Source organism: Lycorma delicatula, chromosome 4 (genome assembly GCF_047948215.1).
Source record: "Lycorma delicatula isolate Av1 chromosome 4, ASM4794821v1, whole genome shotgun sequence".
Taxonomy (NCBI): domain Eukaryota; kingdom Metazoa; phylum Arthropoda; class Insecta; order Hemiptera; family Fulgoridae; genus Lycorma; species Lycorma delicatula.
The window spans coordinates 20487803-20776160 of NC_134458.1; the positions used below are offsets into that span (position 1 = coordinate 20487803).

A 288358-nucleotide genomic window follows, 5' to 3' on the forward strand; every position below is an offset into this window, starting at 1 on the left:
ATCATCACAATCAACTGGTAATTAATTGGGGGGGGGGGGGGCCTTGGATGCTGTTTTGAGAGCTGCAATGGGGTGCTCATATCTCTGCAAATAATCATTGAATTTTCAGTTTATTTTGTTTGGTGATCTGATGCAGCTGCCACCTTTATCCAAAGCTGTTGGTGGTGCCTACTACTTCAAGCAGCCACAGCTCATTTTGGTGAACTAAACCTTGGGCAGTATTTAACTTCTGTGCCCAACAATTTAACTTCTTTGGCTAACAACACCACTTTTGTAGATATATTGAATAATTTGTGAGTTGGCCAGCTAACAATGCATCAGCTAGAAATTTTAGATCGTCACAGAGTTTCCTTGGTAGATCAGTTTGCGGATGGCAGATGTGTGCGAATTTCCAACCACAAAGCAGGTAGACATTTATAATTAGACAGTGACTGCTGTGTTGGCTAAATCATCCAAAGTCCACTTTATCGTTGCTGTGAATGTGTTCGTGGGAGCAAAGAATATGGACAAAAACCGAAGCAAGACTTCATATTTATGGATTCGAACAAAACTGGAGGAATTTCCACAGTTTTAAACATTGTTTTGGGATTGAGAGTGATGTTACAAAAGAACATAAAATGTAAATCACGATCTGCTTAACAGAGCAACAGGTGTTAGAAAAATCGAGTGACCTGCACTACGCCAAGACCAGCTTAAGCCCAGCAAGTTCCCACAAACGGTGTTTGTAGAGTTTTTTATGACAGTACAATTAGAGGTAATACTGTCAGCATCGGATTGATGCTTGGGCCCACTACTGTTGAATTTGATACTTTACAGGGACGGGGAAAAGTGGAACGGTATGTGCTGGGCAGTGACAATATATAAACTACAAGGGAGCACCCTAGATATACCTGTAGTATATTTGAGCACTCACATCTTTGCCAAGGGCCAGTCCTACATAGCACTGATTCGTGTGACACAATTGGAGAGTTAAGCCATTAGTTGTTTGGATCCCTGAAAATTACTGCATGATCCACAGGATAAAAAGTCTCTTGAGGAATTCAATTGTTTCAGAAATGTGTAAGTTTAGATTTCAGATCAGATTTACAATAATCAGATCTTCCATTCTACCACATCTGATGTGGTATATATCAGCTAAATAAATAAATAAATTGAAATGTTTAAATACAGTTTGGTCCAGTACATTAAATATGTTATAAATTTTCGAATCGAGAATTTTTCTCTATGATCACTAAAAAGCATTAAATAATAAAAACAGTTATAAAAATTAAAAAATATGAGTGCCAAAAAATTTTTTTAAATATAAAAAAATAAATAAATTGAACTAAAAAAACGACAATAAATTGGACTAAAAAAAAGAAAACAAGGTATGGAAATAAAGGACAAAACATCTTAACGATTATTTAATAAACTAAAATAATGGGTGACCAATCAACTTTCGAACAGTTTTAATTTGTTTACATTTTTTTTCATGTTGAAAAAATAGCAGGCATTTAAGGCTGTCGAATGATTAGTTGAATTCTATTCAACTATCAGTAAAAATGTTACATCTACCTGAGAAGCATAGTGCTATGATTTTTAATTTCAACATCATTCCTACCAACTTGCCGTTTTAGAAAGACCTTTTGTACATATTTCAGTTATTCATCATATCATTTTTGTTTTAAATTTTAAACATGATATTTATCTAAATTTTTTTAAATTATTATATATTTCCATAATTGTTAGATTATTTTCCTAACTTTTTATTTTATGTTTATTTGTGATTAAATGTTCTGCATCATTAGATTTTTTTTATAGCTTGTGTGTTTTAAAATTCTTTAACTGACCTATTGCTTTTGCCTATAGATATCTGTGTACCATGTAAGCTTCGGGTACATTATCTGATACCATAATATAAACTTTTTAAAAAAAAAAACATCAAATTTAATAACAAAAAATTTAAAAATTTAAATTTTACAAAAAAGTACTTACTATGTCTGGATTGTGAAATAATGTAGTAGGACTCTGCTGCATATGTTGTTTTCACAAAAATGACTAATAAATTATAAAAACTCATTACATAAAATAAAAATTACTAATTGCGATGAATGATGCATATTACATATAATAACAAAGGAAGTGGTAATAAACATATTTGACTACAGTCCCAAAACTTGTCTACTTAGGTTCGTACGTAGAACCGCTATTGCATAACTACTTGTACACAGCAAAGATTAATATAAATATCTTACTAATATATATAATATTAACGAATTGGCCAATCCAAGATTAATTTATTTATAAGTTTACACATGATTTTGCCATTTTAATATTATAATTTTAATAATAATATTATTTATGTTATGTACTCTTTTCTTTTTTTTTAAATCGACGAGTAAAAAATCTTCTAATTGATCGAAGAATGTTTCTCCTTATGGAGTGGCCTTTAATTTAAAGTTCTCATACCTGTGTTCCTTATTGTTCATCATTTCATGATCAGTTTTTCTTTTTATATTCACTAACACAACTTACTACAATGAGATCCGCACAAAACTTTGATGCTTCTTGATGGTGTTACAGTGCTAACTCCACCACTCTTTCTTCAAATTGTCAAAGTCTGTATATGTAACGCTCTTTGTATAGAAAACGTTAGTACATTTTGCCAGCATGATATCATGTTTCTTAAAATTCTATTTTAAGAAAGAATTGAATGACAAATGACTCATGCTGCTAATAATTAAACTTTTATTTTTTAACAAATATATATTGACGTATAAAAAATCTCTATAACAAAATAGTTTAAAATAAAATAAATTTCAAATAAATTCATGAATTTAAATAACCCAGTTTAATTTAAATTAGGTCAGAATTTATAGTGGTTACAACAATTAATTGCCATTTAATTTTTTTAAATTTGAATTTTATATATGTTCATGTTTTGTATATTATGTCTGTGATATTTTATAAAAATAATAACATTATTTTACATAATGAAGGTTTTCTTCTAATATTACTCTATTTTGTTGTTAGTATGTTTATAAATTCTAGTGTAAGTTATTTTATACATTAACCTGTTTAGAAGCAAAACTTTTGATATTTTTTATTATTATTTAATGATTGTTAGAAATTAGTTTTGTGTATCGATCTGTTTTTATTTTTTCTAATAAAATTTTTCTTATAGTCATTCATTTTTAATACAATGTTTAGATTCTGGTAATCACATTATGTTTATTTTTGTGAGTCCCCAAGTATAATTACTACATATAAGTTTTCTTTTTTTAGGGGGGGGGGGCATCGAATGACTAAAGGTAGGTCATTACCCCTTTCCACATCAAAAAAAAGAAAATATTTCTTTCTCTCCTTGTTAAAAACACTAGGGATGTAGTCAGCAGATTAGTCTTCTCATAACAGATGATCCAAAAATAGACTTGTCAAGGGTTGTCAGTTAGTCATGAACAGTCGAACAGTTCGGTTGTGTTGTGGAGAGATAAGCTTGTGCTATTATTTGAGTTTAAAGTTTAATATTTACTTAAGTGATTATAAATAGAAATGTTATATTTGAAAATATGTCTTGCAGTGTATGTGATAAATCTCTTAGAAGCTAGCTAGCTACCTCAAATTGCTTGCAGTGATTGTTCTTCAATATATTATGCCTCATGCGTTAATATAAGCAAGGAGGGTTTTGAGTCTTTAAAAGAGGGAAATAATACCTGGAGGTGTTAAAAATGCTCAAAGAAAAAATGTTAAGTATTATGTTGCAAAATGTGGATGAAGAAAACATTACATTTAAAGATGTATTTAATTTAATTAAGGATTTTAGAAGTGAAGTAAATTGGTTTGCTTGGCATTTCTCCTGTCACCACCCTATTCGGTCACCCTAAAGCAAAAGACCAAATGTTTGTGCCACAAATCGCTACTGAGCCTCGAAACAGTTTAGCAACCAGTGTCCTAACTCCTAGAGATACATAAAAGCGTGAGCTGAAAAAGCGTGGTACCATACACCACTCGCTTGCGTGTTCCTCCACCCACTTGTCATATATCACTAAAATGGGTAGGTGCACCCCGTCAACTACGAAAACATATATGACTAATTTTATCTTAACAATAATTAAATTTTATCCTGTCAAACACAGCAATTCGCTGCCACACCTAGGCCGCTGAATGCCAGCAAATACCTGTTCACCATTAAAGCGCTTGGAGCCTTAATCTGGCTGATAGCCAGCCATATCTTTCGGTTAGCTTTCTACAGCAGCACGGTGGGAGTCTTTTCCCTTAGGTAAACTACTGATGTCGGTTGAACGAAGCAACCGCATCAAGGAACTCCAACACGGTCCGACAATATGGGTCTTGCCACATTGACTTGCCGCTTGTGAGTGGCCAGTTTTCCCGTTGACCTCTAAGTTCCAGGGTGGCCTGAGTTCTGGCCCTCCCAATAGCTGGGCAGTTGAACATCATGTGTTCATTCGACTGGACCTCCCCGCAGACGCACAGCTCATAAGCTGCCAGGCAGAACTGAAACAAATATTGGTTTAAATTTTCATGGTTGGAGAGGACTCGGGCTCCCATTGCCCTTAAAAACGAAGGAGAGGCATACCATACCCCAAAATTCTGTATAAATCCTTGGACCTTCCCTTAGTTGTGGAATGCCATGCTAGGTTGTAAAGCCTACTGCGCAGGCGGGAGGTGGAGTTCGAAATTTAGAACTAGTGCATTGAGATCACCGTTCCGCTCTGGTAGAGGCCCGGCTCAAAACCGCATCCCATATACCTTGGCCACCCTGCCTCTTCGCAATTTCCACAGTGCCACCCGAACTTTCACCACTAAATCGCGTGGAAGAGCCGTTCCCAATACAGTGATAGCCTCGTAGGAGGTTGTTTTAAAAACACCAGTGCATACAATTAAGGTTCTGTGCTGGGCACTCCTTAAAGTTTGAGTAAGTGCTGGATTTCTTTCCAACCTATGCTCCCAAACGGATGTCGCATAAGAGGTCGTACTTTCGAAGACACCTCGGTACACCATGTACAAATGACGGCCCGGCCGCCTGTAATCCTTTCGAGCAATCCTCCTAAACTTGTGTATCACAGAAATGGTGTCCGCCGTTACTTGCCTAATGTGGTTGCTAAACAGCAACTTTTCATCAAACAAAACACCTAGGTACATATGAACTCGAACTCGGCTGATTACACAGGCTTTATACTTAACACGGGTGTTATGAACGATCTCGCCTGAAGACCGTTAACACGCTGTAGTAGATTTTAGAGCGAGGTTGGACTGTATTTTCACAGGTGATGAATTGAAACAACGCCTTGTTGCTTGTTGAATAGTTATTTAATTTGTTGTCGCCTTGACATTTCGATAATGTATAACTGAACATTTAATACATAACTTTACATATAAATTTAAACTAAATAATATATAATTTATACTAATAAACTAAGCGTTCATCCGAACATATCCATCCGGACTGAATGTGCAACACGCTGCTCTTTGTAGGATTCGAGCGCCGAATGAAAGTCGCTACCTCATAATGACCACTCCCTGCGGGATTATGACGTAGAATATCGCGTGTTCAGATCGCCTGACCAAGCTTGCCGTGGGGCCTCTAGCCCTCGCTAAGTAGCAGCACCCGACGGCACAAGTGGAACGGAACGAGGGTTACGACTGTATGATAATTTTTCTGTACCCTTGAGAACCATAAACTTCGTCTTGGGCACAGAAATCTTTAAATTTTGAATGTCCATCCAGCCTTTGTGATTGGCAAAGCCGCCTGCGCTCGGTCTTCTAGCTGCAGTCGTTAGTTACCACGATCTAACAGGAGACAGTCATCGGTGAAACTCTGAGCCGTGATTCCTTCCAGGAATGTCAGTCCCAAAAATCCGACGTATAACACATTCCACAGCAAAGGACCAAGAACGGAGCCCTGCGGACTTCCCCTGGTGACGAACTTTTCCACAACTAGGTGCGCATCCTTAAACAGAGCCGTGCGATCAGACAAGTAGTCACGTACTACGGCCTGCAGGGTTACGGGAACATTGCGGCGTTCCAACTCATAGAGGACAAAACTCCAACACGGCTGCCTCTATCAGTAAAAATTGGCAAAACGTATTTACAGTCGGTTCCTTCCACCTTGGCAAGAGCATTTAAGATGCAATCCTCGGCCAACCCCTTTCATGAAGCCATACTGTCTTCGATTTACAAGTGAGTTCATATCGATATTTACCAGAGCCGTTCCACAACCAGCCTTTCAAGCAACTTCCCGATTACTGGCTGATGGGTCGATAACTGCTGACCTCACTCGGATACTTTCCTGATTATACGATCACTCTCGCCAAAGCCACCTTCCGACAAGTCGGAAAGCAACGCCAGCTTAGGAACCCCAAGAACAGCCTGTCAAGCAGCTGTCTTATGACAGGCAGCAGATAATAGAAAATTTCCGAGTCAATTTGGTCAATCCCCGGTGCCTTTCTCAGTGCCAGTCGAGAAACCACTTGGTCTATATCCACGGGATCCACAGTCTGTACGCCAAGTAATAGTGTCTCACTAGCCCTAAAGCCGACTTCTGCTTCACCCTCCGGAGCATCAGGAAAGGTGAGTATGCAGGAACGCCAGGTAAGTCTCCACAGATGTTAAAGTATACTCACGACCACCAAACCCGCATCGAACACTAGACAGCATGTGCAATGGGTTTTACCAGTAACATGATTTCGCCATCTGCCAGGGGCTGCGCTGCAACTCGTGAGTCTTGCCAAAACTTGAGTTCGGCTTCCTTGATGGCATGAACGTACTCATTACGGATGCGCCGGTAGATTCGAAGACCCTAGCGCGCACTTCATCAACAATAATTCCCGTTAGGGGGCGACGCTGGTATCTTCTCCTAGCGGACCTAACTCTTGCGCGCAGCACGCTAAGGTCAGAGGACCACCACTTTTTCCCGGGTTTCCGCCTGCGTTTAACAGACGGCTCCTCGGAAGCAGCGGTAATGGCGGCTTCAGGCACTCTCCGATCAGCGGACTGACGGCTATTTAAGGGTTTGTCCATTAACCGAGGCTGGCGAATAGTTCAGCCATCAATTCTACCTCCTCCTTGTGCACCATGCGCCGTTTCAACCCCTGTAAGGCAGCCGCACACTCGCGCCGTAGACTGTCCTGATCCAGGCCCCTTAGTGACCCAAATCTCTAGCTCTTGGACCGCCACCGTAAGTGATCTGACAGATTATAAGTCTATGATCACTCACACTGGCCTCGGGCCAGTCAGTCCAACTTCTTGTACACCTAAGCAGATCGCCCGTCACCAAGGTGACGTCGATCTAACTTTCCCCCAGTTCGGAAGAGAAAGTCGGCGGTTGTTCTGCCTCTTTAAGCAAGTAGAGGTTCCTGCCTTCAACGAACTGTGCGAGACCAGCGCCTCTGGGGTCAGTGAGTGGTGAACCCCCGGCGGAAAACTTGGCCTTTGCGTCCAGAGCAACCAGCATTCTGATGCCCGAGAGACCGTCTAAAATCCGACCCAACTTCAAGTCATCGATACTTCATCCAACCTGGAAGTATCCCGACACCAGTACAACATTGAGCATGCCCCTTGTGATTCGCACAACGGTGAACCGCTGATCGGAAAACTGGGGGATCAAGAAGACACCCAATGAAACCGAGCTGACCACGATCGCAGAGCGGCCGCCCCCCATGAGAATGAATAACATCAACCCCGTGGAAGCTGACCACCCTATCCCCGACCATGTACGGCTCCTTGACAAAGAGGACCTCGAGGTCGTACTTCTCAAGGATCCTCATGGCTTCATTGGTGGTCGGCCGGGAATGATGGAGGTTTTAACTGCCCTAGGCGCAAACGTTCAATATGGTGACGATCGCCCTCGAAAGCTTCCCCCAATTCAGCCGTCGCCATACGCCGTATTACGCACGATCTTTGCCTGGGCTATATCGTGCAACCTGTATTGTTTGCCTACGAGCCGGTATCCGGCATCAAAGTCTTTCACCAAGGCTGCAACGCGGTCTTACTAGAGCAGGTAAGCCCTGTGCCCTGCAAGGGCGCATGACCACACATCAACGACTGTGCTCTACAGCGGTGAGAGGTGTGACCAAAGCCTTGACATTTGAAGCACCGGAGTACTTCCGTATGGTCAACGACCCTGCAATAAGTCCACCCAAGGAACAGCCGATCACCAGTCACCAAGACCTGCCGGATCTACGGCAAGGTCTCAGTCACCCAGTGACTCTTTGAGGCTTCCTTCCGCCCCAACTACCAGACCACCCTGGTCGCCTTGAGGAAGTCTTCCGCAGCCATATCCAACGCTGAAGTTTGGCTGTGTATCGCCTTGAGGACTTCGGACTCCTCTGCCCGTGTTGCCCTTGGTGAATCATACACCAATATTTGAGGCTACCGCTCGGCCAGCAACTGAGCCTTCAGCCCGTTCCTCTTCAGAACGTCGGTCTCCAGCAGCCGCTTCGCCTGCTGCTCACTTACAACCTTCAGAACCACTCAATGTTCCCTTGTTTTCGTGACACGGGAAGTCTGGAACTTTTCTCTTCGCGAGTCCAGGAGGACCTTCTTCAGAGTCTGCTCCGTCATCGCAGACGAAGCTCCCGGACCAGGCGTTATTGGGACCACGTTGACGCTGGCCCGCTTAATTTTGGTAGCCGTCGCCTGAACTGGCGGAGGGGGGACTAACCCGCTTAGGCTCAGGTGCGGCGTTTACTGCAGCGAAGGAGACAGACTTTTTCACCTTCTCCTCCACCTGTTTTAAAGAGGTGTGGATCTCGCCAAGGACCTTCCTCGTTACCGGTTTGAAGTCCCTGACTCCTTCCACCACCTGGTCCACCTTTCCCGATAGTCGATCAACGACAGAATCTAGGGCTTGGTTAGTGCCCAGGACGCCCTCGCATTTCAATTCCACTCAGAGACCATCAAGGCACACTCGGAAAGGTACGAGTCAACTAACTGTCGAAACTCAACTGAAATACGTTATTCCTTCTTGAAGGATATTTTGGCCCAAGCGGACCGCATACCCTCGATCCAACCCCGTAGGGGGAAAACACCAACCTTTGACGTTACCGGTCGCTACACCACCCCTTCCGTTCTAAGCACTGAGGGGATTTACCGGAGGTCGTCTTTAGATCCTCTAACTGTTTACATCTCACATTCATCAGCCAGGCCTCGGTCGGAATGCCATCAATGCAAATGCCTCGGCAGACATTTGCATCCGTAAAATACAAATCAAATTTAACCTTCACGAAGGCCTCAAACGGACATCTTCACATCCAACCTAACATGATTCCCTTAAACTAACTGACCGAAACCGCGGAAGCGCAAACCCCACGCCTACTAATGATTTGACAACACCGTTCGTGACTGTGAATGCCTCAGATAACGAACTAGTTTAAAATTAAATCAGTGCTACACTCATACCAATCAAAATTATGTTTTATGCAATATAGAAATTCAGACGTACACCCAATCAAGTCGACCGATTTGTCACCTAACAAGGGAAACGCAACCTCATTCCGGTCCGCGCAAGAGCCGGAGACAAACCGTTCACCACCACCCGATCCCATTATGGTGTCTCGCGTGGCATTACCATTCACGATCACGACCGCCACCAGCGGAGAGAAGCTACGCCTCCGGTCGCACAGGTTAACATAACTCGGCGGCGCGGCCATCCCCACCAGCGGAAGTCCCAAAGCGAATCGCAAACAATACCAATATAACCGTGGAACGATGGCAATGCTCCTACCTCCAACCAATCCAATGTCTAAGCCGGAACCCTAGCCACCCGGGATCCTACCACGATCAAGTGCCTCGATTAAACTCCCTCTGCAGACCTACACACAGCAAGGGCGCGAAGAAAACCAGCCACTATAGAACACTCAACCAGTTAATACGGATCCAGAAAGGAATGTATTCTCTCAAGTTTCCTAACAGCTCGTGAACGCCAAATCGGGGACAGATATGGTCCACTGTATCATCAGTCCCACAATCCGGGCATTGACTCGAATCCACCAAACGAAATCTAGCTAAACTCGTCCGAAAGTCACCATACCCGGAGAGAAACTGTGTAATATACTGATTGAGGGATACCCATGCAATCGCATCTATATCAGACACTATAGAAAATATACCATGCGTGTAGCAACCTGTGGAGGATTCGTCCAACTTGACCTGCCAAGACGCAAGGCGCCGTTCTTCAATCTCCTGCTTTCGTTCTGACGTCAATAGATAATTTACCTTGGAAAGGTAGCGTTCGTACAATACCCTCGATCCCTTCAGATCCCTAGCTAGAACTTGGCAAAGGATGCTTCGCCCCGGAATTCTTCGGGACAGAGCCGACCACCTCACCGCTGTGCTCCGCCACCCTTGACTTCGCAGGGAGCTGCCTGTCAGCCTTGGTTTGCCCTCCACTGCCGTGCTCTCTCTGCACGGTTCCGACCGACGTCTTCCCCGCACAATTTGACGCAGAGGTATTGGACGTATTTTTCGTGCAATCCGCCGGTGCACGAGAGGGTAGGTCCTTCCCTCTCGTGGAGACCTCCGTGGCCTCGGCGGGGACCTTCCCAGTGACCTTCTCGGCAGGAAGGGGTCAGCGGTAACCAAGTCTTTGGCTAAACCAAGTCCTCGAGGCAATCTCCCCCGGATTGCTCCATAGCAGCTTACCAACGAGAAAATATACACCACTGCACTGCCAGGCACTACAGCTAGTTTTAAAGAATCCTATCACCTATCACAAAACAGTTGAGCATTCGGCTTAGTTATCCCGAGCAAGGCTGCCTGTCCTTACGCAACCCCGCTCGAAACAGTCAAAGCGTTAAAAGCTCCTTGTATAGACCACCGGCGAAGTCGGAGCGAAATCGCTTCCCGAACCTGTCAGAGGATGTGAAACTTTCCTTGGCCTCACGAACTACGAAGATGGAGACACCGACACACAAAGAAAAAATGTCCTTATTTAGCCGACGGTGGCCCTCCTGCAATACACTACGCCGCTGATCCGTATAACACTTCGCAGCAACGCAGGTTGAGTAACTGCCATCGATGGTTGTATAGCCCTGACGACATGTACGTAAAACACTCTTCTTGCAGAAAATCGCACTGATATTGCAAAGCAAGTTCATAATATGGGGCCAGAATACGAGAAGCGATAGAAGTAGAAGTGAAGTAAAAGAAATGGAGAGAAATTTAGGAGGTTCAATTGAATATTGTTACTAACAAATAGGCACAATTATTAAGAAGTTACATGATCAGGAGGCACAACTGTGGAAAGTAAGAAGAAGATTGAAGAGCTTACTATTGAAGTGTTGTCACTTAAAAAAAAAAATCTGGAGCTTGAGGTTAAATGAGAAGATTTGGAGCAGTACTCCAGAAGGAATGATATTGAAATACATACAATGATATTTTACATGGAATACCACAATCTAAAGGTGAAAATTTATATTCAGTTATTGAAGAGGTCGGTAGGGCTCTTCAATTTCCCATTGAGAATAATATGATTGATGTTTGTCATCGAGTGCAAAGAAGAAATACTGATGGAAGAGCACCTTTTCTTATGAGATTTGTGAGAGCTTCTGACAAGGGTGAATTGATGAAGAAAAGAAAGATCAAGAGAAACCTTTCCACGCGTCTAGCAATTTGACAGTATTATCTGCAGACGGATTAAGACTTGAATGTAGGTATGGGAATTTGGATTATATTATTGCTTGTTTGTATTATTTTAATTTTTATCCAGAAAGTATTTTTGTAGAGGAGGTTAATTCTTATTTATTGAATCTAAAAGATATATATATTTTTTTTTGCTGGGGATATTAACTTGAATGTTTTGTCTGATAATTTAACGACCAATAAATATAAATTTATGTTAGACAGTCACGATCTACATTTGCTGACTAATGTTATTACTCGTAGAGCTAGTGGAACATGTACCGATCATTTAGCTTTAAGAATTATAGATAAACCTATGTACAATGATTATTTTATCGTTGATGTATTAAACAGTGGAATAACCGATCACTCCATGGTTATTTTATACGTTGATAAAAGCATAATTGATAAGAAAATAGTAATAACTGATAAAAATGTAATTAAATCAAAAATAGATTTTACTAAATTTAGATTAGCTTTGCAGATTATAGACTGGAATAATCTATATAAGTATTGAAATCTTGACGCTGCTAATGATTTTTTTTACACTTAATCTTTTTGATTGTGTTTCTGTGGCGACTACTTTTTCTTATCTTACTTCTAATAATTATAAAATTTTGAAACCTTGGATAAATGTTAATTTAGTTAGAAAAATAGAAAAAAAGGAATATTCTTTACAGGAAGGTAAGGAAGGAACCTGGGAATAATAGATTTCTCCAGTATTATATTAAATACATTAAATCTTTAGGCGACCAGTTAAAAAAATCTAAACAAACTTTTTTTTTAATGAAATGCTAAATAGTTGTAAGGATTTTAAGTCCCAGCGGAATGTAGTCAATAAGCTTATTAATATTTTTTTTTTGCAGAGGGAGGTGGAAATGCATTTACGCACGGAGTGTCGGGCTCCCGCTGATTGTATTATCCAATCGCATCAGCAGACTACCGAATAAAATCATCCCCCTTTCTACCAGGACTCGACCCGGAACCGTTTAGCACATTACTTCCGGTCGAGTCCTCCTATACTAGCTTAATTAAGTGCTAACTAATTTTCAGGACTATCCAGGTCAACCTTTTTGGCCCTGAGAATGTTGCCGTCGAATCGGGCTACACTTTCCCAGCTGCTCAGGTCACGGAGCATCATCGCAACCATGTTGTGGGGCCTCAGTGCTCCGAGATCCGCCTCTAGTGTCCCTCGATCTGCCGCCCACCGAGCACATTTGAAAAAGGTGTGCTCAGCGTCGTCCCGTACACCGGGGCAATATAGGCAGTCGGGGTACGGCGCTTTCCCTATGACATGGAGGTAAGCGCGGAAGTACCCGTGACCCGTTAAAAATTGGGTCATGTAGTACTCCACCTCTCCATGCCGTCGCTCCGTCCACGGTCTGACCAGAGGGATAAGCCTTGCGGTCCATCGTCCTCTGGTCTCGTAGTCCAAGTTCTCTTGCCTTGCGAGGAATGTGCGAGTGTGTTCCTCATTGGTAATGGTTACCCGGTCTTCGCCTGCCCGTCGCCTCCTGTAGATCACCTGGCCCTCCCTTGCTAAAGTAGCAATGGGTATGACGCCAGCGACCACAAGTACTACAGCTTCGGAGACCGTCCGATTCGCGGAAGCGACTCGCAAGGCTGCGGTGCGTTTCACCTGTGCGAGCCGCTTCCGGTTTCTCGCAACTCTTAATGCCTGGGCCCACACTTCCGACCCGTATAACAGGATGGAATGCACCGTGGACATCAGCAATCGCCGTCTGCTGGCCTTCGGTCCGCCGACATTCGCCATAAGGCGGCTGAGAGCAGTTACGGCTCTCGCAGCTTTGTCGGCGGCTGTACGAAGCTGCTCAGCAAAGCTGAGTTTCCGGTCAATCATCATACCGAGGTACTTTGCTGCCGACTTGGTCTCGATAACCTCTACCCCGACCCGCAGGAAGAGAAGGGTGTCGATACGCTTCTTCGTGAGAACTACGATCTCCGTTTTGCTGAGGGCTAGAGACAATCCATGGTCGTCCAGCCAGGCCTTGACTCTGTGCATGGCTCGACTGAGCCTCAGTTGGGCGCGCTCCACGTTTCGGTCTGCGACAAGTAGCGCAACGTCGTCAGCGTACCCAACCAAGACAGATTCTTCAGGCATCTCCTGTCTCAGCAAGCCACCGTAGACGGCGTTCCAAAGGTCGGGGCCGAGAATCAACCCCTGCGCTGCCCCTGACGTGATCGTAGTCCTACGCCAGCCTGCCGCGATCTCGTAAATGAGACTGCAGTTCCTCAGGTATTGAGGCACATAGAACGAATGCTCCAGGGCCCGAATCATATCGCTTCACCGTGCGGAGTTGAAAGCGTTTTTTACGTCCAACGTAACGAGAAGGACCACACGTCGCGAAAAATGATTGTGGTCGTTGCTCGCCGCACTGCCTCAACAACTTCCTGAATTGCGTCTAGGGTCGACCGACCCTGCCTGGTTCATCACCGCAACCAGTCTTTTCTTTAACAGATTCTCCAATACCTTCCCAGCTGTGTCAAACATACACAATGGGCGGTAGGAGGACTGTGACTCTGGGTTTTCTTTTTCCTTGGGAATTAGCGCAAGAAGCGCGGTCTTCCACCTGGCACTAAAAGACCTAGCCTTCAGACATGCATTTTACATGTCTAGTAGAAGATGGGGCCTGCAGCGCCCCACTAGTTTGAGTAACTCGGCCGGTATACCGTCGGGACCAGGGGCTTTTTTTGTCTTTCAGCGACCGTAGGACTCCCTCCATTTCCTCCGTCGAGAAGAGCGGGAAGTCGCCCACGTCGCCGAAGTCCCGCTCGTCACGGACCAAGTGGGCCGGGAACAACATCTTAACGACGTGTTCCGTTTTAGCCTCGTCTAGTGGAGCCGGTGACCGCGAGACCCAATCGCCGAGTTACTACCTTGTAAACCAACCCCCAAGGGTCTGCATCCACGGTCTCCGTCAGTTCTCTCCAGCAGCGTGCCTTGCTCTCGTTGACGACAGAGCCGCTTCTTTGCCGTCCTGTACTCGGCTGACCTGGCGTTCGCGTCTGTGCGATTCCTTGCACGTAGCGCCATCCGTCTTAGTCGAAGAAACTCTCGGCGCAACCTCGCAATCTCCGGTGTCCACCAATACACGGGTCGCTTCTGGTGCCTCGGCCCTCCATGGGGCATGGAAGCGTTGCCTGCAGAAGCGATCAGCCGCATGGCCGTAGCAACTACGGCTTCAGCGCCAGCGTCCCCCCCGTTGGCGAAATTTTCAGGGGCTACCACCCCCTGAGGAGATCTTTCTTTTGAATTTATTCTCGTCGATTTTGTTGACGTTATATCTTTTCACCAGCCGTGGGGGCCCCGGGCGCTCTCGTGTACCATCTAGGACTCTAAATGAGATATATTGGTGGTCGCTACCGGTATAATCCTCGAGGACTCTCCAGTCCTACTGCATCAGACGTTTGGAGGAAAGTGAAGGCGATTTGTGGGCGTAAAAATTTTTCTCCCATAACTAGCCTTCAAGATGAAGATGAAATTAAAGACACTCCAAACGAAATTGCAGAGTTATTATCTAATCACTTCGAGAAAGCCAGCAAAACGGCTAACTACGAAGAAGATTTTCGGTCGAAAAAAGAAGAACTTGAAGGTCTACTAAATTTCAGAACTGAGTATAATTACTCATATAATGTACCATTTAAAATGGAAGAATTCATGAAAGCGTTGGAGAAAGCAGACAATACAGCTGCTGGTCCGGATGAAATCCATTATAATATGATCAGGCAGCTGAATACCACTGCAAAACGCAGATTATTAGAACTGTATAATCAAATATGGCGGGATGGAATGTACCCGCAGCAGTGGAAAAAAACTCATGTTGTTCCAGTACCAAAGAAAATAAAAATTTAACAGATCGCAATAGCTATCGTCCTATTTCCTTGACGTGCGCTATGGGAAAAATACTCGAAAAAATGATTAATAATCGACTCGTTTGGATTTTAGAAAAAGAAAACCTGATATCACCATATCAAGCAGGTTTTCGACAATACCATTCTACCACCGATGAAATGATTAACTTAGAGAACATTATATATAACAGCTTTATTACAAGGAAACATTGTGTCGGAGTCTTCTTTGATCTTAAGAAGGCTTTCGTTATGACCTGGCGACATGGAGTAATGCTCCAGATACATGAATGGGGCATTCGTGGAAATCTGCCAGTATTGCTCAGAAACTATATGAATGACCGTACCTTCCAAGTACGTGTCAACAATGAATATTCATCTGAAAGAATGTTGGAAAATGGCATACCACAAGGTTCGCCGCTGAGCGGTACCTTGTTTATGATCGCCATTAATAAATTGATATTAGCCATTCCAGTAGAAATCAGCAAAAGCGTCTATATTGATGATTTTGCAATTGTGTATGCCAGCAACAAGACTGCTATGGTGAAATACAAATTGCAACGAGCGATTAACGCTCTAAATGAAGTTGCAAGGAATAATGGATTCCAATTTTCACCAGAAAAAAACGTGCTGTGTACACTTCTGTAGGAAGAGAATTCCTCATCAAAGTCCTACGTTGACAATTGGCGATAATCCAATACAATATAAGGATAACGTGAGATTTTTAGGACTGGTATTGGATAAATCCCTTACATATACAGTACTTGAGTGATAGATGCAAAAAAGTCCTAAACATTATAAAATGTTTATCAAACATCAATTGGAACTCAGATAAAGAAATATTATTGAGACTATATAAGGCATTGGCACAATCGAAACTAGTACGGATGTATTGTATATTCATCCGCTAGGAAGTCGCATTTAAGAAAGTTAGATGTAATTCATAATAGCAAAATAAGATATGCGACAGGCGCTTTCCGCACAAGTCCGACGACTAGTCTAATGTCCGAAGCCGGAATAATGCCACTACATTATAGAACAGAGATCCTATTGTTAAGATATGCAGCAAACGTATGGGCATTTCTTGCTCATATAAATAACAAACTTTTTAAAAAGCATCCTATGGCTGCATTATACGAACATCGTGCTACCTATACCAGACCAGCCGGAATTAGATACCACGAATTAAGAAGAAAATACTAAATTGCTATTCCAGAGACACTAGCAATTTCCACGAGAGAAATACCGCCATGGCTCTTGCCAGCGGTAAATGCAAGGTTGGATCTCTCTCAGGGAGAAATAAAAAAGAAGCCAACAGCTATCATCCAACAGGAATTTTTGGCAACCGTCAGTAGTTACGAAGAACATATTCGAATTTATACTGACGGTTCTAAAACCGAACATGGTGTTGGATGCTTTATATATGTAAATGGAGAAGCCCATTCTTGGAAACTGCCACTGTTTATACGGCAGAACTTACTGCCATTCAGCAAGCTCTTCGCATCACAGAACACTACTGCGAAGAGAGAGTGCTAATATGTTCCGATTCTTTAAGTGCACTCGTTGAAATTCGGAACAAGAACATTAAGGTTGTCCTAATTGCAAACATCCTGTCCATTTTATACGTTCTAAAACAACGAGGACAGCGATGCGTATTTGTATGGACTCCAGGGCATGCTGGTATTACAGGTAATGAAAGCGCAGACGAAGCTGCCAGAAAGGCAACAGTCTGCGATGATTTGGGTGCATTTCCTGTAAGAGTGGCAGATGTTAAAAACTGTCTAACTAACGTAGTAAAAAACAAGTGGAATACTGATTGGAGGAGTTTAAATACACAATTAAACTCAGTAAAAACTTCTCCATATAAATGGAAAAGCGACGTGAAGTTGATTCGCCGAGAACAAGTAACTGTGACCAGACTTAGAATCGGTCACACGCGATTAACAAATTCATATTTGTTAAGCGGCGAAGAGAGACCAATGTGCGGTGTTTGTAATAAAACACTGACAATCAAGCATCTAATAGAAGAGTGAACCATATATGAGGAACTCAGAAAGAGGTTCCTGCTGAGAAATGATATTACTGCTGATTTAGCTAATGGAAATGAAAGAAAAATAGTTGCATATTTACACGCCAGTGGACTTCTTAAAGGTCTATAAAAATGAAATAAGCTGTGATACTAATATCATTTAAAGCATGTGACGAGGGCTAATGACCCTAGCAGTCGATGCCCGTAAAAACAAGCAAAAAAAAAAAAATAATAATTTACCTACGTAATCCCTGCCGTGGGATTACGTAGGTAATCCCCTCGTCCGGAACACAACATCTACGGTCCACGTCCAGGGTGGCAACAGCTGTATTTATGTACAATACATATAGCTGACTAACGGGGCTCCGAGTAAATTCCTCGGATATATTACTTTTTTGACCTGTTTCCATCTCCAGGTCACCAGACGGATTGGATTTTTCCGCCACCTGCAGGATACGAACAATTAAACGATTAGGAAGTGGACCATATCTACCATATCATACCATATCTAGAGCTGGCGATGTGGCGGCCAGGGTCAATGTTATTGCAGATGTAACGCAGACCCTTCCGTTGTCCACATGCCCCCTGCGATGGCAAGCATGTAGTAATGGTGCCCATGTATGTCGGTGCATGGGAGCTCTGAAAGCTTCGGTGAGTAGGAGCCTGGAGTCAGTGCAGAGATTGCGCATCCGCTCTCTGCCAGGACATATGTCGGTTCCACCGGAGTACCGGATCGGACCTCCAAGGTTAGTAGCCCTGGAGTGGGGGTGTACTCTGGCGGCTAGCCTTGCTACAGAAGGGATAAACCTACATGAATATCCTTGAACAATCAAACGTGGCAGAGGGTGCACGTAAACACCCTCGTTTAGAAACCTCCGATTGGCCAAAAGCGAAGAGGAAAAAGAGTAAAGAGTCAGATAAAATCAAGAAAGATGCTGATAGAATCAATAGAGATTTAAGAAGAGCTTTGTTTGGAAATAATGTTCCCAAACCAAGATTTTTGATCATTACGAAAGCGAATGGTAACTTCCAAAAGGTTAGTCCATTCTTAATCGCTAGAGAGATTGCTAATTGTACTGGTGGTCCTGTCAAGGAAATCCGAAGACTTTTAATGGATTGCAAGTCGAAACTATCAACGATATTCAAAGCCAGAAAGTCCAGGCATTGAAGAAGATCGGTGAATTTGCGGTATCTGTGCAACCGCATAGCACCCTTAACACATCCAGAGGAGTTGTTGTTTGCCGTTATCTTCTAAACTGTACAGAAGAAGAAATAGTACAGGAAATGTCCAGTAAGGGAGTGACACATTGTCCCAGACTCACTATTAGAAGAAATGGTGAGATTTCTCCTTCGGCCTCACATATATTGATATTCAATAGGCCTAATCTTCAGAAAATGTACGAGCTGGCATCCATCGGCTTGACGTACGGGCATTCATTCCGCAGCCGATGAGATGTTTTAAGTGTCAACGTTTAGGACACACTACAGCTAGATGTGAAGCACAGGAAGTATGCATATGTGGAATGAAAACACATGAGGGTGATCGATGTAAAGACCCTCCAATCTGCATTAATTGTAAAGGGCATCAGAACTGTCAATCAAGGAACTGCCCCGTGTATAAACTGGAAACGACCATTCAGGAAGTTAAAACGCCTCAAAAAGTCAGTTATCCTGAAGCGAAGAAAATTGTCAATTCACGAACACCTCCACCATCGACTACATATGCAGAAGCAGCTGCTGCTCCTTTCACATCTAAAATTAACGTGGAACAGTTGCTTAATACGATAGTACCGAGTCTTGCGACAATGATAGAAAGAATCATTGATTCAAAGATTGAGTCGACTCATCTGACAGAACAAAGTAAACATGAGAAGGCTCATTCCCGGACTGTCGTTGATATGAAACACGTACCAGCGCAGCTTAAAAAACTGGCAAAACCTGGGATTATAACGCCACAAATTGACGTAATGAATAAAAATCTTGATCGATCCGGAAAAGGAAAAAAGATCACAACGTCTTCTAATCACAAGGCTAAGGAATCTGTAGATAAGAGTACAGGAAAAATCTGAGTCTAGCGAAATGGAGGCGCAAATCATTATAGAGAAAGTACCAGACACAGACGATATTAAAACTGTACCTACAGATCCTCCAAAAGCTCAGCGAACAGCTTCGGTGAGAGCGTCTATTTCAGCCGGTCCTAGCACACCCTTAGAGATCGAATCAAGTTCATCAGCCGCCGAAAATGCATCGCTTGCGAGCTTAGATTCAATAGCAACGATGCTAACTGCACCAACGAAGCTTTCATCTCCTGATGTGAGCCGGAGAACGTCACTGGCATCAGAAAGAGAGGAGATGCCATGTCCGAGACCTCAGACACAGTATCATTATATGTTGAGGCCCTAAGAAGAATTGAAAAATGGTGCAAGAAAGGATGGCCAAATGGAAAGCCTAGGCGTCAAACATAAGGATTCAAAATTTATACCAGAATGTGAATTTGTGATACTTTTTTTTAATTTTTTTTTTTGAAGTGGGACACTTTTGACACCATTTTTGACCCAGTTGATTGCAATCAACTGGGTCAAAAATGTAAATAAAGTCAGACCTCTAAATAAAGTGGGGTTTCAATTCTGAAAAATTTTGATAATGAACTTTTTCTTAACTACAGTAATAAGATCTCATTAGAGCTTCCCAACAGTATATCATAAGTGGTACTAATTTTCATTGGTTCCAGAGTTATAGCCAAATAAAATTTTGATTAATGAAATATTTGGGTCTTACAAGAGAAAGACACATCGGTTCGAATCTGACAACATGTACATATATTTTTTAAACTGTTTTTTTTTATTTAAATGTATTGATTTATTAATAATTATAGAAATCTTTGAATAAAATTTTTTTTTGCCTTAAGTCATTTGACTGGTTTGATGCAGATCTCCAAGATTCCCTATCTAGTGCTAGTCATTTCATTTCGGTAACTCCTGCATCCCTAACAATTAGTTTTACATATTCCAAACGTTGTCTGCTTGCACAATTTTTGCCTTCTACCTAACCCTCCAATATTAAAGCGACTATTCCAGGATGCCTTAATATGTGGCGTATAAGTCTGTCTGTTCTTATAACTATATTTTTCCAAATGCTTCTTTCTTCATCAGTTTGCCGCAACACCTCTTCATTTGTCACTTTATTCACCCATCTGATTTTTAGCATACCCCTACAGCACCGCATTTTAAAAGTTTCTAATCTTTTCTTCTCAGGTATTCCGATCGTCTAAGTTTCACTTCCATATAAAGCTACACTTCAAACATATACTTTCAAAAATCTTTTCCTGACTTTTAAATTAATTCTTTATGTAAACAAATTATATTTCTGACTGAAGGCTCGTTTTGCCTGTGCTATTCAGCAATTTATATCGCTCCTGCTTCGTCCATCTTTAGTAATTCTACTTCCTAAATAACAAAATTCTTCTACCTCCGTAATATTTTCTCTTCCTACTTTTACAATCAGTGATCCTTCTTCATTATTTTTACTACATTTCATTACTTTCGTTTTGTTCTTGTTAATTTTCATGCAGTAGTTCTTGCATTGGACTTCATCCATGCTGTTCATTGTATCTTCTAAGTTTTTTTACCCTCAGCTAGAATTACTGTATTATCAGGAAATCGTAGCATCTTTATCTTTTAACCTTGTACTGTTACTCCGGATCTAAATTGTTCTTTAACATCATTAACTGCTAGTTCTATGTAAAGATTAAAAGGTAACGGAGATAGGGAACATCCTTGTCGGATTCCCTTTTTTTATTACGGCTTCTTATGTTCTTCAATTATTACTGTTGCTGTTTGGTTCCTGTAAATGTTAGCAATTCTATCTCTGTATTGAAACCATAATTTTTTTTAAATGCTGAAGATTTTATTCCAGTCTACGTTATTGAATGCCTGTTCTAGGTCTATAAATGCCAAGTATGTTCATTTGTTTTTCTTTAATCTTCCTTTTACTATTAGTCTGAGGGCTAAAATTGCTTCCCTTGTCCCTATACTTTTCCTGAAATCAAACTGGTCTTCTCATAACACTTCTTCCACTCTCCTCTCAATTCTTCTGTATAGAATTCTAGTTAAGATTTTTGATGCATGACTAGATAAGCTAATTGTTCTGTATTCTTCATATTTATCTGTTCCTGCTTTCTTTGGTATCATGATTGTTGTTGGGTAAAGTTAACTAAAAAAAAAAACACAGCTCGTATTTGCCAAAAGAAATTGGACTTTAATGAGAAAGAAAAAAACAACTTAACTTAAGTTAAATCATAACCTTAAAAAACTAAAAGGAAATTATGAAAATAAAATAATTTAATGATACATAAAAATATCAAATGAAATCAGCATAGCAATAATATTAAATGAAAAAAATACATGTATATACACTTTTAAATACACATTTTTAACAAAGCCTGCAAACAAGAGAACATGAAACACCTTAATTAAGCTATAAATTTAGAAAAATATAACATCAATAAACATAGTATGTCTGAAAAACTATTGCACTGCTGATAAATGCAGTAATATTGAAAATTAGTAATGAACAAATGTCATTAACTTAGAAAAATAAATTACAGTAAATCTTAATTGGCACTGGCTTTTCCTCATTTATGACCAACAAACTTAGCTTTAAATAATATAAAAATGTAATTCTAGTTAAATGTAGAAAAAGGACACAGTAATATTATAGTACAAAAGTGTTAATAACAATAATCAAATTGTGATAAGTATACATAAAAAATAAAGAGTTAATTAAAATATAATCGCATTGAAATTAATTGAGCACGTTAAATAGGTTGCAGCTGAACAATGACAACCTTATGTAAGTAACCTGTCGTGACTGTACTTAAGTGAGCAAATGGTTTTGTGAACTACACTTGAAAGTGAAAATGCATAAGGTACGATGAACTGAATGTTACACAAATTTTTACTGATAAAATAACTGTTTAAACGTAATAAATAATGAAAATTAAACTTGCCTGTAGCACACAAATATTAGTAAACGACGAACTCGTGAATGAAGGTAAATGAATACATACAGTAATTCCTGGGCGTAGTCCGCCGTGGTGTATCAGGAACGCAGGGGTGAGACGTGGTGTAGAGTTAGACTAATACGTAGTAGATATGTAGCAACGGAAGTCGAGTGGAAGCTTGTGTTGCAGTCGGACGTATTGTTGTGCGCTCTGTCTTATACTGTTTTTTTTTTCGGATTAACGGTTTTATATCTGATTTTTGGAATTGGGAATCGACGGTGGAAAATTTTCGGAAGTGTTTTAATATAATTTGGTGATTTTTGGTTGCGGACTGACCTTTTTATTGCATTTTTTTTTATCTGAGTAGCCTTATTGCTATTGGCAATAAGGTACAACCTTGAGTTGTTTTCAATTCGGGTGTAGCTTATCTGTAGTGGATGGCATAGAAAATTGTAACTGGCATCGACTGATAATATTGTTTATTATTATTCAAGTGATAAACTTTTGATATTGGAATTAATTTAATTAATTTCGGTTGTTGTTATCTCTTGATAAGATAGACTGCTGTAGCTTAGTTTAGTTTATCAAGCTATCATTTATATATATATATATTTTTTTTTTTTTTGTGTATCAACGGATGCGGAATTGTCCCCTAAATACAATTTCGAGACATGCGACGTCGTAGCTCCCTCCCATCTGAGGATACAGCCTCACAAGGGGCTGGACCCTCGAAGGGAGCAACTGGAAGGAGAGAGAGTGGCACAGTTGACACTGAAGGTATGGATACTACGGTGAGCACCCAGGAAAAGAATAAATGGAGGGAAACCGAGGGCAGAGCAGCCAAAAGACCTAGAGCGGGTTCTTTGGAGGAGGAAGAAACCTCTCCTACTCTTGAGGAAATTACCTACAAATTAGGTAATGCAATCACACAACTGAGACACATGACTGGCAAGAGGAGTCAAACTACAATCAAAGCCCATGAAAGGGAACTTAAAGAAATATATGAAGACTTACAAAGACTGTGTGAAGAGAAATCGGAGACATGTAATCAGACCACTCAGACTGAAGGTCATTATAACAGCGAGATGTCGGATATTTTGGATGTTGATCTATCAGACGAGCAATTGATAGAGAGACTGCCCTCCAGATGGTCAAGGTGGGTGATGAACAGGATCACTCAGGTTAACGCAGCAAAACCTGGAGAGGGTAGTTGTCACTTTGTAGACTTGAATGGCATAAGACCAAACAGCATATATGCAGGAGCAACGCCTGGTGCAATGTTTCTTCAGGAATCAACGATACTCGAAGACAGTAAGGTCACAACTAACGGTACAAGATACACAGTCATCTATGACTCCAGTTGCGGGGATAAGGAAATGGGTCACGCGTACTTAAGGCACTAAGAAGAGTAGTGGGTAACTCTGAGTCTTCAGTTTTCGTGATACCAAATGGCCCTCCAGGCATTTTGATTAGGAAAATAGTAATATATATTTTAAGGAAGGGGAAGACCTTACCAAAGATGGTCCTCCCCAATCCAAGTGACAATGCGAGACCAAGATCCAGATCGGCGTCTGTAAGGCGAGGAACCCCACCGGTCGCCGAGAGTAAAACCATTGTTGAACAAGGACAAGGGAAAACATACGCTGATCTATTAAAAACTATGAAAGAGAAAGTTAAATTAGAGGAGGCTGGAGAAATTCTTTCTATAAGAAAGGGTAGAGATGAACAGCTAGAAGTTAGGGTAAGTGGAGTACCGAAGGCAGGGGAGTTTTCTGCAATGCTGAAGGATAGAGCAGGGGATCTTCAGGTCGATATACGTAACAAGGGAGACCGTAGAACAGTTGTACACATTAAGGACATGCTTGGAGATACTACGGAAGCTGAGCTAAAAGAGGCAATTGAGAAGGTCCTAGGAACGGGTGAGAGATTTCAAATAACATCTATGAGAGACGCATACGGTAGTACCAAAAATGCTACAGTAATTACTACTCAACGCAGCGCAACAAAGTTAATAACAGCAAGACTGAGAGTAGGCTGGGTTTGCTGTAGGGCATATATCCGCATCGAAAACGAAAAATGTTACCGGTCAAATAATGCGGCAAATAGGATTAGGAACTGTGAAAATGTAGAACCGGAGAAATTTCAAGAAATAATCAAAGAGGAAATTGCTAACATACCGCAGTCCGGTAATAGATATCATCCGGTGTACTGGTGGACCAGAGAAATCGAAGACCAAAGGAAAATCATGCAGCGTCACAAAAGAACTGCTCAGAGGTTGCGAGCAAGGAATAGTAACGATGAAGAAAGTCAACGTGCTGCCCAAGACTATAGACAGGCCAGGAAAAAGCTTAACTTTCTCATTAAGCAATATAAGAAGAATAAATGGCAAGAGCTCTGTAACGAACTTGACACTGACCCTTGGGGGAAAGCTTTTAAGATAATTACCAAAAGGCTAGGTAGACAGGTGCCAACGTTGAGTAAGGAGGAAGCGGAACGACAAGTTAGGATTCTTTTCCCTAGACCTGAAAATCTGAATAGGGAAACAATTGTTTGTGAAGGTGGCAGATTCACAGAACAAGAGGTAATGGAGGCCATTAAAAAGTTGAAAAACCGGAAAATTCCAGGGCCGGATGGCATACCTGCGGCCATCATCAAGACTATAGCAGGAATAATACCCTGGGAAATTGTGGATCTGGCTAGTTATGGTCTACAAACTGTAATTTTCCTGGCTGCTGGAAAGCAGCCAGGACAGTTTTTATACCCAAGGCGGGGGTAAATAATGGATATAGGCCGATTACTCTTATTAATAATATGGGAAAGGTGGTTGAGAGGCTGATAGAAGGCAGGCTTAGGGCAGAGCTTGAGGAAAAGGGCTGTCTACATCCACAACAATATGGATTCAGAAAAGGCCGATCTACCATAAATGCCTTAGAGAAAGTTAAAAATTGGGCTTTAAATAGCAGGAGCGGTACATGGAGGACCAGGAAAATCCCCCTAGTGATAATGCTGGACATTAGGAACGCGTTCGGATCAGTACCCTGGTCATCTATAATTGATGCATTGCATGAGATGCGAATATCTAATAAATCAAGTTAATCACTATCTACATCAAAGGTTTCTTGAGATCAAAACTTTGGAAGGTAAGGCAGTTTTCCAGATGTTTGGTGGCATTCCTCAAGGTTCTGTGCTGGGCCCAACCTTGTGGAACATTTTTTATGACGCAGTCTTCAGACTGAATTATCCTGAAGGAGTTACTGCAATTGGCTATGCTGATGACATAGCAATCCTCGTTGAGGATAGGGATGTAGATAACTTAGAACGCAAAGCCAATCTGGCATTAGGAATTATAGATGAATGGTTACAAAGAAGCCAACTATAGATAGCCCCAGGGAAGTCCAGTTGTATTGCCCTTTCCGGCAGAAGACCTATTAGAGGTATAAATTTGAATATCAGAGGAGAGCCAATTATGCAAGTCAATGAGGCAAAATATCTGGGAGTCATACTCGATAAAAATTTGAGATTTAGCAGACACATCGATATGATATGTAGTAGGGTCACTCCAATGGTCAAAGCTCTGAGAGGACTCTTCCAGAACCATGGAACATCAAAAATAGAAACTAGGAAATTAATAACTGCTGCAACAACATCAATGATATTATACGCGGCCCCGGTTTGGGGACATACAATTAGTATTAAACGGAATAAAGGAAAATTGAGAAGCGCGCATAGACTTGCACTGTTGAGGGTGGCCGCTAGTTACAGAACGGTGTCCTATGACGCGCTTTGCGTAATAACAGAGGTACTACCAATAGACCTGCAGATTAAAAGCAGGATGCTTAGATATGAGGGACTACCACAAGACGAGATAGCGGCTCAATTGGAGCAAGAATGGCAGTTGGAATGGTCACGATCAAGAGTCGGGGATTGGACTAGAAGACTAATCCCTGATATAGGTAGGTGGTATGGAAGTAGACGCGGAAATGTTGACTTCTATATGGCACAGTTATTATCGGGGCATGGATTTTTCGGGCAGTACCTAGCCAGAATTGGAAAAAGGGACACACAACAATGTGTTTATTGTGAGGAAACAGAGTTTAATGCGGAGCACACTATATTTGTATATCCTAGATGGGCTGAAAACAGGAGGGTAATTATAACAAATCGATTAACACCGGATAATCTAATTAATTGGATGATACAAAATCAAGAGAACTGGGACTGGTTCAGAAGGTTTGCTGGAGAGATCCTGAGAACTAAGGAAGAAGAGGGCGGTAGACTGTGATTAAGTTAAGTAGGGAAGGGTGGACAGTCTCTCCGTGGAGGGCCCGTATGCCCTGGTATGCGGGTTCCTGCGAAGGGGGAGAACTCCAGGGGAGATGGGAATAAAAGAAAAGACCGAGTCCCGGCCGGCGGTGTGTCTCCCTGCGGGCGTCTAGGCGCTTGTGGGGTGGGTACCGTCGGTTAGAGGCATAGGCGTAAAGACCGAGACCCGGTTTCCTGCGGAGGGGCTGGGGGACGGCATCGCCGGACCTTGGCCCTAACGCGGGGAATTAGAGGCAGGCAAAAAATAAAACAAAAGATCCAAGACCGGGGGGGCCAACCTGCCGTGCCGGATGTAAAGCCGGTGGGTGGGGGACGCCCCCTTTGAGTAGAAGGACGAAGGACACTCTCCCCGACTGAGTATACTTAAATGGATATCCGATCGGGGAGAGTAGGGGGAAAAAAAAGATATGTAGCAACGAGGTTGGAGATTCTGGATCTAGGAAAATGTAAATCTGCGATTCGAGAAGATTCGACGTCGATAGAAATGGCAGTTTGTAGTAATTGAAGCACTTTCAGGAGAAACGTAATATAGTGAATTTGAAGAATAACTTAACGAAGAAACGAGGCTGGACGAACATAGAAAAACTATGAAATCACGAAAAACTGACGAGTAGAACTAGAAAATATTTTTGACACAGGAATATCGCATCGTGCATGCGAGTATGGAGGTGATGATGAGATTAGACAAATCTTGAGAGCGAAACGTAAAGACGTGTTTACATTGAATGTCTGATCAACTCTGCCGAGAAGATGGCGTGAGTGAAAGGAGGGGGAAGCCACAGCTAGGCAGTGAACAGGAGAGAGTGTGTGTTGGCAACAAGAGTAGTGTCTTAGTGTTAGTATAAGAACGATTAGAGACAATGTGTTGGAATTCGAGACCGAAGACATAACAAAAATAATTCTGAATACGCAAGTTGAAGAAATAACCTTAGAGCCAACAAAGAGAAATAGACTTCTAGGAACTACGACAATATTGAAATTTGTTGAGAATAAAAAAACACCAAGCCTAATATACATTAAGATTAAACAGCAATGAAATAATGCGTGATAGAAATGAGCTAACACCATAACCTTGAATTCATTGGAATAAAACGACTTTACGCTAAACGGCGTAAACAACTGTAACACTCTTTTTGAAGTTGACGTTACTTACCCTTTTTGTAAATATTACGCACCAGTTCATATAATCTAAATAAATATCGCTTCCTCACCTGCACTGTGCAGTAATTCTGCAGGTATTCCCTCTATTCCAGGAGCCTTTCTGCCATTCAAATCTTTTAATGTTCTCTTAAATTCAGACCTCAGTATTGTTTCTCCCCTTTCATCCTCTTTGACTTCCTCTATAACACCATTTTCTAACTTATTTCCTCCGTATAACTCTTCAATATATTCCACCCATCTATCGACTTTACCTTTCGTATTATATATCGGTTTACCATCTTTGTTTAACACATTATTAGATTTTAATTTATGTACCCCCAAAATTTTCCTTAACTTTTCTGTATTCTCCGTCTATTTTACCAGTGTTCATTTCTCTTTCCACTTCTAAACACTTTTCTTTAATCCACTCTTATTTTGCTAGTTTGCTCTTCCTGTTTATAGTATTTCTTTAATTGTTGATAGTTCTGTTTACTTTTTTCATCACTAGCATTCTTATATTTTCTACATTCATCTATCAGCTGCAATATATCCTCTGACATCCAAGGTTTTCTATAAGTTCTCTTTGTTCCGCCTCAGTTCGCTTCTGCTGACTTAAGAATTTCCTTTTTAACATTCTCCCATTCTTCTTCTACATTTTCTACCTTAACTTTTTTACTCAGACCTCTTACAATGTCCTCCTCAAAAAACTTCTTTACCTCCTCTTCCTCAAGCTTTTCTAAATGCCACTGATTTATCTGACACCTTTTCTTCAAGATTTTAAACTCCAATCTACATTTCATTATCACTAAATTATGGTCGCTATCAATGTCTGCTCCAGGGTAAGCTTTGCAGTCGACAAGTTGATTTCTAAATCTTTGCTTAACCACGATATAATCTATCTAATCCCTTGCAGTATCACCTGGCTTTTTCCATGTATATATTCTTCTATTATGATTTTTAAACTGGATGGTAGCAATTATTAAATTATACTTCATGCAAAACTCTATAAGTTGGTCCCCTGTTTCATTCCTTTTGCCCAGCCCATATTCACCCACAATATTTCCTTCCTTGCCTTTTCCAATGCTTGCATTCCAATCTGTGAATATAATTAAATTTTCACCCTCTTTTATGTGTTTAATTGCTTCTTCAATTTCTTTGTATAAACATTGTACCTCATCATCATCATCATGGGCACTTGTAGGCATATAGATGTTAACAATCATTATTGGCTTAGGTTTTGATTTAATCCTTATTACAATGATTCTGTCACTATGAATTTTTAAATATTCTACTCTCTTCCCTATCTTCTTGTTCATTATGAAACCTACTCCTGCCTGCCCATTATTTGACGCTGAGTTAATTACTCTAAAGTCACCTGACCAAAAGTCGCCTTCCTCTTCCCACTGAATCTCGCTAATTGCTACTACATTTACATTTAATCTATCCACTTCCCTCTTTAAATTTTCTAACCTATCAACCTTTTTAGCCTTCTAACTTTCCATGCTCCAACTAGTAGAATGTTATCTTTTAATTTTTTGGTGACCCTTTCCTTAGTAGTCCCCACCTGGGGATGCGAACATGGGACAGTTTACCTCCGGAATATTTTACCAAGAAAGGTGCCTCTATCTTTGTTAAATGAAAATGCAGAGTTACATTTTCTTGGAAAAAAAGGAGCTGTAGTTTTCCATTGCTTTCAGCTGCGCAGTACTCAGAGGATTGAGTGATGTTGATATGGCCGTTTAAGTTCTTCTGACCTACGCCCTTAACAACTACTGAAACAGCTGCTGGCCTCTTTCAGAAATCATTCCTTAGTCTGGCTCTCAACAGACACCTCTGTGATATGGTGTACCTTTGATCCAGCTATCCTGGATCACTGAGCACTCAAGCCCCCTCACCATCGGCAAGGTCCCATGATTCACAGAGGAAGGAATTAAAATAAAAAGTATATAAAATTTTATTTCACTAATAACTTATGATTTTTTTCATATATTTTGTATTGTTATTATTGAATTATTATTTATTGTTTAAATTTTTTTACAATCATGTTCTCAATTACACCACACATCTATTTGAGCAATGTGAAACAAAACTAATATATAAACTAATATAAAATGCTAAGGAAATTTTTAGGGCTATTTTCCTTTAGTATAATTGTATATTGCATGTTAATATTTTGTGATGAAGACACATAAACAGTGTACTATTCACATGTGCAGTATGGTTCATATCGGTGTCCCGAAGCTCGTACCTCCCCACTTTCAGCTACAGTAATATGGATTTTAGGTGCCTTATACTAATTTAACTTTTTATAGAAAAAGGTCAGTATAGTTATTTTCTTTCAGAATAAGAAATAATTTGCTTATGAAAAACAATTTTTTTTAAACATTAAACATGATCTTAGTATATTAGAATAATGTTATTTCCAAAGCCTATCTCATTTCATGTTGCTTTGAGAGAAAATTTGTCAGTAGTGTAAACAGAAGATAATGTCCATTCCATTCATTACTGTTATGATTATTTGGGTTACAAGAATTACATGAATGCATTAGAATGTTATGTTGTTATATATCTGATAAAAATTGATTATATTTTGAACACCCTGATAGAATGGTTTTTTGTTCGAAAATGCAAGTGTAATAGAATTAATAAATAATTCTGCGAACACTACAATTTGGGGAAACAAAGTGCATAAAAAAGCAATTGCAGTTGCAGCTTCAAAAGATATTTATGTTTATGAACAAATAAAAAGTGACGACATGAATAAAAGAAAGACTTTAAGGGAATTATAAGGTAGATGTGATTCAAGGTTACTGAATAAAAATAATTTTTGTATACAAAAAATTCTTTTAACAATGACAATGTTTCAGTGTTTTAAAAACTTATATCCATACCATATAAATTGTGGAACAAACATTGCTCATTACTCTGCAATTTTTTGTAGAAGTTTGAATGTCATTTTTTGAAACCAAAGTATAGACAAGGTGTGAGATTTACTGAAAAGTAACTGTAGTAACAAGTGTTATAAATTCAGAATAAATATACAAAAGCAAAAACCCTACAACACCATATTCATTTTAAACACAATTAAAACATGTTAAAAATGTAAACTAAAAATTTAGTAACCTTTACAGTTTTATTTTTATTTTCATTGAATTTAATGAAAAAAAAAATTATATATAATGCTGTTTGAATAGGTAACACTTGGTTCTCCATTTCTCCTGTGTAAATATATAATTTTTTTTAAATTTTTACATTTGTTTCAGTCTACTTGATAATAAATATTGCTATAAAATTTAGTAACCTTCTCCTGTTTCATTTTGTTGATGGTTACATCATAATAATTTAAAAAACATAGTATTAGATAGATATAAGACTTACATTTATTTAAAGAGTAATAAAGGGACTTTTACTCTATCCTAATACTTCAGGTAAGATTGTTGAATTAATAATTGTACAAATATTTGATATGAATAAAAACTAATATTCTAACATTGTGTAACTGTCCATTTTATTAAAGAATTGGAGGATCATGTCTCACTTTCAAATGAAATAAATGTAAATGAAGTGCAGCAAAAAATGTGTGTATGTAATTTAATAGGCATACAAGGAAGTCATGTGTATTCCACATCAGATTTTTTATTTCTTTTTTCTATCTTCCTGAAGGCCTTAATATCGAATTCGAAATATTCTGATGCCTCAGAAATGATCCTTCCAATTTTCTGAAGTAAATTATGGAGGATGCCTTGCTGCCAACATCAGATGATACAGGCTCAGAGATCATCAGATGCAGTCCACAGTGCATCAGAATTGAGACTCGATGCACTCCCCGCTAAAGCTTGTGGGGTGGGTGAACTTGCCCTCTCACTTAAAGGCCTCCATGCTTTTTGTGGCTCCATTTTCGTTTTTCCTTTTCTTTTTATTATATTTTTATCTTTATTTTCTCAGTTCCCTGCATAGGGATTTTTGCAACTTCTACTTTGGCTTCATGCTTCTCTATTCTGCATTCACTGTCTTTTGCCTTAAAACCAGTTGAAGGTTCATTCCTCAAAGAAGAAACTCTTTTTGTTTAATAGCTGGTGCTTTCTTCAACTGTTTTGAGCTGTGTTTTCTGGACAATTTGCAAGTTTGTTATTCGCAATACGTTCAACCGTACTTCCTAACACCGGTGCTCACTCCGTAATCACTTTCTCCACTCTAAAAGAAGTTGCAGGAGTTGATGTAGCCTGTGCATACGACATTACCTTTGGCAATCTGTTTCTGACGATTTTCTTCGCTTTGAAGTAGCTCACCTTTTGAATTGCCTTAATCTCTTGGATTCCTACCTCCTCTTTATACATTGGACAGTTCCTAAATCTTGCTGAGTGATTCCCTTGACAACTGACGCAAATAGGTGGATCCCTGCATGGATCATCAGGATAAGGCAGTTTACCACAAACACAGATCTGTTTCCTTGTGCAACTTGCCACTGTGTGTCCAAACGTCTGATATCCAAAGCATTGCAATGGAATCAGGATGAATAGATGGACATCTAGTCTGTGAAAGCCAGCCTTTATTTTTTCTGGGCACTTCGGCTTGTTGAAAGACCAAAACACATGTAACGTAAAGGGTAGAACTTCGCCACTGCATTGGATATATGTAACCGTTTGTTTATTCAGTCGTTGTTGCCACCATCGTCGTCAATTTTTTACAAAGATTTTGTTTTAATTTAATTTTTTATTTGTATCTAAAAAACTAACTGCAACAAAATTGCCTGCACACTTTTTTAACTAATGATCAAGATTCTTATCTGTTTTAATGAAAATGTTTTTCCATCAATTGAAGTTATTGAATTTCATATTTTTCTTGCACATTTGCATATTTACTTTGTAAAAGTAAGTAAGTAAGTTATGTTTATTATTGTTCAGAAACGCTAGTTCATTACAAAAAATGTTCTGCATTTAATCCTTAGTTTTCAAATTTTTTATACCTCGTCTTACTATCTATTTGTTTATAATTTCTAACATTATCATCTACTATTATATATCAACATTAATCTTTTTTTTAATACAAATTTACGCAATTATTTTTATGTATAACTGGTGTTTTAAGTAGTTCTTACTTTATTTATATTTTTTTAGGGTATGATAGTTTTCAAAACACTCCCCAGGATGAAGGCCAGGCTTATGGGTGCACATGTTACAGAAAATAAATGTCCTTTCTTCTCCTTTAACTTTTCTGTTATTACAAACAACACAATCTTTAAAATTACTTATCAGATTCAAATATATAAAGTGAGGCCTCCCATTTAGTGTTTCTTCTTGAACTGTTGATGATGGCTACCCTCTTTTCTGACCCTGAGTATTCTGAACATCTCCCACTAGTTCTTTGAAAATTGTTTGACTAAACTGTTTTGTTTTACATATTGTTTTCCAGTCTTTTTTCATTTATTATTATATAAAACATAACTATTTACAACTGCAACATCTAATAACCAAAAGAATAATTTTCTTACCACTTTCTAGAATACCTTTTATACTATAAGCAGCATTTTACTGATCAGTCAGATCAACTCCTTTAAATTCATTATACTTATTTATAACAACTGGTTTAATTTGTTTTGTAACACCAGCTTTCATATTCCTTTCAAAAGTTTGATAACTATTGTCATAATAATTACTAATCTTGCCAAGATTAGTATGCCAACATGTTGTACGACAATACTAATGTTGCCAACATTAGTATTGTCTTTCCACACTAACATCACATTATTGCTGTCTTTGTTTACATGTGCATCTGATTCTCCTTTTTTCAATCTTATTTTTTTAAGATCTTTTGGGAGTCCTTTTCTATTACGATTATGGTTCCTGTTGTGTGAAGTCTGAGATTTAAAAATTCTAAACTAAGGTTATAACTTGAATAAAATCTGTTAGTATAAATGTGGAAACCTCAACCATTTCTACTGTCTAGTAACTTATTAAGTAAGTGCAAAACAATTTGGGATGTAAAAGGAAGATCTGGCCTGATCAGAGAATCTGTGGTTTGAGAACCATAATAAGGTTCAAAGACATTTATATAACTAATAGTTGATTCAGCTAAAACAAATACTTGTATGCCCCATTTTGTTTATGTTATGCTTTTTTTTATTACACATCTTACAGATGAACCAACCTTTGAAGCCAACTGTTGATTCATCAATACCGATTACTTCACCAGGAACATAATATTCTCTAAATTTTTCATTTAAATACTTAACAACATTTTCAATTTGTTGTCCTCTGGTAACAGCCTGAACTTGTGGAAGTTGAAATAATTGTAAGTTCTAGAAAATTCAAAAGAACATATCCCTACTAAAAATATCTTTGAAGAATGGCTGATAGTCTAACCATTCTTCAGGAAAATAATCTTGCAAATCAAACTTAGGATGCATGCCAATGTTTAAAATTATTTCAAGAAGAGTCTTAAATTCAAGTAGAGTAACATCTTTTTAATTTTTCTAGATAGACCATTCTGGAAGTGGTTATACTACAAATTTTTGTAACAGCATACCTGTTAATTTCTGTGCCTATTTCCTGTAGTACATTGTCAGAAAAAAACTGAATTGGATCACTGCCTTGGTTTGTATTGCCTTGGTTTCATGAATTATTTTTTATCCTTATAATAGTTTACTGTTGTGGAGTGTAATATGACGTTTCATCATCTTAATAAATTATTTTATTTGTGTTGCATAATAATTATACTAAACTACATGATTTTGTGGACTAATTTTGATAACTATTCAAAATATTTTCAATTTATATCAACTCTTTTAATGTTACAATCTTTACAACCTATTGTTATAATTAATAAAGAAAATTACATTAAGAAAAAGGAGAAATAACTGGACTTTAATTTCTTGGATTGCTATTTTATTTGTGTATCGATTGAATTTTCCATTCTTTTGTATTTTGGTCATAACTTTCCACTAAGAAGAAGTTATAAACGGATATTAACAACCTTATTTGCTAATTGTTTAAGTGTATCTGTAATTTACCTACAATACGTTTGTTTTCCAGTATGATTCTTGGATATGTGCTTGAGGTATCTCAAAAAGGGTCAACTATTCTGTTGCATAATGAATATAAAGTTATATAATGATAAATTTTTTGAAGAACTAGATGAAATTCGATCTCAGCACTGTTATGAGCCTTTAGCTGTAAAGAAAGAAAGTTTAATACATGCAATAATGACCCTAAATTGAGTCAGAAATAGTAAGCAGTTGATCTGATTTTAATATTGATTTATTTTTTGTTTTATTATTTTTCTCTTCATAATCACAACCCGGTCCCAGACCCTCAAATCTTCTCAAAACACCCACCCTCTGTCTCATCCCATCTGGCCTGCCACAAGGCATTGCCATGTTGTTTTCTCGAACTTTATCCGAAGTCAATTCACTGTACCTCTTAGCAGTCCAAAACTTGACTACTGTATCCCGTCTAACAACTGACCAGGCAATTCATCATTTAACAGCAGTTTTACAGGAATTCCATGATCAGCTGAGGCACCATCTTGGAAAATAACAGAAATCATCTCTGGAACAGTAATGTACAGAATATTGGAATAATATCCCTAAATATCTATTATGGTGTCAAATGTTATAGATGACATCACAATGAAAGCATGATTTTAAGTAATTTAAATATTAGAAAATTCACCATTTTGTTTGGTATCCAACAAGAAAAGGTCAGTATTTTTTTTTTCTGAAACAGTTTTGCAAATCACGAGTAAATGAATACAGCCTAAGTTGTAAACTTCTTTATGGAACATACTAATTAAGTAATTTGTACTTGTAATTATACGTTATATAGAAGATGCAATGAGGTTATTAAACGAAAACTTTAAATGAAAATTACTCAAACTTTAAGTCATGTTAATAAAACATAAAACAAATATTTTTTTCCCAAATTTAGGACAATAATTAATTATATGTTACCAAGTTGATATTTACAATTCTTTTAGAACAGAAAAATTGTCATTATTGTATTTGAGAAATATGTATTTTTACAAATATATACGAGTATATAATGTAATAAAATCACATTTACTAATTTTATTAAAAAAAAGAGTTAGATCCCTCTGAACAAGATAATATGATGTTAGATGTTTTTATCTATCCCAACTATTATTTTTAGCTTCTAAATGCAGTATTATCTTGATCAATTCAGACTATGAATCAATCCTTTTTTTAAATTACAATATTCAAATAAAGATCAGACCGGAAAAAAATTGTGAGAAAGTAGGATTTCAAATTCAGTCACATATATAAAAAAGGTAAAATACTCTTGACTTAAAGCAGTATATGTTACTTTTTTTTAGTTGTTAGTTGCATTGATTCAACTTTTTGTTGCTGAATAATAGATCAAGCGAATTAATTAGAGTTGACGATGCTTATTCTATTTCTATATATAGATTTTGTCCGTTACAAAACTGCATTTTCCTGTTTTTGTGAATGATGTAATATGACTGATGTAATATTTAAATGATTATGGACTTTAACCTTGAAATGAAAACATTTTAAAGATTGTATCATTATTATAAAATAATTACACTTGTTTTTATGTGAAAATATGTTTTTTAAATGAATGAAATTTGTCATTTATGAGCATATGATTATAAAAAAAGCTTCAGTTTGATTTTTTTAAAAATATTTATGTTAAACATAACATACACTTTTTTTTAGCTATAATAATAAATATAAAAACAAAATAATATTATACCTTTAAAAATATTATACCTTTACTGGAATATTATTACTTAATGAATTTTTAAATTATGTAATTCAACAAATCTAAATTCCCTTTGTATTTGTTTAATGTATAATAAATAATTTTCATTTAACGCAGTGAGCATTTTTATTTAATTCTATATTAATTTATCTTCACATAATAAAACCACATTCTGACCCCGTAGGGGAAGACACCCTCCATTATGAACCCTTATGGGCGTTACCAGAGATTATCTTCAAAACCTCGGCTTTTGACATATTCCAGTCTGCCTCGGCCAGGATGTCACTGATGCGAATGCCACGAGTGACATTCCCATTGGTGTACTACTAATTAATGAAATCAAAACAGTCTCACACATCTCACTGAGTCTTAAGCAAGACTGAAAATACCTAACTAACAAAGGAATTGAACTACTACCTCCCGTAGAAGGTAAAAGTGAGTTTAACACACAACAAGAAACAAAAATATTACATGGAACAATAATAACACTTGAACATTGAAACAAAACAAGGACAAGAACAACAAAAACATAATTTATAAAACAAAACATCAACAAAAATAGAATAAAAGAGAAATCCAAGCAGAGCTCTAGATTCCCTCAGCAATCCTTTCCTTTGCTAAGTACACCACAAAACTCTCCACTATTGCCCATTTGTCCTGGCTCCTCCAGTTTACACGGAGCTCCAACGCTGACCCAATAAGATCAAGCTGATGGATGGTCTCCGTACGCATTAACTCGTATTTCAAGCACTCATAAAGATCATGGTAGGTGTCACCCTATTGTGCACACTGAGGACACGAAGCCCTAAAACAAGTACAAAACCATAAACCAAGTCATAGTGAACACAGTCAACTAACAAACTGTAATATAATGATAGTGTTACATCAAATAAATATCCAAATAGCGAAGCCTAAACACAAACTCAACCTTTCCTACTTGTGTCACGTGTTGAACTTATAATAACACCACAATTTATATTATGTCAAATGCTACTATTGTAGCATATTGTTCTAGGCAATCTGACATGAGTTTTATTAAATAGCTCGTAAGAATGAAACAGCCATTTTCAAAAATTCCAAGCATCCCGTGCCAGGCTTACTAGGGAAAGTGAAGAGTGAAGTGGTTTCTTGTGCTACCTTATTCACTGAATGAAATATATAGCTACTTTCATCAGCATATGTCAAATTTGCTGAACTGCAGGTAATATTCAGCCTACAAGCGACACTGTTCTGTTCATCACTAGGACTGGCTGTTTAATGAACATCATTACTCATAAAGAAAGAAACTGGCTGACACCATTTGAACCTCAGGTGCTCATAGGTACCTCTGAGTGTGAGGTACTGGTGCTTTGACTTGTACCTCAGTCATAAGAAAGACTGTGATGCATTCAGTAAAGCAACAGAGTAAAGACTACGATTTTATTATACTTGGTTGTTTAGTGAAAGTTATTAAAAAATAAGTCAAACACATTAAATTCTTAATTCAAAGAGTGTGTCAAGTGAATACTTTACGTAATATATATGCCGATTGAATTTATTTCAAAATATGTTGTATTTAATGTAAATAATTGACATTGACATTCCCATTGGTGTACTACTAATTAATGAAATCAAAACAGTCTCACACATCTCACTGAGTCTTAAGCAAGACTGAAAATACCTAACTAACAAAGGAATTGAACTACTACCTCCCGTAGAAGGTAAAAGTGAGTTTAACACACAACAAGAAACAAAAATATTACATGGAACAATAATAACACTTGAACATTGAAACAAAACAAGGACAAGAACAACAAAAACATAATTTATAAAACAAAACATCAACAAAAATAGAATAAAAGAGAAATCCAAGCAGAGCTCTAGATTCCCTCAGCAATCCTTTCCTTTGCTAAGTACACCACAAAACTCTCCACTATTGCCCATTTGTCCTGGCTCCTCCAGTTTACACGGAGCTCCAACGCTGACCCAATAAGATCAAGCTGATGGATGGTCTCCGTACGCATTAACTCGTATTTCAAGCACTCATAAAGATCATGGTAGGTGTCACCCTATTGTGCACACTGAGGACACGAAGCCCTAAAACAAGTACAAAACCATAAACCAAGTCATAGTGAACACAGTCAACTAACAAACTGTAATATAATGATAGTGTTACATCAAATAAATATCCAAATAGCGAAGCCTAAACACAAACTCAACCTTTCCTACTTGTGTCACGTGTTGAACTTATAATAACACCACAATTTATATTATGTCAAATGCTACTATTGTAGCATATTGTTCTAGGCAATCTGACATGAGTTTTATTAAATAGCTCGTAAGAATGAAACAGCCATTTTCAAAAATTCCAAGCATCCCGTGCCAGGCTTACTAGGGAAAGTGAAGAGTGAAGTGGTTTCTTGTGCTACCTTATTCACTGAATGAAATATATAGCTACTTTCATCAGCATATGTCAAATTTGCTGAACTGCAGGTAATATTCAGCCTACAAGCGACACTGTTCTGTTCATCACTAGGACTGGCTGTTTAATGAACATCATTACTCATAAAGAAAGAAACTGGCTGACACCATTTGAACCTCAGGTGCTCATAGGTACCTCTGAGTGTGAGGTACTGGTGCTTTGACTTGTACCTCAGTCATAAGAAAGACTGTGATGCATTCAGTAAAGCAACAGAGTAAAGACTACGATTTTATTATACTTGGTTGTTTAGTGAAAGTTATTAAAAAATAAGTCAAACACATTAAATTCTTAATTCAAAGAGTGTGTCAAGTGAATACTTTACGTAATATATATGCCGATTGAATTTATTACAAAATATGTTGTATTTAATGTAAATAATTTACATTTTACTTAAATAACTAATAATTATGAATAATTATTATCCTTATTATCCTGTTAATAATATTTAATATTAAAGAGTAATTGATAAGTAAGAGTTTGAATCCTATGATTTTATTTTATATATTTATTTTTTTGTTTAGTCTCTTGTCACTAAATTTGAACTGTACAGACTGGTGAGTTGAGTTAATATATTTTAAACCTATCCAACAACTTCCCAGATGTTTGACACTGTTACCTACCTACAAGTTCAAAATGAATACTCTGTAATCTTTTTTCTTACTTCACATGGTTAGTTTTTATGGAAACTTCATTTTTACTAAACATTAATGAACTGCTATAATAAATATTAATAATTTTTTTCCAAATTATTATATTAAGTAAATATATTACAATTCTATGTAACTATTTCTTACACTGCATTATTTTAGTGTTATGTTCAATACTATTTATACTGCACTACTACAATTATTTATAAATGCTTTTAATATATAATTTTTTAATTGCAGTACAATTAAGAAAGTGAATGAATTGCCTGTTGTAATATGATTTTATTGAATTTTCATGTACTTTCCCCAAAAAACTTCATTATTTTTAAGCTGTTAATTTATCACAATATTAAAAAGAGAAGCTATTTTTAATTACAAGATGTTCAACAGTTTATGCTGTACCATATATCCTATACTGAGTTCAGGCATTGTATATAATGCATTGTTTCTCAACAGAAAGAAGCGCATTTGTTTGATTGTTTTACTATCTATCCCAGACTTTTTATGGCTATGAGGTACGTAAAATATCTGAAGTACAAGTGCCACCTTTCAGAGTTGCTTCTCTGAGAGTAATGATGTTCATTATCAGCCAGTCCATGTAGTGAACAGAAAGATGTCAGTTGTATGATATAGTCTGCATTGGAGGCTTGACATGCTTATGTGAAGCAGTATATTTGACTTGATGAAGAAGGTGATGAGAAATCATTTCACCTTAATCTTAATCTTTTTCTTAATAAAATTTACATGGAATGATATATTTATTTTTAGTATTGAATCATGAATCATGTCAAGTCTCCTGTAACCACGACACCTAAAAACAAACCTTTATCGTAGAACATAGTTTATTCTGTGCTAGGTAATATATGCTTTATTATTTTATCTTAATAATTGCTAAATAAGAATAACGGGGTAATTTATCTCAATCAAATACTCTAAAAATATTTTTGAGTTTCAGTTTTAAAGCTTAAAACTCAAAATAGCAAGTAGTACATCTATGTGTGTGTCTGCACGTGCACATATAAAAAAGTTTCAATTACGAACTTTGAATACTGGAAAATTAAATAAATTAATCCAATTGATTTCAAACTGACTTTTCTGTTCATTTGAAACCAGGGTACAAATGCATTAACAATGAAGGAGTACCTGGTTTTGTTACAGATCTGATATATGAGGGTAAGTCAATTATTATCTGCAATTTAGTTATATTTTTGTTTATGTTGGTATTACTGTCATGCTTCATAGATGACACTTGCGTGGTTTAATTGTTGTTATGTCTGGTTTGATGCTGCTAAGTTAGTTCTATTATTGCTGCCCTGCCGTTAACCATGGCTGCTCAGCTTTCTGTTTGCACCAAAGAAGAGCAGCATTCAGTGATCCATTTTTTGTGATCGGAAGGTGTGTCAGGGGCTGAAATCCATTGATGACTTTCGGTACAGTACAGGAACAGTGTGTTGCTGCAACGGAGTGTCTACAAATAAATTGAAAAATTAAAAAATGGTCGCACAAGTGTTACGCACAATGAAGGAGTTGGATGACTGTTTACTGCCACAAATGAGGAAAACATTGAGCATGCATGTGACATGATTTTCTTAGACAGACGAGTAACTATTGATGAAGTGGCACATCGTCTGTAAATTAGTCACGGTTCTGCCTAGAAAATCATCCACAACAGACTTGGGTTTCATAATGTATCTGCAAGATGGGTCCCAAAACAAACAAATGCGCTTGGACATCTGCCAAAAACATTTAGATTGCTACGGTAACGAACAGGACATCTTCTTAGACAGAATCATCACTGGTAACGAAACATGAATCCATCATTATGAGCTTGAGAGTAAATGGCAGAGTATGGAATGGAAACATCCAAATTCGCTCTGTAAAAAAAACATTCAAGACCCAACCATCCGCAGGAAAACTGATGCTTACGGTATTTTGGGACTCACAAGGCCCAGTACTGGAACATTATGAGGAAAGGGGCACGATAATAAACAGTGCGCATTACAGTGAGATGCTTACTGCCAAGCTGAAGCCTGCAATTCGAAGCAAATGCTGAGGACTGCTGTCAAAAGGTGTTGTGTTGTTGCATGACAATGCCCGTCCACATACTGCAGCCCATACTCCAGAAACCCAACTTTGAAGTACTGGCTCATCCTTCATATAGTCCTGATCTTGCCCCTCCTTACTACCATTTGTTTGGTCCACTCAGAGGCATAACTAAATTAACACAGAATTCTTTCTTTTATACAGATGTAAAAACAGTTAAAGAAACTGTACTTTGCCGAATGAATACAATAGTCCTGTGGTCTTGCTGAATAAAAGTAAACATGCAAGTAGGGGATTGGTTTGAGAATTCATCTACTTCATTTCATTTATAAACGGAGTGAAGAGATTAAATCACTCTAAATGGTGTGATGATAATCTAAGGTAAATGTTCACATCATAGTTGGTAGGAGAAGGGATGAATTGAGAAAAGATGATCTGCCCATAGGAGTGTGAAATTGGATAAATAATAATCAATTGGAATGTGTAGGAGAACTTTAAGGCCTCCTCAATACATTAGGAATTCATTAGATGCTCAACTTTGTAAGAAATTGAAGTATCTTTATTAAAAATAATAGGAGTACATTATTGATAGATGATTTTGTATTGACCACTTCAAATATGTACTGCAATTAATCAATTTTCCTCTAGTACCAAAAAGCCACATGATAACAAGCTCAGGCTTTGCTAAAGAAAACCCTTAATCATTTGTAGAACCGTGAGGTGTGTGGTAAATTATAAACTCTAACCCACCAGGTTCGTCTAGTGGTGAACACGTTTTTGCAAATCAGCTGATTTTGAAGTCGAGAGTTGGAATGTTCAAATCCTAGTGAAGGCAGTTACTTCTATATTAATTTGAATACTAGATTATGGATACCAGTGTTCTTTGGGTTTCAATTAAACAAACATCTCAAAAATGGTCGACCTGAGACTGTACAAGACTACAACACTTCACTTACATTTATACATATCATTCTCATTCATCCTCTTAAGTAATACCCGACAATGATTTCCAGAGTCTAAACAGGAAGAAAAAAAAATTATAAACTCTGCACACAGAATTTCATTGGAAAGTGGAATTTTAGTGTATACTGTAATTATAACTTTAATTAAAGCATAATTATGCTATATTATTTCTATTATAAATATATAATTATTAAAGTTATTTAGCAGTGTAGAAAGAATAATTTGACTTAAGCATCTTCAAATTGTAAAAATTATTCAAAAATGATTAAAAGATACAAATAATGTTAAAAATAATATACAAAGTGTTTAAGAAGTACTTCTAGGTTATAAAAATTAGTAATCTTATACTCTTTATTTTTGTATTAAAAAGTTTCTCCATGATGAGAATATTTATTATTATAATTATCAAACCTCTTTCCGAAGTACATTTTAATGCTTAAAAAAATGTCAACAAAGACGATTTTAAAAATACACAGTAATTGTATTGTATGTATACACAGATAAACATTAATAGTTGTAGACCTACCTACTCAATAAGTGTGTTAATATTTTATGATTATTCACTTTCTCGATATAACTGACGGATTTGCGTGACTAATAAATTTTTAAATGATTCCGCCCCTTTTGAAGTGGTCTACAATCTGCTTTATTTATTTTATTTGGTCATTAGAAATTAACAAACACATTTATCACACGCTGTAGAATTTCGATCAATGCTAACGTCAGTAAATACGATTACAATTTAGCATGATTTGACTCAAATTAATTGGCTGTATAAAAAATAGCACACAAGTCTAGAAAAATTGCACTACTAGTATCATTGAATAAAACGGTATTGAAAAATAAACAACTTTTGGAAAACGGCTTATAATTGTAACAAACTATATTCGGACAGCAGAACCATAAAATTCTAGGTACAAAAAATTGATCCGTTCCTGTGGGACAAACCAATGGGTGTGTAGGGGGTGGTAAGCGCAAATACAAAGAGGTTAGAATTCCTTGAGTTTGAATATGCTTACATGGGTCCATGAGGATTTCTTAACTCTATGGAATTATACTTCCAGGTTGTTTTTCTGGCTTGAGGGCAGTCGAGTTCGCTAAGATGGCTACCGGTGGACGTGAAGTTGTGTGGATTTATGCATTTATGAATGACTTTTACGTAACTAATTCTTTCTACTACTTCCTATTTTTGTGATTTAATGATTTGTTCGTTTTCACGTGTGAAGACATTGCAGTGTGGGTGAATGTGTGAGTACTTAATTCAGTATTATATTAGATGATCGTGTGCTGTCTGTGGAGCGTTTTTAAACCGGGCGAAGCTATGTGTAGACGTCCTAAGCATTAATTGTTCTTATAAAATTTGTTTCTATAATACACTTTTAGGTATTTTTACTGTAAATTATCAATTTTGTGAATGATTTTGGTTGTTAGATTAATCAAATTTTCCGCGTTCAGCGAGGCAGTTAGGCAACGCCTATTTTTTATTTCAGCCGTGATAAATTTTGAACAAATGCTGTTAAATGCTTATTTTTCTAAATAGATGTTGATATATTTATTTATTCCAGATTGTCCTAAATACTGCTATTGTGTTTTCTAATGAATTTGATTTATGGTTACTTAAAAATCAATGTTCATAACCTTACATTACTGATAGCCGGTTAAGGAGGGATTAAACGAAACAAAATGATCCCAAGTAATTCAATTGTAAGTTACATAACGATTTTTTATAGTTATTTCAATGTATTATCTCCTAAATTAGTTTCTTATATGATACCGGTTTTGTAGGTTAAAATAGAATTTAAAACTATTGAAATTTTTTTCAGCTTTTTATTTTCTGGTATGTATCTTCAGGTAAGTTTTTTTATAACCGAAATGAGATATTGACAAATTTTTTTGAGATTTATGATAATTTATTTTACACGCATGCAGGTAATAAAATCAATATTGTCATATATCTTTTATGAAGGACACTAGGAATGTGTAGATTGTTGTTTTTACAGCAAACTTTTTATCAGTAGAACATTATAATAGTTGTTAGAACAGCTTTTATTTAATTTAAGAAGGCAAAAAATTGAATAAGTTGAAATATTTACAAAATTTATTAAATACTGAATGATTTTTTCTTCATCCCATGGTTATAAGGTTTTTATTTATAAGAGTTACAACCTATGCTTGTAAGAGTTTGTTGTTTTGTAATGTTAGTAGAAAATTAACTTATTGAAATGAATTTTTTATAATGATTTTGCATTCAGTGAACTATCATTTTTTTACTTAAAAAAAAAGAAGATAAATATAACTAGTTTTAGTTAGTGATTAGATAATGTAAAACGTTTGTGTTTTCTGATTTGATGGTGTTTATAAGAATCTTTGGAATATAAATTATTATGAAACAAATTAGTTTTAACTAGTCAGTTTAATTTTTAAGTATGTGAATATGAAAGTTGAATCGGCTGTTTTTTTTTTAATAGCCTAATTAAGAAGTATTATTAGATTTTCAAATATTAAGGTTTATTTTATGCATTTTGGTGGTGCATTGTGGTGGTTTTGTTTATGGTAATTTTGGTGCATATTTTACCTGATATATTTGAAAGGTATTGAGGGCGGTTTAAGGTAGTGCAGAGATTTGCCTATTTGTTTGGAACCATTCTATCGTGACAGATCAAAGGCCTAGATGTCCACTTAATTTTTAACTATAATAATTCCTCGGTTTTGTCTCCTGATAACTATTTGTGAATAGGTAATAATAATGCATCTTGTTCTTGTTAATGTAGGATGTAAGTCATACTTATGTATGCAGTCACTATGTGAACAGTGGTTGCAGGTATATATGGCCCTTCTACTGAACAAAGTTGCATCAGATATTCTTGGGATGGAAGCATCTTGAATTATCCATTCCTGTAAGCTCAGTAGGTTAGGGAGTGATACCAGTATTTTTAAGGTTATTTAACTTACTGTGTCTATTTGGCAATGTACTAAATAATTAAGTGTTCCAATATATTGTGTTAATTTTATTTTTACATATTTAGTTTTTCTTGTTTCATAAAAAATAAAGTCTCGCATGTTTTTTTTTTTGTTAATGAAAACTTAAATGATTTTTACTACAAGTAGTCTTAAAATATAAATTTTAATATAAAAAATACCTTTATTTAATATAACTGTTTTAAAACCACTGTAGTTTATAAGTTGAAAACCCTAGCAATGGTCTAATCTCCAAGCTTCTCATTGGCATCAAAGTATATAAGCACTATATACTATATATTCCTGCCATAATTGCTGTGGTCTTCCAGCTTTATCTCATATTATACAGCATTTGTAAATTAATGAAAAAACAAGTGTTTTTTTAACTAGTTTTGTTTGGTGTTACTTATTTGTAGAGAAATCTAAATATTGCTGGTTGTAATCTACAAGAGTGCCTGCATTTTAATAAATTCACTGTGCCATATCTGCTCGTATATTTTAGTGTTCCCGAAATTGTTTTGAACTGTAATATCTGATATTTTTTAAAAATTTTTAACTGAAAATTATTTGTTTCAAGAAATTGATTTTGACTTAGTAGAAATGTTGTTTAATATATTCATTGTTATTATATTATTTGTACTATATTTGTGAGTCATTTGTATATGTACTCTATCACAGATGATGCAGGTGTGGTAAAATTTGTAAAATTTAACATTTGAAAAGTCAGCAGTAGCTTTACTATAGCTGACTAGAATTATTGATAGTGGTAGTGATATTCATTGTCAACCAGATATAATTTTGTAAAAATTCCCATAATAAAGTGAAAAAAATGTTGCTTATAATAAAAGTATGTATCTGCTACCTGAAGTAAATCGGCTTACATTCGTCGTTCTGCTAGTGTCTTAATTTTAATAATAAATTAAAAATAGAATTTTACATATGAATATTAGTGATGTATAAACAAAGCCTGCTTAATTTGTGGCTTTTGAGTAGTTTTCCTGTTTATAGACATTTAAAAGTTACATGGCATATTTATAATAGTATGATTTATAAATTATTGAAATTTTATGGCTCAATAAATAATTTAAGAGATCTCCCTTGAGTGACTTAATAGGCCTATGATGATAATTTTTAATGACAGATATGACTGTTGTCTAATAATATAACATTAATTAAATTTGATTACGTAAACAAAGATAACAGTTATTGTTTTGTTGTCTTTTAAGCAATGCGTCATCACCTGTCTTTGCTTTCAGAGGTACACAGACTGTTAAGAATGCTTTTAGAACTGTTCTTATTAACTGTCAAGTATAGTGCTTAAGTGTTCATGCCTAGATGCGTAGTATCATCAGTATGATTGCATTATTTATAATTAATTTAACAAATATAATATTACTTAATAGTTTGAAGCGCAATAAAACTTGCAGTCAAAATTGATTTCGTTTAGTCTGTTGGTCTGGGTAAACATACTGAAGAGTTACATTTGAATAAGGTTATTATATTTTTATTGCCATTTAATATTTGTTACATTTTATAACACGCTTGTCATAAACTGCAGCAGCATGAGAATGACTGATTGAAGTGACTATTACAGTATATTTAATGGTATGCAATTTAATAAGCTTCTCAAAGGTTCAAGGTTAGATTCATTAAAACTTTGTTTTCAGTTAACTACGGTGTTCCATCTGCGTAACATTAATTTAGTTATCTTAATCAGTAGTTTATGGAGCACTGACAGCTGATATCTTGTTTTCAGCCAGCTCACTCGACTGTTCCCACCGTGTTATGTCAGTCAAAGAGGCAGTTCTATCAGATTACACTGGAAAATGATGTTGTATCAGCAGTTCTGGATGAAAACAGCAAACTGCTTTGATTTGATGCAAAGTAATCTCTAGCTCTATTTTTGTGTATTTCCTTAAAGATTTACTGCCATAAGTTTACTATTTAGATTTAACTATATATAATGTAATATACATTAAATTTGTCTTATATCTATTAACTTTTTTGTTTTTTTGAATTGTTTGACTCCATATATTATTTAATCATTATGAAAAATTTGATATTCAAAAATTAGTAGATTCTACTCTGAAATGGAATGGTAGTGCTTATCTGTGAACATGCTTTATCGCTTTCAATTTTGTCTGTTCCCTTTACCAATTTTGGTGGTATATTTTCATTCTGGCCATGAGAACTAGGATGTCTTTTGAAAAGCTACCCTTCCTGATGTTTGCGGTAGAACTCCTGGTGATGTATAATTGAACAATTTCTGTCCTGGTATCCAGCTTTCATTTTTACAAAGTATTATTAATTAATGCAGTTTATTTGCAGTAAATTCAAGGGACTGGATAAACTACCCGATCGCATCGCAACCAGGTTTCTGTTATAAAGGTTATAATGAATTTATCTTCTACATATTATATAGTATTTGGTGCTTCTCTACCTATACATTTGTACATAAGTTCAGGTGTTCTGTGTTACTTGTTTTATTTCGGTCAAGGGAAGTCGACCTTTAACACGATTTAAAATCCTCCAAAGCGTATCTTCGTCTCTGAGTTCAGTTACTAGTATAATCTTAAGACTATCAGCCTGATACTTGAGAATATGAACTGTCGAGATGCAATCGAGCTGACAGCTTGTTGTAAGGCGGTCTGATCGCAAAATAAAAATAAAATTATTACCGTGTATTTTCTTTACAGATGAAAGCAGGCTCTTGAACTTTCGTTTTGCTGTTAGTCTCTTTTTCTTTATTTCCCTTTCTCTTCATTTCCCCTTCCTTTACTTTTCTCATTTTTTCTTATATCCTGCATTAATTTTTCTTCCTCCCTTACTTTCTTATGCTGTTTTTTTTTAATACACCTGTTTATATCTTCTCCCTATACTCTTAGTGCGACAAAGGCTTATTTTCTGTTTCTTGTAACAAAAAGTGCATATAAGTAAGCTTACTACATATTCTAGTCGTAAACCGATGCCGTGTTTGTAACTAACGATGCGGAGAAAAAATGTAAACCGATCAAAAAATATTTTCGGAAATATTTACGTACATCTATCTACTTTACTTTTCCTTTTGGCTGGTTGTACGGTTATTCGACTCTGTATAAATCAGGCTTAAGCTTATACAGTTATTTCTTGTCGATAGCGGGGTATGTTCTTCAAATACGCGACGTAACTGTTAACGAAAGAAAAATAAGACTTATCGAAAATAAATTGTATATTGAAAGACAATAAAGCTGTTGTTATCAAAATGTTCAAAATTTAATAGTTTTAATACAACAAATAAATACAATTTGTACAGAACACATTTACGCTATAGTGATAACGGCAGATATACCCGATAAAAAATAAAATGTTCCACAAAAACTTTCTAAACTATAAACGATTGAAAAATAATGTCTCGCTATATTTTGGTGACTACTCTACAGACTCCCAGCTAAGAATAACTAAAGCGAAAGTGATTTTCCACTACCTTCTTTGCCGAGCCGGTTATGCTGTTGCATATTAGCTTGCTAAAACTGCAGAAATGTAGGTGATGTTTGGAAGTGACACCTTCATTCTGTTCATCTCAGCGACCGCTGTATTATAAACGTCATTACTTTCAGAAAAAGATGCTACACATCAGATGCTTTACGTGTGTCTTATACATAACAAATTCTTTGACGGTAGTGTATTGTATTTTTTTTTTGTGGGAGTATGTGTGTATATTCTGTTGTTCCTCTTAAGCGAAGCGTGATGTTAAAATAAATTTTATCGCGCTGTTATTTAACGTTGTCGTAATATTAATTTTTTAAAATTTATCGATTTAAATTGAAAAACAATTAGTTATTGTTTACGGTTTAAATTTTTATGTATTGTACTAGTAACGGAAATTTGTGTTTTGTTCAGTACGCATTTATTCTACAGATTGCAAATATGTGTAGTCCTAATGTCACTTAGTATTTTAATCGTGCTCTTTACTGCTACAACTAAATGTTTATTTTCTTAAAAATGTACTAAGTTTATCTATACAAGATTACATAGGATCAGTAGAACTGCAAATGTAAGATACTTCTACTTATTATTATTTTATTTTTTTGGGGACCTGTGTTGCATAATTATTTATTATTTGTGTATTTAATAATTCTATTTATCTATTTAATAATAATTAATCGAATATATTAATCACAATAATTTAACATTAAATGTTTGTTTTATTATTGTACTTATAACATTTATTGTATTTTTTCTTAAGTTAGTTATAGAATTTAATTTTTATGATAAATTTCTACATCGGCTTTACTTCTTAGTTAAAGTTTTTAATTTCTGTCTTATTAAGGTTAACGAGTGACTATTTACAGTGTGGAGATGGTTTTGAGAATTAATCGTCGATCTACATTTATGTACTTGCATGTTTTCGTTTGATCGCATATGTATTTTTATGATAATAATCGCTAGTACAGTTATGCTCTTATAGTGTACGTATCTTTAATATTTTATCAAATTAGTTACAATAAAATCATCGTACCGATTACGTGCTGATAATGTTCATATTAATTTTACTTACGTACGAGTTCTGTTAATGAGGTATTGGTTATCTTCATCGTATCATTTATTTTGCGGTTTTACATAACAAAGCTGAAGTTATCCCGGTGTAGAGTTAAAAATCTCTTTTTAGTTTTTCGCTGTAATTTTTTTCAAAATTTAACTGCTTTTACACGCACTTGTATGTTTTAATTGAAGTTTATATATTGTTTTATTTTTGTCTGCTAATGTATAAATGGATTATTACGTTTTGTCACGACGGCCTAGGCGATGATGTGCTGTCAAGCGATTTAGAATCTATAAGGTTTATTTTGCATAAAAAACAAACTATGTAACTGTATATGATGAACTTAAATTGTTGTTTGTTATAATGAATATTTTTTTCTGTCTTCAGTCATTTGACTGGTTTTATGCACATCTCCAAGATTCCCTTCATTTCGGTATACCTCCTACATCCCTAACAATTTGTTTTACATATTCCAAACGTTGTCTGCTTACACAATTTTTCCCTTCTACCTGACCCTCCAATATTAAAGCGACTATTCCAGGATGCCTTAATATGTGGCCTATAAGTCTCTCTTCTTATAACTATATTTTTCCAAATGCTTCTTTCTTCATCAGTTTGCCGCAACACCTCTTCATTTGTCACTTTATTCACCCATCTGATTTTTAACATACTCCTACAGCACCACATTTTAAAAGCTTCTAATCTTTTCTTCTCAGGTATTCCGATCGTCTAAGTTTCACTTCCATATAAAGCTACACTTCAAACATATACTTTCAAAAATCTTTTCCTGACTTTTAAATTAATTCTTTATGTAAACAAATTATATTTCTGACTGAAGGCTCGTTTCGCCTGTACTATTCAGCAATTTATATCGCTCCTGCTTCGTCCATCTTTAGTAATTCTACTTCCTAAATAACAAAATTCTTCTACCTCCGTAATATTTTCTCTTCCTACTTTTACAATCAGTGATCCTTCTTCATTATTTTTACTACATTTCATTACTTTCGTTTTGTTCTTGTTAATTTTCATGCAGTAGTTCTTGCGTAGGACTTCATCCATGCTGTTCGTTGTTTCTTATAGGTGTTTTTTACTCTCAGCTAGAATTACTGTATTATCAGGAAATCGTAGCATCTTTATCTTTTCACCTTGTACTGTTACTCCGGATCTAAATTGTTCTTCAACACCATTAACTGTTAGTTCTATGTAAAGATTAAAAGGTAACGGGGATAGGAACATCCTTGTCGGACTCCCTTTTTTTATTACGGCTTCTTTCTTATGATCTTCAATTATAATTGTTGCTGTTTGGTTCCTGTAAATGTTAGCAATTCTTCTATCTCTGTATTTAAACCATAATTTTTTTTAAATGCTGAACATTTTATTCCAGTCTACGTTATCGAATGCCTTTTCTAGGTCTATAAATGCCAAGTATGTTCGTTTGTTCTTCTTTAATCTTCCTTCTACTATTAGTCTGAGCGCTAAAATTGCTTCCCTTGTCCCTATACTTTTCCTGAAACCAAACTGGTCTTCTCGTAACACTTCTTCCACTCCTCTAAATTCTTCTGTACAGAATTCTAGTTAAGATTTTTGATGCATGACTAGTTAAGCTAATTGTTCTGTATTCTTCACATTTATCTGTTCCTGCTTTCTTTGGTATCATGACTGTAACACTTTTTGAAGTTGACGGAACTTCCCCTTTTTCGTAAATATTACGCACCAGTTCGTATAATCTATCTATCGTTTCCTCACCTGCCCTGCGCAGTAATTCTGCAGGTATTCTGCCTACTCCAGGAGCCTTTCTGCCATTTAAATCTTTTAATGCTCTCTTAAATTCAGATCTCATTATTATTTCTCCTCTTTCATCCTCTTCGTCCTCTGTAACACCATTTTCTAATTCATTTCTTCTGTATAACTGTTCAATATATTCCACCTGCTTATCGACCTTTCCTTTCGTAACAAAAATCGGTGTACCATGGTTGTTTAACACATTATTAGATTTTAATTTATGTACCACAAAACTTTCCTGTATGCTCCGTCTATTTTGCCAATGTTAGTAGTTATAAAATGGGAGATCTGGGACAAACGTCTTCAGGTGTGTTTCAAGACGTTCAGGTAAATTCTTAAGACACTAACTGAACGACTTAAGACGTTACCTGAAGAAAATTATTTGAAGATTAAGAAAGTTTTCTTAAGACGTTCGTTTCCAAGAAATGTGATATCTCGGAAATGGGTGGGGGTATTTTGAAAATTCAAAGTGTTATGTAATCGTGGCGTCGAGCCAGATCGATCTTACGTGTTTGTTTGGGTGCGGTGGCCCCCGCCCCTTTTTGGGGGGTAATATTTACAAAAACTTGAATAACTCCGTAACGGGTGGGGGATTTTAAAAATTCGAAGCGCTACGTCACCGCGGCGCCGGGCCTGATCGATCTTCCGCGTGTTTGTTATGCTTATTATTATTTTTTTTGCGCATAAATAAAAAAATAAAATATTTAAATGTTGGGGTTATGGAGGAATTTACAAATGTTAGTCATCATCAGGGAACGCGGAACATTTAAAAAAGTTATTATTTATTTAAATGATACAATGTTCCATTTTTATTTCATCATCAATCATAATTTGGTGAGTATTTCTGTTACATATATAATTAAAATTTTAAATAATATAATGAATATTTATTGTTAAATATTTTTTGTTTTGTTGGTTTAATATTTATACTTTTATGTAATAAAATATTTTTAAATTAATATAATATCTTAAAATAAAAAGATAAAATATATGACATGATTTTTTTAAAATGTAGATTTGTGTCTTATAAGTAGTATTCTTTTTTAAAAGAAAAAAGTCACATTTAAATTTAGCTTTTTTTTCTTTTAACAATTTATTTTACTTTTCGATCATAAATAAATTTTTCTTTAAATATAAACAAAAAAATACCTTTTAAAAAGAATGATACGAATTTTATGTGTTATTTTTTGTTTCAGATTTTATTTCTACACGATTTGTTTCTTAAAATAAAAAATTGATTACAACAGCCATTGCTTTGTTTTTATGTATTTAAGGTACGAAAAATATTTTTTTATGTTTTTTTAAATGTATGATTCGAAATTCAATTAAAATTTAACTTCACGAATTTTCAATTTTTTTTTCATGGAACTTACTAATATTTTTAAAACAAAAAAAATTTCAAACATATTAACATTAAATTTTCATTGTTATACAGAAAAACTACGTAAGCAAGATTCGTCTAATATATTTAAATAAAAAAGGAATGACACTAATTTTGGTTTTATCTTGTATATTTATGTTGGAAAGGTTTTAATTTTTTCATGAAATTTACAAATTTATTTTCTTGTAAATCAAAAGTTAAATAAATTAATATTTTAGTAAAAAAAAATATATATATTAATTTCACTTTTTGTAAAATAAATATTTATTACTAAATTCATAAAGAAAATATGTAAGGCAAGATTTGTATTGTATATTTAATATTTATTTTCTTTACAAAAAAGGTAATTATTTTATTTCTATTTACGTTTAAAAAATTTGCAATGATTTTATAAAAAGTATTTTTATACATTTTTGTTTGTTTAACATTATTGTTGTTTCTTTTTTCAGAAATCTATAAAGGATTTTTAAAGAAATACAAATATAATTTTTTATTTAAAAAATATATAAAAAAGATAATACGTTCAGGTACATTTATTAATTATATTTTACTAACAATAACAATATTAATGAAAGATTTATTTTTCACAGCTTTCAAAATAAAATAAAAAATATTGTATTTATATATATATATTTTCTAATAATAATGTTTAATTCTGCGGTGGCGGTTTATGATGGTGATATTTTAGCAGACTAATTTAAAATTAATGTTAAAACAGGAAGCAAATCAGTATTGTATGCCGTATATGGACATGCCTATTACACGTTATATGCGTGAATTGAATATCATATGGATGAGAGAGGTGTTGTTTGAAGATCGATCACCTACTGTTTTTTTAAATGCTGTTCAATATTTCGATCGTTATTTAAATTCTTATTTCAATGCCTGTAGATCTGAAAACAAACCATCTGATTTAACAAAGTTACAGGTTTTAGCGTCATCTTGCCTATCATCTAAATTTTATGACGATCTTCCTTTGTATTCCTTGCATTTGGTAGAGTATGCGGGTAAAACCTTTACTAATGATGATATTTTTATATATGAAAGAAAGGGTTTACAGCGTTTAGAAAGGAAATTAGTTTTATTAAATTCGTACGATTTTCTACATTTTATTTTACAAGGTATTAGTGATATTAATAGTTTAATCAAAGATTACTTTTTTATAAAATGGATAACTTGCTAACTGTTGTAAAATTAAAGCTAATATTTAATTTTTTAAGATTTTGTATGCGGTGCTTCCATCGCAATGTAAGAACATTAAATAGGTCAAAGAAAATCATGAATTTCACTTTAATTGTTGAGGAGATAGAATATAAATTAAATGGAAATGAGATTAGATCTTGTTTTAAACAAATATGGTCACTGTTAAAATGTTATTAAATATCTTTTCGGAATGGATCCCTCAATTGGCGATATAATTTTATTTGATGATGATGTTCAAGCCGGCCCATCATCGAGATTAACCGAAGCGGAAATAAATATGTTAGCGCCACCGCAGAATTCGATAAATGATAATAGTAACAACTATAACAATAGTAATGAACTAAATCTAAAAGAGGTGATTCAAATATTTTGGACGTATGGTCTTATTTCAATAGAAATGTGGGACGAATCTTAAATAGATGTAAAGAAAAAGTAAAAAAAGAAAAAATGTTTCAAAAGTATTAGTAGGGTTGCTTGATGTTTTAAGCGCCGCATTCACAACCATACATTTAAAAATACAGATGGTTGTGGTCAATATGCAAGAAGTAACTAAAAAATGTCGCGATTGAATGACTTGTGAAGAAATGATCGATTATTTAAGTCAATTTCCGTTCATTTCTTCAAAACATTTCGAAAGAAAACATTTTTTTATGTTGATGGTTATATTTTATTATGTGTATATATTTAAATTAAGTTTGTAATTTTTCTTTCTTAGCGGTTAATAAAAAAAAATGATTGGTGTAAGGCGAACTGCGAACACAGAAGACAATACTATTAGAACTAAATTTGCAATGCTTCAATATGTAAATGAAATTAATAAATTTATTTTAATAGAAAATGCATTTCAATGTAACTTAAAAACATATTATTACAAAAATGGTTTTGAACTATTTAAAGATATTCCATTAAATGCAATATATGAATACACTGATTAAAAATAAATTATTATTTTTAAATGTAAATATTTTGTATTTTTGTTTTAACTTTTCAAATTATTATTTGATATGGAATTCTCTTTTGTAGTTCAGTATGGAAAGAATTTTAAAGCAGCTTGAATCAAGGACAAAAAGCTAGATGAAATAGAGACATTGCATTAACAATCCTTCAATCTTTTTGGGCAAGAATGAACTCAAATCACTTGTATTATTAAAACATAATGATTTTGCTTTTTTATTTTATATAACAAAGTTTCTTACACTAAAAAGTATCGAAATTATAATGAATGAATTTTTACCTTGCAATGGTGTAATCGAACTGTTTATTTTAAATATAATTTTTGAATTTTATAATATGAAGGAGTTTATTGGAAATGAATACGTCACGTTATACGATATTTGTAGCTGTAGAAAGGGAAAATTTATTAAAATAGAAAATACAGATGAAATTATAAGTATTATTGAAACTGCCTTTCCAAATATAGACTGGTTTATTGAGTTACGACTAAACATTAACAAGCGTCTTGTTGAAAGAATTGATTGTAAAAAAGCATTAGAAGGGACATTCATCTTTTTTTGAAGACATGTAAGTCTTCAAAAAAAGATGAATGTCATTTATGTTATGGTATTGTTTACGAAATTGCCATTTACCTAAAAACAAACGAAATATAAGAGTTACTTTTGTCTGCTATTACGTTTTGAAAGAATGAATTGCGATAAATTGGAAAAAATCTATTTTTTATCATTTTTAAGTAAAATATATGAATTTAAAAAATGTAATGTTATTCTTTTGATTAAAAATAAGACTAATATAATTTTTATTTATTACTTGATTACCTTTTACTTGTAATATTTAAAAAAATATATTTGTTTTTATCTATTCTTTTGGTAAGTATGATTTTATCTGTTTTCTGCGTACGATTGCGGTAGTCCATACATACTTCTAATAGCCGCAGTATCAATACCCAAATCGATCTAAACAATATAACTAGTAAACAACTGCATTTCTGTCTCTTGAATGCTCTAAAGATAGAGTATGACCGATTTCATGAATAAGCATAGAATAAAGCTCTAACACATTCGGTTTAATATTTCCGTCGGTATTATAACTCCAATCTAGAACTTTCAATATGTATCTCGATCAAAGAATTATTTTTGGTAGGAAAGTAAGCGTGTGCAAGGGCATTTCCTTTTCCATCGAAACATCTTTCTTTTTTCATTTGAAATGAGTGTTAAATCTTTTAAATGCTATAACAATATCCGGGTTGGTTACGTCATGATAAAATGTTAATCCTGAATGTCTAGCCCACACATCGAAAGCTTTTTTAGTTGTTTCGTATACTGTATTACTCCCTAATGAAAAATGCCACGATATATTGCGTTTTTTCCAAAAAATATGGTCCTAGTTTGTAAGGCGGTATGAAATCGCTGACACCGCATCTAGGTTTTTGCATTAACCGAATGGTTTCTTCGTTCAATTCGCCATCTATTGGTAACCGATAAAATTCTTGAAACAATTTTATTGCCGCACTCAATGTGCTTGAATCTATATCGGTATTATTTTCATTGTTAAGATAGCCGAATTCGGTGAGATATTCTTCAACCCATGAATTAAAACATGCAACTGCATTAAACAATAAGAAAAGTACCGTCCACCACATCTGTTTTTTCAGATGAATATCTAATTCAAACTAAATAATTATTAAATTTTTATTTTAATATATATTCATTGTTTTAGTGGAAGGGGTATAAGGTTGATAAAATGAAAAAAGTGAATTGAAAAAAAAAAATTTATTAATATCATACATTACAAAAGTATAAATAACATACAAACATACATTTTTATTAATTTTTTCAAGTATACAAAGTTTACAATATTTAATTTTTGAATTCGGTCCGTCCCAGTCGTCGAAATTATTGTCTTCTGCAGTACGCCAATGTACTCGACATCTTTTTTTAATCATTTCTTCGTCTTCTTTAAGATAAGTAGGAATCGAATTCCAAATTTCATCTACGTAATTTCCATACCTGTCAAGTAAAAAACTTCGGAACATATTTAAGAACGTCAGTTCCAGGAAATCGAAATCCCATTGCGATACACTTTTTGATACTCGCATCGACTTTAGCCATTATATCATAGAATTTATACTATTTTCCACCCACTATGTATTTAGCAAAAATACATTTTTTAGCGCGCAGTTCTTTTTATGATTGAAAGGATATGTTCTATAAAAGTATATTAAATGATCTAATGTTTCCCAACTTGGACAATCGAATTATTCAAGTCGATTACCGTATACCGCGTTATTTTTACCCTATAAAGTGCCTACCACTACCAAGTAACTTTCCGCTTGGTGCGTGTAGATGTTTTGTTGATGAATAGGTATACTTATTTCATCGTTATTGTTTAGCGTCGAAGAAGCGTACGGCGCATGAGTGTGGTATTCATAACTGGTAATAGAATCATCCAATATGGCATTGCTTGTGTCAACGTTAAGTATGCAACTCATCTTAAAAAGAAAACAGTAAATCCCAAAGACTGTAGAAAACGTCGATTTTCAGGTGTTAACCACCTTATAGTAGCTTTTCGACTGTTGGTCGGTGTGGCGTTGATTTCCTTACAATGTCCACCTCCTCCCTTTTTTTCCAAAAACACTAACCCCATTTTTGTTTACCTTTGTCTTCTCAGATGAAGACGTATAGTAATTATCTCCCCTTTAAAATTGACTATATCTCCTTTTTGATCCACAACTTGTATAGCAATGTTGTGATTGTATTGATGGGAAGGTAAATCACGTTATGCGGTATTTCTACTGTTTTATAACTGCGTTCGATGTTAGGGAAAAATTCATGCAACACGTGACGGGTCTTTCGCCGTTCGTAAACGAATCTCTGACAATGTTACAGGTTATGCGTATGGAGCGTTCACCGTGCTAATGGAAATCGGTTTGGCCGAGGTGTGCCATTTATGCTGTTCTAAAACGATCGAATCAAAGCCTAATATCGTACGAATTATGTTCGGTTGTGTAAAATCGACTTCGAATGTACAATACAGCATACATCTCATTGTTTTCTTATCATATAAGATATGTAATATGGGCGATTCTGTACACATGTTCTCGGGATCCTCCTTAAATACAGATACCGACGATTTATTTGATTTCTATGATGCCTTCAATTTATTTAATTTCCTTTTTTCATTAATTCCGGGATAAAAATCTCATTTGTGTCATCATCATCTTCGCAAATCCTTTTGAGCAATTCATGTTTTGGACTCATTTCTGTCTTTGATTTCATACATACCTTCGGGTAATTCAATACTCTTTACGTGATCATAATAGAACATGTTGTTTTTGTTATTTTCTACGTTAGATATATTATTATAAGTTATAAAATCAGACCTATTTTCCATTCTCCTTCTAGTTCGATGGGAGGGAAAAATCGGTAACGGTACTAAACGACGAGGTCTTTCCCGATAAACGAAACATTATTGTTTAAGAAGAAACTCTAAGCACAAGTGACCACAGTTACATGAATCAAGTCTGTTTACGTTCGTAATTATAGAGAATGTTTAAAGGTGTTTCTTTCGAAGTTTTAAAATATCTTACCAGTTCCATCGGCGGTCTTAAATTCCCGATACTGTCAAAATATTCAGTTTTATTTTTGTTTCTGCGATAGCACACCCAATGGGTTCCAACATTTATATAACTATCCAAATTGACTATACCCGTTTTTACTGAATTAAGTTTCATAAAGACACCTTTTAAATCCTCGATTCCAGATTTTAACACAAATTTCCATAATTCACCATCTGTTAGTGGTCTTCGGGGTAGCTCTTTCAACGTGACATTTTTTTGTTCCTTCTATTTTATTCCTACTAGCCGTCGTGTTCCGGTGTTTTTTTCTTTATACCGCAACCTGTTCGGCATGCGGGATACGGTTTTAAGTAGAGACCTTTACCGCGTTTAAGAATTCTACCATTGAATTTACTCTTGGCTTTCATGATATTTGTTACCGCCCAAGCGGCGGCTTTTTCAGCAACACTGGCATCGGCTGCTTTTACCCTTTCCCAAGCTCTTTGTAGTAAAATTCTGTCTGCTTCGCCCCTGTTTGCAGAGTCTTTGTAAGTAAAATACGCGATATCATGTTTGCACGCTGAGTCTAACGGATTTATTCCCGGGTCGCCTCTTTTCAATAGTTCTTTAAGTCTTCTGGTTCCCGGTCCGCAATACTGGTAGCACGGTATGTGTAATTCGACAGGTAATAAATCGACGGCTTTGTTTATTACGGTACCGACTTCTTTTGCTGCGAATTCACCAACAGTTCTTTTATCTAGACCGCTTATTAGACCGCGTCCTCGCCTACTACTATCGCTGTTTTGGTAAACGCAAGACATTTATTTAGCAACCTTCTTATTCGAGATAAGAAACATTAGTGATTACGATTCGATTAATTGGTTTCTTTTAGCGATTTCAATCTTCAATCTCTTCACCGCTGTATCCCTAAAACTATTTTCCCATTCATCGTATGTTTTAAAGAATTTTCATCTGTTAACTGACAGTGCAAAATATAGAGATATTTCATCATCTGACCGTTGTTTATTGCATCGTCTGTCCCGACCGAAACCGATATTTTTTATTTTGTAATTGTGAAGATCGTAAACATATTGCTGAGATTGATCATCTCGAACTAATAGAAGTACTTTTTTCTGGATATTATATTTTTCAAAATCGTCGACTTTGCGGTCAGTTATGAAATTTTTACAATCTTTCAAATTGATGGCGTCATCATCATCTTCAGCACTACCTAAATTACAAATACGACGCTCTTTCACATCGATATCGCCCTCTAAGGTTTTGTCAAAGGGCATCCATCCATCTGTGACCGAGCATATGCTGACCCACTCTATTAAAAGGCATCGTTAGCAACAGACACTAAGATGACTGCATATCTCCTTTTATAATTCTCAATTCGCGCAGCTCTTTGACTATCAAATTTATTTTGTTCTGATGACCGGTATGAGCGGCGTCTTTTGTACCTTACAACAATTTCAATCTCGCATAGTTCGTTCGGGTCATCAAAACAAATGTAATCAATTTTAGCGGTGTCATCGAAAACCATCGGCGTCTTTATCCCTCTACCGGTTTTATTCTGCGCTGCCGGGAACAACTTTCTTATTTTGATGTGTTTCGCACCGACATTCGATTATACACTGCCGTATCTTGAATTCTGTGTTCTATGAGGATTAGTGAACGTAGGAATTTGTTTGTTCTTTCTAAGATCTTCGTCGGCATATATGTAAGGGCTTGGTTCTTTCTTAAAAAGTAACTCGTATAGCCCACGTGTGCCTTCGAATCTTCTGTCACCGATAAAAATTCCATCGTCTGATCGAAATGAACTGATTTGTCTCCGATTTTTAAATTATCGCCTTCAAAATGAATTCCGTAAACGTTATCGGTCTTATTTTTCACATCGTTTACGGCATCGAGCATATACTCTAGATAATTCCCCTTCGAATTTATTTTTAACCCATGTCACGGCCCGCATCTTTCCTGTTGGTGTTGCGAGCGTCTGTTCTACTGTAAGAGGTGAAGAATACTCTACGGGTGGTGATTATAAGATATTTTAGGCGTAAGTACAACCCGCCTGTAATCGGGCGTCTCCACCTCCCGTAAATCGGCGGGCGATGTAAACTCTGGTGGTACAGTCCTTTCGGTCTGCATCCGCTCGTTCAACTCGGACTGGACGCATTTACTTTCGACCTCATCGTTGACAGGTTCAACTGGATCTTTTTTTATACAAAATTCTTCGATAATCATCCATTCGTACGTCGTGGTCATCATTTTCGTAATGCTTTTCGTTGTCTTTCATCATGTGATACGGATGATCCATCAAAATTGCAGATTCGACTTCATCGTTTGGTTTGCCCTGTTCGATTATTTCACTCGCAGATAGTTTCTCGACTAATTTCGAAATCGGTTCGGTAATACGTTTGATTTTTTCGCATAAATCTGTTCCTTTTCGCTTAATTCGAGCTGCATGGCGGCATGCTTTTTCTTATTCTCTTTCTGATCTCAGCGATTTCCTCGACAAGCTGTTCACGATCCGACTTCGTAGACATAGTGAAACGTAATAATATATGCAAGAATAATTCATATATATATATATTTGCAGACGATTTGTAGTAGTGTGCTTACTTGCGATTCCGTTAACTAACCCGTCGTTGTCGTCGGCACACCCGCTAGCGCCTCCGTTAACGCGGCCGTTGGCGGATACGCTTTACTCCTTACTGAATTCTGTAATAAAGACGTCGAAATTAAATCGGTAGCGGCCCTTTGCCTTTGCGGTTTCTTTATCGACGACTAAAAACCGTTTTTTTTACGATTCCACGCACAATCGCCTAAATAATTAACTTCATCAAATGTCATCGGGTGCAACATGATCGCGGAAATATGTCTTAGATTCCTTTCGTCTTGATGAAATAACAATAGTAAATTTGCGTTGTCCCTTATTAATTGTTTGGGAATTTTACTGTACGTTTGACACAAATAGAACATGTCGATGTTTTTATGTCGCCCCATTGCCAAATAATTTGTAATGTTTTGCTTTTCACAAACGACATCGTCAAATATCATAACCGAATTTGGCTCTGTCTGTTCAGGAGGTACGATTTCTTGATTACTATTATATGGAAAATAATTATGCCTTGTATGTCTCATAAAAAAACTTAAAATTTATATTTAGGTTGAAACAACGATTTTGAAAATTTATAAACGTTACTGAAACGCAATCCGTTAGGATTGAACAACGGGTTGGTAACGGCGTTCGTCTTCCCGCAATTCGATGAGCCTACAATCAAACACCTGATATTACACGGAAGTAGGTTGCCGTGTCGTCGTTTGATTTCGGGTTGAACACCATCGGAAATAAAATTGTCAAAATTACGAACAGACAGTTTGTCTTGGTGCTCTTTAAACTTCATTTTAAAAAGTGAAAAAATTTCTATCGCATCTCATGTTTTTATAACACGTCCCCTTTATTTACCCACGAATCGTGACTTATTATACCCCTTCCATCGAACGAAAAGTTTGTTTTCCCTACGCTTTAAGACCTTTTTTATCAAAAACACATCGCCGAATTTTGTTTTGCTCAATTTATCAGCGTAAAACGAACCTTTAATTATTTCACTTTTCCTATCGATTAAAACATTTGTAACCGGAACGGTATCTTTCACGGTATGAATTGAAAACACTTCATTAGTCCAGTTCGGTAAATAGCCTTTACCAAACACTGTTTTCTACTTACTAATCCTCACTTTGTCGCCAACTTTAAACTGTTTCTTCGTCTTCTTCGAACACTTACCCGAATTCATTAAAGAAAGTATTATGTACATTACCTCTCCTTCGTTCTTCTTTGTTACATGCTTAGGTTTAAACCCGATTGTTCTGTGACGTGTTGTTATATTCCTTTATCAATTCGTCTAGAATACTTACCTGTAATTACCCATTTCAGTAAATTTACGCCACATCTTGTTTTTCAACGTTCTATTAAAACGTTTCACTATAGACTCTTTCCTATGACTGAACGTTGAGTAATGATTTATATTGTATTTATCCATTAATGATTTAACTATGTAGTTAAACTACTCCTTACCGTCGTCAGTTTGAAAGTTTTTCATCTTATTGTTTTTCAATATATGCTCAAGAGCTTTGACGACTTCTTCGGCCGTTTTACCTTTTAATGGTACCGCGTATGCAAATTTTGTAAAGCAATTAATAGTCGTCATAATATATTTCAAACCTTTATTAGAATTAGAATACGACAGGATACCTACTAAATCGGCTTGGAACAAATCCTCAACCTCCTTAAGCTCTACGTTGCTCGTCGAATAATTCCGCCAAGCTTGCTTGTGAAGCTCGTGGGCAATACCTTCTCTTACGCTCATCGTTAACAATAATGAATAGTTAAAATAATTTTTATGTGGCTATATAAAAGGAAAAGATAAAAAAATTATATATATACAAACTTTTATTGTAAAGAAAATTACATAAATATCTTAATACATAACATGTGGGCGAATAACAACAATGATTATCTATCGGTTCGTCTTTTTTTTCCCAATTGTAACGTTCAATACCACATTCGATGCAACTAACGCAGTCTGTCTCGCCTGTATAGTAGAATCCGGCGTCCACCATTTTTTCGATTTTTAACTGCTTATTCGGGTAGTTGTACGTCGTCTTCATTTTTTCCTTATTTGAAAGCATAGCAGAAATCAGTTCTTTTCCATAACTTTTTCGCTTTGTAACATCCTGCAATTTGGATTTTCATTCACGTGCATAAAAATAATATGTTGCGGTGAGAGCACAGCATCGGTAGACCAATCACAAAAATAACAAAAAAATTGTATTACACTGTTCGTTTAGTAGAAAACCATGACGTTTTAAACATAGGAACGCCGTATTTCCTAATTTATTTTTGTGCAATTCTAAATCGCAAAATGTATTAGCTATTGTTAATTCGTTACCATCGACAAAAACACGCAACCGTTTTAAATGCGGCATTATTCAAGATCGAATATTAAATATTCACTGTACTCCCGGTATGAATCTTCTAGAAAATAAAACTGAATATAATACGTTAAACACAATTATACAGTTTGCGAATCCACTGTAAATGTTTCACCTCACGGATAAACTCTCAACAATGTCTTTCAAATGTTTTACTGAAGCAGTTTTATTTCCACCAGGAACGAATAAAATTAACCAACGGTAAGATGTAATATCACTTAGGCTCATGATTGCGAACTCATGAAAATAAAGTTCATGTCATGACATGATAACACACTTCTGTTTAATACGTTTTCATTTTTGAAAAGCCGCATGTCTGCATTTTTATTTCTTCTAAAAACATAATACTTTTCTTTAACCTGTTTAAAATTTGCATCAGTTTACACAGTCTTGTTAATTATTTTTCTATGATATTTTTAATTATTTCTTGTTCTATTAAAAAGATAACGGTTTTCATGTCTAAACTGATGATGGGGATGATGAAAAATATACTTCCTCATCGTCGTCGTCGTCTTCTACATTGACATCAAATTCGACTATTAATCACTCCCACCCATCACACAAAGCCAACCTAATATCGGTTTCATCGATTTAACGATCTAAATGTAGTGCTATTGTGTCTTCAATCGATGTTAAATGATCGATATACCCGTCCGAAAATCCCGCCTTCACAATACTAATCAACTGATTGACGTTCTTGATTGGACCGCCGGGTACAAAACTTATAAGGCACACGAAATCGTCTTCACCATTCAAACACATCGTATCAAATGGCATTAAATTATTAAAAAAACAATGCTTATATTTTGTTTAATAGTGTACTTTTAACATAATGATTAAAAATCGCGCGTTTAATAACAAAAAAACTACATACAAATGTATCATTTAAATAAATAATAACATTTTTAAATGTTTCGCGTTCCCTGATGATGACGTAACCCTTGTAAATTCATCCATAACCCACCATTAAATTTTTTTTTTAAATTTATGCGCAACAAAAATAAAAAAGCAAAACAAACTCGCGCAAGATCGATCTGGCCCGGCGCTGCGATCACGTAGCGCTTCAAATTTTTAAAATCCCCACCCGTTACGAAGTTATTAAAGTTTTTGTAAATATTACCTCCAAAAAGGTGCGCGCCAGCCACCTCATCCAATCAGAATGGTTCGGCTCGAGGCCACATGACGTAACACTTTAAAATTTCAAACTATACCCACCCGTTATAGAGATATCGTATTTCTTGGAAACGAACGTCTTAAGACAATTTTCTTCAGGTAACGTCTTAAGAATTTATCTGAACGTCTTGAAACACTCCTGAAGATTTTTGTCCCAGATCTCCCATTTTATAACTACTAATCTTCATTTCTCTTTCCACTTCTGAACACTTTTCTTTAATTCACTCTTCTTTCGCTAGTTTATAGTTCCTATTTATAGTATTTCTTTAATTGTCGACAGTTCCTTTTACTTTCTTCATCACTAGCATTCTTATATTTTCTACGTTCATCCATCAGCTGCAATATATCCTGTGACATACAAGGTTTTCTACGAGTTGTGTTTGTTTCGCCTACGTTTGCTTCTGCCGATTTAAGAATTTCCTTTTTAACATTCTCCCATTCTTCTAAATGTTTTACATTAACTTTTTTACTTAGACCTCTTGCGATGTTCTCAAAAAGTTTCTTTACAATCTCTTCCTTAAGCTTTTCTAAATGCCTTGATTCATCTGACAGTTTTTCTTAAGGATTTTAAACTCCAATCTACATTTCATTATCACTAAATTATAGTCGCTATCAATGTCTGCTCCAGGGTAAGCTTTTTGCAGTTGACGAGTTGATTTCTAAATGTTTACTTAACCATAATATAATCTATCTGATACCTTGCAGTATCACCTGGATTTTTCCATGTGTATATTCTTTATTGTAATTTTTAAATTTGGTGTTTGCAATTACTGAATTATACTTCATCCAAAATTATAAGTTGGTCCCCTTTTTTATTCCTTTTGCCCAGCCTTTTCAGCTACAACATTTACTTCCTTGCCTTTTCCAATGCTTGCATCCCAATCTCCAGTTATTATTAAATTTTCATCGCCTTTTATGTGTTTAATTGCTTCTTCAATTTCTTCGTATACTCACTACCTCATCATCATCATGGGCACTTGTAGGCATATAGACGTTAACAATCATTATTGGCTTAGGTTTTGATTTAATCCTTATTACAAGATTCTGTCGCTATTCATTTTTGTTCTCTTCCCTATCTTCTTGTTTATTACTAAACCTACAACTGCCTGCCCTTTATTTGAAGCTGTGTTTATTCTAAAATCACCTGACCAATAGTCGTTTTTCTCCAAGTCCACCAAACCTCGCTAATTGCTACTACATTTACGTTTAATCTATTTATTTCCCTCTTTAAATTTTCTAACCATCAACCTTTTAAGACTTCTAACATTTTACGCTCCGACCCGTAGAATGTTATTTTTAAATTTTCTGGTGACTCCTTTCTTAGTAGTGTCCACCCAGAGATCCGAACGTGGGACTAGTTTACCTCCCGAATATTTGACCAAAGTAAGGCATCTCCATCTTTGTTATATGAAATGGCACAGAGTTAAATTTTCTTGCAAAAAGCAGTTTTCCATTACTTTCAGCTTCGCAGTGATGTTGATGTGGCCGTTTAAGTCCTTGTGTCCTACACCCTTAGTTACTGAAAGTTGCTGCCTTCTTTCAGGAATCGTCCTTAGTCTGGCTCTCAAAAAATACCTCTCTGATATGGTTGCACCTTCGGTCCAGCTACTCTGTATCACTGAGGGCCAAGCCCCTCATCATCGGCAAGGTCTCATGATTCATAGAGGGAAATAATGAATAGAGAAGCTCAACGTGAGACTAGGCACTAGTTTAAAATTTTTAATAATTTCTACCGGTTGCTTTTCATTTATTGTTTTTAATTGAAAACGTTAAGGTAGATGTTATATTAGTCAATAGTTTTTGTCGATTGAAATGTATTTATTGAATTTTTTTTATTTTTTTTTGTTGTAGTTATTTATATGTCTATACTATTATGTAAAGAGGAAGGTTTTTTTTTGTTTGAGATAAACAAAAAAAACTACCCGATCAATTGCAATCAAGTTTTTACCCGTGTTTTTTGCCATAACTGAGAAGGTTTCCAGATGTATTTCATTTCGAAAAATGTCCAAAAAACGTTAAAAACAACAATAAAAAACACGTTAAACAGATAATGCTTCTCTCCCTCCATATGCAGTATGTATATGCATACCCATTTATATGCAGTACTCTCCACCAGGCTGCGGATATGTTGCGCTTGATTCAGTCTTTTTAATCACGCGTAAGCTGCCGATAATTGTTTATTATTGAATATAAGGTAATTTCCATTGGTTTCTTTGATATACGTATAGTTAGATTAATGCAGTTGTATTCAATCTCTCTAATGCGATATACTGGTTCTGTAATAGGCGATAAATATTTGATTATTCAAATTTATAAAATTAAATAATTAAAATTAATAAATAATAATAAGTAAATAAAAATACAACTATAAAACAAGTTAAAATAGTTGCGCTTAGAAATTAATTAAAATCGTCTCTAAATTAATTGACGGACTGCATCTAGCAAGAGAGACCGTAAAATAAAGCTTTTGCTTTTAGCATGGAGGGAGCCGTGTGCAGCCGCCCGGCGTACCACCATTGGTCCGTTCTGCGCTAATAGCAGTTAAAATAAAAATGTGAGTACATACGACAAACAAACAAACCCACGCACTATCATTTTTTTAGAGAATGATTTTTGTGGTATTTGTTCAGCGATAAATATTTGGTTATTCAGATTTATTTATCTATCTATTTTGGCGGTATTTGTTGAGTTGTTTTTCTAAATTCATGCCGAACCGGAAGATTCGTAATGTTGGTAGAAAATCTACAGATGCGAGGCGAATTTTTACATCGTTTTAACATGACACTATGGAAGAGCGTGAGGATCTATTTTACGGGGCTGTACAATATAAAACAGCCACTTTAAAGTTCAGATCTGCTTTTGAATATGTTCGTAATTTGGATTATAATTATAGTAAAGATTTACGAATTGGTGTAGTTATTAAAACATGGAATCATTGCTTTGAAAAAAATGGAATGATAAAGCAATTGGTATGTGTTGTTCTGGTGCGACGGTTTCACTTCCTACACTTAATGAGTACCAGAGCCAATCAGCAGTTTAGTTATAGAATCTGATTATTTGTCAAAATTTCTCGAAAATGTTGGAAATACAACGCTTTATTGCAAATGACTTCTTTCGGTGCTGAACATATTGTAGAAGGGAATTTTATGGCTATGTTTAAAATTCAAGGTCAAGTTTATCATTGCATAGGAAGTATATTTCCAGCACCTGGTATCGATCACCATTTTTCACAAATTCACTTCATTTCTGATGCTGATCAAACTTCTCTGTACTAATATTGTTCCAAATTTGAAGAACGAACTAATAACAGCACTCCAGCAAGTTTTGCTGAAACATAATAATTTGATTCTGATCAAATTATTGATCAGAATATTCGAATATCAGAATATTGTATATGCAATATTGACAACACACCTTTGGGTAACGCGGAAGATTTTAAATTAATAATTCGTGCTGATTGTGTACCTGTTGATCAGAATAGGGGTCCCTATAATGCTCCAACTACTAATGAACGATGAGGGACGATGAACTTAGAGGACCTAGAGATATAGTCATACGTTAAAGTAACCATCAAATACAACGTGTGTCTGAGCTTCATCACATATGATTCTTTACAATACTGTCTTATGTTTTTGAAGGGTGAAGACTGTTGTTATCTAATTATTCCGCTAAATAGTAATGAACAAAATAAAACTGTTTCCTGCATGCAATTTTATGGTTATCGACTTATGGTTCGAGATAACATTGACAGTTTTTTATATTATTACAGAAATGTATTTATTCAATATTGTGTTGACATGATGGCTAAAATTATCACTGAAAGATTTGCTTATTCGTAATACCAAAAAAAAAAAAAAAAAATACTTGCTGATGAAGATTACATTCATCTGTACAAGACAGATGAATGTTAATGCTAACAACATGGGTGAAAGTGTCATACTTCCCTCATCTTTCACTGGTTCACCGCGGTATATGCATGAGACATCTCAAGATGCCATGACATACGTGCGTAAGTATTGGCGTCCAGATTTATTTATAACTTTTACGTGCAATCTTGAAATAGCCAGAAATTAAAAACGAACTGGTATTCGCTGGTCAAAAATTTACCGATAGACACGATATTATATCCAGAGTTTTCCATTTGAAAATGGAAAAACTAGACTTTATTAATAAAAAAGTAATATTTGGTTCGATCAACTGCTATGCGTTAAGTATCGAGTGGCAAAAACGAGGTTTACCTCATTGTCACATTGATGTGGTTAGTAATAAAATACGACCTGTTTAATATTTCTTATATCTGTTGAACTCCCTGATAAATATGTTGACACGTTATTATGAGATTGTTTGTAAACATATGTGTCACGGACCATGTTGTGATTAATAAGTCATCAACATGCATAATAAATGTAATATGTTCAAAAACGTATTCTCGAATGTACATTTGCAGCACTAAACTGCAGGTGAGGATTACCCGACTTATCGCAGATCTCCAGAGAACGGAGGTCATACGGCACGTTAAACATGCAAGGTAACATAATTGATATTGATAATAAATGGATCATCCCACGTTGTCCGCTATCGTCACGTTGCTTTAATGCCCACATAAATGTTACATTTCGCAACTACGTGCAAGCGATTCGATATATCTGCAAATATATTACCAAAGGTTCAGATCAAGCAACTTTTTCGGTTGAAAATCAAAGAGATGAATCAATACATTAATGGTATATATATATATATATATATATATATATATGTACATCTGAGGCCGATTGGCGATTTTTTGACTGCAATACATTTACATTATCCCACTGTTGTTCACTTAGCGGTTCACTTTGAAAACTATCAACGTATTTATTTCACCGAACAAAATCTCCAAAGAGTCCTTGAAAGTTCACAGAAGTCCACTCTTATTGATTTTTTTAAGCTTTGTCAGCCCGATGACTTCGCTACGACACTGTTATATCCTGAAGTTCCTAGATACTATACCTATATTAATAACAAGTTTAGCAGAAGAAAGCGCGGAACTGACATCGAAGGATTTGCTGGAATCATAAAGAATCCTACTCTGGGTAGAGTATATACAATTCATCCAAACCAAAGTGAATGCTTTCATCTGCGTATGTTATTGCATAATGTTAAAGGACCTACATCTTTCGATTGTTTGAAAATGTTGACGGTGTGCTACACAAAACATATAAAGCTGCTTGCGCTGCACTTGGCTTATTGGAAAATGTTAATTACTGGAAAGACACGCTTGCTGATGCTTCTATCTGTCAGTCTTCGCCTAAATTGAGAGAATTACTTGCAGTTATATTAGTCTTTTGTCTTCCTTCCCGACTGAACGTATTGTGGGAAATGTTCCAAAAAAAATTTTGTTAAGATATTTTATATCAAATCCGATGTCAAACCAATAATAGTTTCAGATGAAATATTGAATAATGGTCTCATTGAGATAGAAGTTATTATTACGTTAATTGAGAAGTATTTAGGCGATTTCGGTTTACCAACACATGATAATCAAGAAGCTGTTAATGCTTATGATACAATGTTAAGACTTTCTTTCGACATCGTTGAACAGAAAAAAAATTTAAGTATTAATTTTCCTAAATTAGTACCAGATCAACGTCAGGTGTTTGGTGATACAAATGACGGTGTTGCTAGCAACAACCCAATGATATTTTCTTAGATGCTCCTGAAGGCAGTGGGAAAACTCTATAAATCAGTGTGCTTCTTGCTAAAGTTAGCTCGCTAAAAACGTTGGAATTAGTGTAGCATCATCAAGAATAGCTGCTATACTTTTAAATAGTGGGAAAACTGCACATCCCACTTTTAAGTTACCGTTAAATGTTGCATGTGGACAAGAATCTGTTTGTTCTATTCGTAAAAATGGATCACTTTGACAAATTTTGCAAGATGCTAAACTTACAGTGTGGGATGAATACACAGTGAGTCATCGAGCTCATATTGAAGCCATTGATTGAACCCTTTGACATATTAGATCATGCGGTAAATTAATGGGTGGTATAACTTTCGTGTTTTCGAGAACTTGCCTGTCGTCGCAAGTGGAACTAGAGGTGATGTTGTTCAGGCGTGCCTTAAATTATCACCCTTATGGAAATTTGTCTGCAATTAATTCAAGAACTAATGTGAGAGTTCATATTGGGGATAGCGATGCTAACTTTCCCTTAAACTACTAAAGATTGGAAATGGGACTCATTCTCACAATGATGGTTACATTTTTGTCGATGAAAACATTGGTACCGTTGTGCATACAATGGATGATCCCATTTCCAGTATTTATCCAGTAATTAGTAAGCTTTTACAAAAACCGTAGGAGTGGCTTTGCGAAAGATCTATCATGACTCCTCGAAATATTTCTGGATTTGAAAATATGATTTTAGAAAACGTTGAAGGGCAGAGAAAGGAATATCGATCTGTAGATTCTGTAATCAATACTGAAGATGCAGTCCACTAACCTCCAGAATTTTCGAATTTTCCTAATCCTCCGGGTTTTCCAGCTCGTAGTCTCAATCTTAAAATGGGAGTCCCGATTATTTTACTACAAAACCTTAACTCTTCAAGATCATGTAACGGTACGAAATTGCAAGTCAAAACTATGTGAAATCACATCGTTAAGGCTATTATTTTGACAGATATAGCTATACGAGAGCTTGCTCTTTTACTCCGCATCACAATGATTCCGACAGACTTACCATTTCAATTCAAGAGGTTTCAAGAGGTTGCAATTCCTTAAAGAACTTTGGTTTGCTATAACAACCAATAAAGCGCAAAGCCAGATATTCAAACACACTGGTATTGATTTACGATCAGACTGTTTTTCTCATGGACAATTATATATTGCAGGGGTGGCCAACTTTTCTGTATATAAGATCGAATTTTTATCTTAAAAGTGTGTCGCGATCGACTTGTCATAGGCGTAGTCTAAAGCGGAAGAAGGGGGTGTGAAATGCATACTATGTTTATATACTGTGTTTCAGTATAAGGTCCATTGCAGCGAGGTATGGGTAGATAAGTAAAATATATTATTTTTTAAATAGCTTTTTAAGTTTTCGAGATATAGGCTCATGAAGAAAATACATTTCCAGACCCAACTTTTGATAGCAGCATTCCGTAGATGCGGTACTTAAAAATTTCTTTTTTCTGACACTTTTACAAGATAGATTTTTACTAACTTAAAATGCAATTTAATTTTTTTATCAACCGCAACGTATAAGTTGTACTATTTGTTCGTAAATATGAAAACGGTGTTATAATAATGCACAGTACGGCTGATAATTTGATTTCACTTTCGCGTTTTTTTGGGCCAGGAAAATGTATAATGAAATAATAATATGACTTACTTTTTGCTAATCTATCAATAGTTCGCTGAGTACACCTCGTACTGATATATAGATATACGGCTTATCTATCTACGTAAAAAACAACAATAATTATTTAAAGGGTCAAAAAACTCACGTCCAGGGGAATTAAAAGAACATTGATAATTATTAACAATATTTATTAATTCAAAGTAGCTACAGATAAAGACAGATTTAGAATTTACTTTGTTGGTTTAACATTAATCGGAAGACTTAGTTTGCATGTCTCTAACCAAGGATTCATAATTAGGTGTATATCCTGACAAAGATAATAACAAGTCTTCAGTATGGGAATCAGTCAGGACAAAGCGTTGTTTAGTCTTCGTTAGCTTCAAGTATGAAAATGCCGATTCGCATAGGTATGTAGATCCGAAAAAAGAATAGATATATTCGCTACATTTGGTGATACTGGGATATTTTTCTCGGTTGACATACTTCCAAAAATCTTCTTCAAATTTTCTGGCTTGTAAGATTAAGTCGGTTTGTAAAATTATAATTTCATTTTCTAATGCCCTTTGATCCATATGAAATATGTATGAAATTTTTTTGCTAATGCTTTTCACACTTAAATCTTTTTTAAAAGAAAAAGATGTAAATTCCACAATTTCTTTAATTTTTTCAAAATCCTGGAATCTTACCTCAAAATCTTCAATTACTTTTTGGATTTCCGCGACGTATTTGTCGATCGATCTTATAATTAATATTTTTGTACGTTATCTGCCATATTTGGAAAATGATTCAGATTATTTTGTTGCAGATCTTCTATTAGCAAAATAAATTTTGTTTTATATGCGTCTATACAGTTGATCATATCAATTACTGTTATATTTTTTCCTTGTAATCGTAAATTTAAATGACTTAATATTGAAGTAAAATCGGTAAGAAATGCTAAGCCGCTAAGCCAAGTTTCATCATTTAAATTTTCACAGTTTCCATCTTGTTCGTGAAGAAATTCTATAATTCCAGACAATAAATCACGAAATCGCTACAGAAATTTCTCTCTGCTTAGCCATCTGACATCGGTATGTAATAATAATTCAGGTTGGCCTTCATCGAGCTGCAGTTGGAAGAGACGCCGTTTGAGGAAACTTCCTCGAATTGAATTAACAATTTTAAATGCTATGTCCATTACCTCTTTTGTGTTTAGTCTCTTGCTAGCTTACACTTGCTGGTGAATTATGCAGTGATAGTTCAAAAAGGCCGGGAATTCATCTTCATTTTGACATAGGACTATAAATCCAATTATGCAACCTATCATTGCAGCTGCGCCATCCGTTGTTTTTGAGACTAATTTAAAAAGTGGTACTTAAAGTACCACTTTTTAAAGGCTTTGTATATGTCTACACCTCTAGTCCTTTCCTTCAAAGAAATCATGCCCAACAATTCTTCTTTAGATGTAAAATCCTTAAAAACCATACGAACGAAAACAAGTACTTGTGCTGTATCACTTATATCTGTCGATTCATCACACTGAAGCGAAAAACAAGAACATCTATTAATATCATTATATAATCGCTCTTTTACATTCCCACTCATCCTTTCAATTCGTCGCATCACTGTGTTTCGAGACGATTGTAGATCTTGAATTGCAGCAACATTTTCACTCTTGTTCTTAAAATCGTTAAAAAGTGAATCTGACATTTCCAAAAAAGTTTCCTTTACAAATTCACCGTCGGAAAATGGCTTACATTTTTTTGCTAAGAGATAGCTTACTTTGAATGATGCAGAAGTTACTGCTTGTGACTTCAACCATGGATTTTAAAAACGCTTTGTTGATTTGTTAATTGAGTATTAAGATCCCTAACTTTATGTTTCTCTGTTCAAAATTTGGTGGATAATCTGTTTGATACTTGTTATGTAAAGCTAAAAAATGTCTCCAGATTACCCTTTTTAGCAATGGTTACCGAGGTAAGCCATATTAAACGATAACATTTATCACTCACCATCGTAAAAAAGTAATCGAGTTCCCATTCGTCATTGAAGTGATAAGTTTTCGATTTTTTCGGTTTACTACTCATGCCCATGGGTATACTAGAACGCAAAGAAATATGGAAATTTAAAAAATAAACATTGAATTAAATATTTTCCTAGAAAATTCAAAAACTGATGAACTGCGGCAATTATCTCCGTTACATATAGAGATATAACAATACTGCATGTTACGATCGGGGACAGGAATACAAATATATTAAAATCTAATATTGATATATTCAAATTTACAAGAAGTATGTTAAAGGTACAATATGTTTATTAAGGTTTACAATACCGACTTCTTAATTTAAATAGAATTTTTGTTATTTCTAATATATTTGTAATACTGTCCCTTATTTTTCTCTCAGTGTAATGACCGCAGTTTAGAGATCTGTTGCCGAGAATGCTCACTTATCAAGTAAATACATAGGTAAGAAAAGCAATTTAATTTAAAACAAAGAAAAGGTACTTACGTTTTAAACAGAAGAAAAATTGAAACTCAACGTGGTCACCGAGGATAAATAATATTGATTAATACTAATACTGTTAATACAAAAGAAAAGAAGGTACCGTATGACACTACCAAATATTCAACCTAACTGACTGTGTTTTTCGACGAGTCGAGTCGTAACTTTTGCGTCCGGTGACAAGTGTAACACAAGTCAAAATGTATTGTGCTGGGTGGGCGGAGATCACAGTGTCAGGCTGTCAATTCTAGGAATTTATGACCTTGGCAAATTCCCAGAATACATTAAACTATTGCTTGAAAGTTTTGTCTTCTACAATCGCTTCAAAGTCCATGGTACACGGAATTCCACCCTAGACATTGCGAGCGATCGACCAGAATTGGCCTTGCGATCGACTCTTTGGCCACCCCTGATATATTGGATTCTCCAGAACTGGTAATTTGGGAAGTCAATACATTCTACTACCAGAAAATCCAAACGCCATAAAAGATATATACCCGAAAGTTCTATCAATTTAATATTGTTAGAAAATGGGTTGGCTACATTATAATCTTGGGGAGGGGGTGATGGGGGTTGCTATGTATATATAAAAAATAACATGACTGATGAATGCCCAGCAATTACTAAAAATAAATAGCTGAAAATTTGTATACACTCTTCTTACGGTGCAATTGCATAACTGAAAATCCACATTGGAATTCCGAGTTTAACGGGTTAAAATGGAGTAAATAAAATTATTTTTTTTGATTTCTTGGTAACAGACGTAGATATCAACTTAATTTTTGGTATGTGTATTCTTAATTGAATATCTAAAAATTGTTACCTTAATTTTTTGAAACTCCTGATATCAAGTTTTTTGGATTGATTTTTGACAACCGTCTTACGTGAGTCAAACGCATCAAAGAACTAAAAACAAAATGTTTTAAAATTTTTGATTTGGTGCGGGTTCTTAGGAACACCAAATGGGGAGCCGATAGTCATGTATGTTTCGATTTTATTACTTTTTAGTTCGTTCCCGCTTAGATTACGGTTGTATCGCCTACTCTTCAGCGTGTAATACCGCACTGAAAATGTTAGATGCTGTACATTACGCTTCTCTCTGTCTTGCTATAAGGGCTTTTAGATCAAGTCCTGTCATTACCATACTTGTTGAGTGCGGTGAACCATCATTGTGGGATAGACGTGACCAACTTTCATTATCTTACTTTGCCCGTCTTAAAGGTCACTGATTCACCAGGCTTTTACCGTAGTTCTTGCGAATCCTAATTTACAAAGATATGAGGACCATCCACGATCCACTGCACTTATGGGTGTACGTATCCGGCGGTTACTACAGGTTTTAAACGTAGACATACCTGTTATTCTTCCAGCGTATCCCTGTTCGTATCCACCGTGGATAAATAGCCTTATTAATCTTACTTTTGATCTCACCATATACAAGAAACAATTAACACCTATAGTCTATCAGCAAACATTTCACCATATCCTTTCCAGAATAAAACCAAACGCAATAGTATACACAGATGGGTCTTAACGTTTGATGAGATCTGAAATCTAGACTATCCTGCTGGGGTTGAAGTTATGGCCTATGCCGACGATTTGGTGGTCTTGGCGAGTGACAGGCATGAATTGGAGGCACAAGAAAAGGCCAATTTGGCATTGCAGATAATAAATGGTTGGCTATGTGAAAAGAATCTAACGCTAAATACTGGTAAATGTAATTTTATTACATTTACTGGCAGGAGGATCATCCAACGGCTAAATATCAAGGTCAATGAACAAGTAATAGCAGAAACAGATAGATTAAAGTACTTGGGGGTCACCTTTCAGAGAAATGGTGCATTTACGGAACACATACATGAGGTTTTCAATAGGGCTGATAAGATGACTAAATCTCTTAATATTATTATGACTTCTCAAAGAGCACCTAAAGCGTCTAAAAGAAGGGTTGTTGCGTCCTCGGTTATGTCATCGATATTATATGCTGTCCCAGTATGGTGGCCTTCAGTACGGATAAAGAAGAACTTGGCACGCTTAGTTAGGACCCATAGGAGACTGTTGCTTGGCGTGGTTTCCGCGTACAGGACAGTCTCCTATGAGGCGTTATGCGTTTTATCAGGAGTGCCTCCGATCGACCTTATGGCTCATTTCAGAACTTTGGCTGTTAGGGAACTTGAGAGAATACATTCCTTTCTGAATCTCCTCATCAACTTGATGATCCGCAAGGAATGGTCTGTAGTAGCTGGTTTTCTTTGCGCCTTCACGGTGTGTAGGTCTGCAGAGGGAGTTTAATCGAGGCACTCGATCGTGGTATGATCCCGGGTGGCTAGGGTTCCGGTTTAGGCATTGAATTGGTTGGAGGTAGACGTATTGGTATCGTCCCTCGGTTATATTGGTATTGTTTTCGATTCGCTTTTGGGCTTCCGCTGGTGGGGGTGGCCGCGCCGCCGGGGTATGTTAACCCGTGCGACCGGAGGCATGGCTTCTCTCCGCCGGTGGCGGTCGTGATCGTGACTTGGTAATGCCACGCGAGATACCATGATGGGACCGGGTTGAGGGTGCGTGGTTTGTCCGCGGCTCCTGCGTGGACCTGAATGTGGTTACGTTCCCCTTGTTAGGTGACCTAAAGCGGTCGACTTAATTGTGTGTAGGTCTGAATTTCTATGTTTCGTAAAACATAATTTTGATTGGTATGTGTGTAGCACTTATTTTACTTTAAACTCGTTTGTTTCCTGAGGCAGACACAATCACGAACGGTGTCAAATCATTACTAGGCGTGGGGTTCGCGCTCCGCGGTTTCGGTCAGTTTAACCCACCCGGTTGGTCTAGTGGTGAACGCGTCTTCCCAAATCAGCTGATTTGGAAGCCGAGAGTTACAGCGTTCAAGTCCTAGTAAAGCCAGTTATTTTTACACGGATTTGAATACTAGATCATGGATACCGGTGTTCTTTGGTGGTTGGGTTTCAATTAACCACACATCTCAGGAATAGTCGAACTGAGAAAGTACAAGACTACACTTTATTTACACTCATACATATCATCCTCATTCATCCTCTGAAGTATTATCTAAACGGTAGTTACCGGAGGCGAAACAGGAAAAAGAGAGAGAGAGGGAGCGAGGGGGGTTTCGTTCAGTTAAACCCACCGGGTTGGACCACGAAACCCGCATCGAATACTGGACAGCACGTGCAATGGCGTTGGCCGATAACATGACTTGGCGAGCTGCCAGGGGTTGCGTTGCAATCCGCGCACAGTCTTGCAAAAATTGGAGTTTGGCTGCTTTGATAGCATGATGGTATTTGCTATGGGCGCGCCGGTAGATCCGCAGACTCTCAGCGCGCACGTCGTCAACTATAATCCCCGTCAGGGGGCGACGCTGGTATCTTCTATGCGCTACGTGGTATCTTTATATCGCGAAAAACAGAATCGGGCTTAAAGAATCAAAAGATTAGGTGTGTAAAAGAAATAGAAGCCTGTTAGATTTACATGGGTAGAACTAAACTCGCCTCTCCTCTAAGCTTAATATAAAAAATCGTAAACGATTCTAGTTTTATTTTAACTGTACCAGCTTAGTAATAATACGTAGTAAATGGTATTCCAACTAGTGATGGTTTTCCCCTCTGAAATTGATGATATTCATTGCCTCCTATGACAATTTAGGTTAGGGTTTCAATCTTACGGATTTGTCTTTCTTTACCCGTGAGGTTATTATTATGATGTGCGATCTTATATTCAGTTCTGTGAAGAAGGGACGACGAATCCACTTCTTCGTTATTTGTCGCTACGGGGATGTTTATTGTTTTGGAACACGGTAGGTCTACTAAAAAACCGGTTAGGTTTTGGTACCTAATAGGTCGGTGTTTTTTTTTTTTAAATTCACGCTGTTGTGACCATTTTTCGGTAAAAATCTACTTTTTTATAACGAATATGCGATTTAGTTTAGGAATGTTAAAAGTCAGTTTTCTCTGCTAATAACGTTAATAATGATTCTGTCTCTACAGTCTAAGAGATGACTAGGATAAATGGGAGACTTGTAACTCGGAATTTAACCGAAATTTCGGTGGCTCGGCATCCTGATATGCAATGGGATATTAGTTTAATTGAAGAAAGCGGCGGAAAATTGCTTTTCCTCATTTCTTACTGAGTCGATGCTTTTCATCTTTTGAATGACTGCGATGTTTTGGTGACCGGCTTACTTTTACTTCAAGTTGCTTACAAGGGTTTGTTTACGACATCCGACAGACACAGGAATCGTTTATCCGAATATCATTGTATTTTTGTTTGTCTTTGGTTAAGCGTGAAGTTATTTTATTATTGTAAACTGAGCTTTCGTTGCGTACGATTAGAGTATTAAGTTTTGCGTAGGATTCTAGTTATACATTAAATTTGTTATAGAAGATTTGTAATTATAATTCACTACTGATAGCGGATTCTGAATCTAATGTGAAAGTTATTTTGGGCGTGTCGGTATGCGTTTTACGAGATCGCTTAGCGACGCGTAGTTTCTGTCTTCTTCCTTTTTCCTGGTATCCGTATATTTTCACCGATTTTGTAATTTTATAAATTACATATATGTATGTATGTATATATATATATATATATATATATATATATATATATATATATATATATATATATACAGGGCGATTAAAAGAAACGGGAAATTAAAAATATTAAATAACGTTAATGAAAAATTTTTTTTAGAAAATGAATTCTATTTCATGTAATTGTACAAATGTTGCCATTTTAGGATGCATACATTTTAGTTTATTTTTTAAAGATGACATCTTGCAGGTGACCTCCTCTTCTACGTAAACACTCACGAAGTCTCTTCGTTAAATTGTTCATGGTTTGACGTAACATCTCAACTGTAATTTCCGCAATTGCTTCTCGGATCTTTGCCTTCAGTTCTTCCGTTGTAGCAGGTCTACTGTGGAACACTTTGCTTTTAAGGTGACCCCACAAAAAGTAATCGCAAGCAGAGAGATCAGGCGATCTGGGAGGCCATCTAATGTCACCATTTAGTGAAATGACACGTTGTCCAAACAATCGGCGTACAGCTGCCATCGATATTCGTGCAGTATGTGACGTTGCTCCGTCTTGTTGAAACCAGGCTGTGTTAAGAATCGGTGGAAATCTCTTTTGTTGTTCCACAAAAAAAGGTTTCAAGCACGGCTACGTAACGAGCCGACGTCACTGTAATCGCAAGACCGTTGTCATCCTCAAAAAAATAAGGGCCTATAACACCGTAAGATGACATAGCACAACACACGGTCACTTTCTGGCTGTGCAACGGACGCTGGTGTAGCTGCGTAGGATTTTCTTGTGCCCAGTATCTGAAATTTTGCTTGTTAACAAATCCACTGAGGTGGAAATGCGCTTCGTCTGACATCCACAGTTCGCGAACAAACTCTTCGTTATCATTTATCTTCTGAAGCATTACATTACAGAATTGTGCTCGCACAACTGCATCGTTCGGTTTCAGTTCCTGGACGATCTGCAACTTGTACGGATGGATTTGCAAGTCCTTTACTAACATTCTTCGAACACTTGAACTATGCGATTGTAAAGATGCTGAGAGACGACGGATTGACCGATGTGGACTTCGTGTGACAGCATCTTGTAAACCTTGAACATTCTGTGGTGTACGGACGGTTCGATCACGGCCTGGAGGTTTCTTTTTCATTGGCGAACCGGTTTCCTCAAAATTAGATATCCATGTTTTAATTGCATGTGCTGATGGAACACGGTCGTGCCGTCCCAGATTAAAATGACGGCGAAATTCTCTACGCGTTCCCTCCACACTGTCATTGTTTTTGTAAAACGCTTTGATAGCAAATGCACGTTGCGCACCACTCCAAGTATCCATCACAACTAAATTTTAAGTTAGAGAGGTTGGCGCCACTTATCAAGTGGTACCAATCGCCCACGGCTACCAACACAACTTTCAAAACTTCCCGTTTCTTTGAATCACCCTGTATATATACGAGGTGCGACAATAAAGTAATGAGACTGATGTGAAAAAAAATGTTGCTTACCGTTTTAGTCATGTTTAGTGTTGTCTCCTTCAAAGTAGTTCTCCTCTGATTGCACACACTTATTCCAGCGCTTCTGCCATTGATGGTAACATTTCTGGAACTCATCTGTAATATCCTCAAAGATCCTCGTCACAGCTATTTGGACATCTTGTGTTGTTTGAAAATGGTGTCCCTTGACCGCCATTTTGACTCTTGGAAATAGAAAAATGTCGCATGGAGCGATATCTGGTGAATAAGGTGGCTGTGGTAGTACTGAAATTTGTTTTGAGGTTAAAAATTGCTGTACTGACAGAGCAGTAAGGGATGGCGCATTATCATGATGCAGAATCCAATTATCAGCAATGTTGGCACGGACACGAAGAACTCGTTTACGAAGTTTTTCTAAAATTTCTTTGTAAAAATATTGGTTAACTGATTGTCCAGCAGGCACCCACTCTTTATGAACAATTCCCTTGGAATCGAAGAAGCGCACAAGCATGCATTTCACTTTTGACTTTTACATGCGAGCTTTTTTTGGTCGGGGTTATCCCTTTGAGCACCATTGCGAACTTTGGCATTTTGTCTCTGGATCGTATTGAAAAAAACAACCTTTATCACCAGTGATAACAAGGCTCAACAAATCTGGATCGATTTCCGTTTGCTCTAACAGATCGTCGGCTGCCACATTTTTCCGTGTTTCTCGCTGTTGTGTGAGATTTTTGGGGACCATTTTTGCACAAATCTTTCTCGTACCAAGATCTTCAGTTAATATTAGACGAACCGTTTCTCGATTGATGTTGCGTTCTTCTGCAATCATTTTCACGATAATCTTCGATCAGATCGTACGATTTCACGCACCCTGGTCAAGTTGACATCTGTCCGTGAGGTTGATGGTCGTCCACTGCGGTCTTCATCTTCAACATTCGTTCTGCCTTCACTAAAAATTTTATGCCACGGAAAAACTTGAGCTCTTGACATAACCTCCTCTCCCAAAGCCTTCTGAAGCTTACCATAAGTTGTCGTCGCGTTTTCACCCAATTTAACGCAAAAAGAAATGGCATACCGTTGCGCAATATTTTGCGGTTTAATTTCTGTGACGAGAGACACAAACACGTGTTCACTTGTTACAGCACAACTCACGACTGAGCAGTTGCATCAATGTGCCGCTTGGACTAGAAGTAGCAAATAGACCAAGGTCAAAGATGGTGTACCTACGCAAGCTGCAGGGTTGCCACATCTTGCAAAGAAAAATCAGTCTCATTACTTTATTGTCGCACCTCGTATATATATATATACGACCCCCGTTTAGGTATCCGTTCAGTAAAAAATTTATATGCACGATTATTTATTAATTATTTATCGATCACATTATACGGTTATAGTGTAATGAGTTACAATTCTCGTAGCGATCTCTATTAATAGAAGTGCAATTTTGTTTGTACGTTACTTAAACGTTCCACATAGAGTTTTATATTATTCATTCTCTTGTACACAACGTAGAATTAATTATCGAACGAAATATTTTAACGTTTCGTTTCACATTTGAATAATATCGATTCGAATTTAGGCGTAATCAGTTATTTACATAGTTTTATTTATTTTCTTGTAACGTAAGAATTTTAATCGATCGTTAATTTTTTTACGTCCTGTTTGTAAAGTTAACGTGTTGGAAACGTATTGTTTACGACTTTTTATTTTCTTACTTTACATTTCAAACAGTTACCCTCTGAAAAAAATCTTAGGGGCTCCCTCAGCCATCTAATGGAAAGTAAGATACGGTAATTATTTCATAATTCAGCATTATAAACGTGTAGTATACATTATTTCCGGGCTAAACGATTCGGTTTCACTGAAATTAAGTTAACAATGACATCAGATCCGCTTAAGATTAAATTAAGTTCGGTTAAGCTTAAGATACGGGTTTCGGTATACGTGCGATATACATTATTTACGGGGTAAGTACCGGTTTAAGTGAAATTTAATCGAGTTCGGTTAAGTAGGTCGAGGTTCAGATCGGGTCGGTTTATAAGTAATTTGTAAATTTCACAGAAACTAACAGTCATTAATTCGATGAAGTCGCGATTCAAGACTTCTGCTCGTTTTAAACCAACATACTTGGCGTTCATAGACCTAGAAAAGGCATTCGATTACGTAGACTGGAATAAAATGTTCAGCATTTTAAAAAAATTAGGTTTCAAATACAGAGATAGAAGAACAATTGCTAACATGTACAGGAACCAAACAGCAACAGTAATAATTGAAGAACATAAGAAAGAAGACGTAATAAGAAAGGGAGTCCGACAAGGATGTTCCCTATCCCCGTTACCTTTTAATCTTTACATGGAACTAGCAGTTAATGATGTTAAAGAACAATTTAGATTCGGAGGAACAGTACAAGGTGAAAAGACAAAGATGCTACGATTTGCTGATGATATAGTAATTCTAGCCGAGAGTAAAAAGGATTTAGAAGAAACGATGAACGGCATAGATGAAGTCCTACGCAAGAACTATCGCATGAAAATAAACGAGAACAAAACAATAGTAATGAAATGTATTAGAAATAACAAAGATGGACCAATGAATGTGAAAATAGGAGGAGAAAAGATTATGGAGGTAGAAGAATTTTGTTATTTGGGAAGTAGAATTACTAAAGATGGACGAAGCAGGAGCGATATAAAATGCTGAATAGCACAAGCAAAACGAGCCTTCAGTCAGAAATATAATTTATTTACATCAAAAATTAATTTAAATGTCAGAAAAAAAATTTTTGAAAGTATAAGTTTGGAGTGTCGCTTTATATGGAAGTGAAGCTTGGACAATCGGAGTATCTGAGAAGAAAAGATTAGAAGCTTTTGAAATGCGGTGCTATAGGAGAATGTTAAAAATCAGGTGGGTGAAGTGACAAATGAAGTAGTGTTGCGGCAAATAGATGAAGAAAGAAGCATTTGGAAAAATATAATTAAAAGAAGAGACAGACTTACAGGCCACATAGTAAGGCATCCTGGAATAGTCGCTTTAATATTGGAAGGACAGGTAGAAGGAAAAATTATGTAGGCAGGCCACGTTTGGAATATGTAAAACAGATTGTTAGGGATGTAGGATGTAGGGGGTATACTGAAATGAAACGACTAGCACTATTGCTAGTCATATTGCTAGATATTGACTGGTTTGATGCAGCTCTTGGAGAGCTGCATCAAACCAGTCAAATGACTGAAGACAAAAAAAAAGCTCGGTTTAACCAGACTTAACCTTAAACGAATCTAACCTTGTTTTTAACCAAATTTAACCGAAACCAAATATTGATTATTACACGTTTATAGTGCAAAGTAACGAAATTTTCGGTGCGGGTACTGTGTGTGATCCGAGGGACATTACTTGATATTATCGTGGATTCCTCGATCCTATCTCTTGATATAATTTTTACAGCAATAAACACAATACGGCAAACAAAAGGAACACGTAGGGGAAATCGACATTTTTCATACGACATTTTTTGTTCACTTTGACGCGTAGAATGCGAAAATGTACAGCAATCTTGCCGTTTTTAATACACGATGTATTTGAATAATTAAAATATAGAGTTGTGAGAATAGCATACACAATATTTCTAACGATCTAGACGATCCAAAAAATAATTAATAATAATAATAATATATATGAAACTTGTAGACAAACTGTATTCTTTTAATTCCTTTTACCTACTTTTAAAAAAAAAGAAAGTTTTTTACGCTACATTCCGGGGGTAATATTCCGATTACAGTAAACTAACACAAAAAACCGTATCCAAAAAAATTAAATCTACAATATTAAAGTCGATAGTCGTTCAGGGGAAAAAACATTTAATTAATTACGAGCCTCAAATTAATAATACCTCCGTAATCGCGCTTTTTTTCTTCACCGATTTCAATGTAGTTTTTAAAAATATTACTACAAGGCGTATGGAGTTCGTAGTCGAGTTAAAAACTGAGTCATATAAAAAGTAGTAAGTTAGAAAAATCACATGTAATATAGAAAATAGGAATACTCCGTCGAACATTATGAAAAGAAAGGAAAAGCGCATCAGACATCGTTAAAATTATAATTTATTAAATTTGACTTCGTCATCGATATTTTATCTTCATTTCACAACTTCGGTTTCCTGGATGCTGCTCTCCTAGACGTTTCCTGGTTGTAAGATATCATTTTACCGTGTTTTCCCAAAAAACTATCCAGGTTTCTATCGTCCTTATAAACATATTGAAGAACTTTTTATAATTTTTTTAATAAATTACACTTATCGAAAGCTAAGACTGTTATTTTGTTATTTACTTAATACAAAATGTATATTAAATTAATCGTAATAAAGATAATTGTAATAAATACGGTGTCACTTGTCGTTTACCTTTTCTATCTCTCAGGTCACAAGTTGTTTTAGTGACATTAATGTAAAACGGACTAAAGATCGTCGACTTAATCTAGTACTGCTCATCTAATTAAGTCCAGACCTTGTTTCGTACGTGTTTCTTATTTATAAACTATTTATTTCAGTCGTTGCATTAAGCGAATGTATTTTTTTACGGTAGTGTGTCAAGTCTGCGGAAGAGGAAGTGCTAGAAAAAGTCGGTTTATTTATTTAATATTTTATTGAGATTTTATTTTCTTTTTTAAACTATTAGTTTTTTTCTCTGTTTATTCTATGTTAATAGTAATGGTGAGGGTCATTTTTCTTGAAATACTCGGAATTGTAAAGTGTAATAAAAAAAAATCCTTGTTTCTTTTAACGATTGTTTCCTATTTGTTACGGCCTAGTTATTGAATATTATTAAAATACTTCCTAGAAATTTCTATCGTAGGTCTTATATGATTATATAAAATTATTATTTTACTGACCTCTTTCTTAACCCGACCGGAATTTTAATCTGTGAAGATCTTCTCGGATAAATAAGTTAATAAGGAAAAGTGTTGAAATTCTTTTAGTTAAATAAATTATATAATTTTATAATGTTTTTCCTGAAATGAATTTTGAACTTTTGGCTGTTCAATTATATTCTGTTTAATAATAATAATTAATTACTGTGTTTACAAAAATTAGTTTGTTCTCGAGAAAAAATGGAACGCAAGGGTATCGGTGGATATTTTATCTCCCTACTCGTTGCAGAGCCTGGACGTGTCAGTCCCTTGTTGCCGGGTCTTTCTAATTATTTTTATTAGGCGGGTAATTTATTTTTAATGGCCGGTTATATATTTATTTTTAATTTAAGACGGATAGGACAGAGTTTGGGATTGCGTTTCGAACTTTTATCAATCGTGTTTGTGAAAAGTATTTGTACCGGTCTTCTTTGCTTGCCGAGGAAATTTAGGGTTCCGCGTGGTCTTTCCCGTATTTTGGTTTTGTTGTTTTTGTAGTGCTTTGTTTATTTAGTTTTATTTTTATTTCTTGTTTTGTGTTATGTTATGATCGCTTATTGAACTCAACTTCTAACTGTCGAGTAGGTAGTTGCGTTTTTAATTTCAGTACCTTCATGTCACTCAGTCTTGTTAAAGACTCGACATAGATGCGTTTTGTTTTTTAGAGTTCATTTTTTTCTTATTTAAATAGAGGTCGGTTAAATACTCTCAGCAAGTGTAACAAATAAGACATTGATCTCGAACATTTTCACCCCCCGCCCACATTGAGAATCAAAAATTTTCTAGCGCCCCCAAAATGTTTAAACTTACCATCTGTTTAAAACAATAATTGTAATTGCTGTTTTTAAGATGCGCTCTTAGAAACACCAATTGCAATTATTGTTTTTATACTTGGCATGTCCTATTTCTGAGTTAAATCTTATATTTTACTTTATATTGTTTAAATATCAGGAAAGCCAAATTTTTGCCTTTTTTTTAATCAGCCATCGCCTCCCTAGACCACCTGAAGGCCCCCGATTTTCTGTTGGCCTTCTACCGCTCCCTTGAAGCCTCCAGCGTCTACAAGGGGGCGTTATCGTCCACTTTGAGAATGAATGGAATAAGAGGATCACACTGTCGCTTTGTCATTCCATAAGCTAGATTTCCGTCGTTCAGAACTTCACTTATTTTGAGTTCATTAATTGAAACGACCTCCGATACGTATTTACTTTATTCGTCCGACAAACCGTTTCCGGACGTGGTAACAGACCGTTCAGTCTCATCATCGGTCGTATCCTACGGGATATCATCGTCTTCTTGAACCCGTTCTTCTGGGCGGGTAAGCGATAATTCTCGGTCGATATTCATGTGTGTTTTTGTCGAAAAAATATGAATCGTCTATTTCGTGGTCGTTCTTCGTACATTTTGACCGGCGATTCGCTACGGTCGCACCGCTTTGCCGCGCGGTTTCAGCACTATTCGTAACGGTTTTTAGTTGGGCGTTTTCAAAAAACCTGGAACTTGCGATTCTGAATTTACAATAGCCGTTATTAACTCTTGTCGATAATACTCTTTAAACGTTTGATGCGACGGCTGAATCGATAAAATTGTATTTTTAGGTAATAATAACTTAGCTGTAAATTTACAGTCTTTTGATTTTAATAATTCTGTTGGCGAATGAGCCGGACGGTTATCAAAAAAAGCAAAACCTTTTCTTCCGGCTCCCGAACGCGCAAATAATTCTTAACGGATCGCACAAATTGCTCGTAAACCGTTCTTAAAAAAATATTCCATATCGTCCTAGAATTTTTGTCGCTTATATAAATCACAGGTAACGATTTAACGTTTACTTAACTACGTATAAGTAGTTAAACCAGGTTTATAATCTTACTAAAAAGTAGATTTTTTTCAAATCCTATAACGATTCAACCGCGGGGGGGGTGTCTCGTTCTATCCACGTTATAACGTATCCGCTTACAGCGGTTCAAAGTATTTTAGAAATTAGAAATTTTACTGCTCGCTTATTCATTTCCTTATTTAGGAAATAGTAGGTTATCGATCGATAAACTGTTCCGATTATTAGAAAAAACAAATGTAATTCTTATAATACAATTAACGCGTTACTTTATTAATTTTTGCGGATCGATAAGATATCGTACTTAGCCGAGTTACTTGATGTACATTCGGTTATGCCGTGTACGTATTAACTTCGGGTGTATAAATGTGAAGATAAATAACAGATTTTCTATATCGGTTAGGTTAACGGAAGCGAACCTTTGGTAAAGGTTACAAAAGTAATCGGATGTTAATTATTTAACTTTTTTCCCCATATTTTATTCGTTTGAAATTTAAAAAGAAGCTCATTTTTAATAAGTCTGTTTTTCTTTTAGGGTTTCATATAATGTTCCGAGTTAAATTGCATTTTAACTTCGGAATAAACATTGTTTTTTCGGGTTTAGTTTTGCGAAAAGAACTTCAAAAAATCTCCCTTAAAGTTGGATTGTCGTGAAATCCCGTGAATGTATCGCTAAGTAATTATAATTAAAAAATGAAAGATTAAAGAATATTTATTAATAACCAGCCAAACCCGAATGCAAAACTATCGATATTTTATATTAAAAAAATCATTTCTTTTTTAACTTAAGAGATATAAAACATATTTTAATTTTTGTTTAATTGTTTTTATAAAGTTACAGTTTCGGACCGCCTGAAAGAAACCTTTTTTTCCGCGACTTTGGCGGATGCGGAATAGGCTCAAACTTTTGGATCATTCGATACTGCATCTTTTTTGAAAGTTGTCAAATTTTAACCGATTTTCCATCTTGTTGATTAAAATGTTCATTTTACAAGAAATTACGTCTCTGTTATCACACGGAGAACGCTTAGCCGTAGTGGTGGGATAAACGATTCTTTTTCAGGAATCGATTCTTCCGATTCGATTCTCAGAAAAGATTCGAATCATTCGTCCGATTCAATGATTATTTTCCTTTCCACCACTACCAGTACTGTAAAACTCTAATGCGCATGCTTTCTTTCTCTTCTTCTGCCAAGTTTAGCGGTTCATCTCTTCATACACATGTTCTACTCAACTGATGGATACCTACTAAATGTTTTCGATTCTTCTCTTTTTAATTCTTATTCGACTCCTTAAGTAAACATCAGATTTTTTCCAGTTCGATGTTTAGTAAACTTAGAAACCTATCACTTCTAATGCGCATGCTCTATTCCCTTCATCTACCCAACGATTCTCCTTATTTCATCTCTTATTCGATTCCTTAACGAAACCAAGCTTATATCAACAAACCTCATCGCTAAACAGAGAAGGGAAAATTTAAACTGTTACGCGCACATTCTATATGCATCGTTATTATTTTTTCTTTTAATTTCATTCGGAAGCTATGTTGCACAATATTAATTACTGTCGTTCTTTTAGCACATACTGTCATGCTCAGTATATATTTTACAATTATTCTTAGTAGACGGATAAACGACAGTTCATTCTGTTTTTATGGTGGATAATCTTTGCGTTTTCTATTTGGAGTTGTGTTTTTAGTTTGTTTATATTTTTTTATTTGGGCCTACATAATATCGTAAGATTTTTTTACTTCACTTAAGCAGAAGACGATTTTTTTTCTAAATGTTTATCGGTATTATTTTTTTAAATCATTAGGTTTTACATAAGTAGATATTTTATAAGCAGTTTTATAAAAGAATATTCTGTTTTTAAAATTATAAACATGAAATGCAGAAAAAGGTCACATCTGGACTTACTTTTCTGAAGCAAGCCCTGGAAAAGCCTCGTGTAATCTTTGTCGTAGTTCAGTATCCTATGCTGGTGGGACGACAAGTAATCTATCTCGTCATATTAAAGTTAAACACCCAGGAGTTGATATTTGAAGACAAGAAAATCCTTGTCCTTCTGATTATCATGTTTAAAAAATACATTACAATTTAAATGCTACTATGTCTGTTGCCATTGAATCAAATGAATCGCAGCAATTCGCCCTTAAATTAACAAACCTAAACCTTGTTGAATTGCCTGATCCTTCTTCTGTGCATCCAATAACATCTTTGTGCTCAAAAAAAAAAACCACTACAGTTGTCCCTTACTTCCTTTGTTACAAAGCCTATCCCTCAAAGTAAAAGCCGACCGTTAGATATTCCGTTAATTAGGTTAATAACTAAAGAATATCAACCAATTTCACTCGTTGAGGATGAAGAATTCAAGAAGTTTTGTTCACATGTTAAACCTGTAGCTATTTACGTGCTATTAATCCTTCTCTCTGTGTTTTGTATTATGTATATGTGCGTGTGGGTTTGCCCGCTCCCTTTATCTTAAGATAATCGTGTTATCATTTTTCATAAAATGTGCAAGTATTTTTTTATGTCGGACGTTCATCGTTTGCAGGTTGATTGCAAATACGACCTTCTCTAACTCGTTTTTATTTCTTGTATTTCATTTCATTCTTTTTTTACTATTTCCCGATTTCCTTTTTGTACGTTCAGGAAATTAATTATGTTGTTATTTATTCGTTAACTGCCGCTTAAGTATTTTTCTTATTTTATAATTATTATTTGTTTTGATATCACTAATGTGATTAGTTTTAGAATTTGTATGTGTTTTGGGTATTATTAAAATAATTTTTATTTATATGTTTAGTAATACGACTAAGAGAGAGCTCAAAAACTTTTAAAATAAATTACTGTCTACGATTAAATACGCATTTCGACTGTCGTCATCGTTTGGTATTAAAAAAAAACCTAGAAATAAAAAAGAAAACGTAAAACTAAACAAATGAATAAAACAAAAAACAAACTTGTATAGCGGGTGGCGTATTGCTGTGCACATAGGCTGCGGCTAGCTTACCACACTATTGACTATCCTGAAAATATATTTTGCTAACATTTTTCTTTTTCCTGTGTAGCCTCCTGGAATTACCGTTCAGGTATTACTTCAGAGGATGAATTAGGATGATATGTATGAGTGTAAATGAAGTGTAGTCTTTTACAGTCTTAGTTCGACCATTCCTGAGATGTGTGGTTAATTGAAACCCAACCACCAAACAACACCGGTATCCATGATCTAGTATTCAGATATATATAAAAGTAACTGCCTTTACTAGGACTTGAACGCTGGAACTCTCGACTTCCAAATCAGCTGATTTGGGAAGACGCGTTCACCACTAGACCAATGCGATGGGTCCTGTCATCCGTCCTGACAGTCTACCTCTCTCGCACCCAGTGTGCACAGTTTATCCCGCCCGCTGTACAGAGCAGTACAAATAATTAGTCTATATTTATACGAGGTGTGGCTATTAATTAACGATACTAATGCTGCTACAGAACTGCAAATGCGCGAAATTCGTACGACCGACAGCTGTATAGCGTGAAGTCTTTTCTTCCGATTGTTGCCATTCCAGTTTCTGTATATTAGTCTGGCTGTGGGCTTCGTTTGGATAAAATCTGTTTTTTTATTTTGCCGTAAAAATAAGTGTTTTATTAGAACAAAGAATTGTCATGAAATTTCATATGAAACTTGGGAAAATCGCTACTGAAACTTATCTTTTATTAAAAAAAAAGTATATGGCAGTGAATGTTTATCACGTGCGTGGGTTTTGAGTGGTTTAAGCGTTTCCAAGATGGCCGAGAAGACGTTGAAGATGATGTTCGCCTGGGTCGCCCTTCCACGTCAAAAATGGATAAATATATTGAAAAAATTGGTAATCTGATCGGATCTGACTTCGTTACCCATTCGTGCGATTGCTGAAACTGTAGGAACTAACAAGGAATGCATAAGGCAAGTTTTATATAACAATATTAAGATGCAGGTAGTGCGCGAGATGTGCGCGAAAATGGTGCCTACGAAAATGGTGTTTGTTTTGACACTTTGAATGCCATTGAAAATGACCCAAACGTCTTGGAAAGAGTGACAACATGTGATGAATCTTGGTTTTTCATTTATGGTCCAGAAACTAAGGTCCATCCATGCGTTGGAAGGCCCCAAATTCACCGAGAGCTAAAAAAGCTCGAATCAAAATTCAAAGCGATGATGATTGTTTTTTCAATTTTCATTGGATTGTATACCTTCTCTGGGTTTTGAAGGACAGACTATTAATCCCGTATATACAGTCCTTACTTAATTCCGTGAAAAATAAGAAAAAAAAACGACTTGAATTTTGGAAGAACAAGTCATGGGTTCTTTATTAGGATAACGCACTGGCTCACACTGCATTGTTTGTAAAGACGTTTCTAGCCAAGTATAACGTCCCGCCTTAGGTCATCCGCCTTATTCGCCTGACCTAGCACCATGTGACTTTTATCTCTTCCCAAGGTCAAATCAGCATTAAAAGGAATAAGTATTCAGACCGTAGAAGTTGTAAAAGAAATAGCGGCATGCGTTATGAATGAGCTCACAGAAGAAGACGTCCAGCACTTTTTCGAACAATGGAAAATTCGCATGGAGCGTTGTAGGGATAGAGGAGAGGTGTATATTGAAGGGGATAATATCTAAATATGTATAAATGTAAAATAAAATATTTTACAGCATTATTCTCGTTTAATAGCCACATCTCGTAAAATAAAGAAACATATTTGCGTTAATGAAGAAAAATCCACAGGAGTGTTACGTTTTAATAATGCGTTTTTAGTTTACCTATTTGTATTTTGTGTTTGCATTTTTTGTAATATCTGCGATCGACTTTAAAAATGGAAATGGTGTAATTATAGGTTTTAATATTTTAATTTCGTGTTTGTACTCCTAGTCAACTCTTGTTAGTATTTTTGTATATGTAATATTGATGAAAAATATCCGCGTAAGAGTGAGATGGACTGTATCTAGGCTTATGATATGTGGATGCGGAGTAGACCGAATAGAATAAGTCGGATGGATAAACTGAAGAACGAGGAACAACGAACAGGATTAAAAAAGATTGATCACTTATGCAGGTAGTTTGAATTTAGAAAAGGAAACCGGTTAGAAAATGCGGTTAGAGAAAGTGGAATCTTGAAAACCGCATCGGTAGGGACAGTTAAAATGAGGAAGGAAGCGTGGAAGAAGGATATGACGTTAATAGGTGAGAGGTGAAGATCAGAAACCGTATGGGGACGAAGTAGAAGGCTTGAAACAGAAACGGGTGGAAACGGCAGCAGCGTAAGGATCCTGCTGCCAGGCAGAACACCCGACGATGATGATCCGTATCGTGGTCGATTAAATACGGTCTTTAATAGATTAAACGGGGTGGCTGCAAATCGTATAGTTTTGTGTTACTATTAGTACTTCTCGGTTCTTTTGATGTTTACTCCTTTCTACTTCTGTATTAGAATCGTTGTGTGTTGTCTGTGTGAAGTAAATACTATATTTCAGTAAATATGATTGCATGCACGGATTGTTTTTTATCGTTTATACTGCATCGGTTTTATTAAACTAGGGATTTTTTTAAATTCTTTAAAACTATTGCGGTAAAGTAGAGTGTTGTAATTTGTTTTTAAGTAATTTTAAAGTAGTAATTAGTTATGGAAATACCGGATTGCAACGGGACGCCTTTAATATTGATATTGGTTAAATGAACAGCAGGCAAAGCGGCTGCTGGAGGCCGAGGTTCTGAAAAAAAGGGCTAAAGGCTCAGTTGCTGGCCGAGCGGCGGCCACAAATATTCGTACATGATCTGCCAATGGCGACAAGGGTAGAGGAGCCCGAAATCTTCAAGGCCGTGCACGGTCAAAATCCGTTAATACACACTGGACGCCTTTAATATTGATATTGGTTAGTTGTAATTCTTAGTTTAAGATAAGAGTTTTGATTAAGTTGTTACTTTTATACGGGAATATATAGGGCTTTATTTTTTCATCGATATTTCCGAATCGAGCCCCTTCCGGTTGTCCGTTCGTACTTTTTCTCCTTTATATAGATAAAAGATTTTTCGAAAGACCGAAACTTGGCTGCCCCGAAAGAGCACAGTGACCACACATCTCTGACTGCGCTCTGCAGCGGAGAGAGGTGTGACCGAAGAAGAAGAAGAAACGGGTGGAGAAGAAGGTGAAAAATCCTTTCTACTTCGCTGCAGTAGCTACCTCGCCCGCACCTAAACGCGAAAGTGGAATTCGGCGATTTGGGGATCGGCTCGGTGCGGGAGGTCTCTGGGGTGAATCCTATTGTGAGGTAGGTGAGCTCTGGATCTGTATGTATTGGGCGGATCGAGTAAATGGGGTCCGAATTGTCCACATTTTCTTTTGTGGAAAGCGCCGCGTGTGCCGCTGGAGTTTCTACAGAGAGTCGACTCCTTTTTCAGCGAGTGTAGCTGATTGTTGCGGGTCTAGCATTAAAATGTGAGGGACTCTAATGCGACAACCTTTCCTGGATTCAGTCGTTTCGTGACTTGTCAGGGAAGGTCTACCAGGTTGTGGAGGGAATTCGGGGTCTCAAACCGGTGACGAGTGAGGCTGTCAGCGAACTCAAGAAATCCATTCAACGGGTGGAAGAGAAGGTTCGGAAGCCTGTCTTTTTCGCCTTAGTTGCTTCCACGCCTTCGCCTAAGCGGGTTGGTCCACCGCGGCTAGTTCAGGTGTCGGCGGCCAAAATTAACCGCGCTACTGTTAAGGTAGTCCCGCTTTAACCTAGTTCGGGGGCCTCGTCGGTAGCGACGGAGCTAATCCTTAAAAAGGTTCTGGACCCCCAGAGAGAAAGTCTTTGGGTCCATATCTTTGAGAAAGGTCACGAAAATAAGGGATCAAGGCGTTACAGAAGTTAGTAAGCGGCAGGCAAAGTTGCTGCTCAACGCTCTGTAGAGCAACGGGCTAAAGACTCAGTTGCTGGTCGAGCAGAAGCCGCAGATATTGGTATATGATACGGTAAGGGCGATAAGGGTGGAGGAGCTTTCTCAAGGCCGTGCACGGTCAAAATCCGTTATTGGATATGGCTGTCGAAGATTTCCTTCGGGAAACCAAGGTGGTTCGGCAGCTGGGAAGAAGGAAACCACAAGAGTCACTGGGTGTTGTAGATCTCGCCAAAGATCCCGCAGGTCTTGGTGGCCGGTGAACGATTGTTTTTCGGGTGGACCTCATGTAGGGTCGTCCACTATATAGAGGTCGCCCGACGCTTTAGGTGTCAGGGCTTTGTTCACACCTGTCTCCACTGAGAGCGCAGTCGGAGATGTGTGGTCACTGTGCTCTTCCGCGATACCGGGTAGCCAATCGCTCTGCCAAGTCTTCGCATGCACCGCCTGCGCCTTGGTGAAAGGCAGCGATGCTGGACACCGGGTCGAAGGTAGGCAGTGCAGGGTGCATAATATTGCTTGTGCGAGATCTGTAATAAATACAGCTTATGGCGACGCCTTAATTAGGGGAAGTTTTTGCAATCTTTTTTGACATAGAGGCAGCTTTTCTTTTATGGTGTTTGAGTTCTGTCTTCTATGAGTTGGAACGTTGCAGTTCCCGTAGCCCTACAGGGCGTAGTACGTTTCCGCATGCCTAACTTAACGGCTCTATTTACAGATGCGCGCCTTAGTTATGGAAAAATTGGTTACCAGAATTGTCAAACCATTCATTCTAGACCTCAATTAAAAGTCTAATTATTATGCTATCTTATCACAGTCAAAATACTGCGGCTATTTATAATCATTGAGCTGGCCAATAAACCAACTAAAGAACATGTTATTGATAAGAAGACTGTAGGGTTTCGTTTTCGGTCCCTTGCTGCGGAACCTGGTCTTTGACGGATCTTTGGTATTGACATTTTCAGAAGCGGTCACGGCTTTCGTGACCGCTTTAATAGGAGACAGTCAGCGGCTTTCGTCGCTTACTGTCTCCTATTAGTTCGTGATAACTCACGAAGGCGGGCAAAAGAATGAGCGCAGGTGGCTTTGTCAAAGAGTCGAGTGAGGATACTCCGTCTGTTAAGACGTGCCTATTCGAGCCCCGCGTTTTATTATGTTTTCGATTGGTTTTTTGGGCGTTTTTATTGATTTGGACTTTTGGGAATCTAAGTGCTTTGGATAACGGACATACTTGTAAATGTTTAAGAGATTTGGATGCGGATTTACCTTGTTATTAAGAGTTTTTTATGTTTTAGGTTTAAGTGACTATAAGGCATCTTTTTTGACTTATTTTGGGAACACTAAGTTATTTTTTAGTGATACAGTGTGTTATTTTGTGAATGAAGACATAAGAGAAGATATTTACATATATTTATCGTGAGTACTTTCTCTGTTACGAAGCTAATAACCAAATTTGAGGTTATATTATAGACAATTTTATTGAAATTTTTCTAAGTTAAACGAATTGGACAATACATGCATATTTCTAACTGGTAAACAACCACTTAGAAAATTTTCCATTCAAGTTTACTAATTCGCATGAATTTAGTGGGACTCCATCATGGCGGCTTTAGTCAGAAGGCGAATAAGCCCTTACATTAGGAGACATTCCGAATACCTGTCTGAAAGATGGACTACGGTTAGCACGCCTGATGGTGACATACGATACCAAATTCATGGTGGTGTCCCCCAAGGGTCAGTACTGGGACCATTACTTTGGTTACTGGTCATTGATGATGTATTACGACTACAGCTGCCTGAAGAGACGGAAATAGTGGCCTATGCTGATGATTTAGCGATACTCACCTCTGCGAGATCAGAAGATGTCCTCGAACAAAGGAGCAATGACACTCTAGAGATCGTAAATAACTGGCTAACCGACAAAGGATTAACACTTTCAGTAGATAAAAGTCAATATATTATGTTGGCGGGAAGGAGACGGCTGCGAGATCTTGAACTTAAGATAGGGGAACATAGGCTTGAACGTGTCAATCAGGCTAAATATCTGGGAGTGATAATCGATAAAACCTTAAGCTTTAGTGCTCATATAGTATATATATGCGAGAGAGTCGAAGGGTTACTACAAGCCCTCACAAGGCTATTAGCTGGCCGAGATGCCCCAAGATCATCTAAACGTAGGGTTTTAGTCTCCGCATGCACCTCGGCTTTATTGTATGCTGCACCTGCTTGGTATAGAGCCATATTCACGCAAAGGAATGCTAAACGATTGAGGAGTCTACATAGACAGGCTCTAGTTGGGGTGATGTTCGGATACCGCACAATATCTTATGAGACGGCGTGCGTTCTGGCGTCCACAAAACCCATAGAACTCCAGGTCTTGGAACGCTGGCTTCGCTTTCAGGGCATGGAACGGGGTGATGCTTCTGAAGTGGTTATACAGGCATGGCAGCGTAGATGGAGTCAACATGAGGGGGCTATGTGGACAAAAAGGTTGATTTCAGACATTAGCCAATGGGTCAAACGAAAGCACGGTGAGGTCAGCTACTATGTCTCTCAGATGTTCTCTGGACATGGAAATTTCGAGCAATATTTATTCCGCTTTGGTAAAAGAAGCTCTCCGCGTTGTCGGTACTGTGAACGCGATGACACAGCTGAGCATACAATATTTGAATGCGATAAATGGACAACACTTAGGTTTCGCACGGGAATACAGAATCTCACACCCGAGGAACTAATTAGCTTCATATTGAGTTCTAGACAAAATTGGAATAATTTTGAAAAATTCTCCTTTTTAGTTTTAAAAGAGAAAAATGATACTGAAAGACGTATGGGGTACTAATAAAGACTGAAGTAATTGTAGAACTAGGATATTCATGAATATTGTCTCTTTATGAAACCTACGACCGCGAGTAGGCGTTACGAGATCGGACTGGGAATGTAAAGACCGAGACTCGGCTCCGTAGTTGGTGGCTGGGAACGACATAGTCGGGCCTGGCCTACCTTCTGCGGGGTTAGAGGCAGGCAACACCAAAAGACCGAGACCCGGTTCCCGGGGCTGGGGCTGGGGACGGCATAGTCGGACTCGGTTCCTGCCCTGGGGATTTGAGGCAGGCAATGTAAAGTAAACAAAAAGAGAAGATCCGACCGGGGGGGGGGCTGACCTACCGTGCCGGACATACAGTCGGTGGGTGGGGAGGCCTCCTTTGAGTAAAAGGACACTTTCTCGGGCTGCGTATACTTAATTGGATAACCGGCCCGAGGGAGTAGGAAGAAAAAAAAAAGGTGGCTTTGTCAACTGCACAGGTCTGGATGGACATGAAAATTTAAGGATTTCTGTGCCCAAGACGAAGTACATGCTTCTAACGGGTGCAGACAAATTATCGTACAGTCGGAACCCCTACATTAAGTATAAAGGCTGTGTAATTAGCGGAATTAGAGTTCATAAGTACCTAGATGTTTGGTTTGATGAGTACTTGTTTTTTAGCAACCATTTTAAGCAAGTAGCGGCGGATCCCATCACAGTGATACGCAGTTTTAGGAGGATTGGTCGGAAAGGCTATGTGATGTCGGGTCGTCAAATCTATATGGTGTACCGAGGTGTCCTTGTAAGCATGACACAAACGCGGCGCCCATTTGAACGCATAGGTTGCATATGAATAGACACATCTTTAAAATTTAAGGATTGCCCAGCGCGGAAAATTCGAGCAGCTATGTGGAGATTGCGAAGAGGTCGCAAGACCGAGGTATTTGGGATGCGGTTTCGGGCCGTGCCAGTACCGGAAAGGAACGGTGATCACAATGTACCGGATCTAAATTTCGTTCTGTTGCCCATCTCTCGCCTGCGGAAGAGGCTGCAGAGCCTCGCGATGGTTGCATGGCAGTTGGAATGGGACACCACGACTAAGGGAAATTGTTGTACAAATTTATACAGGATCTGGGGGGATGGTGTGCCTCGAGCTCGTTTTTAAGCGCAACGGCTGCCCAGGTGCTCATCAAACATGTTAATTTAAACCAATATCTATTTCGGTTCCGCCTTGCTGCTGATGAGCTGTGCGTCTGTAGGTCGGTCCAGTCAAATGAAAATCTGATGTTTGACTTCCTTGCTCTTGGCGGGGGATCAGAGACCGGGACACACTGTAACTTAGAGGTTAAGTGGAAAATTAGCTACTCACAAGCGGCGAGTCAATGTGGCGAGAGCCGCATTGTCGTTCCGTGTGGGAGTTCCTTGATGCGGTTGCTTAGTTCAACTGACATTAATGGTTTCCCTAAGGGAAAACGCGTACCGCACTGCTGTGGGAATCTAACCTAGAAATATATATGGTTGGCCACCAATATATGAACCAATATCTGTTTCGGTTTCGCCTGGTGGCTGATGAGTTGTGTGTCTGCGGGGAGGTCCAGTCGATCGTGCATATGATGTTCGACTGCCCTGCTCTTGGGGGGGCCAGAGATCGAGCCACCCTGGGACTTAGAGGTCGGGGAGAAACTTGCCGCTCACAAACGGCGAGTCAATGTGGCGAGAGCCGCATTGTCGGACCGTGTGGGAGTTCCTCGATGAGGTTGCTTTGTTCAACCGACATCGTTAATTTTAAGGGTTGTGTAATGTAATAATGACTCCTAAGCTCTGTTGTAGGAATCCTTCCTTGAGGTAATGGCTGGCCACCAGCCAAACTAGCTCCAAGCGCTGTTAAATGGTGGACAGGTAGTAGCTGGCATACAGCGACCGAGGTGTGGCAGCCTAAATTGCTGCCTTTTAGATATAAGAACTTCAATAATTTTAATTGTAACAAGGTGTGCGCCTCCCCGATTTAGTTTTATTGTTGACAAGTGAGCGACTGGGACACTTAAGCGGGTGCTGTACGGCACCCTGCTTACAGCTACCAGCCACCAGAATCCTAAAGAACTAGCGGCACGGAAGTCATTCAAAGATGTCGTTACTGGTTTTCTTGGAAACAAAAAAGCTGAAAACCACGATCGGCTTATAAATGAACTCTTAGTGAAGTACAAAATTTAGGCTGCAGAATGTCATTGAAATTCATATTTTTACATTCTCATTTGGAGTTTTTCCCTTTATACTCTGGTGACATCGACGACGAACAAGAAGAAAGGATCCACTAAGCTATATTGCAGATGGAACAACGCTATCGAGGCAGACGAGATGAGCCACTACTGCCGGATGATAAAAAGAGAAGACTTCACCGAACACAAAAGATAAATAAGAATAAAGAAATTAAGATAAAGGTAAACGTGTACAAAATAATGGTAGGAATTTAAATTGTAATTATTATTATTATTATTTTTGTTTCTATTAAGAAGTTTCTGAATGCGATGAAGAAAAATTGATTTCATTTTTAGATAAAGCATAAAAAATACATTCTAATTCACCTAATTTTAAGTCAGTTCCAAATTAATATTATTTTTTGACCTGTGTAACATATTATTTAATCTTTTGAGAATTTTCTTGTTTTTCTGTTCAATTTTGAAATCTAACACTTAACAATTAATTCCCTCCCTATAATTTAGTCAGAATTGTGTGTAGTTGTTTTAAACATGATAAAAAAGTAGTTCTGCTTAATAAATAAACATAAAATTAAATAATTATCGCGTAGAAATTATGTTTTTGATTAGTAAAGTTTTAAAATTTCACTATTCTTAATGTCATTTTCAATCGACGAACAGTTCGTTATCGAATTCAGTATGAATGTGTGTATGTTTTTGAACACTTTTTGTCTTTGACTGGATTGTGATTTCGGATTAAGCATCTTCAGAGGATTACAAAAATACACGAACGGCCGTCGGGTTCGCCTCAAAATGGCCACCAAATAAAAGTTTTGTAATAATCATTACGCGATAACGGTGTAAGCTATCGAGTCGGTTCAAATGCACTGACGTAGGTTTACTAAAACGCATAAAATATATATAAATATCAATTTTGTTAATCGAGTGTCCCCGAATCGACGAAAAAGCTAACTTAAATAAATTTACCTTAGCGTAAGACCTCGATAGAGATTTATTAAAACCCTTAACAGACTCTATCGCGCTATCTGCAGATTTTAAAAAAATCTTTTAAAATTAGAATAACTAGTATTTTTTTAATGGTTATGAAAAGGAAAAAAAGGAAAAATGAGGTTATGAAAAGGAACCGACGTCGTGTAAAACTATAATTTCGATTAACATAATATGCGATACCGATTTGATCGGTCGAATAACGGTCGCGCGCCTAATAAGGAATTTTTAAAACATAAAAATTCATACATACAAAATTTTTAAATAGGAATCGCCATTAAATTAGAAATAATACTCAAATACAAACATGTAATGTGTAATCTGAGTTATGTAGAATTTAGAGATAATTAATTTGTTAGAAATGGATTAATATTCGAGAACAATAAAAATTTTCGTTCGGCAGTCTTCTTAATAGGATTTTCGTAGGTAACCTGTTCCTTTTGAAATGAGATAATGCGGTTAACTCATTATTTATTATGAGAAATCATCAGTGTAAACTCCATTGATTTTTTAAATTATTTTTATTTATTTATACTCTGTCTGAATTTCGATAGCCTTTATTTGGCTCCGTGAAGTAGATACCAGGATACCGCTTAAATCCTCAATTTTTTTTATTAATTCTGGTATTGTTACATGTTATTGTTGAGAATGATAATGCCGCTTTCGAGAGTAAATTGTGTGTAGTGTTAGTTCTCTTACGATCATATTTTTAAATATTTTTTTTATCGAACTTGATAAACGGTGATAAATTACTACAGTAATAAGTATCTGACGGTAAGAAGAGTGATATTGTATTTGGGCACAAATTGGCCAAATACCCAATTATTGTATTTGGGTGAGGTTACCCACACTGATCCCTTTCCTTCGTCGGGTAAAACCATTTTGTTTCCTCAATGAGTAAACATATTAAATCTAAATTAAATAACATTGCGTAAACGGACTTTCAGTATTTTTTTAAAATTTAATTTAATTTATTTTAAAATCACTCCGCTGTTTACATTTTATGGCAAGGTTGATAACAGGTCGTTTGTAAGGAAAACTACTAACAGTCGGATAAATTTCTACTGTTAATAGTTTTAATTTCGCTGACTGTTGCAGTATTGTATTTATAATTCGTAAATTATTTTATTTATTTGCTAAGACTGTAAATTTAATTATACGCTAGTTATAAATACGTAATTTTATTTAAAACAACTCGGCACATTTAATAAATGCAATACCAATTAATTCATAACTCATTCAGATGAATTCAAGTTATGATTTTTTTTGTTCTGTATTTAACTTCTTTTTTTTTTGTTTTGTCCCTCTTCTTGATTAATGGGTATTTTCAACCTAATGGTGGGTAACCTCCATTAGGTTGATTAATATTATTTATTCGAGTTACAGTTTAGTATAAGACTAAACGTAAACTGATTTCTATTTCAGTTTTATCTAATTTTTTTGGCATACGAAAATAAATTTTTTGGGGTATTCTAGTAGAAAGATATATACATGTACGAGCGCGGTGGGGGGGGGGGGGAGACCAAGCAAGCGTAATTTAAATGCGATCTCATCCTTAGTGTATTGTATGGGAGGTCGGCTGCCTGCGGGGCTGTCTGAGAATTTTGTTTTCTGTCCGATGGCGGTATGTTTAGCCTAACGGCCGAAAAGCATACGGTTTGTAGCCGTCCGTCGTAATATCTGGCCTCTTTTCACGAGCAGAGATTGCGTTTTTGCTATTTTTGAGCTGGTGGTCGAGTGTGTACCTTCCCCAGTTTCACAATCTTAGAACTGAGAACTGTTACAACGGTTTTGCGCCCTTATTGTTAGACGATTCATAATCCTTTTCACGGGGATTCAGAGATTTTGGCGGAGGATTTGTTCGAGGACCCGCCCTATCGCGGCAAAAAGAGTGGCAAGACTCCTGGTCGCAAGTCCCTGTTACGAGCAAAGGGGCTTTTACCCTTAGTCCTGCTTGCGCTCTTTTAGAGCGGCGGACGTAATCTGTAACTGTGTTTTGATCTTTGATTTTACACATTTGATCCAAATGTGAAGCCACATTTTTCGCCAAATGGCGAAGACGTGCAAAGAGTGACAGGAGAACACAGAAGGTCTCCAGCTGCCCGTGGCTCGCTGCGGGTAGTCGTCACGCTTGTAGGATTGTGCCCAATATCTGTAATAGAAGGAATACAGCGAGCATTTTGTTCGTGTACTGTTAGGTCAGGGCATCTCCGACCATGACAGATGTTAGTGAGGCAGTTAAAAAGCCTAGCCGGAGGAGGGGGCTTGAGCCTTATCCTTCGACTTCCTCGAACACTGGTCCTGACAATGATAGTTCAGAGATAGATATAGGGGTGACCACCCGGGAGGGTAGGAATCCACTTATTGAAGAGTTTTTGCAAGCCGGGGGCAGGCCTGGCAGCTCTGTCCTTTGGCCCGTGATGTTTTTGCAGAACTGGATGGCTTGTCTTCCTATTTAGCGAACCCCAAGTGTACTAGTGCTGCTACCAAGAGGAGATTACTGCCACGACTTCTTCCGAGCGGTTTCATAGCTCTCGTCGAAGGGTTCGAAAATCTTGCCTCACGGCCTGAAATAGTAATTGTAGCTGAGAAACCGGCCTCGACCCCGATGCAACCGCGTAGGTATGCTGAGGTGGGCAGAGGCAGATATGAAACCAGTCAATTCTCTAAGAAACCTGAGGTTGCGTTTGTTAATAGGGTGGAGGGCTCGACTGAGTCCAGCAGTCAGCTGAAGAAAGACCTCCAGGTTGCCCTTCGGGATGACCGGAAAGGCGTTAAAATTAGGAACATTAAAGAGACCGACAAGGGGTTAGTTGTGGTAGCGGATGATACGGAAACCATTCAGGCAATCAGAGGTTCCGCGGCGGTTAAGCGATTGAATGTGAAAATAGACCCGAAAAGAACGCGTAGGCCCCGTATTATAGTCTATGATATTGACAGTAACCTGACCGACGAAGATATCTTGTCCCTCATTAGGGAGCAGAACACTGATTTGGATGAAGCCGCCTTCCGGCGGGACTGCAGGTTGGTCTTTAAAACGGGTAGGGATGATACCCTAAAATATCACGGAGTTTTCGAGGTAAGTTGGTCTCTTTCAAAAATTTACGTCTGCGAGAAGACTATTTATCAATTTATGGTCCTGCCGAGTAAAAGAGTACGTGGACGTCCAAAGATGTTTCAAGTGCTGCAGATATGGTCACAAGGCTAAATTTTGTAAGTTGACTTTGGTGTGTGCCCATTGTGGCGAGGAGGGCCACAAGCGTGACGATTGTTCACATAGGTCCGAGGCTTGGGACTGTGCTAACTGTAAGAGGTTGCACAAGAATCATGAGCACCCAGTTGTTAGTAAGGAGTGTGGCTGTTACGTAAGGGCTGTTACGATGTACTTCAATTCCTTAGATGGTTAGGTTCGGTCAGCTAAATGCCCAGGGTGCTTATGTAGTCCAGGTTAGGTGACATTGTAGAGAGACGGACCCTCGATGTTGTCCTTCTGCAACACCCATATGTAATTCGGGGTAATCTGCCAGGCTTTCACAGCTGAAAAAGGTTTTGTGTAGGGCATATCTGTATGTCTGCTATTCTATGCAGGAAGTCGCTTGATAGTGTCTATACGCAGATTTCTGGCGCGCATCATGTTGTGGTCAGACTTGCCATTCGCAGACAGAACCTTACAGTTGTTAGTTCATATTTCCAATTCAGGGGTCCCACTGAGGAACACCTAGCGAGATGGGATATAATCCTTCGTGTTGAGGGGAATGGTCTAATCCTTATTGGTGCCTATGTTAATGCGAAGTCCTTTTCTGGCACAGTGGGATCACGATCATGGCGGTGGCCTAATTGACATTTTAATCGCGCAGCACAATTTTGAGGTCTAATCTTTCAGACCAGTTGGCCACTTACGTCGGTACGGTTAACGGACGACGGGCCTTTTCAGGTACAAGTATTGACATCATCATTGGTAGGGACATCCCTGGCAGGGTCCTTAACTGGTCTGTTGTCGACGACTGTTCTAGCGATCATCGGTTGATACTATTCGCGAAATAGTGGATGAGCTGCGCGAAGCCTATGAGGGACCTTTCCTGTTCACCGGCGGCGCTTCCTACATAGGAAGGCGGACTGGCCGAAATTCTCCTCTTTGTTGGAATCCAGACCGCAGATTTTTTCTCGAGACTTTGACAGCCTGCCATTAAATGTATGGTAGAAAACTTCACCTTTGCGGTGGTGGCAGCGGCTGAAGCCGCCATTCCTAGAGATATTGGCCGGGAACTTGTATCTGGTTGATGGTCTCGGAATCTGATAGAAATGAAACATTCTGTGAACGGACTCAGAAGTGCTGCGCAACGAGAGGGTGATCCCGATGGGCGTGCGGCCCTAACTCCAGATTACCGCAGAGTGAGGGCTAGTTATTTTCATAACATTAGATCCTCCAAGCGTAATTCCTGGCGCTCCTTCGTTCAGGAGCAAGGGAATAGAGACCCTTGGGGCGTTGTGTATAGAGCCCTTGGACATAAGCGCAGGAAAGATGGCTTCCTGTCAGTTTTGTCAATCCGCGAGGTTGTGGTAATTGATAAGGACCGTGTCCTTAATATTTTCCTGAATGATTTGCTCCCGGATGACACTATGGTGGGTGAGGTTTCATACCACCAGGGTGTCAGCCCATATTAAAAAGTCGACACCACCGGCAGTTGACAGTCGTACTGTGGTTATCAAAGCAGCTGGAAAATCCTATTCTGATTTATTTAAAACGATGAAGTCTGCAGTAAGTAGCGAAGATGCAAAAGAGGTCATCTCCTTACGTAAGGGCAGGAATGAAGAACTCCACGTGAGAATTCAGGGAGCGCAGAGTTTACAAGTAACCTACGAGATAAGGCGGCAGATCTGCAAGTTGACCTGCGTACAAGAGCGGGAAGGCGGACAATAGTTCACATCAGGGATGTAGAATATGACACCACTGAGACAGAAATTTTTGCTGCAATTACTGCAAGAGTAGGTACTGATGAGGACATCAAGATATCGTCAATTAGAAAAGGGTACGCGGAGACCCAAAATGTTACAGTTATCACCTCGTATAGGGCTGCCTGTAAGCTGGTGGAACAAAGGTTGAGGATTGGGTGGGTAAATTGTCGGGCATATATTAGGGAATCAGAGGAAAAGTGCTTCAGATGCTGGAATACTGGACATCGTAAACATGAATACAAGGGTCCTGACAGAATGGATCTCTGCTTCAATTGGCGGACAGGAGTACGAGGAGGCATCTCTGGCTTATAAAGAGACCAGACGGGCCTTAAACAAAGCTATTCGTATGTCTAAGAAAAAACAATGGCACAGACTCTGCGAGTAGTTAGACGGAGACCCCTGGGGACAGGCATACAAAATAATCACTAAGGGATTTGGAAGGCGTCTGCCCGTATTAAATAATGAGCAGGTAGAACAACAAATTAATGAGCTATTCCCCGGTAGAGTAGAAACTGCAGGAAATGTTATAGATTGCGAACCCAGACGCTTCACGTTCTCTGAACTGCACTTGGCTGTAGCACAACTGGGTAATAGGAAGAGCCCGGGTCCAGACGGAATTCCAGCGGCACTCCTTAAAGGGCCCATAAAGAGAATTCCTTATGAAATGCTTGATGTTGCCAGCCATGAATTAGAAAACAAGTCATTTCCAGGAATCTGGAAGGAATCTAGGGTGGTGTTCCTCCCAAAAGGCACAAATGACAATGGAGAACCTTTATACAGACCATTGAGTCTTTTAAATACCATGGCGAAGGTAGTGGAGAAGATGCTCGCTGGCCGAATCTTTAAGGAACTTGAGGAATGAATAGGCATTAGTGTAAATCAGTTTGGATTCATGAAGGGTCGTTCGACGATACAGGCGGCGACAAAGGTGATCGACTGGGCTAAGGATACTAGGAGCGGCACATGGAGAACGAGGCGTATTCCCCTATTCATAGCTTTAGATGTAAAAAATGCATTCGGTTCTATCAAGTGGGAATCAATAAATAGGGTATTAGTGGAAAAAGGTATCAGTCCTTATTTAAGAAGGCAGATAGGGGAATACCTCTCAAATAGAGAATGCTTGGTGGACACGCAGAGTGAGTGCCTACGTTTCAATATTTATGGCGGTGTCCCACAGGGCTCTGTACTGGGACCGTTACTCTGGATACTGGCCTTCGATGGGATATTAAGACTAGACTATCAGGATGGGGTACAAGTAATTGCCTATGCCGATGACCTGGCGATACTCATCAAGGGTAAAACAACTGTCGATGTACAAGAGAGTGCTAACAACACGTTACGGACGATAGATAATCGGTTGAAAGAGAGGGGACTCCAGCCGGCAATAGAGAAATGTAAATATATTATGTTCACAGGGAAGAGTATTGCACAGTATCATATGATGCATTATGCGTATTGACTGAGGTGCCACCTATTGAATTGCAGGTCAAGGGACGTAAGTTGAGATCTGTAGGAATGTCAAGAAATGAAGTTACTATAATGAAGCTACTATAGTGAGTGACTGGCAAGACATATGGACTGGCTCGCAGGTTGGGGAACGGACCAGACGGTTAATTCCAAATATAGAAGACTGGATAGGTAAGAAACGAGGAAACCTAGATTTTTATGTAACGCAAATGATGACCGGACATGGCTCATTTGGACAATACCTGAACAGAATCGGGAAAAAGTCAACACCACAGTGTGCACATTGTCAAGAAGTAGACGACGCAGAACATACGGTCTAATGGACAAGCAGTATGGATTAGTTGGTAATGGACATTGGATTGGTTGTAGGTAGGTGTATTGGCATCGTGCCACCGTTATATTGGTATTGTTTGTGATATTGCTTTGGGGCTCCCGCTGATGGGGTGGCTGCGCTGCCGGGGTATAGTACTCGTGCCTCGTAATTCGTCCTTAAATACAAAAGTACAAATATCGCTTTATGGAACTTACTCTCCGTTAAAAAAATCCTTCGTAATTCGTTCAGCTACCTTCCTTTTATTTTTAGATTTTTTTACATTCTGAAATATAACATTTTTTTAATAAAATAACAATTTTCTACTATTCGTTGCTCATTTAAATAATTTACAGATCGAGTTGACAAGTCAAGGGAATATTTTTTAAGGTCGATTCACGAAAGGCAGTTTAGTTAGATGAAGTTTCCACGGAAGCTTTTCCCAGTTGTGATCTTTGGGGGGAGAACTCTCAGCGTTTATTGCATTAAGTGTTTGATGTAATTTTTGTGTCATTGTTTTGTTTGCGATTTACCAGAATGTTAAAAATTAATTAGAATATTACAGTAACCGACTGTGACTTTGTATGTGTTCGGTACCTCCGACGATCGGGGTTCTAAGATCTAGAACACCTGTTTGTGCAAAAAACAGTTTAGAAACGTGTCTGAGAGGTGTTGCAGATAATTCCGAATATGATGAAACTGAAATGCAATTATCAAATAAATAATCGAGAGGCATAGTGCAATGAGAAACGTCTATAAAATTCAGTCGATGGAAAGCGTCACGATATGTCGCTTAATAACAACCGGTAATGGAGTTTAATTTCATCTGGCGATTTCATCATAATGTTGTAAAATGACGGATTACCTTTTTAGGTTAATAAAAAAATGTGCTTACTTCAGCTGTTTCACTTTTACGAATCGATTAAACATTTTCATTATTTTTTCATCATCGCTCAAGTACCTACAGAATTTATAACATCTTTAACGTTTGAATAATTTCCGTTATAAGCACAGCCGCTAAATTTCCCAGAATTCTTTTATTTTTATTTATGTTTTATTGGTTTGTAGTGAAGTATGAATATTTTACTTCTGGGTAAAAATCAGTGGCCGAATCGGTTTTAATTTCAGTTTTCTACGTATTTTTTTGTGTATACTGAACTTCTATAAAGCTTGTGGGTAAAAAACATTTAAGTAAAGAGAAGGGCGGTATGTTTGGTTAAAATTAGTCGATTTTTTATACGCGTTTAACTCGCCGCTTAAGCTCAATGTATAGGTTGGAAAGAAATCGAGCTCTTGTTCAAAATTTAATGAGTGCCCAGCGCAGAGCCTTAATTATATGCACTGGTGTGTTTAAAACAACCTCCTACGGGGCTACCACCGTATTGGGAAAGGCTCTCGTAATCGATTTAGTGATGAAAGTTCGGACGGGCATGTGGAAATTGCGAAAAGGTAAGGAGGTCGAGGTATTTGGGATGTGGTTTCGAGCCGGGCTTATACCGGAGCGGAACGGTGATCGCAATGACCGGTTCTAAATTTCGAACAGTTGCCCGTCTTTCGCCCGCGGAGGAGGCTTTACAGCCTCGCGATGGAAGCATGGCAGCAAGAATGGCACAAGCAAGGGTAGGATAGGGTAATGTGTCCTTATATAGATTTATACAGGACTTGGGGGGATGGTACGCCTCTAGTTCGTTTTTAAGGGCAACGGGACCCCCAGTGCTCTCCAACCTTGCGAATTTGAACCAATATTTGTTTCGGTTCCACTTGGCAGCTGATGAGCTGTGCGTCTGCGGGGAGGTCGAGTCGAACGAACACATGATGTTCGACTGCCCAGCTCTTGGTGGGCGGGGGTAGGCGCCAGAACTCAGGCCATCCTGGAACTTAGAGGTCAGAGGGAAAATTGGCAGCTAATAAGCGGCGAGTCAATGTGGCTTGAACCGCATTGTCGGACCGTGTGGGAGTTCCTTGATGCCGTTGCTTTCTTCAACCGGCATTAGTAGTTTAAGGGATATAAGACTCCTACCGCTAGCCGTAGAAGCTATTCTCTAGAAATGGTTGGCCATCGGTCAAATATAGGTCCAAGCGCTTTAATGGTGGATAGGTGCTTGCTGGCATTCAGCGAACTAGGCGTGGCAGCAAATTTATGTCCTTGACAAAATAAATTTTAATTAATTGACAAGTCATATTTCAGTATGTAGACAGGGTGGTCCTACCCATTTTAGTAATATATGACAAGTGAGCGGTGTAGGACACGCAAGCCAGTGGTGTAGGGAACCACGCTTATTCCGCTCACGCAGTTAGGTAATCTGTAGGAGCTAATTAGGATATTGGTCTCTAAATCGTTTTGAGGAACAGTAGCCGTTTGTGGTATGGACATACGGTCTTATGCTTTAGGGCGACCGAATGGGGTGGTGGTGAGAGAAATGCCATACAAACCAATTCATTAAAAAAGCTGAATGTATATATGGCTTGTAGCGTATGAAAAATACAAAGTCTGACTGATTGAAATTTCTACAATATTTAATATTTCCGTTAGGATTATCGTAATCGATTCGGTGTTATTTGCTGCCTTTCCTAGCATCGTCACTCCAACATCCGTAGTTAACTATGATGCTAGTAAGTATTTGCAGTGACGATACTAGAAAAGTTAGAAAATAACACTCGAATCAATTTTGACGGATTCAAACTCAAAAACCCGGTTGAAAGACGTAGACTTGTTATCACTCCGCAACGGAGGTGGTATGAACTTTAATAGTATGAACCGTTTCAGATTTTTTCTTAGAATGTTTCACGAACGAGAAATTGGTCTAATGGGTGGGCTAAAAGTAGCGTTACTCTTAGTAGGTATGCGTTGTACATTGTATTTATTTTCTTTCAATAGTATTTTCTCGATTACGGACATTTTTATTTAACATTTTTCTTAACTTTTTTAACACGTTTAATATCGTCAGTTTTTAAATCGACCTCCTTCAATATTGTAACACGTTTCGAACTTTTCCGTAGCACTACGACACAAAACCTATCTGCATCGATTTCAATAAACGCTTCTGATATGCACGCTTTAAATCCGCCGTGAGGTTTTTCTTGTAAAACTTGTTCTTTACGATACTTCAAAACAAGAAATCCGTCGGTGTTAGGTCGGGTGAACGCGGTGGTCGTTTGACGCCGCCCCTTCCGAGTCGTTGCGGAAAGGTGCCGAAACGTTAAAGGGAAATGCTCGGTCTTGCTGAAAGTACAGTTCAGCGAAGTCAGCTCGGGTTGTGAGTCGCGGCACTACCACGTCGGAATCGTTTTTAGGTAATTCCCTCCGTCCGCAGTGCTATCAAAGAAAGTCGGTCCGACAACACCTTCGCTGGACGACACACCTCATACCATGATGCCAAGTCGGTTCAGTCGAGAAATGATGGTAACATGAAGATCGTCATCGGCCCGGTACACGTAGTTACGGATCGCAGTGTTCACGCGATCCGGTTATTTGAAGCGAGCCTCATCTTACCGGATGATCTTATCTAGAAGTTCTGGCTCCTAACGTCTCGATCGCGCGTTGGTTCGCAGAATTGCGATTGGGGTCCACTTCCAAAAGCCTCGGGTTGTGGGCGATACGGTTTTAATTTAGTTTACGCATTAGGCGTCGCAAAGACGTTCTCGGTAAGGATAGTTTGAAAGAAGCGCGTCTTGACTCGTTCACAAATGTCGAGCGATTTTTTTTTGTTCGTAGAAATCTTGGAACGACCAAATTTCGGTAAATTAACCGTCGAACATGTGCTTTTAGATTTATTTTTTACGCGATAAATCGCCTGGCGTGAAGTGTTAAAAACTTCTTGTCGTGCTGTGCGCGCCTGCTCCGCATTTTCACTATTCCAATACTGCTTTAGTATCCGCTTTCTTTGCTTTTGTTTTAAATTTTTTACCGTTGCTGATAATTACCTCTAAAAAATAAAAGAGATGATAAAAATCAAAACTGACATTTAAGAAAATAGCTGTGAGGAAATAACTGTAAGGCCAGTTTTACCTTACATCTCTCTCTCTCTCTCCCTCTCTCTCTCTCTCTCTCTCTCTATATATATATATATATATATATATATATATATATATATACAAAGTTACGGGAAAATCTGTTATTGTTGTTAAATTATAAACAAAAGTCCAGTTATTAAATTTTGAAATCATTATCGAAAAAGTTTTTAAAAAATTCTCATCTCTATTTTGGTATTCAAATCTGAGTGTAAAATAAAAATGTACATATTAGTATATATTTTTTATTTAATGATAGTTTGTTAAGTCGCATATATGTGTGTGCAATACGATCAAATTCAGTGAGTATTGAATAACTGTTTATCACTGTTATCACGTTCCTCCTCTCAACCGTATTGCTTTCGCTTTGGCCCAAAATAATCATCCTTAAAATAAATTCACCACGTCTTTCAAAAAAATTTGTGACCCGATTCTTTTGGAATTTCACAAATCTGGTTTTGGAACAAAAAAAATTTTCTATATTATAATTATAACAAAATATTTCTGTTTTCATAGTCTACGCGTTTGAATTATAATAGTTTTTTAACGGTCGTCGTATGCGGACTTTAATTACTATATTGAAATGTTATATCGATCCCGACCGTGAAGTGCTGTATTCTATTTTTAGGAAGTCTACGGTTTGGGAAAACTATCTACGGATTTTTCTAGTACATAGTTATGCATACTTATTCCTGAAGAGGAAGGAGATTCTGTTGAAAAGTCAAGGGAAATGTTATGGATAGAAATAATAAGGCGAGTTTTTTTTATAGAGTATAAAAATGACTCTCGACGGAAAGACTATTTTCACGGTGTACGAAAATTTTGAAAAAATTATTTTCATTTTTGTATTTGACTTAAAAAAAACAGAAAGATATTACATTACCGAGACGGTGATTATTTTATTTAAGTTATTTAATTGTCAGTATGAATCATCCGCGTGTTATTTTTGAGTTTTTTGTTTGTCATTTATTTTTTTTATTTCATCTTTTAAATAGCACTACGTTTCTGGTGTAAGGGAACGAGGTAAATTTTTTTAATTTCATTTTACAACTTGCAATAATGGGAATCGATTTAAGTTTTACTTCCCCTGTAATATCTCGTGTTATATCTTTACCGATTATTTGAAAAATTTAATCGAGATTAATTTAAGTAAACGATTATATTTTTTAAGATAGTTTTTAATTATATTATGAAATTTTGTAATTTGTCAGACTTAACGGCAGATTAAAGAACAAAATTAGGCCGCCCTCGGTCTTACGTTTTCGTGAAGGAAGGCAGTGTTATAAAAGATGACTAACATAGTTATGTTTATCGGTTAATTCTTCTGTTTACTTTTAAATCGTATGAATAATCGGAAAGTATTCGGCGGACTTATCGGTTCTGTATTATAATAAGTGTAGTGACATTATTAAGCGTATTTAAAAATTTATATTACTTTTGTTTAATAATGTTGGTTGGTTAAACTTAATTACGATTGTTGTGCTTTTTTTTTTACTTGCTTTCCTTGAAAATTTTAATTATCGGTAAAATCGTTTTATTTTTTATTATTTACTCTAAGTAATTTCTCAACGGATTTAGTTAATGCGTGCAAGTTTAGGAAAATCATTTTGTTATTCTACAGCAGTTGTTTTATTTTAATGTACATACTGCCGCTGTTGTCTCAGTCAGCTTACTTTCTTTGTCATTACCGCCGGTAAAGAAAAAAGGTAATGCACCGTGTTTTTTTTTTAAATGTCGGTCGCTGCTGTCGGGTGTATGTGCACGCGCGCTTGTGTTTCGGCAGTAAGAGCGACCGACGCTGAACATTTTACCGACCCATGATCCTCCACCGTGTTCATCAGTGGGTAATCGAACGGTATAGCAGGTTAGACCGATGCTCTTTTCTAAGCTTTGCAAACGTATAGGTTTTCAGACACCAAATTCTCACGTTAGAATAATTTGAACGTGTTATAAATCGAGCGGCAGACTGTATTTATATTTATATTTTCTAGAGTAATACATTTCCACTTAATCTTTCAAAATAATTTAGAGTAAGAATTAAGTAATGTAATACTTAAAATGTAATGTAGAGTATATCTCATAAGTTTTTGTTCGCGTAATTGTGTTATTTCTGAATTCTGTTCGGCATCGGATTTACCAATATTTAATTGTACAATTTCTGTTTTTCCTATTCTGATACCTTACGTAACTTTTTTTTTTGATATGCTGTATGAGAGTTTTTGGTTTACGTTTTAGAGTCGTTTATAAAGATCTGATATTATCTTTAACTCGTCTATATTTTTGTCTCTTATCTATTTTATCTTCCGTACTACTAAATATTAAAGCGATTTATAGAGATCGTTCTGGTCGAAGGATTTTTTTCAATTAAATAGTTTCTTGTGGGTGTACTTAGGAAATTAAAATGTTAAACGAACAGATTTTTTTTTTTTAAAGTTTTATCTTCAAGTAAAATCAAAAGTAAATGTATAATATACGGTATTGAAAGTCGACTTATCCCTATATAAAAGATTATATATATTTTTTTAAATCCTTTGGACCTATATCGATTAAGTTATGCTGTATTACAAAAGTATCATTAAAAAGTTTGAATTTTCTTGTTTCTGGTTCATCCATAGTTTTCGAAAATATGTTGTTTACAAGCAAAATAAAAAGGTTTTTTTATGTAAAATTTCCTCCGTGTTCGCTTTACGGACTCAGTTTTTACATATTTGTTTTGTTATTTTATAAATACGCTCGTATGCGAAAAACAGCAATAAAAATAATTTCAATTTTTGTCATTTTTTAAACGCGCCGTCGTAAATCGTGATGCGACATATTAATGTGTATACAAAAAAGTGACTGAGCAAACATTTACCCGTTTTGGATTCGAACGAGATTCGGCCGAAATTTTATTTTGTCGTCCGGACTATATGCTGATGTTAATATATTTGATTCGACGACGAGGCGTCAGGGCACCACTTACCTCGTCTCTTTTTACGAAGGCTAAAATACGGATGCTAGTTTTTTTTTTTTTTTAGCATCGCTAGGCATGAACTTTGTCTCGTAATCGATCGCCTAATACTGTTCTGGTTGTGACCTCAACACTCGAAAAATTTATTAAAATGAAAACCTGGGATGAATAAACGATTCCAGATATAAAAACTGTTTAAAATAAATCCATATTCTTGTATTTTTTTTTTAACAGCGGTATATATTTCAGCTAATAAAAACAAAACTAATATAAAAATGAAAAGAACCACGCCCATAAAAACTGAAAAAAAATGGACGACAATTTCTGTTTAACATTACTCTCAGTTTTCATTTGTTTTAAACAAAGGGAAACTATTGCTGTGTATGCAAATTAATCACCGGATTATTCTATTTCTCCAACGTTTTAGTGCCTCTGAGTTAAAAATTTTTAAAATTTACGTTAAAATTGTCCTTGTTGATGTAATCGTACGTATTTGTTGGCATCAGTGCGTCAAAACGCTTTAAGTTTAATTATATAATGCGGTTAGTTTCTTATTATTTAATAATAATTATTAATTTCATCTCAAGTATAACAAATTTTAAACTCTACGCAAACGCCTGGAAACTTCAGTTACATTTTTGCCAATTTTTTACACTTTTTTAACGATTATATATTAGTATAATGTCAATGTGTTAAGTTAAAGCGTTTATCGCTTGAAATTCAGTGTCGATGTTTTAGCGGTAAATTCGAATTCAACAGAATCTCGGTTTACTGAAGTTCGAATAAACGTAGATATTCCTTTACGTTAAAAAGAAATGGTGGTTTTAATTTTTTTTGGGGGGGTGGGGTCAATAATTTTGCCATGTTGTAGAGATTGAAAACTCGTTCGGTTTTACTGTCTAATGTTGCGATTGTACAATTTCTAACTGGGACAGAGCGAGTTCATTTGTACCGTTAAACGTGGAGGACAAGATATTGTACAGCACTGCTGCGCCGACGCGTATCTACGTGGTGACTGTGAATGATGATGCCATTGAAGTATCGAGAACCAGTATACGTTCTGTAGCGTGTTCGTAGAGCTCAGTGCTGTACTTCAACCGTCTCGTGCGCGTGTGTTTTTAAAAGCTCTTCATCGTCCGTATACTTTGCGTTGTCGTGTCCCATCCTCCTTTTTATTTTTCTGCCTGCTATTATATTTTTCTGGTAAGCTTTACAAACGTTTTTATTTGTATGTTTTTTATAATTATGTATTTAACTTAAATACATTTTATATTTCTTATGTTAACTGTATATTTATTTTGTTTAAGTCAGAATGCATCCAGGATAATATGCAAGTTTGATTCCTGGAAAAATCTTCCCGTCGGTTAATGCGACCGAATATTATATACTGATCGGCCGCATTTTAGCTTTAGGGATCGTTCAGTTTTTTAGCTTGAAGATTATCAATTTCATTTATTTATATTTTCTTTGAAGTTAACCCGAAATAAAATCTTTGTTTTTACTCAAACTCTAAAATTGTTGGTTTTATGTTAATATTTTTCTTTTTTTAATTTTTTTGTTCGTTATTTTCCACGATTACAGTGTAAAAATTACGTGCGAAAATGACGGCATTAAATGTAGTAATATATTCTGTAGTATCGCTTACCAAATTTTGCCCGTTTAATAACTAATTTAAAACGAAACTAGCCGGGTTTCGTTTTAATACGTTCGAGTTATATATCTGATCTTTACGTAATTCTTTTTCTGTTATTTACAAAATCTGTTAAATTATTGGACGTTTTAATTTTTCTTTAATTCGTTAAAAAATCTGTTAGTCTGACTTGAAAATTATTCGATTGATATTCTAAACGATGAAAGATATTTTTGTGTAAATTCCATCTTTTTGGAAATGTCATTTCAAATTTTAATTTATATTTTATTAATCTAGAGTACCGGGTTTAAAATTTAATAGATTCAAAATTAAAATTCTAACCTTTTTCTTTAACGTATACGTTGTAAATGGATCGGTCGGGAGAGAGATCGATTAGTAGTTTTAAATAAAATCAAGTACTTTTTAAAATGCTAGTGACATTCACAAAAGACGATAATTTTTAGAACCCTAGCTAATCGTTATTACAGATAGGGTTACGTTCATTTGAAATAGCTGATCGTAATCTCAATTAATTTTTAAAGTGTATACGCAAAAGAAAAATTTCAAGAAAGTATTCATATTATACGTTTAACTTATTTCACTCGATACAGAAAATAGGCCTGCATCGGTCGTTATCAAGTCACTGTTTACAACCGATATCTGTAATCGATATCGTCGAAGTAATTATCTATATAAAACGTGCGTTTTTCATTAACACTACGAAAAATAATTTACGTTGGGGCTTCCGGATATCGTGTAGATTTTTATTTTGTTTAAGCTCGTTCCGGCACTTAGATTAAAAAAATTCCCTTGGCGGTATCAGACTCGAAAATATAGAAGATGAATTACGAACAACACTTTACAGCTATATTTTTCACTCGAGGGCCCGCGTTCTGACGATTTAAAATTAATAATATCCCTTGAGAGATTCATTTTATTTGCTATCGATAAAACAATCGTTTAACTATTTAGATAGATTTTTATCTAGAAATTTATCTAGCTTTTTTATCTTAAATGCTGCACGTATTTTTTAATAGGATTCATAGTCGAATCGAATAATTTCGTATCCTGCGCCTTTATGAAGTAAGTAACGGTTTTTTACCTTAAGGAAATCCTAGCCTGTCCCCGGCGGCTCTTAAATATCTCCAGAAAAAAATCTATTCCAGCGCATATTTGTGTTGATCGACACAAAATATATTTGATTCCTTACTAGTTACTTTTATCCTTGGTACAGATTCCCTCACTCGCTTTGAATTACGGGTAGGATGGATGTCCATTGCGTTTTAAGGATCCAAGTACTCCTTCGGGAGGGAAATTTTTGCCTCGTTTACGGGGTTCCTTTTCGGGTATCTTAATAAAAGAATATGGTGTGTGTATATATATATATATATATATATATATGTACGTGTATTCGCCGTTAAGGTATGTAGTGTTAATAAAAAATAAAAATATCTTTTTAAAAAATAAAATTTTATGTATATAGTGTCTGCAGTTTTTTAGAATTATTGGCGGTTGGAAACTTGGAGGCACCCCCGATCGACAATGTCATTTGTTTGTCTGTGATACTTTCTTTTTAGATTAGATTAAAGCCGGAAATTGCGATTAAATTATATTTATTTCTTAATCACGTTGTTACCTTTCCCGTCAAGCATTGAAAAAAACTCTTTTAATATTTCCCTAATATAAATTAAAGATATGACAAAGATGTGTGTATTTATTCTGTAGCTTATAAGTATCTTAAATGTCATAATCGTGTAAACGGTTTGCAAGCGACTTAACTAGCGTCGTTCGCGAAAATGGCATAGCTATTCTCAAGAATAACAAAGCGTCGTCATGTGCCGCGTTTACGATGGAGAGCGACGGATGAAGTGGTTTCCGTTGCTCTTGGTATTTGGCTTAATAATATTTTTATAGTAATCGTGCGTACGGTAAACTAACGTGTCTTTTATCTGCAAGTTGAATGTTTCACCGGCTTTCGGAATCTAACAGCAGTTTTTATGCGATTCGATTCTAAAATTAATTTTAGGATCACGATAATTTGCCGTTCTGAGTCGTCCGTAGTTGTTTATCGTAAATTCTTTTATAGTTGATAAATTTGGTTATTATAATTAAATTCAGAGTATCGGAGACGTCATCTTCTATCGATTCGGAAAAAAATCTGCACTTTATTCTTGGAAATTCTGATTTCTTTTTTCTTTTTAAGAATCGAAACTGAATATTTGGCTGTACAATATTCGTTAGTATAATCGTAAAGGAAGAGAACTGTTGGTGCCCCGAGGAAGCGATAAAGGAACAACATTGATTTAATATAAAGCTGCGAGCATGTTATGATTCGATTCGTGATATTAATTATGAATAATTTGTTGATCGGCGTAACGAAAAGTGTTTTAAAAAACAAAAAAACCCGACACGACATTAAAATCATCGCTGTCTCGTTGATACAGTCGATCGAGGAACTGAGTCGCATTTTAGAAAAACTCCGGAAAAATGTTTATTGTATGAAACCGTTAAACAATTTTCGGGTTGTCTTTTTTCCGGGACAGGTTGTGATAATACTTTAAAAGTCATAGAACAGGGCTAATAAAATCGGAAAGATAAGAACAGAAAAAACATTTTAGACCGAGGTGATTTTTGATAACGTTGAGAACAATTGAAAATTATGTACCGATTTTTTTTTTGTCGGTGTAACCGGTTGTTTTGTTTGTTCTACCTTTTGTTTGTCAAAAAGGAGTTTTACCTGAAAAAGAAAAGTTTAATGAAATTTTATTTTAAAATAATTACCATTTTGTGCGTTTTTCTTATCAAAACATTTTTTACTTTTTTATTTATCTGTATTGAAAATCTTTCAATTTTTCAAAAGTTTGAAAGCTCCGTTATTTCATGTCATTTCACAAATCGATTTGTTTGTGTACTACTTTTATTTAATATTCTTTTATTTTTAAAGGACTTTAGTTATAAGTTCTCTCTTTCACGCGCCTGCGCACACACACAAAAATAAATTTGCTCTTTTTTAAATTTTTGTTATTTTCAAATTGTAAATTTTAAACAACCGGATTGTCATAGTATTGAGGCAATCTCTCATTCTCTCTCTCTCTCTCTCTCTCTCTCTCTCTCTCTCTCTCTCTCTCTATATATATATATATATATATATATATATATATATTTTTTTTTTTTTTGTAATTAACCGTTACTGTTAATTTATAGTGAAAATAAATAGGCTGTAACAATATTCTTCATCCTACTTATGCGTCTGCGCGTGAAACTGCAAGTTATTTCTAATATAATAAATTCGACATTTTGTAGAGCGTCCATTAATCCACAGGTATGAAAATGCTCTATTAGGATCGCCTTATTTGAAACCTTTTTTTTTTAAATAACCAAAAATAAAAAAAAAAACTGGAACTGCTGGTGTGATACAGAATCATACGTGTGTGAGTGGATACATTTGCTCGTATAGCAATAATATTTTAACTGATTTTGATTGCTATATTTTTAGTTGATTATTGTAATAAACTTACAACAGTATGAATTCTCTTCGGTTTGTTTTATATAAAGTGGGACCCGTTGATATTAAAGTTTTAAAATTAAAAAAAAAAATTTTCAATAATTTTGTGAACATATATCACGAAATTCATTAGAACTTTGACGGTAAGAGTCCGCAGAACTGGACGGACGGCGAAGTCAACGAACTATGTTTACAGTTCTAAACATGACCTAACCTAAAAGTGAAATGAAAATGAGAAAAAAAAACATTAAAAAATAAGTATGAAAACATTATATTTCAATTCAGTTAGTTTTGTAATAAAAAATAGTTTAAAAAATACTTCGAATTTTGTTAGAAAACGTTTTTTTTCTCCATTTGATGAACCGCGGGACTCGAATATGTCATTTTTTAAGGTGACTTTACGAATCGCGCCGCTAGATAGCAGTACTTGATAGTATTAGGTAGCTACAAAAACTTTATAATGTACTTGAAATTATACAGTTAAAAATAAAATTTACTAGAGCTTGTTTTAATAGTAGTAAATAGTCTTATGCAAATGAAAGTACTGAAGTTGAAACAATTTTATTAATTCCCATCACTTCTTAAAAAAAAAAAATAATCAAATAAAAGTATTAGTTTGCAAGAGATTATACTAGTTTTATTAAAAAAGGAATAAATAAAACAGAAATAAATTCGGTCGGTAAAGTTTTTATTTTACAATTAGAACTATTAAATAAAAAAAGTTCATTTAATCTTATGTATGTATAAATGAGTGATTGTTTGTTTGTCCCGTATGCATTCCTATATCATTCATCTGATTACGATGAAACATTCGTGAGGTTTGTGCGCACGCCCGCGAAGGTTTCTGAATTAGTTTGTATCCGCTAGATGGCTCAGGGGTCGAGATATTTCGAAAAATTGTATTTATGGTCCGATTTGGCTCATATTTAGATTATATATTAGTTATGTGAAAAAAAAAATTTGCAAAAAATTAGACCCGCTAGGTGTCGTTGGGGGTCGAGATATTTTGAAAAATTGTATTTATAGTCCGAAATGGCTCATATATAAAATATAAATTAGTTACGTGAAAATAAATTTTTTTGCGAAAAAGGGAAAAGCAGAAAGGGAAAAAGAATAAGAGCAACGACTTGAAGAAGGGAAGGGAGAAAAGGGAATAATTAAATTTTGTTATGTTCCGTAATGCTCAGTTTTTATTGTTTTATCAGCTTTCATTTGTGTTCATTTAACCATATATATATATATATATATATATACTCAAATCTAGCAATAGAGAAGCACTGCCGGGTCAGCTAGTAACAATATAAAAAGTGTGTCGACGGATACGATAAAAATCGAGAGTTACACTTACAAAGTAATAAGTGCAATATTACATCACGGATCTTCGATTCGTGAAGGTCATTATACTAATTTTATTACAAAAGGAAAAATATGGTATGAAGTGAATGATATGACTATCAACAAAAAATTGGCCGTGAAATTCAAAAAAAATATTTTTGTTTGTTCTAGAAAGGCAATAAATTTTAATGACACTGATAAACATAATTTTTGTTTCCTATCATGCGATACATGATTTTAATCTTTTTTTTTTGCTGAAATCGAATATGAACTCAGAATCTTTCTATCGCCCACCATTTTTTAAAACTTTTAAATTTTAATTAAAGGATTTTTTCATTTTTCAACGTATAGTTAGCATTTTAAGCTCTTATGTTATGTTTTGTTAGCTCATTTTTTATTGTTTAACCTTGTTAACATAATTTGCAAGCTGTAAGTAAACAATACGAGACAAAGAATTAAATCATATTATAGTCACATATTACGACACCATGTCTAATACTGAAGAGTGAGCCTTCATGGACAAGATTAATCATGTCTGTGCAGGTCAAAACATGTAGCTGAAAACACACCTGTGTTGTTTGTATTAAGTACTGGATTTAGGAATGAATTAATTTTGTTCGGTATTATTGCTGTCTTAATTTTGTTAACGTGTAGTGTCATAATGCCTTGAAATTGTGTAAATGATGTGGATGCCCTTTTTTTATGTATGTGGTGAGTTTACCGTAAAACCAAATAGAAAAAACATTACACCTTTAATTAAAAAAGCATATCATTTATACTTTCAATGTAAAATTGGTGATCAGTATAAGACGTGGGCTCCTGATATAGTATGCACTAATTGTTCTGTTATTTAAAAGGATGGCTGAAAGACACATTGAAGGCTTTCCCGTTTGGTGTACCTATGGTTTGGCGTGAACCAAAGGATCATGTAACCGATTGCTACTTTTAACAAGTGTGTCTAGAATTTTTAAAAAATCTAAACATACTGTAAAATATCCTTCATTGCAGTTTGCAATCAGGCCTGTACCTCACAGTGAAATTATTCCAGTTCCTGAGCCACCTGTGAATGTATTTCGAAAGCAGCGATGAAGAATCAGGCAGTACTGAAGAAGACAACAATGATTTTGATTTTGAATTATCTTCCAATAAGCCACATCTTATATCACAAGGTAAATTAATTGAATGACTTGGTTAGGGATTTAAATTTATGAAAAAATCCAGCTGAATTGTTAAAATCAGACTGCAAGGTTGGAATTTACTTTAAAAAAAATACAAACATTTCTGGCTTTAGAAGCCGACCAAAATAACTTTCTCAGAAAGTTTTCAAAAAGAACTGCTTATGACGTGGAGGAAAATACATTTCCTCCAGTACATCTGGATTCTTTCCCGGACAACCTCGGAGACGTTAGTAACGAACACGGTGAACGTTTCCACCCAGATATTTCGGTGATGGAAAGCCGCTATAAAGGGAAATGGAATAATAACATGCTAACCGATTACTGTTGGGAATTCGGGATGTGCCTGAGGCTATTTATAAAGAAAAGCATCAGCGAAATCATTCTAACACAGGTATGGCCATACAAAATTATAAATTTTAACTATATTTTCCGTTAATTTTTTTTGAAGCGTAATTTATTTAAAACTAAGGGTGATAGAAAAATTGTATTTACAGATCTGTAATGTACGCAAAAAGCAATTCAAGAAATGGTATCAGACTTTGAGAAACATTAAAAAACCTTTTTTTTCTTAAAGTGTAATAAATCCATAAGATAACGATCGGTAATTCATAAAAAAAATAAAAGAATAATCTAACAAAACGCACTGATATCCAAAAAAATGCAATGAATTTGTAAACCGTACGGTAAAAGTTCCGCAGATATCATTTCTTTAGTGCTCGGGAACTAAAGAAAGTTATTTATAAAGGTCGGCCCGTACACACGACTGTCGATCGAGAAGAGGTTATACAAGCCGACTCTTAGACGTCTAAGGAGGCGTACATCACATTCTGGGAATAGATCCGTTCATGAAATTAATCAAAACTCATATCGTAAATAATGTGATATCTTTGAAATTTTGTTAAGAGATACAAAAACGACTAAACAAAGTCGGTTTTGGGAAGCGTAATAGCTGTAGAGTATTATTTGTTGTTACTTAACACAATGCGCAATGACTTTCCAAACAGTATATAGTAAAAATTTTAATGTAATATATTTTCTCCAAGTTCTCTTTTTACTCGTTTTGTTCCCATAAGTCGTTGTAGGATAGAAATAATTTTTGTTTTCTTATTTTCGTAAGAAGGAGAGTAAAATCGAAGTGAATATTTTAAAATTATTCAGGTACTAATATGAATTTCTTAACGTTTTACCGATTAAACATTTATTTTTAGAAGGTTAAAACAAAAACTATATCGTCGATAATAAAAAAAAGTCGTTTGATTAACGATAATTTATAGCTTTTATCGTCGGGGAAAATTTGTATTTAAATTCCACGGGAACGTCGGGAATTTTCAGTAATTTTTTGCCGCCCTTTTTTAAAAATTATTTTACGAAATTATTATTTTTATAATTTATATCCCTGCGATAATGGAGCTCGATCTATCCGTGTAAGTTATCGAAGATTGTGATTTTTCTTACTAAAATTTACAAAAATAATTAATTTTTCTTTTCATTTCAAGGCATATTTGGAATTACTAAATACTTTTGCAACCTTTGTAATTAAACGGTTATTTGTTATAATAAGTTTCCCGAAAAAAACACTAGATTTTTTCCCTTAAATTAAGAATTACAAAACGTATTTAACTTATTACCAAAATAATAAAATTTTCATCAATCGGTTTACGCAATTTTGATATTATCTTTTATTTGTTTCCCGTATTTAAAATTAATAATTGAAATTTACCTGCGGTGTAATATTAAGAAAGTATAATAATTTTTGTTTTGTCTTCAGTCATTTGACTGGTTTGATGCAGCTGTCCAATATTCCCTATCTAGTGCTAGTCGTTTCATTTCAGTATATCTTGTACATCCTACATCCCTAACAATTTGTTTTACATATTCCAGACGTTGCCTGCCTGCAGAATCTTTTCCTTCTACCTGTCCCTCCAATATTAAATCGACTATTCCAGGATGCCTTAATATGTGGCCTATAAGTCTGTCTCTTCTTTTAACTATATTTTTCCAAACGCTTCTATCTTCATCAATTTGCCGCAACACCTTCTTTTATCACTATCCATCCATCTTATCTTTAACATTCCCTATAGCACCGCGTTTCAAAAGCTTCTAATCTTTTCTTCTCAGATACTCCGATCGTCCAAGTTTCACTTACATACAAACATATTTACGCTCCATATACTTTCAAAAATGTTTTCTTGACGTTTAAATTAATTTTTGATGAAAAAAAATTATATTTCTGACGTTCATGTCTATATATAACCGTTTCATGTATATATAACCGTTTGTTTTTGGTCGGTTGACCGGATTTAGTTAAAATTTCCAGCCGGCTGGTAATGAAGTCAAAAAATCGATCGGTTTAAGGATATTAGAATTAAGCGGTTAAAATATTAGCATACCGAATGCTTTTGAATTCGTTCCCGACTCCGGTCTATAAGAAATGCGGATTTTTAACATACGTAGATTTTGACGATAGTTCGGTTAAGGGACTTACTATTTCACCGGATCCTGATACGTAAGCGTAGAGAAGTTCATACGATTTACATTTAAAATAATATAAAAAGTTATATTCTATATCGTAGATGTGAATACAAACGTATATTGATAGACGCAACATTTTAACTAGTACTTTTCATTTAGAAACGTTATCGAGTCGAGAACATCGACGTTATCTCGATGCTAAGATAAGGGGGTTATCGTTTTAAAGATAGGTTCGCATCTCTTTATATCGGCTAAATATCATCGAGAGAATTTACCGTAAGATATTTTACTCAACTCCCCGCGAGCTAAGCGGGGTATTGCGTCGGTAACAGATTCTGTGTTTGTCTGCGGCTATTTTTTGTTGTCGTGAGTTTTTTAAATTTTTGTTCGTATTCGATTCGCGGAGCCTCCGAGAGTGTGTTCCAAGATGTCATTACGTGAATCCGGCGTCGTTTTAGTTTGAAAAAAGTCTGTTACCTTTACTCGTCCCTGAAACGCGTCGTGAAGTTATTTTATTATCGCGGGACGGAAAAGCTTTGATAAATTTGTGACCCTAATATTATTGAATAACTTTATTATTTTTCGTTTTAGTCGAGAAAGCCGCTTGAAAATATTTTTTTTTACTAATTTAAAAAAAAAAAATTTAAATTCAAGGGAGCAGCTGCGAAGTTTTTACTATTTTCACAATTATAGTAACTTAATGTCGTTATCGTTATCGTTATCGCAGTATTATAATGAGAACAATGATAACGAGATATAAATAATTATAGTTAAGAGAGCAGTAAGGATTTCCTTTTATAAGAAATGAACTTTTACGACGACGACTTATGTTCTTTTTGATACGATAAGAAAATGCAAATAAGAACTCCGTTAAAATATGTAAAATTTGCACAAAATGATTTCTTTTAATAATGTAATAGTTTCTGTAGTGTTTTAAACAGTAGCGCTACGTCCATTAATTTACTTTTTACATAAGGTTGTATATTGCACATTTTTCACGGCCGATTTCTTATAATTACGTTTATAATAATTCCTTTTAATGTTCAAATTTTTGTCAGTTTATCAGATCAATAGGAGGGGGAGGGGGAGATTCTTAGGGCAACACATCTCCTACGAGTTTGTACCTGTCGATGATCGGCTTTCGGTCTGATACAGTCGGGTTATCGATCCGTTTATCGGTTTGATATTTTCTCTATTCCTTTCTATTCGGCGATAAACCTTTTTATCTTAAAATAGTGTTTACAACATTGTTTTGTTTTGAGTATACGGCCCGTCGATCTAGTTCTTTTTATAAGATCGTGTCGTAAATTTGTCGTCCTCTATCCGCGTTAAAGATCTAATTTTATTTAGAATATATTAAGACGAATAGAGGACAACAGATTTGTAACTTAACTTTATGGAATAAAACTCATCTTCGACCTAGACGTCGCGTTTCAAAATAATCTTTATTATTTTCATTTCCGTGATCTCTATTGTCATCGTTTCGTAAAGCGGTGTTCTCTGCGCAAATAATTTCTTTTTAATTCCTATATTTAAATTTGATACTAGCAAAGATTCTCCTAGTTTGTGACGGTGTGCTTTTAATATCGTCAGACCGTGTCGTGTAATTTTTCAACCTAATTGATAAAAAAATTGCTACTTTTGGTATGCGTTCCCGTCTTTGTATTCATCATTAGTTCTCTTTTGTGTCGTATATTTCGTAACTATTTTCAAACCGTATATCTCTCGCAGCGATAAATCGGTGCGGTGAATTATTTCGTTCTTAATTTTTACGGCCGAAAAAATCAATGTCATCACCGAACATGTACGTCTTTAGTTTCTTTCCTCGTATCGTTACACCGCTCTCGAGTTTACCTCTGTCGCTAATACGAATAAGTTGGAAAGCGACAGGGTCAGACTAAATCCTTCTCTCGCTTCTTTCTGAATTAGAGTTTCCCTTTCTTCGTCTTTTATCTTAATCGTAGCTACCGATTCTTGTAAAAACAGTGCATCGCTTATTATTTTATATTTAAACCTGATTATGCTTATAATTTAAAAATAACATTTCCCATTCTGTGATGTGCAAAGTGCCGGGTAGGTAACTTTATTTATTCTTCTTATACAGTTAGTCCTAGGGTTAAAATTGTTGCTCTTGTACCCCATGCAATTGTGAAAACAAACTGGTTTTCATTTAGAAATGCCTTACTTTTATAGATTTCGGGTTTAAATCTGTCTTTTTGTATAAAAATAATTCTCGTGTTTTAATTAAATGTTTTTAGCGCCTTATTTTTGCTCATATTCTTCTTGCTCACGTCTTTCCGTTATTTATATGTATACTAACAATTAGACAAATGGTAAAAAAGAGTCGATTTCATTAAAGTTTTTGTCGACAAAACGCTTCCAATACGATACGTGAATCGTTCTAAATTGTAACTTCCTTAAAACAAAACAATGAAATCAGTATATTTGCGGCAAGCGGTTTGAAGCCGGTCCTTCGGTTAGGTCGGTTTTTATCGATTGTCGTATTTGGCATACTGGTTATAGCTTCTATTACAAGTTTTAACGAATTTACTATTTTTTATTTTAAAAAAGACCTGTCTGTTAACGACAGTTCTGCTTCAAAGTGTACGTAAAAAAGCCGGTAAACTGAAAAGTATGGCACGTTTTCGGATATTAATAATGAAAACTAAAAGAGGTTGAGCAAACAAAAGTATGTATATATATATATATATATATATATATATATATATATATATATATATATATTAGAGGTGGGGAATAAATTTTAACAAACAGTTTTATAAAAATATTCAAATATAGGTTAAGCTTAACAAGTTCACTTAAGTAAAGTTTTTTCTAAATAGTACAACCCTTTCAATAAAAGCTAAAATAAGAAAAAGAAAATTTTCAAAAAACGTTTTTTTATTTTTGCTAAAAAAAAAACTTTGATTATTTACATGCATTGATGCATTGAAGGTAACAAGTTTGCTAATTTTTTTTTTTTAAATCGTCTTCTAAAGAGAATCGAAATCGATTTATTTCGTGATAAAATCCACTCCCTTAACGAATTTTGAAAAAAACATTTACGATGAATGTTTATATAGAAATATTTGGCCAAATTTAAAGAAAATTTGTTAGATCATTCCTGAGATATAAGGCCAAAAGCAATGCCACGTACGTACCCGCTTACATACGTTTGTTTTTTCGGTCTAGATGAACTAGGTGGACCGTAAAACGTCAAAATTTACAAAAAAACCTACACCCCATTTTGACACGATCACTGTACTTTCCCCCTTTAATATAGCTGTTTTAGCTATATTCGCAGGGAAAGTAAAATGCACCGACACTAGGTAAGTTTAAATATAACTGTAAACGTTTACGTATTTTAAGTTAGCGAATCTTTAAATTATTAAACAGGAAATTCAAGGGAGAACGATCGGGGAAATCACGATTTTTTCCGTTTAAATTTTTTAATAGATTTTTCATTTCGCTAGAAAAATTGGGAAACTTTATAAAAACTAATCGCTTAATACTTCTTTCTGTAAATAATAGTTTCTGAAATTTTATAAAATACTAAGAATTATTAATTATTTAATTGAATAACAATTTGTTAAAAAAAAGAATAGATTTCCGGTGCTGGTCGAACATAAATTTAAGCGTTTGCTTAAAAAAATTGAAAAATAACATTTTAGATTTCTTAAAAATAATGGACGAATTTTTGTTAATTTTTATTCAAATATTCCGGAACGTGAAAATCGTTATAAATCATTCGTTCTCAAAGCGGGCGATAACGCCCCCTTGTGGGCGCTGGAGGCCTTCAGGGGGGACGGTAGAAGTTCCCACAGAAAATTGGGGGTTTTCAGGCGGTCTAGGAAGGCGATGGCTGATTAAAAAAAGGCAAAAATTCTGTTTTCCTGATAATAAATACCTACTGCATTAGTACAAAAAATTAGAGGGACACCTGTATTTTATGATAAAAAATTATTGTTTTCAAACTACTTTAACTTTGCAATCAAGAGGCTTAAAGAGACGAGTAAAAACAATTAAAGCTTGAATACTCTACTTTTTGACAGTATACCTCAAATTTCAAAAATTATCAAATTAAAAAAATCTGTGGGAAGAAAACTTTTAAAAATCTGAAAGTTTTTCTTCGTGTTAGATAGAGCGCATGGGGGACGGATTTTTTTTCAGTAACCTGCATTAAAATCTTTTAAAAGCTTATGGGTTTAGCTTTAATTTCTTTTTTTGTATGACTACAAGACAATTGCGATACGATTGTAATTTTTTTGAAAACAATTTTAATAAAACCAAATATGATTAAGTAGGCGTTTTAATTGCTAACATTTAAAATGTAAATTTCAATTCAGAGTATAGGATATGCCACGTTTAAAAACAATTGCAGTTGCTGTTTTTAAGAGCGCATCTAAAAAACAGCAATTACAATTATTATTTTTAACAGTTGAGTTTAAAAATTATGGGTGCGCAAGAAAATTTTTGATTCAATGTGGGCGGTGGGCGAAAAAGTTTGAAAATCAATTTTATAAATGATGCGCACCCGTAAAATACCTACGGTGACAATTGTAAAACTCATACACTATGTCGTATTTATCGTCCCGGTGCGTCGAGATAGTCGGCATTCTTAAGCGACCGTCCTCCTGTAAAAGGGATAGCGTTCTTTCTTGACCCCTCCCCTTTTTAAAACCTTTTTATTTCATTGTAAATAACAAAATTATTATAATTCGATATTACCGTTCATTTAAAACAAATTTCTTGACATTTTCTGTAATATTTTTACTTTTTGATGATAAAATTTATTTATCGTTATTTATTTTTTTTTAATTAGCACAATTTATTTTAAAACTATATCATCTTGTTTAATATAAGTAAAAAAAAAAAAAAATAATAGTAAACTACAGAAATGTTTCCTAAATTATATTTATGAGAGAGAAACACAGTTAACGATTATTTTTATACCTTAGTTAAAAAAAATAATAAATTATATATAAAAGCTTCTGAAAACTTTGAATTATAAACGAATTACTATCAACTTCTTATCCCTTAATTTGGAACCTATAAAAAATTTGTCGTTTATTGAATCGAAAAAGTATTTTTAATTTTTTGTTTTTTTTAAAAATCTGTTTTATTTTTTTTTTAAATTTCATTCTGTTATACAATTTTTAGTGTTAAGAATTTTGTTTGGTGTCCCCTCCCCCTCGCAAAAATCTGCTCTCATGAAAACAAGTTGTTTGTTTCTATGAGCCGTCTAAATATTGATAACAATAAGGAAACTGACGCAGAAACGAAGTAAGAATTCACTATTTAGCGTAAGTAAAGCTCATAGGAACGTAAGAAAATAAGTATTTCTCTTTTTACTTACAAGCTTTCCGATTAATTTTCTGAAATTTTCGAATCAAAATGATGTGTTTACAAAATGATGACCCTCTGGATACGATGAAAGTTCTGTGGTATACGGCGAAGACAAAAAAACGAAAAATATTTTCGACATCAATGTAGAAGATAATTTTGTGGTAGATTTTCCTTTTATGTAGAACAAAATATATAAAACGGAACCGTCCTATAGGAAATCGTCTGTAAAATAATAAAATATGTCGAAATAGGCCCAATTACAATGTGAACAGGTCTAAAACTCGATCGAGAATAAATAAATGTACGGATCCAGTCGCCTACATTCCGCTTTTGTTGGAGCGTGTTAGAAATTAGAAGGGACATTACGTATCAAGAAGTACAGTTATAAAATTAGAAAAAAAAATCGTTTGTAATATGAATAAACATTATTAAATTTAAAGAAAGATGGAGTCGGTCGATTAGTAATCAAGGTAATTGTTCTTTCTTTGTAAAATAAATTCCATTATACCGTAATTGAATATCGTTAAATACTGGCATTCTGTTACGGTTCTCATTACTTGACGCATTTTGCGTAGCTTTGTGCACTTTTTTCTCTATATATAATCGCTGTAGTCGGGGTTATGACACATTTGAAAGAAGATTCCATAGTTAATTTTTATAGGTTTTACAGAAGCCATTTACAATTAAATTGGTTTTTTTTTTTTTAGTTAACCATTACTGCAATAATTTTCTTCGTTTAATTATCTACAGTGTTGAAAAATAATCAAAATTACTCCGTAAAATAGTGAAATCGTTTGGTTTTTGTTTAGTGGAAAACTAAACAAAAAAGATTTGTTTGGCTTGCGAGAACGAACGTTTATATTGTTCGTTCGACAAATATAATTCTGATAATAAATGATAAGTTAAAATATCTTGTATGTCTTTGATATAAGGTATAATTGTTGAAAAAATTATATCCTTCAAACGATCGGATAGAAAGAATCGAATTATACGTTATTCAAAATTGTCCTTTGAAAGTAAATCAGGCGTAAAATGTTCATCGCTTAATGTTTATTTTCCCGTTAGCGCCGTTAAAATCCAATGTTCCGTAATTTTGTTAAGAAATAATATAAAAATTTGTGTAAGTGTATTTAAGAACAGAATTTCATCTCGTTTACGTTATATAACGAATTCGCACAGCGGTAATTCCACACACTTCTATATTTGTAACGATTGTGGACGCATTATGTGCGAGCGTACAACGATGTGAAAGAAGTTTGCTCTTTGTCGTTTAAATGCAGTATTATGTGTATTTATAAAATACGCGAATAAATTATATTAAAAAATATCCAAGACTAGAAATCTAAAAAATTAAAACTGTAAATACTATGTAAGCGCGCTAAAGGTTGTAAGATCGATGTGCGAAGTTATTGTACGCAGTCGACACGCGTTACGTTTGAATTACTTGTTCGGTGTCTGATGAGTGAGAGTGGAAATAGCAATATTGTTTTCAAAACTGTTGCCATTTTGAAATCGACCGAATACAAAGCAGAAAGTCAATATAAACGTAGGTTCGGAAACGCTTCGTTAGCGAGTATCGGCTGGTGAAAGATTTCGCCATTTCTGCACCTTCGGTAAAATTAAGCCAAACTGCAATTTTTGGCACCCGATTTAATGAATAATAATTTGAACACGTTTTGCTTTTAATAAACTTCAAAATTCTTAAGTTTGGAATTAGTTTCTGTGGACTTTATTCGTATCGTTTTACTCGGAATCAAATTCTCTACTAGGAGTTTTATTTTACATTTTTTACGTGTTTATTAACTTGTTTTTTTTTTTTTTTATAAGGTCATGGTTCATATAAAACTGCTAAATAACCTCTTAATTTGGATCCCAAGAATTACAGTCCGGCTTAATTTTACCGAATGCGTAGAAAATAGGGCAAAATCTTTCGTGAAATTCTTAGCGAATTACTGTGTATTCATATCGTTCGGTAATATGAACAAACCGAATATTTAGTTAAAATATTATTACGGATACAGGATGGATGTATCGCATTTTGTGACCGATGACTATGCGTTACCTCAGTAACGTTAACGGCTTCCGTGACTGTATTTCGGAAAATTTGCGGAAAATTTGTTTGAATAGTTTTTCTTTATTTTATATTTTAAAATTTATTCAGTAACTCCTTTTTTATACTGATGATGACTGTGAAAAGTTTCTCACATCCTTTTCTTTCTCTATTTAACTGTCGCTGTTTCAAACTATTTACTTTTTTATAAATTTTTGCGGCCGAAAAAGTCAGTAGTATTCATCATCGTGTATGCACTGTTATTTTAGAAATTCTGAATTTAAGATAGTTTATCGTGTGTATACTCATCATTTAAAGACTGCATATTCTTTGAAAATTATGAAAAATTACGTCATCGTTCCTAGAATCGTAGAAAGTTATAACCCGTCTGAATTGATGTGTTCTCATTAAGAAAACCTTTGTAAAGTTTTGGCAGTTTTTGAATAGGGTTATAGGTAACTTATAATTAGGTCAACCTTTTATATATATATATATATATATATATATATACAAATAACCCTGTAGGGTAAATTAGTAATAAAATTTAGTAATTATAAAAAGGTAATAATATGTGATATCTTCTTGGAATAAGTTTTATATTATTTGTATTGAATGCTATTCAAATATATTTATCGGCATAATTCAAGTACGTTAAATATGTACATTTTTTATACGATTGACGGTATTTAAGAACTTGAAGTCAATATTTTACTGGGTACAGATATCTTTTTACAAATATGTATTTTTTTTTTTTTACTTACCCGGCTGTTGCTATTGCAGCAGCGTAACAACTATTAAAGGATAGTGTAACGATCGGCCAAAAACACAAAATATTTACGGAAATTTCTGGAAAATGTATATACACTTACGGAACTTCGATTAATATTTCCGGACCGGCACGACATTAATCTTCGAAAGCAGCGCAGAGAATTGGAGCGTTAAATTTTTGAAAAAAAAATAAAAAAAGGGGGAGGGATAGTTTCCAATTTTTAATTTTTGTATAGTGATCTTAGAAAATCGAGGTTTAGTACTACAAAAGTAGTTAATAAGTTATTTAAATTTCCTATTTTTTAAATCGACCTGATTTAGTGTTGGGGAGGGGGGTGGGAGACGTCATTTCTAAACAGGTTTTTCCTCATATCTCGAAAACCCATCGGTTGAAAAAGTTGAAATTTGCCGCATATATATAAAAAAAATTAAATAACCAACTGATAATCGGCAACAGATTTTTAATTAATTATATATATCGTTATATACGATATATATATATACCCCGGCTTCGGCCTGATATTTGATTCGATCGGATATGACATCTCGGTACCGTATCCTTAATTAATTTTTTTTTTGTAATAAATTCAAATCAGTACTCGGTGAAAATCCATCGTAACAAAAACAGAATGAAAATAGAATAGGTTTTTTTGATTTTCACAAAATTCCTCCAAACTGTTGTTGACGAGCCATTCATTAACTATTTCTAAGGTAATATTCCCCTTGTCCTACACTTCATCTAAGGTACTGGCCTCCACTAGTAGCGAGATGTCGTCCGCGTATCCTACGACATTCACCCCCGGTGGGAATTGAAGTCGGAAAATTTCATCATGGAAGATGTTCCAAAGTAGGGGTCCGAGTTCAGACCCCTGCTGGACTCCACCGAAGATCTGATGACTTACCACACCATCCACCGTATTGATTTCAGTTCGTCTCTCGGATAGATAGCTGGCTACTTGCGTCACTATGTACTCGCTTATATTTTTTCTTTAAAGTGCCCTCAATATAGCTGGCCAAGGTACCGAACCGAAAGCGTTCCTTATATCCAGGAATATCATTAGCGGTATTCGCCTGGTTCTCCAAGTACCAGCCCTCACCGCAGCAGCCCATGAAACTACTTTGTTGATGGCGTTAATAGTTGACCGCCCCCGCCTAAAGCCAAACTGATTCTCATGGAGGAGGTTGTTGTTTTCCAGCTCCTCAATTAGTCTATTAGCGATGAGCCTCTCCACGACGTTTCCCATATTATTAATGAGACTTACAGGGCGATATTCGAGAGCCCCTGGAACTGACTGTTGTTTGGGCAAGAAAACAGTTCTTGACGCTTTCCAGCAACCAGGAGAAAGCAATGCTGGACCCCATAACTCGCAATATCTGTCATCTCCCACGGGATGACGGACATCAGACCCTTTATAACTGCAGCTGGCACACCATCGAGTCCTGGACTCTTCTTATTTTTTAGTCTTTTAACCGCAGTCGCCACTTCATCCTGGGTTAACCTGCCGCGTTCACCAGGTATTAGCTCCGTGACGCCCGTATCAACCCGCGCTTCCATGTGACGTGTAGCTTCTATCTTATTAAGAACGGGCAACCGTCTTCCCAGTCTCTTCATGACTACCTGGTACGCCCGTCCCCAGGGGTCAGCATCTAGTTCACTGCATAGCTTCCTCCACTTCTGGCTTTTTGCATGCTTAATCATGAAGTTTAACTGTTTTCTTGCTGCTCGGTATTGTGTAATCGCCATGTTCAGGTCTCGTTCACCTCCGTATGCTCTCGTTCGAAGTCTCCGCACGCGCCTCTTCATGGATTGCAGAACCCTGCGTTGATCCGCAATATCGGAAGACCACCAATAGACAGGGTGATGTCTGGTGGCTCTTTCGGGGAGCCTGGCCAGCTCAGTAATCATGATCTGTTGTAACGTATCTGGCGTGACCGGTCTGCCATCCGTTATTTTTGTAGCAACTTTGCGAACAATAGTCTCTACCTAACGTTCCGAAAGTCTAAAGCATAGATGCCGATTTCTAATATGAGTCTCACTATCAAGGATATCAACAGAAACAGCCAAATGATCACTTGCAGTCTCGACTTGCAAAACCTGCATGCTCACCATGTCTGGTGGAAATCTACCGTCGATCTATACCAGATCCAGGATAGAGGAATGCCCGCGAGCGTAGAAAGTGGGCGACCCATCATTGATGCACACAAGCCTAGTAGTTCCTAGTAGTTCTTCTAGCGCTAGTCCTCTGTTTGTCGAGGAACCAGCCCCAGCCGCTACGGTACGGCAATTGAAATCACCCACAACAATTGTCCTCTTTGGGGCGTTCATGACCATCCTCTGCAGTCCTAGTAGTCTGGCTTCGTACTCCGCGAGCGTCACATTCGGGCTTATACAGACCCCAAACAATATATAGTTACAGAGTTCTATCGCAACGACTCCTTCAGTCCTCAAATATAAGCTATAGTCCCAGTTTCCAGTAATTTTCTTGATAGCCACATCCCCAGCGGTATCTGGCATCCATCGAGACCCAGCCGCAGAGTATACGTTAGGCTCGGTGGCAACAACAAAGTTGTACTCTCCAGTATTAGCTGTCTCCTCCACCAAGTCATGGGATAGGAGGCTTCGATGGTTATTGATTAGGAAGACTTTAGGCATCGTGCTTCATTCCGCATTCAGTGCCCCCGGTGCGGTGGTTTAGGCTACGGCAATCAAGACATTTGGATGACTCTCTGCATTCCCGGATACGGTGTCCAGCGCCACCGCAGTTATAACAGAGATTGCTTCTGTCCTGGCCCTTACAGTCTCTGCTACCATGTCCGGTGCCCCAACAACGGTAGCAGCGCTCTCCTTCTACACGAATATAGGTCCTACAATGGACCCAGCCAACTCGTAGTCTTGATGCCACCAGCTTCGTGGCGCCTCTGTGTGTCGTGATGACGGTGGCGTTTTTAGTGTCACCATATGCTTTCCTGAGGGAGGTGACCTGGAGTGTCTCCCCCGCGCCGACAACTCTGGAAACCGCTTCTCTCACCTCCTTTTCGGTTGTGTGTACGTTGAGGTCCTTAATATGGACCACAGTCCTTCTGTCACCCCTAGAACGTAGGTCCACCTGAAGTTCTGCTGCCCGATCTCTCAGAAGAGTGGTGAGTTCTCCTGCCTTCTGCGCCCCTTTTATCCTCACCTCTAACTCTTCATTTCGGTCTTTTCGGAGACTTCGCCTGCCTCTTCCTGGGTGACTTTGTTTTTGATTGTTCTCTACAGGTCGGCATAAGTCTTTCCCTCAGCCTTAATAACGATAGTCTTGCTATCAGTTACCGGAGGTGCTATCAGTTGTCGGGACATGGTGAGTTTGAACAATACCTGCATAGGTTTGGCAGGAGAAAGTCACCCATCTGCTGTTACTGCGATGCGGTTGACGATGCCGAACACACTATTTTTGTGTGCAGACGATGGGAGGACTATCGTATAAATGCAGGACTGATGCATACCCGACCGGAGCAGCTCTCGGAGTGGCTCTTGGCTATGTCCGCAAACGGCATAGCCGGCCCTGGTTTCTTCCGTTGGAGATTAGAGGCAGGCGATTAAAAGATCCGAAAAGGACACGTCCCCGATTCGAGTATACTTAATTGAATGTTCGGCTCGGGGATGTAGGGGAAAAAAAGACTAGTCTGTTTATACGCGTTGAAGTCAGTGACGCTTTTGAGTCGATAATTCTTCGTATAAACTAAAATCGGTGAAAACTATAGTTTTTTACTGACTTAGCATTCGTTCGCGTTTTTGAGTTGTCGTGGGTCCAAAATATATAAAAATCACTTAATTTCGTACGTATAAATGTGTGTCGGCTCGAACGGTTTAACCTACGATCGTAAAATTCGGTACGTTAGGTTGAATATAAGAAATATGTATCTTATTCAGCAGTTTTGAAAAAAAAAATCGATCGAGGAGTTACTTCGTCTCAAAGAGGTTAAACTTCATGAACATTTTAATGTGTTTTTAGCGTGTCGTTTAAAAAATATGGTGAACCCCGATTTGATCAACCGTATTCCTATCGCAAAAGTTAGGTTTTTATAATTTTTAAAAATATTTTTACCGATTGAATCGATAGCGTCAAGATTTTTTCTTTAAAAATAAATTTCTTAAAAATAGTCCTTGTCATCCTAGGTACAATTTTCTACGCTTGTGTTTTTGAAGGTGGGGGGGATAGTAGAGAGTGTCTAAAAATAGTAGTTTTATACATTTTTTTAACAAATTGAAAGTAGTCTGATCTTATTGACCAGAAATGTTAGTTTTATTTAATGAGATTTAACAGGACGGGAGTAATTTTTACCCTTTATCGTAACGATAAGAGATAAAAATTATACTTTAACATCTTTTAGATGTTTACAAAATATAAAAGGAGGGTTTTTTTTGTAACGTGTTTAATATTTTCATTCGAGTTGAATTGTGAAATTTTTTTGATGTTATTGTAAATGAGTCTAAAGGAAGTTAAAAACAATATTTATTTATTTAAAGAAATTACATTGTAAAAGTAAAATAAATTTTATCTTCGGTGAGGAAAATAAATTTTCTTTACGTTAAATCAGAACGCGAAATCGCAATTTAATTTGAGTAATATCTTGCCGGATTTTCGTAAAACTCTTACGATATCTACTTAAGCGAATAATTTTTTTTTAAATTTTGACAAGAAACGGTTGGGTTCTAGATAACGGTGTACTCGCTAGCAGGAACGTCTGTTCGCTTTTCAGAGACGTTTTTATAAAACCTGATCTCAGTGGTAGAGCGGTAGCGTCTCTACCTTTCATCCGGGGGTCCCGGATTCTAATCCCGGTCACCTGTGGCATTTTTCCTACGCTACAAAACTCCTTTCCGTATTCCGTACGTGCTTCTACGGTGAATTAATTCGTCGAGAAAAAACCTTAAGTGAAATAATTTTTTAAAACCGAAAGTCTGGGTCGACTGTTTCTGTACTGCCATGTAAAACCTCGGATAAACGCTCTGGAAACGCGTACGTGGTAAGGAGTTATGAGAATAAGGATTTAAGCTTTCTTTATTTCGCATAAGCTTCATTACCGAATACAGCTGAAAAAGTTTTGTATTCTCTTATTACTAATAATTATAATTTATCCTCGAGCACGCCTAAACTGTCATTCGCTAAAATAATCGTGAATAAACGGAGCTTAAAATCAGAGTACTAAAAATTCAAGTTTATTAACATCAGTTGTAATATTTAACTTTTATTTAACTGAAGGTAAAAAAAAAAAAATTATTAACGATTAAAGTAGTCGATGTAAAAAAATATATAATTTATTTACTATATATAATATATTTAATTTATTTATTGATTGTACTAAAGCGTAAACTATGACGTTTAACGTGCACCCGTGTTGTCTTTTGTCAGTTTTACAGTTTATACATCGACTACTATCGTTTAAAACATTACGGCTATTAGCGGCGAATAAATTACGGGAGGCAGTATAAATAGAGCTATAATGGAGATAGCCGCTGTCGGCCGATCAGAGAATTTCAGTTATTTTAGTCATTTGGGGGTTGTACACGCCTTATTTCCTGGTAAGGGCATTTAATGACACTAATTTATCCCTGTTTATTTTTTAAAAAATGTTTGGTATTTTTAAGCAAACGAGTTAGACATACAGTTTATTGTTTCGTTGAAATTTTTGGTGTTGTCGTAAATGTGTAAATTTTTTTAAATCATCCATCGAATAGCGATTATTCGTCGAATTTTATCGTTATCGACTTTTCGGTTGTTTATATGTAATATATACTATAAGAAAATATAAATATTAATATGTTTATATATTGATTTTACGTTTTAATGTATATATTTTTTAATTGTTTATACTAGTTAGTCATTTTTGCAAACGTAAACGTGATATAATACGTTATGTATGCTGATACATATTAATGTAACTAGTAACTTAAAGAAAAACTATTCATGTTTTTGTACGTAAATGATATGTAAACACTATAAAATCAGCTATTTTTTTCCGACACATTCCTTATAACGTATCAGCAGCTAGATTTAACTCGAAAGCATATTGTTTGATGGACTACGAAAATATTTCGTTCAGTATACCGTATTGTATTTATTTCTTCATCGTAATCGTTGCGCTCAAAGAACATACATACATATATATTTATTTATACGTATATAAATTACTAAGGATATGGGAAGGCTAGTATTAAATATTATAAGTTCCTTACAGTGATTAGCGACCGGGGATATTCGCATTTTAAGTAAGATTTATGAATAGCAGCGATTAAAATTTAAGTGATTTTGTAGCGATAACCCTGTTCGGGGTTTGGTATTTCATCAGCTATCGATTGTAGTAAATGCTCTCAGTATTGTTTCTCCCATTTCATCCTCCTCAACTTCCTCTTCTTCCTCTACAACACCATTTTCTAATTCATTTCCTCCGTATAACTCTTCAATATATTCCACCCATCTATCGACTTTACCTTTCGTATTATATATTGGTGTACCATCTTTGTTTAGCACATTATTAGATTTTAATTTATGTACCCCAAAATTTTCCTTAACTTTCCTGTATGCTCCGTCTATTTTACCAATGTTCATTTCTCTTTCCACTTCTTAACACTTTTCTTTAATCCACTATTCTTTCGACAGTTTGCACTTCCTGTTTATAGCATTTCTTAATTGCCGATAATTCCTTTTACTTTCTTCATCACTTGCATTCTTATATTTTTTACGTTCATCCATCAGCTGCAATATGTTGTCTGAAATGCATGGTTTTCTACCAGTTCTCTTTGTTCCGCCTAAGTTCGCTTCTGCTGATTTAATAATTTCCTTTTTAACATTCTCCCATTCTTCTTCTACATTTTCTACCTTATCGTTTTTACTCAGACCTCTTGCGATGTCCTCCTGAAAAATCTTCTTTACCTCCTCTTCCTCAAGCTTCTCTAAATTCCACCGATTCATCTGACACCTTTTCTTCAGGTTTTTAAACCCCAATCTACATTTCATTATCACCAAACTATGGTCGCTATCAATGTCTGCTCCAGGGTGAGTTTTGCAGTCAACGAGTTGATTTCTAAATCTTTGCTTAACCATGATATAGTCTATCTGATACCTTGCAGTATCGCCTGGCTTTTTCCAAGTGTATATTCTTCTATTATGATTTTTAAATTTGGTGTTGGCAATTACTAAATTATACTTTGTACAAAACTGTTTAAGTCTGTCCCCTCTTTCATTCCTTTTGCCCAGCCCGTGTTCACCTACTATATTTCCTTACTTGCCTTTTCCAATGCTTGCATTCCAATCTCCAACTATTATTAAATTTTCATCTCCTTTTACGTGTTTAATTGCTTCATCAATCTCTTCGTATACACACTCTACCTCATCATCATGGGCGCTTGTAGGCATATAAACGTTAACAATCGTTGTCGGTTTAGGTTTTGATTTTATCCTTATTACAATGATTCTACCGCTATGGGTTTTCAAATATTCTACTCTCTTCCCTATCTTCTTGTTCATTATGAAACCTACTCCTGCCTGCCCATTATTTGAAGCTGAGTTTATTCTAAAATCACCTGACCAAAAGTCGCCTTCCTCTTCCCACCGAACCTCACTAATTCCTACTACATCCACATTTATCCTTTCCATTTCTCTTTTTAAGTTTTCCAGCCTACCAACCTTTTTTAAACTTCTACCATTCCACGCTCCGACTCGTACAATGTTATATTTTAATTTTCTGGTGACCCCCTGCTTAGTAGTCCCCACCCGGAGATCCGAACGGGACTAGTTTACCTCCGGAATATTTTACCAAGGAAGGCGCTTCAGAGCCACATTTTCTTGGAAAAAAGCAGCTGTAGTTTTCCATTGCTTTCAGATGCGCAGTAGTCAGAGGACTGAGTGATGTTGATATGGCCGTTTAAGTCATTGTGACTCACGCCCTAACAACTACTGAAAGAGCTGCTGCCCTCTTTCAGGAATCATTCCTTAGTCTGGCTCTCAACAGATACCTCTCCGATATGGTTGCACCTTCGGTTCAGCTACTCTGTATCACTGAGTACTCAAGCCCCCTCACCAACGGCAAGGTCTCATGATTCATAGAGGAGGCATAGAGAGCGGACATAACTCTTGCGCGCAGCACGTTAAGGTCAGAGGACTATTACTTTCTCCTGTGTTTAACAGACGGCTTCTCGGAAGCAGTGGTCATGACAGCTTTAGGCACTTCCTGTTCGGCGGACTGTCCACTAGCTAAAGGTCCGTCCATTGTTAGAGGCCGCCGTAGGACCCTATCGCACAGTGAGTGGTGAACCCCAGGCGAGAGACTTGGCATTAGCGTCCAGAGCAACCAACATTCTGGTGCCCGGGAGACCGTCCAGAATCCTGCCCAACTTCGCCAGCAAGTCTTCGATACTCCATCCGAGCTGGAAGTATCTGACACTAGTACGACATCGAGCGTACCCGTCGTGACTAGCAGGACGGTGAATATCCCATCCGATCATTGGGACATCCAAATCTACCCGATCTGAGCCAACCACGACCGCGGAGATCGGCCGTCCCTCCACGAGAATGAATGACATCCACCCCGTGGAATCGTCGGGAACATGTAACCGTTGAATATTCACGCCCGTCACATAATCTGGAGGTAGATAAGTTTTTTTTAAACAAAACTCTGAGGTTTTTTATTCCACCTTGGTCGGTATCGTAGTTTCGTTAGGGAAAACTTTCTGTCGCATCGTATATTGCAGCCGCACTAGATATTACAGTGCACGCGCACGTAGATAAGAAAAGATCCGCTTCCGTTCCGGTTAAAGATGTCCTCTTTCTGGAGAGAGATTGCTGGCGGAATGGATTCCCGCTACCTAAGGAGATCTGAGGTACTTAAGGATGTTATTTGTTCCTTTTGAAATTTCTTATTTCAAAACATTTCCTTGGTAGTATTCGTATTTATTCATGTTGCTCGTAGTAGTTTTACTATGCGATTGTTATCGTCGTCTTTGCGGTTATATTTTATCTATCTTTAAGACTTAACAAATACCGTTTATGAAGTCTTTAAGCGATGAAAAATCTGTGAAAGCAATAAGCTTTATTTCGCGACTTAAATAAAGACTGGTAGATCGCAGTAGCCGCTTATTCACGAGACTCGGACCTGTAGTAGAAACCTGTTTAAGTGTACGATAGTTAGCTTAAACGAGGGAGATTTACTGTCATCGGCTTCGGTAGCACGAAGCACTTCAGTTATCAACGTTTATTTGCTAAAATCAACATCTGTTTGTCGGGTAATTTATCGAAACGTGTTTAAATGATCGATTTAACAGTCGAATCGTTATTATGAAGCAATCGCTACAGAGTACGGGTCGGATACTGTTTACTGATAACACCTCGACTCTATTTCCATTTTTTTTTCATTACGTCGGACGTGCTTATTTTTATCTACTTTCTTTAACCGGGCTGTATTCGGATGTTCGAATCGAATCTTTTTTGGTATAGAAAGAAAACACGCATCTCCTGAAAATAAAATCATAAATGAAAAAAAAAGTGTACAGGAGGTCACCGACCTCTTGTGTGAAACAGAACGACCCAAATAAAATATTGCTTTTATCTATTTATCGATATAATTTTAAAGTCGGTGCCCGAAGATTCAAAAAAGATTTTATCGGCCGTTATTTTGTATTTAGTAGTAAAAATTAAGAGATTTAATTTTTCAGAAACGAATTCAGAGGGGGAAATAATTTAAAAAAAAAGCTAATAACTGTTTTTATTAGTTTTTTTCATGTTTCGCAAAATATTTTTGAAAATATTATTTTGCATTGCAAAAGTTATTAATATGTCTTTGAATGTTAGGTCAGTAGAATGCTAAATTTACCCGACAGGCACTTCATTACAAAGTTGTCAGCCGAAATTGGAAGTAAGATCTACAACAATTATTTCTAAAATCTAATCCGTAGCGATTCAAAATATGAGGGAAAACGAGTAATAATCGAATAATTCGAAAGTACATAGAACAATCTTAACAGATTGTGTAAGTGAAAAAAAAGGTTTTAGATTGCGCTCTGATCGAACTTTTTTCTTTTGAAAATTTGGGAAGTTGACGATCGATATCGTCGATAATTTCGAAGATATGTTACGAAACGTTAAAGAAAAAGCTTTGCAAAAGGAAATTTTTACTGTGGCGGTCTTACAACCGACACGTAACGGGGGCGCAATCGCTCTAGCGATGTTATTCTAAACTTTCGGACCTACTCTTTCACCTTCTAGGTAGATCAGTCAGATACAGTGAAATATACGGTTCAGGAAATATAGAATATACAGTTCCTAAATCGAGTCCGTCGTTTATAATAGCCCTATTCTCTTTCCTAATGAAACCAATAATTTCTATTTTACGCGGTAGTGCCGTTAATAATATTGTCGTTGTAATGGAATTAATTATACATTACCTAAGCGTAGAATTAATCTTTGCGTTAGATAAATGACACCGATGCTGTAACTAATTTAATGCGTTTCAGAATAAGTGCTTTTAAGATAAAGTAATTTCCTGTCGAAAAAGTAACTTATAATACAATGAATAAAACGATCGGTTTTTATTTAGTATAAATTATAAAATCGATATTTAATGTCGAGTTCAAACCTAATTTGTCGTTTTACTTTACGCGTTTAAATTTTTACACGCGGTTTTCTATTTCTGTATCTATTGGTTTTTTTATACTTTAATATATATTGTATTATCGTTAATAGGTTTTTCCTTAAATAATAATTTATTTGAGTTATATAAAAATTATTATACGGCAATTCTTTTTTAATTTTCGAATTTTAGAAATCTGCATTAAATTAAAACGTATATTGCCGATTTACTTAATTTGACACCGACTTGTAAAAGTTGGAATATAAAGAATTATTTTTAAAAAATTGTCGTTTTAAAGAGTTCCGAAATTCTTGTTCTTTTTTCATTTTGGCATATGGGTGTGAAAGATTACAGGATTCTAACGATCTCTCTGTTTCGCTTTACTAAAAATAATTTACTTTAATAAAAATAATCGTTTGAATCTGTTAAAAAATTTCTTTGTCGTAACTTCAAAATGACGAAAGGTTTTAAAACGGCTAAAAATTGAATGTTAGCGGTTTTAAAAATAATAGCCTCGGTTGTTTTTTTGCGGTGTCGAATGAGAGTCGCTACGGTAGATATACGAGCGGTCTTAGGAGTAACGAGTCTAGTACTGCGTTCGCAAAGTACTTTCTACTCGCTTAGTTTACCCTCGAAAAAGAACCGTTATGATGTATGATGATTCGGTATATGTAACCGTATGTGCGCGTTAGTGCTCGTTTATTCTCTCAGTAGAGGATAATCTGAATTTTTAGAGTCGGATGCAATTCTACAGATAGTCGCCCGGTGCGGTCTAGTATCCGTGTATTTTTTATATAGCCCTATCCCAAAATAACCGTCCGTAACGAGCCATTAGTATATATTAGATTTCGTTTAGAATACTACAAATGCACCGTTACGGCATATTACGTACCGAGTACAGGCTTATATGTAAGGGATTATTCACAAAAGAAAGGGTACTGGCGCTATCCGTCCGTTCTTGTGACGTATGGTACAAGATACACGAATAATTAATGTCGCCTTCTCTGCGATTAATGATGTTCTTATACCAGTTTTAAGCGAGGGGGGGTGGTACCTATGTGAAATATCACTTTCGGCTCGACGAAGTATAAGTCAGCCGCTTCGTTTCTCGATTTATCGATCTGGCTCGGCAACAGAGGTTTATGATTTTTGAGATAGCTGTGTTCCTTTTTTGGAGCGACTATGGAATTCAAGGGAGAAAGCGTGTGTTCGTTCCGTAGAATTTATTTACCGTTTCGCAGAACACTTGTGTTTTACTAGTTAGCTATTTTAGGTTAAGTTATCTTTCGTATACAGGTCGTGAAACGGTATTGTTAAACGAATTTTTAAAAAAGTATTGTTTTCCCTTATTATTATTATTCAAAACAGCATTGTATTGATGATTACACCGCATTATTAAAAAAAAATCCTTTTACGGAAGTTTTACCCATTTCATTATTATATCGTGTCGTATTATTATTATTGTTGTTTATTGTATTGACAAAGTAAAATTATTTACGGTGCATTTCTCCCCTGTTTTCGCCGTGTTAGCGTTTCGTGTACCTGCATTTACGTATATATTTTAAAATAGTAAACTGAAATTGTTTTTAAAACTCTCCCATTCTACGACCGCTTATTATCAGACGCAAATCGTTCGTTAAAAGTAATGGTAATTTTTTCTGTCGTTCGAATAGTCGCTGTCGTTACGTATGTTAATAGTATTTTTTCTTTCTTGTTACAATTTTTTTTTTATTCCCCTTTTGTTGTAGGGCAATAAGAATAAGTAAAATGAAAGACGTAAAAGAGTGTAAGGACTTCACATTTTTGTGTACTAAATGTAGGGCAGGATTTGGATTTTAAATTTATTTCCCTCAGGATTTCTCTTATTTACAGTGAAAATATTGTGTCGTTAAAAGTCTATTATCGATTATCATAACTTTAATTTCCTTTACCCCTTTTCAAGATTATTTTATTTAATTTGTTATGTTGATCAAAATTACACCGATTTCTTTAATTTTTTTCTTATTCGTTTTAAAACTTAAAGAGTTGCGTTTTAATATAGAATCATGTTACTTTTCCGTTGAATACAACTATTTTTATTAAAGGGGAAAGTACGGTGATCGTTCAAAAACTAGGTATTGGATTTTTTTAATCTTTACGTTTTAGGGTTCGACTGATTTATGTAGACAAAAAAAAACAGATGTGTATTTGTGTGTACGTATGTATGTCGCATTGCTTTTGGCCTTATATCTCAGGATCGACCGAACTGATTTTCTTCAAATTCGGTTCAAGCATTTCTACATATGGAGCATCGTTCGTATTAATCTTTTTCAAAGTTTGTTCAGTGGGTGGTGGGATGTTGCGAAAAAACCGATTTCGATTTTCTTCAGATGTACTTGAGAAAAACTTACTTTGGCAAATTTGTTAACTACAACGCTTGTACAAGTAATCGAAAAAATCTTTTTTTATCTTCAAAAAATCAGTCTCCACTTCTTAAAATTGATATATTTTTTCTCCATCTTCCTCAGGTTTTAATATTACATTTTTATTTTGAAGTTTATACATCAAAAAATATTTAAGATTCGCCAAAGTTTTAAATCCTGGACTTTAAACACAGAAAATGTTTACCTTTTTGTTTTAGCCTTTATCGGAGGGGGTGTTATATTTAGAGAAAACCTTACTTAAGCAAATTTGTTTAGTTTAATCTATATATGAATATTTTCAGAACTTTTTTTAACATTTATTCACCACCTCTAAATATATATATATATATATATATATAGTTTTTTTGTCTCTTGGCTCTAACAAGTTTTGTTATTAAAAAAAAAAATTGGTTTATTACTTTAAAGGCAATTAAAATTTAGGTAGCTATAATATACCCTATAATATACCGCGGACCCAAAATAACTAGCAGTTCTTTTCATTAGTATCTTAAAAGTTATACTTTGTTTTTTCAATATTTTTTCAAAATTATTATTATTTTTTGTTTAGGATCACTTATTTTTTGCTTGAAATTTGGAAATTTTGACGTTTAAATCTTGTTTTGGTAATAATTATAATCGATTAAAAAAAACCCATTCATACGAGAAAAAAAAAATTTTTATTTTATATTTAAACGTTTATTATGAAGATAAAAATGCAACTTTTAATGGTTGAATACCGAAGACTCTCCGGCTTTGCCGGAAAGGTTTTGCAATGAAAAGCTGTGCAACATATTTTGTAAGACTTGATCGGCGTAGCTGGGAAATTCATACGATACTTTGTCAGTTTTTTTCATAACGGTATTGTAAACGGAGTATCGAGAAATAATTTTGGAAACGTATTTCGTGCAGAGGATGTATTACGTATATCACTACTTTTAAAAGTAATTCCTTTATCAAACTTTACAGTGTAGCCAGAAATTATTTTTTCCGTAAAGTACTTTCTTCGATCACTTCACATTTTCACAGATCTCTTAAAGCTTTGTACGAGGTGCGATCAGAAAGTTATAAGAATATGAATGTAATTTCAAAATGGCAGTACTTACAGGCTATTGTGATGGATCTTCTTTCTTATGAGTGTTAAGACACTCCATATTTATCTGGCTGTCTTCGATCGAGTCAAATCGGTTCCCTTTCACTTTAGAAAACAGGTTGAAGTCGACAGGAGCTACATCAGGGGATAGGGGTTGCAGAAGCACAGCAATTTTACCAAAAATTCCGGGATCGAGAACGAACGACGAGCCCCTTGCGTTGACGCAGTGGAGGACCTGATTCTATTCTTGCCAGAGTGCAGGCCTTTTCTTCCACACATTTTTGTGTGTCCTTCAACGCTGAAGGACAATTTTTTTTAATATTTCTGGTTCACTTTGGTCTCCCCTTTGGGGCGTATTCGTGGTGCACTATTCCCAAAGAAACTACCGACATTGTCTTCACATTCGACCGACTTTGTATCGCTTTTTTCGGTTGTTGCGAAAATGGACCTTTCCACTGCGATAATTTTGTTTTCGGGTCGTATCCGTAAACCCATTATTCTTCGCTTGTAATTACAGTATTTAACAAATGTAGGTCAGCTTCGGCCCGACTAATCGGTTCTCGGGACACTTCAAGTCGGTGTGGTTTCTGCGGTTTTACAACAATTTCGGAATGAATTTCTCAGAACTTGACGCAAATTCAAATCTTCAGTTAAAATTCAGCTGGTTCATCAGAGTCACTTTTGAAGAGGAAGGCCGGTTCACGGCCATCTTTGAATCTGTTAGACCGGATAAAAACATTTGATCGACTCAGACATTTATCCCCGAAAGTTGTTTTTGAGAAATCATAAGTCTCCGAAACTAATTTCCCAGTTTTCAAACAAAATTTGACCCAAACTCGTCGGTATGTTTTTTATCCGTTTTGAGATATCAATAATCCGCCGAGAACCGAAAACACGTCTTCTCTCACCAGGATGCCACTCCCTATTGAATAAAGAACGTGGTGATCCTTTTAGGATAGTTCAAGAACAGTTTTGTTTGTTTGGCATTTCTCTCGCAACCACCCCATTCGGTCGCCTTAAAACATAAGACCGAATATCTCTGCCACAAACGGCAACTGAGCCTCGAACAGTTTTCTTCATGACTACCTGGTACGCCCGTCCCCAGGGGTCAGCATCTAGTTCACTGCATAGCTCCCCCACTTCTGCCTTTTTGCATGCTTAATCATGAAGTTTAACTGTTTTCTTGCTGCACGTTATTGTGTAATCGCCGAGTTCAGGTCTCGATCCGGTCAGGCTCCGTATGTTCGAAGTCTCTGCACGCGCCTCTTCATGGATTGCAGAACCCTGCGTTGATCAGCAATATCGGAGGACCACCAATAGACAGGGTGATGTCTGGTAGCTCTTTCCGGTAGCCTGGCCAGCTCAGTAATCATGATCTGTTGTAATGTATCTGGCGTGACCGGTCTGCCATCCGTCATTTTTGCAGCAGCTTTGCGAACAATGGTCTCTAGCTGACGTTCCGAAAGTCTAAAGCGTAGATGTTGATTTCTAATAAGAGTATCAAGGATTTCAACAGAAACAGTCTCGACCTGCAAAACCTGCATGCTCACCATGTTTGGTGGAAATCTACTGTCGATCAATACCAGATACAGGATAGAGGAATGCCCGCGGGCGTAAAAAGTGGGCGACCCATCCTTGATGGACACCAGCCCAGTAGTTCCTAGTAGTTCTATTCGCGCTACTCCTCTGTTGTTCGAGGACCCAGCCCCAGCCGCTACGGTACGGCAGTTGAAGTCACCCACAACAGTTGTCCTCTTTGGGGCGTTCATGATCATCCTCTGCAGTCCGAGCAGTCTGGCCTCGTACTCCGCGAGCGTCACATTTGGGCTTATATAATCCCAAACAATATAAAGTTACAGAGTTCTATCGCAACGACTCCTTCAGTCCTCAAATATAAGCTATAGTCCCAGTCTAGTAATTTTCTTGATAGCCACAACCCCAGCGGTATCTGGCACCCATCGACACCCAGCCGCAGAGTATATGTTAGGCTCAGTGGCTATAATAAAGTTGTACTCTCCTGTCTTAGCTATCTCCTCCATCAAGTCAGGGAGAGAAAGCTTCGATGGTTATTGATTAATAAGACTCTAGGCATCGCGCTTCATTCCGCATTCAGTGCCCCCGGTGCGGTGATTTAGGCTAAGGCAATCCAGACATTTGGGTGCTCTCTGCATTTCCTCGAACAATTTAGCGACCAGTATCCTAACATAGCTCCTAGAGCTTATCTAACGGCGTGAGCGAACGAAGCGTGGTGCTATACAATACCGGCTTACGTGTCCCAAACGCTCATTTGTCTTATATTTGCTAAAATGGGTAGGCGCGTCCCTTAAATCACGAAAAGTATACATAACATGCATAATAAAATTTGTTTCGTCTAGGCAGCAATTCGCTGCCACGCTTAGGTCGCTGAATGCCAGAATGTCCCTGTCCCCCATTTTACAGCGCTTGGCGGGAGAAATGCTATGCAAAGCAAATATCATTACGATATTGTAGGACGGCGGCTGTGGTGAGGGTTAAAACCAGGTAAGCATCCGAGTGAGGTCTGCAGTTATCGGCCCATCAGCCTCTTTCCGGTTATCGGCAAGTTGCTTGAGAGGCTGGTTGTGGAATGGCTCTAAGAATGCATCGATATGAACTCATTTCTAAATCGATGCCAGTATGGCTTCATGAAAGAGGTTGGCACCGAGGATTGCATCTTAAAATGCTCTTGCTGAGGTGGAAAGTACTAGGTTTTGGCAATTTTGTAGACATAGAGGCAGCATTTCCTTCCTTGTGTTGGAGTTTTGTCCTTTATGAGTTGGAAAGCCGTAGTGTTCCCTTAGTCCTGCAGGCCGTAGTGCGTGATTATTTGTCTAACCGTACGGATCTGTTTAGAGGTGTACCGAGGTACACTATGCTTTCTTTGAAACATACATACTTTCATACATACATACTTTCTTCGAAAGTATGGCCTCTTATGCTTCATCCGTTTGGGCGCATAGGTTGGACAGATATAGAGCACTTATTCAGGATTCTAGGAGTGCCCAGCGTAGAGTCTTAATCGTATGCACTGATGTGTTTAAAACAACCTCCTACAAGGGTACCACCGTATTGGGAAAGGCTCTTCCAATCGGTTTAGTGGTGAATGTTTGGGCGTCTATGTGGCAATTGCGAGAGAAAAGGAGGCCTGGGTATTTGGATGCGGTTTCTAGCCGGGCCTGTACCGGAGCGGAACGGTGATTACAATGCACCGTCTCAAAATTTCGTTCAGTTGCTCAACTCCTGCCTACGGAGGAGGCTTTACAACCTCGCGATGGACGCATGGCGGCAAAAATGGCTCATCACGACTAAGGGAAGGTCCTTGCATAGATTTTTACAGGACTTGGTGGAATTATATCTTTCCCCTTCGTTTTTAACGGCAACGCGTGCTTAGCATCTGTCCAACTACGCGAACTGGAACCAATATTGGTTTCGGTTCCGCCTGGCAGCTGATGAGCTGTGCGTCTGCTGGGAGTTCCAGTCGAACGAACACATGATGTTCAACTGTCCAGTTCTTGGGGGGCCAGAACTCAGACCACCCTGAAACTTACAGATCAAGGGGAAATTTGGCCGCAGGTAAGCCGCGAGTCAGTGTGGCGTGAACCGTATTGTTAGACCGTGTGGGAGTTCCTTGATGCGGTTGCTCTGTTTAACCGGCATCAGTAGTTTATGTAAGGGAAAGGATTCCTTCCTTGCTACTGTGGGAAGCTACTCTTTAGTTATGGCTGGTCACCGACCAGTTAGGGCTCCAAGCGCTTTAAAATGGTGAATAGATAGTTGTTGGCATTCAGCGACCTCGCCGTAGCAGTGAATATCTGTCTTCACGATATTAATTTAATTTATTGAGTGTCATATATGTTTTTAGTAGTCGATTGGGTACGCCTACCCATTTTAGGAATATCATGGATACTCTGTTTCTAGATGCTCCGGAGGGTGACGCAGAAGTCGGCGTCAGGGCGGTGAGACAACATTCCCTGGCGTGCGGGCAGTGGATGCCGTAGATTTAGACCGAGTGGTTTCTCTAATGGCAGTGAGAAAGGCACTGGGGATTGACCAACTCTACTCAGATATTTCCTATCATCTGCTGCCTGTCATAAGAGAGCCGCTTGGCAGGATGTACTCGGGGAGCCTAAGCTGGGGCTGCTTTCCGGCTTGCTAGAACGTGACTTTGCTGAGTGTGCTCTTAAAATCAGGAAAGTATTTTAGTGAGGTCAGTAATTATCGACCTATCTGCATCTTGCCGCTTATCGGCAAGTTACTAAAAAGGATTGTTGTGGAACGGCTCTGGGAAGACACCGATATGAACTGTTTTCTAAATCGAGGCCAGTATGGCTTCATTAAAGGGGTTGGCACCGAGGATTGTATCTTAAATGCTCTTGCCGAGGTGGAAAGCGCAGACTGTAAATATGTTTTGGCAGTTTTTATTGACATAAAAGCAGCATTTCTTTTCTTGTGTTGGAATTCTGTTCTCTACGAATTGGAACGCCGCAATGTTCCTGCAGCCCTACAGGCCGTAATACGTGACTACTTGTGTAACCGCTCCGCTCTGTTTAAAGATGCCCACCTAGTTGTGGAAACATCCGTCACCAGTTGAAGCCCGCAGGCTTCCGTTCTCGGTCCCTTGCTGTGGAAGCTGGTCTTTGACGGATTTCTGGGATTGACATTCCCAGAAGGGGTCCCGCCCCAGGCGTTAGCTGTTGACTGTTTCGTATTAGTTCGTGGTAATGGATGACGGCAGCTAGAAGATCGAACGCAGGCGGCTTTTTCAACCGCAAAGAGCTGGATGTACCGGAAAACTTAAGGATTTCTGTGTCTTAAGACGAAGTATGCTTCTCAAGGGTGCAGACAAGTTATCGTACAGTTCTAACCCCCACATTATGTATAAAGGCTGTGTAATCAGCCGAGTTAGAGTTCACAAGAACCTAGGTGTTTGGTTGGATGACATGTTGATTTTTAGCAACCACATTAAGCAAGTAGTGGCGGACGCCGTCTCAGCGATGTACAAACTTAGGAGGATTACTCGGAAAGAGTATGGGTTACCGGGCCGTCAAATGTACATGGTGTACCGAGGTGTCTTTGTAAGTATAACTTCTTACGCGTCGCCCGTTTGGGCGCATAGGATGGGTATGAATAGAGCACTTTTTCAATATTTAAGGAGTGTCTATCGCAGAGCTCTATCTAATTGTAAGCACTGATGTTTTTAATATCTCTTATGAGGCTACCACGGTATTGGAAAAGCTTTCCCATTCGACTGAGTGGTGAAAGGCCATGTGATCTCGAAGAGGCAGGGAGGCCGAGATACTCTGGATGCCGTTTCATGTCGAGCCTGTACCAGAGCTGAACGGTGATCATAATGTTCCGGTTGAAATTTTCGATCAGTCTCCTATCTTCCACCTGCGGAGATGGTTTTACAGCCTCGCGGTGGAAACACGGGAGCAAGAAGGACCCGCCACGATTACGAGAAGATCCTTGCATAGGTTTATGCAGGACTTGGGAGGATGGTATGCCTGTAGTTTGTTTTTATGGTGTGGGAGTTCCTTGATGCGGTTTCGTTGTTCAACCAGCTTCAGCAGCGTAAGGGATATAAGACTCCTACCGCTCTGTAGTAGGAAGGTACTATTGATAGATGGCTGGCCATCAGCTAAATATAGTTCCAAGCGTTATAATATGGTGAACAGGTATTTGCTGGCATTCAGTGACCTAGTCGTGGCAGCGAGTATCTGTCTTTGACGAGATAATTTTTAGTTATTTGCAAGTCATATATTTTAGTATGTAGACGGAGTACGCCTACCCAATTTAGTAATATATGACAAGTGAGCAGTGGGAGACGCAAGCAAGTGGTGTGTGGCACCACACTTATTCTGCTCACGCTTTATGTAAGCTGTAGGAGTTAAATAGAATACTGGTCGCTAAACAGTTTTTGAGGCACAGTAGCCGTTTGAGGCACGGACATTCGATCTTATGCTTTAGGGGGACTGAATGGTGTGAGGGTGGGGGAAATGCCAGACAAACCAAATATCATTACGAATTTTTTTGACTCGGGGAGTTCTTTTATAAACTCTCTAATAGTATTAAACGACGATAATAAACGATAGCACTGAACAATAAAATTAATTTTAGTGAGCTATTTGTTATATGGGTGATTACCGTTGGTTCTGTTGTATCGCGTGCGGTGTTCGACAGCGAACAAAAAGTACTTGATGTTTTCTCAGTATGTCCATTGCGGAAACGAAATCGTAGCTTACTGAAAACATTGACCGAGAGGCTGATTTCTGTCTTTAAGTCACCGACTGAGTTTTTATTTCTTGCTGTTATCACATGTACGAGTAAATAGGTGATATATTTTTAAAAATATTTTTAATTACATTATAAGAATCGTTTATCCATTAATCATTGTTTTTAATGTTTTTAGTCGTGCAAAATAAAAATGTATAATTTATCTATGTAGTCCGTAAACGCGTGAAGAGTTTTATATCTTTAAGCATTCTCCGCTTTTTATCTCGTACAGTCTGTTATAAAGCGAGTTAAATTTCTAATTATTACTTTATTATTCGTAAATATGTTTACTAATCATCATTCATCCTAAAATATAAAGATATAAAATAAACCCGTTTTTATTAGTCGCTTTTATTTATTTGTAATATTTACTGCGGTTTTCTACCGTGCAAATAGAATTATTAATGTTTTAATCCCGCGTATGTTTTTGTAAGTAATTCATTTATTTACGATACGGAGAACTCGTTACACCCGTTCAAAGCGGCCGAGACCGATGCCAGTAAACCGGTCGTTTGATTTTTTTCAAGTTCTTTTTCCGTATTGTCGCACGATATTTATATTTTTGTTTAAAGTTTTCATTTTGTTCTGGCAGGCCGTAAGACATAGCGATAAAAATAACAATAAAAGTGTTTTACTTATTAGTGTCGCTCGCTAGACATAAAAAAAAAACAAATATAGGGGAAATAATATTTTATTCCTTTTTTTAATACATCTAATTTGTGTTTCTTTTTGGTTTTGCTTTCAGATTTAAAAACTCTACATCGGATTAGTCAGATGAATTATTGTTTTTGATATGGAGTTAATTCCTCGCCGGTATTATACTAAATCGACGTATGCTGATACTCGACCTTTAGTTACATCCTTTGCGAACTGTTTGTGAGTGTTACGGTTCGTGTGTGCATTAATAGAACAGAAACTTTTCATTATCGTTTTTCAATCGATTAATCGCCTTTAATTTTTCTGTTAACCGTGTGGAACGTATCGGTAAATGTTTAAAACACTACCGGTTAATTTTTAGATATTTATATACTATTTATATAATTTAATAAAAAGATAATATGGCATCGGGTACGAGCAGCACGGAGCAGCAGTCTAATAAATATACTTCCGTCAGTGATTTTTTTCAAAATCGTTCCGTTTTTGTTACTGGGGGTACTGGATTTATGGGCAAGGTGCTTGTTGAAAAACTGTTACGGTCGTGTCCTGGAATCAAGAACATCTACCTTTTGATGAGACCTAAAAGAGGTCAGGATATTACCGTCCGCCTAGCCGAACTAGTCAACGTTCCGGTAAGTAAATCCTTTTATTTATATATATGTATATATCTTTTAACGTTAAGTGTATTTTTTTGTTAAAGGCAAACTTGGCATTCTTGTACTCCTTCGTACATTTGATGGAATTCGTATACAAGTTATCTCGTTCGTTTTGTTTTATCAATTTCTCTACTATTTGATGTTATATCGAATAGTCGATTTTTCAGCAAAGTCCCAAACGATGGCTTACTTTACAACATAAAAAAATAACTAGTTTTCATCGGTCTCGGAAAAGTCTGTGTACACACACATTTGATTTTTGTCATCGGCTTTGTGTACAGCCAAACATAAAACGGTGTTAAAAAACAACAAATACATTGTGTATTATGTTTTTTGGACTAACTATTTGCGGAAGGAAGTAAAATAAAACTTGTTTACGTTTACTTATTGAGATTCAATATGACTTTCACTATAGCTGCTACGTTCTTTCCCGTGGTATTCTGAAACTTTTCATTTAAAACTTTGAAAAATATTCCGGCTACGCTTCACTTATTTCAGTATTATATGTTATTTATACGAAAGTTTTGTGTTTAGGAAGGTGTATGTACCTGTTTTCTGTATCTTGAAGAATTTACATTAACATGTTGATAAATGTTTATCGTATACTTGACCAGGATTTCTTTGTTTTCTTCCGACTTTACCAGATAGGTTAATCGGTCGAGGCTTATTGTGTTGGCATTTATTCACTGTAACCGCATTTATATTTATTATTTACGTAATTATCATACCATTGTTTTTTCATCTCTGCTTGTTGCTCTTTATATATATATATAAATATATAATGTATAACTAAATATATAATAAAAAATATATAAAAATATATAATATATATATATATATATATATATATATATAATATGCGTATTATATATAATATGCGTATATGCGTATAATATGCGTGTGAGCTGCTTTCATGCAAAAATCTTGAGCTGATTACAAATGACATGTTAAATAGGATTCTTTATATATATATATATATATATATTTAGTTATATCCTCCAATCCTATTTTTTTATAATAATGTAATCTTTTTTTGTTGATCTTATCGATTAAACGTCGTTCAGCGAATACCTGTTGAGTCGATTCTGCAGCGTAACGATTTGACAAAACATGGTTTCAAATCTGATATCTAATTGTCTTTTCCAGATTGGATTTATATAATTTTTTTCTGCATCAAATCCTCTTCATAGTTCTGTTAAAAGCCTTTGTTAAAGCTTTGTACGACTGCTGTTCTCTGATCGAATTCGGCTTGTTCAAAAGGGGCACGATTCATCCGTTGCAAAAAAGACGCTTTAATAAAATATAAATCGTATTTAGATTATAATTTTTATTTAAAGTATTCATTAGATATTTAATGTATAAAAAAAGAACCGTTTAAAACAAACAATTGGAGATTTTTGTTTGTCGGTGTATATATATATATATATATATATATATATATATATTACTCCTTAATGTCACTGCACTTTTAAAAAAATCAATTATTCGGTCGATGCCATACGTTCTAATTTTTTTTTAATTCCAAGAATAAGGTGGTATTATAACAGTCCTGAATTTTAAAACTCGAGTTATTCACATCGGGTTCTTGCAGGGATTATGTAAGCTGATTGCCCTGAGAACAGTTTTCGTAGAAAAAATTTCCTTTCGATGGAAGTTTCGATTTTCTCCTTTTCCGTGTTTAAGCATTCCGCAATAAATTACGTTCAACCTATCTCGCGTCATGTTTTCAGTCCTGTTCCTGAGAATTTTTTTTATTTTATTTATTTGTGATGTTTATTTTTTTACTCCGACGGTTGTTTCGGGCTATTGAAATTCTTGTAAGTAGAAATTTGTTTTTTAATTTTCTATAAGTCTGTGTACCGCCCGAAAATAAAACACAAATTAATCCCGATCGTTACAACGGCTTAGTTGCGTTCGATAAAAAACAGATTCTGTATTCGATTTATCGTCAGGTTTAACGGAAAATATTTCAACGATACGGTAATCATCGGGTTCGATACGGTAATTATACGCCACGGTGAACGATGCGGGATAGTAAACGAAATCCATCCGCGGTATTCCTCCCCCCCTTTCTTCGTGGCTGAAATGTTTCTCGAAAAATTCGATCGGTTGTTTGATAGGAAGAATGGTTTTTAAAAACCACTCGAATGGTTTTTATGTATTTAAAATTTTTTTTTTGTCTTCAGTCATTTGACTGGTTTGATGCAGCTCTCCAAGATTCTCTATCTGGTGCTAGTCGTTTCATTTCAGTATACCTTCTACATCCTACATCCCTAACAATTTGTTTTACATATTCCAAACGTGGCCTGCCTACACAATTTTTTCCTTCTACCTGTCCTTCCAATATTAAAGCGACTATTCCAGGATGCCTTAATATGTGGCGTATAAGTCTGTCTCTTCTTATAACTATATTTTTCCAAATGCTTCTTTCTTCATCAGTTTCCCGCAACACCTCTTCATTTGACACTTTATTCACCCATCTGATTTTTAACATTCTCCTATAGCACCGCATTTCAAAAGCATCTAATCTTTTCTTCTCAGATACTCCGATTGTCCAAGTTTCACTTCCATATAAAGCGACACTCCAAACATATACTTTCAAAAATCTTTTCCTGACATTTAAATTAATTTTTGATGTAAGCAAATTATATTTCTTACTGAAGGCTCGTTTCGCTTGTGCTATTCGGCATTTTATATCGCTCCTGCTTCGTCCATCTTTAGTAATTCTAATTCCCAAATAACAAAATTCTTCTACCTCCATAATCTATTCTCCTCCTATTTTCACATTCAATGGTCCATCTTTGTTATTTTTACTACATTTCATTACTTTTGTTTTCTTCTTGTTTATTTTCATGCGATAGTTCTTGCGTAGGACTTCATCTATGCCGTTCATTGTTTCTTCTAAATCCTTTTTATTCTCGGCTAGAATTACTATATCATCAGCAAATCGTAGCATCTTTGTCTTTTCACCTTGTACTGTTACTCCGAATCTAAATTCTTCTTTAACATCATTAACTGCTAGATCCATGTAAAGATTAAAAAGTAACGGAGATAGGGAACATCCTTGTCGGACTCCCTTTCTTATTACGGCTTCTTTCTTATATTCTTCAATTATTACTGTTGCTGTTTGGTTCATGTTAGCAATTGTTCTTCTATCTCTGTATTTGAACCCTAACTTTTTTAAAATGCTGAACATTTTATTCCAGTCTACGTTATCGAATGCCTTTTCTAGGTCTATAAACGCCAAATATGTTGGTTTGTTTTTCTTTAATCTTCCTTCTACTATTAATCTGAGGCCTAAAATTGCTTGTCTTGTCCCTATACGTTTCCTGAAACCAAATTGGTCTTCTCCTAACACTTCTTCCACTCTCCTCTCAATTCTTCTGTATAGAATTCTAGTTTTTTTGATGCATGACTAGTTAAACTAATTGTTCTGTATTCTTCACATTTATCTGCCCCTGCTTTCTATGGTATCATGACTATAACACTTTTTTTGAAGTCTGACAGAAATTCCCCTTTTTAATAAATATTACACACCAGTTTGTATAATCTATCAATCGCTTCCTCACCTGCACTGCGCAGTAATTCTATAGGTATTCCGTCTATTCCAGGAGCCTTTCTGCCATCTAAATCTTTTAATGCTCTCAGTATTGTTTCTCCCATTTCATCCTCCTCAACTTCCTCTTCTTCCTCTATAACACCATTTTCTAATTCATTTCCTCCGTATAACTCTTCAATATATTCCACCCATCTATCGACTTTACCTTTCGTATAATATATTGCTGTACCATCTTTGTTTAACACATTATTAGATTTTAATTTATGTACCACAAAATTTTCCTTAACTTTCCTGTATGCTCCGTCTATTTTACCAATGTTCATTTCTCTTTCCACTTCTGAACACTTTTCTTTAATCCACTCTTCTTTCGCCAGTCTGCACTTCCTGTTTATAACATTTCTTAATTGCCGATAGTTCCTTTTACTTTCTTCATCACTAGCATTCTTATATTTTCTACGTTCATCTATCGGCTGCAATATATCGTCTGAAACCCAAGGTTTTCTACCAGTTCTCTTTATTCCGCCTAAGTTCGCTTCTGCTGATTTAAGAATTTCCTTTTTAACATTCTCCTATTCTTCTTCTACATTTTCTACCTTATCGTTTTTACTCAGACCTCTTGCGATGTCCTCCTGAAAAATCTTCTTTACCTCTTCTTCCTCAAGCTTCTCTAAATTCCACCGATTCATCTGACACCTTTTCTTCAAGTTTTTAAACCCCAATCTACATTTCATTATCACCAAACTATGGTCGCTATCAATGTCTGCTCCAGGGTGAGTTTTGCAGTCGACGAGTTGATTTCTAAATCTTTGCTTAACCATGATATAATGTATCTGATACCTAGCAGTATCGCCTGGTTTTTTCCATGTGTATATTCTTCTATTATGATTTTTAAATTGGGTGTTGGCAATTACTAAATTATACTTTGTGCAAAACTGTATAAGTCTGTCCCCTCTTTCATTCCTTTTGCCCAGCCCGTATTCACCCACTATATTTCCTTCCTTGCCTTTTCCAATGCTTGCATTCCAACCTCCATTTATTATTAAATTTTCATCTCCTTTTACGTGTTTAATTGCTTCATCAATCTCTTCGTATACACACTCTACCTCATCATCATCATGGGCGCTTGTAGGCATATAGACGTTAACAATCGTTGTCGGTTTAGATTTTGATTTTATCCTTATTACAATGATTATATCGCTATGCGTTTTGAGATACTCTACTCTCTTCCCTATCTTCTTGTTCATTACAATACCTACTCCTGCTGCCCATTATTTGAAGCTGAGTTAATTATTCTAAAATAACCTGACCAAAAGTCGCCTTCCTCTTCCCACCGAACCTCACGAATTCCTACAACATCCACATTTATCCTATCCATTTCTCTTTTTAAGTTTTCCAGCCTACCAACCTTTTTTAAACTTCTAACATTCCACGCTCCGACTGGTAGAATGTTATTTTTTAATTTTCTGGTGACTCCTTCCTTAGTAGTCCCCACTCGGAGATCCGAACGGGGGACTAGTTTATCTCCAGAATATTTTACCAAGGAAGGCGCCTCCATCATTGTTATATGAAAATGCAGAGAGCCCCATTTTCTTGGAAAAAAATAGCTATAGTTTTCCATTGCTTTCAGTTACGCAGTACTCAGAAGATTGAGTGATGTTGATATGGCTGTTTAGGTCCTTCTGACCTATGCTCTTAACAACTACTGAAAGAGCTGCGGTCCTCTTTAAAGAATCATTCCTTAGTCTGGCTTTCAACAGATACCTCTCCGATATGGTTGCACCTTCGGTCCAGCTAATCTGTATCACTGAGCACCCAAGCCCCCTCACCAACGGCAAGGTCTCATGATTCATAGAGGAGGTATTTATAAATAACTTATTTTATCTTTCAGGTCAAAAGTGTATTACCCTTTCGTCATAAATTCTTAGGAAATAAATATCGCTTTAAAAAAATTTAATCGTATGTTAGTTATTAAAAAAACATTTGCTATTCGCGTATGTTAACGATAAAATAATAATAATTATAATTGAACGAAGAGGTACGGGCGAATTATATATCTATTTATCCTTGAAATTAGGCTCTAACTGCTGTGTATTGATAATTACTGTGGAAACTGTTATGCCCAATTTATGTGTAACATAACAGCGTTATGGAATTTAGCTCTTAAATAAAGAATAGAATTAACAGCGCGCTCTAACACACACGCGCGCGCGCGATATGACATGTAGCAGCAGTGTGTGAAAGATATACTGAAGAACCGTTATGCAAAAATGAGAATCTATAATCAATATATAATACCCTTTACAAGGTCGTAAAACGGATCGGGAGGAGTCAATCTGGGCAAGGGTTCAGTGGGGGTTGGAATGTATTGTAAGCTAACCTTTTTTCTTTTAACTTAACCGTTATTAGTCAAATTATAATATTTTTATTCATCTTGTACATTTTTTAATTTGTATTCGTCCTATTTTGTCTCATAATTATTTGAAGCGTTCTCTTTTGTAGCGCTTCGAGTGTTGTTTTTATGTTTTTTATTGTAATTATAATTTGTTCTACATTGCTTTTGTATTTACGATTATTTTTAATTTCTAGTAATGTAACAGTAGAATGTCTTTATAAATTTTACTTACCGTGAACTGTTTTGAACTTTCATTATACGTTTTTTAATTCCACGTATCCAGCGGCTTCGATCCTGTTTTACGATTCTCATGTAGCCGCTAAAGTTAACAGACATCAAGTTAGTATTGCTGTTCTACTGGAATCCTTTAATCGGTTGACATCAAGAATGTTACACGGTTATAAAAATCCTTCCCTCCTTAATCTGGGAAAAATTGATATGAAATAATAAAATATTTTAAGATTTTATCGTCATTAAAATTTATTTATCATACAGATGCGAATCAAAAAATTAATTAGTCGGTCGTGTATCGTGTGCTTGTTCACTTACAGTTTCATTTATACCGGTCTTACTATTTTTTGTTTACTTTTAACCTGCATTAAATTAAATGTAAATTTTATTTTTTAATACAATTTATTTCTGGATTTACGCCCCCCCCCCTCCTGTAACTCTTAATCGGGGCAGTGTGACATTAAGCATGCATGTATATATAAAATGTGTATTCCTCAAAAAATCCAGTAATTTTTTACAACTCATTGTCAGTTAATAAATGGCAGTAATGTGTGTGCGCATGCCGTGAGAGAGAGAGAGAGAGAGAGAGTGTGTGTTAAAAATTATTAATAATTTCTATTATAGCTCGTTTGGATTTTTGTATTTGCATCAACGATATAAATATTAACACGATTCCGCAGATCGCACGTAAGCTTCGAATCTAGATTAAAATTAATAACTTAATTTTTATTAAAATTAATAAGTTAAAAATTACGAGGGGGATATTTGTTAAGCAATAAGAGTCGATCCGGATCTGAAACTACATACGCTCGATAAGAACAAATACTTATATGAAAAGTACACAGACTTAAACTCTCCCTGACGCCGATTTCTGGTTCACCTGCACCTGATATTCGGTTTCCAGATGCACGGAGCATCTGGAAACCGAATATCCAGGAACGCCTGGTAAGTCGTTACAGATGTTAAAGTGTGGTACTGACCACCAAACCCGCATCGAACACCGGACAGCATGTGCAATGGCTTTGGCCAGTAACATGTCTTAGCGAGCTGCCAGTGGTTGCGTTGCAACTCGCGCATGGAGTCTTGCCAAAACTTGAGTTTGGCTTCCTTAACAGCATGAACATATTCATTACAGGCACGCCGGTAGATCCGCAGACCCTCAGCGCGGACGTTGTCAACGATAATCCCCGTTAGCGGGCGACGCTGGTATGTTGCGCGCAGCACGCTCAGGTCAGAGGATCACCACCTTTTCCCGGGTTTTCGCCTGCGTCTAACAGACGGCTCTTCGGAAGCGGAAGTCATGACGTCTCCAGACACTCCCAGATCAACGGACTGGCTACTACCCAAGGGTCCGTCCATTGGCCTAGGCCGCCATAGGACCCTATCGCAGGCAGTCTTGATGATGGCCCGGCCGTATTGTTCAGCCGTCAATTCCACCTCCTACCAGAGCTCCATGCGCCATTCCAACCCCTGTAAGGTAGCCGCACACTCGCGCCACAGCTTGTGCTGATCCAGGCCCCTTAGGTTATAGCGACTCGAATCTGGAGCTCTAAGACTGCCTCCGTAAACGATCTCATAGGTTATAATCCTATCGTCACTCATACTGGCCTTGGGCCAGATAGTCCAACTACTTGTACTCCTAAGTAGATCAACCGTCAACAAGGTGACGTCAATATAACATTCTCCCAGTTTGGCAGAGAAAGTTGGCGGTTGTTCTGCCTCGTTAAGCAAGTAGATGTTCCTGGCTGTAACCAACTGTGCGAGACCCGGGAATGATGCAGGTTTAAGTGCCCCAGGCGCAAGCGTTCAACAAGGTGACCGTTCTCGAAAGCTTCCTCCAATTCAGGCGTCGCCATACGCAGTATTGCTCACGATCTTCGCCTGGGCTATGTCATGCGACTTGCATTGTTTGCCCCCGATTCGGTGTCGCATCAAAGCCTTTCACCTAGGCACAGGGAGCGCACTTGTCAGGCGGGGTCTTATTAGGGCAGTTAACTGCCCTGTGCTCTACAGCGGAGAGATTTGAGACCAAAACCTTGACATTTGAATCACCGGGGTACTTCTGTATGGTTGACAACCCTGTAAGAGGTCCACCCAAGGAACAGCGAACACCGGCCACAAAGACTTGCCGGATCTTGGCAAGGTCTTAATTTTCCAGTGGCTCTTTGGGACCTCTTTCCGCCCCAACTCCTGGACTACCCGTTTAAAATCATTTATGTAGAATTATTAAAGAATTAAGAGGAAGGAGCTTTATTCGGCTTTACCCGGTAGAACATAACGGTCAAGATCGTCATTAAAACGAAATTGTTTTTTAACGACGAAAACGATTTTACTCCGCGGTAATTTTTTTGCCACATTTGATATAATTCTCATTCGTAAATAAAATTCTGTACATTTTTATAATATAAATTTATCATTTTATTTTAGTACCCAAAACTTTTGTGTTTATTGAATCATCTGATATACTGAATCTATACTGACGATTCAAACTAGATTCTGAAGCTTCAAATTCCAATTCTCCAGTCTTTTCTGGGTCGGGCCGTCACCATTTATTTTCTCCGAAATACCTACTCTTCTACGAGTTCACTCCACATTTTCTTTCGGTTTACAAAGAAAAAGGTATTAACTTTTGTGTCTTCTAGCCTTTCTCTTTAGCATCCCATCACGTGTTCTCTTCGTACGTCTGAATTTCTTCATTCTTTTCAGATGTCAGTACTTATTTTATAGTACCTCGTTTTATAATTCGGTTCCTTTTATAGACATCTAACGATTAATTAATTAGCTAACGATTAGTTAATTATTTTTTCTACGGGAAAAATATTCCCGTACGCTTTTAAAGAAAGAGTTTCAGTTAAAGAAAAAAATACGAATTTATTATTCGTTTAAAGCGATATCGTTAGGTATTTATTTATTTTTTGGACTAAAATTTTTGTTAATACTTCCAATATTCCTCGAGTCCCTGAATCAAAAAATGAATTTTTAAATGGTGTAATAATTTTACGGACGTTAGAAACCGGTAATTTCATCAGACTAGTCGAATGTCAAACGACTGATGGCGTATATACAAAATAAATTTTTTGTTAAAAAAAATATATTCTTGTCGCAAAATTTACCTTATCATCTTTCAGTACGGTTCTGAAAAAATATTATTTCCGTTAGTCCGTTTTCATTTCATTAGTTCTGATTAACGGTTCATTTGTAGAAAATTTATTCGATATTGTTTTAGTCGTGTTAACGTTCAGTGTGCTATAAGTACGCGTCTACTTATTGAAGCGTCATCGCAATCGTATCTGTAGAATGGATTTTTTATACATCATCTGTCGTAACATTATTTCTTGTGTAATAAATGAAGTGCTATTCGTTCATCGTTTATTGAAATTGTAATTTTTAGTTTGTAATTTTGTGTATTAAATTGTACATATCATGTTATGTAGAAAAGGTTATCGATTTATTGAAAACGTTATTTGTTCGGGACGGTTTATTTTGTTAAAAAAAAATTGGTTTGACACAAAGGAGTGTTATATAAAAATATTGTATTCATACGATGTAATCTATATATGAGAAGATGTGTTGTTTTTCCCATTTATTTGTATTTTATCGAACGATTAATTCATTTATTTGGTATTTAAAACAATTAATAACTGTTAATTCATTAGCTGCATAATTAGTGATCGTCATTCGTTCGATTTAATAAATTATAGCATTTAACGAGCGATTATATATTTTCTTATATTTACTTTAAAAATTATTTATGATCGCGGAGAAAACTTGTATCGTAATTATCGATCCGTGTTATTTATTTAAGGACTTCTTAAGCGCAATCATTAATCGAACTTATTAATGCGGCGTTTTATTTATCCTTCTATACCGTTAATAATCTTATATACGAGGTCTGTAAATAAAGTAATGAGACTGGTTCAGAAAAACTTTTTATTTACAATCCAGTTATACGTGGAGTCTATCACCTTCGAAATAGTTCGCTTGGGAAGCCACGCAACGCTTTAAACGGTTTTCCTATTCTTCATAGCTCTTTTGGAACTCAAAAACCGGAGTATTCTTCAGATGGTCGGTTACAATTTTTTTTTTACGTTTTCTACTGTTCCAAAATGGTGTCCCTGAGGTGTTTTTTTAAAGTCGGGAACAGGAAAAAGTCGTGGGGACTCAAGACCGGTGGATAAGGTGGTTGAAGAACTACGGGAATGTTTTTCTTTGTCAAAAACTCATTAATTGAGAGTGCAGTGTAACAAGGTGCATTGTTATGGTGCAGCCTCCAGTTGTTGATTCTGTGTTACCATGGGACTCCTCATACATAAAACCCCGGCGTGAGGAAGTAGTTCTCTGTCGATTGCGGATAGGACACACGAGGGTCACACACGAGTATCTGTTTACCAGAGGACAAGCACCTTTATGCGCACGATGCAACTGCCGCCACGTACTCGTGGACCGCATATGTTATGCGGCGTTGCGTCGTAAATTTAAACTACCCAGAAACATCCGTGGTATCTTGGGTAATGATAAAGAGGTTTTAAACCGGATGTTTCTGTTTTTGCGTAGTATAGGGTTAATACAAAAAATTTAATTACTCTAGTCCTATGTATTGTTTTTGTTATCCGAGTAGCGAGCCTTTTACACTCCCTATCGGAATTTTGTTTTTTTTTAATATATATATATATATATTCAGATTTCTTTTTTTTTTATGTTTTTTAAATTCGTCTGTGATATTAGTTGTAAGTTTTATCTCTTTTTTTAGTTTTAAGTTTTATTTATTTTTAATATGATAGTTTTTAACGTAGTTTTAAGTTACATGTTAGTGTTTTTGTTATCCGAGAATGGGCCTTTTACACCCATTCCGGATTTTGCTTCCTGTGATTGTAGTTTTAAGTTTTAATTACTTTTATTTATTTTCCGGGCGATGATAACGTCCAATCGTTTTTCGCCCCAAAAAAAAACCTCCTTATGGACAATGACGTTACTATCAAAGAAATAAATTAGCATGGTTTTGATTTTTGATTTGCTAATTTTTGCTTTTTTGGGACGTGGTGAGTTTGAAGTGTGCCGTTTCTTGCTCTGGCGTTTTGTTTCTGGGTTGTACTCAAATATCCAAGATTCATCACCAGTAATAACATTTTTTAGAAAATCAGGATCAGTTTCAATTCACTCTACAAGATCGCGGCACACTTCCACCCTGTTGCTTTTCTGTTCAACAGTGAGGTTTTTTGGGACCCAATTTTGCACAAACCTTTTTCATATCCAGTTCGTTTTGTCAAAATTTGATGGACTGTAGTACGGTTCAAATTCAGTTATTCCGCAATCATTCTGAAAGTTAATCGCCGGTCGTACCATATCAAGCCTGATTCGCTCAACACTGTCGCTACTTTTTGACGTTAACGGTCTTTCAGAGCCATAATTCCCGGCCATCTGAAGATGCTTTAAACCGCCTAAAAACTTGGGCTCGTGATAGAGTGTCATCTTCATATGCCCTTTTCAATTTTGAAAAAGTTTCAGTAGCATTCTCACCGAGTTTAAAACAAAACTTCATTGAACAACGTTGTTTATAATTAGTATCACTCGCTTTTGTAACGCACAACAAAAACTCGTTTCAGGAAAAGTTTGTTTACCTCTCACGTGGCAACAATAGACTAAAAATATTAATACCTAATATAAATAAGTTGTTCATGTAACCATATGTTTACTAGTAACTTTACTGTATTACCACTTTGGCTGCCAAAAAAAAAACTAGTCTCATTACTTTATTTACAGATCTCGTATATATAAAAATGAATGTTTGTTTGTTTGTCACGTATGCGTTCCTATACCATTCATCCGATTGCGATGAAACTTTGGTGAGTTGTTGTGCGCACGCCTGTGAAGGTTTCTGAATTAGTTTCGACCCGCTAGGTGGCAAGGGGGTCGAGATATTTCGAAAAAAATGTATTTATATTCCGACTTTGTTCATATTCAGCATATGTATAGGTTACATGAAAAGAAATATTTTTGCGAAATAGGGTAGAATGGAAGAAGGGGGAGGGGTGAAGATAGGAAGAGGGGGAAAAGGAAAGATTAAATTTTGTGATGTTCAGTTTTTTATTTTTTAATGTTTTATAAAAATTTCATCTGTGTTCATTTAATTTATATATATATTCCAAGCTTGCAATACCGATGCATTGCCGTGTCAGCTAGTTTTTTTATATAAAAGTTTTATTTTTATAAAAAAAAATTAGGTTTATTAAATAGTATAACTTTAGTCTTATTGTGTGATTTGTAGTTCATCTTTTTATTTGTAGGGTTTATTTTTTTTAATGAAGAAACGTCGGAGAACTTGAAAAAACTACTGTAATGATGTTAGCTAATGCTTTATTTACCATGTTTATACCATTCAGACTATTAGGTTAGCTCTAGGAGCTAAATAGGGTATTGGTCGCTTAAACTGTTTGAGGCATAGTAGCCCTTCGTTGTACGGATATTCGGTCTTAGGGTTTAGGGTGACCGAATAGGGTTGTGGCGAGAGAAATGCCAGTAAACTACCTCACTGTGAAAAATATTTTTACGTTCTTCTTTAATGTTTCATCCTAACGTAAAACTAAATAATTTAGGTGTTTAAATTTTACAGCGGCTAACTTCTAGATCGATTTTTGATTGTTGTAGGAGGTTCTGTTCAGATTTTTTCGGGTTCCTTGGTTTTGTACGAATAAAGTTGATAAAAATGTATAAATAAAAATCTAAATATAGCGCGGTTTTTTGTTTTGTTAACGCAGTTGTATCCTGTCGCCAGGATATATCGGCAGGAACGATTTCATATTTGATGCTTTCTTACCGATGCGTCCCGCACAGTTTATGGCGTACGTGTTCCGACACGCGTGTTCCGCGGGCCCGTAATAAGGGCAGGCATGTCGGTATAAGAAGCGTATTGTAATATAGAATTTAGAACGGTCCGAATTCGCATAACCGCAGCAATTTTTAAAAGTAGTATGAGTGGAAGTCTGTGAAGTAATGCGACACGCGGACGATAAAAACCAAAAGGAAAATTTTTAGAGAGTATGTTAAAATTAATTTTTGACTAGTCTACCGTCCCAGCTCGTGATGAAAACTTATGTAAGCGTGAAAGGGGTTTTTTTTTTTAATACAGTTGTTTGTTTATATATTAAAAGCTTGATTTTCTAAATTATACGAACTTAATTAAAAGCATGCATCGACGTGTGTACTGATTTACATTTTAGTATAATATTATTTCCATTAAAATGTACTATATTATTCGATTCAGTCCGTTTAATTAATATGATGATACCTACAAATGCGCTTCATATTTTATAGCGTACAATTTGTAATTATGTATATATTCTATTTTAATTCATTCGATATTGCTGCTGATTAATATTATAGGGCGGTATATATTAAATAACAATGTAACCGCGTTTCTTTGACTCGTTACACAGCCTTGACGATGTTTATACGAGGCAGCTAAATTAAACAAATCATCGTTTTCCATAACCTTAATGATGTTTCAGCTGTTTTCTTGACGATAAATGCGTATCATGTGATCTTAAATGTTTGTATTCCATATAAATATGTTACTTCTGTCTTATCGTTAAAATTATTATTCGGTATTTTAAAAATCGCTTTACTTGCTAAAACGTGCAAGAACACATAAATGTGATATGTCAGCGTGTTTTTGCCGTTACGCGTTAATTATTTACTTTATATATTCTCTCTGTCTACGCTAATAACAATAATCGCATTATACCGTGAAATTTGTTATTACATTTGATTTAATTAAAATTTTGTTTATTCTGTTTAAACCTGCATCGGTTCTGTTTTCCGGTGTCGAATACATCGGTTACCGGTACGATTACGTTTAATTAAATTCGTAATTAATTTGTTCGGTTTTATCTAATGCGCTTTAAAGCCGTATTTTATTATTAATAAATGCTCATTAAGGTAATGTGTTTAATTGTCTAGCTTTAATAACCGATTTCCTTGAGTAAAACTGAATCGCACTAGCTCGGCATGGGGTTTTAGCTGAAAAGTTCATTTAAAGTACATCGGAAACCGTTATCGAGAATAAAGGTAAAAGTATGTTGCCGGTAGAATAGTTAACGAGATATTTGTATTTCTGGTTTAACAATTTTGAAGTGTTGTACTGTGATTTCTTCATTTATGTTTTTGAATTTTCTTTAAAGCCGTAATCTGTTTTTCAAATTTTACGCCGGTTAATGTTGAGAATTCCCGTTTGTATGAAAACGCCGTCGAAGGAATTTATAATTCTCTAAATATTATATCTTACGGGTGTTTCATTACCGTTGTCGTCATCGCGAGTCTTATGATTTTATTCTGTTATCAAACTGAGTTTAATTCTTTATCGGGACCGTAAAACTTCCCCGGTCCGTGTAAATAAAAGCCGTCTCTCTGCGCGTCGATAGTTCCCTTCTGCTTCCGCTTTTTTCTTCGGGTAAATACTACGGGATTTGTGTCGGTCGTCGGCCCGGGTTCATCTGCGGTACCGCCCGAACCTTCTGTCAGATAGCGTGGCGGTCCACTCTTTAGTACGGTGAATCGGGGATGGACCTTATCGAATCCGTGTACGGGAATCCCTAATAACTATATTTGTTATCTGGAACGTCCCGCAAAAAGCAGAATCGTTTCGATCCCCTGTCGACTAAAGAATAAAAGAATTTTCCTGTTAAAGTAGAATTTAAATACGCGTATAAATTCTAATTCGTTCTACCGACTATCTTATTGATTTTGTCGCATTTACATTTTATCTTATTTTATGCATTTTATTTTACGTATTTATTTATTTATTATTTTTTTTACGGACGATAGATCTGTTCCTTTACATTCCCTAGAATGATGTACGACGTATTCGCTGAAGTTTCTGTTTATTAAACGCTGTAAGCGACGGTTAAACGAACAGGAACCGGGCGCGCACGTGTGTTATTTATGATACATTGAAATTAATACTCTCTCTGCAGTTATTTTATCGACACGAGTATCTTTACTGCACTTGTACGTTAATATGTTTTCTGCGGTAATTCGGGAAGATTATTAAAAAAATGATCGTTTTGATGTTACTATTTGGGATGTAAGTAATAAAAAATTACGACGATTAAATTAAATTTCTTAGTCCTCAGATTCGATTCGTTATTTTGCGCACCGATTTATTGATGTAGCATCGTCTGAATTTTTACTGTTAATGACTTTTTGTGAATTTTCACGATCGATATTGTGTAAATTTTACGCCTTTATAGGAATAAATAATTATATTCACGTTTGATAATTGTATACTTAAAATAATAATAATTGTTATCACTATCTTACGTGATTTTTACTATCGGCCTGCTTTATCCTTGCCAACCATCGGTTTAAAGATTTATCTCCGGGCAGGATGTTGTACGTATAACTAATATCCTTCGAATCTACCGATTCTATTGAACTTCAACATTTAACCGTTATAATGCACATCTTTACGTATCGCTTGAATTTTTTTCATCTACGAAGACGACAATCTTTTTCTCTCTTCGTATTTATTTTCTAGCCACTTGATTTTTAAGGATTATTAATAATTACACCTCACACTATTAATGCATTACGTCTGTTTACTCGTAATTTGTGTTCGTGTATGCAGGTTATAGATGCGATTGTTTGTATTTTTATAAATTTTAATGTAATTGTGTATTATTTTATTTATCTTATGAGAGTATATTTGATGATCGTTTCGAATGAGATTAGCGATACACACGCGTGTAACGTACCAGATCAATAATCGTCGACTACATCTTTGTCGATCGCTCATTCAGTGCGTTGTACACTTGCATTATGATGTAAGAAGCGGATGAGATTTAAAAATTTAACGGTTTCAGTTTAATATAAATACGTAAAACGAGACGATCAGGAAAACAGATCTGGATAAAGTCAACGATTTGTTTTCTAATCGGTAAGGATTTATTTAAACTGTAAAAATTCATATCTACCTCGCTTTATACTGAAGATTAATAAAACGTTTACGTAATCGGTAGTCGAACCGAACTTATTTCATTTCGTATTTAGATGGAGAGGTATAATGTCTCTCCCCTAATGCGAGAGGTATTTATACCTGTGTATCCTTCTTTCTTTGATAAGCTCTCGGTAATAGCCTTCATTTTGACCCTTACGAGGCCGAGATAGTTTTTGAGCGTTTAACCTAATCCTCAGATTAAAGTTTTTTCGTATATTTTGTTAATAGATTTCGGATTAACGATGCTTTACTTTATTTTTGAAAATTTACATTTGTGCTTATATTTATTATTTGTACTTATTATTTAAAATTATATATTTATCTACTTTTTTTTATATTGATTTTACAAAATAATTTTTTTGTTATAAAACAAATATTCCGAACCGATAAGATTATTAATGTAGATGATCTGCGGCCATCGAATGATGTATGCTTTCAAAACTTAAGCAACTTAAAAGAAAAAACTGAAAAACTTAAATGATAATCTCATATAACATTAAATTACACGGATGCGACCGACTACGACACGATTGCAAAGATGAAATCGGTGAACGTATACTGTTAAGAATTTCTTGCTGTTTGTAGGGTGTACGTTTCAGGGGTTTACCGCAAAATACCGCACGAACGTAACTTCAAAACAAAAAGCAAAACTTCAGTATTATGGAAGAAAGAAGGTCTTGCTCCGTAAGATATACCTTATTTTCAGAGATATTTAAATTGTTTTAACGAGTATGCTTTTATCGACGGTTATTTTCTGATCGATCTATCTACAGAACTCCAACGTTTCAGTCGTGAAACGTCTAACGTAATTTGTTACAACGCTCACCGGTGAACGTTTTACAAACAAGCCCGTTATTAAACGATAACAGAATTTGTCTCTTTAATTTGTCCGCGAGGTACTATCCGCTATGTTATAACGCCTTATTTAATTATTAAATTTGAATTTACTTTACTCTTATCGATTAGAAAAAAAAAACTAAGCCTGAACTAAAATAAAACAAAAATTAAAAACCGGTTTCCGAATTATTCTTGTAAAATTACGTTTCTTAACGTTTTCCGCTTCTTTATTTTTAAATATAATTACTACCGGCTTTCTTGCCCCGTTATCGTCTATATCTCAAGCTTTAATTATAGGATAGAAATTTTGTTAAAAATTTGTTCTGAACACAGTCTTTGTGCTAAGCGCAAAATTATGTTTAATAAATACGTTTTGAAATTAGATTTACGTTTGTTTTTCATATCTTTGTCATCTGTATCCTTTCTTCTGAATTTCTGTATTGCTAAAACTTCAACATTTTTCTTTCAGCACTTCGCCGAAAAGTCGATCGGAGGTGGAGTATTTAATCGGAAAATATCTTCCAGCTTGATGAATGTATCTAAATATTTTTTCAACGGCAGACGACAAGCTTTCTTTTTGAAAACATCGGCTTCTAATTTCCTGTAATAAATGAATTCGTTACTGTAACAGTTAATAAATAGTAGATTAAAGTATAGTCTTTTATAATTGTATAGACTTACGCTGTATTTAAACGTGTAAATAAAGACGCGCGTAATATTGTGCGATCATTAACTCTTTAACGCTACTGTTGTAATCGTTTAAAACAAAAAAAGAATGAACCGTTTCGTTTGATTTCCTCTTCCTATTGTAACGACTAGCGAGTATAACTAATCAAAATCGTGAGTAGTAAATTCTTGGATAATGCGGTAGAAAAATCGTTTACCGGACTGAGATAAGAAAACGAAATCGATTGAAGAACGATTCGTAAGTGGCTGTGAATGTAAACGACGTAAAAACTAAATCAAATGTTTTGAAAACATACCTTTTACGTTGTTCGGATTCACGATACCGTTTAATCGGCGATGTACGATACATTGGTAGGATCAAAAGCGTTAAAGAACGTAGAAATGATTTGTTTTATTCGGGTGTTTGTTAATCTGATTTATTATATATATATAACTGTAATAATTTTACTGAGCCTTGTTCTTAGCGAATTAATTCGTGGATTATTCATCCATAATGGAAAAATTCACTCTGGAAATAAAGTGTCAATCTGTTCTGATCGATTAAAATTAATTAAGATATTACATTATAACTTCCTTTTTTTTTCTTTTTTCCTCTACATCCTCGAGCCGGACATCCAAGTATACTCGACTCGGGGACATGTCCTTTCCGGATCTTTTAATTGCCTGCCTCTAATCTCCGACGGAAGCAACCAGGCCCGGCTATGCCGGTACCAAACCCCTCCCCCCACAATGTCGTCCGTGTACCCTACGAAATTCACCCCCGGCGGGAATTGAAGTCGGAAAATTTCCTCATAGAAGATGTTCCAAAGTAGGGGTCCAAGTACAGACCCCTGCGGGACTCCACCGAAGATCTGATGACTTACCACACCATCTACCGTATTAATTTCAGTCCGTCTCTCGGATAGATAGCTGGTTCCGAAAGTCTAAAGCGTAGATGTTGATTTCTAATAAAAGTCTCAGTATCAAGGATTTCAACAGAAACAGCCGAATGGTTTTACAGTCTCGACCTGCAAAACCTGCATGCTCACCATGTCTGGTGGAAATTTACCATCGATCAGTACCAGATCCAGGATAGAGGGATGCCCGCGGGCGTAAAAAGTGGGCGACCCATCATTGATGCACACAAGCCCAGTAGTTCCTAGTAATTCTTTTAGCACTACTCCTCTGTTGTTCGAGGACCCAGCCCCAGCCGCTACGGTATGGCAGTTGAAGTCACCCACAATAGTTGTCCTCTTTGGGGCGTTCATGACCATCCTCTGCAGTCCTAGAAGTCTGGCTTCGTAATCCGCGAGCGTCACATTCTAGCTTATATAGACCCCAAACAATATATAGTTACAGAGTTGTATCGCAACGACTCCTTCAGTCCTCAAATATAAGCTATAGTCCCAGTTTCCAGTAATTTTCTTGATAGCCACAACCCAAGCGGTATCTGGCACCCATCGAGACCCAGCCGCAGAGTATATGTTAGGCTCAGTGGCTACAACAAAGTTGTACTGTCCAGTGTTTGCTGTTTCTTCCACTAAGTCATGGGAGTGGAGGCTTCGATGGTTATTGATTAATAAGACTCTAGGTATCGCGATTCATTCCGCATTCAGTGCCTCCGGTGCGGTGATTTAGGCTACGGCAATCCAGACATTTGGATGCCTCTCTGCATTCCCGGATACGGTGTCCAGCGCCACCGCAGTTATAACAGAGGTTTGTTCTCTCCGGGCCCTTACAGTCTCTGCTACCGTGTCCGGTGCTCTAACAACGGTAGCAGCGCTCTCCTACGCGAATGTAGGTTCTACAATGGACCCAGACAACTCGTAGTCTTGATGCCACAAGCTTTGTGGCGCCTTTATGTGTCTTGATGACGGTGGCGTTTTTAGTGTCACCGTATGCTTTCCTGAGAGAGGTGACCTGGAACGTCTCCCCCGCGCCGACAACTCTGGAGACCGCTTCTTTCACCTCCTTTTCGGTTGTGTCTACATCGAGGTCCTTAATGTGGATCACAGTCCTTCTGTCACCCCTAGAACATAGATTCACCTAAAGTTCTGCTGCCCGATGTCTCGCAAGAGTGGTGCGTTCTCTTGCCTTCTACGCCCCTTTTATCCCCACCTCTAATTCTTCATTTTGGCCTTTCCGGAGATAAAGGACCTCGCCTGCCTCTTTTTGGATGACTTTGATTTTCATTGTTCTCAACAGGTTGGCATCAGTCTTTCCCTCGGCCTTAATAACGATAGTCTTGCTATCAGTTACCGGTGGTGTGCCCCTCCTGGTTGAAGTCGATCTTGAGCGAGCCCGAACCGAGTTCCCCAATCTGGGCAGGACCATCTTCGGGAACTCCTTCTCTTTTCTGGTCAGATATATGATCAGTTTCCTTATCATTGTACCCGCGGGTCCCGGTGGAAGCACAAAGACGGGAGCCCTGGTTTTTACCACGACTCGTTTCAACGCCCTAAGGAGAGTGGCGGCTGTAGCGCGGTCTCTTGCTGATGAGTCGTAAAGGACCGTATATCTAGTCCAATTAGTTGAAACCCTATTTTCGTCTAGATTGGTGGTATTGTCTGTGCTGATTGCCCTCGGTTTAGCGGTAGCATATTTGCCGTTAGCAGCACTAGGTCTCATTTGCTTGTTCAAGTCTACAAAATTACATCTGTCAGAGCTATCAGATTGAGGGTCAACGGAAGTCACTCTATTCATGGCCCATGTGGACCAGCGACCAGACAATCTATCGATTAATTGTTCGTCGGTCAGTTCGGATTCAAGAATGTCCGACAATTCTTCTGCCCTGGTGTGTTCGGGCTGTGTCCCCTGTGATTTGGCATCCACATCAGTCATTGCGTCATTAAGATGCTGAAAGGACTTATATATCTCCGTCAGCTCCCTCTTGTGGACCTTTTGATAAGTCACCATAGACTTGCCCAGGTTTTGTCTAAATGTTATAAGGGCATGGTCCAGCCTGCGATCCTGCAATGTAGGGGTAGTCTCTTCTTCCCCGGAGGAACCGGCTCTAACTCGTTTAGTCCGTTTGAGGTCCGCTGCCTTCCATCCTTTCTTCTATGGTGGGCCAGAAGGCCCGGAAACACTTAATTCCATCCCCTCTTCCATAGGGAAGGAATTAAAAAATCACCAGTATTTTTATTGAACTCTCGGCTCAATTCCAAGTCCGTAGATACCCCACTCGGGGGTGGTGGTGGGGGTTGGGGTAGGGGAGACGGGTTTTTTTTTAGGGGGGTCGGAAAATGTATGATCCCGAATCTGTCCTCAGAAAAATTTGAGGGGACGGGGCTCGAATATGTATCCGACCAAAAACGCCCTCCAAAAAAATTGGGGGCGGATGGGGGGTCTATGGAAGGTATTGGTCTCGGATCTATCCGATCCGAGAGGATTTTGGGAAATATTGGTCAGGGAAGGAGTTATTAGGAAAGGAAAATCCCCTTTATAAGAGCCTCAAACAGAAAAAAATTCTACTAGTATAACTTTTTTGTCGATAATTATTCTAAGTTGTTGTTTACTACAACAGCCGTGATGTCATAAACTTGTGGTTACTTGCCTATTGATTTAACTTATTGTACTAGCCTCAACGGCCAATTTAACATTGGCTCTTATGGAGAAAAAAGTTACAACAGAAAAAAAACGTAATTACAGCACAGTCCGGTCACCAAAATTTAACACAATTGTCCGTTATCCTTACCTCGAAATGATTCACTACTTGTCCAATAAAAAAGCCGCAAAAAACCAAACCAAAAACGCATAAAACGCAGCGCTAGAAATACACGTCCACTCAGGCTGAGTATCCACACTCGACTATTACATTATATCTTAAGAACAGCGATTATAAAGTTCCGTTATAGTTTGATTAAAATTATTTTTAAGATTAATTTTTTCTTTTTCTTCTTTGTTCAGTTGTTCGATAGACTAAGGAAGGAACGGCCATCAGAACTGAACAAGATCATTCCTATACTCGGAGATATAACAGAACCGGAACTCGGCATCAGCCAGTCGGATCAAGCCCTTCTGGCAAGGACTGTTTCTGTAGTCTTCCACTCAGCCGCTACTGTAAAATTTGATGAGGCGCTCAAACTATCTGTTACGATCAATATGCTCGGCACAAAGCGGCTGGTGGAGTTGTGTCATCAAATGATGAATTTGGAGGTAAGATATTATCTTTTATCAGACCAGTTTTAAATTATTAGATCGCTTTGTCGTAGCTAAGTGACATACTGTTGGCATTTTGATTTTTGGAAGCCGTTTGAATCGCATAGTATCGTAGCTGTTTTCTTTACTATTAAAAATGTATTCGGTTTAATTGGGCGATAATTTCTAATTTTATCGATTTACTTTTGTTAATCTGTTAAGTCAATCGTAACGCATAAATGCGATTTTGAGATGAGTTGCACGTAATGCTCTTAGTTTTCTAGAATTATTTAATTAAACGTCATTTTTTTAGTGAAACTTTTTTTGCTTACAGACTCAAAATGCAACTTTTTGTGTTTTTTTTTTTAGATGAATTATCATCTGCGGTCGCAAAGTTACTTAAAAAAGTAAGTTTATTACTAAAACTTACACTCTAAAAATTAGGATGACGATTTCAACAAAAAAACTTGAAAACAGGAATGTCATAAAGTATTGTATACAATACTCTAAAACCACAGTAATTCCTCCCGTTTATAAATTAATCGTATACAGTGAATTCCGTCCGATAGGAGACTATCGGTTATTTAGGGCAGTTTTGTAAAAACGGAAACATATTTGTATAGTTCATGTAAAATTACGCCTGCTTAACGATCCAAAATGCCGCTTATAAGGCCCACTATTTCGTATGTTTCTTTATTTTTCTTGTAAAATAACAGTTTTATTAATGATTTAAGTCGTTTAACCGTTGTGTAAACGCTATAGGGAGGGAACTAACTTCTTCTTAACAGCAAGGAGAAACGTTTTGTACATACTGGTCTGCACAGTATGTAATTGTTTCAAGTTGTGCAAGAATAATTACAAAATAATCAAAAACATTACTTCAAAACCAGGCAAAGTTGACGATGATGATGATGATGAAGACGAACACGAAATCAAATGCGTATTTACACGAAACGAAAAAAATTTCATCGACGGACTTTTGCAGTATTTTATCCGAGAAGGGATAGTGAAGGAAGTCCGAGAGCGGAACTACGAGTCTGTACCGAATTTGTAGAACGCCAGATGATAAAAGGGAGACGACAGAAAAGTAGAAAACTTCTTTCAAGATGTTTAACCGAGTAATAGACATTGAAGAACCTATTTTTGTAATTTACTGACCGTAAAAGGCACTTGTTTTGATTGTACTTCTACTTTTTTTATTAATTATGTAAGACTTCAAAAACAATTTAATCATTTTTTAATTTAATAATTTGTTTGTGAACTTAATAAAAATTCTGAATAAGATGGTAAATTATGTACTGTACAGTATTTGTGTATATTTCCTCATTTTTTGTTAATATCGCTTAATAGGGCCGTATGGTCCCGATCCAATTATCCAGAATCCAATGCATATTTTTTGCACTATCATATGTATATTAATGCATGTTTTCAAAAAAAAAAAAAAAAACAACTTAATTGTACAAGTGTGTATATATATTTACCCATAAAGTATGATGAAACATTTTTTAATTGTACAGTGTATAAAAAATCTGGGAAAATGAATTTTTTTATACACAAAAAGGAGTAAAAACGTTTTCATTTCCTTATAACAGTATTTTATATACAAAGCTGTCAAAAAAGTTCAGATTATTTTTAGCTTTAAAAACCAGTTTGTCAAACTGTTTTTTTCAAAGCGATTCAAAAACCTGTTTTGTTATACAAAACAAAACAAGCCCACTATAATCCATTATGAGGGTTTTGTCAATGAGGAGCTCTATTATTATAACATGTTATTTAAAAATACGTCATGTTATTTATAAGTTTAACAAGTCGATGGAAAAAATTATAATTTTTTTTTATTAAGAGAATGATTTTAGTTTTTTCTATTAATAATTTTATGGCTGATATTCCCATAATTTTCTTTCATTTACTTTTATAATGTTATGTCTGTTTTTAGAATGTTTAGAACATAATATGAGGGTAAGTCAATTATTATCCACAATGTAGTTATAAATTTTATTGCAATACAAATAGGAAATTTACATGTACATCATTTTTCAACATAGACCCCTTGCATTTCAATGCACTTGGTTCATCGTTGCACAAGCTTCCTAATGCCCTCATAAAAGAAGGTTTACGGTTGAGCTGCGAGCCAGGAATGCACCGCTTCTTTTACTGTTTTGTCCGAGGTAAATCGACGGCTCCTTAATGCCTCTTTGGATGGACCAAACAAGTGGTAGTCAGGAGGGGCAAAATCAGGACTACATGGAGGATGAGCCAGTACTTCAAAGATGAGTTCCTGGAGCGTTTCAGCAGTGTGGGCAGCAGTATGTGGATGGACATTGTCGTGCAACAACACAACACATTTCAACAGCAGTCCTCAGCATTTGCTTCATATTGCAGGCTTCAGCTTGGCAGTAAGCATGTCACTGTAATGCGCACTGTTTATTGTAGTGCCCCTTTCCTCATAATATTTTAGTACTGGGCCTTGTGAGTCCCAAAAAACCGTAAGCATCAGTTTTCCTGCAGATGGTTGGGTCTTTAAATTTTTTTGCAGGGCGAATTTGGATGTTTCCATTCCATACTCTGCCGTTTACTCTCCGGCTCGTAATGATGGATCCGTGAATCATCACCAGTGATGATTCTGTCTAAGAAGATGTCCCTTTCGTTACCATAGTGATCCAAATATTTTTGTGAGATGTCCAAGTGCGTTTGTTTATGCAACTATGCGAATTGTTTTGGGACCCATCTTGCACAGACTTTATGAAACCCAAGTCTGTTGTGGATGATTTCATGGGCAGAACCGTGACTAATTTGCAGACGATGTGCTACTTCATTGATAGTTACTCATCTGTCTAAGAAAACCATGTCACGTGCACGCTCAATGTATTCCTCATTTGTGGCAGTAAACGGTCGTCCGGCTCCTTCGTCGTGCGTAACACATGTGCGACCATTTTTGAATTTTTCAATCCATTCGTAGACACTCCATTGCAGCAACACACTGTTCCCGTACTGTACTGAAAGTTTTCGATGAATTTCGGCCCCTGATACACATTCCGACCACAAAAAACGGATCACTGAATGTTGCTCTTCTTTGGTGCAAACAGAAAGCGGAGCAGCCATGGTTAACGGCAGGGCAGCAATAATGGAACTAACCTAACAGCATCAAACCTGCACAGACATAACAATTAAACCATGTCATTTATGAAACACAACAGTACTGCCAACATAAACAAAAATATAACTAAATTGCGGATAATAATTGACTTACCCTCATACAAAGCATGCATTAATGTGACTTGAAGTGTGAAATTTTTTTACAGAATTGATTTTTTATTTTGTTCTAATAATTCTACACTACAAGAAACTTATTCAGCTGATTTCAAATTGCACGACAATCTCTCAAGAGATGATTCTATAGCCAAAGATTATAAAAAAAGTTCATATAAACATACGTCAGAAAACAGTTAGCAAATTTTGGCTCATGAAACATTTAAACCTGCTTTCTGCTCCCTCTGTGAAATAAAACTGTACTAAAATTCTTGGGTAACAAATCCAGGAGTAGATTTAATGCTTCCTTATGGTTTTTGATCTAAGAAATTGAATAAAAGTGGTCGCAGTCTTCTATTTCACTTAGTTTTTAAGAAAACTGATGTAAAACACGAAAAACATTTGTCAGAAAATATGATTTTTTATGTTTGAAATAAAAATAATTTACTGATAAATAAAAATTTGATAACTTTGTACAGAATTTAATTGTGAGAAAATTGATATGAATAACATCTATTAAAATTAAACACAAATTTGAGAAGTTCAACTTTATTAGAAACAAAACACACAAACTGGATCGGAAAAGCGATACGATTTTAAACTGTACAGTTTACATACAAATGCTAAAAGTTATAAAAATAAATTTGAGAGACATCCTTCTAAACATATTAAAAATTTTTATTTTTTCAATGTATGTGCACCTACTGTTTCTTATGTATCATATTGGTAAACTGAATGCATGTCTCATCTCCATAGTGTCAAGAAATTCATTTCTTTTATTCTGGTATCACTGAATAAAGTCATTGCCACTATTCTATTTGTTTTGTGGGCTTCTAATTTTTTTTTGGTCCCCATCTTGCACAGTACTAAGCAACAACAATTCCATAAAGAATGGATCTTGAAATTTAAGGAAAATTTTCCCTAAATTAATAACTGTGAAACTGCATTTATCATGAATGGCATGTTCAGTTTTTTCAACAAGATCCTCACTGACATTAAAATATCACTCCCTTCCTTCCTCATCATGCATATTAGTTTGCCTTTACCAGAATTTCCTGCATCATTTTCTCACAGAATATCATCACTTACTATATTATTACCATAAACTATGTGTAGCCAAGAGTGCATCTGGGCTGCAAATGTTCTTCCTGCTTGCAAAAAATAAACAAATGTCATTCCATGCAACTGGCTGGATTCACAATAATTGCCTCCTATTGGAGGCAGTTGTTCTTTACCAAGTAGTTCTTAACTGGTTTAAACAGTTAAAAACGTTGTTTTTAACTGTACAAAAACTTAACAGTACAGAATGAAACGGTGATTGACTGGTGATATGACAATACCCTCAAGATAGATCCATGTCGGCATATTCCTCAGTGGTAAATAACAAAGTCATTGCTGCAGTATAACACCAATTAACACACAGACACTCTTAATTAAACTACACTGTACTGGCAACAATTCACAGGAGTTATGCAGAACATGCAATGCACTGATGTCATGACATAAAACATTGCATTGTTGACGAGCTGATTTCTGTTACCAAGTTATGAAATCATAATTTCTCAAATTTTCAGTTTGACAGTGTATTCAAGAAAGATACACAAAATTAAATTGTCTGAATAAAATTAGTAGTGATCGTTTTATTTTATTAATTTTTTAATGGTATTTTCTTGGGAGTGAGTGATGGAATGCAACTGCTGCTGCTGTAGCAGAATATCAATGACGTTTTCGTAACTGCAGAGTTCTAAAACAATTAGTGGAAAATTCCACTCGTTACAAGAAATGGGTACACTTCCAAGCATTAGTACTCAAAGTACCCAACATGACCATTCCACCATCATGATGGTGATATTGATGAAATATCAATATCAAGGCTCCTCAAGCCTACTCAATGCAGTCTGGGTGTTAGTAGTACACAATGCCTTTCCGAGCGGTTTGGAGTTTACCAGTCTATGGTGTGGAGGACACTTTGTAACAATAAGCTGTATCCTTACCATAATCAATGAGTACAAAATCTTCAACTAGAAGGCCCTGCTCTTTTGTTTACAATATTGCATCTGGTTGAATATGAACTGCCGATCGCATAATTCCATTTTATTTGGTGATGAGGCTGGTTTACTTTGGACACCATCAATAATCTTCACAATGAACACACTCAGGCTGAAGTCAATCCACGTATGACAGTAGAACTTAATTTCCAACACCTGATTTAGCGTCAATGTGTGGTGTAGTCTAGTTTATGATCAGCCAATGGGACCATTCATTCTCTCAGGACATCTAAATTTTGACATTCACTTAGAATTCCTTAAGGAACAATTGCTGCTGTTATTAGAATCTGTTTCACTAGCATCAAGATACCACATGTACTTTCGGCATGATGATGCACCTCCCCACTTCTCATGTGATGTATCGGCATACTTAAATGAGCAATTTTCTGAGTGATGGATTGGTTGTGGCAGGCCACACTCCTGGCCACCAAAATTACCTGATCTAACTGTTAGATTTTTGCCTGTGGGGTTGGATGAAAAGTGTAGAGGAAATTGTACTGTACAAGAGACAAATTCATACGTGTGAAGAGTTAGTTGCTCAGATGTCACCGCCCAAATTAGGGAAAGTTGTGCAGAATTGTGGAGAGCAATGCTAGCAATCTGAAAACGTACAATCAAATGCATTGAAGTAGAAGGATAGATTTTGAAAATTTACTGTAAACTTTATTAAATGTATTGGTTACATTTTTAATTTTTTAACATTGTATAAATTGTATGTTAACTTCATTTTCTGTAATTAACGTGTTAATGATTTCATACAGTAAGTATTAGTAATAAAAACATATTTCTTGAACTTGTGTTTGTTTTTTATAGGATTATTTTACATCAACTTTCTCAGAATTAATTTCTCTACAAGTTTTAATAATAAATATTAGGTATTTTTTAGCAATTAACCAAAGTTTTTGTATTACAAACGTAAAAAAGTATGTTTTTAGACAACAAATTTTTCTGTTTATGTCAGATATTATGAAAACTACTGGAAATATGGTTCTGGTACTTGTTTTATTCAATTTATCATGTCAAAAACCATAAAAACCATCAATTTTCCCCCCTTAATTTTGGTTCATAAAATTTCAGTATGGTTTTATTTTACTCTGCCCAGAAATCAGGGCAAAATCTTTCTCTAACTGTAACTTGTTAACAGAACATTTCCAGACCTATGTTTATATGAACTTTTTTCATTTTCACTATTAGAATGAGCTCAGAAAGTGCCAGTAATACTATATGAATCACCCTGTAATATGCCAGGTGTCCCAAAAGTTGCTTGACCAAGAAATCTATTTGTAAAAGATCTGTTGAATTGGATATTTGCTCACATTAGTGTGGATCGTATTTTAAAAGTATTGAAAGTAAAATTTAAGGTATAATAAATTTTACTCTGTATAAAAAATTATTCTTGATTAAATAGCCCATATATTGTTTTCAGCTTCTGAAACATGTATTTCTTGATGAAGTGACTTTTGTGACATCTGGTATATGTATATGTATGTGTGTATACACAAGGGCTATTTAAACACAGATTATAGTTTTTTGCCTTAAACATTGCAGTCAAGTTTTGATAAAAGCATTATAGTTGCTAATATCTTAGGGCTGGTTGTTGTGAGAAAAAATTGTGTATATTTTAGTAAATCTTTTTTTGAAGAAAGTATGCACAGATTTTTTTTATAACTATTTATAATTGTTAAACAGGTTTAATTTGTTAAATGTGGTGTCATTTTCTATCTGTTTGCAGGCTTTGATACATGTGTCTACTGCTTATTGTAACTGTGATCGGGATGAAGTTAACGAAGTAATTTACCCACCTCCATATGATCCTGAAAAGATTATCCAATGCGTCCAGTGGATGGATGATTCCCTCATACAAGTTTTAACTCCAAAGTAAGTTAGCAGCACTCAGTTTTTTCTGGTAAAAAAATAGCCACATAGAATGTGGTGCAAAAAAAGTATGTAAGTATATACATTTTAAAGTATTTTCACAAGAATAGTTCCTTAAGTAGTCATTTTCCATGTAGAGTGCTTGTATTATAAATTTAATGAAGCTTAAAATAAGTTTACACTTGCCATTTTATTTTAGATATGTACTTTTTAAATTAATGTTAATCTGTTAAAATTTGCATTTAAAAGTTATTCTGTGATAGTTTATAAAATTCTGAAATCTACTTGCACTTGCCAATGGCAAACAGGAAGCAGATTGCATTTAATATGTCATATTTTGATTTTGATGCATTCTTGGAATGGAATAGAATGCAAGGATAGTGGGAGTTTATTTTCTCCCTACTAATCTCAGAGCCTGGAGAAATATCCCTTGCTGCTGTGTATTTTGTGTATCAGGTGGGTCGTTATTTATTTAGTGGTGATTATAAATTTTTGTGTTTTATTTATGGATTGAATTGTTATTTGCGTTCTGGTCCTCTAGACCAATGAGAAATAATTGACTGGGGCTGATCGTGGGAGACTAGGTACATCTGAGCTTTGTTCTCCCGGCGTGATTCCCCTTCGGTCTATCCCCTGAAGTCTTTTCAGTGATAGTGCCTTTCAGCCTCACAGGAATACACCTTCTGGGGTTCTAGTGTTTGAAGGAAGCAATGCACTCCTCTTTCCAGAGGAAATCGCATATTGGATGCATTATTTTAATGTCTATGAAATTTATTTAGAAAATGTTAAACTAAACTGTGAGTACGAATAATAAGTCTTTGTAAAATGACATTAAGTAATTATTATGTAAAATAAGCCTTAAAATAATGTGAAGAGTGAAAAAACAAATTTCTTTATCTATTGTAACACTAGTTCTCTTTCTTTTATACCATTACTAATACCTTTTATAACCTCTTCATCATCGTTTTTACATTTTCTAGTTAGTTCTCAATTTATTAAAACGTTCTCCTCTGAAGTCTTTTACTCTTGTTAGCACTGAATAAGCAGAGATCACTATGTAAGAACTACGCATTTTACATCGATAGGGAAAATATATTAATTGATCATTAAAAATTTAACTAAAAACTAAGTAATTAAATATTAATTTTCACACAGATAAATAATACATACAATAATATTAATAAAATAGTACATGCGGTTGTCATGTCTTTTATTAAATTGTTGATTAATTATAAATGGAAATTAATATCAATAAATGATTTTATAGAATGACAAGCAATAATTTTTTGTTTCTTAACCCCTTACCGGTTTCTTTTTTCATTTAATGCTAAGCTGTTACGCATATTGAATTTTTGTCAATACATTTGTTATTTTGCTCATTTTTTTTTACTTTCACGATACAGTATCTACAACTATCATAAGATATGACCTTATATATATTTTACCCATTTTTATAGTCTTAAAATAAGAAGCCTGATTGTAATTATAATTTGGTTCTTATTATGTTAATAATAATAACTGTATTATAACTCTTCTGTGGCTTATAACACTTGTAGCACAATTTATACAGTTCTTTGACAGTAAATATTGTGGATAATTAAGTAAAAATTTTTGCTGACAATCTTTGGTCTCTGTTAAAGCCCAGCAGGGCTAGAAACAGGGGTGTGGTGTGGCAACTGGAATCATCATAAGATGGATATCTTCCCCTATGGGGGTTGGGGTGATAATCTTTGGTGTGGATATTAATAATATATTATAGTACTTATTGAAATAACTGTTACACTAAAAACTACTTATAATACTACTAAAGACAAGCAGATAATAAAAGATTAACTGAAAAATTTACTGAAATTTTTTTTTAACTGCTAGATGTCCTTTTTAGTATGAAAACTTTTAAAGCAAAATGCTGTGCACAGTCCTACATTACATTCACTGCAGTAGTACCAAGACTCTCCTAATTTTATTTTATTTTATACTAATGTTGTTTATGTATAAGTTTTTTTGGCAGCCTAAAAACTGTTATAAAAGGTTTATTTCTAATAATATTAACTGCTATTTATAATATTATTAAACTTTCTATTGAAATACTATGATTTAATTATAAGTAGAACTTACGCAAACAAAATATCAATTATGATTACAAATGTATATTGCATAATAATCAAGAATTATTTTACAAAAGAGCACCATATTTATGCTTGAAAAAACCTGAATAATAAATAGGTTATTCAGGTTTTTTCTGTTAATATTAATAGGTTTTTTGATAATATTTATTTTAAGAAAATTCTGTAGATGCCCTTCTTGCAAAATTAGTTTTATAAGTAATAAAATCATAATTTTATTCATAGTTTTTTTATTTGTTTATTTAATAAGAAAAAAACAATTTGAAAGTAAAATTTACTTATTTATTTAACTGAATATTTAATGAAAATTGTATTTAAGTATTTAAAATATACATAGAATTACAAAATATCATTATCTGCATACATCGCATCCTCACCAAACCGATTCTGAAGTGCTTCAATGTTAATGTGGTTAATATTATTTACTTCACTTTCTGCTTCTTCGGGTTCAATTGATTTTGACTGATTGTTGATGTCACTGATGTCTGCTGCCTGTGCTATTGTCAGTCCCTTTTTCTAGCGGTTCTGTGAATCATTTCTTATGTTTTTCTTCCATAAACCTAAACAGACTTGTAGCATCTCTTTCTTTTGCTTCTTTAATTTTATTTCTTTTTGCAGGCAGCAAAGTTAATAAAAAAATCATTATCAAAGTTAAAATTCTTCTGTAACATATTGAATGGTGTATAAGTTCCATTATATGATGTTAATGTCATGACTACTCCAGAAGTATTGTAAACTATTCTCAAGTAAGATTGGATGGAAAATACATACCTGTTTGAAAGCAGTTTTAGGAGTGTAAACAGTTTCAAATCTTCTCCCCACTGTTTTAAAATGCTTGTGATTGAACAGACAACGACAGTGAAAGATTGTCTAATTAGTGATAAATATTCATTGTATTGTATTTATTTTTTTCATATAAACACCAAAATTTTGATCGTTTTGACAGTAGCTTTGTCCACAAATTGGAAAATGTGTGTTAGCTTCACTTTAAAATACAGAGTCTAAAATATGCAGAAGCTAACCATTGTTACAATTTTATTTTGTCCTCCAGCATTGTCTGAAAAAAATACTATTTCAGAAAAGTTACAGTACCCTCGATCTTTTCACAATAAAATCATCCAAGTCTTAGTATCAAGATTCTTTCTTGATGTGGTTTCTGGATAAGAATATATAGAAGAATCATTATTATGGCAGTGTAAATTAAAAATATTTAATAATAGTTTATAAAATTGTGAATTAATACTTAGTCTTGGTAAATCAAAATTTTGACTGCAGTCAAGCTCCAAAACTAATTGCTGAGAATCTGTTTCTTTACATTTAGTAAGAATTTCTTTCTTTAATGCTTTATAACAGTCTACTTTTCTTTTGTGATACTGAAGGGGTTTCTCCTAGCTCCTTCTCTGTAGAGAACCAAAAATAACATACATCTGTACGTGGTTTTTTAAATGTGTACCGTGTATGATTGTGAAAATTTTTATAGTACGTTGTTTGCTTCATTTGTAATGTCTTTTTAGTTTTTTGATGATACTGTTTAAACATATGAAATAAAGTTTTAGTATTTAACGATCGATTTTCAAAATACAGCCTTTTTGATTTTCCTAGGCTGTAATGGGATTGTGAATTGTAATTGATTTAAGATGATCATTAACCATTGACCACACTTCAGATTCAATTTTGTTCACCCTGATGTCATGTTTTCCCCTTCTATTTTATAAATTAATCACATTTATTTTGAACAGTACGAAGCCTTTTTTCTGATATTTGAAATACTGACAAAATGAACCTTCTACAAATTTGTACGCTTCCATCCTATAGCAAAACACAATATTCCCATAAATAATTTATTTTTCTTATCGGGTTCAATTTTGTGGTTTTCTTCTTTTTTTTTAATAATGCATCTATATAAAAACAAATTTTGTTTATTATAATCTGATAGTGCATAAAAATGATTGAATAACGTTGACTGTTCATTAAATATAATAGATATAAAGCATTCTTTAGGACAACAATTTGTTACTTGATTGAATGATTTCTTCTCTACCATTACTCCTAAGCTATTAGTATACGTTTCCCCTGACTGCCGGCTCAATTTACTTATATTTCTTTTCCATTTGTCCATTAATAAATAATTTTTTACCTGGTTTTATTTACTTCTTGTACAAATCCTTCATCGGCTTAACTCAATGTAGAATCACTGCCACTCATTTCTAACCACTTCACTCTTATAACAAAAAATAATAATATTAGTATTAAAATATTTTTTTACTTGCAAGGCACTATGATGCAGGTTGTGAACAACCAGCTGTCTGCTGCAAAATTTGCTACTATATTAATCTTAAAAGATTAGATTGATTTCAGATCAAATAATTAGAAATAAAGTGAATTAGTTATTTTTCTACCTCAATTTTTGCAAAAAAAGGTGTCTGTAAGCATATTTTATTTTTATAATATCTTATTCAGTGTTAAACCTAAAATAATGTTATTCATTCCCTTTTTGAAGAGAACAAGATGAAGATTCTTTTATAATGATTGATGCAAAAAGGGCGTCAGATGCACTCATGTCCTTGCATCCACCTCCTCAATTAAGGCAAAATATATCTTACCTCAATTTTCTGTACTAGGTGGTTTATGTTAGTAGAATTTAAAATATTCAGTACATATTTAATAGGTATTTGGACTAAATTACTTTATATCTTTTATGTGTAAATACTTCAACAGTATATTGATTTAAATACTCTTATATTAAAGCATATGTAAACAATTGTCAAAATCTTTAGCATAAAAAAATTGTCTTGAGAACAATAAATTTGTTGAAGAAGAAAAATCTGACTGAATCATTATAAAAAAAAGTGTATGTATAGTTAGTTATCTATCTATAAATAGTCCATCTAAAATAGTTAACGATGTGTTTAATGTAATTTTTAATTATAAATATTATCTGTAACTTTTCATGTCCTAATATGAATGACAGATATTTGATAAAAAAAAAAATTGTATGAGGTGAACAATTTTGTTACTTTAGTAGGGCAATAAAATAATGTATCCAATTTTATGGAATTCTTTTACACCTTCATGGTGAAGAGTTTATAACCAAATAAATATTTTAAATGTTATTCTGTGTCGAGTGGGAATAAATATTTCTTGGTTGAAGTATGTGCTAACTTTAGCTTCAATAATGATACTAGTGTGTCCATAACTTGACTTCACTCTGCTGCAAGACATATTGGAAGTCAAACATGCACTTATAAGGATACCCTATTGAGTGACCTCTTCTGATTACGTTTGCGAGATTAAGTTATAATAACTGCTGTATTTAGTTTCATTTATATTGACTTGTGTTATTTTGTTATATAATTTTTATTCAAGTATTTTAGTCTGGTTACTTTATTATAACATTTTAATTGCTGTTATACTTTACGATATGAAATTACATAAGCATTTTTATATAGTGTATGTAAATCTAAACTTCCTGTGTTTAAAGGAAAAATTATGATTTTAAAGTTATCTGTTGATTAGAGGTATCTGCTAATTTTAAGTTAATTGCATTCTATTTAAAAAAAAAAAAAAATAGGAAGTGAAATAAAATTAGTGCTTGTTTATAGGCGCATGTATTATATATAAATATATATTCTAAACATTTATGTATATAAAATGTTTAAATATACATTTACTACTTTGTGTAAGTATATTTTATTAAAATTTGCATTAAAAGTAATGCAGTTTGACAATCTCAAAACAAATAAATTTTTATCGTATTTTACAATTACCCTAACCAATAAAATAAGATAAAAATTAAAAAGTTACCTTTTTTAACATAATTTATATTGAAAACAATTTATTATCAATAATATAAGACCAATTTTTTCTTAAAATCGTATTTGTTTTTCGATTACAACAAATCTTTACTGAAATGTTCTCTTTATTCTTGATTATAATTTTTTTTAAATTAGATGTTTGGGAAATGTTTAGATTATAAAGTATGCTACATGTAAGTAAATAAATTCATTATATATGAGATTCAAACAAAAAGTAACAAATTCAATCTTGTTTAATGTTCAATAATGTTTATCCCTCTCCCTTCAAAGTAGTATTCCTGTGGTATTTCACACTTATGCCAATTAGCTTAGTTTGAAAAACACTGGTGAAACACCTCTTGGGGATTTTGCCTTGAAAAATATTTGTTGAAATTTAGCAATATTCATCTATTGTTGAAAAAATGTTCCTTGAGTGTCCTTTTAAATTTGAGGAATAAAATGTCAGTGGGAGCCATATCTGGAGAATAGGATAATTGTGGCATCACAATGGTGTTATGTTTCACAAAGAACTGCTGGATAAGTAAACCTTGTATACTGGTGCGTTGTTGAGGTGCAAAATCCACAAGTTGTCTCCAGAGTTGCAATCTTTTTCTCTGATTTGCCTCATGCAAATTGTATAAACTTATAGATAGTACTCTTTGTTGACTGTATGATCTAGCAGTAGGAATTCATGATGAGCAATTCCATTGCAATCAGAGAAAACTGTTAGAAGGACCTTCATATTGGATTTGATGTGCTTTTTTTGGTCTTGGCTCCTCAGAAAACTTCTGTCGGGTCAATCGAGCCTTTATCTTGACATCGGAGCCATATATCCATGTCACCAGCTTTATCATCAGCCATATTCGTTTGATTAAGTTTGAGTTGTCAGCGACATCAGTAAGCATTTGTTTAGCGATGCTGTTTTTGTTGAAAATTTAGCAGTTTCAGAACAAATTTGGCTGTTGCCTGTTTCATGTTCAAAACAGTGAAAATCACTTCGCACAAGCCATATGAAATTCTTATTTCTTCAGCAACCTTTCTATGATGATTGATGTGCTAGGACGCCCAGACCTTGTGTTACCTTTGATGTCTTCTTGGCTTTCCTGAAAGCATTGGCATTGATACCACTCATAAACTCCTGAGAGATGTAGTATCGTTACCAACAGTCTTCTTTAACACTTGAAATCCTTTGCCGTACTTACTCTCACTTTTAATGCAAAATTTCAGACAAATTCTCTGAACTGACAGTTTGCCACACAGAAAATCACCAAACATACTACAGTACTTCTTGCTTTTTCTTTCACCAAACTCAAACTAAGCATTGTATCTGGCTGAAAATTAGCACTTACATCACAGACAGTATTACCAATATACAGAAAAAATATCAACTCAATTGACAAGATACAGCACATGCAATTAAAATATTCTTGCTACTTTTTGATGAGACCTTGTATGATGTCTGTTCAGAAAATAACCGAACATTTAATTACGCGCCAACAGAGATATTTAGTGACGTTTAGCTTTGATGTTTTGCAGTTGGCAGCATTGTGTTCCACATAGCCTCCGTTGGCAGCATTTTAACCACATGTTCTTGGATTGTTGATATCTCGTTTAGTTTTTGTGTTATTGTTGTTTTAGTGCAATGTGTTTAAGTGTTAGTCGCGATTTTTGTAGTGTACGATTTTCAGAGGCAACAGTACAACGTAAAATTTTTCGTGAAACTGGGGAAAACTTTCACAGAATCGTTTCAACTTTTGAAACAAGCTTACAGAGATGATGCTCTGGGTCATATGAAAAGTTACAAATGGTTTTCACAGTTTTAAAGTGGTCGTCAGTCAGTCGAAGATGAATCTTGACCAGGAAGGCCTTCGACTTCAACTGATGACACCCGTGTTCAAAAAATCAACGATCTAGTGCATGCAAATCGCCGATTGACTGTTACAGGACTTGCAGTAGAGTTTAACATCTCAGTTGGATCATGCCATGAAATTTTGACTGAAAAATTGAACATGCATCAAGCTGCAGCAAAAGTTTGTTCCTTGTTTGATGACCAAACAGCAGAAAGAACATCAAGCAGAGGTTTATCTGCAACTTCTTGAAAAAGTCGATGACAATGAAACATTCATGCAAAGGATCATAACGGGAGATGAAAGCTAGGTTTAGGGCTACAACATTGAGACAAAAGTTCAGTCTTCACAATGAACTGGCAAAGGATCTCCACACTCCAAGATTGCACTCCAAGCATGCAATCTTGGAGTGTGGAGATCCACATTTCTGATCCATTTTGATCCATTTCATTTCTGATCCATTGTCAAAGTGATGCTCACCATTTTCTTCGATTTTAATGGAGTTGTGCAATCTGAATTCTTGCATCAAAGTAAAACAGTAAACTGTGTGTACTATCAAGGCGTTTTACAACAATTACTTGAAAAAATCCGCAAAAATAGACAGAGTTATGGTGAGACGACAACACATGGTTCCTTCACCATCATAATGCGTCCACACACTCAGCTTTGTCTATTTGTCAGTTTTGTGCCAAAATTCAGATGATTGTCTTCTCTTGGCCTCCCTACTTGCCAAACCTGGATCCTTGTGATTTTTTCTTATTTCCAAAATTAAGATCAGTGATGAAAGGATGCCGTTTTGAGACTGTTGATGACATTAAAGCAAATTCGTCATGGACCTTAATGGCCATTTCAAATAAAGCTTCCTAGTACTTCTTTGCAAAGTGGAAAGACCGCTGGGAGAAGTGTGTGAGTAGGGGAGGAGAGTACTTTGAAGGGGACAAAGACTAATAATCTGTAAAATTAATAATAAAGATTAAAAGAATAAAGTTCGGTTATTTTCTGAACAGACCTCATATTTTGGTTATCTGTTTTAGTGAAAAAAATTAACAATTTTGTTAATTTTGTTTTAACCATTTTTGTTTTGTTAATTAACAAAATTTTCATAATTGGTTTGAAGTTTTGCATATAATTATTTTTCTTTTAAAAACACACTATAATGTTTTTTAAATATAAAATAAAACAGAGGTGTATTCAATCAACAAAACATATCTAAATTTACTGAATTTGTGGTAATGTTCTGTATATAATGTAATACTTTGTTACACACACATGGTGACATGAAAAGCTATAATCATTGTAATAAAATCATTGCAAATAGATAAAACTTTATGTATTTGTTTGTTAAAGTGTAAAAATATATTTAGTATGTTAAAGTAAAGTCTGCTATTAATTGGTAGTACCTTTAATCAAAGGTGTGATCAGGTTAAGTTTTTTACTCGCCAAAAATTTAATTTCCATTTTTCAGTGTACAAGTCTTCCTGCAATGAATTAAAACAAATTTTTTTTCTCTTTCTTAATAACCTCATAAAAAGCATCTATTTTTCAAATGATTGTCTAATGGCTTTCTTATAGTCAGATTGATGTTTAGTACAGTCCTCAGTTTTTTTATAATTTTAAAATTTGACAACTTAGATGTGCCTTAAACTGCAAAACATGGAAAGCTAACAGTACATTCTGTCATGTAAAAAAATTATTCATGGTAGACTATAAAAAAATGCAATGGCTGTGTTTTAAAAGATGTTTTACTATGAAGAAATATGAATGAATATTGTTGATTATAACAAAATATTAAACAACAGTGATGTGTATGTTCACTGTATTTTGGAAAATTATTTCATGCTGGGATTTTTAAGCTCATATTAATTTATTTCTCCAGGATATAAAAATTTGTTCGTTACCCAGAGTTGTCTGCCATCAGAAGTATTTCAGTGATAGAAGATTACACTGTAAATTTTGTTAATTAATGTCAACTTTCGTAGTGGAGTGATAAGGTTACAGCCTTTTATCCAAAAGGTTTCAGGCTCTAATTCCGATCAAGCTTGGTGTTTTTCATAAGCTGTAAAAAATGTCCGTATCATGAAAAAAAAACGTACAGCAATTGTCCATTTCATTCAGAAATGTTTAAGATGTGGAATGTTTCACAATGATTGAAATAACTTGTGCACAGTGTTTCCTACAAGTGCAAGGTGAGGTGATTTAAACTACCCATTAAAACGTGTGTTGATGGTGGCACTTGTCTATTGTAGTTAACTTGGTTTATAGATGTTATATAATTCCTGCATGAGTTATCACAAATGTAAGTTGTTTAAAGAAATGAAAATTGTAGTTTTTTTTAAAAACAGTTCCAATGTTTATAAGCTGTTTAATCAGTTTATTAACTGTTTTATTGAAATAAAGATTAATGGTGTCATATTATTTTATTATAAAAAAAACAGATATAATTATTGTGACCTAGTGAAAATTCACCCGTGTGTTCCAGTGTTTGATTATGATATAAGAGAATGTTGTTTTTTAATACAGTTACATGATTGTCTTTGCAAACATCTTATTCACTAAACTGTTTGGTTAACTTTAATAGGACAAAGATGGTTTCTTTAAAGTCTTGAAAGTTTAACTTACTCCAAATCAAATATTTATGTATTAAAAAACATTTAGGCCGATTGCTCATTGGAAAATCAGCCTAAATAACTTTTGAAGTACTTAGAGGAATTTTCTTATTCTAATTCATTCAAGAATTTTTTTGTTTTGAACAAATTTTTATGAAAATTTAATGTGTTTAATTTTAATAAGAATCTAATCCAATTATATGTAATTTATTTTACAGACTGATAGGCAGCCGTCCAAATACATACACATTTACTAAAGCTCTAGCAGAACATATGCTACTGAAGGAGAGTGGAAACTTACCAGTTGCAATTGTTCGTCCTTCTATTGGTGAGTTGATTTTATGTAGGATTTAATATTATTGATTTTTAATTTTTAATGGATGTATGTTTATTGATTTGTTTAAATCTGTTTGTTATGAATGAATTGAGAGACTAATCAGAAAGATCAGTTTACTATTTTTACCTTATCTCCTTCAAATTACATTTAATTTACTGAGATCTATCTTCATAATAATCAGAACATATAAATTGAAGTTAAAATGTATCGCAAGTTGAACTGAGAACTAGCTTCAGTGCCAACGTGATGTTACTGCCCAAATTTTTAAAACCTTTGAATTGATATCAACAGAATTTTTTTTAAACATTGAGTAATTATTACAAAAGTGAAAATTCTAACAGTAAGATTGAAAGTAATCATCAGCCTACAATACAGTTTAAAATACTTAAAAGTAAAATCACACCATTTTAATGTGAATTAGCACATCAAAATGTTTAATGACCTTCTCCTCCCATTGTTCACCTCATACCTACAGAAGATATCCTGTAGTATCTTCTGTAAATAGAGGATTATATTTTTGCAGAAAACTGGACACAGAAATCTTGTAAAAACATGATAACTGTAGATATGCAAGATATGATCAGGACTTCCAGTATTACTGTTGTAAAGATGTCCTGCAAATGATAGATTAACTGTTATTTTCCAGAAAAAATGTAATCTCAAAACTGGAATAACCTCTATATTTTCTGGACCTGTTTTATTTATTTTATATTTTGTGATTTTGATTATTTACAAAACTTGAGAATGCTGTGTATGGCTGCAAATTATCTACTATTTCTTCTTACATACTGCTTTCTTACTGCAAGATTCTGGAATGAAAATTTGCGATTTTCCAAAAATGCAAAGAATTTTGAGAATTATCTTTCTTTTTTTTTCAAAAGCGTACAGTGTTTGTGAAAGTTGATCCTAGAAACAATTTTCTGTAATGAAATGACATGTTTTCTTGATCTTTTTTTTCAGTTGTTCTGAGTTGTTTGCTGCATTCTAGTTAGTTAATCTTGAATTAAATCAAAGATTAATGTCATATTTAAATTATTTATGATCAAAATTGTATAAATTTTTAAAATTGAGAGTTGGCAGTTATAGTATAAGAAAATGTAATTAAAAAAAATATAAATTCTGATTTTGAATAATTAAAATGGAAACTGTTACCAAAGCATTTTGGTAGACAGCTCTGCACTATATTAAATGGCAATAATACATTGAATAATTTAAAGAATCCTGCTATTAAAAGCAGATCTGCGAAAAATATCTTTATTTTAATTTGAGGAAATTGGCATACATGTTTCTTACATCTGAAGTCAGTCAGAAGTTTCATGTGAAGACAGTAAAAAAGTACATACAATAAATGTTATTAATAGTATCATCTTAATCTAAATGATTGCTGTTGTTAAAAGAAAATTCATTATAGCCTTACACTGGCTGGAAATTGGTCTTTAAATTACATCATTAGAAATTTTAAGTTTTTAAAAATTTCCCATAATAAATGCAGGATTTTAAGGAGGTCAGGATGTATTATTTTGCAGTTCACTTTTCAATTTATAAAATTTGTCATTTTTTAAAAGTAGTTTTTTCATACAATAATTTAAATTCAAATATCAATTCAAGAGTACAATTTTTTTTAAATCTGCAAAAAATATAAATAAATAAATTTCACTACATTTCTTAGCCATCTAGGAGAATCATTTCATACTTCTGCTAAGGAATTAGTTCTTCAAATTTTATAGTTTATTTACACATTCAGTAATAACTTATGGTGGCCCTCTGCCCTGTTTCAGATGCAGAAGCATAAATGTACACAAAATGAATTAGAAGTGCTCTCAAGTTATTTAAGCCATCGGACTGTTTCCCTGCATGATGGCAGCTCAGAGGTTCATAAGACCCTAATTAAAGGATCTTTGGATTATAGTATTTGATTCCATGTTATGTTTGAGGTTGCCTTGTGGTTGTTGTGTCATCACTTGTGCTGACGATGCGCTGCTGCTGATTGAAGGGGATTCGTGTAACGAAGTAAGAGTTCCGAGCTGTTCATGCTTGTGAGATACTCCAGCTGTAGAGTCTCCAACATAAAATGATTTTCAGCCCAGAGAAAGCCACAATGATGTTGCTTATGGCTGCTTCCTGACAAATCCAGGTTCGAATGACTGGTCTTCCCATTTGGTACATTATGGCTCAAAAGTACTTGGGTGTTATCCTTAATGAGAATTTACGGTTTAAGGAACATCTACAGTATGTAGCAAAAAAGGCTGCTGATGCTTTTTATGGAATCCATAGAGTCATTCATGCCAATTTGGGGTTGAATTACCGTACCATGCGTATCCTTTACAAAGGTGTCACTGAGGCACATTATGCTATATGCTGCACCTGTCTGGGCTTACCATTTGGCTTTTATGTGTTATGTGGACATTTTGCTGCAGGCTCAGTGACTCCTCTTGCTAACTGTTCTAGACAGTTATAGAACAGTATCGTGGAAGGCAGTCAATATGTTATAGCCGGAGTCAAACCAATAGATATCTTGGCTAATGAGTGTAAGGAGGAACGCTATATTTCCAAGGTAAATAACCTGTTGACATCAGAATGAAAGCAGGTGATTGAAAACCGGGGTCTTGCGTCCTGGCAGGTCAGGTGGGACAAATCCCCCACAGGTTGCTACATGCATGGTATATTTCCTATAGTGTCTGATTTAGGTGCGATTAGATGGGTTTCCCCCAATCAGTATATCACACAGTTTCTTTCTCTCCAGGCATAGTGCCTTTCGGGCGAGTTTGGTTAAGTTTCATGTAGTGGATTCAAGTCAATGTCCAGATTGTGGGACTGATGACTGATGATACAGTGGATACAAAATTTGATTTGTATTTTACTGATGTAAATGTCTGCCAAGGCTTCGGTGGCGTTCCGACCATGGCCTGGTTGATGACTGTGACTACCCTTGTATTAGGTACGGCACATGTAGTAACTTTTATTTTAGGGTTTGAAGGCGGGGGGGGGGGGGTTGTATGAACTGTTTGAATAGAGTTATGTAACCCAGTATTACAAGTATATTATGAGTGGAGTAGAATACAGACTACAAAGACTAAAAATAATTTACTACTTAGAATGTTTTCTGATTATTTCTAGGAGTAAGTTATGTTATTGTAATTTCAGCTCTAAAACCAACCTTGGTTGGTTTTATAAGATCAGAAAGCATTTCATAATGTGCACATATACTAAGCACATTCACTATAAGTATTTGATATCAGTTACGATTTATTTTATTCGATTTTTATGTTCAGTATTGTCATCACTAAATGAACCAGTTGCCGGGTGGGTGGACAACTGGAACGGTCCTACCGGTATCATTGCTGCTGCTGGGAAAGGTTTCTTTCGTACTATGCTTTGTCATGAAGATAAGGTTGCTGATCTGGTTCCAGTTGATGTTGTCATCAATTTAATGATTTGCGCCGCATGGCGAACTGCAACAAATAGGTATATAAAAAGATTGCCGTTTATTAAAAGCTAATTGATAATTAACCTTAAATTACACAAAATGTTTGTAGTTAAGTATCTATTTTTTTAAATGGTTTAATTTTTTACAAATTGAATTTTTTTTTTTTAAATAATTTTACAAAAATGTATGAAACTTAAAAGACGTTAATGAAGACCAATTTATGTTTTGGTTTTCAGATTTTTGAGGTTTTAGACATGTTTATTTAATTTGTCTTTTTATGAAAAAAACTAATTATATGCATTTTTTGGAAGCCTTCGTAAATCTTCATAAATTTCCAGAAGAAAACCGTATTTTGCAGCTGATAGATGCTTAATCATTAATATGCTGTAAACTGTTTTTGCTGGAGAATATTTTTGAGGTCAGCAATAAACTTCTGATGCTCTAAATTTATTTTTTGTGACTATTTTTTATATATTTGTTATAAATGATGCAAGTGGTGCTCTGTTGCTCTTGTTTTTAGATCATATGATGTAAAGTATCATTTTTTTCTATTATTTTTTTTGCACTTGTGTTTTCTCAATGTTGGTTCCTTATTCTGTTAAAAATTAAAATTGTAATTACTTGATTTTTAATAATTTTTTTAGTGTTGTTTAAACTCATTTAGTTATTTCTTATAATTACTGTTATTAAAATTGTCATATTTAATTTTTGAATCCGTTACTCATCTAAATCAGAATAATCCTTTTTTTATTAAGTTCAGCAAAATCTATTTGTTAATAGCTTTTCTTTCGTACAATACATCACAGTTGTCTCGCCTAACGTTCAGATGTGATTTTCAGATGTGAGGTTTTCATCCATTCATTCATATGATTCTGAGACATATTCTAAATAAAGCTGTAGATTTTTGTTATAATTTCCTTCAAAATTTTGAGTTTCTATTAACATGTACAGACTAATGCAATGATGAATTTATATGGCTTGAATTTTAGCAGTTTGATTGTCTGAGTTTATTTTTCTGTCTCAGTTTATTTTTATATCGTAACATATAACTGTTTCATTGTTATCAACTTTTTACAGTAATACATGGTAAGTTGATCAAACACTGCAGATGTTAATTTTATTATTACAGTCTTGCTTTGGTAATTCAGTTTGAGTTGTTTTAAGTCAGAAAATAGAGTAATTGTAACTACAAGGCATATTCATAAAGTAAGGACCGTTTAGTCATTAAAAAAAATTAACTTGTGAGTAAAGGTTTTTACTTACACTTTTAGTTTACTATATATCTACTTACTTTTCTACATAATCCCATTGAGTTCTAAGCACTTTTTGTAATGCTGCACCAGTGTCTTTAACCCCTCTGCATAGAAGTTCGCCGCCTAGGAATTGAACCAGTTGACAGTGGCAGTGTTGAGTTCCTCGTCATTTTCAAACCGTTGTTCACCAAGCCACTTTTTCAAATGGAAGAAGAGGAAGTAGTCGCTAGGTGTAAGATTGGATCGAGACTAAATGGAGGTTGGTCAAAACGTTCCTAACGAAAATCTTGAATCTTTTTCTTGGTTAAGGCAGCAGTGTGAGGATGCATGTTGTGAAGGAGGATTACGCCGGACAACAGTTTACCTTTTTGTTGATTTTAGATCACAAGTCTCAGTTTGGTGAGAATTTCGCAGTACATGTCAGCTGTAATTATTGACCCATGTTCCATGAAATCAACCAAAATGACACCCTTTTTGCCCCACAAAACTGTAGCCAACATTTTTCGACTCACGTACAGAGATTGATTAAAATTTTTCGGTTTTGGGGAACTTGAATGGCGCCACTGCAGTGACTGTTGTTTTGATTCTGTGAAGGATATCCACAACTTGTCACCTGTAACAGTTGTGGAAAAAATCATCTCAATCTTGTTGATAGCGGTCCAAAAATGTTTGTCCACTGCACATTCTTTGCTCTTTGTGTTGGTCGGTGAGTATTTTCGGTACCCAACTTGCACACAGTTTGTGATATCCGAGCTTTTCTGTGACAATCGTGTAGATAGAGGTGTGTCCAACATGTGGAAATTCATCAACCAGAGCACTAATCATCAGTCGTTGATCACATTGCAGTTAGTTTAATTTAATTGATTAATTTAATTGTAGTTATTGCGTACATTTTTTCTTTGTTTATGTGGAGTTTCATTTAATGAATGTGTAATGCTATTAAATCTGTTACAGGCCAGATGGCATTGCAGTGTACAATTGCTGTACAGGGCTGCAGAAGCCTATAACGTGGAAACAATTTGTAACACACAGTTTTACAGCGATGCGGAAAAATCCACTCGGTGACCTTATGTGGTATCCGGATGGAACTTGTCGATCAAACTGGATCACCAATTCTATTTCAGCTTTTGCTTTGCATTTACTTCCGGCCCACATTTTAGACATATGTAGCCGTATAGCAGGTAAACAACCGATGTAAGTATATGTTTATAAAATATATAATAGTTGAAAAATTTTGTAGTTGTTTAGCTTCTAGTCCGAATTATTTGTAGAACTACATCGATCAATTTCTCCAGAGGCTTACACTTGCTACCGGAGATTATATATGAGACCCCAAATAGTAGATAAAGTTCCTCTCAAACCAAACAAGGCCTCTTTTTGTATGTTTGAGGATTAAATTTCCTAAGAATAGAGAGAATTGGTTTTTCAACACTCAGTGTCATAATAAACCTTTTTCAATTCCATGTATTTTTAACTATTTGTTTTAGTTAAAAATTTATTTCTTCTCAAATGCATTGGTTAAAAAAACATACATTCAAATATACATCAAATAAGTTTATGAAACTTCAAAATCAGTGTGGTTTTTCTGTAATCTTTGGAAAGGTTTTTACCCGTCTGTTCTATTCAACAGAACTTGTGTTTTGAGCTCTAAACAACTAGTTGGGAATATAAGATATTTATTCGGCAGCTTTGTATTTGAACCTGCTGGTTACTCTTGATACTGTGTATTACTTCATGTTTTATTCATTCTTTGATTTTCACAGCATTCTTTCATAATCATTTAGCATCGGGAGTTTAATTTCATTCAGGTTTTTCTTTTGCCCTGAAGTAGTTTAAGTTCTTACTGTTTAACTCTTTAGAAACATTTTTTGAAGTGTCTTATTTATTTCCCTGAATCTTTCTGTTTTTTCTATAAAGAAACAACAGAAATGGTGCATTTACAACAGATCCTGCTTGGCACCATTTCTTTACGAATTACTGAATGCTGTGTTTAGCTGGGATGGCACAATTAGGAAACACTTTATGGAATAACTCCTGTGTTTTTTTTTATCTTCTTCATGTTTGAAATTGATTTTATTTTACTTAGCATTTACACTATATTTATAAAAAACTACTAAACTTTAAAAAAAAAAAAATTAAAAACACAGAAATGAATAATACACTAATTAATATGAATGTACGACTATATTCCTGGCCTTCCAGATAGCCTGTTACTAGATAATGGCATTTTATGGAATAGATAAAAAGTGAATTTTTAGTTCACACAATATTTGTTCAGTTTTCACAGATATTACCATTTCTGATTATCAGTTTACATGTAAGTTTAATTGAAAATAGGTGTGGTTTGATTAAAATTATAGATATTTTTTTAATATTTTTTGTGTACAATGATTTTTTACATCTACATTATTACTTAATTTTTCCTACCTGTTGTAATTTATATTGAAAATAATCTATTTCATTTTATTCTAATTTTTACATGAAAGAAACTTGCTTTTTTTAATCGTTCATTGGCCATTAGTCATTGTCAGTTACTGTATATAGAAATTCCCAATTCCTCAAGGATCATCATTTAAGTGCATCCAAGGCCTTTTCTATCCTATTCTGTTTTAACTGCTCCTTTTTGTTACATTCAAATATAATCAGTCATCTGAATTGTTTTTTCATCACTTTAAATATACTGGGTGGGCCATGAAAAAGTATCCCCACCAGAATATGGGATATAGAATTGAACAGTGATTCCCAAACTGTGCGTTTGCCGCAACCTCTTCACAGGGGCTGTGAAATATTGTAAAAGCTCATAATTAATTGAACCAAGACATCTACATTTCGGCTAACTAAACAAAAAACAAAGTGAGAAGCTATAATCTCTAGAATTTTTGCGTGGTATGTTTTTACTTGACCCTGTATAAAAGTGAAGTCACCAGTGCAGAATGTTCTAACGAACACGAGCCGGCAATACAGTGCCTTCTCAATCCTGCTATATGATCGCGCTAGACACGTTGAGGTGCGTAGACCCTTTGCGACAGATTTGGACTATTCTGGAAAATCTTGCTGAAAGCGTAGAAGCAAGCATTGCCGGCTCGATTTAGTCAGTCGGTGTACAATCTAAGTCTAGTGAAATTAAACTCAGCGCTCCTTATAAAAAAATAGTGATATAAATTAGTATATGTAGTACATTTAGTGTTATATTACTTCTTATTTGTTGTTTTTGTTAAATAGTTTTGTGATTTTTTGCTCTTGCATCTATAATGATGGACAAATTTTTGAACAGCAACAAACGTAATAGTACAGATCAAGAAAGCATGTCTTCAACCAGTGGCATGACTGTGAAGAAATGAAAATATTGTAAATATGATGACAGTTATTTAGAGTTAGGTTTTACGTCAACAGAAATTAATGGTGAAAAGAGCCCATAATGTGTATTGTGTATGAAAGTTTTGGCAGCGTAGTGTATGCTTCCAAATAAATTTAAGCACCATTTAGAAGCTAATTACCACAGGATGGCTGGCAATCCTCGTGATTTTTTTGCCAAGAAGTTAAAAGAACTGAAACAAGAAAAAATATATTTTTTAAGACTGTATCAATACCAAAGAACGGTTTGCTAGCATCTTACATGGTGGCTTACAGAATCAGGAAATATACTAGATGCTGATATACCTCATACCATCACAGAACTTATTCTATTGGCTGCTGTAGACATGGTGAACATCATAGTTGGTAAGTCTGCTGGAAAGATGCTTTTAAAAGTGCCTTTGTCCAATAACACAGTTAGTCAGAGAATACAACATATGGTGAAGGATATCAACGATCAGTTAACTGAAAAAATTAAAGGAGTGGAATTTGGATTGCAGCTAGATGAGGCTACGGATAATAATAAAGATGCTCATTTGAAATGCTATGTATGATTTAGAGATGGTAATAATATTAATGAAGACTTTCTGTTTTGTCCAAATATTGTTGGAGTGAAGGCTCACAACCTGTTTGAGATTCTTGATACATTCATCATTCATATCTGAAAATAATTTGAATTGGCCTAAGTGGGTGGGTGTCTGTACTGATGGAGCTCGCTCCATGTCTGGGGCTGCTATGGAGGATTACAAGCACTTATTCGAAGCAAATTACCAAATGCACTGTTGACCCATTGCATTATTCATAGAGAAGCGCTTGCATCAAAGCATCTGAGTCCTGCACTGAATCAGGTGTTAGAATGTGGTAAATTCTATAAAATCTCGTCCATTGAAAGCAAGGTTTTTTAAAAAACTTGTGTGAGGATATGGGAGCCGAACACTCGTCTTTGTTGTACTATAGCAGTGCACGATGGCTCTATTGTAGTAATATTTTATTACGTACCTTTGAATTGCGGCAAGAAATTTTTATTTTCCTAAAAGAGGAAGGATACAAAAATGAAGATTTTCTGATGTCGATTTTTGAATAAAACTGGCATATTTATACGACATTTTTGAAATCTGAATTCGCTTAATCTCTCTCTACAGGGAAAAAACGCGTACCCTTTGAAGTCAATGGAAAAAATATTAGCTTTTATAAAAAAATTCAAACTATGGAGAAGAAAATTGAATGAAGATACAGGCAAAGATTGATTTTTAATATTGCACTAATTTTTGACATCAAATGAACTTGATCTTTCTCAAGATATAAAAACCATGTTTAAGGGCACTTATCACAGTTAATTATCTGGTTTGAGAAATACTTTCAAAATGAAAATTTCGATAGGTTCGCATGGATTCAAGATCCGTTTAACACTAATGTTCCTTCTGAATTTACTTCTGCGAAAGAAGAGAATCTTATCGAGTTATTTTGTGAACAGTTTGAAAGCAAAATTTGGCAGCATGGAATTGTCAGGATTTTGGATCTCAATACAAGATAAATATCCCCTTATAAGTGATAAAGCTCAGTGGATTTTAGTTCCATTTTCGATGTCGTATTTGTACGAAGCTGGGTTTTTGGCAGTCGCTGTAATAAGAAGCAAGTATAGAGCAAAAATCAATGTGGAAAAGGATATGAGGGTGGCTGTGTCCAGTTTAATTCCACGATTTAAGAAAATGTGCAGTGATTTGTAGGCTCATCCATCACACTAATTATTAATTTAATGTTAATAAAGTAAAAAAAAAAAAAAAAGTTAAATAATGAAGATACACAAGTTTTATTTATTTTTATCTCTTACAAGTAGTCATACTTTTACTAGTAGAGCGCCATGGAAAAACTTTAATTGAAAAAGGGCGCCACGACTCAGAAGAGTTTGGGAACCACTGGAATAGAATATTAACGTCATAAGTTCACATACAGGACATTGGCATGTAAAATTGGAACGATGGAAGGGGATGTGCATTCCTACATAAGAACTCTCCTCCTTTGACTCATGTGATCATCTCACCCTCTCCTCCTGTCCTCATTCCAACCATCAGTTATTTGCGAGATTGAGAAGTTGAGGTGTGTTCTGCATGCGTTAGTGATGTAATTGATATCAGAGCGAGTGGATATTGTAGTCATACGTAAGAACCAGTTTTTTGAAGGAAACAGGAGTTATTCCATAAAGTTTCCTAATTGTCCCATTCCAGCTAAACACAGCATTCAGCAATTGGTGAACAATGGTCCCAAGTGGGATCTGTTCTATATGCATGAAAGAAGAGGGTGCTATCTGTCCACACTCCTGAACTTTGTTGTTGTTTTTTTTTTATGCTTTCTAGTCCTCAGAAGTCTAGAACCTGAGAATTATCACAACAGGTCAGGGTGACTAGGACAACCTACAGATGAGTGTTGAAGAGTTTGAATTTGAAACCATATCGCAAAATATGGAACTTTTGTCGTTGGTTGTTGAATATGGTTGATTGGACCTGTTTATTTTTATCATGTCAAACGAGGCACGGTCTCATTTATCAGGATACATAACTGACCAGAACAGCAGCTATTGGGGATCAGAAAATCCGCACCTAATACACAGGGTATCCTTACATGACGAGAAGATAGTCATGTGATGTATTTTGGTCCAATATTTTTTTGACACCACAGTCAACACCAGATGTCAATCTGATCATTTTGGATGACTGCTCAACAACTGACTGCAGACGAATTTGAGTACTGCTTTTTCTAGCAAGAAGGGGTGTCCTGTCACACGTCTGAGAGGTTACTTGGTTGTGTTCATGAACTGTTTACTGCTGAGCAAACAGTAGGTAGAGGCTTATGGCCATCACGGTCACCAGACTCTTCAACATGTGACTTTTATTAATGAGGAATCTTGAAAGGACGAGTGCATCAAAACAATTCACTCGTAATCGATGAACTGAAGGAGAATATCAAGATATGTATTAGCAGTATTACCCCAGAGGAATTGATGCATGTTTTCGTGAAGTGATAACTGTGCACACAAGTGTTTAGTTGTTGGTGGAGACATTTTCAACATTTACTCTGAAGATTAGTACAGTAGTGTTAGTTCTTAATATCGATCTTATGTAGGTTGCTGTAAATGTAGGCAGGGCAACTTTTTCATGGCGCACTCTGTATGTTCATTTCATATTACATATTTTCTTTCTTGGGGAATTTATTCTTACAGCATTACTCCATCTACTCATTAACCACATCTTCTAATTCCTTTTATTTTCTTGGTTTCCTCATTCCTTACTCTTTTTATTGATTTTCTTTTAGTGTATGTCTTTTGAAACTATTCGTGCACTCTTTAATCACATCAATTATGAACGTCAAATGTTGTTTGTATATACATATATATATAGAGCATGGTATTTATTAACTACTTCTTAATAATTTGTTTGTACCTGAATTATTTTTATATTACATACAAAAACCTCTTCATTTTTAATTCGCAGTATAATCTGTCAGCTTTAATTTGTAAATTGCTTCTACTTTTGTTTTACTTAAAATTTGTACAGATGGCTAAACTATTGAATTGTATAGTGTACATCCATCACTTATTTTTACATTTTTTTTTTATGATGGCTGATAAATTAAAATAAAGAATTTACGTGTGTATGTGTGTGTGCATGCGCACACACACACACACACACACACACATAATATATATAGTATGAAGTGTGATTTTAAAGTGAGATCTGTTTTGAAAGAAAAAACAAAACTGAAAAATATGAACAAACTGTATTACTTATGCTCTTATTACTTATAATATTACTAATAATGTGCTGCTTATTACTCTTTTCTACATAGATTTTTTCAACTTCAAAATATTTTTTATAACATTTCACTAGCTTCTTTCCTTCTTCAAGAAATTACATTGCCCATGAATTCATCACAGTAACACCATTTTTCAGTTCGTTGCCATTGTCAAACCTTTGTGTTGTTTAAGGTTAAGTAAAATAAAATAATCAATGTGTGGCCAGGCATTACGAAAAATGAAAATTCTGTGGAATAGCATTCCACATGATTTCTTTTTTTTATAGCATTTCTAGGAGATTTTTAGTGTTTTGCAATATGTATCAGCATTTACAGTAGTTCTGCGATCACTAAGCTTGACAAGCAAGACATTCTTTTTGTCCCAAAAATTAATATCCATCAACTTCTTTACTGAAGGTTCTTGTTTGAAGTTCTTTGTCTTGACATTTGAATAAGAAATCTAAGTTTCATTTATGGTAACAGTGTGATCAAACAGTTCATCAACTAACACTGCAAAATTTCATGTGCTGCAGTAAGAAGTTTTTTCTTGTTTTTGTTGATCAATTGTGTATCACAATTTTTTATAGTCTAATTTTTCAGTTAAAACTTCATACGTAAAAGATTGTAAAATATCAAAGACAATTGTAACACGGTGAAACCAGTTTTCTTGTTATTTTCGTCAACTTTTTTCATCAAATCGTCTGTTATCAACACCAGCCGTTACATTCTTCATCATGAATTTTGTTCTTCCTTCTCAAAATGAACGATACCACCATCTTATTTTTGTGTCAGTTATAATATTCTATCTGTACATATCACAAATTAGTCTGTGAATTTCAGCTGCAGAATTTTTTTGCCATCAAAAATTGTATTACTCATACTTTACACTGTAGAATCATGAATTGTAGCACTCATTAAAAATGGTTAACAAAAAAATAACATGACTGTTGATTGAAATAACTGAGCTATGCAAGTGCTATGTTTCTGTATAAATATTGTGTTTTAAGAAATCACTAATTCTGCCCCTTCATTATCCTAAAAATTTCAGTACAACCTCATTTCACCAAGTAGCTGAAATCTGAGCAAAATCTTTCACTAGCTATCATTTGCAAACAAAGCATTTTAGGACATATATTTATATTAACTTTATCTATTATTTTTATGAGTAGAATAGGTTATGAGAGTCCTGGGAGAACTTTGTGATACACCTTAGATATAACTGTTATTGTTTTATACATCACCTAAATTATAAGATTGACTTCCCTAAATTGAAAGCACTTTTGTGGAGCACTGATTATTTAATGAGTTTACATATTTACATACGCAAGTAATTTTTTTTTTTCTTCAGTCACTTGACTGGTTTGATGTAACTCTCCAAGATTCCTTATCTAGTGCTAGTCGTTTCATTTCGGTATACCATCTACATCCTACATCCCTAACAATTTGTTTTACATATTCCAAATGTTGCCTGCCTGCACAATTTTTGCCTTCTACCTGACCTAATATTAAAGCAACTATTTCAGGATGCCTTAATATGTGGCCTATAAGTCTGTCTCTTCTTTTAACTATATTTTTCCAAATGCTTCTTTCTTCATTGATTTGCTCCAACACCTCTTCATTTGTCACTTTATTCACCCATCTGATTTTTAACATTCTCCTATAGTACCACATTTCAAAAGCTTCTAATATTTTCTTTTCAGGTACTCCGATCATCCAAGTTTCACTTCCATATAAAGCGACACTCCAAACATATACTTTCAGAAATGTTTTCCTGGCATTTAAATTAATTTTTGATGTAAACAAATTATATTTCTGACTGAAAGCTCGTTTCGCCTGTGCTATTCGGCATAGCCAAATGCTGCTTTGTCCATCTTTAGTAATTCTACTTCCCAAATAACAAAATTCTTTTGCCTCCATAATCTTTTTCTATTTTTACATTTATTGGTCCATCCTCATTATTTCTACTACATTTCACTACTTTCGTTTTGTTCTTGTTATTTTCATGCTGAAGTTCTTGCATAGGACTTCATCCATGCCATTCATTGTTTCTTCTAAATCCTTTTTACTCTCAGCTAGAATTACTATCTCATCAGCAAATCATAGCGTCTTTATCTTTTCACCTTGTACTATTACTCTGGATTTAAATTGTTCTTTAACATCATTAACTGCTAGTTCTATGTAAAGATTAAAATGTAACAGGGATAAGGAACATCCTTGTCAGATTCCCTTTTTTTTTATTACGGCTTCTTTCTTATGTTCTTCAATTATTACTGTTGCTGTTTGGTTCCTGTAATGTTAGCATTTCTTCTATCTCTGTATTTAAACCATAATTTTTTTAAAATGCTGAAGATTTTATTTCAGTCTACGTTATCGAATGCCTTTTCTAGGTCTAAATGCCAAGTATGTTGGTTTGTTTTTCTTTAATCTTCCTTCTACCATTAGTCTGTGCGCTAAAATTGCTTCCCTTGCCCCTATACTGTTCCTGAAATCAAACTGGTCTTCTCGTAACACTTCTTCCATTCTCCTCTCAATTCTTCTGTACAGAATTCTAGTTAAGATTTTTGATGCATGACTAGTTAAGCTAATTGTTCTGTATTCTTCACATTTATCTGCTCCTGCTTTCTTTGGTATCATGACTATAACACTTTTTTTGAGGTCTGACAGAAATTCCCCTTTTTCATGAATATTACACACCAGTTTGAATAATCTATCAATCGCTTCCTCACCTGCACTGCGCAGTAATTCTACAGGCATTTCGTCTATTCCAGGAGCCTTTCTGCCATTAAAATCTTTTAATGCTCTCTTAAATTCAGATCTCAGTATTCTTTCTCCCATTTCATCCTCCTCAACTTCCTCTTCTTCCTCTATAACACCATTTTCTAATTCATTTGCTCTGTATAACTCTTCAATATATTCCACCCATCTATCGACTTTACCTTTCGTATTATATATTGGTGTACCATCTTTGTTTAACACATTATTAGATTTTAATTTATGTACCACAAAATTTTCCTTAACTTTCCTGTATGCTCCGTCTATTTTACCAATGTTCATTTCTCTTTCCACTTCTGAACACTTTTCTTTAATCCACTCTTCTTTCGCCAGTTTGCACTTCCTGTTTATAGTATTTCTTAATTGCCGATAGTTCCTTTTACTTTCTTCATCACTAGCATTCTTATATTTTCTACGTTCATCCATCAGCTGCAATATATCGTCTGAAACCCAAGGTTTTCTACCAGTTCTCTTTATTCCGCCTAAGTTTGCTTCTGCTGATTTAAGAATTTCCTTTTTAACATTCTCCCATTCTTCTTCTACATTTTCTACCTTATCTTTTTTACTCAGACCTCTTGCGATGTCCTCCTCAAAAATCTTCTTTACCTCCTCTTCCTCAAGCTTCTCTAAATTCCACCGATTCATCTGACACCTTTTCTTCAGGTTTTTAAACCCCAATCTACATTTCATTATCACCAAACTATGGTTGCTATCAATGTCTGCTCCAGGGTGAGTTTTGCAGTCAACGAGTTGATTTCTAAATCTTTGCTTAACCATGATATAGTCTATCTGATACCTTGCAGTATCGCCTGGCTTTTTCCAAGTGTATATTCTTCTATTATGATTTTTAAATTGGGTGTTGGCAAGTACTAAATTATACTTCGTGCAAAACTCTATAAGTCTGTCCTCTCTTTCAGTCCTTATGTCCAGCTGTATTCACCCACTTATTTCCTTCCTTGCCTTTCCCAGTGCTTGCATTCCAATCTCCAACTATTATTTAATTTTCATCTCCTTTTATGTGTTTAATTGCTTCGTTAATTTCTTCATATACATACTCTACCTCATCATCATCATGGGCACTTGTAGGCGTATAGACGTTAACAATCGTTTTCGGCTTAGGTTTTGATTTTATCCTTATTACAATGATTCTATCCCTATGCATTTTGAAATACTCTATTCTCTTCCCTATCTTCTTCTTCGTTATGAAACATCTACTCCTGCCTACACATTATTTGTAGCTGAGTTATTTATTATAAAATCACCTAACCAAAAGTCGTTTTGTGCTTCCTACCAAATCTCGCTAATTCCTACTACATCTAAATTTATCCTATCCATTTCCCTCTTTAAATTTTCTAACCTACCAACCTTTTTTAGACTTCTAAAATTTCACACTCCGACTAGTAGAATGTTTTATTTTAATTATCTGGTGACCCCCTTCCTTAGTAGTCCCCAGCTGGAGATCCGAATGGGGGACTAGTTTATCTCCAGATCATTTTACCAAGGAAGGCGCCTCTATCATTGCTATATGAAAATGCATAGAGCTATATTTTCTTAGAAAAAAAGCAGCTGTAGTTTTCCATTGCTTTCAGCTGCGCAGTACTCAGAGGACTGAATGATATTGATGTGGCCGTTTAAGTCGTCCTGACCTATGCCCTTAAAAACTACTGAAAGAGCTGCTGCCCTCTTTCAGGAATCATTCCTTAGTCTGGCTCTCAACAGATACCTCTCCGATATGGCTGCACCTTCGGTCCAGCTACTCTGTATCACTGAGCACTCAAGCTCCCTCACCAGTGGCAAGGTCTCATGATTCATAGAGGGACACGCAAGTAATAGTAGCTTAAATTTAATGATGAAATTATTGTAACAAAGAAATAGCACATTAAAATGATATGTCTATTGAAAAAAAAATATCGAATATAAGCATTTTCAGTTTGCTTTGTCATATGTTTTTTTTTTTTTTTTTTTTTTTTTTAGTATTTTTAATTGTTAAATTAAAGAAGTGTGATATCTGTCAATGTTTCTTTCTGAAACCGCCTTGTTTTGTGATAACAGGATGGTCCGAGTGCAGAATAAACTTGAGAAAGCAGCTAAATGTCTTGAATATTTTTCTACAAGACAGTGGCGGTTTGTTGATGACAATGTTCGTTCTTTGAATCTCAGTTTGAGTTCAACCGACAGGAAAGAGTTCCCATTTGATGTGACACAGATACAATGGCATGCCTATATAGAGGATTATGTTTTAGGCATCCGACATTTTATTTTTAAAGAGCATCCAAATTCTTTGCCCCAGGCCAGAAAACAGCTTCATAAGTAAGTGGACATTTATATTCAATAAAAATTATGGTTATTTAGATTATTTAAAATCACTTAAAAAAATTTTTATGTTTTTTAATGTCTAAATTCTTTTTTAATTTACCTATTTGGCCACCTTTTTGTTTTACTAATTTCCAAACTCCATGCTTAATTTCACTTCCTCCATTTAAATATCACTGATTTTAAAGGGATATTTCATTTGAAACATCAAATGAAATTGAGTTCACAGGCCAAAAAGGTTTATTTTTAGTCCATTTTTTATGCGTGCAGGGCTGTAGCAAGGTGCGATGATGCTTTTGTGACGATCTTTTGCGATGCTTGTATTGTTTGCCAGGACATATTGTTTGGAGGTCCAGGGAGGGATGTTTCCTTGGATCCTGCACTGGAAATTAAAAAAAAAATACAATTTAAAATAGCATTTTATGCACTTAATTTCATATTATTTACTTTAAATAAGCCCCATACGGTGGACACAGGGGTTACTATAGTCCTACATGCCGGTCAACCAATCAAATTTAAAGTGTACATGTTAATTTCAAGGAATGTAAAGCAAAAATAGCATCAATGATTAAACATTTTTATAAATTTATAGTCTTCCATACACTTTTATTTTTATTTCAAACAATATGTTGTAAAAACAATTATTAATTAATTTATTCTTAATGTGAGACGTGAAATCTCGAATGTTCGTTTGCAATTATTTCATCCAAATTAGGTTCCAACTTACTCCTTATTACTGAATGTAAATTTTATCAGTAATTTGGGATCTATATTTATTTTTTGTGTACTTCATTAATGAAAAAGTCTTTCATTTAAATATGTCGATCCAAATATAAATAAATACTTCTTGAAATAATCAAGAAAATTTTTGAATTTATCTGCATTCAGGGAATCATTAAAAACCTTTAATTCGCTCGAATGAAACTTTTTTTTTAACAAATAATCCAACAGAAAATCTGTCAGTTCTAACTGAATCTGAACTGGAGCATCCTGCACATTAAAATTAAATGTACTTATTAATGAGAAGTCTTTTTCAATTTTTTTTAGTCTTCAAATCATCTGTCAAATTCAGCATGTTACTCTTTTATTGTTTTTCCATACTTAACAAAATCATCATTCTCAAGTTTTCTCGTCGTGAGTCGTAGTTCCAATGTTGGAAATTGATTTAACTGTTTCTCATTTAAATTTTTAGCAAATAAGTAAAGTTCTATCAAAAATGCTCTGATTTTTGAGTACATATTAAAAGCATATTGCCTTTTTCCTTGCAGTGCAATATTCAATTCATTCAAATAAGTTTACTAATTTATTTGAATTCCTGTTGACATGCTTGTCAACATTGCTGATCCTAAGCCATCTCATGTCTGTGTGGTACGGTATTTTGTAAAATTCACTATCAATATCTTTTAAGAATTCAGTAAACTGATGATTTAGGGCTTGTTCCTGGACAAAATTCACAATATTTTACTTTTGTTACAATATTGATATGACCCCAATTTTAAAACTTTTTAACATAGTACTTCTTGACAAATGAGGCATTGCAGCAAAATTATTTCATGTTGTGGCTGCATCTCTTTTATTTTATCACTGATTCTTTTTAATAAGCCCATATTTTTTCCTGTTAAACTAGGATCGCTGTGGTGATGTTTACTACTTTGTCTTAATATAAGTGTATTTTAATTAGACACTTCTCAATAGCCATAAAAAAGACTTCTCCCATAGTCATATTGTTCATCGGATGTACGCTAATCAGTTCCTCACTAATTTTGAATTTCTTGTCTATGCCACGAATAAATATTAATAACTGGCTTATGTCAGTTACATCGCAGGACTCATCTAAGGTGAGAATACAGTAGTTAACATTTGCAATTTTTGCTTTTAGCTGATCAAATAAATTCTCTGTAGTATTTTCAATCCTCACCAAACTACTGTTCTTCTAGAAAGGCTTACATTTTCAAATATTTGTTTCTTATCAGGACATATTTCCAAAAATTTTGCCATGCATTCCTTGACAAACTCTGCTTCAGGTAACAGTTTACACAACTTGTCAACGTTATGTGCAACAACATAACTAGCTTTCGTGGCTGCTTTGTCAATATTGTTTTGTTTTGTGAAGACATTTTAGTTTTGCAAGAGTTTTTTAAGTTCTCTGCAATATTTTGCAGTTCCTGTGACACGAAACTGATTAATATTTTGAATGCTTTGTTGAAAAATGCCTCTTAAGTTATATTTTTTGAATACAGCAATTGTCTCTTGGCAAACTAAACAAATCGTTTTATTTGCATTTGTAAATAAATACTTTGATGTCCATACAGCAACAAAATTTCGGTATTCTAAATCAGTATTTCTTTTTTTTGTGCTGACTCATTTCAACGCCTATAATTAAATAATTAAAACAAACATAATTAAAATCACAACTGTGTTTGTGGTTTTATTTTAAACCACAAAAATTCTTAAAACTTACCCATGAAAAATATCCAGTATTCTTAGAGTTTGGTACATGCAAGATTTAAAGCTCATACAAAATCTGAAATCTACTGCAAGAAAGCACACTGCGCACTGATTGAGTTCCACAACTTGCCACTAATGCTTTCAGTACGATCCCCCATCAAGCTACTAGTCACATGTATATATGTGCATGTACACTATAACAATAGATGCGCACTCGTGCTGCTACTTTCAGTAGTTTTCTTATAGCATTGGGTAGGAAAGAGATGAAAATGATTTCATAATGGGCCGGATTAAGCAATTAAAAGGGCCACATACAGCCCTTAGGCTGGCTTTTACCCATCCCTGACTTATAATCGTATATTCAATCTTTAGCATCTTGCTCTATAAGTAATTAAAACTGTTGGTTATAATAAAGTGGTTGATTAGATTGGATTAAAGTATTGATAAAAACAGAAGGATTTAAACAAGTTGAATGAAACAAACTGTTAATTGCCATCATTAAAAAAGTAGGCTAATTAAAGGAAAGGGAGTACAAGAAGAATTGGCTCAGAGATATCAAGATACTTGAAGGTTGTAGTTCATAATAATGTGACAGTTAACAGAATTTTCCTATTGCATGATCAAAATTTTTTTTGTTTCATATGTTCCATGAATAATGAAAATAAAGAAAAATGATTTAGTTACTTTTATTGTATGAAACAAGAAGTGGCTGAGTTCCTAATTTTACTGCATGTTTGATATTTAGTTCTAATATAAAATTATTGTTGTAAACATTTTTGTAACTAGTTTAATTATTTTATCTTTTATGTCATTTCACGAAGTGATGAAATTTCTTAGTGTAATTTAACTATTGAAATACGAGATCTGTTCAGAAAGTAACCAAACTTTATTTTTTTTTAATCTTTATTAATTTTACAGATTACTGGTCCTTGTCCTTTTCAAAGTACTCCTCTCCTCTATTCACACACTTTTCCCAGTCACTTCACAAAGCAGTCCTGGATAGCTTCATTTGAAATGGCCGTTAAGGTCCATGACAAATTTGCTTTAATGTCATCAATAGCCTTAAAATGGCATCCTTTCATAACTGATTTTAATTTCAGAAATAAGAAAAAAGCACAAGGAGCCAGGTCTAATGAGTAGGGAGGCTAAGAGAGGACAGTCATCTAATTTTTGGCACAAAATTGACAAATTTTGACAAAGTTGAGTGTGCAGGTGCATTGTCATGGTGAAGGAACCATAAGTTGTCTCACTACAACTCTGGTCTCTTTTTGTGGATTTTTTCACATAACCATGGTAAAACGCCTCTATAGTATGCATGGTTTACCTTGAGGCTAGAATTTAAAATGCACAATTCCATCAAAATTGATAAAAACAAAATTTTACATTGTATTGTTGCTCCCAAAAATTAACACCTTAAATTAACACTTAAACACATTGCACTCAAATAACAATAACACAAAAAGTAAACAAGATAACAGTCCTAGAACATGTGGTTATGTAGAACACAATGCTGCCAAACGCACGTCACTAAATATCTCTGTTGGCACGTAATTAAATATGTTTGATTATTTTCTGAATAGACTTCATATATTATTATGCTTAAATATAACTGATTAATATAAGTAACCTTCATTAAGTGTGTTTAATTGTTCAAAACAGTTGTCAAAATGTTGCAGAAGTTTTCTACAACTGAAAACAGGTTAAAGTTTTGATCCCTTCTTAGTGTTAAAAATGAAAATTATTTTCAGATTTTTATTTATTAATTTTAACTTGTTTCTTATCTAAAGAAAAATAAAAGTGTTATAGAATGTTTTGTTAAATTTGAAACAAAAATTATAATAATTCATACAAATACAACCTTGTGGAGAGTTACTGCAGAGTAATTATTATAAAACTTAAAAGCATCTCAAATCATATTGTTTTGGAGTTTGATAAATATATATTTTTAATGTAAATAATTAATTAGTACACAGTGATAAATGTAAAAAATACAAACTATTTCTATTCTGATAACACTTCATTTAGAAAAATAAAACTCATATTTTTAGGGATGGTTTGTATTTTCCCGTACCTCTATAATTAGGATTGAAAATGTGCCTCATTTTAATAATTCTTCATTGAGAAATTATAAAGAAATTCAGTTTGATAAGGTGAAATGGTCAGAAGTTTGAAACTTTATAAACTATTTTTTTACAAGTGGAATTATTTTTTTTAAAACCAAAAAAAATAAATATCTGTAATCTTTTTCCTTCATTTTTTACTTTTTATAATAGTTTTTATTATATTATTTGTAAAGCTACAAAAATATGAATAAGTGAAATTTTAATAATGTCCCACTACTTTAAATTCTCTCTATCCCTTATCTAATTTTTTCTTGGAAAGATATTGATAAAATCTGCCCCCTTAATATGTAATCTACCCTGCCATATTTCATGGTTATAGGTTCAATCTGATTGTGAGATACAAAGCTGAGTTGAAAATATAATGAATTTTGTAACCAAGATATTTATTTCTGAATTAAAGGTCCTCAAAATGTTAAGAAATAAAGATTTAACGGGTTAACATTTTTGGCTGATACTAGTTTCCATTATATCTACTAGTCATTAAAAAGTAAGATGTCTGCTGTTTTCCTCCCTGAGACAGTTATTGTAAGAAGTAAAATCACTTAATTTAATTATAGGTTTTGTGTGCATTTTAAACTAAGATAAAAATTTAAATATTTACACCATCAAGTAACATACATCTTTTTATTTAGGTTATTTCTCAGTGTTATCATAAAATCAATCCAACTATCAACCCATCTATTAATAGAAATACTGTTGTGTATGTTAGTTCCTCCATGTTGTTTGTGTGGTTATGATGTTGTACAACATTTGTTTTACAGTATAGATGTGCGACCCATAGGAAATTTCATAATTCTTAAAGCAATCTGTATATCTTTTGAAGACAGCTAGCAGCTGCAGACATAACAACAGCTAACTATTTGTAAAAATTACATAAATTTTAGAATGTAGTATTTTTCCAATAGAACCCAAGCTTCATCTTTTGTGCAGATAAATCAAGAAGTTTTATCTTTCTCAGTGGAAAAAAAAATTATAATAGACTTTTTCTTAATCAGAATCTTCTGTGTACAACATAATATAAATTTGCATGTGTTTTTAATTTTATTTGTTGCATCAGGATGGGTATCCAGTTATAAAAACTTGATTGGATCCCTCCTGTGTAATCTGAATAAAATTAGTTAAAACTGGGTATTAAGGGCAAACAATTAATTTTAACTATAATATTATTATAATATATATTACTATAATATTGCTTAACTATAATAATTCTTAAAGTATTAAGATATTAAAATTCAAATTTCTGGAAAAAACTAATTTCCTCAAATACATTAAAAAAATACAATTAACTCTTTTCTGGATACATTAAAGATTGCATTAAAAATTTAATTCTGATTAACAGGTTGTGAAAATAATTTAGAATTTATAAATAATCATTGCTGGTGAGACATGTTGTCACATCATTATAGAAAAAGTGGAGTTACTGTTTTCTTTTTCAAAATCCGTTATTGTATCTCTTTGGTATCCGTTTTTGAAAACAGAATTATAGCTGTTGTTTCTCTTAAAGTAAAAATTGCCTCTTACCAAATACAAAATCGTTCTGGACCGTGGCAATTTTTTGGACAGTAAACACAAGTTAACTTTTATGCATTATCATGGCTTTTTAGTAATTTAATCTATATATTTTTTCTATCTCTGAAATGTCATTTATTGTTTAAAATTCAGACAGATTCATTTAAAGGATGTGACAAGATTTTTAATATTTTAAAAAGAATATTTTTTAAGAATATACTTGAGTAAAACTTTTACGTAGAACACTTTCATTTTAATCAGTACAGTTATTTAAAAGAAATTTCTCCTGAAAGAAAAGGTAATTCCTGATGGACTGGATTTTTAACTGTATTGTAGTGTGGAATACAAATTGTCACCAAATATGGAGATTTACAATAATAAAATTCCTGGTTTCTGCAAAATTTTTATTGGACATTAAAGTATATATTTAGCTACATATATCATGTATAAAATTACATACTGTTACCACATATATGCCTAATTTAATATCGGCAGGCGATAATGGTAGCAGCGATGTGAGAGGGGCACACAGTATACGGACGGGCTGATACAAGCATCACTCTCAATGCGCAGTTCTCCCACCATAGCGGCGCTGCAGACCCCCCATCTCTCAGGCTCCAATAAAAGAGCGTGCACGAGAGTGAATTGGTAATTCATCGTCAACCACCACCTGGAGAAGACCAAGAAGAAGAAGATAGAAGAAGACAGAAGAAGTTCCCTGGCCACCTCAATGTGAGACCTCCCGGTGGATGCCAACAGAGCAGCAGGCCTGGTCGGCCGGCCAAGGGAGTCGCTGGATGCGGATGCTACCTTCTCGCTCCAGCTCACTGGAATTCAATCGCCCTGGCTGGTAGACTCAGCAGCAGGAGCCGGCCCAGCGTGGGATCGCTCAAGGAGAACTGCCTTGGCGAAGAACGACCGACGCCGACCCAACACTGCAGGGCTCTGGGGGTCACCACTGCCACGCTGTAGTGGGGACCCAACTACAGCTGAGGGAAAGCCCAGTCGGACTTCAGTGGACAAGCCGCAACTTCGCCGGAGACCAGCTTCCAGACCCAACCGCTCTTCTTAGAGCTAACGCAAAAAACAGCCCTTTTCAGGGCTACCACAAGGTTATGAAATACAAACCATCGAAGCCATTTGATGACAACAGCCCTTCTCAGGGCTACTTTAATGTTAGCAATTACAACGAGCTATCGAAGCCAATCGACTACAAAAACGGCCCTTTTCAGAATCACCATAAGGTTTAGTAAGTGCCACATGCTGTCGAAGCCATTCAGCGACAGCGATTACATAATATTTAATGTAATTTTTTATGGTTTGCCAGGAAAAAGTAATGTCCTTTCTCATTTTTACTCTGTCAACTTCATAATATTTTAGGATCATTGTAAGAAATGGATAAGTTTTTCAACATTTTGTGAACAATTGATTTTTATTTTACGAATGGTTTATTTGTTTCAGATTGTTATGGGTGCATCGTTTATCAAAGTTGCTTTTAGTTATTTTGATGTGGCGTGCATTAATGATGCGTTCACAGTCAGCTCGTTGCTTGTGGTATTTCGTATTGGATATGATCCTGCGTGTCTCTAGGATGATACCGTATGTGTAAACAGTTGGTATTTAAATTTATTAATTTCTGGACTGTTTTGGAAGGAGATTAGTCATCTATAATTGTTTTATAATTTATTATTATACAGCTATTTAGTGTATTTTTTGTTGTACTCATATTTTTATCTTATATACCTCTTTCATGCATGCTTTTTTTATATAACACATTATAAAATATTTGCTTTAAAGTTTTGTACATGGAGATTGTAATTCTGTTATTATTGTTGGTATATTCAATGAACTGTTTAAAAGATGTTTATTAATTACACTGTTTTAAAAGTTATATTTATATATGCTTTATCATAGTCTTAATAGGTTTGTGCCATTTAAGATTTTTTACACAGTTAGAGTTAGATTCATTAAGAATAAAATTCCTAGTTAAAATGATATATAGATTTTAAATACAGACATTTATATCATTTGATGGACTAATAATAAGGATGATTGTCTCAATTAATTGATAGTATTTTTTTTTATTAAACATTCAGATGTTCAGAACTATGACTCGATCTCTTTCCAATGTGGTCACTTAGCAAATAATTTTTTTGCATTAACATGATAGGAATTAATTTGCAATTACAATAGCTTTACCAAACTATCTGTAATTTAATATATATTAGATAATAGTGTTGTATAGGATGTTCACTGATGGCATAAAAGTAATGATAAGTGTTATAATAATGTCTTCTGAGATATCTGTTCATTCGATAGATGAATTACTGCATTTATTGCTTAATCGACCTCTAAAAATTGTAACTGGTTTATTATAGGTATTATACTATTATAAATATATAAATAATATTAAATTTATTAACATTTTTTTAATTTGTTTATTAAATTAGAAAATTACGAGTTCATTGGTAAATGTTCAAAATTTAAATAATAAATGTTCTTTGTTACTTTAATATTTATTTATTAATTTATGTTGTTAATCCATTATAATTATATTTAAAATATTGTATATTTTATAGTTTATTTAAGTTGTATCGATCACTTGAAAAATGATTATTGTAATACAGCCCGTTTAATATGATGAAAAATAAAATCAAACATGCAGTCTTAATGCAGAAATGCTTAGTCACAACTTATTCATAAGTTTTTTCCATACCGCATCGTATGTAGTCACTAAATATAGTAGTGGTCAACTATTAGTAATAATCAGTAAAAAAATTATATTAATAAACAAATATGTTAATTTCAGAATGCAGTTAACTGATTTGTTTAGTCTGTTCACATTACCTTTAAGAATGTTATTTAAGAGTATTATAGCCGATGAGAGTAAGTCTACTTTGTGTATGCTTATTTTAACTGGGTTTTAGTGTAGTTTCATCTTATCCTTTAAGTTCACCATATGTCACATGCATTTCATGTAGAATTTAGTTTAGAAAAGCATATATTATTGATTTTACTATTCGTATAATTTTTTATTCTATAGTGTTATAGAATAATTGTTATTCTTAGTCTTCTTTTATGTAATAAGAAACTTACTGTATGATTTATGTATACTTTCACATGCAATTTATCCTATTTAGATTTTCTTTTAAATACTGGCCCCAGTACTTTATTTGCTTACAACTGAGAATTATGTTTACATGAAATGCTGATTTTAATAGTGTTTTTGTATTTTAAACATATAGTATATAAACTCTTTCATTTGTAAATGTTTGTTCTGTTAACTACTATAAAAGTACTTTTTGGTATAATTTTGCATGAGCAGAAAAATTATTTAAAAAAAACAACAATTTTGTGAGTGTTAATTGTAAATTGAATTGTGAAATTTTTAATCTACAGTAATTAAAAACAATGAATTTATAAATCGTGTTAAAATATTTTTAAAATCTCATTCACTCAAAAACAACTTTCTACATTTAAAAGATTTTTTTTTTTTTAATGAAAAAGTGTTTTAATATTTGTTCTGGTTGTCCACCAATTATTAAATAGAAAACCTAAAAATTATTCAATTACTAACTGGTATGTAGGAAGCTGGTATTAGCCACCTCTGCATAGTAGCTAGTGATTAGTGATAAATAACAAGCTACAAGTTTTGTTAGTCTTGCAGTAATATAATTTGACACTACTAAATTGCAATTTAGTAGTTAAATCTAATTTAGAATTTAAATCACCATTAACTTCTACACCACCCTTTTTTTGTTTTAAATTAATACATAAAAAGCTTACTGTTCATAAAAATATTGAAAAAACTAATAAATCATTAATTACAGGTAAATTATGTTACAGGTTAGAAATTTTTATTGGCTTTCATTTTACCAACATTGTATTGTTATGGCTATTTTTTGAATTATAATTACGATAATTATTTTACGTATCAATATTCCAAATTAAGAGCATATCTTAATGCTTATTTCTTTTTTTGTGATATATTTTTCGAATAATTAAATTGAATTGGCAGTGCAACTTTTGTTGAATTTATAGAATACAGGCTTAAAATTGTCAGAAATTTGTGTAGTAGTGTTTTTGAATATAGTTATTTGGTTGTTCAGAACTAGAAAGACTAAAAGAAAATATAAAATTTTGACTTTACAGTCACCAAAAACATATTATTAGAATTTAATTAACATTTTTTTTAATAATGTTGATGTTCATAAAAGAAAAATCAACAGATTCTCATGTGTTTGATTTTCTGCTATTCTCATCATGTGTTATTTTTTTTTATATTATTTTCATCTATGAATCATTTACTGCGTATGTAGTTGGTAGAAACTGAATTATATGCAACATAAAACACTTGAAATATGCATGAAGAATGCTTAAAATATACATGAAAAGTGTCAAAATATGCAACTTTAAATAATAAAAAATAATAATTTTTAGTTTTTTATTTCAAAATCAATATACAGTTAGTAAGTAGTTGAATAACAGATCAATAATTAACAATTATTTAACATTTTGTTACATTTGTAAACGTAAACAATCTGGTACTGTTCTAAATGTTCGGTAGTAAGATTGTGTATTCAATCACTCAAAATATTTTTATAAGTGGAAAAGGATCGTTCCACATCCACTGCAGTAACTGGGCAGTATTTGAATTTGGGTGTTATGTTAGCACTTATTGTTTCTGGCAAAAGTTCATGCATCCCATTAATAAAACTATCAATTTTACACAAAGGTTCAAAGCGTGGGTTATTGTTCAAAATGTTTTTAAATTTTTCTTTAAGTTTACACGGGAATACCTCCGGCGGTGCGGAGCTCATTTTGTTCATTCATTTTGTCAGGTATGTGGGAAAAATGAGTGCTAATCACAGCTATGTTTTTTTTATACTAGAATCGTTAAATGTTCCTTGGACTGACAAACTGCCATAGCCTCTGCACTATCAAAATCGTTTACTACACCTTTGATGACCTTGAAATGTTCATTGTAAAACAGTACAGATTCAATCCATGTTCCCCATCGAGTTACCACTGGTTCGGGAAGTAAAGGCACATTTGGTAGTTTTTTTTTATAGGCCTCATTGCGAGCAGGTGCCTTAAGAAACACTTTCTTTGTTTATGAAATCAGTTTATTTACATTCCCAAACGTGGATCATACTTGAGCAAATTGATTTACTCCGTGAGCAAAGCATGTCAGATGAATCAAATTGGGATAAAATACTTGAGGGCTTTGACTGCCTTCATCATATAGGGAGCAGCATCTGAGAGAAATATAAACACTCTTTCATCTGCAGAAGATTCAGGAAATATTTTTTTAATATTCATTCACAAATGTGGCAATCATAGAATGATTTCTCTTTTGAAGGTTTTTGTAGGCCACCAGATAGAAAGAAGAAGGTTCTAGTTTTAATGCATCAACAATTAAATTCGCAATGTAATGTCGATAGTTTCATCAGCTGAAATCCAAATAATGATATCCTTGAGGTCATTGTGTATTTCTTCCAGAACATGTAGGTAAATTGTTGGTGTGTAATCTTTACGCAATCTTGATTCATCTGGTATATTTTTGTCTAAGCAATATTTTTTCAGAAAATCTTTGACGGTAGGATTTGTAAGTTCGTGAAGAAGAATATTACTTGTAAGCAATGCTTGACATAAATCCATGCTAAAGTAGTTTTTTTGTGTACCTTTGGAAGTGAAATCACTGCTACTTGCTGCTTTTATAAGTTCTTGTGGGCCTTTCTTTTGCAATCCTGCAATATGAAGACTTATCTTGACATGCTGGTTTATTTCAAATTTTTTTTGTGCACGAAATATTTTTCTCACAAATTCGACGATATAAAACATTTCCGTCGTATGTAAATGTTCCAGGATAGTCGGCTATCTATGAAGAGGCACTTTTTTTTCAGGAGGCATGGTACACATTAATAAACCTTGCTCAAATAAATAAAAAAACTAAACTAATGATATGAGCGCATTAACAATAACTTGCGTAATTTAATTGCCTAGTTAGAAGAGTGCTGCAGTAGGCGTGCGCAATGCAGAACAGTATCATCTGTCTTTGTCTCACATGAGTCTGTATTTTATTTGGCCTCATAACAATATTATCCTACCAAAACCATAGACGCGCAGCTGCTGAGAGCCGTGCGACATTTATAGCTAGGTACTCTATCGAAAAATATTGTAAATGTAGTGAAAATATGCATCATCACTATATTTTAAGGAAAATATCCAATAACCAGTGAGAATGGGCTTAATATGCAAATGCATATCAAACAGCCTCTAGTAATTGGTATAGAATTAACATATTTATTTAGGTAATCGTATAGTTAATAGAAAAAGTTGTTAGGAAGATTTGATAACTTCTGCTTTGGCTTGGATTGTATGTGATCTCAATTTTTTTCATTTTCTCTGATATATTTCTATAAGAAAGATTATTGTGTTATTTTGTTCTCTTATGTTATTAAAAATTTATCATAATAACTACATTTTTGCTGTACTTGAAAGTAATATGCTAATATACGTGCTTTTTAAGGATTGTTTCTAAGGAAAAACAATTCTCTAAAAATTTATCTTGTACTCGACTCTTGCATATTTTTCTATTTACAATCAAATAAATTTTTATTATACATAATGATTTGTTTATTTTGTGAATGGAGTGTATTTGTTAAAAAATTAACATTTGATCAGTTAATAATTCGGTATTTGAGTATTTTTTATGAAATTTATAGAAGAAAACTTAAATGATTGTACTTACCGATAATTATTTTGTGGGTGTAACAATTTTCTTGTAGATACATTTTCATATTATTCACTATATATTAAAAATAACTTTTCATTTTTATTAATACCTACATTATTTAAATTTATCTATAACTTTACATTTCAGTTTAACAAAAATGCTGTATTTACTGTTATTATAGCCTGGAAGGATACAGACAGGAAGGACTTGCATCTCTTTTGGTGTTTATTTTTTTGATAAATAATTACAGTGATATTTATATGTTATTGAACAGTTGCACATTTATATTGGGCATTTACCAAAAACATGATTATTTTGTTAACTCAAATTTAAATTACATTAGTCAAGGGATTAATTTCTAAACTTTGTTTAATTGAAACTTCGTAAAATGAAAAGTCAGTGCATACCTGTTCATATGAAATTGAAAAAAATTATTTTTTTTCTTACTTTAATTCTAGAAAAATTTAAATTACAATATATGGTATTTGTTATAAAGTATTATTCCAGGAAGAATATCTCTGGCTGGCTGCCTAATAAATCTGTGTAAATTTCATAATAGGTAAACATTTATCATTATTAGTGGTTAAAAAAGATATACTATTTGTGTGTAATTGTAATTTTTAATTGTGTAGGTTTTATTTTATTCCTTGATTTTATTAAAAAAACCTTACCGTAAAAATTATAAAGTATTACAATTAAATCTGATATTTTCATATGATTTGATCGTGTTAAATATTTTTTCTGTTTACTTGTTAATGTAATTGGAAGTTCTGATTTTTTTTTAATAATTTACTTTTAGAATACTTCAGATTACACCAGGTAAATTTTCTAGGTGAATGTACATTTAATTTTCCAGGTAAATTACACTGTAAATTTTGTAGTACTGAAACATTTGATTTTTTATTATAGCAGACTGCAAACAACATGGCATGTATACGGTCCACAACCACAGGCAACTGGCCACATGACAATGTTATGAAAACTGCACATTCATTTCATTATTTACATCGATAAGAACCAAAACTTATCTTTTCATGTTGAATGTTTAACTCTTTCTGTGAATTACATTTTTAGCCGCAAAAGCTAGTAGCATTTTCATGTCTGAGTTTTATAATTTACAACAGTGTCCTTCACATTTAAGAAACTGAGAATATCTTTCATTAAGGAATACGATAACGTTAAGTAGGATATTAATATGTTAAAGTAAAACAGGCCAGACTAAGTTAAAACAAATTTAATGTAAAAAGTTTTTTATTTCTTTCAAAAAAGTAGTACTGGAATGGCATCTGGTACCAGTGCACCCCTCGATTACACATAGCTTAATTAATGGCTTCCACTATATGTTCATTTAGTCAATCAATTAGTGATATTTTTATTATATATATATATATATATATATATATATAAAAATCTCTGTTTCTTATGATAAATTAAATTTTTCTTCAAGAATTATGGTTTATTGGCTTTAACATTAATTTTTTTATTAATATTTTTATTATTTATGATTATTTATTATTTTATCCATCTACTTATACATTTAAAAAGAATAAATAATTAATTAATTGTTCATTATATAGCATAATTAATGGCTTCCACTATATGTTCATTTAGTCAATCAATTAGTGATATTTTTATTATATATATATATATATATATATATATATATATATAAAAATCTCTGTTTCTTATGATAAATTAAATTTTTCTTCAAGAATTATGGTTTATTGGCTTTAACATTAATTTTTTTATTAATATTTTTATTATTTATGATTATTTATTATTTTATCCATCTACTTATACATTTAAAAAGAATAAATAATTAATTAATTGTTCATTATAAGTAAACGTGTGTCTTCCATATATTAAACTGGTTTTGCACAGATCATCCTGTAGTTAAGTAGTCGTGATACAAATTTATTGGATCAGAATCAAACCTTCACCTTCTGTGATTATTGAACTGTCAAGCCAGGAAAGTTTAATCAGCATGATAAAGTTAATCTACTGCTTTTACATTACTATTTATTTTTTAATATAGCTAAAACATGGTGTGGAATTAGACAATATGTTGTTATCAATCACTACCTGTGGGATTACTCTTAACTGTTAACGGCAGGCTGTGATGCCATAGTGGTGTGTGTGAAATCAGCTTATTGTACTAAAACTTAACATGTATCAAAATTGTTCAGCCCTTACTAAAACTTGAAAATTAAATTCTTTTTAATACTTACTGTCATTTTATTGATTTTTTTTTACCTGTAAGTATATTAAATTTGTTTATTTGCAATCACTGGTTAAGCATAATAGTTAAACCCAGATAAAAATTTTTAAGTGTATGTAGTACCCAAAGTTGTATATACATTGAATTATATTGAACATACCAGTGGACTCGGCATAATTTCAAGTTATGTTTATTGTAATTATGGTGTTTTTTTTTGTCAATGTGTAATTACACTAATTATTTATGGGTTTTATAAATTCATGTCATGATAAATGTGACCAGATTATTCTAATTATATAATACAGTATGTTTCTTGTACATTTAATGCAGTTAAAAATGTTTCTTTCAGTAGGATATTAATGTATTTTATTGAAAATTAAATTTGTTTTTGAAAAATTAAGTTGTATTTAATAGCTTTATTATAACTTTGTTTTATTATAGGAATGTTTTAATGTGCTGATTTTTTCTCTTGTGATATTAATAAATTTGTTAAACTTTTTTAACCAGTTTTGTTTGGTATTTCCTTTGCTGAAAGAAATGTTTATATGTAGAAGATTAATATCTCAGTTAAGTATTTTAGACAAAGCATTGCATAACAGTTTTTGTCAGTGGTGTATCCAACAGTTTATGTAGTTTTTCTAAGCTGCTAACTTCATTTAAGGATAAATTAATTTTTTAAATTATTTCAATGTCACATATAATTGAATTTTATTTCTTGATTTATCTATTTACATGCACTTATTACTGTGGTAATGCTTATAGACAGATTTCACAAAATATTTCTTGTATTGGAAATTCATAATTAAATGTTTTTCTATAAAAATTCTTAATATAACTGTAATGATATATGTATTTAAAACAGTTTCCTGTGGTGTGTTTTAAAATGTGATACTTAAACATGTTGTTCAGTTCTTTTTACTGACAGAAGACCATAGATGCTACTTTAATTTTGGGCTTCATTTCCTACTCATTTTTATCAGTTTGTAAACAATGTAAGGAATAACGTACTCAGAGTTGGTTTGTACGCATGATTTTTTCAGTCGACCAAACACATACGTTTTACAGTATTGTTTTTTCAATGTTTGAAAAAGTAGGAGTTTCATTCTGAAGTTTTATCATGTAAACAGAAAATTCTATAATACATCTTGATCAGGATTCTTTCAAGTCGTAGCTGAATCAACTGTTTTTATTTTCCGGTTTAAGAATTACCTATAACAAATTAGCTTGTAACTTTTTTTTTTCAGAAGCATATAATTATTAAAATATTTTAATATGTTTCCTTATAAAATTAGCATTAGATAAATAATATTAAATAAAGGAAACAGAGAGTTATCAGTTGTTGCAATAAGATAAATGATATTTGTGAAATAACTTACTAGATCCTATTAATTTCTAATTCTTGCCGCCATCTGCAGTTGGCCAATTCTTTCTCAGTGAGTTTTTTTTCTCTTAAATCTATAAGTCAATATAAATATAAATTAATTTAATTCAATTCAATTGTGATATTGTTTATTTATATCCTAATAAAACTTTAAGATACATATCAAAACTACTTCACAAAAAAAATTATGTTTAATGCCAAACTAAAAATGTACATACTATTTACAGCTATAAGAAACTTTACAAAAAAATTAAATCCTGTTTTTAAGTAAGAAGTCAAATGAAAACAAACAGTCAGCTGATATATTGAGACATTAAAGCAAGATATGTTGAGAATTTGCAGCATGAAATGCTGATGACATTAGAACTTTGTGAAGGTATAATATTTTAACATTTAAATTCCCTTTAAATTTTCCTTAAACATCCGTTCTTTTTTTTGTTTTTTTTTTTAAGGAACAAGTTCTTTTGGCCAATTGTATTATTATTATAATTTTAAAAAAAATATATTTTTAGTATCCTTGTTCATTGTATAAAGGAAAACTTGAAGTACTCTGATCTGATATTTGATTTTGTTTCTAAAGATCGGACTCATCATCCGATCTTGATGAGTCCTTTTCGGATGAAGTTTCGGGATTAGCTGGACCCTCATTTAAAAGCTTATTTATTATGGTATGAGGGTGTTATATGGCCTAACGTGAGGATTTTATGGGCGGCTGCCCCTGCAGGCACTATAAAAATCTACTCTGTTTTTTATTTATAGTCCGCCGGTGACCGCTCCCATCATTCATTCAACTTGTCAGTTGTTTACAGTACAGTACCTGTCACTACAGTGTGAAACCGTACTACATATTACAGTACAGTATTTATACGATCAGTTGTTTTTATGTGAATATGTTTTAAGTGGATCACTTGGTCCTGTTCTTGTAATGTTAATAAAAATTCCTTTTTCTCGATAACCATCGTAGCTATCAACATGATTTCTGTTTTGTTTTTAAGAACACATCTTTTTACATAACTAAAAAATTATACGTACATTGAACTAAAAAATTATAAAAATAATGTTTTTTTAATACTTCTAATTTTTTTTACAAAAGTCTGAATTTTTTAGAAGTTTTTTGTGTTGCATTTTGAAATTTTGTGCGGTATTTTAAATATTGTTAGTTGTACAGTTTTTTGTGCTGAACAACAAAAAAAAAATTGAAGGTGGTATCTGTAATAGTTCCTGAGAAGAAGTAATAAAACCACTGAAAAAGTAAATTATGGAAAATGCAAAAACAAAAAAAATATAAATAGGGACCAACCTCTTTTTGTACATATTCCTGCTGCATACGATGGATCTTCACCTTCCTCTTCCTTAATCAGATCTTCTAGCCTCCTTTTTACAAGGTGCTATCCTTCCTAACTTTTTCTCAAGTTCTGATTGAGCTTTTTCCATCTGCTTTATTCATCTTAGGTCCAATGACCTCATTACACCGACAATGTTTACCAGGTTCCAGTCCAGTTTATTCAAGCAATTTACATTTTTTAATAAGTCCATCATTGAAATCTATTACAGCTCAAGATATACCAAATTTCAATGTAGTTAACTGTACAAATGTATTCTTGGACACATAACTCCAAATTACAAAATTTAGCAACTCGTTAACATTTTGTGTTTTTCCTGGAAGGCATTTTTCTAGCAGCTCAGGGTTTGCCAAACCTTGAAAAACTGGTTTTATAAATTGCATTATTTTTTGGGGCAAAGAAATGATCACCATGGTTATGTTTTCTCCTTTTTTCATGGCTTGCTGGAACTTACACAAAGTTCCGTCATCTTCTGGATACAACTGATGTAGTGGATTCTCATTCGATGAAATTACTTGAAAATACTCTGCCCAAACTGCCTGTTTTAAATCATTAACAGTTTTATTGGTGTTTCTTCTAATTGCCAGTCAATAATAGGTCTGTAGTTGCAGGATGGCAGCATCAGTTAGATTATGTCTACCTCCAAGTGGAGTCCCATCAGGTAGTTTCTTGGTTTTCTTTTTGAGGTTTCTTAATCTGGAGCCCATATGGTTTTGAACATGTTCTATGCATTCGGTTTTATTTAATGCATTATTCCCGTAAGGTTGGCATCAAGATACTTCAGCAAAGGTCTTTCCATCACCATCGCCAAGGAATTCAGTATAACAAACATTGTTAGATGGTACAGGTCATTGAAAAGTTTTTACAGCTCCAGCTAATCCCCACTTGATCTTGAATGATTTGCAATGCAATTATTGTTCAGTTTAGCTGTACAATTACAGAATTTTGAAATTATTTCAATATCAGCTACTTTCCAGTTATTAAGGGAGATGCAGCAACTACTCCATTCAGAAAAGTGTATCCATGCTTCTGCCATGTCCCATCAAGAGCTATTGGAAAGTATCTGATGTTATCAATTTGTAAAACCGTTTCTTCGATGGCATTTCTCATAGAACGTTTGCACACAAGTTTTGAAATATATTGTAAATAGTTGGTATGTATGTGGAACAAATTCACAGGAGGACTGAGCTTCATAATAACACATAGTTTCTTAGCTGCCGCTCTGCCTTTCTCTATAATGCATAGACCATAAACTAATCTAAGGTTTAAGTCATAGAATTTTTTTATTTCATCATTGACTGTAGTTTTTATAACTTCAGTTTTCAGAAACCACTTTTTCTTTGCATTTATCGTTAACACAACACAAAGTTATTTCATGACAGTCTAAACAATGTTCTCCTTTGTAACTGCAAACCACAATGGCAAAATTTACATACTGCAATATTATCCAGTAATTGTTCTAATTTATTCAAATTAGCAATATCATATTTTCAATCACTGTCTGGTTTCTACAACTTTAAATGTGTACTTACTTTGGTAATCGAAGATGATTGTGAATAATTATCACAACTTTTTTCTTGAAGGTTAGGATCGGCATCAGAAATAGGCTGTAGTTTTGAAGGACTGATCGTAAATTTGTTTCCGTGGAACTATCTACTTTTTTTAAAATTTTAAAACTGTTTTCTAGGAATTTTAACTACAGATACACAGAACACTTACAAAACATGTAAAAACCAAACAACTCCACAACTCACTCTACAAAAAGCTAACCAACACACAAAGCCCAAGGTAAAACAGTAGATATTCAGCTGTTATAAATAAATAAAGTTCTATAAAGAGTTCAGATTAGCCAGCTTGAGATTACAAAAACACAAAAAAATAAAAAAATCTCCCTAAAAAATTATTTACTGCTAGAACTACACTGTACAAACAGGACTTGGAATTTCTCGAAAAACATGCATGTAGAAAATATTTTTTTTCACACTTCTTGTTAAGATATCATCATGTTTTATATGCCATTTTAAAGAGCAATTGTACTGTATAATAATCTGTAAAAAAAATTGATTTTTCAAAAACGTTTTACCAAGTGGTCTCCTTAAAATAAAACTATATTATCCTGTAGATAAGAAACAAATATAATGCATACAAAATTTATTGTGCAAAGAATAAGTATGTTTAATAATGAATGAACAAAAAATTAACTTACGTATATGAAATTAAAAAATTTATGCAGGAACAGTACTGCACAAAGAATGATCAATCAGCTTTGGAAAAATTTTAAGAATAAATTACAAAATTTTATAAGTTTATAAAATTAATGATGAATAAAGTGAATTAATGAGTTTAAAAAAGTGCTAAACAGTCTATGCCTATTATTTTTTTAAATAGTCTGTTACACACTTATGTTTCATTTTTGATGCTCGTTTTTTTGCTGTTCAACCTCTGAGATGTTTCATCAACAGACATTTGGCTGCTGAAGTGTCATTTTTTCTTCAAAATATGACATAAAACTTTACAGTGCCGACATAGCTTCTGTATGGCTCATCACCCTATTTTCAGGCTCCTCTTCATCGTCATCTGAGGTTTCTTCATTATGTTTTTGAGACTGTTCAACAGTTTTGTCATTAGTTAAAGTAGGGTTGTCAAGTCTGTCAAAGTTAAACCAATCTGTAACATCTTCTCGCAAGTTTCCACATCCTTCAACTGTCTTTAAGGTTACAAGTAAATCGTCATATACGTCCTTCTTACTGTCACTTGGCTCATCTTCAGGATCACCAGCAGCCATATTAGGCCAAAGCTTCTTCCTTGAATTCTTAAGGGTTTTCTCATTCTCTTCTTCCCATGCTGATGCAAACATATATATGACACTCTTGATGTTAGTGCCTTTTAAAATTGTTACGATATTGAGTTTTTCTTTGTTGTTTTCATCAATTTCTTTGATGATTTTGCTTAATAAAGCTTTCCTGTATCTACGTCTAAACGACTCGGTTGAGCCCTGGTCCATTGACCGGCTAGATGAAAGTCGTGATGCTCAGGAGTAAAAACTTGGCAAATATGCCCCCACTTCTTAACCCTTTGGCACCTGGATGAATAGTTGCATTACTGAGAAAAAGAACAGCCTTCTCAGGTAGCTCATTTTTCTTTAGCTCTTTCTTTACAGTAGTGACAAACTTTTCAAAAAGCCAGTGTCAAAATATGTCAGCCATCATCCATGCCTTCTTTTGGTGTTTGTAAATGACTGACAGTTACAAAAGTTTTTTCAATGCCCTTGGCTTAGTCGACTTGCCTGTTAGAAGGGTGTCAGCTTGTGCTTTCTGGTTGCATTTGCTTACAAGAGAAATGTTTCTGTCTTTAGCCTTCTTATGACCTTTAACTTTAAAATCTAGTTTAGATGCCAATGACTGTTTAATCTAGTTTAGATGCCAGTAACTGTTTAGACAACATTTTGTACAAAAGATCCATCTTATCAGCATTGTATATTTGTGTCAAGAGTGAGTTTTTAGTCTTCAAAATATTTTTAAAAGATTTAACAAATTTCTCAATTCCAACAACATCGCCTGATAATTGTTCTCCTGTTATTGTAAGTTGGCGAATTCCATGGCTATCTTTCCACCTACTCAACCACCCCTTACTAGCAGTAAATTCAGGGTCACCATTAAGTTTTTTTATTAAAAGATACAGTCTGTTTTTGAATGATAGGTCCAGAAAGTAGAACACCACAATTACTTTCCTGCATAAACCATAAATACAAAGCCCATTTTCTAGCTGCTCATTTTTTGCCTGCCTAGCTGTTGATCTTTCATTTAGACTATCTTTTGCGACCATTTTGGCACAAAAGTCTTCAATTTTAACTGTTTTTTTCTACTCAGACATGGTGGAAATTCCTATTCCATAATCACTAGCAATAACTTTTAAAGTCTCACATTTATCAATCCGATACATAGCCTCCAGCTGCTTCTTCATAGTGACCACTACTTTCTTTCATTTGGATGACATTTTTTAAAATTGAAATCACAAAATCCAAAAGAAAATTACTGTATAACAATAAAATACTGTATGTATACTGTAACAGTGTGATGCATAAAATAAACAAACATTGGGTGACTATAAGCAATGACTGAGTAAGGCAGGTGAAAGGGGATGTCTTCATGGATAGCAATGTGGCGATGACCATCTCGCCCAATCAACTCCACTTCTACTCTGCTTTGACATATTACATTTGTGCTTTGCCACTCTTGCTGTGGTGGCTTGATGCTGTACTCTCAAATACATAATTACTGTATCACTGACAGTTTGGTACAGTAGTGTTACAAATGATCTTAAAAAATTACACACAACTTTTGTATGACATTGTTTAATTTACTAGCAAAACTGCACAGTATTCTTGTGATACATCTTCTTTTTTTTAATCATTCAAAATTCAATTCCATATCTGTACCTGATCATTTATTTTTTTAACTTGAACCTGTTTTGGATAAACCAGACCTTCAGGTAAATGGATTCCAGATAAATGTATAGTGTACTTGATAATTTAATAATATAAACTGATGAAATTGTAGAGTGTTGTTATTGCCTTTAATTAGTATGCGGTCTCTGTTATAATTTGATTTTATTAAAGAGGTGTGTCTTACTTAAGTGGTTCAGATGTTAAAAGTATTTTTTATTATTTTCACTTTTTTTTTTTAATTAGCAATAATGTAAATGTGAAATGTACTTTTTGTATCTTATAATTTTTAATGATAACCATTTTTATGAGCTTTATTGTCACTTACAATGTTTTATGCTGTTATTAATTACATCTAGTGCAGTGTTACAAAAATTTTAAATTTCATCAGAAAAATCTTCTTAGTATTTTAGTTTGGTAATTCATTTAGTATTTATTTTTAGAAAAAAAATTCATATATAATAAAATGATACTGATGTTAAATATTTTACTGATTAGAATCTGAAAATCAGTTAAATATGAATACAGTGTGTATTTATAAATATTATGTATCGGCAGCTTTTAAACTTGTGTTGCATGTTTTAATATTTGTATTGTAAATAAATAATTGCATAATGTTTTGTGTAATTGTATTATTTGATTTATATAATAAATTAGTAAATAATAAAATAATAAGGGGAATTTATTGTAAGTTAATATTAATAAAACAGGTATATTAATCAATGTCAGTCGTTGTATTGGCATATATATATATATATATAATTTATTAAAAGTATTATAATTAACTCTGTGATTTATGTGCACGTTTTCTTAAAATATTTACAACGATGTTAAAAAAATTTATTTAAGGAGTTTGATAAATAAAAAAAAATTGTATTTTTAAAACTGTCATTTATGTTTTATTAAAATTTAAAATTTAATTGGTCAGTTCACGTAAAATAAAATTAATAAATCTTACATTCAGTTACTTTTACACATCAAACAGTTAAATTTTTTATGTATTCTGCTTGCTACTTAAATCTTGTTGTCATTTGTTGTAAAACCTGCATACGTGTGTAGATGTATGTATGCACATATGATGTACATTCATATGTGTGATGCAGTTACTATATATTTTAATTTATTTTGTTTAAAATAAATATTACAAGTTCCATTTAGAAGGCAACATTTTTTTTTTTAAATACATGCTTAAGTACACTACAATTAATTTATTTTTATTGCCTTATTTATTATTTATATTTCACATTTTAAATAAGAATTGTGAGTACTGTCAAAAAAGGCGTCTTTTTAAACTTAACATACATCTATACCTGAGGGCTAAACTGTTAGTCACTTTTTCTCTTTTTTCAAGAAAGTAATTAAGATATTTAGAATGTTATTAATTGTCTTTATTTGATTTTTAGTTTTATTATCTTGAAAATAAAGTGTACTGAAAAAAATTGAATTATGCCAGTCAACATCTCAAGTACAGACAGATATACTTAAATTATGTCATAGATGTGTACCTTTAATGTAAAGCTATCTATTAAAATTCTAGCTGTCACAGCATTGTGGACATCTGGTCTAAAATAAATTATTACTGCCATCACAACTTCTTTTTTTTCTTACAAGTGTCTGTTTATTTTAATATATATATATATATTTTATAACATAATTATCACAGATATTTTTTACAATACTTGGAGGATGATACCTTTATTTAAAACTAATATTTTCAGCAAGCCATAATAGAGCACAGAAAAATAAATTTTATATGAAATTATTTTGCTGCTGAAAATTTAAACATTTGCTAGTACATTTGTATGTTGAATTAGTGAAAAATAAATAAAACCAAAAATATGTATAACATTAAGCTAACTGCTTCAGGAGACTTAGCAGTGATGTGTGCAGTTTAGCTGAATTTGTAGCTGAAAGACTGTATTCATTAATTTGATTATTTAAATACAATGATAATATATTTTTTGGTGTTATTATTTTTATAACCTGTTTACTCTTCCTCAGGCCATGAATTCGGTTGATTGATTCAAGCATATTAGTAGATTTATGAGAGGTATTAATTAAAATAAATGTACAAAATTTAAGACATTAAATTGATATTTTTATGTGATTTAGTTGAACTAAAAATAAGATGTATTTAATTTTTTGAGAAAATGTTTATTAGAATTCAGTAACCGTCTGATATACATGCTATCTTTAAAATACAGTAGTTCATTTAAGATTGTCTTCTTTAAATCTGAGTATGTACAGCATTTATCTGTTGTTTATATTATGTTTTAAGTTTTTTTAATCAAAATTTGTAGATTTTTAATGATTAGTATAATTTGAGTGACAAGGGCCAAATTTATATGCTCTCTCAGATTATCTTCAGTTATATTTTTAGAATTAATTATAACCATAATATAAAATTTTTTACTACAGGTGGTTTTTGTAAATTTCTCTGGCGTTTCTTTGTTTGTTATTCTATTATTTTTTATATTATGTTGCAGGGTCAGTTTTTTAATAATTGGTTAGTTACAGATGGTTTTTCGATACAGTATACCTTTTATAGAGCGTTCTTAATATTTTGTGGTGTGGAAGTCCATTTTAGTTTTATCTATTTTATTTATATGTAGTATTCAGTAACCTTTTTCTTTTGCCATAAATTTCATTGCGTTAATTATTGTTGTTTGTTGTATTGTTCTAGAGAACCACATCACAACAAAATAAATAACTAAAAGCCCTTGTAAAATATATACATAATGTTTAACAAACAATAAATCTGTTACTAATAATTTCAGAAATATCTTGAGTCTTACTTCACTTTGTTGGCCCCCTATAACAGAATATATGATAGTAGTATTGTAAATAAAGATCCCAGAGGTCTTTACAAAATCACCTGCAGTTAAATATTGTAACAAATTTTATAAAAGCACGCTTAAAATTAATTATAAAAACAGGTCTGAAGAATAGTAGGACCATATAAAAAAAGAATTTTTATCGGTAATCATAATAATATTATACCCTAATCACATTTCATAAAGAATCATATATTTCAAACTTTTTGAGGTAATATTAGTTAGAAATATACATAATTGAAATAAAAAAATTAAAATTTGTATGCGAACAACAGAAAAAGTTTTATACATGCTCACAAATTCAGTTTTAAAGGATTGTACATTAAATGAACCAGTAGATTAAAAAGATAGTTACCTAATTCAGACGATTGCTGTACTTCACTGTAATAAATTGTTAGACCGATTCTAATATAATATCTTATCTACATTAGTATTCAGTTGAACTCCAAATAGGTCGATCATAATATTTTTATTTTTTTATTTTATTTTTATTTTATTATTAACATTTCTTGAATACTCTTTATATGAAGTATGTATATATAATTTCAGAAAATTGTTGAAAAGTATTTAAACTGAAGGGAGATAGAGAAAAAGAATAAAAAACATATATTTCAATTTTAAGCGGTGAGGATTGATTTTTTGAAAAAAGAATTTGGATTATTTATGTATACATTGTAGGTTACAAATTTGCTTTAATAGATTTTTTTCTAAAGTGCCTCTCAGAAAGTTGAAATTAGCTTTTTCACGATATCTCCCATCCACTTTATGAATTTTGAAAAGAATTAATATAATCGCTGCCCCATTTATAGAAATATTTGAAGAAAATCTGTTTGGTTAATCTTGAGATATAAGGCCAAAAGCAGTGCGACACATACGCATATACATACAAGCTTTTTTTTGTCTAGATGAACTGGTTGGACCCTAAAATGTAAAGATTTGCAAAAAACTCAATACCCGATTTTTGACATGATCACCATACTTTCTCCTTTAATATAGCCATGTTTGCTGGGAAAATAAACTAGACAAAAAAGGCAGAATTTTTTTATTTTTATCAGTAAAAATCTCTCACTTTTTTCATCAGAATTTGTTTAAAGTGAAGATATGATATAATATATGCTAGTGGCTGGTGTGGTGCTATTTCTACATGTTTTTTTTTACTCTGTCAGTGTGAGGTTATTCATTTAAATTTGAATTATATGTATTTATAACATTAATGTAAATATAAATGTGTGTTGTTAGTGATGTGATATAAAATCATTAATTTAATGTCTTTTTTTCTTTTTAAATCAGGACGTAGTGTATAGTCAGTATAATGGTTTTTTTTTTAATGTAAATGTTAAGAAGTCACTTCACTACTCGAAAATTATATTAGTTCCCTTAATGAATGTGATAGTTTTAGTCAGAATAAAATATTGCCAATAGGCTAAAGCTTTTGCTTTTGCATTCCTTAATAATTTGATGATTTAATTTTGTAGATGTATATTCACTGGAGAAAGTATATCCCTTCTATTGTATAGGCGTAATACTGATTAGCAAGAATAAATGTATATTTTAGCAAACGTGTAAACTCAAATAGGAAATTTTATTGAATTGTAGATACTTTCATTTGTGACCGAAGCAATAAATACAATATAATGTAACCTTTTCTTTGGTGAGGCTGTACTGTTTATAGGGTTAGTCAGAAGCTTAAACATAAACTTAACCCTAATCCTTTAACTATCTAATTATTCAAAACAGAACGCAAGGATAGCAAGAGTTTATTATCTCTCTACTAATTGCAGAGCCTGGATGAATGTCCCTTGTTGCTGTCTTTCGTTTATCGGGCGGATCATTATTTATTTAGTGGCAGTTATAGATTTTTGTGTTTTATTTATGGACGAAGTTGTTATTTGTGTTACAGTCCTTTAGAGCAGTGAGAAATAACGATGGGCTGATTCTGGGAGACTAGGTGCATATGAGCTTTGTACTCCTGATGCGATTCCCTTCAGTCTGTCCCCTGAAGTCCTTTCAGTGCTAGTGCCTTTTAGGCTAACAGGAATATGTCTTCTGGGAACCCTAGTGTTTGGAGGAAGCAATGTGCTCCCCTTTCCGGAGGGAGTCACATGTGCTGGCTGGGGACAATCTAATAAGTATGGTTTGACTTTCTTCTTTGTGGGGACAATCTATTTATTATGAAGGGAAAGAAATCTTTCTATAGAGATATAGATTGTCTTTCAAATTTGATACAAGATTAAATTCTTTACATTTATTTGGTTGTTACATCAAATAAACGTTGTTCGCTACAACAATACCTACACAAAATAGCCTAAAGTAAGAAAATACTTTATTCATGTAATTTGTTAATACTATCCTAAATAAATTAAAATGTGTTTAATGAGAAACAGGTGCAGTTATAGGGTAAATGCTATGAGTAATAGCACATAAAATATAACTCATTTAACCTTATTGACTAAAAAAATTATGTTTTTTTTTTAAATTGAGTTACATGGGCAGTGACATCTAAGGTCATTAGCCTTCGTCACATTCTTTAAAAAAAGAATAAAGTTACTAGTAGGATCGTCAGATGTAAGGGTGTATAGGGTCCTTACATTTTAGTAAAACACAAAATACTTGTAAATGCGAACATGAAATACTAAAACATACATATAATATTCAGGGTGTAAAGGGCCCTGACATTTATATAAAACAAAAAAGTTAAAACGCACATTAAAAGGAAATAAAAAAAAGTCTTGACAATACCATGTAATTTTGAGACCCCTGTTTTAAGGTTAAAAGGCATTTGCACAGAGGATTCTCAGTCAAACATAACACATATTGACTGTTTTTGAAGACTTACTACTACATTGTTAATAATCTGCTGGCTTTTAGGGAAGCAACTATTTTAACTTTTTTGAAATTTGCTAAATCAGCATCAGTATTGTTTGTTAAATCTGTACCTCTTTCTGAGGTTTTCATATATTGTACACTCTTCCAGTAGATGCTTAATAGTAAGTGGTTCGTCATATACAATGTTCATTGGCCTTTCTTTTTAGGATAACAAATATGAATTTGTTATTCACGCATGACTGATTCTGAGTCTGGTCAACGCCACTAGTTCCCAAGTCAGTCTTGTGTTGCTCTTCCATTTAAATGGACTGATTTTAATTGCGTTTAATTTGGTGTTCAGTCTTCACCATTCATTACCCCATGTGACTCTGATAGTCATTGTTAAGACGGTTTTAATGTCTACTACTGGAAGAGGAGTACATGTCTGTATTCTGAAAAATTGTTGCCATTCTGGCAGCTTTGTCTACACTTTCATTTTCTGAGATGCCAGCATCCCTTGAGTTCATATATATATACATTGCTGTCCCATTCGGTTTAATATGTATGGAATGGACAGAATGTTTGCAATAAGGACTTCCTCAATGCTCTTGTTCTGAATAGCATCTAAGAAGATGGCAAGATCACCCGTCATTACGCCATCAACTAGTACCTCTGATGTGTCTAAGGCTGATGTGCCTGATAAGGGGCCCGAGGAGAAGCCTAAAAAATGAAGAAGAGTGCCTAGTAGTGATTCAGGTGAGGTGGTTGCATTGAAAATCGAAACATTAATTGAGGAGATAAAGGGACTTCAGAACATTTTGTATAAAAGTCATCCCTCAACTAAGAAGACTATTACTGTATTGGTGAACAGAATCCTTAATCTTGCCAAGGATGTTAAGGAAGTCACTGAAGATTTGAAGGCCAAGAAAGATATGTTTGACAATATACGTAAACGATAAGAACTGATCTGGATACACTGCTGAGCATGTTAACGTCTTGAGACCATTGAGGAGTTTAAACAAGTGCTTTCTGGGAGATGGCCTATGAGAGTGTCTGAGGAGAAGGGGCTATCTGATGAGGAGAATCCCCAACCCAAGGTATATATCCCGGACCCTACTGGAGATAAATGGACCCCCTTTGCAACTCATATGTAGTGTGTCCTGGGGTGAGGCTGAAGCTCAACAAGAGTGCCTTAACCCCTGGTTCTGTCATTTGAAGCTTGAGTGCTGTAGAGATACTAGGTGATAAACTCACAGAGGCAGGCAATATCTTTGTTTTGGCAGTAGGTGGTGAAGGAGAAGACATTGTGAACAGCCTTTTGCTTGGTCTTAATAAGATTTATGCTGTGGAGTTTGCTAACTGGTTTTCTGTGCAACTAAAGGGAAATTAGGGGGAGTTGTTAAGAAGACATTGTAGTATTGGATCAGATGATGGTTGATTGACGGCACACTGTACCTCACCGGAGAACCACATAGGTCTGCTAGACGTGATCAACCTAGAGCTACCACTGTGGTTGTATGACAGGAAGGAACGACTTATGCTGATTTATTACAAAAGGTTAAAACTTCTGTTGGGGATGCTATGGCTAAGAGTATACTCTCAGTTTGCCAAGGACAAGGTGAAGATATTGAAGTTCGGCTGGTTGAAGGACACAAGGTGACGACTGCCAGCCTTAAGGAAAAGATTGCTGCTCGGACTCCTGATGACTAGTTATTTAAAAAAGGACTCTCAACCAGGAGGGCGATAGTACACGTAAAAGATTTGGATGCTGAAGCAACCGAAGAGGAAGTATACTGCTGGCTGTGAATAAGACATTGGGTGGTGACTCTACTGCGAGGGTTACCTCACTGAGACCTGCCTTTGCCAGGACTCAGCATGCGACAGTGATATTGTCGCCTGCTGAAGCAGGCAAATTGACTGCCGGTTACAGTATCTTGGTGGGCTGGCAGTCCTGCCGAGTTGATTTACTGCTATCGATGCTGGGAAAGCGGCTACATCGCCTCCCAGTGCAAAGAGCCTGACGAGTAATAAATGCTATAATTGCGGTGGTCAGGGTTATCAAAGAGCGAACTGCTCTGCGTCCTCTAGATGTGTTGCTTGTGGGGTGGTCGGTTATTGGATTGAGATCAGGGACGACTTGCACCCCCGAAAATAAAAATAATGCAGATTAATGTCAACAGGAGTACCATAGCTCATGATATCATTTGGAGGTCATCGCTAGACCAAGATGTTGATTTCCTTACGATGGCTGAACCCAATCTGAGAAGAGTGGCTGCGCTACCGTAAATAGTGGATGAAGATGCTGATGCGGCGATTCTCAATGTGTTGGACAGATACGCGACATCTCTTATTACTAGATGTAATGGCTTTGTGATGGTAGGGCTTACGGACTTTAGCCTAGTCTTAGCCTACATCTCCCCAAATTCTGGGAATGAGAGGTTTCAGCAATTTATTGACGACTTGGAAGTATGTATACGCAGTTCTAGGAGATTATAACTCCGATTGTCGAGAGTTAGGCGGTATGAGATTACTCCGCGAGGCTACATACTTGCTGTGTTTAATGCTGCCGGCCATGTGATGCATAATACTGGGTCCTCGGACACCTTCGTTGGCAGGGGCTGAGGCTCGGTTGTGGATGTTACTGCGTCCTCTGATAGGATTGTCTATTGGAGCAAGGACTGGGGGATTTGTGAGGAAGAGTTGGCGAGTGATCACTTTGCTATTATGTTCACGGTGGAGTGTGGGAGGTCGTGAATCCTTGCCCGTAGACAAAGGTAGCGGCCCTCAGCTTTTCAGGCCAAACGTATTGTGGACAGGGTGGCTGATCGGTTGAACCCTGCTCGGTCAATAACGACTGAAGGGCTTATGGAGCTGTTGTGTGATGAGTGCAGTCGAGACGGACGGCCGAAGGGGCCGGCAAAGAGAAGAAGAGCCCACTGGTTGACTGATGAGATTGCTACGAGGACAGCAGCCACAATTACGGCAAGAAGGAAACTCCATAGAGCATCCCAACTCCGTAGGGGGAAGACATCCAACTTGTGACGCTACCGGTTGCCACACCCCCCTTCCGTTCCAAGCCCTGAGGGGCTTTACCGGAGGTCGTCTTTAGACCCTCTAACTGGTTACATTTCACAGTAATCAGCCAGGCCTCGGTCGGGATGCCACCGAAGTAAATACCTCGGCAGACATTTGCATCAGTAAAATGCATGTCAAATTTCGCCTTCACGTAGGCTTCAAACGGACATCTTCACATCCAACCTAACATGATTCCCTCAAACTGACCGAAACTGCGGAAGCGCGAACCCTGGGCCTAGTAAAGATTTGACAACACCATTCGTGACTGTGAATGCCTCAGAAAACGAGCGAGTTTAATGTTAAATCAGTGCTATACTCGTACCAATCAAAATGATGTTTTACGTAACATAGAAATTCAGACCTACACCCAATTAAGTCGACCGGTTTAGGTCACCTAACAAGGGGAACGCAACCTCATTCCGGTCCGCGCTGGAGCTGGGGACAAACCCCGCACCACCACCCGATTCCATCATGGTGTCTCGCGTAGCATTACCAAGTCACGATCACGACCGCCACCGGCGGATGGAAGCCAGGCCCCCGGTCCCACGGATTACCATACCCCGGCGGCGGAAGCCCCAAAACGAATCACAAGCAATACCAAGCAATACGATAGCAATGCACCTACCTTCAGTCAATCCAATGCCTGAGCCGGAACCCTAGCCACTCGTTCCACGATCGAGTACATCGATTAAACTCCCTCTGTAGACCTACACACCGCAAGAATGCGAAGAAAACCAGCCACTATAGACCATTCCTCGCGGATCATCCAGTTAATACCGATATCCAGAAAGGAATGTATTCTTTCAAGTTTCCTAACAGCTCGTGAACGTTCGACCTCGTATCGGGGACAGACGTAGAGGACGTGTTCTACTGTATCATCAGTCTCACAATCCGGGCATTGACTCGAATCCACCAAACGAAACCTAGCAAAACTCGCCCGAAAGTCACCATGCCCGGAGAAAAACTGTGTGATATATCGATTGGGGAGAGCCATCCAATCGCACCTAAATCAGACATTATAGGAAATATACCATGCGTTTAGCGACCTGTGGGGGATTCGTCCCACCTGACCACCAAGACGCTAGGCCCCGGTCTTCAATCTTCTGCTTTCGTTCTGATGTCAATACAATAGGTTATTTACCTTGGAAATGTAGCGTTCCTTACGCTCATTAGCCAAGATATATATTGATTTGACTTCCCCTATAACAGACTGCCTTCCGCGAGACTGTTCTATAACAGCCGGCAAGAGAAGTCGCTGGGCTCGCAGTTATATGTCCGCGCAATACCTAAAAACCATGTGGTGAGTCTAGACAGGCGCAGCATACAACATAATAGCTTCGCTGACATCTTTGTAATGGATACGCATGGTACGGTAATTCAAACCCTAATCGGGATGAATGACTAGGGATTCCACAAAAAGCATCAGCGGCCTTTTTTGCTACATAGTGTAGATGTTCGTTGAACCGAAAATCCCATCAAGGATAACACACAGGTATTTTTGAGTCGGAACGTACCGAATGGGGAGACCAGCCATCCGAACCCAAATCAGTCGGGTAGCACCCAAACGACCTTTAAACAACATCATTGTAATTTTCTCTGGGCTAAAAATCATTGGAGACTCGACAGTCTGAATGTCTCGCAAGCACGAGCAGCTCGGAACTCTACCTGGTTACGCGAATCCCCTTCAATCAGTAGCAGCGCGTCGTCAGCATAAGCGACAACACGACAACCATATGGCAACCTTAAACGCAACATGGAATCGAATACTATGATCCAAAGAAGGGGACTCAGAACACTGCCTTAAGGGCATTCTTTAGTTAGGGTTTTACGAACCTCCGAGCCGCCGTCACGCAGGGAAACGGTCCGATGGCCGAAATAACTTAAGAGCACTTCTAATTCATTTCGTGTACACTTACGGTTCTCCATCTGAAACAGGGTAGAGCCACCATAAGTTGTTAAATGCCCGGATTTGTCCAGAAAAATTACTAATACATATTCACAAGGACTAGAGGAAGCTATATCCATCACCTTTAGTATAGCATCCTCAGTGCTCTTGCCCGGACGGAAGCCATACTAGTTGCCCATTATCAAATGATCAGTGGCCAATCTAACTAACATTAATACGCAAATATAGAACCTTCTCAAAAACATTGCCAATCATGGGCAAGAGCGTTAGTAGACGGTAAGAGGAACTAACAGTAGGATCTTTGTCGCCACTTTTGAACAACACCAAGTCTCCACGCTGGAAAGTGACCACCGAACAGCAATCTATTTATATTCTAGTTACAGGACCAAGGAATACTGGAAGCGCTCGGACGAGGAGTTCCACTGTGATACATCATCCACTCCACCACTGTGATCATATCCTGGGGCCTTGTGCCGAGCCATACCACAGATCACCTGGCGCACTTCCGCCTCAGTGACCTCAGAAGAATGTAAGTCGGTCTCGAAAATCGGTACTTCCCGTCTGCCACGCTGGTGCTATGAAACCTCACCCACAATAGTGTCATCCGGGAGCAAATCATTCAGCAAAATGTTAAGGACATGGTCCTTATCAATTACCTTACCCTCGCGGTTTGACAAGGCTAACAAGAGGACATTTTTCCTGCGCTTATGTCCAATGGCTCAATACACAACGCTCCAAGGGTCTATTCCCTTGCTCCTGAACGAAGGAGCGCCAGGAATTACGCTTGGAGGACCTAATGCCATGAAAGTACCTAGCCCTCGCTCTGCGATAATCTGCAGTTAGGGCCGCACGCCGATCGGGATCACCCTCTCGTTGCGCAGCCCTTCTGAGTCAGTTCGCAGACTGCTTCATTGCTGTCAGATTCCGAAACCGCCAACCAGAAATACGTTCCCGGCCAGTGTCTCTAGGAATGGCTAGAAGGCCAAGGCGAAAACCTGGGCGGAGCTGGTAGCAGATCATGACGTTAATCTTTGGGGGAGGTGGGCATATACAATTGTCATGAACAAGTTTGGAGCACCCATCCCTCCCTATCTCGAGAGACAACATTTCGGGTAATCGAAGAGCTGTTCCCAATAACTGAAACTCCGTGGAATGAGAGCTCCGAAGCACAAGCAAAGATTCTCCGTTGAGGATTTAAGACTGGGGGCCAAGCGAATTAGTGCAGATAAGAGTCCGGGGCCGGGCGAGGTCCCTGAATCTCTCGTTAAGTAATGGTGACAAGACATCCTTGAGTTGTACTGGACGCCTACAATACAGCTCTGGAGAGCTGTCACTTCCCTTCCTGTTAGAAGGAATCGCGGTTGCTCCTGGTGCCAAAGAAGGGTGACATGCTTGGGAAAGGTGTCTCATATCGTCCGATATGCCTGCTCAGCAACCTAGGCAAGCTGTTAGAGAGACTTATCACTGACAGACTCTGGTGCGAGGTGGAAGCGAAGGATGGGCTTTCCCCTGATCACTATGGTTTTTTTACGGGAAGTCCACAATTGACGCGTTGAAACGCGTAACTAAATGGGCTGTAGATAGGAGTGGTAGCACCAGGCTTCGACGGAGGATCCCGTTAGTGGTCCTCCTTTGTAGATGTCAGGAAAGCCTTTGGTAGTCTCCATTGGCCGACGATTATTGATGCGCTGAGAGAAAGGAATATAAATGGGTATCTTCTTGGCATTTGGTTTGCTTGGCATTTCTCCCGCCACCACCCCATTCAGTCGCCCTAAAGCATACGATCAAATGTCTGTGCCACATACAATTACTACCCCTCGAACAGTTTAGCGACCAGTATCCTAAATAGCTCCTAACAGCTTACCTAACAGTGTGAGCGGACTAAGCGCGGTGCCATACACCACCGGCTTACGTGTCGCAACCACTCACTTTTCATATATTTGCTAAAATGGGTAGGTGCACACCGTCAACTACTAAAACTATATAGGACATCCATAAATTAAAATTTATTTCGTCGAGACAGCAATTCGCTGCCACTCCTAGGTCGCTGAATGCCAGCATGTACTTGTCCACCATACTAAAGTGCTTGGAGGTTTAATTGGCTGGTGGTCAGCCATATATATCTCTAGGTTACCTTCCCACAGCATTGCGATAGGAGTCTTTTCCCTTTTGGTAAGGTACTGAAGTCGGTTGAAGAAAGCAACCGCATCAAGGAACGCCACATTGACTCGCTGCTCGTGAGTGGCTAATTTTCCCTTTGACCTCTAAGTTCCAGGGTGGGCCGGTCTCTGGCTCCCACAAGAGCAGGTCAGGCAAACTTCAGGTGTTCATTTGACTAGACCTACCCGCAGACGCACAGCTCATCAGCCGCCAGGCAAAACCGAACCAGATATTGGTTCAAATTACCATGTTTAGTGAGTATCTGGGCACCCGTTCCCGCTAAAACGAACTCGAGGCATATCATCCCGAATAAACCTGTACAGGAATCTTCCTTTAGTCGGATGTCCCATTACAGCTGCCATGCCTCCATCGCTAGGCTTTGCAGCCTTTTCCGCAGGCGAGAGATGGGCATCTGAACGAAATTTAGATCCGGTGCATTGTGATCACCGTTCGGTTCCCGTACTGGCCCGGCTCGAAACCGCATTCCAAATACCTGGGCCTCCCGGCCTCATCGCAATCTCTACATGGCTGCCCGAACTTTCATCTCTAAATTGTGTGACGAAGTTCCCTAACCACGTGACGGTGTTTGAAATTAAATGTACAAAAATACTGGACTAGGACTCCAAAATACCGAAGGTGATTGAAGACCGGCTTCTTACACCAAATTAGTGTAACGCCTAACGTTTTCACCAAATTTATGTGAGTAAATCGCCTCCACCAAATTAATGTGACGAAATCGCCTCGACAAAATTTATGTTACGCTGCCACCAAATTAATATCACGCCTTTTTTGGCGTCTCTACCAAATCTTCTGTCATCAAATTCGCCTCCACCAACTTTTGTTACGAAGTACCTGTTGGGTTTCTATGTGCAACTGGAAAATAAATTTTCCTCCTAAAACAACATACAAAAATTCGACTTCTTTCTCTAGTAATGCCTGGGGGCGGCGTAAATGTTAGTACGGAAATAGGAGTCTGGTCGTTGGAAGTGACTTCATCCAAGATGGCGACCGGAGACCTGACGTGACAATATGGCGGTAGACCACGCCCACTTCCTGCCCCAGCCTTAGTGGCCATCTTGGATTGATAACGTATTTAATTTTTTACTGTAAATATTATTTGTTTCAAAGGTTGGTAGCACTGATGTACAGCTGTGTTGTGACGTTACACGTTACGAGCGGTAGAAATAAATTAATAATATTTACCGTGAAAAACTGGTCTGGCTAGGTTGCGAACCGGTGACGTTTGGTCGACCGGTCGATTGACTGGCGCTTTAAACCACTCGGCTACAGCCGCACCCGACATTCCGGTGAAATTATTCTACATAAGTAAGAACTTAATTTTAGTACTTCCTAAAGCCGCCATTTCCATCATGAAACGTCGCAATCATACTCCAACACCTCTTCGCAACCTAGCGTCCTACTCACGACAAGAAGAAACAAAATGTCATAAGTACAACTGTTCCCCCAATTTTTTACGTTGGGAGTTGGTTGTGTATGTGTGTGTCTGAGTGTGAATGAAGATTTTGACGTACCTCGGGAATGATCCTGGTGGTTGTGGCTGCTGCACCAGGAGGTTTCTCTGTGAGAAAGCGAAGACCTCTTCGTGGCCGGAATACCGGGAGGCGGTGTCTGCGTGTGTGTTTGCGTGCGTGCGCCGACAAAGCAGGGCAGAGAGTTTAATGGTGAGAGTTGTGGCGGACGACTGAAGAACAGCCAGCGAACACGCGGCGGTTTACCGATTATTTTTTCCTTATAAACAGGAAAAAAAAGGATTCCATGAATCGACGCAGTAAATAATTATTCTTTCCTTATATGCAGGAAAAAAAAATAATTCCAAGAACCGACGCGATGAATAATTATTTTTTTCTTATATACAGAAAAATAAATTAAAATGATAGATAATTATTTTTTGTCTTACAAACAGGAAAAAATGTGTTGCGCGTGCGTACGTTTCCGGAGCAGCTCAACGAACGATGTTGACGGTGCGAGTGTTAATGTGCGACTGACGTCCACCAGGTTTTTCAACATTATATAAAGCCTTCACAACGTCGCATCATTTCTTCTCTTACTTGTAAACAGTGAACACATTGTTATCTAAATGTTTAAAAAATGATTAAATGTATTTTACACAACTTGTGAACACAACGTTATCTTAAATTTTCATCTTCTTAATCAACGAGTTAATGTTTAAAAATAACTTTCAAACAAACAAAATAAATAAATAATATAAATAAATATAATAAAAATAAACATAAATAAAACATGTCTACTTACATCACCTGAAACAAACAAACATGCAAACAAAAAATAATTACCATTTTTAAAAAAATAAATTACTTTTCATACTCTATATATAATTTTAATTTAAATTATGTTCCACACTCTATATCTTGTAATAAAATCGTATTTTAATTTATTTTAGACATCATCCAAAAAAATGGCATCACCGGCTGGTATCAGTGCAATAAACAATAATGTCGTCCGTCTTCGATGGGACCTGTTTAACTTTGATGAAGTATGTCTTCATTCAACCCTTCTGCGGTACCTGAAGAACATCCTAAACTGTTTGAAGGAAGAAAGCAGGTGTTTTGACAGCAACATAAAATGGTAACTATAAAAATGTTTTTTTTTTTTTTTTAACTTACTATTCCTTATGTATACCGATATTTTATATTAACAGTTTCTTTTTCAGCTATAAAGAAAAAACAATTGTTAATTTGTATGTGTAAATGTACTAACATTAGTCTTTTTCTGCAGGTACGTTGCTGCAAACGTTGAACTGATGAAGCAGACACGTCTCGAAGACGGTGTAGAAACGACTTTAGCGAACCTATATTTGCATGGAAAAACTAGAACAGTGATAAATTTGGATGTCAACACCGATGTTGTCGAAGGTTTATGAATAGAATCGATGGAAAAATCATAGACACTGACAAAGTTCATCAACAACGGTAGCAGGTGGATAATGATGAAAGTCATTTACATTGATATAAATATTGTTCGTTATCGCCCTCTCCACGGTTTCGCTAGTACATTTATAGCAACAGATTTTGAAGCGTGGAACGTATAATGACGAGAGGTAGTCCTCTTGCCTAGGCCGCCCTGGTTCGCCTGCATGCAAGAGCAGGGAGTCGGGGAGTGTCCAATGATGGCATGGAGGACCCTCAAGGGTGGACTGAGGGTGCGAGGCTATAGGTAAGCGCAATGCATGCCTGTAGCCAAGTAGGTCAGGACTGGGAAGGGCAGCCTCCCCGTCGAGGGGCTTTTAGGCCGTCCTGAACAGGTGATCAGATTGCTCTTATAACGCTGGGAGGACCCCGATGGGTTACGTCCTACGGGACTGTTTATAGGGGGGAGTCAACTGCCACAGCATCCTGGGGCGACTGATATGCTGCTTAATGGCGGTTCTGGTCGCACCGAGGGTGCTTAAATAAATAAATGAGACTGGTAGAAGGAGATAATGGTAGATTAATAATAATTGTAAGACTTATATTTTCCATTTATATTCTTTGTGATTTTTTCTCAAATTTTAAGATCGGGGCCCTTTACATCCTGTAAGTATTGTTTGTTTATTGTTGTGGATTAATGTTCTGTGTACTTTGTGCTTTTAAATAAAAATGTAAGGGCCCTTTACACCCTTACATATGACGACCGTGATGGTGATACTAACCTCCTTTTAAGAATGTGACGAGGGCTAATGACCTTAGCAGTCGATGCCCATAAAACTCTCAAAAAATTTAAAAAAATAATTACACATACTAGTTTATTTGCTTCATAAGAAGCATTTGAAAAATTGAAGGAATCAATTGTTAATTAAAACTGAAACTCAAATTTTAGTTTTATATATATATATATAAAACTAAAATATGTGTTTCAGGTTTAGTTAACATTTGATTCCTTTAATTTTTCAAATGCTTTTTCTGAAGCAAATAAACTAAAAAAAATATATAAAAAAAATTAATTAAAAAAAAAAATAAAAATTAGAAAGCATATATATATATATATATATATATATATATATATATGTGTGTGTGTGCGTCGGCTTTCTAATTTTTGTGTTGGAAAACCAACTACTTTCGGTTTACAGAGTTAAATTGTGTTTTTCATAAAATATCACTATGAACTGCTTCTTTTTTCCTGCTAGGTGGTAAATAATGTTAAAATTTTTTAATTGCTATGAGGAGGACATGAAAGATATTTTCCTGTGTCTTATTCTTTTTTTCATTTTCCCCAAAATGACTACTTTTAGACAGGGATAAGAATTTCATTAAATCAGTTTTTCTTGATATGGCCAAAAAATTTCACTTAACTTTCACAAAGTTATTATAATAACTTCTCCAATAATACATTATAAATTATCTAGCCTCTAGGCTTTTCAAATTGATTGGTACATATTATAAAAAGATACATGACTTTTTATTAATTCAAGACAGTATATATTTTAACAACAAAAAAATCTATTAAAACACCTCTATAAGAACATAAAAACCTCATTTTTAAAACTTGATTCTCTAATTGATTTTTGTCATTTATGTTGCATTAGTATACTTTAAGAAGGACTTTTTTTTAGACAATATTTAGTGTTGAGAAAAATTGCAAAATAAAATGACACATAGCTCGTTTTTGCCAAAAGAATTGGACTTTATTTTTTAACAGAATAAAATCAAAATTATATAACCATATTCATAAAAACTGCATAAATACATTATCACATTTTAATTTTTTGTTAAGACTGCACAAAATCTCCATGTACGATATTTAGCTATAACAACAAGTAAATTTGTTACCTTTAATATTTCTTTTACATACACAAAGTATATCATTAAGTTACCTTATTATTTAATAGATGATTACAGTACAATAAAAAACATTAATATCTTTCTATTCACTTACGCAAAATGTATTCTCACAATCGTGAATTTTATATATGTCTACATAAATTCCTTTGATTTCAATGAAGCATACTAAATTATAAAGAAGAAAAATCACAGACATAATATTTAAAAGATTTTTGCCATACAACGAAGATTCATAAGTATTAAACGTAACAAAAAATATTCGCTTTTAATTTAAAAACATACATATAAATCCATTCAGATGTTCGAAACAAAACGAAATGTTCACATCACTCCCTGTTAATTCCCACTAAACGATGTTTACACAATGGATGCTTAACAACAACTCAAAAAAATTAAATCAAATGTTTTTTTTTTAACAATTAAAAGTTATTATTATTATTTAAGATGTAAACACATGAAATAATATAGAGTTAAATCTTAAAAAATAATCAATACAGAAGGCATAAATGAAAATCAGCTGAGCATATATTTATAGATGTTGAATGGAATGTACTCTCTTACTCTCTGCACTCTCTCTGTGCTCATAAGAAAAATAACTGAAGAAAACAGTAAAAAGTGGAAATAGATTTTAACATAATAATTACAGTCTGCTATTCAATAAATCATTTATTATATAAAAAATACTTCAGACGTTATTTTCAATATATTTGATAGCAATTTATACTTCGGCAGTTTACATTATTTACTTACGTAGCATGTACATCAAGTGAAATGTTAGCAAGTTGTGGAACACAAATATAATTATTACTTTCAGCAGAAATGTCAGGCTGAGCCTTAAAACTGACTTCACCTTCTGTATGTGTAACTGTTGGGAGTGGTCAGACTGCATGTGAATGGCAATCCCATGCTTGTAGGGAATCCCACTCGATTTTTGTTTTGGTTGTATATTGAAATGATTCCAAAGGGTGATGATGATTTTATTTTTTTTATTGCATCCTGGATCACTGAGAACAAATAATTATTTTGATTAGTAAATTAGTTGAAAGCAGATGTTTTCATGCATTAAAGTATTCTATTTGTATTAAACATATATGGGATTAAGGAATTACAAAAAAAAAAAAAAATTAAAAATGGTCACATTTCATGTTATATTTTACTTTAAAAAGAGTTGGGCATCAGAATGCTAGAAGGATAAAAAATGCAGGACACTACTGCATAGTGGTAGCATCTTTGTCTCTTTTATAAAAAGTCCTGATTTGAATCACAGTCAGGACTGGCATTTTTTATATGCTGAAAAATTTCTATATTGTATTCCCAATCACAATCTTTGAGCTTATATGTTTTATTAATCACATAAATAAAAATAGAGGAGAATCTTGAAAGTAAGTATTTCTTGGCTATTATCCAATATAAAAGCCAGAAAAGTAAACTACAATGGAACTTTCGTAATTCAAAGGTAAAGTTTCATTTTAATTGCCTCAGGTGATTTTCTTGTAAACTATGCACAATACAAGAAAATTACCTAAACAAAACAGAAGTTACTCAGATTGGAGGGGGCACCTCATGGTGACCTTGACCTTGACAGTTATTACAAGGTTAACATGATTTTTTCAAATGGAATGACCTATTTTTTGACCTTACGATAAAAAGAGCAGAAAATTTTACATTGGAATATGTAGTCACACATATGACCTTGAACCTTTTTTTTGACGGTCATATGGCAACCATCATCCAAGGTAATTGTAATTCAGTCATTGTATGATAGGGCAGTTCAGCTAATATATTTCAGGAGCATTGTGTTTTTAGTGATTGGATTGTGTGAATAATGGTTTGTTTTATATTGTGTACTGTTTTGAAGATGACATTGTAATCAGATTTTTAAATTTTTTGACAAATTTCTCTGAGTCTTTGTACGTACATTTTAATGTCTTGTATTTTACTTGTTTTTCATATTTTTAGTTTATTTTATATATGAGTATACAATATCTTTGTGAGCACTAAGTATTTCACATCCTGATCCCCCAGTGGAAGACACGCTCCAACCACCCCTCCATACCTTTTTTTCACATTACTTGTTAATCACCCTCAACACCACTGGCCTCTGCTGTTAGAATGTGCACAGTGATGTTGGTGTGTTGTGGCAGTTGACTGTTCCCCAGTCTTGCCCGGTTCTGTGGGTCTCCCATCAGGGTCCCTCCACCTTCACATAGGAACACTGACCTCCCTTCTGAACAGCCATTGTATCCCTCTGTTGGAAAGCTATCCATCCCGTTCCTACACTAATCAGTGACAGATGTGCATTTTGCACATCCTTTTTGCTCTCTCCATGGCCCTCTCAAACCTTGAGGGTCCCTGAACCATTATCAGAGGCCTCAAACCCCCCACTCTTGCATGTGGATGAGCCAAAGCTTCCTAGTCATCAGGGCTGCCTCCCTGGCCTTGTACAGCGACCACAATTCGCTTCCAGATGCCATCATTTTTTGCATATTTTTTTAAAAATTAAAAGCGCCTCTCCCACTCATCAGTCAGCACAACACTTTAACTTCATACTACGTTTGTGTGTATGCCACAAGGCATCCAGCCAGTACATGAAAAATTTTACCAAATACAGCATATTTGTTATCAAAGATATGTTATGACACAATTGAATGAAAGTATGGCGAAGATATTTTGGCGCACTCAGCGTCACAGCCAATTTTGTACATGAAACGTGTATCCACAAAACCTTCTAAACTATTTACATACTTAAGACTATACATATTTATGTAAACAACTTACATTAATAAACATATATTCAAACATTAACGGCAGAAGGTATCTTATCGCTCCTGGCTTCCTTTCCAATGTTTTTCATGAAATATATACAAAAAACAAAATAATCTTCAAAAAGGTGTCTTAACACCATCTGTACATCGACGCTAGTCTTCAATGTTAGCAGATATATTGGTTTGTCTGGTATATCTCCCACCATCACCCCATTCAGTTGCCCTAAAGCATAAGACCGAATGTCCATACCACAAACGGCTACTGTGCCTCAAAATGGTTTAGCAACCAATATCCTAATTAGCTCCTAGAGCTTACCTAACTGCGTGAGCAAAATAAGCGTGGTCCCTTATACCATTCGCTTGCGTGTCCCTTGTAATATATTACTCACTCACTTGTCATATATTACTAAAATGGGTAGATGCAGCCCGTCTACATACTAAAATATATGACTTGTCAATAAATTGAAATTTATTCTGTCAAGGACAGCAATTTGCTGCGACGCCTAGGTCGCTGAATGCCAGCAAGTACCTGTCCACCATATTTTAGCGCTTGCAGTTATATGTGACTGATGGCCAGCCATTTCTCGACAGTAGCTTCCTACAGCAAGTGATAGGAGTCATATCCCTTAAACTACTGATGCCGGTTGAACAGAGCAACGGCATCAAGAAACTCCCACACGATACAACAATGCGGCTCACGCTACATTGACTCGCCAATTTTTCCCCTTGACCTTTAAGTTCCAGGGTGGCCTGAGTTCTGGACCCCAATAGCTGGGCAGTCGAACATCATGTTTTTGTTCGACTGGACCTTCCCCCAGACGCACAGCTCACAGCTGCCAGGTGAAATCGAAACAAATATTGTTTCAAATTACCGTGGTGGGAGAGCACTTGGGCTCCCGTTGCCCTTAAAAACGAAGTAGAGGCGTACCCCAAGTCCTGTATAAATCTATACAAGGACCTACCCTTAGTCGTGGCGTGCCATTCTTGCTGCCATGCTTCCATCGCGAGACTGTAAAGTCTCCTCCGCTGGCGGGAGATGGGCAACTTTTCGAGATTTAGAACAGGTACATTGCGATCACCGTTCCGCCCCAGTACAGGCCGCGCTCGAAACCGCAACACAAAAACCTCGGCCTCCCTACCTCTTCGCAATTTCCACGCAACCGCCCAAACTTTCACTAATAAATCGATTGGGAGAGCCTTTCCCAATACGGTGGTAGCCTCGTAGGAGGTTGTTTTAAACACACCAGTGCATACGATTAAGGTTCTGCACTGGGCACTCCTTAAATTTTGAATAAGTGTTTCATTTCTTTCCAACTTATGCGCCCAAACGGACACAGCATAAGAGGTCATACTTTCTAAGACACCTTGGTACACCATGTACAAATGACGGCCCGACAGCCCGTAATCCTTCCGAGCAATCTTCCTAAGCTTGTGCATCACAGAGATGGCGTCCGCCGCTATTTCCTTAATGTGATTGCTAAACAGAAACTTTTCATCAAACAAAACACTTAGGTGATTTCAAACAAAACTCTAACTCGGCTGATTACATAGCCTTTATACTTAATATGGGGTTACGACTGTACGATAATTTGTCTGCACCCTTCAGAACCATACACTTGGTCTTGGGCACAGAAAGCTTTAAATTTTGCTTGTCCATCCAGCCCTATGCGGTTGACAAAGCCGCCTGTGCCTGGTCTTCTAGCTGTGGGCGTGAATTACCACGAACTAGCAGGAGACAGTCATCGGCGAAAGCCTGGGCCGTGGCCCCATCTGGAAATATCAATCCCAGATATCCGTTGAATACCAGATTCCGCAGCTAGTTGTGGAAAAATCAGTCACCAGGGGAAGCCTGTAGTATTCTCGGTCCCCTTCTGTGGAACCTGGTATTTGAAGGGTTTCTGGGATTGACATTCTCAGAAGGGGTCACGGCCCAGTCTTTCGCCGATGAATGTCTCCTCTTAGTTCATGGTAATTCACGACTGCAACTGGAAGATCGAGCGCAAGCGGCCTTGTCGACCGTGGAGGGCTGGATGGACATTCAAAATTTAATGATTTCTGTGCCCAAGACGAAGTTTATGGTTCTCAAGGGTGCAAACAAATTATCGTACAGTCAAAATCCCCACATTAAATATAAAGGCAATGTAATCAGCCGAGTAAGAGTACATAAGTACCTACGTGTTTTGTTTGATGAGAAGTTGCTGTTAAGCAACTACATTAAGCAAGTAGCGGCGGTCGCCGTTTCAGTGATGCACAAACTTAGGAGGATTTCTCGGAAGAACTATGGGTTGTCTGGCGGTCAAATGTACATGGTATACCGAGGTGTCTTCGAAAGCATGATCTCTTACACGGCGCCCGTTTGGGCGCGTAGGTCGGATATAAATAGAGCACTTATTCAAAAGTGAAGGAGTGCCCAGCGTAGAGCCTTAATTGTATGCACTGGTGTATATAAAACAACCTCCTACGAGGCTATCACCGTATTGGGAAAGGCTCTCCCAATCAATTTAGTGATGAAAGTTCGGGCAGCTAGGAGATTGCGAAGAAGCCGTGAGGCCGAGGTATTTGGGATGCGGTTTCGGCGGGCCGTGCTAGTGCTGGAACAGAACGGTGATCACAATGCACCGGATCTAAAGTTCGTACATTTGACCATTCCCGCCAGCGGAAGAGGCTGCAGAGCCTCGCCATGGAAGCATGGCGACTGGAATGGAACACTACGACTAAGGGAAGATCCCTGTACAAGTTTATACCAGATTTGGGGGAATGGTATTCCTCTCCTTCGTTTTTAAGGGCAACGGGTGACCAGGTGCTCACCAACCGTGTTAATTTGAACCAATATTTGTTTCGGTTCCGCCTGGCAGCTGGTGAGCTGTGCGTCTGCAGGGAGGTCCAGTCAAATGAACACCTGATGTTTGACTGCCCGGCTCTTGGGGAGGCCAGAGACCAGGCCACCCTGGAACTTAGAATTCAAGGGGAAAATTGGCCACTCACAAGCGGCGAGTCAATGAGACGAGAGCCACATTGTCGTACCGTGTGAGAGTTCCTTGATGCGGTTGCTTTGTTCAACCGCCATTAGTAGAAATCAAAAGTTGGCAATTCATGAATATTTATTTTCATCCTATGCTATGGGATATACTGAAGGAGCCTCCTCATAGATTGCAGTAAACACACTATGATTTCTGCAATTAGCCATATCCTCGGCAATGCTGAACCTGTTTCAATAGCTTGCCAAATCTTAAATAGGTATGCCAATCTTTTCAGTTAAGTCAGTCTTTAAGCTGCTTAATGCTGGCTTTGCATTTACAGAACCCATCAACTTTAGTTACAAGAGCCTTCACTTCAGTAAGGGTGGTTTCAACTATCAAGGAATTGTTCAGGGGTTATACTGAGATTGACAACAATGTTACATAACTTGAATCTTGGGCTGTTATAAAAGATATACAATTAATCCATGATCTCAAACTGCCGCAATCTGTTCTCATTGATGGATGGAAAAAGGAAAATAATCTAAACAATGCATTTGTAACTGTCAAATTGGCAGCTGAATGTGAGAAGTAGGTCCTAGTTATAATCACATTCACCCAGGATAGAATTTTCTTGTATTCTTCAATACAATTGTAAGTCCTAAGGAACTTCCTTTCAAGTAGTAGTTCAACTTCAAGAAATCAAGTGGAAAGAATTTTGACATAGAGACTGATGATACAGCTGCTTATTCAGAGAAATATGACGATAAAATTTGCATCTAGACGGAATATCCTTGAAGTTGCTGAATTCAATATATTCAGGAAATTTCATTTAAATCAAAATCTTTATTTCATTGCTACATGACTTATTTGAGTGGGATCACTTTGACTTGGAGAAAAATGAGGTAGGTGATGATAGATGATTACTATTGCAGAAAAATCTTAAAAAAGAAACCTACAAAATTTAAAAACATTACAGTTGCTACCACAGATCAGGAAATGAGTCAATTGTTACTAAATGGCAAAACACACAAAGTGAAAAGACAGAAAACTGCTACACCAATTTCTAGAAGCCGAGGACAGGAGTCATCTGATTACTCTTTTATGTATGATGGAACTGTAAATGCCATTATTAGCATAACATAACAGAGTCCCAGGAATTTAAGACAGTCGCAAAGAAGAGAAAAAGTGCTGGGTCTAAGACTTTTCACTGGCTCCTCTGATGAATGACTATGAATGAATGATTGTATGAGACAGCTAAAGATATCCAAGAGTTGGTGGAAGCCTTGAAAGTAGCCAAACAATTCTAAGATTCATCAGCCTAAATTAATATTTTGCCATTTTTCAAAATACTTGAACCTACAGCTCAAAATCAGTTGAGAGTTAGGTTGACTGGAGGATGATCATCCAATGGCCTGCTAGATTTAGATTTGGAAAATCATGTACTGGTCAGATATTAAATCTTACCCAAAGCACTGTTATTGGGTTCTAGAGCAGGGTGCTCAGTGGGATAGTTTTCATTGACTTGACAGCTGTTAACCAACTATCTGACAAGTAATAGTCAAATTACCAAGCTCATTGGCATTTCCTTCAAAATAGTAGGTTTTTGTATCCCTTAATAGCAAAAATTGCTGATGGAGACAATAGAAGAATGGAATACCTCAAGACAGTGTGCGGTTCCTATTTTATAAAACAATTTATACAAATGACTAATACTAATGATCATTACACAGACTTTCATATATGTGGATAATTTAGCAATTAGTGCTTAAGGTGCAACTTTTATGGAAGTCAAGGAAACTTAGCTGAAACCCTTGAAGAATTGTCCATGTATTAGATTCTAAGTATCTGAGGAAAAGAAAATTTTGAGCTTACTATCTGTGCAAGCTGGAGCTTTGAAAGGAGCTTAAAAATACACACAGATATTACAGACTGCAGCATTCTCCAACACCTAATATTGGTGTAAAACTGGGCTGCACATTATCCTTAAGGAATCATTGCTTAAATATAAAGGGCAAGGTATTGAACAGAAATAATACCCTCTGTTAATGTAAACTAATGAACTCAGTTCACAACCATCTATATTAAGAATAACAGCTCTTTCACTACATTATCAGCAGCAGAACAAGCTGCACCATTTTGGGAAGTTTCAGCACATGGCAGACAGTTTGATATGGCTATGACAGTCATTGAGAATTCTTACCAAATGTCTTAATCCTATACCCACATAGAGATTAAGACATTTAATCTCTATATGGTCATATATAGGCACCTACAGTTTCAATATATTAATTTTAAGGAGGTAAAGTTCCCCTTAAAATGGGACCCTGTTGTGGGCATTGCCCCACCCCACATGCAAAGAAAAGTGATCACTGATGATGAGTGAAAAAAAGGAAAAGATACCTCACTATCCATTATGTAACTGATGTTACAAAATATGTGATGTTATGTTTGTCCATTGTGGACTACCTTCGTCCAGTCCACTGAATACAATCAAGGAAACATTTCCTTTCATGACCTAAAGTCTTCCGAGGTGTACATGAGCTAAACCACACAAATAAATGGAGAAAAGAAGTTTAGGAACCACACGTACAAACAAAGGAGGAACTTGCACCTCAATATAATCTACTATACACTACATGGAAGACAATTAATCAATTAAGAGTTGAGATGCAAGATAAATATTCAAAGATGGGGCTTACTGCTAGCTGAATTTGACAATCTTTGTGAATGTGAAGTTGTGCAGGACTCACCTCACCTTTTGATCTACCTTCAGTTAAAGAAACCCTGGAGAAAGATATTCCCCTCTCCAATGAAAAGGCCACAGCAGCTTCTGTTAAGTTCTAATATCATGTTTTCTTATTCAAAATATTGTAATGGTAGCTTGTTGTAGTTACATTTCACGCCACTAGGGCTGACCAGACGCGTTCACTTTTTCTTTGTTACCAGGGGTGTGGCACACGTTGCAAGATGTTATGTAGTGGGACAGTAACATACAATGCATTTAGTTATTCAATCATTCATTTACGTTAATTCGATTCAATATACTTCAATACTCAAAATATTATGTGTATTATTAATATTCAATATATTATTACTAAACTGAAATCAAACTACAACAAACAAGACTACCAGATATATCTAATCAAAAATGTATTCTACAAATGAATAAATACTACATAAACTCAATATGGATTCGTCTACTTATTCAATCCTCAACCCTTATCAACACAGCTTCCTTTTTATGCAGTGATAAAGACAAAGAAAGTAAAACAGGTACTCTGTCATGTAATTATTATTTTTTATTTGTTGTAATCAACTTACTACCATCAAATTTCCCATTCAGCTAGTGCTTGGTTCATAAATTTTATCACGAGCAAATCCAAAGTGGTATCGTGGATTATTTTCACAGTTACTGAAGTTTTTGTATTTGACTACTTGAAAAAATTTGTAATCATTTCCTTTTATTGTTGGTTGGAGAACCAAATATGGGGTTGACTGGACTACATACGATGGAACTGGAAATACTGTATATTTGGTAATACATTTACCAGTTACTGTGTCCTGTAAATAAAATAAAAAAACACATTTATTTAAAAGAAATTTCAACCTTACTCAACAATCATTTTGGTTTCATTATTTAATTTACTTAAATACTTGTGCTCACCTATTTTAAATAATTTATTGTCTGCGCAAAAATCTTTATCATTAGTGCAGTTGTATGCATCATGTAATAAGAATTATTTTATGATACAACATGAATCACAATATATTTTCAATGTCAATTACTGTAGTTAGGGGCGTATCCAGTTCAAGACAGAAGGGATTTCTGAATTTAACTTCTTTCGTGGGGAAGTGTAGTCCATGACGGAAGGTGCTATGCAGTAATACACAATATCAAAAGGAAAAAAGTAAAATACTTATTTAAAATGATTAATTTTGCAATAATAGTTTGTGAGGATTAGATGCAAATTGTCTAACTACAGCTTCAAGTAATTGCTCCTTGTTAGCGAAAACTCATTTTCAGTGATTGCTTAACATACTTAACCCATTTAACTTGTTTTAATCAATGGTGCTTCTTTGCCATGCTTTAATTCGGCGAAGGGAGCTAAATGAATGCTTGGTAGCACTTGTTGTGCAAGGCTGTGAAAGCAATGTCAATAGAACCTTTCTAATTGTCAGGAAAAATTATTCACTTTTTTAAAACCTCAATGATGTCTGGCACTTCCTGTACCTAATTCTACAGTTTGAACCACAATTCTCTTTCTCTTTCAATTCTTTCTAAATTGTAGAAAGTCACACAAGATGAACTACTTTCATTGTATTCCTCCAATGAAACACCTCTAATGTTACTCGGATGGAAATTTATCAATGAAAATGCAAGTGATTTGCCTGAAAAAAATCTGAGTTCTAAAAAGATGATATGATTGAATTCAAGTAAAGAATTATTAAAGACCTTCTCCAAAATTTGGATGGAGTTTTGACAGGATGATTGCTTCTATGCTTCTGTCGGCTCGCTAAGCAAGTGGCGGTTATATTAATATTCAAATGCATGGCAATGTCAGCTACTTCTTTTAAAACAGCAGTCGTGACTTTCTCTGCATCTTCCCAATGAACTTGTAGCATGTCACAATTAGTTTGAATGTGCTAGTTGGTTTTGACTATAATAGTTGTCTTCAGTTGAAGTGAATTTGCTACAGGTTCCAGTATAGCAGAATACTTTGCAATTAATGCCACTGACACAATAAATGAAGATCTGTATACTATTGCATGCATTTGATGAGAATTTTTTCTTGTTGCTGCATTTCTCTCTTCAGCTAAGGTCTCTTAATACATTAACAATATCAATGAAGTGATCCTTTAAAATATGTATTTCTCTGCTTCTATGCTTCTGTCGGCTCGCTAAGCAAGTGGCGGTTATATTAATATTCAAATGCATGGCAATGTCAGCTACTTCTTTTAAAACAGCAGTCGTGACTTTCTCTGCATCTTCCCAATGAACTTGTAGCATGTCACAATTAGTTTGAATGTGCTAGTTGGTTTTGACTATAATAGTTGTCTTCAGTTGAAGTGAATTTGCTACAGGTTCCAGTATAGCAGAATACTTTGCAATTAATGCCACTGACACAATAAATGAAGATCTGTATACTATTGCATGCATTTGATGAGAATTTTTTCTTGTTGCTGCATTTCTCTCTTCAGCTAAGGTCTCTTAATACATTAACAATATCAATGAAGTGATCCTTTAAAATATGTATTTCTCTGATTCCTTAGTCTCACACAATTTAGGCATAGTAGCAATAAGCTTGTGTCATAAAATGAACTTGCGGAAAAATGATCATTTCCTTGATAATTCCAAGCAGTTTTGAATTTCTGGGATAACATTTCAGTGGTTCACAACAAGGTTAAACTTTTGAGAAAAGTAATGGAAGTAGAAGGCTTTTTTGTACTTGTGTCTCAAGATCGCCTGCACACCTCCTTCTTTTCCAGATAAGGTGGAACATTCGTTGAAGCCTAACCTCACACATATCAGGGTCTAGGTTTAAGTTTGTCACAAAATCTTCAATGGCTTTGGCAATACTCATGACATTAAGTCCTTCAAGCTCAATGGAGCCTAAAAGTTCTTCTTCGATTTCATCAACTTTTTCATCGAAGAAACCTAATCCAATAGACAGCTGTTCTTTGCCACAAATATCCATGGTTTTGTCAGCCAAAGTGGTGTAAACACAAGCTTTTTTAATCCTTGTGATGATGTGATCCCTGATTGTAACGCCACATAAATCAATTATTTCATTTTTGATGATAGGTGATCGGTATGATGAGTTTTTTTGGCCCAAGCTTAAAATGGTCTTTTAGTTATGAATCACCTGCTTCAATGCACAAATTGCATAAGTCGATAAGTACGCTTTCATCCAGATTTTTGCCTCTGAGAGGCAAATCATGTGTGCTGGAAAAAATGACGCAATAAACGATTGAGGACAGTACCCATGTGGTATCTCAATGCACTGGTTTGACAAGGCAGGTTCTAATTGACATTTCTGTCAAAACTAAGTTTTATGAGGTATATGACTATTAATTGAGCTTAATTCAAACTATGACTCTTATCATTATAACTTTAAAAACTCATGGAGGAATCATCAATAGAAGGTTTATCAGGCATACAGATATGTTATAAAAACCACTTTTTTCGACTCAGGGACCCCAAAACGTATATTTCTGTATTTCCATAACATATTCATTAATTTATCACAAGATAGTTAAATGTTTTCCTTTCTTTACTGAAAAATAAACTAAAACTTGACTAAATCAAATTAAACTAGAAACGAGCCAATTTTACTGATATAAAGAGCGAGCAGTTGCCAAAAGCAATATTGGTAATTAGGCCACGTTTTGAATTATTTTTAATTATTGATCAAAATGATTTATTATTTATAAGAATTTAACAAAAATTATACTAATTTAACTTAAATACGAAACTCTATTTTATGTTGAAAGATCCAAAAGAATAGCTAATGGCATAATACTTGCAAGCATTGAAAGATAATCAAAAAATGAAGAATAACAAATTTTAAGTTACATGACTTTAAAGGAAGAGCCTTTAAAATCAGCCGCCCTTATGTATATTTACGGTACATACATGGCAAGTTAGATAAAAGTATGCATAACCCACCGGGTTGATCTAGTGGTGAACGCGTCTTCCCAAATCAGCTGATTTGGAAGTAGAAAGTTCCAGCGTTCAAGTTCTAGTAAAGGCAGTGTTAGTTTTATACGGATTTGAATACTAGATCGTGGGTACCGGTGTTCTTTGGTGGTTGGGTTTCAATTAACCACACACATCAGGTAGACCTATTGTGTAGACCTATATTGAGTTTGTGGTTTAACCATTTCCCATGCCAAATTTTGTAAAAATATACTTCTGCTCACTTTATTTTTTGAATTCGATTTGTAAATACAAAGTGCATTGATCGCTGAAATATTTAAGAGATTAAAAAACACAACCATTGGCCATCGACGAGTATTTCTTTGCACATTGTACCTCGCTATTAGTTGGTCAAGTAAATCAACCCCAATTTTAGTGTGGTTATAAAATGTTATGATTTCAGGCTTAGACAACTCACCTGTTTCCTCATCGATATAATTGTCGTGATGTAATGTTGAGGTTAGAAGAACTGCCCGATTCCTTTTGGGACAGTAAGAAACTAGTGTGCAGTCTTCTTGAAAACCAAACATTGACGAGAATGCAGAACGGTGTTTGTTTGGCTGAAATTCCTTGGGGATTTCAGTTTTGTTTTTCTGGAGGGTACCAACATATGCGAGCCCTTTAGTTTCTAACAATTTTTTGGCCATCGGAATACTGCTGAACCAATTGTCTCCAGTTATATTCCTGTGGGATCCTTTTACCGGTTCCACCAATCTCAGTACAACGTCCATTGGAGAATTACTCAACCGGTATGGACCGTCCGGCTGAACACCCACATATGTTTCCAAGTTGAACGTGTATGCCATTTTAGCATCTACTAGTACAAATGTTTTGATGCCGTATTTAGCTGGCTTATTTGGAATGTATTGCCTGAATGGGCATTTGCCTCGGAAAGCTAATAATTGCTCATCTATGGTGATATATTGACTGGGAATGAAGAATTTGGGGAAGTTATTATTTACAATTTCAAACACCTCTCTGATTGGAGCAAATTTATCAATTTCTCTACGTGAAGCTCTATCATGCATATTATCAAATCGTAAACATCTCAGTAGAAAAGCAAATCTTTGCCTACTCATTGAAAGATAACATCGCCGTTTCCCTTGGAATTGTCCCACAATTTTTGAACATTAGTCCTGGACATCCCGTAACTCCCTATCAAATATAGTAGACCAAATAAAGCTCGAAGCTCAACTTCATCTGTTGTCCTGGCATCTCTATCTCGTGCATATCTACTTTTGAAATTGTTTATGTAAATATTTGTTGAACTCACAATCAACCCATAAACATTGCTATCTAAAAAAAGGTCAAGTAATTTGACTTCTGAATTTATCTTCGAGGCTGTTCCTTTTGGGAAACATTCCTCTTTTGTTGAGGTGCGTTATGATATTTTCTGAGCGGGTTTTGATGTTTTTTTTAGGTAAACACTTCAACCATTTTGTTTTGCCATCTTTTCTGAGGTAAAATGAATTTTGTGACTCACCCTCGTAATCATCGTCTTCAACAGCTGACTGCTCGGAATTCGTATTGTGATCACTCTCTTAGATGATCTATCTCGCCTGAATCCGATTCTTTGGGATCCCTTTCTTCCTCTTCATCAGATAATTCTTTGAGCCACTGCTGCCAAATTTTGGGATCTGATGAGTACTCAACTTTTCTTCCAACAGATTCCAACAATAGGGTCTTCTTGAAAGATACTGGAAGGGACAGAATGGTGGGGGTTATGGAAAGGGAATAACCCTTAAATAATGGCAGGTGGGTGACAACTGTCAACCGCGCGACTACTCCAGGGTTAAGATTATCATTTACTGCAATGGCAGACACCTGTGAAATAAATGTTTTTAATGTTAAATATTATACAGTTCAGAAAGAGTAATTATATAGTTCAGAGAAAGCATGCAGTAATTTTGAATTAGTAAATATAAACATTGCTGCCTCCTCTATGAATCATGAGACCTTGCCGTTGGTGAGGGGGCTTAAGTGCTCAGGGATACAGAGTAGCTGGACCGAAGGTGCAACCATATCGGAGAGGTATCTGTTGAGAGCCAGACTAAGGAATGATTCCTGAAAGAGGGCAGCAGCTCTTTCAGTAGTTGTTAGGGGCGTGAGTCAGGACGACTTAAACGGCCGTATCAACATCACTCAGTCCTCTGAGTACTGCGCAGCTGAAAGCAATGGAAAACTACAGCTGCTTTTTTTCCAAGAAAATGTGGCTCTCTGCATTTTCACATAGCAATAATGGAGGCGCCTTCCTTGGTAAAATATTCCGGAGGTAAAATAGTCCCCCGTTCGGATCTCCGGGTGGGGACTACTAAGGAAGGGGTCACCAGAAAATTAAAAAATAACATTCTACGAGTCGGAGCGTGGAATGTTAGAAGCTTAAAAAAGGTTGGTAGGCTAGAAAATTTAAAAAGGGAAATGGGTAGGACAAATGTGGATATAGTAGGAATTAGTGAGGTTCGGTGGGAAGAGGAAGGCGACTTTTGGTCAGGTGATTTTAGAGTAATTAACTCAGCGTCAAATAATGGGCAGGCAGGAGTAGGTTTTGTGATGAACAAGAAGATAGGGAGGAGAGTGGAGTATTTCAAAACGCATAGCGATAGAATCATTGTAATAAGGATAAAATCAAAACCTAAACCGACAACGATTGTTAACGTCTATATGCCTACAAGCGCCCATGATGATGATGAGGTAGAGGGTGTATACGAAGAGATTGATGAAGCAATTAAACACGTAAAAGGAGATGAAAATTTAATAATAGTTGGAGATTGGAATGCAAGCATTGGAGAAGGCAAGGAAGGAAATATAGTGGGTGAATACGGGCTGGGCAAAAGGAATGAAAGAGGGGACCGACTTATAGAGTTTTGCACGAAGTATAATTTAGTAATTGCCAACACCCAATTTAAAAATCATAATAGAAGAATATACACTTGGAAAAAGCCAGGCGATACTGCAAGGTATCAGATAGATTATATCATGGTTAAGCAAAGATTTAGAAATCAACTCGTTGACTGCAAAACTTACCCTGGAGCAGACATTGATAGCGACCATAATTTGGTGATAATGAAATGTAGATTGGGGTTTAAAAACCTGAAGAAAAGGTGTCAGATGAATCGGTGGAATTTAGAGAAGCTTGAGGAAGAGGAGGTAAAGAAGATTTTTGAGGAGGACATCGCAAGAGGTCTGAGTAAAAAAGATAAGGTAGAAAATGTAGAAGAAGAATGGGAGAGTGTTAAAAAGGAAATTCTTAAATCAGCAGAAGCAAACTTAGGCGGAATAAAGAGAACTGGTAGAAAACCTTGGGTTTCAGACGATATATTGCAGCTGATGGATGAACGTAGAAAATATAAGAATGCTAGTGATGAAGAAAGTAAAAGGAACTATCGGCAATTAAGAAATGCTATAAACAGGAAGTGCAAACTGGTGAAAGAACAGTGGATTAAAGAAAAGTGTTCAGAAGTGGAAAGAGAAATGAACATTGGTAAAATAGACGGAGCATACAGGAAAGTTAAGGAAAATTTTGTGGTACATAAATTAAAATGTAATAATGTGTTAAACAAAGATGGTACACCAATATATAATACGAAAGGTAAAGTCGATAGATGGGTGGAATATATTGAAGAGTTATACGGAGGAAATGAATTAGAAAATGGTGTTATAGAGGAAGAAGAGGAAGTTGAGGAGGATGAAATGGGAGAAACAATACTGAGATCTGAATTTAAGAGAGCATTAAAAGATTTAAATGACAGAAAGGCTCCTGGAATAGACGGAATACCTGTAGAATTACTGCGCAGTGCTGGTGAGGAAGCGATTGATAGATTATACAAACTGGTGTGTAATATTTATGAAAATGGGGAATTTCCATCAGACTTCAAAAAAAGTGTTATAGTTATGATACCAAAGAAAGCAGGGGCAGATAAATGTGAAGAATACAGAACAATTAGTTTAACTAGTCATGCATCAAAAATCTTAACTAGAATTTTATACAGAAGAATTGAGAGGAGAGTGGAAGAAGTGTTAGGAGAAGACCAATTTGGTTTCAGGAAAAGTATAGGGACAAGGGAAGCAATTTTAGGCCTCAGATTAATAGTAGAAGGAAGATTAAAGAAAAACAAACCAACATACTTGGTGTTTATAGACCTAGAAAAGGCTTTCGATAATGTAGACTGGAATAAAATGTTCAGCATTTTAAAAAAATTAGGGTTCAAATACAGAGATAGAAGAACAATTGCTAACATGTACAGGAACCAAACAGCAACAGTAATAATTGAAGAACATAAGAAAGAAGCCGTAATAAGAAAGGGAATCCGACAAGGATGTTCCCTATCTCCGTTACTTTTTAATCTTTACATGGAACTAGCAGTTAATGATGTTAAAGAAGAATTTAGATTCGGAGTAACAGTACAAGGTGAAAAGACAAAGATGCTACGATTTGCTGATGATATAGTAATTCTAGCCGAGAGTAAAAAGGATTTAGAAGAAACAATGAACGGCATAGATGAAGTCCTACGCAAGAATTATCGCATGAAAATAAACAAGAACAAAACAAAAGTAATGAAATGTAGTAGAAATAACAAAGATGGACCACTGAATGTGAAAATAGGAGGAGAAAAGATTATGGAGGTAGAAGAATTTTGTTATTTGGGAAGTAAAATTACTAAAGATGGATGAAGCAGGAGCGATATAAAATGCCAAATAGCACAAGCGAAATGAGCCTTCAGTAAGAAATATAATTTGTTTACATCAAAAATTAATTTAAATGTCAGGAAAAGATTTTTGAAAGTATATGTTTGGAGTGTCGCTTTATATGGAAGTGAAACTTGGACAATCAGAATATCTGAGAAGAAAAGATTAGAAGCTTTTGAAATGCGGTGCTATAGGAGAATGTTAAAAATCAGATGGGTGGATAAAGTGACAAATGAAGAGGTATTGCGGCAAATAGATGAAGAAAGAAGCATTTGGAAAAATATAGTTAAAAGAAGAGACAGACTTATAGGCCACATACTAAGGCATCCTGGAATAGTCGCTTTAATATTGGAAGGACAGGTAGAAGGAAAAAATTGTGTAGGCAGGCCACGTTTGGAATATGTAAAACAAATTGTTAGGGATGTAGGATGTAGAGGGTATACTGAAATGAAACGACTAGCTCTAGAAAGGGAATCTTGGAGAGCTGCATCAAACCAGTCAAATGACTGAAGACAAAAAAAAAAAAAAAGCATCATAAATCATTTTACTCTGCTGTGATGCACTAACACCCGTGGTGTGAAATTGGGTTTATAAGGCGGATGTAGCAGTACCTTCCAATTCGACTTGTGAATATCTTCCCATGTCTTTTGAGTAGAATGGATGGCGGTCATTATTCCAAAGAATTACGGCTTTGGAGAGAGAACCAGGATGTTTCGTTTTAATAAGAATTTCTAGTATTTTCTTCTATAGTATTTTCTAGTATGTCACAATAGTACTCACTATTAATTGTAGATTTTTTGGAAAAAAAATCGAAGTAAATTGGGTCTTTCATATTTCTAAAACATTGTTAGTATCACTTTACCAGCTGACGCATAGGTTTTGAATTTTTCCTGTCATGCAAACTCGGTTTTCCATTCCGTACTCTGATGTTTGGATAAGTTTCATCATAAGTTATTGTGCAATCTAAAAAAGAAGTACCTTCCTCTAAATACCGTTATGTTCCGTATAAATGTGAATTCGGAAATTTTTGTGATTTTGAATCAACTACCTTGGAACTCACCTTGAACACGTTTTGAGGTAATTCAGCTTATCATGGATAATCAAATGGACAGTGACAATACTTACACTACAAATTTCAGCGATTTTTCCAAATTATTATGTCCTTGCGAATAAGATCATTAATGCGATTTTGTAATGCACCAGTCGAAATTTCCACTGATCTTCCGTTATCATGAATGTTGGTGACACTTATTCTGCCCGATTTAAACTGTTCTATCCACTTTCTTTTAACATTTTGAACATTTAACACACTTTTTACCATACAGTTTTAACACTCAAATGAATTTCGTTCGTTTTACACCTTCAGAAAACAAAAATCTCACAGAATGCTATTCTTCTACGGTACATTTTTCAAGCGGAGTTGATATTATGAAACAAAAAAGCTTATAAAAATGGAATTTTTTTTGAACTGCTGATAATTTCTATGTTAGGGATATGTTTGAGAACTTGAAGCCTGTGTAGAAAGTTTATAGTGTGATAGTAACTCACTACAAACTGAAACATATACTGAAGAAATGAAAATCCATTCTGCTGAAAAGAAGAATAAACATGTAATTTCAGGTTTGCAAATAATTTGAATTATGAAAAACTGAATAAGATCACTTTTATGAAGGTCAGCTATTCAGGGTTCGATTCCAACTCAACACAGAAATCAATATAGCTGCAATATGAATTCAGGACATTACTGGATTTTGGACAATATTTTCAAGTATTTAAAATTGAACTCACATTGTCCAGAAGGCTGGTCATTGAGGGCAATTTAGAGTAAAAACTCCCAATAAAATATAATAATAAATGCAAAAAGGCCATTAAGAAACCTTTAAATAGATGTTTTTTAACATAAGAATGTTAACATATGAAGATAGTCTACTGGAGTTATGAAATGCTTTTAAGCATTTAAATTATTCCTTTAAAATCCTTTGAGAAGGGTTGTAAAGGAACATGATTTATATTAAGAAAAAAATATGGAAAAATACTTACTACAGTTTACAGGAATTATAGACAGAACTGGAGAAACAGAAGTTAAGTTGAAAGAAAATAAATTATTAACAATAGTCCAGATCCACTGATTCTCAATATAATTAGGAATGAGGTAGGTTTTATGATGGCTTTTTAAATGTTTAATTACTTTTAAGCAGGGTTTTAGAACATATTTAATTATGATGAGTGATTTTTAACAGCAAGGTTGAGAAGGAAATGACATCTGACTGACTGATAATCATGGTTACAGGGAAATAAATAGTAGAGGACAGAAACTGGTTAATTTTTGTATTGACATGAATACATAATGAATACCTTTTACAAAAAAAAAAGAACAGGGAAGAAGTGGACTTGGATTTTACTTAGGGGACAATTTAAATATGAGATAAATTATATTTTAGTTAGAAATGAGAAGTTAGTAAGTAATATTGCGATTACTTACTACTGTAGAAAAATTATTATTTATTCAATGACAATGAAACTATCACTACTTTTTAACATAATCCCTTATTGACAAGTTGCCTTTTTTATGTAGTTGGAAAATTTTCATGTAAAAGTGATTATAGATTAGTTGAGTTTACTGAAGAAGTTTTTTTATAAGACCAAAACCATGAAAATGAAGTTTTATATTATACTTGAAATGATGAGGTTTGTAAGAGAATGACAGAGGAGCTTAATGTAAAGGTTGATGCTATAGAATTAGGTAAAGATGTAGTAATTGAGAATTATGATAAAACAAAAGGTTATATAAAAGGAGTTTTTACCAACAATACAACATGAAGAAATAAAAAGTATGGAAAGTTATTGTTGAGAACTAAGGATTTAATCAATGAAAGGGAAAAGTTTAAATGTAAAAAAAAATAAGGCTAGGTTATATTGTAATGTTCTATGTGAATTGGTGAAATTTAATATAATATGTAACAATATAACTAATTATAATGTAAGAATAGTAGAAGGCTATTTCTGATAGGAAATATGAGGAAAGGGTTAAAACCAATTGGATGATAGGAATGGCTAGCTGATTCTACAGGAAGAGATGAAAAGAAAGAGTTGGACTTAAATATTGTTAAAAAACATTTAAAGATTTGTGTGCAGGACCCATGAATGATTTGGAAATGTATGAAATAAGCAGTAATTATGTGGATGAAGTGGTACTGGAATTTAGGAACAGTGAAACTGAGCTAGTGTTTAGGAATTTAAAAAGTAATAAAATGCTGGAAAGTGACTATACAAGGTGTGTGAGAAAAGTAATGAGACTGACTTTTTACTTATCAAAGTTTTTATCTTTTTCAAATAATAATATTATCCCCTTCAAAGTTAGAAGTCAGCTATACACCGGCGGAGTCGTTGTTCCCACTCCTGGTAGCAGTGCTGGAAGGCTTCAACTGGTAGGGCTTTTAACTGGTCGGTCACAATCTTTTGAATGTTCTCCAGAGTTCCAAAATGACATCCTTTTAAGACATGTTTCAATTTCGGGAAAAGGAAAAAGTCACAAGAACTCAAATCAGGTGAATAGGGGGTTTGAGGAACTGTAGGAATGCGTTTTGAGGTCAAATATTCCCTGATGGAAATGGCTGTGTGACACGGGGCATTGTCATGATGAAGAATCCACTTGTGTGCAATGTCTGGTATCACGCGAATCACTCTTTTCCTGAGCCTTTCAAGGACACCTATGTAAAAAACTTGGTTGACAGTTTGTCCTGGAGGAACAAATTCTTTATGCACGATACCCCTACTGTCAAAAAAACAAATCGGCATGGATTTGATCTTTAATTTGCTCATTAGACATTTTTTCGGTCGAGGACATGACAGAGTGTGCCACTTTTCGCTTTGCAGCTTTGTTTCAGGATCGTACTCAAATGTCCAGGATTCATCACCTGTGATCACACCATTGAAGAATTCTTGGTCATTGTCAATCCTCTCAAGAAGATCAACGCACACGTTTCTTTGAGTGTCCTTCTGTTCTGTTGTGAGGTTTTTCAGCACCAATTTTGCACAAACCTTTCACATGTCCAAATTGTCTGTCAAAATTTGATGTACGGTGAAAGTGTTTAAATTTAACTGTTCACTCATTATCCTTATTGTTAAAAAGCAATCTGATCTTATAAGAACCCTCACACGCTCAACGTTTTCATCAGATTTTGAAATTGAAGGTTACCATGAGCGAGTTTGATCTGATTTGGGCCACAGGAAAACTTGTGCTCTTGATAAGCAATGTTCTCCATAGGCCTGTTTCAACTTTTCAAAGGTCACACTTGCGGATTCCCCAAGTTTAACACAAAACTTGATTGCACAACGTTGCTCTAAATTTCGATGCTCCATTTTCATAACATACAATAAAAACACAACTTCACTGATAGCGCTGTCAAAAATAATGTGTTGGCTGAACAGAGTTGAAACTCGTACTGAGCATGTGGAAGGGATGAACAAACCGGTCTAGCACAGACCGGTAGACACATCGTTGCCTGATCGCTTGCAGTGTTACCAATCTCATTACTTTTCTCACACACCTCGTATTATAAATGAAATGTTAAAGGTAGCTTATATAATGTTGAAGAATTTTCAGAATTCCTTATTTAATATTTTAGAAAAAGAGGTATGCCAGTACAATAGTAATTATCATGTGTACTCATATTGACAGTAAAACAATATCGATTTCATAAAATGGGCAATAAACAAATTATTATCAACTTAGCTTACTGTCAGCTGGGGGTAAGAAATTTATAAAACTGTTGGAAAATAGAATTAGAAGCAATTAAGAGGATACCAACCATGTGAATCAACAGGTTGTAGCACAATTGACCACATACATCTTTCAAATCAACTAAATGAAAAGATATCTATTAAATTCCTACGTAGATGGGCTTCATTGACTATAAGAAGGCATTTGATTCTTGAAATCATCAATTTTTGTTTATTCTTGGAGATGCAAAGAGTAACAGGGAAATCTATAAGGATAATTGTATATATTTATCAGAAAATAAGGCTGGGATAGTACTGGAAAAGAAAAGTCCTTGTTTTAATATTTAAAAAGGAGTTAAGCAAGATTATTCACTATCACTGATTCTGTTAAGTAGCACACTGAAGAAAATGTTAAAATATTGGATTAGGGAAATAGAAGTATTACTATTGACGTGTAAAAAATAGTAATTTATAGTCAGTTTGCAGATGATGTGATTTTTTGTTAAGTGAGATGTTGGGGAAGATGATTGGTGATCTAAATATAGTTAGCTAGGAGTCTGGATTGGTTATTAATGAAAAGAAAACTATTTACAAATGCTAAGCAAGCACAGATAATTTTATCATTGAATTATAATAACAAGATAAATTTGATTAACAAAGTGACTTATCTGGGTCAATTAATTGCTTTTGAAAACAGGAGTAGCAGCAAGCAGACTGAAAGAAGAATTATGTTAACATAAAAGAATTACTGGATGTTGAAATATATTATAAAGAATAGAACTACAAACATTAAATCAAAAAGGCAAGTGTTGGATAGGTGCATCATTCCTTGCCTTATATACATAGCTGAAACTTGGACATAATTAAGGTAAATATTAAAAGATTGAAAGTAGTACATAAAACAACGGAAAGAAGCCTAATAAGAATAAAAAGAAGAGATAAATATAAATTAAGTATGTTAGTAAGAAGACTGCTGTAACAGATAATAAAAAATTGATTTAAGTAAGTGGCATTAGACATAAACTTAGGGAGAATTATAGATGGAAAGTTAACTAAATATATTATAGATTGGCATGTAACTTTTTGGAGGAGAATGAATGGAAAGCAGAGATAGAGGTGGGATGAAGATTTGACTGAAGTAGCAGGAATGAACTGAAAGAGTAAAAGAAAAGAGACTTATGAGAGGCCTATGCCCAATGATGATCTGCTTATATTTAGAAATAACTTATTTATTTAATTTTTATTGCTAATTATGATACATATTTCTGCATTTATTTGGAAAAACTAATTTTTATTATAAATGACTAAAGGAGTTACAATCTAACAAAGATTTTATTTGTTTAATAAGTTTACTTCTTCTCAACTTTAACATTTACAATTGTAATTTTAAATAATATCTTCAAAATATATTATAAAATAACTCATTATTAACAATATATAAATGTAAAATGTTTGTTTGAAAACTATTGATCAAGAAGGAGATATGTACTTTCACATTAAAATATAATTGAAACATTTTACCCATGGCTGTGAGTCAGTATTTTGGGCCTTTAGTATGGAAATGCATGCACCCATATGCACGCACACAGATTACAATAGAAGTTTTTATATATATATTGTGGGAAAACATTCCACCACACAGCATTTTCCCTTAAAACTGTCGGTGCAGCTATCCTATCTCAATGGTGTCACAGAAGGTATTCTTTCTGTATCACTTTCTCTGGGTATGGATGTGGCCAATAGTAATCATATGTGGTAGGTTATGATGTAAGCAACCTGGCCTAACTGTAAGCCTGGGTAACGTTAGCAACCCGACATAGGCAAACTCATCAAGTGTAACTTGGGAAACCTTATTGTTATGAGTAGGCAGGAATGAGAACAAATGCTAATCCCTACTCATCAAGCGTAACTTGGGAAACTTTGTCACTATGAGTAGGCAGGAATGTGAGTATAAGCTAATCCCTGCTTTTGACCCTGGTATACATTGCACCACATGTAGGTACACATTGCACAACATATATTTGTATATATATATGCACTGCAACAATTACTTGCTATACAAGTTTTATACATGTCTTTAACATTAACAAACTAAAGATTAGGTCAGATGATGTTTGAAATTAGGTAATAAATTTAGGTAATGTTTGCTAAAAATTTAGGGAATTTAGTAATAAATTTAGGTAATGTTTGATGATCAGAAATAAATGATTCCATGGAATAGTATGACAAATTAAATCTTTTTATTCTGTGTATCTATATATTAATTTATTGTACTGTGTACAAAGAGCTATTCTAAATGTAGTAGTTGACATTAACTGGGAAAATAAGAAAAAACATTAAATCTTTTTCTATAAATTTTGTATCATAAAACATTAAATAGATACCCCTTCCTTTAATTTTATTCATACAAGGGGATATATATTTGGTTTGAGAATCATGGAAACTCTGTTTTTTAAGGTAAATTTTAACTTGTTTACACTTACAAAAGAGATATGCATTAGATCTAGGGGGACAACTTTTGTTGAAGATTTTATATTTTACTTTCTTTGCACAATGTGTGTTAGCATAGTTTGGTTCCATAGTATATTATAATTATGTATAGTTTATCAGTTGAATGATAATTATTATGATTATTTTTTCACTTACTTATTTATTTATGTAAAATTTCTTCCTCTCTAATTTATGTACTGTAAATAAAGAAACACAAATTCATTAAAGATCTGCTACAGTATGTTTTAAATCTAAAAATATTATATCATTAATTTTTGATACAGTTTTAATATACAGAACATGTTTTTCAGTACAATATTGCTTTAAAGAACCATCATTATAATACAAGATCATAAAATGAATAATAAAAATGATAACGTATGAGTGATTAAAAGAAATACAGGAACATATGAATTAACTGTTAAAATTAAAACTTTACACTCTTCTACTCATATGTTAGAAAAAATATTTTATAAAGAATTGTTACATAACTGTTTATCCTTATTTCCTGTATAACAATAGAAATACAAAATGCATCTGTTATTCCATTTTTATATTGAGAAAAATTTCATTATTAATATAAGATATGTTTTTACATATTTTTCTTACTGTTATTATGATAGCAAAGTATAAAAATGGCTCAATAGCATCTAAAGTGCCTCTTTAACTGAAAATAAGTTTAGTTCTTTGCATATTACACAATCTGTATACATTACTATGTACAGGGTTCAGGTAGTTGTACTGTGAAAATCTTCTATTTACTTCTATTTATTATTTTATTTATTTAATTAAGGAAGTCACTGTTTAAAAAATAATATTTAAAACAAAAGAGTAATGTAAATTAAATTATTTGTGATTTTGATATATTATAATTGTAAATTGAAAAATGAATCCTATATCGTATAATGTTATACAGGTATAACAACAATTATACACATTATTGAATTTATGATAATCATAACTTTTGCATTCAAGGTTAATAAAATTCTGGAGAAAGCATTGTAATTTATAAAAAACATAAACCACAATAATAGAAAGGTTGTAAATAAATTCTTCCATTTTATGTGTATGTATGCTGCTGGAAGGAATGTCCAGTTTAGGAAAATTTTATACTTAATGTATTATAAATACCTATATATATATATATATAAACATTAATCTGTAAATTTGTCTGAAAATTACTGCCTCTGGAATAGTTGTGCAGATTTTGATCCAGCCTGTTTTTATATTCATGGTTTCTTAAAAAGGTTTTAGTATAATTTAAAATCTTAGTCTATAATGAGAATCTGGATAATGGTTTATTGTACAGTTAGATACTTTCCCATGTCACGCAATCTAAGGTTGGGTGGTGGTTTTCCTAAAGAATGAGCCCATTTTAGGTGGCTTTTTATTACTTGATCAATAAATTAGGAATAGAAGGCCTTCCTTTTTTTTTAATCTCTGGAATTACTGTAAGATATTACTTCAGAGGATGAATGTGGATGATATGTATGAAATGTAGTCTTGTACGGTCCTGAGATGTCTGGTTAATTGAAAGCTGACCACCAAAGAACCCCAGTATCCACGATCTAGTATTCAAATCCATATAAAAGTATCTGCTTTTACTAGAATTTGAACCTTAGAACTGTCAACTTTAAAATCAGCTGATTTACGATGACGAGTTCACCAATAGACCGACCCAGTAGGTTAGGACTAGAAGGCCTGGGTTAACCAAAGAGTACCTCAACGATTAGTTTGGCTTTTTGTGCAGCGCCTGGATAGGAAACAAAGTCCTTGAATAGTTTATAGACACACACATCACTATCCTTCTAATCTCCAATAAAAAAGCCGGTCGCATTGCAGGCTACAAGAAGATGCTAACATAATGCTTGAGATGATACAAGAACAGTTGACCCAGTTCTTACAGCACTTCTCCAAGGAAGAGAAATTACAGAACAAAAACAATGGTGGGCAAGGGGAAGGGACAATCAACTTTCAGACAGGGACTTCTTCTTATCAGGGTCACTGAAGTTATTATCTAGAGAAAAAGCAATTTGTTTCAGCAAATAATTAAGGTAGTTAATGGAAAATTGTTGATGAATAATGTGCTGCCCTCATCCTTGGTATAGAAACTCTGATTTCCCACCAACTGCAGGCTAACTGATTCCCACTTCCTGGAAAGACGTTGAAGCACTTCTTTGGAAAGGGTTGTTTGTCTCATTTTTTGATCCTTTGAGAGTAGATTGTCCCTGTCTCTCACTATCTTATCTTTTCCATAATCCTGATCTCTTCTTTCCCAGTTTGGTATCTGGGTTTTGGTTAGAAGCTTGTTCAATCTATGCTAAACATTGAGTTACTTGTGCAATCAGTATGCCATTTTTATTTTTGTGGTTTGGGAGAATGCTATAATGTATTTGAATCTATTTGTAGTCTGTATTCAATCTAATATTTGACAAAACACCCAGAATCGGGTGGAGATAATTTTGAGGCTTGTAATTCTTCATAATATATGTTAGCTTCACAAAACGTACAATTCAACTTAGCTGAAAATGACATAAAAAGGGGGGGGGGGAATCGATCGCCATATTAAAGCATTCAACCATGTATGAAGATTTGAATGAAGTTCATTGCTTCTTTAATATTTTGCGATCATTTTAATATAGCAATTAATCTGTTATAAAGATAACATCTCCAGTGAGAAAAATTTACATATTTTTTAAATGTAGAGTAAAACAATAAATAACATAAATTACAAAGATATATATATATATATATATATACATATATATAAATGCAAACTTATAAACCAATGAATAAATTATGAATTACTTGAAGTTTACCAACCAAACTATTAAATGATTTGGTAAATTTTATAATCTCTTCATTATTAATGTATTCTTTGTTATTGGATAGTTTTTAATTGACAATTATTACATATAAGATATTTTAAATTTTAATATGATAACTAAACCCTTCCTAATATGACAGAAATTTAGAAATATCTAAACAACATACTAACAATAGTTTTTAATTGAAAATATGATGTATTCATGGTAATTATAACATAAACATATTGCATTTAAAGTTTAAATTTATAAACTTATTAAATAAATTTATAAACCGATTAAAGTTTATATTTATAAACGTTAATTAAATATAAAACTGTTTTTTGTGGGTCCTTGGTGATGCAGTGAACAGTTTCTCTACATCCTGATAATACCTAAACACATGAACTGTCTCATAAAGTAGTACCTTGAAACTAATGAATGTATAGCAAGATAAAATGTTATGACTGAAGCCATAAGTAATTCTGAGAAGTTTCTCCCGTACCTCGAGTGCTTTACATGTGTCAACCATAATGAAGACACGAACAGATAATTATCAATAATTCTTTATGATTACTGGAAAGCATACTGTCCTCTGGTACTCAATAAGTTTCTCTCATATCTATCTTGCGTAGTGTACCAAGTACAATTGAGTAACTGCTGGTTTAAGACAAATAACTTTCCTAGGATTGTTATTTGTCTTTTCTGTATTCTTTAATGAAAATATAAAATTATCAACTAGAATAAAGCGATCGACCATTATATGACATTAGTAAATAGGTAAGGGAATAATGATTCATCTAATTTTTTGTCTGTTTTTGAAATTATCAGTTTTATAATAGAAAGAGGTACGTTAATATTTCTGTTTACATTTTGTATACCAGTCTTTTGTATAGCTGTGAAACATGTAAAAAAGTTGGTGTACAAAACATACCTGTCACAACAGGATCTACAGCTGTGAGCTATGTGTACTGGTGTGCCATATATATTCAGCTCAGTGAAGAAAATAATGGGAAACCACCTCATTCATCTTAGTTATTTTGTTCAGGGACAAGTGAATAGTTTTGAGAATCGGCATGGTGTTTTCGAGAGTGACTTATGACTTATTTTAGGTTACTAACAAATTAGTGTAAAAAAGAAATTGAAAATTATGAGCAGGGATGCACTTGTAAATTCTCCAATACCAATAGTGTTTGAGTTTGCATTAAAGCAGACCACAAGAATACGGTCCACAGCCACAGGCGCCTGGCCGCATAACAATGTTATATAAAATGGAAATTCATTTCAAAGTTTACATCGATTAGATAAAACTTATCTTTTTTATGTCAAATGTTTAACTGTTTTTGTGAATTAGAATTTTAGAATCTTATTTTGTTGACGTTTTCCTACGGATTCCAAAAAGCAAAGAACATTTTAGTGCGGTCTGATTTTTAAAATTTAGGTTATATTTTTATCGGTTTTAAGTTAAAACAAATTTTACGTGAATGAAAAATTTTTTATTTCTCTCGAAATGCATTACCGGAACGAGTACACCCTTGATCGCAAGGCTCCTAATAAAGTATAAAATACATTTTTAAGAAGCTCAATGTCGTTAGATTTTTTACGGTTCCTGAGCTTTAACCGTAAAAAATGTAGCCAACGGATACTCATATGATTACCACGAGCTATTTTTTAACTTTATATTCATATACAAAAAAAGACTAAAAAATTCGAAAGCCATCTGATAATATCAAAAAATAGATTTCCCTCGTAAACGGTTGTAATTGTTTAAAAGTCATCAGGAGAAGTTTTTTGTTTCAATGTTAGGCAATAAAATATAATTATATATAAGACAATGAACCGAGGGCTGTTATACCGTAACAGTATACATGAACATAGACACGCGCGCACGCGAACTGAGATCAATGAGGGTGTAACAAAAAAACAAAGTATAGAAAAAAAGAGTATAAAGTCGAAATGGATGTTGAATTTTATCAAGAGGTAGTTTACGGTGGGGATATTATTACCGAGGTAGAATCCGCGGCTTATCCGGATAGCTAGCGTATACACCGTTACTATAGTAGTGCGATTGTGTGACTGGCGGCGGCACTGTGCTTCAGCACGAATGACTTTCAAGAACGAATGAAAACTTCAGTATATAATGATGAGATTCTTTTCAAATAAAGAGATCACCTCTTCAATAACGAGCCTAGAATCATGTCTATCTGTTATCGACGGTAAGGAACGACGTTCTACAGTAATAGCAGTGGCAGCATTTGTATTAGTAGTAGTAGTAGTAACGGATCGACATCGCGGTCCTCATCTTCTGTCTCCCGGCGAACACCCCTCCAGTCACCCACTGAGATGTGCCCCTCCACTCACGTTTGATCCTCAAAGACGCCGCCTGCCCTCCACTTCAAGCGCCCCATTCTCTTCCACCTCTTACTCTAATAATAATAATAATCATTATCCCCGACACAATCCTTCTTTTTTCTTACCAGTGACACTCCCTTTCGTGCATTGTTCAGAGCGAAAATATTTTTTTTCTTAATATCTTCGGTAACGAAAATACAAACAATCGACATCGGTCAATGTCGATAACGAGCATTCATTATTGTATTTGTCGGAGAAAAAAGTACTCCTACCGATTAAAGAAGAATAAATAGGGTTGCTTACACAGCAAAAAACCCGATGAAATATTTCACGACTCGTATTATAAAATTAAAAAATAAATTAAAAAAAAAAATAATAATAATAACATTTTTATTCGCAATAATCATTTGACTGGTTTGTTATATTTCTGCTGTCGTTGCATTCTTTCTAATCTTTTAACCTCAACAGCCGCCTACTATCATCTATATCCCCAAATATTACATAGATTAAATAACAGCACGATATTTAAAATAACATTTCTATCCAGGACGGCACTTAACGGATGAAAAGTAGACGACGTGTAAGGATTATTTATTCAAAATCGGGGAGACCAATAAAGTTATAGAAGTAATCTATCTGATTTTGTAATCAAATTAACGTAGTGTATTAAGAAAGACTGCGAGACACGATAAAAATTGTTTTTTAGAATGTAGAATAAAAAAAATTTTTGGAATAGAAGATTACCAAAAAAATTAACTGTTAACTTTTTTTAGGGAAGACAATAAAAACATTTAAATTTGAAATCTCTTTAGCCTTTTAATAAAAAAAAAGTTAAAGCGATTAAGAATAAATAATTCTTACCCGTCGTCTACTTTTCACATCCGCTAATATCATGCCGTAAATTCTCCATAAATTCTGATTTTATATAACACGGCTTACATTTAAATAGTTAATAATATAGTTTTATATACCTTTTGCAAACCTACTTATTACATTTCTTACGTCGCATTTATAAGTGTCTAAATTTCTTTTAATATCTACCTCTGCCTACAACAAATTATTACTTCATATATAAATAGATAATAAAGGATTTTTTTTTAATTGGTGTTTTTATCAATTAATCGTAACTATTTATGGGTACAATAAATTACCCGTGTGACTTGTGACAAAAGAAAGAATAGAGTAGAGATATTTTTACAGATTAAATGGTAATTAAAATAATCGAGAGAAAAGAATAAAACAGGAGATATCCACAGCGTTTAATTAATAATAGAAAAAAAAATAGGATACTCTTCAAAGGAAGTAATACAATAAAATTAAAATTGTAGAACCGATACAATAATTATCTGAAAATTACTTATATATATATAAAGAAGATTTAAATATATATTGTTACAGCATACATGCCTAACTTAATATCGGCGGACAGCAACGGTAGCAGCTAAGATGTAAGCGGGAGTACAGTACACCTACTCGCTTGCACAACCATGACTCTCGCGCAGTTCTCCTACCACAGCGGCGGTGCGGCCCCACCACTCTCAGGCTCCAATAAAAGAGCGTGCACGAGAGTGAATTTTTAATTCATCGTCGACCACCACCTGGAGAATTTGGTTAGCTGGCATTTCTCCCACCACCACTCCATTCGGTCGCCCTAGAGCATAGACCAAATGTTCCGTGCCAAAAAACGGCTACTATGCCTCTAAAAAACGGTATAGCGACCTCGATCCTATCTGCTCCTAATGAGCTACCTAACTTGCGTGAGCGAATTAAGCAGGGTGCCGTACAGCACCCGCTTAAGTGTCCCAGTCGCTCACTTGTCAACAATAAAACTAAATCGGGGAGGCGCACCCCTTGTTACAATTAAAACTATTGAAGTTCTTATATCTAAAAGGCAGCAATTTAGGCTGCCACGCCTCGGTCGCTGTATGCCAGCTAGTACCTGTCCACCATTTAACAGCGCTTGGAGCTAGTTTGGCTGGTGGTCAGCCATTACCTCAAGGAAGGATTCCTATAACAGAGCTTAGGAGTCATTATTACGTTACACAACCCTTAAAAAATTAACGATGACGGTTGAACATAGCAACCTCATCGAGGAACTCCCACACGGTCCGACAATGCGGCTCTCGCCACATTGACTCGCCGTTTGTGAGCGGCCAAGTTTCCCCGCGACCTCTAAGTTCCAGGGTGGCTCGATCTCTGGCCCCCCAAGAGCAGGGCAGTCGAACATCATATGCACGTTCGACTGGACCTCCCCGCAGACACACAACTCATCAGTCACCAGGCGAAACCGAAACAGATACTGGTTCAGGTTTACATGGTTGGTGAGCACCCGACGCCCTTAAAAACGAACTCGAGGCATACCATCCCCCCAGATCCTGTATAAAACTAAACAAGGATCTTCCCTTAGTCGTGGTATGCCATTCAAGCTGCCATGTCTCCATCGTGAGGCTCCATAGCCTCTTCCGCAGACGGGAGATGGGCAACTGTGAGAAATTTTGTTCCGGTGCATTGTGATCTCCGTTCCACTCCGGTTCTGGCCCGGCTCGAAACCGCATCCCAAATGCCTCGGCCTCCCGACCTCTTCGCAACTTCCACATGACTGCTCGAACTTTCACCACTAAATCGATTGGGAGAGCCAATACAGTAGTAGCCTTGTAGGAGGTTGTTTTAAATACACCAGTGCATACTATCATGGCTCTGCGCTGGGCACTCCTTAAATTTTGAAGCAGTGCTCTATTTATTTCCAACATATGCGCCTAAACTGGCGCCGCGTATGCGATCATACTTTCGAAAACGCCTCGGTACACCAAGTACATTTGGCGGCCCGACAGCCCGTAATCCTTCCGAGCAATCCCCTTAAGCTTGTGCATCACAGAGACAGCGTCCGCCGCAACTTCCTTAATATGGTTACTAAAAAGCAACTTATCATCAAACAAAACACCTAGGTACTTATGAGCCTTCACTCGGCTGATTACACAGCCTTTATATTTAATATGGGGGTTTCGACTGCATGATAATTTGTCTGCACCCTTCAGAAGCATAAACTTCGTTTTGGGCACAGAAATCTTTAAATTTTGAATGTCCATCCAGCCCTCGGCGGTTGACAAAGCCGCCTGCGCTCTACTTTTTAGCTGCCGTCGTGAATTGCCACGAACTAAAAGGAGACAGTCATCGGCGAAAGCCTGGGCCGTGACCCCTTCTGGGAATTTCAACCCCATTAATCCGTCAAACACCAGGTTCCACAGCAGGGGGCCGAGAACGGAACCCTGCGGGCTTCCCTGGTGACGGACTTTCCCACAACTAGGTGCGCATCTTTAAACAGAGCCGTACGGTTAGACAAATAGTCTTTTAGCACGGCCTGCAGGGCTTCGGTAACATTGCGGCGTTCCAAAGCGTAGAGGACAAAACTCCAACACAAGGAAGGAAATCGATCTCTGGCCCCCCAAGAGCAGGGCAGTCGAACATCATATGCACGTTCGACTGGACCTCCCCGCAGACACACAACTCATCAGTCACCAGGCGAAACCGAAACAGATACTGGTTCAGGTTTACATGGTTGGTGAGCACCCGACGCCCTTAAAAACGAACTCGAGGCATACCATCACCCCAGATCCTGTATAAAACTAAACAAGGATGCCTCTATATCAATAAAAATAGCCAAAACTTATTTGCAGTCGACGCTCTCCACCTCGGCAAGAGCATTTAAGATGCAATCCTGGGTGCCAACCCCTTTAATGAAACCGTATTGGTCTCGATTTAGAAAACAGCTCATATCGATGCATTCCTCGAGCCGTTCCACAACCAGCCTTTCAAGAAACTTGCCGATTACCGGCAAGAGGCTGATGTGTTCATAACTGCTGACCTCACTCAGATCCTTTCCTGATTTTAAGATAACCCTCACCAAAGCGACCTTCCAACAAGTCAGAAAGCAACCCCAGCTTATGCATCCCGAGAACAGTCTGCCAAGCGGCTTTCTTATGACAGGCAGCAGATGATAGGAAATATCCGGGTCAAGTTGGTCAATCCCCGGTGCCTTTCTCAGTGCCATTCGAGAAACCACTTGGTGTAATCTACGGGTTCCCCATCCCGTACGCCAGGGAATGTTGTCTCACCCGCTCTAACACCGACTTTTGTTTCACTTTCCGGAGCATCTGGAAACAGAGTATCCAGGAACGCCTGGTAAGTCGCCACAGATGTTAAAGTGTGCTCACGACCATCAAACCCGCATCGAACACTGGACAGCACGTGCAATGGCTTTGGCCGGTAACATGATTTCGCAAGCAAGTCTATGGTAAATCCGAACTACATAAACTAATAAATAAATAATTATATAATTTCCTACGATACGTTTAAAAAAAATTGGCTACAAGTTGTCATGTTTTTTAGGTTGTTGAGTTCAACCGATGTAATATTTTTTTTTTTTTTTTTTTTGTAATTTATCAATTAAATGATCGTATAAAATATTTGTCGCCTGTATCGCAATATATGAATCTTGATTTTTTTTAAATGTAGAATTTAGAGTTTTGATGATTTATTATATCTCATAGTACTATATCGTATAATATAGAATTGAAAAAAGCTAGTAAAGAATTTTGTGACTTTCCCAGCTATTATTAATAAAAATCAAACGAGTTAGAGACAAAAAAAATAATTATATAACATATGTTTTTTAGAGAGAGGAACAAATTTTAAGATAAACTTATCTAAAAATATTAATTTATAAATACAAATACATTTAAGTACAGTTTTCTCTAAATCTAATATCTTCTTCGATAAAGGCTAAAATAAGAAAAAAAAATTATCAAAAACACTTTTCTACACTTTAAATCCGGGTACTATAATTTTTAAAAATTTTAAAAAGAGCCCGATGTATATGGAGAATAAATTGCCTAGAAATTCTTTGAAAATAATTTATACCAAAGGGAAATAGAACGAAAACATACATTTCACTTTTAAGAAGTGGGGGTTGTTTTTTGAAAAATACGTTTTGGATTACATATATATGCATTGTAGGTAATGAATTTGTTTTAATAAAGATTTCTGTAAAATGCCTATTAAGAGAATCGAAATGGGTTTTTTTTCAACAGAGCATTACGCTGACATAGTATTCATTTTGGCTGTGATAATGGTAATGATACAGCTGCAGCAGTAGAATATGAAAAACGTTTTCCGAATTACAGGATTCAAGATCTCAAAATAAACGCGACTTTTCGCAATCTTCGGGAAACAGGTTCACTATCTACTTTGTACCAGCTACAAACGATCTGTACAACATGACGCTGTTTTTGATGAGACTATTAACTATGCAGTTGATCGCAGTGCAGGCGTCAGCGCACGACCTCTTTCTCTGCGGATCGGAGTTTCGCATGCGATGGTTTGGAGGACACTTAAACAAAACAAGTTTTATCCTTGTTATAAACAACCAGTTCAACAACTACACCCAGGAGACGGTTCGCTTCGCTTGGAGTTCTTCAACCGGTAGGATAAAAATCGACAATACAAGTATGTTTTGTTTGCCGACGCGGCAAATTACACTCGAGATGTCGTTAACAACTTACGCAATGAGAATACATGGGCAGAAGTAAATCCTTATAAAACGGTGAAAGGCAATTTCCAACAACGATGTATGGTGTGGCCGCCTTCTTCACAATCAGCTTTTTGGATCGTTCATATTACCTGGTCGCATATATATATATATATATATATATATATATATATATATATATATATATATTATTTACTCTTCTGTAGTTTCTACTGATTATGATAGTTTCGATTTTAAGTAAAAATTATTTAATTTGTTTTTGAGCATAATTTTGTTTTCTAATTTTTTATACTCCCTGTATGAATCATGAGACCTTGCCAATGGTTGAGTGCTCAGTGATACAGAATAGCTGGACCGAAGTGTAACCATATCGGAGAGGTATCTGTTGAGAGCCAGACTAAGGAATGATTCCTGAAAGAGGGCAGCAGCTCTTTCAGTAGTTGTTAAGGGCATAGGTTAGGACGACTTAAACGGTCATATCAACATCACTCAATCTTCTGAGTACTGCGCAGCTGAAAGCAATGGAAAACTACAGCTGCTTTAATTCCAAGTAAATGTAGCTTTCTACATTTTCATATACCAAGATGGAGGCGCTTTCCTTAGTAAAATATTCCGGAGGTAAATTATTACCCCGTTCGGATCTCCGGGCTGGAACTACTAAGGAAGGAGTCACCAAAAAAATAACATTCTACGAGTCGAAAAGATTCTACTAGAAAATTTAAAAAGGGAAATGGATAGGATAAATGTAGATGTAGAAGGAATTAGCGAGGTTCGGTGGGAAAAGGAAAACGATTTTTGGTCAGGTGATTTTAGAATAATTAACTCAGCTTCAAATAATGGGCAGGCAGGAGTAGGTTTCATAATGAACAAGAAGATAGGGAAAAATGCTTAGGGATAGAATCATTGTAATAAGGATAAAATCAAAACCTTAGCGAAAACGATTGTTAACGTCTATATGCCTACAAGCGCCCATGATGATGATGAGGTAGAGTGTGTATACGAAGAAATTGACGAAGCTATTAAACATATAAAAGGGGATGAAAATTTAATAATAGTTGGTGACTGGAATGCAAGCACTGAAAAAGGCATGGAAGGAAATATTGTGGGTAAATACGCGCTGGGCAGAATGAATGAAAGAGGGGACCGACTTACAGAGTTTTGGACGAATTATAATTTAGTAATTACCAATACCCAGTTTAAAAATCATAATAGAAGAATATACATACAGAAAAATCCAGGTGATACTGCAAAGTATCAGATAGATTATATCATTGGTTAAGCAAAGATTTAGAAATCAACTTCGGATACAAATCGACAACACTACAAATGTTTTTTTTACCGTCGAGGCAAATTACATTCGAGATGTCAACAACTTACGCAATGAGCAACGATAGGCAGAAGTAAATCATCATGAAACGGTAGAAGGCGATTTTGAACACCGATTTAGGTGTTGAAAATTTAACGGTTCAAACAGCTGATTGTGAAGAGGGGCGCACCTTATATGGTGTGCCCCTCTTAAATCAGCTGTTTGGACCGTTCCCATCATCTGGCCACTTAAATGATGAGGTCTACTTGCACGTTTTCAAGAAGAATTGCCGCAGCTGCTTGAAGATTTTCTTTTAGCGCTGAAATTCAAAGTAGTCTTCCAGCACGATGGGGCGCCTCCCCATTTCTCTTGTGCCGTTTCCACTCTTTTAAATTATCATTTACCTGAGAAATGAATCGGTCGTGGAAATCTATATTCCTGGCCACCGAGACCGCCTGATCTAACACTTTTAGATTTTTGAATCTGGGGGTGGATGAAAAATATTTTAAACAAAACAAAAATACATTCTCGTGAGGAATTAATTGTCGGTTGTCCGCATTATGGATGCTGCTGAGTAACTTAAGGACAGCCCTGAAGAACAAAAATAACAACAAAAACAGTACAAAAGTGTTCCAAGAAATGTGTTGAAAATGGCGGGTGCATTTTTGAACATTTATTATAAACTGGTACGTATATTACACTTTGGTCTAATGTACTGTTTCTAAACAAAATTCGAATTTTTCTAACTTTTCATTATTTTATTCAACTAATCTTTCTCCATTTTGTTCAGACTTAAATTCTCTACAAGTAATTTTTAATGTTTTATGTATTTATTACCCATTTAACAAAGTTATTGTACGTCAAACATAAAAAAACCGGTATTTTTACCCCAATTTATTGGTTTTCACTCCAGATTTCTCAAAAACTACTGGAGATACGGTTTTTAACCTATTTTATTCGACTTTTCGAATCAAAAACCATAAGAAATGTTTATTTATGCTTCTTAATTAACATCCTAAAAATCTCAGTACGACCCCATTTCACTGGGGTAGCTGAAATCTTTCACTAGCCGTAACACGCAAACGAAGCATATTAGGATATATGTTAAATGAATTTCACG

General features: G+C 35.3%; 1 protein-coding gene across 2 annotated transcripts; it reads left to right on the forward strand.

The window, feature by feature from the left end:
* The first annotated feature begins 43901 nt into the window (after nt 1-43901).
* On the forward strand, nt 43902-225461 carry LOC142323177 (putative fatty acyl-CoA reductase CG5065). Of its 2 annotated transcripts, XM_075362479.1 has the most exons (10): nt 43902-44086; nt 44404-44542; nt 153957-154500; nt 176110-176358; nt 183370-183515; nt 194101-194210; nt 197492-197684; nt 199854-200093; nt 210867-211124; nt 218669-225461. In XM_075362479.1, the coding sequence occupies exons 3-10, from the start codon at nt 154270-154272 to the stop codon at nt 218814-218816; spliced, it is 1575 nt and encodes a 524-aa protein (XP_075218594.1). In that variant the 5' UTR covers nt 43902-44086; nt 44404-44542; nt 153957-154269; the 3' UTR covers nt 218817-225461. The 2 variants fall into 2 exon arrangements, with proteins under 2 accessions (XP_075218594.1, XP_075218593.1); XM_075362478.1 differs by lacking the exon at nt 44404-44542.
* The last annotated feature ends 62897 nt before the right edge of the window (nt 225462-288358 follow it).

Excerpts from the sequence above, each read along its gene's own strand:
- LOC142323177 (XM_075362479.1), top strand. The coding sequence starts at position 154,270 with ATGGCATCGGGTACGAGCAGCACGGAGCAGCAGTCTAATAAATATACT. Across the intron at positions 183,516-194,100 it reads ATACAAGTTTTAACTCCAAA|ACTGATAGGCAGCCGTCCAA; the intron begins GTAAGTTAGCAG and ends TTTATTTTACAG. Across the intron at positions 200,094-210,866 it reads ATAGCAGGTAAACAACCGAT|GATGGTCCGAGTGCAGAATA; the intron begins GTAAGTATATGT and ends TTGTGATAACAG.